The sequence below is a fragment of the Rana temporaria genome, chromosome 9 (assembly GCF_905171775.1).
Source record: "Rana temporaria chromosome 9, aRanTem1.1, whole genome shotgun sequence".
Lineage (NCBI taxonomy): Eukaryota > Metazoa > Chordata > Amphibia > Anura > Ranidae > Rana > Rana temporaria.
In genome coordinates this window covers 170,449,511-170,737,868 of record NC_053497.1, presented here as the reverse complement: position 1 = coordinate 170,737,868, position 288,358 = coordinate 170,449,511, and the positions used below count along the sequence as shown (strand labels likewise).

The following is a 288,358-nucleotide window of genomic DNA, read 5'->3' as shown; positions in this document are numbered from 1 at the left end:
CAAACTCAAATTACCTGAGGGCCACAAGACAAGTTTCCATATCCCATGGGGGGCCGCATGCAAACTTTCAAACTTCAAAAACAGTACTGGTGTCAGCGAACGTATTATTAACCCTGACCACTACACTGCACACTGACAACTACACTACACACTAACCACTCACCATCAGGGTACAGCACATCAGGGCACAGGGCACAGCACACATGAGTGCACAGCGCACATCAGGGTACAAAGCCCAGCACATCAGGGTACAAAGCCCAGCACATCAGGGTACAAAGCCCAGCACATCAGGGTACAAAGCCCAGCACATCAGGATACAGGGCATATCAGAGCACAGCATATAGGGGTACAGCACAACAGGTCACATCAGGGTGCACAGCACATCAGGGCAGGGCATATCAGGACAGGGCACATGGCACAGTGCAGGACATGGCACATCAGGGCACAGCACATCAGGACAGGGCACATAGCACATCAGGGTACAGGGCACATGAAACAGCACATCAGGGTACAAAGCCCAGAACATCAGGGTACATGGGGCACATCAGGGTACATGGGGCACAATCACAGCACATCAGGGCACATGGGGCATATCAGGGCACATGGGGCACATACGAGCACACCAGGGCACATGAGAGCACATCAGGGCACAATCAGGGAACATGGGGCACATGAGAGCACATCAGGGCACAGCACATCAGGACAGGGCACATGGCACATCAGGGTACAGGACATGGCACATCAGGGCACAGCACATCAGGACAGGGCACATGGCACATCAGGGTACAGGGCACATGAAACAGCACATCAGGGTACAAAGCCCAGCGCATCAGGGTACATGGGCCACATCAGGGCACAATCAGAGCACATGGGGCATATCAGGGCACATGGGGCACATACGAGCACACCAGGGCACAATCAGGGCACATGAGGCACATCAGGGCACAATCAGGGAACATGGGGCAGATGAGAGCACATCAGGGCACATGGGGCACAGCACATCAGGGCACATGGGGCACATGGCACATCAGGGTACAGGGCACAGGGTACCCTGATGTACAGAGCCCAGCACATCAGGGTACATGAGGCACATGAGGGTACATGGGGCACATGGCACATTGGGGCACATGAGGGTACATGGGGCACATCAGGGCACATGAGAGCACATCAGGGCACATGAGAGCACACCAGGGCACAATCAGGGCACACCAGGGCACATGAGGGCACAATCAGGGCACACAAGAGCACATCAGGGCACATGGGAGCACATCAGGGCACATGAGAGCACATCAGGGCACATGAGAGCACATGAGAGCACATCAGGGCACATGAGAGCACATCAGGGCACATGAGAGCACATTAGGGCACAATCAAGGCACATGAGAGCACATCGGGGCACATGAGAGCACACCAGGGCACAGGTCAGCATTTACTTGTTGTTTTCTTCAAAGGCAGAGTAGCGCAGGAAGCGTCTGTCATAAGTTCACTTGTCTCTCCTGTCACGCTGCTACTCCCCGGCAGCCCCCCCCCCCCTCTTTTCGTCCATTTCAGATAATGTCACAAGCAAATGGGGATGGACGAGAAGAGAGGAGGGGCCGCCGGGGAGTAGCAGTGTGACATGAGAGACAAGAGAACTTATGACAGACGCTTCCTGCGCTACTCTTCATGCACATCGATCTACACTTCCGCGACACCCGCCCTGCCTGCGGGCCATTTAAAACCGGTCCGCGGGCCGCAAATGGCCCACGGGCCGGTACTTTGAGACCCCTGCTCTAGGGTCTAGGGTCTATTTTTTTGTGATCACTTTAATTCCTATTACAAGGAATGTAAACATCCCTTGTAATAGGAATCGTTCGTGACTGGTCCTCTTTATGGAGAGATGGTCAATAAGACCCCACATCTCTCCTCCAGGCTGGAAAGCAAAAAAAATTCACAGATCTCATGATCTCATGATTACCAGCCGCTACTGCTTTGTTTACATCTGCGGCCCAGACGTGACATCAGAACGGCGCACCCGGGCCTCCGACGGTCATAGAGATGACTGGTGACCATTTGGTACCCTTGCTATGCTATGGTCATTATCCGGTGGCGGACGATTCTTTTTCCGTGTCCCCGATGGCACGGGAGACCCTGGAGAAGCACCGAATGGCGGCGGAAGGGGGGGATGTCCCCTCCCGTCACCTGTAAGAACGATCAAGCGGCGGAATTTATGGTGCACAGAATCGCTGGCTGAAAAGAATGATATTTGAATGCTGCATGCAGGCAGCATTCAGATATCCCCGCTGAAATTCTCTGTGATATCCCACTAACAGCTATCTAACAAGGAATGTTTTTCTTACTAACAGATGGTAAATAAAAGCAGTGAGCGTTGTCACCCTATAATAGGACGTTACTGACAGGATTACCAGGTAAAATTACATTTTAAGAAGTCTGAAGATTAATGCAAATATAAAGTTTTTGTACTTTAAAGCAAACTTTAGTGTGTGATCAGCCAAAACATTTTTATGTTTTTGATAGGGTGGGAAAAAATGAAAACTCTTGCTTGGTTTGTGCTTCTATCTGGGGGCACCGTTCGAGAGATTTCCTCTCATCCCATTGACAATGGTGTCAGAGAACAAAGAGAAAGTCGTGCAAATTCTTCAAAAGCAACACAGACAGCCTTTAGTAGACATGTGCAATTTGTTTCATTACAAATCAAAATTCAGACCAAATTTTCTTTATTCAGAAATTCGGACGTATCTGAATTTCCAAATCACAATAGTACCCAATTTCAACAAATCTGAAATAAATTATAACAAAACAAAATTATCCGTATTCAAATTTGAAAATGAATTCAATTTCAAAAACTATTTGGAATTCAAAAATGAATTTGAATTTGATATGGTAACATAATAAATACAGTAAAGTCTAAAAGTGAAATAAGATGATAATTCCTACTTATGCCTCGTACACACGACCGGTTTTCCCCTCGGGAAAACTGCCATGACAGCTTTTGGCTGAGAAAACCGGCCGTGTGTATGCTCCATCGCAGTTTTCCCGACTCTTTTTTCCTGCCGGGATTCCCAGCAGTTTTTAAGCCGGCAGTTAACTTATGGGGAAAATCTGCGGTGGAGCGTACACACGGCCGGGTTTCCTGACCAAAGCTCTCATTGCAGTTTTCCTGCCGGGAAACCCGGCCGTGTGTAGGGGAAAAAGCTACTGAACAGGTTCTCGTTTTTCCCCTCGGTTTTCCCAGCTGACTTTTTATCGCCAGGAAAACCGATTGTGTGTACAAGGCATTTGGCTGCTTTATAAAATAGAAAAGAACAAAATAAAATAAAACAGAATAGAATAAAACAGAACAGGATTGAAAATAATATAATAGAAAATAATAAAAAAAATAGAATAGAATAGAATAAAATAGAATGAATATAGCCATCTTCTGAATGTACATTTTGAACTGATTAAAAAAAAAAAAACATAATTTACAAAAGGAATCCAAATATACGAAACAGATTCCGAAAATGAATCATTCTAACATAATTATTAATTTAGTGACCGAATCTGAAACAAAACAAATTTTTCCAATGTGCACAACTCTGGTCATCAGTAGCGTGGGAAAGGGCCAGAAACTTGTCAGATTTTTATTTTTCCCCCACTGCAGATTCTTTCTCACTTTCTGTTTGGTGAAAGTGTTGTCACACCGGTTATAAGTGAGGGCACATCTCTCCAACGCAGCCCCGGATAGCAAAAAAAATAACAACACTGGGCCAGATTCACATAGAAATGCCCAGGCGCAGCGTATCAGAGATACGCTACGCCGCCGTATCTTACCTGGCTCTAAGTCGAATCCAGGAAGATTTAGTAAGTAAGTTACGGCGGCGTAGTGTATCTCTCGGCGCGTATTTCAAATTGGGCGGGTAGGGGGCGTGATTCATTTAAATGAAGCGCGTCCCCGCGCCGATTGAACTGCACATGCTCCATTTTAAAATTTCACGCCGTGCTTTGCGCGAAATGACGTCGCAACGACGTCATTTTTAGAACTTCGATGTGACTTACGTCCATCCCTATTCACGGACGACTTACGCAAAAAAAAAATTCAAATTTCGACGCGGGAACGACGGCCATACTTTAACATGGCAAGTCTATCTATACGCCGCAAAATAGCAGCTTTAACTATACGCAGGAAAAAGCCAAATAGAGACGACGTAAGAGAATGCGACGACCGCGCGTACGTTCGTGGATCGTCAGAAAAAGCTCATTTGCATACCTGACGCTGAAAATTACGCAAACTCCACCCAGCGGGCGCCAAAGTATTGCATCTAAGATCCGAAGGCGTACGAAGCTGTACGCCTGTCGGATCTTACACAAATGCCGTCGTATCTTGGTTTGAGGATTCAAACTAAAGATACGACGCAGGTAATTTGAAAGTACGCCGGCGTATCAGTAGATACGCCGGCGTACTTGCTCTATGAATCTGGCCCTCAGGGTCTAATCCTTCCCCACTCAATCTAGAACTGAACGAAAAGAAAGTTTGGGCTGGACATACACTTTAATTCATTACAGTTCTTCTTTGATTTGAATTGACTAACCTTTATCATTTTCTACTCTCTTTTATAGGTCCCATTTATCACCTCTCCCTGGTTTCCGGACTTTCTGCCCATTCCAGTTCATACTTGATTTCTGATGATGTCACCACATCTTAAATTTTTCATCTTACTCTCGATTTCTCTTGTTTTCTTTTCTATATCCCAATTTCTTTTTAACAAAACTCCCTTCTTTACACGCTCACATTACTCTGCTCCCAAAAATAAACCGGTCCATCTCCTTATTGTGTCATCCTGGAGATCGGGTTCTTCATTCCTTGGACAGATCTTCAATCATCACAATGACGTCTTTTACCTCTTTGAGCCTGGACACTCTATCTGGATGAAGTTTCAGAATGAAAGTTCCGAGCTGCTACATTTTCCCTTAAGAGATCTTCTACGATCGCTTTTCACCTGTGATGTGTCCCCTCTTCATCAGTATCTTCCTAATGGGGGAAATCATACTTCTGACTTGCGCTTCTTTGGAGAAACTCGAGCGCTCTGCACCCCACCATTTTGTTCCGCCTTTATTCCTTCTGAAGGTTACGATCGCCTCAAGTGCTACCATCGTTGCAAAAATTATTTGCTGGATAGAATGAAAGAAACATGCAAGACATACAGCCACGTTGTGATGAAAACAGTCCGGATTTTAGACCTTTCTGTTCTGCTTCCCCTTTTCCGAGACCCTGCTTTTAATCTTCATATTTTGCACCTTGTAAGGGATCCCCGAGCTGTTGCTTTGTCAAGGAAATCCTTTAGTCTTAATACTGATGACCATATTGTACTTAAAGCTGATGGAAATAAAAATATTACAATAAGCAGGGTAATGGAGAAGATTTGCAAATCTCAGGTTGACATCAACAATGTGGCTAAAGCAGCTGAGGTGTTGCGAGGACGATATATGGCAATTCGACTTGAGGACCTTTCTAATGAACCTCTTAAATACCTTAAAAAAATGTACAGTTTTGCTGGCCTGTCTCTCACTAAAGACCTGGAACAGTGGGTTTACAATATAACTCATAAGGAGGTAGAAGAGTCCCTGACTTTCTCACGAAACTCCTCAAAGGTGGTCCAAAAATGGAGAACTGATCTGGACTTCAACTTCGTAAAACAGATTCAAGACAACTGCAAAGAGGCAATGGATCGGTTTGGTTACAGGCCGGCAAGATCCAAAACAGAACAGCAAAATTTGACTCTGGACTTAGTAAATAAAGAATGGTCATTGGAATAAGCCAAATAATCCTGCACAAGTGAACAACAGTGTACCTCACAGCCCTATACAACCTTCTGATGCCACTAGGAAAGGTTCTCACTAGTGATTTTTTTATGAGAATGCAGCGTGATGAATTGTTTTGCAGTGGCTTTGGCACAGAAGGCAGAACTTTAGTTTGCAGATACCTATACTTGAAAAACATAAAATGTCAATGTCTAATTCAAACCTATAATACACATTGTGTGGGAGTGAAGTTAATAACAAGCATTGATTTATCGCAGTGAGAAACATGAGAGAGAAGCTCGTTCCCTCGCTTGGCACTGATTGCCTTAAGGGGCAAATCTGACACTCCACGATCTCAAATAAGCTAAAACTTTGTTAAAAAGTTTTGCCCTAAATGACAAGAATGGTCAATTTTGGGACTGTCGTGGCCCTGGGTCAGAATTTGGCCAGAATGACAGCAGGGTATCGGAAGGACCTTCCTTCCTTGCGTGTCTTGCATCGAGTGTAGTAGTGAAGTTGACTTTGAATCAGTTTTTTTTTTCCATTTAGCTAATCCTTAGACCAGACTTCCCACGGGTGATTTTCCATTTCCTGAAGGGGTCCCCAAGGTCAAAATCCGACACAGATCATGACAGCAGAAAATGCCATTCCTGGGAGTCTTCTATACATATAGGTGGTTCAAATAATTCCAGTTGTCTTAAGTACAAGACAACTGGAATTATTTTGGTTTTCTTTCTTTCTATGCACCTGACCCTTTAAAGACTGCCTTTACATACCGTGTTTCCCCGAAAATAAGACCTACCCTGAAAGTATGCCCTACTGTGATTTTCGAGGAAGGCTGCAATATAAGTCCTATACCCCAAAAATAAACCCTAGTTTGGAAGGGTTGTGTTGTGTGGTCTAGACTGTGTATGTTTCTGTGGTGAATACCTTCATTGCGGTGCTGCTCAGCTGATCCCCCCTGCTCTCCTCCTCTTCTGTCAGTGGGGGATCTCAGCCCCCCCTCCCTCTGCAGTGCTCGAAGCAGGAAAAGACAGTTCTTGCGGTACATGAAAGTGCCGAGGAGAGCCCAGCTGATCCCCGCTGCTCTCCTTCTGCCAGCTGTCAGTTGGGGATATCGGGCCCCCCTCCCTCTGAAGTGCTTGGGGCGGGAAAAGACCGATCAGGCGCGCCATGGCGCCCTATACAATGCCGAGCGGCACTGTAATGCAGTGCATTTTATGAGTTTACAGGCACTTTTATCTCCGTTCCACTGGCCACTAGGGATTTCTGACAGGCAGGGAGAAGGATGGAGAGAGAAGACAGCACATGACAAGCCCAACCCCCAAAAAAAAGCCCTACTGAGGTTATTTTCGGGAAAACACGGTATAAGATCTAATCATGCTAGTACTGTTCAGTGACATCAGAATTTATGTAATTAGTTTTTTAGCAATCTGTCTCCCAATAATTGTAATACTAATACTGGGTATTTTAACCACTTCCATACAGGGCATTTTCAACCCCTTCCTTCCCAGACCAATTTTTAGTTTTCAGCACTGTCGCATTTTGAATGACAATTGCGCTGTTGTGCGACGTGGCTCCCAAACAAATTGACGCCCTTTTTTCCCCATAAATAGAGCTTTCTTTTGGTGGTATTTGATCACCTCTGCGGTTTTTATTTTTTGCGCTATAAACAAAAGAGCGACAATTTTGAAAAAAAAACACAATGGCCCGGATTCACATACAGTGGCGCATATTAATGCCGCCGTAGCCGCCGCTCACCTACGTGAATCTGGCCCATAGTGCCCAGCTCTTGATTGCAGAAGTGTTGTCCTGCAGGGCACAGGTAGAAGACATCCGTCTTGCAGCAAGAGAGATTTGTGAGAAATCAAAAAGGCTGGAACTACAGCTCAAAAATTTGATTGATGTTCTGGAGAGGGTTTGATTTTTGTTTGATTATGTTTTTAAAAAATCTTGATTGTATATTTGTAAATGATAAAAAAAAAAATATATATTAAAAACCTTGATTGTATATTTGTAAATGATAAAAATATATATATATATATATTAAAAACCTTGATTGTATGTTTGTGAATGATAAAAAAAAACTAATATTAAAAACCTTGGGCCAGATTCTCAGAAGAGTTACGACGGTGTATCTCAGGAAACACCGTTGTATCTCTGTTTTTGGACCTTTCTTGCTCAGTTGCTTCCCCAAAATAGGCTAGCCCTGAGTGGAGGATTTGTCTGCATTTAGTATTTATTAGTACTATTTGGGTTGTATTTCTATGGGTTTACTGTTTTGTAATGCCGTGTACACATGATCGGAAATTCCGACAAGGAAAGTCAGATGTGAGATTTTGAACGGAAATTCCAACCATGTGTATGCTCCATTGGACTTTCCACCAACCAAAGATTGAGCTGGTTCTCAAATTTTCAGATTCCGAAAATTATGATCGTCTGTATGTGTAGCAGGGTTTCACTTGGCAATGTGGCCGATAGACTATAATTTGTAATTAAGAAGGAACACAGCTCCCTCCAAGGGTCAATCGTTATAATGCCACCACTTGTTTGGTATTATGACATTACAACAATGCATTATGGAACTTGAAGTGCAGGGAGATAAAGACTCCATTGCCTTGGGTGTTTTAACAGACTACGATACCCACAGTGCAACCGTGCTACCCAAAGTGCATTGCATCATGCACAGCCTTCTGGGAGAAGCTACTTAAAGGAAGGGGAGGCGTACATTCGCTCTCTTGGGACGGAAACTTCTAGCAAGCAGGAGGCCTGTGCTGAGGCCTGCTTTAAGGAAGCCTAGGCCTCAGAAGCCTGGGCCTACAGTCGCCATCGTGGATCGCCTATCCTGAGGGAGGGGACCCTTGACGTAGTGTTTGGCCTACATTCCAGGGCAACCAGTGTCGCCTGTCCACCAGCACTTTGTGACGGTTGCACGGAGGACCAGAGACTGCCAGTTGCGGAGGGCCCGAGAACTCGGACACTACAGATGGAGAATACCGGAGAGGCGAAGTCTCATTGGGTGAGAAGGGCACCTGCCCAACGATATAATAACTGTATCGCAGGAAAGTGGATCGTATAGACTCACTATTGTTTGTTGGAGGTTAACACGCCACGTGCAGGGAAACGTTGCATCAGGCAGTGACTGTGCATTAAAGGAATTGGCGCTTGTGTCGCCAACACGCCATAGTTACTTTCAGTGTTCGTTTTCCATTTCTTTGTCCCTATTGGATTACAAATTGCTGACGTGCACCAACTAATGCTAGCGAAGACTTCAGTTAACCGGAAAGAATAATTACAGGATCCAGTCTGACTAACTTAGCTACCATAGTAGGACACGTGTCAATGAACTGCCCGCTAGGGGGAGCTAAAGAGTCATAGACTCATATACATAGCATAATTATTTTATATTCATTTGTACAGTATTGTTATTCCTGAGAGCTGGGTGAGGCCTAGTGGAGAGGTATTGTATTGGAGAAACCCCACCACCGCATTCTTACACAAGTCTGTATTATCGGTCTGTGTTATTTAAACCTGTTCTTGATCTTTATCGTTGACTCTTGCAGGGCCCTGTAAGAAGTCAACTGTTTTGTTCTTCTCTCTACCATGTAAACTTTTTTTGGTTAAAATGCATTTTGTGTGGAGCCTTATCTATTACCATTTGAACAGGTGGTCAGCACAATGTAATAACATTCAATTGTATTTTTATCACTGTTTGATATCATTGTGGTTCCCTGTCGTCCCTATTTCTGCCGGGTTGACGTCTATGTTTTATGTTTGACGTTTTATGTTTTATGTTACTTTGAATGAGGCTGTTTCAGCGATTATCTGTATGGAAAATCGGTAGTGAGGGTGAACCGTGAGTGTCACAGATGCCCTACCACTCTGTGTGTGACAAAAAAAAGAAAAAAAAATACACACCCAGATTTATAGATGGTGCGCAAACTATTGTAAATGCAAATATGTAATATAGAGATCAGATGAGTCGATGCATGTTTGTGTATATAATATTTACCTCCATACAGACGAAAGGAGCACGGAGTGATTTAAGAGGGTGCAATAGTCACAGTTTCCTTATCAGCTCTTTGTGTTCCAGTTATCGCTGAAAAAGTGGTATTATGTGTATTGTTTTATTGTTTGTGTGTCATACACTGCTATGCATTTTTTTTTTTTACATGCATTTTTATGGGAGATGCAAGCAGCCCAGAAACCATGGGAGGCAAGCACACACTGCAGCCTGTTTTTTTTACTCTCATTCCCCCCCTCCCTCCCTTGTGCCTTGGACAGGCTCAAAGCTTTCCCCCCTCCCCCCTACCATGCGTCTGCTGGCTGTTAGAAGCCAAGGGAAAAAAAACATAGGAGACAGGTTTCTAAAAGACAGACTGATGTATTACAACTGTTTCTTTGTTAGATAAATGTAATGTTGAGTTTTAACTTTTTCATGTCATAAGCATCTGGTTATGTTGATATATAAGAAGGAATCTTTAGTGACTCACATTGCTTATCTTTGAAGCTTATTTTCTTACGCTGAGCTTCATTTAGATGTTAAATGGTGGCTAGCCTTTACTGATTTTTTATCATTTTATCGGGTAGATTGTGTGATCTGTGGAGACCTGCCTATATTTATCACTGGGTTCCGGCCAACCTTCCCTTTGCCTTCCCTGCCACCTTAGCTGAGACAGCCTTACCTACCTACCTACCCTGATGGTGGTATGTGACTCACGACCTGATACATATATGGCCTGTTGCCTGTTATACTGTTATAATGTGGTGCCCAAGGCCTGTTACTATGATTATTGCCCCTTCAAGACCGTGTGCCCCGGCTGCTTTCCCTGATGATCTGCCCAAGGTTTAAGCTGCTGTGTGAATGCTGAGAGCAACACCACTGCTATTGTGGAAGCATGGGCCCTGGAAGTATGGGCCCCGCCCGAAAGCTGTTCTCAGGCTGGAGGCTTCTCCCCCTGCGAACAGGCCTTGCTCCAACTTGCCCCATCCTGCCCCAACCCCATGTGCTCAGTATTGTACTGTCCCCTGTGAACGCAGATGGTGTCCTCTCCTGCCCGCTGCCCATTGCCCATACCGGATTCTGTGCTCTGCGGCCACCGGCCCTTCTTCTGATACCTGTTCTTACTCTGGATGAACATGATTGTTCGGAACTTATGAAGGTAGAATCCGCTCATGTGTGCCCCGACCCCAATGCCTTAACTCACCTTGTATGTTGATGGCTCCATGGGGTAGCTGAGGTGGTGAGTAAGGCCTTGCGTTTACTGCTACAGTTACAAAAGACATATGAAGGTTCTGCGTACCACATTAGAACGTTTTACATATCACATTTAAACGTTTTTTTTCTCACACATCATGCCGCCCTCAGGGTTAGTGGGAAAGTGTACGGTACTCCCTGGAAGGGAAGCATTTATTATCCTCTTTTTAAATCTTGTTTGAAACAGTTAGGTTGTTAGTTACACATGACAGTTGCAATTACAGTCTGATACTTTGAGAAATTATGTGACCGCTCTTGGAAAATAATGAACTAATATCCGTGTACGAGTTTTTTATCGCATTTCTGATGTAGGTACCGATATTCACTGTATACATCCTGGGTGATGGATAAGAGGTTCCTTCGAAAAACATTCTCTGGAGATGAGATATGATGGACTGTGCCACCCACATCAGAATGAAACTATATATCTTTTTTCATATACGTGTGATTGGGATCACTGGGAATTTGTGGGTTGGAATATAGTTGATATATGTGTGATATAGGCTCTGATATATATAGATGCCAGGGGGGTCCCAGACAAGTTTAAAGCAAGAGACCAAGAAACTACACATTTTGAGTCTCATAATCACTGTGATATATTCCATAGGGTAATTGGTTAATTACTGTCAGAGTGTAAAGAAGTTCTTTAATGAGAAAATTAAGTTTAATATTGCCTGTAAATGTTTATGAATATTTTAGCCTAAACAACTGAAAATGTGTTATTATATGTCATTCAAAGCACAAACATGGGATCAGAACAAAGTTTTAACAGAAAATTATTGATTAGGATTGTGTAAAGAACTGTATAAAATTCAGATAATGGTAAACAACATGGTATTTAGTATTTAATAGAAAATCCTACAGATTTGGTTGCAAGAATTAATAATAAGTTGAGGATCGAGCAATGTTTACAACAGATTCTAAACTTGGGTTTGGTTGTTAAATTGGGGTAGTAGATTGTTCTAATTTGCTTAAGGTTCCCCGGGAAAAATATTAAAATATGAAAGTTATGTCCAATCTAAAAAAATTATAAAAATAGTAAAAACAAAACAAAAAACAAACGAGTGTTAAAAGTCTTTATAATCTGATATTTCTGATAAAAGTGGAGATTTTGGTTGAAAAGGAGATTTTCTTGTGAAAATGGCCAATTCACAGTTCATTAGGCTGGAACTAGTCTGTGAATTTCACAAGTTTGTCTTCTAAACGATCTTTTGTCGCTGTTGTAGTCAAGAAATGTCATATTATAATGTAATGTACATGATTTTTGGCAGATGTACAAACCAAATATGTTAAGGGTTAAAAATGAGAAAAACAATAAAATTTGATTGTAGTCACATTGTATGGAATATGGCATATAAAGCTTGTACGATCTGTTCGAAGCAGTAAGATTCGGTTTAAATAGCCAGCAGATGTTTCTCTCTCTGGAGACCAGGGAATGAAAGGCTCTCTCTTAGCTGTTAGAGATCAGGTTACACAGCCTGACACGCTGAATGTTAGTGTTGAAACCAGAAACCAGAGAACATGTGACTTTCTAGTGATGGTTTTAAAAACATTTTTCAGCCTAAATTACTTTTTGAGAGTTCATTGAGATTTTTGAAGGCAAAAAGTATCTGTCTGAGAGAGGTAAAGAGGAACCCAAAAATCACTGTGGCTGAGCTCCAGAGTTGCAGTCGGGAGATGGGAGAAAGTTGTAGAAAGTTAACCATCACTGCAGCCCTCCACCAGTCGGGGCTTTATGGCAGAGTGGCCCGACGGAAGCCTCTCCTCAGTGCAAGACACATGAAAGCCTGCATGGAGTTTGCTAAAAAAAAAACACCTGAAGGACTCCAAGATGGTGAGAAATAAGATTCTCTGGTCTGATGAGACCAAGATAGACCTCAATTCTAACCGGTATGTGTGGAGAAAACCAGGCACTGCTCATCACCTGTCCAATACAGTCCCAACAGTGAAGCATGGTGGTGGCAGCATCATGCTGTGGGGGTGTTGACCGTGTCTGACATACTGTTTAACTTCACACTTGCTCTTCAAGTACCAGTCTCAGAACTGAAAAACCCTGAGGGACTGTTTTATAATGCACTTGGAGAAGCTTATTTGCACTCCAAACAAATCAAGATGAACCTCACCCTATAGTGAACAATGAGTTAGATTTGGTATTCAAACAACACTTGAGAAAACTGTTTGTTCTAAATTGAAGATAATAGATAATAGGACCAGCCAAGGTTCGAACCATCTATGAGCAGGCGGATTGTACACAAATTGATCCATCTGTCAACTTGTGTACAACTAGCAAGTTGGATTTTTAGTAGATTTAGTAGATTTTTTTCATGACTGCGACATTATGGCGGACACATCAGACACTTTTGACACTATTTTGGGACCATTCACATTTATACAGCGATCAGTGCTATAAAAATGCACTGATTACTGTGTAAATGCCATTGGCAGGGAAGGGGCGAGGACGGGGTTAAAGTGTATCCTAGGGAGGGTTTTTAACTTGGTGGGGGATGGGCTATGAGTGAGATGACCGATCACAGGGAGCAATAGATCACTGTCCTGTCACTAGGCAGAACAGGGAAATACCCTGTTCTGCCTAGACCGCGGGTCCCATGGGCATGGTCACGGAGCACGTGGCAGGGGTGGTTGGCAAATTCAAAGCAGCGTACAGGTACGTTGCTTTGCGCAGCCGTGCTATTCTGCCGACGTACATATACAGGAGGCGGTCGACAAGTGGTTAACAAACCATCCACGAATAAGTGTAGCAAAAACTGGTCCAGCCCCGCCCCCTGACATCATAATGACATCTTAAGCCTGCCATTACAGCATAATTTTAAATAAATGACATAACTGACAAACATCACCAAGTCACTGTTAAGCCTCATACACACGATCGGACTTCAAACAAACTTTTCCGTGGATTTTTGTCCGAAGGGAGTTGGCTGTGAACACCCATAGCATACACCCGGCAAGACCATACACATACACACGGCCAACAAACATGAACGTAGTGACGTAAATGACGTACTACGTGTTTTTTCTGCTCTTTAACGCCACCCTTTGGTCAACTTCTGCTATTGTCGGTTGATTTTAACATTGGTTCTGAGCATGCGTGTTTGTACTTCGGACTAAAGTCCAATTAATTTATGTACACACTTTTCACTGGGCACTTTGGGGGTCATTACTACATGTGGGGGCTCATAGTTTAGGATTTCCTACCACATTTCCCCAGGGTATTACCCAACCACCCCCCCCCCATGCAATTCGACAATTCCTCATCTATTAGCTCTTTTTTTTACATTCTCCTTTTATTGGCTTCAATAGAGTTTGGATTTGGCACCTGAATTTCAGTAATGTTCCCTCAACCGACCTTGGCCCAAACCTAGGTACTCTCAGCTCCTTCTTATTCAGCTCAAACAAGGTGTTATTTTGGTAATACAGTGGAACCTCGGATTACGAGCATAATCCGTTCCAGGAGAATGCTCGTAATCCAAATCACTCGCACATCAAAGCGAGTTTCCCCATTGAAGTCAATGGAAACGAAAATGATTTGTTCCGCATTGACTTCTATAGCGTGCAATACCGCATGTGGCTAGAGGTGGGGGGCGCCCGAGAGCCTCGGAAAGGCTCGGCGACAGCTCGGCTGAACTCGGAAAGGCTCGGGAACTGAGTATTTCCGCGTTTTCCTGAGTATTTCCAAACAGCTCAGATCGGCGCCACTCAGCTCCGCTCGGCTCCAGCGCCCCCGCACAGTGTTGCCAACTGGCAGCCAGTAAAAAATGGGCACTTTTCTCCTGCCAGTAAATGCCAGTAAAGCCCTGTACACACATACAAGAATCTCGTCAGGAAAAAAAAGTTGTTTTCCCTGACGAGATTCTTGGCAAGAATCTCTTGCCGTCCGAGTGTACAGACTCTCGTTTCAAAAGAACCGCGGTTCTCTTGAAAGGAAAGAACGCGGTGACGTCATCGCGTACGACGAGCTTGCGCTCGTCACATTCGATGTCGTCCCCGTCATTTTGCTGCACCTTACCTATGCCTAGGAGCATGCACGGGTTTCCACCGTGACCAGGTAAGTATACACACTCTCGGATTTCAGTGAGCCGTGTGCTGTAACCTCTAGCAACCAGTCAGTAAGAGGTAATGATATGCTGTAACCTCTGGCAACCAATCACAATCACTGCCTGATCTGATACAGTAAACTGATTTTAAGTCTAGCTGATATTTATTGTATGTCTCAGAGCAGGTGGAGGACAGAATTGCACGGGGGGGGGGGGGCCCCAGATTTTTTTGCCCAGGGTCCAATCAACACTAAAGACGGCCCTGCTGGTCATGCAGGGGGGGTAAATCCTTCCGGAGCTCAAGTAGTTACTGTAAGCTTTTAGAAAAACAAAATGACATTTCACTATTGCTCGGCTAGTATTTCAATAATCATGATCGTCATCGATCATCATCCTTATCACCAGATCTGAAAGCTCTTCTTTCTTTCTTCCTCTTTTCCCTTAGATATAGTTTGACATTTACATAAGGAAGTACATATAGTTTGTCTGCTTAAACATCTTACTGAGTACAGAAAATAGTAAAACAAACACATTCAATGCATTTCCTGGTCACGTTGAACCTGTTTAAATATCTTACTGAGTACAAAAGACAGTAAAACATTGCATTTCCCGTCACATTAAAATATAATACTCTCACAGTTAAAATAAGTTACATAAATATGTTAAAGCTGAACTCCAGGCACAAAAAAATATACATTTAAAAATATTCCTCAAAAGCCAAATGGATATAAATCCACTTTATCACTGTGCTGGACGTAGCCTGTGCGCAGAGCAGAGTGGTGGGAAGAGCCCACAAGGCTCCACCAACTACAGGCTATCTGCTTAAAACTACAGGAGGGTCTGGACTGGAGACAAGACCAGTCTCTCTGCACAAGGAGAGAACGCAACAGTGAGCGGTCTTTATTACAGGAAGCAGTGGCATAACGACCAGGGTCGCAAAGGTTGCAATTGCGACCGAGCCCTGGCATTCCGCCACTGTCAGGGGGCCCCAGCGAAATTGCTGGCCGCAAGGCTCTGAGCTGAGAGCGTCTCTCTCATACAGCCCAGAGCCTGCACTGACAGTTTCTCCTCCCTCCTCCCTCACAGAGATGGGAGAGGAGAGAGCTGATCTGCTCCTTCTCCTCCCGCCCTTCAGCAGCTGGGTTTAACACTTCCTGTGGTGTACACACAGGAGGAGAAGGAGCAGATCAGCTCTCTCCTCTCACATCTCTGCGAGGGAGGAAGGAGGAGGAACTGTCAGTGGCAGTGCAGGCTCTGGGCTGTATGAGATACATGCTCTCAGCTCAGAGTCCTGCTGAGGAGGCACTGATAGGCGGCACTGATGTGCACTGATAGACAGCATTGATGAGCACTGATAGGTGGCACTGATAGACAGCATTGATGAGCACTGATAGGTGGCACTGATAGACAGAATTGATGAGCACTGATAGGTGGCATTGATAGACAGCATTAATGAGCACTGATAGACTGCACTGATGAGCACTGATAGGCAGTATTGATGAACACTGATACGCAGCACTGATAGGCAGCACTGATGGGCACTTATAGGCGGCATTGATGAACACTGATAGGCAGCACTGATAGGTGGCATTGGTGAGCACTGATAGACAGCACTGATCGGCGGCATTGATGAACACTGATAGGCGGCACTGATAGGCAGCACTGATGGGCACTGACAGGCATCATTAATGAGTACTGATGGGTGGCACTGATAGGCTGCACTGATGGGTACCGGTGGGGCTGCACTTATTATCAGTGTAAACAATGTACTGACAGTCTTGCCAGTTAACGGCTCTCCTTTGCTCACACAGGCATTTTGCAGCAGGAAAGACCTGCCAATAACCAGCAAGACTGTTTACATATGATCAGCTGATCACATGTTAAAGGGCCACTGTGATTGTCCCTTTACCGTGATCTATGATCAGCTGTGCCCGAAAGACTCAGGATGCGCACCCCAGGGGACACGCTGAAGGTAGGGTTCTGGTAGGATGTCCATGGGTGCCCTCCCAGAACTGGAAGCCCAGGGCTCATAATGGAAGGGGTGGACTCATAATGGAAGGGGTGGGGTCACAGATCTGGAAGCACAAAGCACACCGAGATTGGAGTAGAATACACCTGGCTTTTGTATTTGGATAATATTTCCTTATTTGCTCTGGAGTTCAACTTAAAATGTATTTTTCATGAAATGTAAAGCAGATCTTTTATCTTTTTGAACAGAAGCAAATCCATTATTATAACTACAACTCATAGATTGCTTCTGCTTAATAAGTTTGATGTAAAATATGTTTTAAGTAATTTTACAGAACTTTCATATTTGCAATACGAATATTTAAAACTGTACTCTAGGCAATATAGAAGACATTTTAATTTTTTTTTTTTTTTAATTCAAGAAGTATACTGTAAGTACCTGAATTTCACTTTGTGGTCTATTTTTAAAAATGTACTGTACAGATCTGACAAGCTTTCGTACTTTTGTTTAAAATTATTATTTCCTTTGATCGTCACTGTCATCTAGTGGCCATAATGCAGTATTTTCCCAAATAAGATATTTCTGAATAAATACAGCATTAAGATCACTTGATGTCACTTATGACTATAGGAAGTAAAAAAATAAAAAAATAATGTAATTTTGTTTGTGCTTTGTGAATGTTTGTCAGATTTTTTTACAGCAAATTCTATGTACCGTATATACTCGAGTATAAGCCTCTGCTTATACTCGAGTCAACTTTTTGTGCCTGATCTCCCGGACTTTGGGGACCTGGTACCGGCCAGGCTGCACACATGTAGCCCCACTCTTCCTCTATAAGTGTACAAAGTTTTTTGTCCGGGGAAACTACGGCCAGGGAGCACCGATTTTTCAAACCCGGGCACCCCTTCTATAGACTCCCATGTTAAACGGGCATTTCTCTGGTGAGTTTGGGGACCCGGTACTGGCCGGTTGCAGGTCCTCTGGACCCCAAACTTGGTACACATGTAGTCTCCCTCTTCCTCTACAAGTGTGCAATGTTTGTTGTCTGGAGGACCTACGGCCGGGGAGCACTGATTTTTCAAACTGGGCACCCCTTCCATAGACTCCCATGTTAAACTTCAGTCTAGTCATGGACACAGTGAGGCATGGGCACAGTGAGGCATGCACATGGACACTAGGGTGACCACTCTTCCTCTATAAGTGTACAAAGTTTTTTGTCTGGGGGACCTATTGCCGGGGAGCACCGATTTTATAAAAGGCCAGACACCCCTTCCATAGACTCCCATGTTAAATTGTAATTTCTCCAGTGAATTTTGGGGACCCAGTACTGGTCGGTCTCAGGTTCCCTGGATCCCAAACTTGGCGCACATGTAGCCCCCCTCTTCCTCTATAAGTGTGCAAAGGTTTTTATCCGGGGGACCTACGGCCAGGGAGCACCAATTTTTCAAAGCCAAACACCCCTTCCATAGACTACCATGTCTAGTTATGGGCACAGTGAGGCACATGGACACAGTGAGGCACATGGACACAGTGAGGCACATGGACACAGTGAGGCACATGGACACAGTGAGGCACATGGACACTAAGGTGACCACTCTTCCTATACAAGTGTACAAAGTGTTTTGTCCGAGGGACCTATGGCCGGGGAGCACCGATTTTTCAAAGCCGGGCACCCCTTCCATAGACTCCCATGTTAAACGGTAATTTCTTCAGTGACTTTGGGGATCCGGTACTGGCTGGTCGTAGGTTCCCTGGACCCGAAATTTGGCACACATGTAGCCCCATTTCTCCTCTACAAGTGTGTAAAGTTTGTTGTCTGGGGGACCTACGGCTGGGGAGCACTGATTTTCAAGGCACCCCTACCATAGACTCCCATGTAAAACGTCAGTCTAGTCATGGACACAGTAGGGCACGGGCACAGTGAGGCATGCACATGGACACTAGGGTGACCACATTTCCAAACTACCATTCAGGGACACCCCCCTTCCCAAAAATCATCTTGTGCTGTAACGAATGACAGCACAGTGATTGGACACAAGAGGCAGGCTTTCTGATTTCTCCAATCACAAGCAGGGGGCAGGGACTGTACTCCTCCAGGCATTCCCGGCCAGGACAAGTACTGTCAGTGTGTAAAGCGGTGATGTGGCGGCCTTTTTTGGGGGTATTAGTTTGGCTTGGGGGGGGGGGGGGTGGCTGTGTCAGTTTCATTCCGGGACACTGTATTGTGTACTGGTGAAAGATGGCTGAAAATGTTCTGCCGTGTTTATGCAGAACAAGTATACGACCAACGCCCATTCGGACAAAAATCCATGAAAAAGTCAGATGGAAGTCCGATCGTGTGTACGAGGCTCTAGAGCAGTGGTTCTTAACTAGTGCCGTGACCCTTGATAACATTTTACAAATTGTGGGGACCCCTAACAGTAAAATTAGCACCCAGGGCAAGACAAGTAGTTTGTGCCCCTAACCCACGGACATTTAGCGCTCCATGAGTCCCTTCCACTTGTACAGTATTAAAACCCTTTATGGTACATTTTTGAATGTACCACTATTTCACTTTGTTCACCTTTTTTTCCCTTTTATCTCTCTCTATGCTAATTTCTTGTTTTTTTCCCCCATTCCTCTCTCTAGTCGTCCATCTTGTTCTTTCTCTTATTCTTTCACCCCCATTTTCTTTGTTCCTCCCCCTCTTTTCCGCTCCCTTCCATGTACTTTCTATTTTTATTCCTTTTCTTACTCTTTGGTAGGGGTTGGGGAGAATGGTATGAGTGGCAGTGCTGGTGGGGGGTGAGATCAGTGGCAGTGCTGGTGGCGTGGTGAGATCAGTGGCAGTGCTGGTGGGGAGTTCTGATCAGCCAACTTAGGTGCTCTTGATCAAGGTCATCTGCTGATCTGAGAACTGTAGTGGGGACTTTTAATGGGAACTATATTCACAGGTAGTGTTACTCGCTGTTTCTTCTACTTTGTGGTGTCTCACAGCAGTGACACCTATGCCAAAATCAGGAGATAGGGTCTCCTTCAGCCACTCCCACTTCACATTCCTCACCAGTCAGCTGACCTCTAGTCTCCGCCCCCCAGCCATGTCGTGAACTGAATGGGAGGCTGCAAAGAGGCTAAGTGGGCGGCCGCAGGCTCCAGGAACAGCCCAGCTAGGCAGCCACAGACTCCAGAGACAGCCCTGCTGCGCAGCCACAAAAAGGCTGGGAGAGTGGTGCAGGCTTCAGGAGAAGCCCAGTATTCGGTGACCCCAGGCAAATTGTCATTCGACCCCCGAGGGGATCCAGACCCCCAGGTTGAGAAGCACTGCTTTAGAAGCTGATTGGCTATAATGCAGAGCTGCACCAGATTTTGTACTCTCCAGTTTTAGTAAATCAATAACCTATGCATCAACCTCTTGCAATCCCTTCACAGCAGAGCTCAGAGAGGCAACAGAAAAAGCAGCACAAGGAGCCAGTTAGATGTGCTGCAGGGTGAGGAGTGAATAAAGCAAATTCACTAGTAGTAAGGACTCTTTAAAGTGGCATCTGTAGGGTGAGAGAAGTTGAGATGCCTTCTAACTGCCGTTGGCCAGTTTGTATAGTTCACTCCAATGACCATTCCTCATTTACAAAGTCCAAAGTCAAATTTTTTTGTTCTTTTTTGGATTTTGCTGGCCTGTAACCAAACCGATCCATTGCCTCCTTGCAGTTCTTTTGAATCTGTTCAACAAAATTAAAGTCCAGATCAGTTCTCCATTTTTGGGCCACCTTTGAGGAGTCTCTTGAGAAAGACATGATCCCTCCTATCTCCTCATGGGTGATATTGTAAATCCACTGTTTCAGGTCTTTGGTTAGATGAAGGCCAGCAAAATTGAAAATTCTTTTAACGATCTTAAGAGGTTCATTAGAAAGGTCTTCATGTCGAATTGCCATGTATCGTCCTCGCAACACCTCAGCCGCTTTACCCACGTTGTTGATGTCAACCTGAGACTTGCAAATCTTCTTCATTACCCTGCTTGTTGTAATATTTCCATCTCCTTCGTTCCTAAGTACAATTTCATCATCAGTGTGGAGATCAATGGATTTCCTTGACAAAGCAACAGCTCGGGGGTCCCTCACAAGGTGCAGAATACGAAGATCAAGAGCGGGGTCTCGGAAAAGAGGAAGCAGGACAGAAAGGTCTAAAATCCGGACTGCTTTCATCACCACGTGGCTGTAAGTCTTGCAAATTTCTGCCATTTGATCCAGTGAAGCATTTCCGCATTGTTCGTAGCACTTTATTCGGTTATAGCCTTCAGAAGGAGTAAAGGCTGAACAAGCTGGTGGGGTGCAGAGTACTTGACTTTGTTCAAAGAAACCAAAATCAGAAATGTGTTTTCCCCCATTAGGAAGATACTGATGAAGAGGGGACACATCACAAGTGAAAAGTGATCGTAGAAGATCTCTTACAGGAAAATGTAGCAGCTCGGAGCTTTGACTCTGAAGCTTCACCCAGATGTTACGTCCAGGCTCAAAGAGGTAAAAGACATCATTGTGGTGGTTGAAGATCTGACCAAGGAATGAAGAACCCGATCTCCAGGATGACACAATTAGGAGATGGACTGGTTTATTTTTAGGAGAAGGATATGTAAAGGAGGGAATTTTGATGAAAAAAATCAAGCTTAGAGAGAAAAAAGATAACGATATGAAGAGGAAAAAAAAATGTTTACGATGTGGTGGCTTCATCAGAAATCAAGTAAGGACTGGAATGGCCTCGGAAGACCAGGAAGCCTTAAATCCAATGAGAGATGAAAACAGGAGCTGTAAAAAATAAAAAGTAAAAAATGATAAAGATAAATAAATGGAAATTACAGAAGATGAATAACTATAAACAAATTAGAGAATATGCCCAGCCAAGACTTTTTTGTTTTATTTTTGGCGTGGCGAAGGATTAGAACCTATATCAGATTTTCGAGGTTATGTTAGATTTACTTTCACTTATTTTGACAGTGACAACAGATAGACAGAAAGTGAGAAAAAAAATCTGATGGGGGTTGTGACAGACTGAGGCCTCGTACACACGACCGAGAAACTCGTCGTAAAAGAAACATAGTTTTCCTCGACGAGTTCCTTGTCAGGCTTGTCGAGAATCCTGTCAAGCTTTCTTTGCGTACATACTGTCAAGACAAAATCTTGTCGTTCTTAAACGCGGTGACGTACAACACGTACGACGGCACTATAAAAGGGGAAGTTTGATTCCACTGGCGCCACCCTTGGGGCTGCTTTTACAAATCTCATGTTACTGCGTGTTAAGTAAAAGTTTGGTGAGAGACGATTCGCGCTTTTCAGTCTGTTAAAGCGTGACGAATGTGCTATCTTCATTATGAAGACTACTTTTACCGAAGGTGCGCTTCCGTCTCATACTTTATTCTGAGCATGCGCAGGTTTCTAAGCATACACACAAACGTGTTTCTCGTCGTAAACCAGCCCGACGAGAAACACGACGAGGAAATTGAGACTCCCGACGAGGAAAAAGAGAACTTGTTCTCTTTTTTTCTCGTCGAGATCCACAACAGTTTTCTTGACGAAAAACATACACACGACTGTTTTCCTTGGCAAAAAAGCTCTGCCACCAAGTTTCTTGATGGATTTTGTCAAGGAAAACGGTCGTGTGTACGAGGCCTGACCCAGGACAGAGGCTTTTGGAGGGGACTGAATGCTAGCCTATGCCTACCAATCATGGGCCCTGGCATTTGGGGGGATGGTGCTCTTTGTGAGCTGTATGCCTAGGGACCCTTGATGTGGTGTTACTTTTGATTCAGGTCCATGTCCCCCCAAGACACAAAGACTCTGGGAACCCTGTATATGCCATATTAGAAATAGTGACTGACTCATAATGTTGGGACACATACTGTTAGGAGATGCTGATGTCTACTCCAGCCACCTGTCTGTCTGTTGTCTTCTATAATGTAAAGGAGTCTTGTATGGCTTGTCACAGCTTCTAAAGCCCAGTACACATGATCGGATATCTGATGGAATCTAATACGATGGATTTTTTCGTCGGATATCCGATGAAGCTGACTTTCATCAGTCTTGCCTACACACCATCGGTCAAAAATCCGACAGTGTCCAACGCGGTGACGTAAAACACTATGACGTGCTGAGAAAAAATAAGTTCAATGCGTCGACTTGATTCTGAGCATGCGTGGATTTTTGACCGATGGATTCCACACAGACGATTCTTTTTATTCTATCGTTTTTTTATCCATAGGAAATTTTTAAAACATCTTCTATGTATTTTGCACAGATGGAAAACAAACCGATGGGGCCCACACACGATCGGTTTGTCCGATGAAAACGGTCCATCAGTCTGTTTTCATCAGCCAAACCAATTGTGTGTACAGGGCTTTAGAGTCTTTCACCCATTGTTGTTTGTGTTAATTGACCCTGCAATTGTATGAAGGAGTTCTGTGTTGATATGTATGATAAAGTATATTGTAGTTAGGGAATCACGTTGGCTGCTTTAAGGGATTCGTTAATTGAAAATTGCTGTTCACAGACGCTCTCCATCCAATCTGATAGAGCTTAAAGGGGTTCGTGTTTTTCACCTTAATGCATCCTATGCATTAAAGTGAAAAAACACCTGACAATCAAGGACCCCCCAGCCCCCCGTTTTACTTATCTGAGCCAGTTCACCTGCTTGGTGCGTCCCCGGCGTTTAAGTTATTTTGCAAAAAAGAATGGGCAAAAATGTCCCTCTCTAGATGTGCAAAGCTGGTAGAGACATCCCCAAAAAGAATTGCAGCTGTAATTGTAGCAGAAGGGAGTTCTACAAAGGATTGACTTCGGGGGGCGCCATACAAATGTACCCCACACTTTTCACATATTTATCTGTTAAAAATCTTGAAAAACATTTATGATTTTCCTTCCACTTCACAATTATGTGCCATATAAAATCCCAATAAAATACATTTACATTTTTGGTTGTAACGTGACAAAAGGTGGAAAATGTCAAAGGGTGTGAATACTTTTTCAAGGCACTGCATATTGTGCCAAGCTTGACCATTGTAAGTATTAAAGGGGAAATGATCTTTGCTTATTCTGAAGTGCAGCCATTTTCTAGTTAACGGGCCGGATTCAGAAAGAATGTACGTCGGCGTATCTATTGATACATACTGGTAAATATTATCGTAAATTCTAAGCTGCGCCGGCGTATCTTCTTTCTGTATTCAGAAAGCAAGATACGCCGAAATTTGGCTAAGATCCGACTGACGTAAGTCTCTTACGCCGTCGTATCTTAGTTGCATATTTACACTGGCCGCAAGTGGCGCTTCCGTAGATTTACGCGTAGAATATGTAAATTATGTAAAATTCGTTTACCCCTGCTATATGAGGTGTACGCAATGTTAAGTATGGGCGTCGGGCCAGCGTCGAATCTTCCGTCGATTACGTCGTTTGCGTAAGTCGTTTGCGAATAGGGCTGTACGTAAGTTACGTTCACGTCGAAAGCATTGACTATTTGCGGCGTAATTTGGAGCATGCGCACTGGGATACGTTCACGGACGGCGCATGTGCCAAAAACGTCATTTACGTGGGGTCAGCCTTCATCACCATACAGCACGCCCACTCCATGGATAAATTTGTATTCCGCGGGCTTACGACGGACCACATACGCTACGCCGCCTTAACTTAGCGCGTAGGTTCTTTCTGAATACAGAACCTGCCTCACTAAGTTACGGCGGCGTAGCGTATCTGAGATACGCTACGCCCGCACAAATTTTCCCCCGGGCTTTCTGAATCCGGCCCAACTTCTCTTTTATATCAATTTTATATTAACTATACAAGTTGTTTTTTCTCTGTTGTATGTAAATACAACTAAAACTATATAATCTAAGGTAAAAGCTATTACTTGTTCAAAATGTTCATAAAATTTTAGTCAAATTACAATGAATGTAATTAGACATATGGGTTACAGAAGTATTAAAAGCTCAGCTTAAAAAGTCAGTATGATAAAACGATTAACAGGCGGGTTACAACATATAAGGAAGCATTCGTTCTCGTTTGACAGATGTCGGCTTTCAGATATTGCACAAGACCGAAAAAAGACCTGCCTATGAGTTAAATGGTGTAAACAGAAGTAGCTGGAGTAAATGTGAGATCAACCCTGGGTAAATATTCACAGGATTATCAAATAACGAAGATGAGAACCCATACAGTTAAGCAAAGGGGCAGAGGGGAAGGGGGAGAAAGAGGGGCAAAGGGGGTCAGGGAACCCAAGGGTCATCCAGGAATGGTGCATCTAACTGGTATATTGCCAGTAAGCATGATAGAGTCAGTGTGGTAGCAACAGTGTGTAATCATAATATGGGGGGAGGCAGGGCCGATCTGCCCTATAGGCTCACTATGCAAGCCGCTTAGGGCCCCCCAAATTACTAGAGGCCCCCCGACAGGTGAGAAGTCATTTCCGGCCCCTCACGCCGCTTCTCAACTCGCTGGCTGCACGGAAGAAGAGGTAAGAAGTCAGCACTCCCCCGCTTCTCACTTTAATGTAAGATGTAATTTCCGACAGCAGAACACCCCCTCCCCCCCCCCGCTTCTCACCTTTAATCTTTAATTTTCGGCAGCCCCCCAACTTTAATGTGACATGTCATTTTTGCGTAGGGCCCCAGGGAGGTCAGGATCGGCACTGGGGGGGCGGTAATGGTCCATCCCATGGTTGCAATGTCTTAGCATATTTAGTGATCCTATCATGTAATATGGCACATATTGACACCATGGTACTTGGCATATCGTGGAGTAAAGACAAGTCCTGCACAACATGAACCACTGGAGGGGCTTGATGGTATAATGAAAATCTAGGAGTAAAACAGTATAAAAAACATAAAATCATCTGTATGAACATCATGCATCTATGTATGTCCAACGCGTTTCATTGGGGTATACCAACTCTTCAGGGGCGAATGCAATGGTGATGTCAACTGTATAGATGTGAACACAGGATCAGAGCTGTTGAAATTGTCTGGCATAGGAGCTGAGGAAGAGACACGTGTACAATCAGGGAGGACTGTGGATTCCCCAAAGCCAATGTCTAAATGTAGACGGCAATGGGCCAACACTTCTGTGGATTGAGATCAGTGGTATATAATGAATGTATATTATTATGAAGTGGGAAAAAGCCCATGCACCAGGTCTGATGAAAGGAAGAACTGAGCAAGCACCAAGTATGAAAGTGGGTGAGAAAAAATGAAGATATAGCCTGGGTGAAATAATGAAGGAACCATGGGGGGGATAAGTGAATAAAGTGCTAAAGGTATTGGGTGAAACCCCAAAATGTTGAGCGCCAGCCGTCACTGCTAACACTATATGGCCTCGTACACATGACCGAGGAACTCGTCATAAATGAAACATCGTTTTCCTCGACGACTTCCTTGTCAGGCTTGTCGAGAATCTTGACAAGCTTTCTTTGCATACACACTGTCAAGACAAAATCTCGTTCTCAAACGCGGTGACGTACAACACGTACGACGGCACTATAAAGGGTAAGTTCGATTCCACTGGCGCCACTCTTGGGGCTGCTTTTACTAATCTCGCGTTACTGCGTGTTAAGTAAAAGTTTGGTGAGAGACGATTCGCGCTTTTCAGTCTGTTACGAATGTGCTATCTCCATTAAGAACGCTACTTTTACCGAAGGCACGCTCCCATCTCATACTTTATTCTGAGCATGCGCGGGTTTCTAAACATACACACGAACGTGTTTCTCGTCGTAGACCAGCCCGACGAGGAAATTGAGACTCCCGACGAGGAAGAAGAGAACTTGTTCTCTTTTTTTCTCGTCGAGTTCCACGACAGTTTTCTCGACGAAAAACATACACACGACCGTTTTCCTCAGCAAAAAACTCTGCCACCAAGTTTCTTGATGGATTCCGTCGAGGAAAACAGTCGTGTGTACGAGGCCTTAGTTTTTGGTTTCCTGTAGTTTCCAACAGTTACAAAGATTTGAACAAGTTAAACTAGTAAAACCAGTAACAGTGAATAGAGAATTGTTAAGCCTTCGAAAATCCTTGGGAAATTCCCCCAGATTACAGTGAAAAAAACAAAAACAAAACATTTTTTGTGCATAGTACATGATTTAGGCCGGATTCGCACCGCAGCACAGAGCGGCTCATAGGGGTCGGGGCGTCCCCATTCACTGTTTCAGGTCCAATTTCAGTCCGATTTTTTGGCTGAATTCTGACCTAAAATGGACCAGAAGACGCACAGGACTCCGGAGCCGCTGCCAAGATGTGTGAACAGGCTCCACAAAGAGCCAGTCACAATCTCCCGACATGCGGATTGGATGCGGAGAAACCCTCATCCAATCCGCAATAGTGTGAGCCAAGCATAAAGGACATACGTCGAAATACGAACAAAACGGGTCGTTCGTGCCAAATTCGAGTTACGTTTCACAGACCATAATTCACTGCGGCATCGCTGGCTGATGATTGGCCAAGCATGCACTATGACCCGCATGCTTGGCCAATCACAGCTTGCAAAAAACGGAGAGACATAATTGGCCAAAGCAGGCTTTGGTCAATTATGGCTCAGGGGGTTTAGTACACGCCCCACACTATAAAAGGCCGCCTGCAGGTCTGTATGTAGAAATTGGGCTGCGGGAAAGATGCGATGCGGGAACCGGCGGTGATTTCCGCATCACTATAATGTGAACCCCGTCTCACAGAAATTATAGGAATAGACAATGCTAACAAATAACCTTATATATATATATATATATATATAGGGTGTATACAGAGGGGAGGGGTGTATACAGAGGGGGAAGGGGTGTATACAGAGGGGGAGGAGTGTATACAGAGGGTGAGGGGTGTATACAGAGGGTGAGAAGTGTATACAGAGGGGGGAGGGGTGTATACAGAGGGGGGAGGGGTGTATACAGAGGGGGTTGTTAATCAGTTTCAGCTGCTTTGTTGTTAATTGAAATTAACAACAGGTGCACTAGATGGGCAACAATGAGACAACCTCCAAAACAGGAATGGTTTTTCAGGTGGAGGTGTCTGACATTTTTTCCCTACTCACCTTTTCTGAATGTTTGTCACTAGTTTTGCATTTGGCTAGGGTCTGTGTCACTACTGGTAGCCCGAGGCGATATTGGACCCTATAAAGGTTGCACAGGCAGTCCAACTCCTCCAGGATGGCACATCAATACATGGCATTGTCAGAAGGTTTGCCGTGTCTCCCAGCACAGTCTCAAGAGCATGGAGGAGATTCCAGGAGACAGGCAGTTACTCTAGGAGAGCTGGACAGAGCCGTAGAAGGTCCTTAGCCCATCAGCAGGACTGGTATATGCTCCTTTGTGCAAGGAGGAACAGGGTGAGCACTGCCAGAACCCTACAAAATGACCTCCAGCAGGCCACTGGTGTGAATGTCTCTGACCAAACAATCAGAAACAGACTTTATGGGGGTGGCCTGAGGGCCCGACGTCCTCTAGTGTGCTCTGTGCTCACTGCCGGACACTGTGGAGCTCGATTGCCATTTTCCATTGAACACCAGAATTGGCAGGTCCACCACTGGTGCCCCATGCTTTTCACAGATGAGAGCAGGTTCACCCTGAGTGACAGAGACATGAAAGGGTCTAGAGAATCCGCGGAGAACTTTATGCTGCCTGTAACATCGTTCAGCATGACCGGTTTGGTGGTGGGTCAGTGATGGTGTGGGGAGGCATATCCATGGAGGGACGCACAGACCTCTACAGGCTACACAATGGCACCCTGACTGCCATTAGGTATCGGGATGAAATCCTTGGACCCATTGTCAGACCCTACGCTGGTGCAGTGGGTCCTGGGTTCCTCCTGGTGCACGACAATGCCCGACCTCATGTGGCAAGAGCATGCAGCCAGCTCCTGGAGGATGAAGAAGTTGATACCATTGAATGGCCCCCACGCTCTCCTGACCTAAATCCAAAAGAACACCTCTGGGACATTATGTTTGGGTCCATCCGGTGCCGCCAGGTTGCACCTCAGTCTGTTCAGGAGCTCAGTGATGCTCTGGTCCAGATCTGGGAGGAAATACCCCAGGACACCATCTGTCATCTCATTAGGAGCATGCCCTGATGTTGTCAGGCATGCATACAAGCACTTGGGGGGGCCATACAAACTACTGAGGACCATTTTGAGTTGCAATGAAATTTCGGGCAAAATGGACGAGCTTGCTGCATAATTTTTTCACTTTGATTTTCGGGGTGTTTTTGAATTCAGCCCTCTGTAGGTGGATAGTTTTCATTTTCATCAAATTATGTGCCATCCTTTCCTTCCTAACACATTACCCCGTCCATATCAGTATAGATCCCAACACATCACCCAGTCCATACCAGTATAGATCCCAACACATTACCCCGTCCATACCAGTATAGATCCCAACACATTACCCCGTCCATACCAGTATAGATCCCAACACATCACCCAGTCCATATCAGTATAGATCCCAACACATTACCCAGTTCATACCAGTATAGATCCCAACACATTACCCAGTCCATACCAGTATAGATCCCAACACATCACCCAGTCCATACCAGTATAGATCCCAACACATCACCCAGTCCATACCAGTATAGATCCCAACACATCACCCAGTCCATATCAGTATAGATATCCAGCATGAGATTTTTGCCCGTTGAGATCTGATATGTTTTCAAAGTGTTCCTTTAATTTTTTTTAAACAGCGTGTATATATATATATATATATATATATATATATATATATATACATACAGTACAGACCAAAAGTTTGGACACACCTTCTCATTCAAAGAGTTTTCTTTATTTTCATGACTATGAAAATTGTAGATTCACACTGAAGGCATCAAAACTATGAAGTAACACATGTGGAATTATACATAACAAAAAAGTGTGAAACAACTGAAAATAGATTTCATATTCTAGGTTCTTCAAAGTAGCCACCTTTTGCTTTGATTACTGCTTGGCACACTCTTGGCATTCTCTTGATGAGCTTCAAGAGGTACCTGGCGCAGCGCCCCATCACTCTCCTTCTTGGTCAAATAGCCCTTCCCCCGCCTGGAGGTGTGTTTGGGGTCATTGTCCGGTTGAAAAATAAATGATGGTCCAACTAAATGCAAACCGGATGGAATAGCATGCCGCTGCAAGATGCTGTGGTAGCCATGTTGGTTCAGTATGCCTTCAATTTTGAATAAATCCCCAACAGTGTCACCAGCAAAGCACCCCCACACCATCACACCTCCTCCTCCATGCTTCACGGTGGGAACTAGACATGTAGAGTCCATCCGTTCACCTTTTCTGCGTCGCACAAAGACACGGGGGTTGGAACCAAAGATCTCAAGTTTGGCCTCATCAGACCAAAGCACAGATTTCCACTGGTCTAATGTCCATTCCTTGTGTTCTTTATCCCAAACAAGTCTCTTCTGCTTGTTGCCTTTCTTTAGCAGTGGTTTCCTAGCTGATATTCTACCATGAAGGCCTGATTCACACAGTCTCCTCTTAACCTCCCTGGCGGTATGATTATTTCAGAAAAAAAGGTACCATTATTTGCAAGGAAATTTGGCATTTTATACTGTAGGCCTGTAATTCTCATGCCGAGTACAGACGGTCGTTTTTTGTGATGAAAAAAAAACGACGTTTTAAATCATGAAATAAAACAACGTTTTTGAAACTTCATTTTCAAAAACGACTTTTTTTTTCATCACAAAAAACGACCGTCTGTACGCGGCATTAGGAATAACTCATTTAAATATGACCAAACAAGAGTCTAGTAGGCATCCCGGGTATGACATTTTTTTAAAAACAAAATGATAAATTATAAATTATAACAAATAATAATATAATTATAATAAAAAATATTCAATAATGTAATTAACTCAAAATCACTGAAATTTTCTCAGTTGCAGAATTGTCGCTGTCATTACTTTTATTTTTTTATGACGAATTTCCCCACAAATCGCTATCGCACAATTCTGCAAGTGATTATAATTTATTATCGCTGTTTTCTAGCTGCTCTAAAACCATTTTTGACATAAAGGGACACTTTTGGTTTCTATGGCCAATCTACAGTTTGCAGGCAGAAAGAAAGGTTTTTATTATATAAAAGAACATGTAGGACACTGGGCAGACCACTAGGGACAAAGGGGGGGGGGGTGTATTTTTTACATACAGTACTGTAATCTATAAGATTACAGTATACTGTATGTATTGTGTTTGTTTACCTTTTTGAATTTGGCGCCGTTCTCCGCTCCCGTGCGTCGTAACGTCGCAGGGAACGGAGATCGGTGGCACAGGAAGACGCTGTGTGAATCGAGCGAGGTCCCGCTCGCTCACACAGCGCGGTGGCATCGCTGGATCCAGGACAAGGTAAGTAAACCAAGCCTGTGGATCCAGCGAGGCGAGCCCGAGTCTGAATCGGGGTTACCGATCGTAGCCAAAAAATCTAACCCCGAGTCAGACTCGGGAATACCGCCAGGGGGGTTAACAGTTCTAGAGATGTGTCTGCTGCAAAAGGTGGCTGCTTTGAAGAACCTAGAATATGAAATATATTTTCAGTTGTTTCACACTTTTTTGTTATGTATAATTCCACATGTGTTCATTCATAGTTTTGATGCCTTCAGTGTGAATCTACAATTTTCATAGTCATGAAAATAAAGAAAACTCTTTGAATGAGAAGGTGTGTCCAAACTTTTGGTCTGTACTGTGTATATAAATAACAAATATATATATAAAAAAGAAGAAATATATATATATATACACATACACATACATACATATATATATATTAGGGCTGTGGAAATTAACTATTAATTCATTGATTAATCTTTAATTTTTTTGATCGATCTCTGCCGGCTTCCGGGCCTTTAGGGAGTTCCGTCGGAGATCCAGTAACGTCATGGACACCGGCGGGGCTTGCTGTGTCCATCTGAAGGGCTCCTTTGCTGTGCCGCCTTATCTGCATGCCGGCGGGACCTTACTATCTGCCGCACGCAAGGGCTGTTACACTTCCCTCTATCACTTCCCTCTATCAACCTGGGATTCTACAACCACCCACTGGGAGTTGTGATAGTTCCCTTCATGGGACATCTACATGCCGACGGACTGATGTTAACCCCTCTTCATCTGGATTCAGCAGTGGTATCGTTGTACACATTTTTATACCAGTATCATACTTAGCTACATGTTTTTATGACTGCTTTTGGTACCGTTTGGTATTACTCGCACCATTTTTACAGTTTATGTAGCTACATCGATTTTATCTCCAGTGCAATATTTATTTTGTTACCTACTTGAAGACTATAAAAGTTTTAATGCTATTCCCATGGAGAGTTGACTTTGTGTGTTTTTTGTATCCTGCTATCCATTTTTCCAGTGGTTGGGAATCAGCCTGCAAGGAGATCAGCTAAAAGTAGTTGGATCTGTATGTGCGTTATAATTAATCGAAATTAGTCGATTAATCGAACACAAACATTTTAATCAGTAACAGCCCTAATATATATATATATATATATATATATATATATATATATATATATATATATATATATATATATATATATATATATACACACACATATATATGCGGCAAGTCATTAGCACTGTTAATCTTAACTACACTTACGAGCATTTACTAGTGATAAACTTTCTTAATTGCAATAGATTTGACCAAACATGGTCAATTTGGTCTGATAATATGTTTCTAAAGTTTGAACCATTGATGTATTATATTACCTACTACAGATCTAATTGCCTGTTTACACGCTACTAATGTATATTGTATGCATTATCTCTGTGTTGTGTACCAACCCCTGTCAAGTTGAAAAAACAATAAAAACATATTGAATTAAAAAAAAAAAAAATGATATATATATATATATATATATATATAAAATTGTTTTTTTAATGTGTGTATATATATATATATATAGATATAGATATAGATATAGATAGAGATTTTTATAGAACGCTTTTATTAACTTATTATCTGCACCATTTAATAGTAAATATCTTGTTATATAATGTTCAAATAATAAGTTAATATTAAAAAATGTATTCTGCTGTATTTATCATGTAGTATATTTTATTAATAGTAATAATAATAATAATAATAATAATAATAATAATAATAATAATAATAAAAAAAATTATATATATTGCATAAGGAAATTCTAAGATCATCAGAATCTTATTACACGTTGGGGGTGGATTTACTAAAGGAAAATAGATGTGCAGTTATACGTTTTTTATTGAACGCTTTTATTAACTTAATGGGGCAGATCCACAAAGAGAGTACGCTGGCGTATCTAGTGATACGCCGGCGTACTTTCAAATTTCCCGCGTCGTATCTTTGTTTTGAATCCTCAAAACAAGATACGACGGCATCTGGGTTAGATCCGACAGGCGTACGTCTTAGTACGCCTTCGGATCTAAGATGCAATTCTTCGGCGTCCGCTGGGTGGCGTTCCCGTCGTTTTCCGCGTCGAGTATGCAAATGAGCTATTTCCGACGATCCACGAACGTACGAGCGGCCGTCGCATTTTTTTACGTCGTCTCTAGTCGGCTTTTTTCGGCGTATAGTTAAAGCTGCTATTTGGTGGCGTACTCAATGTTAAGTATGGCCGTCGTTCGTATAATTAAAAAAAAATGTTTTCGTTTGAGTAAGTCGTCCGTGAATCGGGCTGGATGTAATTTACGTCCACGTTGCGACGTCATTTAGCGCAATGCACGGCGGGAAATTTAGGAACGGAGCATGCGCAGTTCGTTCGGCGCGGGGACGCGCTTCATTTAAATGAAACACGCCCCCTACTCGCCGATTTGAATTACGCGCCGTTACGCCGCGAGAGATACACTACGCTGCCGTAACTTACGGCACAAATTCTTTGTGGATTCGAAGCAACAAAAAGTAAGTTACAGCGGCGTAGCGTATCTCACATACGCTGCGCCCATCCAATTCTGCGTGAATCTGCCCCATTATCTGCACCATTTAATAGTAAATATCTTGTTATATAATGTTCAAATAATAAGTCAATATTAAAAAAAATATGGATTTTAATATGCTGTATTTATCATGTAGTATATTATAATAATATATAGAAATAATAATAATAATAATAATAATAATAATAATAATAATAATAATAAAAAATATATATATATTGCATAAGGAAATTCTAAGATCATCAGAATCTTATTACACATTGGGGTGGATTTACTAAAGGAAAATAGATGTGCAATATGCAAGTGCAGTTGCTCCAGAGCTTAGTAAATGCGGTGAAGCTTCACTTTGCAAAGATCATCCAATCACCAGCAAGGAAAAAAAAAAACAGCATTTTGCTTGCACATGATTGGATGATGGAAGTCAGCAGAGCTTCCCCTCATTCACTAAGCTCTGGAGCAACTGCACTTGCAAAAGTTCACAATCTATTTGCCTTTAGTAAATCCACCCCATTGGTTTTCCTAGTCTGCAAACCAAAATTGGAAATAAACTATTCAGAATTATTAATTAGGATTTTTTTTTTTTCAAATGTATTGGGTTACCTGTGAATAATGTAGCTTGGAGCTGCAGAAGAAAGGATCCCGCTGTGAAATGACAACTGGAAAAGCGATGGAGTGAAGAGGAAAGTCTCAGTGAGAATGAATAAAGGGACGGGAGAGAAGAACCCAACCTGAGAATGTGATGCGGAGTAATGTGAGGCTCCAAACAGGATGGACGGCATTTAGAATTGTCGATATAAACACCTGTCATTTTTGGCATCCGTTTTTACAAGGAAGAAGGATATTGTAATACTTAGGAATGTGCGAAGTACAAATTGTAGCCGTGTGCATTGCAGAGGGAGGGGGCATTGAAAAAAAATACTTCAAAATCTTATCTAAATCTAAAAACGTATCCGGCTTTGGTTCGAATCCTTAAAGATTTTGCGCCGTAAGTTACGGCGGCGTAGTCTATCTCTGGCGGCGTAAGGGTGCGGAATTCAAATCGGCGATTAGGGGGCGTGTTTCATTTAAATGAAGCGCATCCCCGCGCCGAATGAACTGCGCATGCGCCGTCCCAAAATTTCTCGTCGTGCATTGCGCTAAATGTTTTTTTAACCACTTAAGCCCCCGGACCTTTAGGCAGCTAAATGCCCAGGCCAGGTTTTGCGATTCGGCACCGCTTTAACAGACAATTGCGCGGTCGTGCAACGTGGCTCCCAAACAAAATTGGCGTCCTTTTTTCCCCACAAATAGAGCTTTCTTTTGGTGGTATTTGATCACCTCTGCGGTTTTTATTTTTTGCGATATAAACAAAAATAGAGCGACAATTTTGAAAAAAATTCAATATTTTTTACTTTTTGCTGTAATAAATATCCCCCAAAAACATATATAAAAAAAAAATTTCCTCAGTTTAGGCCGATACGTATTCTTCGACATATTTTTAGTAAAAAAAAAATCGCAATAAGCGTTTATCGATTGGTTTGCGCAAAATGTATAGCGTTTACAAAATAGGGGATAGTTTTATTGCATTTTTATTAATTTTTTTTTTTTACTACTAATGGCTGCGATCAGCTATTTTTTTCGTGACTGCGACATTATGGCGGACACTTCGGACAATTTTGACACATTTTTGGGACCATTGTCATTTTCACAGAAAAAAAATGCATTTAAATTGCATTGTTTATTGTGAAAATGACAGTTGCAGTTTGGGAGTTAACCACAAGGGGGCGCTGTAGGAGTTAGGGTTCACCTAGTGTGTGTTTACAACTGTAGTGGGTGTGGCTGTAGGTCTGACGTCATCGATTGTGTCTCCCTATAAAAGGGATCACTCGATCGATGCAGCCGCCACAGTGAAGCACGGGGAAGCCGTGTTTACATACGGCTCTCCCCGTTCTTCAGCTCCGGGGAGCAATCGCGACGGAGCGGCTATAAACGAATAGCCGCGCCGTCGTCCCGGATCGCTCCCCGAGGGAATCCGACCGGCGCATGTAGCGGGGGGGTCCCTATCGGACCCCCCACCCGCTAGAAGGCAAGGACGTACCTGTACGCCCATTTGCCTGTACGTGCCATTCTGTGGACGTACATATACATGCGGCGGTCGGGAAGTGGTTAACATAGACGTGAATTACGTCCATCCCGATTCACGGACGACTTACACAAACAAAAAAAAAAATTCAAATTAAACGCGGGAACGACGGCCATACTTAACATAGCAGGTTTAACTATACGTGACGAAATACCAGCTTTAACTATACGCCGGAAAAAGCCGACTAGAGACACCGTAAAAAAATGCGACGGCCGCTCGTACGTTCGTGGATCGTCGGAAATAGCTAATTTGCATACTCGACGTGGAAAACGACGTGAACGCCACCCAGCGGACGCCGAAGAATTGCATCTTAGATTCGAAGGCGTACGAAGACGTACACCTGTCCGATCTAACCCAAATGCCGTTGTATCTTGTTTTGAGGATTCAAACCAAAGAAACGACGCAGGAAATTTGAAAGTAGATACGCCGGCGTACTCGCTCTGTGGATCTGCCCCAAAAATGAGATATATTTCAGCTTACCAGTCCTTAGCACCCAAGGACAGGTAAGCGGAAATATATCACATTTTTGTGGCTACATTATTTTTGGCTACATTATTTTTTATACATTTTTTCAACATTATTTTTGGCTTCATTATTTTTTATTTATATATAATGTTTACATCATTATTGGCTACATTATTTTTTATTTATTTTTTCAACATTATTTTTGGCTTCATCATTTTTTTTCTACATTATTTTTGGCTACATTATTTTCTATGTATTTTTTCAACATTATTTTTGGCTTCATTATATATATATATTTTACATTATTTTTGGCTACATTATTTTTTTCTACATTATTTTTGGCTACATTATTTGTTATGTATTTTTTTAACATTATTTTTTGGTTCATTATATATTCTTTTTACATTATTATTGGCTACATTATTTTTTATTTATTTTTTCAACATTATTTTTAGCTTCATCATTTTGTTTTCTACATTATTTTTGGCTACATTATTTTTTATTTATTTGTTCAACATTATTTTTGGCTACAGGAGGTTCTTTCCGACAGGCTTCCGACGGTCGCATACATCGCGTCACGAGTAGCCGAACGTCGGTGCGGCTCTATATGGCGCCTGCGCACCGATGTTCGACTACTTTCGGAAAATCGTGACGCGGTGGATGCGACCGTCGGAAGACTGTCAATCAAATGGGAACGCCCAGTCCCGCAGCCCGTACCCGGAAGCGGCGGAGAAGATCGCTCTCTAAAACGGTAAGTACGGCTTCGATTTTAAAATAACTACCCGATTCCCCTTCACAAAATGAGCAGGAATCTAAGGTTAAAAATTACGTTTTCGGGTGAACCTCCACTTTAATTGTACAAGCTGAAATTAGAAGCCGATTGGCTGCCATGCACAGCTGCACCAAATGCTCCGGTATCAGTAGATCTCCCCCAATGTCTCCATAGTGACTCTGCACTGCTCTGGTGATTGATCACTCCAATATACACTCGGCTCACCCTTGAACTTTACAACTTTTTTCTACTTCTGTGGGGTTTTTTTTTTTTCCCTTTACCAAAAATAAACGTTATTTTGTAGATTGGCAATAAACTCGCTAAACTGGCCATAGAATTCTTCATGCAGCCTGCTGAACTAGTGATGATTGTGTTGAGTGATGAGCGAAGATTGTATTCTGGCAGCCAGCTGAAGAGCGACATTAAGGCTCCAATCACACTTCAGTGACTTCACATGCAACTTGCATCACACGGCAGCAACTCAATGCATTTAGACATCTAGAAGTGGTGAAGACGACTTGCTGAAGTTCAAACCGAGCATCAGAATGGGGAAGAAAGGGGATTTAAGTGACCCCATTGTTGGTGTCATTGTGGGGAATTGTCCCCCATTGTTGGTGTCATTTGGAAAACAATTCCCCCATCATTGGTATAATAGAGAGGAATTGTGTCCCAGCGTTGATGTTATTGGGCCCCAATGTTGGTGTCATTGGGAGGAATTGTGCCACATCGTTGGTGTCATTGGGCCCCATTGTTGGTGTCATTGAAAGAAACAATGCCCCATTGTTAGTGTAATTGAAAGAAACAATGCCCCATTGTTGGTGTCATTGTGAGGAATTGTCCCCCATCGTTGGTGTCATTGAAAGAAACAATGCCCCATTGTGGGTGTCATTGGGAGGAATTGTCCCCCATCGTTGGTATGATTGAGAGGAATTGTGTCCAACCTTTGGTGTCATTGGGAGGAATTGTGCCCCATCGTTGGTGTCATTGGGAGGAATTGTCCCCTATCGTTGGTATGATTGAGAGGAATTGTGTCCAACCTTTGGTGTCATTGGGAGAAATTGTGCCCCATCTTTGGTGTCATTGGGAGGAATTGTGCCCCATCGTTGGTGTCATTGGGAGGAATTGTGCCCTATCATTGGTGTCATTGGGCACATTGTTGGTATGATTGAGAGGAATTGTGCCTCATCGTTGGTGTCATTTGGAAAAATGTTCCCCCCATAATAGGTATGATTGAGAGGAATTGTGTCCCAGCGTTGGTGTCATTGGGAGGAATTGTGCCCCATCGTTGGTGTCATTGGGAGGAATTGTGCCCTATCATTGGTGTCATTGGGCACATTGTTGGTATGATTGAGAGGAATTGTGCCTCATCGTTGGTGTCATTTGGAAAAATGTTCCCCCCATAATAGGTATGATTGAGAGGAATTGTGTCCCAGCGTTGGTGTCATTGGGAGGAATTGTGTCCCAGCGTTGGTGTCATTGGGAGGAATTGTGCCCCATCGTTGGTGTCATTGGGAGGAATTGTGCCCCAGTGTGGGTGATAGTGGGAGGAATTGTGCCCCATCGTTGGTGTCATTAGGAGGAATTGTCCCCTATCGTTGGTGTCATTTGAAAAAATGTTCCCCCATAATTGGTATGATTGAGAGGAATTGTGTCCAACCTTTGGTGTCATTGGGAGGAATTGTGCCCCATCGTTGGTGTCATTGGGCCCCATTGTTGGTATGATTGAGAGGAATTGTGCCCCAGCGTTGGTGTCATTGGGAGGAATTGTGCCCCATCGTTGCTCTTCTGGAAGAACGGTCAAACATTCCCATAGACACACTCCTAAACCTTGTGGACGGCCTTCCCAGAAGAGTTGAAGCTGTTGTAGCTGCAAAGGGCGGGGCCAACTCAATATTGAACCCTACGGACTAAGACTGGGATGCCATTAAAGTGCATGTGTGTGTAAAGGCAGGCGTCCCAATACTTTTGGTAATATATTGTATATTATATACTGTACATGAAGTTACATCCAATGTAACGCTGAATATTCACATGTATTAAAAAAAAAAAAAAATGCATAAAAAAAGTACATAAATCAGTATAGACCCCCACAAATTATAGGAGAAACACTTAAAGGGTAACTCCACTTCCGTGGGGAAAAAAATTAACCAATGAAAAAATATATATATAAAGAGTCTACAATTCATGATGTAATTGAACGTTATTAAAAATGACCTTTCCTTTTCAATCTGTAGCCCTGTAATTTTCTGTGAGATGCAATATGGAGGCGCTGTGTACACATGATGTACAGAACGCCCTCTAGAAACATCATTTCCTGCTGTGTGATTGGCTCACTGATTTTCCCAGAAGTCTGCACTAAGATACAAATCAGATTTTGGGCATCCCCTGCAGCAAAAATGTCATTGTTAGTCAGATACTCCCAAAGGGAAGTCACATCTAAAGGGATGCGGACCCTGCAGCTTTCCTCATTAGAGCCCTGCAAGTGCAGCAGCTGATTAATAAAACATTTTAACCACTTAAGGACCGTCTCCTGCACATATACGTCGGCAGAATGGCGCGGCTAGGCACAAGCACGTACAGGTATGTCCTCTTTAAGTGCCCAGCCGTGGGTCGCGGGTGCGTGCCCGCGACCCGATCTTAAGCACTGTGACCGCGGGACCCGCTGGAGTCCCGCGATCAGTCCCCGGAGCTGAAGAACGGGGAGAGCTGCGTGTAAACACAGCTTCCCCGTTCTTCACTGTGGCGCCGTCATTGATCGTGTGTTCCCTTTTATAGGGAAACACAATCAATGACGTCACACCTACAGCCACACCCCCCAATGACATCACACCTACAGCCACACCCCCCCTACAGTTAGAAACACAAATGAGGTCACACATAACCCCTTCAGCGCCCCCTGTGGTTAACTCCCAAACTGCAACTGTAATTTTCACAGTAAACAATGCATTTTTATAGCATTTTTTGCTGTGAAAATGACAATGGTCCCAAAAATTTGTCAAAATTGTCCGAAGTGTCCGCCATAATGTCGCAGTCACGAAAAAAAATCGCTGATCGCCGCCATTAGTAGTAAAAAATAAATAATTAATAAAAATGCAATAAAATTATCCCCTATTTTGTAAACGCTATAAATTTTGCGCAAACCAATCGATAAACGCTTATTGCGATTTTTTTTACCAAAAATAGGTAGTCTTCCCCCTTCCTGGGCTTCCCCAGTGACGTAGCAGAGGGTGCCTCAGACGGTGCGGAATCACGTGACAGGTGGCCCCGCCTCCCCTATATAAGAAATGTCACAGCTTCAGTCGCGTCATTCGCTGGGCTGTCTCCAGCGGTGAGAGGAGGTCGGCGATGCTGCGCTCTGGATGGATGGATCTTCTCATCGCTGGACCGGAGATCGCCCACACCCGTCGCTGGATACAGACAACGTTGGAGCAGGAAGCCGGGACCGAGAGTGGATTATCACCGCTGGATTATTATTTTTATTTTTTTTATTAATAAAGGACTTTTTTCTAGGTGTGTGTGTGTTTTTTCAAACGATTTACACTTCCTTCGTGAAATGGTAGGGGTACAATGTACCCCATTACCAATTCACATAGGGGGGCCCAGGATCTGGGGGTCCCCTTTGTTAAAGGGGTCTTCCAGATTCTGATAAGCCCCCCGCCCGCAGACCCCCACAACCACCGGGCAAGGGTTGTGGGGATGAGGCCCTTGTCCCCATCAACATGGGGACATCCTCCCCATGTTGAGGGCATGTGGCCTGGTGCGGTTCAGGAGAGGGGGGGCCGCACTCTGTCCCCCCCTCTTTTCTGCAGCCGGCCAGGTTAACGTGCTCGGATAAGGGGTCTGGTGTGAATTTTTGGGGCAACTCCACGCCAATTTTTTTTTAAATTTGGGGTGGAGTTCCCCTTAAAATCCACACCAGACCTGAAGGGTCTGGAATGGATATTTGGGGGGAACTCCGCGTCATTTTTTTTTATTGACGGCGGGGTTCCCCTTAATATCCATTCCAGACCTAAAGGGCCTGGTAATGGAATTTGGGGGGACCCCCACGCTATTTTTTTTTTTTTTTAATGAATGAATTTTCTCTGAATTGCCAGAGCCGACAATTCATTATAGCCGCAAGTCCGGTTTTAAAAGACTCACATGCTAACTTTACACCCCCCCTAGGTACGAAATTTAAAGTAATATTTCACTTTTATTGTTTCACTTTTAGCATTATTAAATTCACTGCTCCTGAAAAAACAGCCGTTTTTTTAAACTTTTTTTTGCATTGATACATGTCCCCTGGGACAGGACCCGGGTCCCCAAACACTTTTTAGGACAATAAATTGCATATTAGCCTTTAAAATTAACAATTTAGATTTCAAATTTTCGAGTCCCATAGACTTTATCGGGGTTCTAAAGTTCACACGAACATTTGGTGTGTTCGCAAGTTCTGGTGCGAACCGAACAGGGGGGTGTTCGGCTCATCCCTAATCACTAGTTGGATCACAAGCAGGAGGAAGGAGGTCCTGATTCCTCTATATAGATCTTTATATCACTAGAGGGGTCACCAGCAGGAGGAAGGAGGTCCTGATTCCTCTATATAGATCTTTATATCACTAGAGGGGTCACCAGCAGGAGGAAGTCCTGATTCCTCTATATAGATCTTTAAGTGATTTCCGGCAGGAGGAAAGAGTTTCTGATTCCTCTATATAGATCTTTATATCACTAGAGGGGTCACCTGCAGGAGAAAGGAGGTCCTGATTCCTTTAATTTGATCTGTATAGATCTCTAGAGCAGTGGTTCTCAAACTTTCTAGTGCCATGACCCCTTGATAAAATTTCCCAAGTTGCAGGGACCCCTAAAGCCTCGTACACACGTATGGGTTTCCTGTCGGGAAAACTGCCATAAGAGCTTTTGGCAGGGAAAACCGTACGTGTGTATGCTCCATTGCAGTTTTCCCGACAGGAAAACTGCCGGGGAAAAAAAAGAGAACCAGCTCTTTTTTTCCCCCCGGGATTCCCAGAGGTTTCTAACACTGCGGTGGAACATACACACGGCCGGGATTCCCGACCAAAGCTCTCATGGCAGTTTTCCTGTCGGGAAACCCGGTCGTGTGTAGGGGAAAAAGTTACAGAGAACCAGGTTCTCGGTTTTCCCCTCGGGTTTCCTGGCGGTAAAAAGTCACCCGGGAAACCCATACGTGTGTTTGAGGCTTAACAGTAAAATTATTGTCATCCCTTAACTCACGGATATTTAGCACTCCCTGAGTCCCTTCCACTCGTACATTATTAAAATCCCTTATGGTACATTTTAGTATGTACCACTCTTTCTTTTTGTTCTCATTTCTTTCCTATGCTAATTTCTTGTTTTTTTCCCCATCTCTCTCTCTAACCGTCTTTCTTGTTCTTTCTCTTATTCTTTCGCTTACTTTTTTTGTCCTACCCCTCTTTTCCTCTCCCTTCCATGTATTTTCTATTTTTATTCCTTCTCTTACTCCTTGGTGGGGGTGGGGGGGGATCAGTGGCAGTCCTGGCGGGGAGTTAGGATGAGTGGCAGTCCTGGCGGGGAGTTAGGATGAGTGGCAGTCCTGGCGGGGAGTTAGGATGAGTGGCAGTCCTGGTGGGGAGTTGGGATGAGTGGCAGTCCTGGCGGGGAGTTGGGGTGAGTGGCAGTCCTGGCGGGGAGTTGGGGTGAGTGGCAGTCCTGGCGGGGAGTTGGGGTGAGTGGCAGTCCTGGCGGGGAGTTGGGATGAGTGGCAGTCCTGGCGGGGAGTTGGGGTGAGTGGCAGTCCTGGCGGGGAGTTGGGGTGAGTGGCAGTCCTGGCGGGGAGTTGGGGTGAGTGGCAGTACTGGCGGGGAGTTGGGGTGAGTGGCAGTCCTGGCGGGGAGTTGGGGTGAGTGGCAGTCCTGGCGGGGAGTTGGGGTGAGTGGCAGTCCTGGCGGGGAGTTGGGATCAGTAGCAGTGCTGGATGGGGTTCTGATCAGCCAACTTAGGTACTCTTGATCAAGGTCATCTGCTGATCTGAAAACTGTAGTGGGGACTTTTAATGGCAACTCTAATCACAGATAGTGTTATTTACTGTGTCTCGACAGGAGCTGGCTGGAGACTTTAGACCTACTCTAGGAGTGGAGAGTTCAGACCTCTTACAGGAGTGGAGACTTCAGATCTACTACAGGAGTGGAGACTTCAGACCTCTTACAGGAGTGGAGACTTCAGACATACTACAGGAGTGGAGACTTCAGATATACTACAGGAGTGGAGTAGGCATGTGCAAAAGGGAAAAATTTGTTTCGTTTCGTTTTAATTCGTTATTTAATTAATTTCGTTAAGTTAGGTTCGTTACATGTGTTAAATTTGTTTTCGGAACTCATTCGTTTTCGACCGAATTTCGAAAAATCAGGTCGAATTCGAAAAAAAATTGAATACCAAATCGAAAACCCGCGGACGAAATTCGATCGGAATTCCAAAAAAAAAAAAAAAAAAATTCAAATTCCGATCGAATTTCGTCCGCGGGTTTTCGATTCGGAATCGAAAACGTTCGTTCGGATTCGGTAAATTCATTAATATTGCAATTCGGGAATTCGTATGCATCCGAATGTCCGAATAATGAAAAATTCGTCCGAATTTCGATTCGGAACGAAACGAAATGCACATGCCTAGAGTGGAGACTTCAGATGTACTACAGGAGTGGAGACTTCAGATGTACTACAGGAGTGGAGACTTCAGATGTACTACAGGAGTGGAGACTTCAGATGTACTACAGGAGTGGAGACTTCAGATGTACTACAGGAGTGGAGACTTCAGATGTACTACAGGAGTGGAGACTTCAGATGTACTACAGGAGTGGAGACTTCAGATGTACTGTACTACAGGAGTGGAGACTTCAGATGTACTACAGGAGTGGAGACTTCAGATGTACTACAGGAGTGGAGACTTCAGATATACTACAGGAGTGGAGACTTCAGATCTACTACAGGAGTGGAGACTTCAGATCTACTACAGGAGTGGAGACTTCAGATCTACTACAGGAGTGGAGACTTCAGATCTACTACAGGAGTGGAGACTTCAGACCTACTACAGGAGTGGAGACTGAGGACCTCCTACAGGAGTGGAGACTAAGGACCTCCTACAGGAGTGGAGACTGAGGACCTCCTACAGGAGTGGAGACTGAGGACCTCCTACAGGAGTGGAGACTGAGGACCTCCTACAGGAGTGGAGACTGAGGACCTCCTACAGGAGTGGAGACTGAGGACCTCCTACAGGAGTGGAGACTGAGGACCTCCTACAGGAGTGGAGACTGAGGACCTCCTACAGGAGTGGAGACTGAGGACCTCCTACAGGAGTGGAGACTGGGGACCTCCTACAGGAGTGGAGACTGAGGACCTCCTACAGGAGTGGAGACTGAGGACCTCCTACAGGAGTGGAGACTGAGGACCTCCTACAGGAGTGGAGACTGAGGACCTCCTGCAGGAGTGGAGACTGAGGACCTCCTACAGGAGTGGAGACTGGGGACCTCCTACAGGAGTGGAGACTGAGGACCTCCTACAGAAGTGGAGACTGAGGACCTCCTACAGGAGTGGAGACTGAGGACCTCCTACAGGAGTGGAGACTGAGGAAAGGCTACAGGAGTGGAGACTTCTGACCTACTACAGGAGTGGAGACGGAGAACATGCTACAGGAGTGGAGACTTCTGACCTAATACCAGCATGGAGACTGAGGACATGCTACAGGAGCTGGCCGAAGACTTCAGACCTACTACAGGAGTGGAGACTGAGGACCTCCTACAGGAGTGGAGACTGAGGACCTCCTACAGGAGTGGAGACTGAGGACCTCCTACAGGAGTGGAGACTGAGGACCTCCTACAGGAGTGGAGACTGAGGACCTCCTACAGGAGTGGAGACTGAGGACCTCCTACAGGAGTGGAGACTGAGGACCTCCTACAGGAGTGGAGACTGGGGACCTCCTACAGGAGTGGAGACTGAGGACCTCCTACAGGAGTGGAGACTGAGGACCTCCTACAGGAGTGGAGACTGAGGACCTCCTACAGGAGTGGAGACTGAGGAAAGGCTACAGGAGTGGAGACTGAGGAAAGGCTACAGGAGTGGAGACTTCTGACCTACTACAGGAGTGGAGACGGAGAACATGCTACAGGAGTGGAGACTTCTGACCTAATACCAGCATGGAGACTGAGGACATGCTACAGGAGCTGGCCGAAGACTTCAGACTTACTACAGGAGTGGAGACTGAGGATATGCTACAGGGGTAGAGACGGAGTGGAGACTTCAGACCTACTATAAGAGTGGAGACTGAGGACATGCTACAGGAGACTCAAAACTTGTTCCATGAGACTGTTACATATAACTGTCATTAGAGTTTCTTCACAAGGCATCGCATTGCCATAACATTGGAGCTCCCTAGAAAAAAAGAAATGTTCCTGGACTGCCGCACTCTGATAGGCAATATATTAAAACAAAATTAACAAAGGATAAAATCCAAAGCTGTATAACATCCAAAAATTCACGCAACACTGCAATCAATGGTAGAAAGTGGACATAGGGGACACAAAAGCTAACATGTTTCACATCATGGATTGATGCTTAGTAGGGATGAGCCGAACATACCCGGGTTCGGTTCGCATCAGAACGTTCGAACAGACCGCGGGTTCGCGCGAACATTTAGAACCCCATTGAAGTCTATGGGACACGAACGTTCGAATTCAAAAACGATCATTTTAAAGACCAATATTCAATTTAATGTTCGTAAACGTCTTTCAGAACCCGGGTCTTGCCCCAGGGAACATGTATCAATCAAATTTTTTTTTTTAAAAACGGCCGTTTTTCCGGAGCAGCGATTTTAATGATGTTTAAAGTGAAGAAAAAAAAATGACAAATTCCTTCAAATATCACACCTGCTGTGTGTCTCTATTAGTGGCACGTGTTTAGAAATGTCCCTGCACAACATTAAATTATTATAAGAACAAAGTAATTTAATACTGCTTGCGCACGTGCTGTGTGGGAACAATATCTCGATTATTTTAGGGGTGGTGGGGGGGTGGCATTATCTTTTTGGGAAAGCAAAATTGTAGAAAAAAGGGCACCCCTCAAACATACTGTAATTGTAGCGCAACAAAGAGCCACGTGCAAAGTATTGCATCAAAAATTGTTATTAGGCGCCCCTGTTACACAGGGGCATAAAAATGTGTCCGTAGGCGCAACATAACACTGCAACCCCTCCCAATATCTGCAATTGGAGCGCAACAAGGAGCCACGTGCAAAGTATTGCATCAAAAATTGTTATTAGGCGCCCCTGTTACACAGAGGCATAAAAATGTGTCCGTAGGCGCAACATAACACTGCAACCCCTCCCAATATCTGCAATTGGAGTGCAACAATGAGCCACGTGCAAAGTATTGCATCAAAAATTGTTATTAGGCTCCCCTGTTACACAGGGGCACAAAAATTGTGCCTTAGGCCACATGCAAAGTATTGCATCAAAAATTGTTATTAGACGCCCCTGTTACACAGGGGCACACAAATTGTGCCTTAGGCCACATGCAAAGTATTGCATCAAAAATTGTTATTAGGCGCCCCTGTTAAACAGGGGCAGAAAAATTAGGCCTTAGGCACTGGTGGCGGAGCACAGAAAAACAACATTTCTTACTAGCTAACAGCATGAAAAGTGAGGGGGAGAAGGATATTCCATCAGCAGCACAACAGGACAGTCACTCAGCATCAGCAGTCTCAAAGGGATCTGATATTTCAACACAAAATTCTTATTCAGTAACATCAGCATCAGGTGCTTGGTAGCCGGTGTTGATCCAAGCCTGATTCATTTTGATGAAGGTCAGTCGATCAACAGAGTCGGTGGAGAGGCTGTGATCGGTCACAAAGCCTCCAGCAGCACTGAATGTGCGTTCTAAAAGAACACTGGATGCAGGGCAAGCCAGTAGCTCAATTGCGTACTGTGCAAGCTCTGGCCAGTGATCCATCCTCAAGACCCAGTAAGCCAGAGGATTTTTCGTGGGGAAGGTGTCCAAGTCGGATCTTGCCGCTAGGTATTCCCGGACCATGTAAACCAGACGCTGGCGATGGTTGCTGGAACCGCTCAGACCTTGGGGCTGCGGACTAAAAAATTGTCTGAACGCATCGGTCAGACGGCCACCTTCTCCACCCCTCCTTCTCTGACTCACTGAAGCCTCAGCAAGACGTTGTCCAGGGCCAGGTTTTGGTAATCCCCCCGGTTCTGGGAACGCATTGCACAGACCCTTCTGCAAGGCCTCCCGCAGTAGTTTCATCTTCTGCTCCCTCTGCGATGGCAACATAATATCCGTTACCTTACTCTTGTAACGTGGATCAAGGAGAGTTGCCAGCCAGTAATGATCCCGCTCCTTGATAGCACGTACACGAGGATCCTTACGCAGGTTTTGCAGGATCAGGGAGGCCATGCAGCGTAGGTTTGCAGAGGCATTCGGGGCACAGTCCTCTGGGTCACTGAGGACGACAGGATCCTCAGCCACCTCATCCCAGCCACATAAAAGTCCACGTGTTCCTTGGGACTGTAAATGATCCCTTGAAGACTGCTGCTGTTGATGCTGAGTGCTAGGCTCCACCTCCATGCTGCTGATACAATCCTCCTCCTCCTCCTCCTCCTCTTCCTGTGTTCCAGGTGGGCAAGCAGGAACAGTGTCTGGATAAAGGGGGCCTTGAGAGGTAAGGAAGTCCTCCTCTTCCTCCCTCTGTTCTGCCTCAAGGGCCCTGTCCATTATTCCACGTAGGGTGTGCTCCAACATGTGAATAAGCGGGACAGTCTCACTTATGCATGCACTGTCACTGCTCACCATCCTTGTGGCCTCCTCAAATGGTGACAGGACAGTGCATGCATCCCTGATCAAGGCCCACTGGCGTGGTGAAAAAAAACCAAGCTCCCCTGAGCCAGTTCTGCTGCCATATTGGCACAGGTACTCATTGATGGCCCTCTGCTGCGTGTGCAGCCGCTGCAGCATGGCCAACGTAGAGTTCCATCTGGTGGGCATGTCACAGATTAGGCGGTTCTTGGGCAGGTTGTATTCCCTCTGGAGGTCTGTCAGCCGAGCAGTGGCATTATATGACCTCCGGAAATGCACACAGACTTTCCTGGCCTGCCTCAGGACATCCTGTAAGCCAGGGTACCTGCCCAAGAACCGCTGCACCACCAAATTGAGAACATGCGCAAAACAGGGCACATGGGTGAGTTTTCCACATCGCAGGGCAGAGAGGAGGTTGGTGCCATTATCGCTGACCACCATTCCAGGCTTCAGCTGGCGCGGCGTCAACCACCTCTGAGCCTGCCCCTGCAGAGCTGAAAGAACCTCTTCCCCAGTGTGGCTCCTGTCTCCCAAGCACACCAGCTCTAGCACCGCATGGCATCTCTTGGCCTGCATTCCTGCGTAGCCCGTCGTACGCCTACGGAGCACGGCTGGTTCTGAGCCAACATCACCACAGGAAGAGGCCACAGAGGAAGAAGAAGAGGAGGGGGTGGAGGAGAGAGGTGTGTCACAAGCAGTAGTAGTGTTTTGGAGGCGTGGTGGCGGAACAACCTCCAAAACTACTGTACTGTGCGTCCTTCCCAGCTGCCAGCAGAGTCACCCAATGGGCCGTAAAAGACAAGTAACGTCCCTGTCCATGCCTCCTGGACCATGAGTCAGCGGTAAGATGCACCTTACCACTGACCGCCCTGTCCAGCGAGGCATGGACATTGCCTTCCACATGCCGGTAGAGAGCTGGAATTGCCTTCCGTGAGAAAAAGTGGCGTTTGGGTACTTGCCACTGAGGTACTGCACATTCCACAAACTCACGGAAGGGGGCAGAATCTACGAACTGAAAAGGTAGCAGTTGAAGTGCTAGCAATTTTGCTAAGCTAGCATTCAACCGCTGGGCATGTGGATGGCTGGGAGCGTACTTTTCAGCGCTGCAGCAGCTGGGGCAGGGAAATTTGTCTGGTAATATCAGTAGATTGCCAGCATGTACTACCATAACTACATTGTGACACACCTATTTCTACACCTTCGGTGCAGGCTGCAGAGAGGACTGTGGGTCTAGTGGGGTTGGAGGTCACAGAAGGGCAAGGGGAGGACCGCTTTGGTCTTTGGTGTGGGTCTTTCTGGTATGCCTGCCAACGAGCTGTATGGCAGGTCGACATATGTCTGGACAAGCATGTGGTGCCCAAGCGGGTGATGTTTTGGCCACGTGAGATACGCTTGAGACATATGTTGCAAACAGCAAAGGTACGATCTGATGGACAGGTTTCAAAAAAGGCCCACACCAAAGAACTTTTGCTGTACCGTTGAGACACAGCAGCGCCACGTAATGCAGTTGGTGTGCTGCCCTTAAGCTGACCCCTGGAGGGCATCCTGCCTCTTTGGAGATGTGCCTGTGCCTCGTCCTCCTCTTCCTCCTCCTCCTCTCTCCTATCAGGCACCCAGGTAGAGTCAATGACCTCATCATCCCCTCCCTCCTCATTATCACTGGCGACAACCTGGCAGTATGCTCCAGCTGGGGGAACATCACTCCCAGATTGTTGTCCCTCTCGGCCACCCCCTCTCCCTGTGCTCACATCAATGCCTTCCTCTATCAGTGTTCCGTCATCGGAGTCTTCAAAACGCTGCGCATCTTCAGCTAGCATGTACCCAACACTGTGTTGAAACAGTTCGGGGGACTCCTCAGGAGGACACGGTGGGACTAGGGAAGGATTGTGTGATGCCATTGTGCAGACGGTAGAGGACGCCTTGGCAGCTGCTTTGCCAGACAAACTATGATCAGTCTGTGTGAGAGAGGATGAGGACGGCTTGGTCATCCACTCAACTAATTTCTCAGCATGTTGAGGCTCAACACGGCCAGCTCTCGAAAAGAAGGATGAGCGGCCACGTGCTGAAGAGGATGCACCACATCCATCACCAGCATTACCTCTAGATGCAGATCCTGCTTGCCCTCGTGCCTCTCTGCCTCTCTTTGTCCTTCCAGCCATAGTTATGCGTTCAGGTGTTATGTAACAAAATAGTCGCAGTCACACCAACTGCGTTCAGATGGTATTAAACAGCAACCACACTGTAAGAGCGACTTGGCTCAAGTGTTATGTAACAAAATAGTCGCAGTCACACCAACTTTGTTCAGATGGTATTAAACAGCAACCACACAGTAAGAGCGACTTGGCTCAAGTGTTATGTAACAAATTAGTCGCAGTCACACCAACTGCGTTCAGATGGTATTAAATAGCAACCACACAGTAAGAGCGACTTGGCTCAAGTGTTATTTAACAAAATAGTCGCAGTCACACCAACTGCGTTCAGATGGTATTAAATAGCAACCACACAGTAAGAGCGACTTGGCTCAAGTGTTATGTAACAAAATAGTCGCAGTCACACCAACTGCGTTCAGATGGTATTAAATAGCAACCACACAGTAAGAGCGACTTGGCTCAAGTGATATGTAACAAAATAATCGCAGTCACACCAACTGCGTTCAGATGGTATTAAATAGCAACCACACAGTAAGAGCGACTTGGCTCAAGTGTTATGTAACAAAATAGTCGCAGTCACACCAACTGCGTTCAGATGGTATTAAATAGCAACCACACAGTAAGAGCGACTTGGCTCAAGTGTTATGTAACAAAATAGTCGCAGTCACACCAACTGCGTTCAGATGGTATTAAATAGCAACCACACAGTAAGAGCGACATGGCTCAAGTGTTATGTAACAAAATAGTCGCAGTCACACCAACTGCGTTCAGATGGTATTAAACAGCAACCACACAGTAAGAGCGACTGCGGTCAAATGCGATTTAACAGCACACACGCAGTGACACCAACTGCGTTTAGTTGCTATTAAACAGCACACACGCAGTAATAGCGACTGCGGTCAAATGCGATTTAACAGCACACACGCAGTGACACCGACTGCGTTTAGTTGCTATTAAACAGCACAAACGCAGTAATAGCGACTGCGGTCAAATGCGATTTAACAGCACACACGCAGTGACACCAAATGCGTTTAGTTGCTATTAAACAGCACACACGCAGTAAGAATGTCTGCGTTTCTGTGCAATTCAATAGCCCAGTTGCATTAACTGCGACTGCGCTTCTGTGCAAATAAATTGCACACGTGCAGTAACAGGTAATGGGTCTGTGTGTGCAATTAAACTAGCACACGTTCAATAACACAGAATAATATTTTCAAGCTAATCCCTAATGCAGGCAATACAACACGTTAGAGCACTGCATGTAGAACAATCTCCTGCCTGACAGATACTAATAGATCAACTAGATGAGCTATACAGTTTATAAATATATTGACAACGCCTAAGGATGTGAATATATTCTCTACAAACTGTAGTTTTAACTATACTGACTACACTTCCTACTCTATCTATCTATCTATCTATCTATCTATCTATCTATCTATCTGGTAGAAAAGACACGTCTCTATCTCTCTCTGTCTGTCTGACTGACTGACTGATCTGCTCTCTATAACAAGCTGGAACACACTACACGAGGCCGCCGTGCAGGCTGCCTTTTATAGTGTGGGGCGTGTACTAATCCCCCTGAGCCATAATTGGCCAAAGCCACCCTGGCTTTGACCAATTATGGCTCTTCATTTTTTGAGCGCTGTGATTGGCCAAGCATGCGGGACATACAGCATGCTTGGCCAATCATCAGCGCTCAACGCCGCAGTGAATTATGGGACGTTTTGCGTCATTCGAATTTGGCGCGAACGACCCGTTTAGTTCGAGTTTCGACGAACGATCGAACGACCGATGTTCGATTCGAACATACGTTCTAATCGAACGCGGAGCTCATCCCTAATGCTTAGTCATAGCTGGGTTGTGAGGATCTGAAAGGATTTAAATAGAAAACTTTGAATGCAACCAAACCAATCAGAGCTGGTCTGCACAGCATTAGACAATTAGATACCTGATTGAAACTGACACAACCCATGGTCAGAACAGCATCTGCACAATCAAAGACAATCAAAAACAAAAACACACCTGTGTATGTGACATTCTAACCTAAAACACATTTTATGATATAGACTTTATAAGTGTTATGTGAAAACATACAAAGAAATGCAATAAATGAATAAATATATATAAATATACTGCAAAGGTAAAGTGCTGTTAAATAAATATAGATGAAAACCGATATGAATGATATTGTGGTAATAAAATGTGGAGACAGTGTGTGAGTGTGGAGTTGTTCATAAATACGGTGCTGATCTGTGTTGGAAATAAAACATAACAACAATGAATTGTTGATATGCAAGTGCACAAAAACTGCAATAACTATATGAATGTAAACGTGTATATATATATATATAATTATGAAAACATGGTCCAGCATTAAGTGAAATAAAATAAATGGAATTAGATTAAATCAAATTAAATAAAATATAAAATTAAGATCGGACCCATGTAGTGCAATAAATTAAATGGAATATTTATTTATTTATGTGCAGACAAATATGTTCAATGTTTGTATAATATAGTCATGCCCATGATGTAATATGGGCAAACCCCGACAAGCATGACGAGTATGCATGAAGAGAAATTATTTATAAACAAAAACATAAAAACATAATATAATTAGTTGCTAAAATCTGTATAAATGAATATACTAAAGTTGTTATAATTACTACAACACTTGTCATATAAACGAATCCATTGCATCTAAAAGAAATATAAAGAATAATATCATTAACATAAATCTATGGACAGCAAAGGAATATATGGAATAAAATGACAAGTGTGATGAGGGTCGGGCCCTAAACACTGAACGGTAAATATTAAAGGACGTGTCTGCGTGGTGTAAATGTGTATTTCATAACCAAAAAAAGGTCTGCTTTGATTTGTTTTATCCCAAACAAAGGGAGTTTATATCAACTAAATATACGTCCTGAACAGTGGCGGCTGGTGCTCAAATTTTTTTGGGGGGGCGCAAACAAAGGAAAAAAAAGACAATTGCAGCCCCACTGTGCCCATCAAAGGCAGCCACTGTGCCCATCAAAGGCAGCCACTGTGCCATGCCATCAATTTTCGCCACTGTGCCATCAATTGTCGCCACTGTGCCCACATCAATTGTCGCCACTGTGCCCACATCAATTGTCCCCACTGTGCCCACATCAATTGTCCCCACTGTGCCCACATCAATTGTCCCCACTGTGCCCACATCAATTGTCGCCAGTGTGCCCACATCAATTGTCCCCACTGTGCCCACATCAATTGTCGCCACTGTGCCCACATCATTTGTCCCCACTGTGCCCACATCAATTGTCCCCACTGTGCCCTGTAAAATGCTGCCAGTCAGATTGCCCCCCCCCCCCCGCCCGGCACTTACCTTTCTGGGGTTCACCACCCTCCTTCCACGGTCCCTCGATGTCTTCTGCCGCCCTCGATGACGCTTCAGCCAATCAGGTTACTGATAACCAGAAGACAGCCGTCAGTCTTATCCAAGGAACGTAGCTCACTACGTTCCGAGGATGAGGCCTTGTACACACGACCGAGAAACTCGACGGGCGAAACACATCGTTTTGCTCATCGAGTTCCTTGTTAGGTTGTCGAGGATCTCGGAGAGCCAAATTTCTCCATTGCCGTCGAGGAAAAAGAAGACATGCTCTCTTTTTGGCTCGACGAGATCCTCGACAGTTTCCTCGTCGAAAAGTGTACACACGACCGGTTTCCTCGGCAAAAAAAAAAAACAGCAAGTTTCTTGCTGGTTTTTGCCGAGAAACTCATTCTTGTGTACGAGGCCTAAGACATCCGGGAGCTGAAGGGCTGTACTGGGAAAGCCTATCAGAGCCGCTATTATTCAGATAATCGGTGCCCAATGTCCGGTTATCTGACTAGGCTGGCCACAATAACATACACTCATGCAATACATGAGTGTATGTTATTTGCGCGGCGCTGCAGAATGAATTTTTAAAAGCCTTAAAGGGCCCGTTTTTTTAAAAAAAAATTTATGACTACAGGAGGGGGGGGGGGCGCCCGAGCGCCCCCTATGGACGGGCCGCCACTGGTCCTGAAACTAATCCTGGAACAAGAAAACTTGTGTGCATTCAAAGAAAAGTATAATGCAAACAATATATAATCAATATATGAATGAGGATGGTGCAAATTACTAATAAAAATGTGATACATCCCACTCAAAATTTAAGTATTCAAGAGAAATATCCACTGCTTGCTTACACAATATATTGAACTTATCACCGCCTCTCGGGGGTTTTACAATTTTTTCTAGTCCCTGAATAACCAAACTGGAGGTGTCCTTGTGATGGACCTCATTCCAATGCCGTGCCACGTTAGTCATACGATCCTTTTCGATGTCATAAAGATGATCATATAGAGACGATCCCTAAGACGTCTTGTAGTTCTACCTACATACTGAACGGAACACAACCTGCATGTAATGGCGTATACAACGTAACGTGTGTTACAATTGATAAAAGAATGCAGCTTGTGCGTCTTTTTCGTGGACATAGAGACAATGGTGTCCCCTCATTGAATAAAGGGGCAATAAGCACAATTGCGGCCCCCACATTTGAAGGTGCCCTTGAAAGATAACCAATTGCCATTGGTGTCCTTACTTGAAAAGAAACTGGGTGACAAAAGTGCACCCAGAGACGGTGCTCTTCTAGACACAGTACGTATGCCTCCTTTGAGGATTTTGGCATACGTTGGATCATGAGATAGGATGGGAAGGTGTTTGGTGACAGTGGGGTAGATTCAGGTACAATTGCGCATTTTTTGCGGAGGCGCAGGGCAACGTTTTTTTCCCTGCGCCCCCGCAAATTTGCTCCGCTGCCCTTGATTCACGGAGCAGAAGCTCCGTAAATTGCGCGGGTGCGCCGGCAAAATGCCCGGCGCAAGCGCGCGCAATTTAAATGATCCCGTAGGGGGCGGGAATAATTTAAATTAGGCGCGTTTCCCGCGCCGATCGTAGAGCGCATGCTCCGTCGGGAAACTTTCCCGACGTGCATTGCGGCAAATGACGTCGCAAGGACGTCATTTGCTTCAAAGTGAACGTGAATGGCGTCCAGCGCCATTCACGATTCACTTACGCAAACTACATAAAATTCAAATTTCGCGACGCGGGAACGACGGGTATACGTAACATGGGCTGCCCCTGCTAATAGCAGGGGCAGCCTTGCGTGAAAACCGCCGTACGTAAACGACGTAAATTGCGTACGCAGGGCTCGCGCAACGTTGTGAATCGGTGTTAGTATGCAATTTGCATACTATACACTGAGCACAATGGGAACGCCACCTAGCGGCCACCGCAAGAATGCAGCCTAATATATGCGGGCATAAGAGCCTTATGCCACGCAGATCTTAGGCTGCAGTCGGCGTAACGAGGTTCCTGAATCAGGAGCACTCGTTACGCCGGGGCAAGTAAGCAATTGCGCTGTGTAACCTATGGTTACACAGGCGCAATTGCTTCTTGAATCTACCCCAGTATGCTTAGGATGACTAGAGTCTGCTCTAAGAAGGGTGTTTCCAGCACTGGGTTTTCTGTAGAGATTAGAAGTGTAGCGCTCACCCCCGAAGGAGCCGCTGGTTATAGATTGGGATGGAGTGTTACCTCTGTGATTGTCTATGGTAGACGATGAGAGCCTTTAGCAAATGGAATGTCCACACAGCAGATGTCTTTTCTTGTGCTTTTATTTTACCCAACACTGTAAACAGTAAAACTTGAGGTAGATAGCAAAGAAGGTGAGGAGGAGAAATAGCAGATTCAGGCTTAACGATACGGAAACATTCCTGCTTCCAACGATACTTTACTTTCGTCTCCACTCCAGCCGGAGTTAGAATGTCACATACACATGTGTGTTTTTGGTTGTGCAGGTGCTGTTCTGCCCATGGGTTGTGTCAGTTTCAATCAGGTATCTAATTTTCTAATGCTGTGCAGACCAGCTCTAATTGGTTTGGTTGCATTCAAAGTTTTCTATTGAAATCCTTTCAGATCCTCACACAACCCAGCTATGACTGAGCATCTATCCATGATGTGAAACATGTTAGCTTTTTTGTCCCCTATGTCCACTTTCTACCATTGATTGCAGTGTTGCGTGAATTTTTGGATGTTATACAGCTTTGGATTTTATCCTTTGTTCATTTTGTTTCAATAAATCGCCTTTCGGAGTGCGGCAGGCCAGGAACATTTATTTTTTCAATTGATCAGCGCAGAGTCTGCACCTGTCAGTACTACAGGGCGGGAGCACAGCATAGGTCGCAGGGCTTGGAGCGGTACTCTTTTTCATTGGAGCTCCCTACTTATAATTATTGATGCCATATCTGATATTGCTTTAACCACTTAAGCCCCGGACCATTTTGTTGCTAAATGCCCAGGCCAGGTTTTGCGATTCGGCACTGCGTCGCTTTAACAGACAATTGCGCGGTCGTGCGACGTGGCTCCCAAACAAAATTGGCGTACTTTTTTCCCCACAAATAGAGCTTTCTTTTGGTGGTATTTGATCACCTCTGTGGTTTTTATTTTTTGCGCTATAAACAAAAATAGAGTGACAATTTTGAAAAAAATGCAATATTTTTTACTTTTTGCTATAATAAATATCCCCCAAAAACATATATAAAAACATTTTTTTTCCTCAGTTTAGGCCGATACGTATTTTTCTACCTATTTTTGTAAAAAAAAATCGCAATAAGCGTTTATCGATTGGTTTGCGCAAAATTTATAGCGTTTACAAAATAGGGGATAGTTTTATTGCATTTTTATAATTTTTTTTTTTTTTACTACTAATGGCGGCGATCAGCGATTTTTTCGTGACTGCGACATTATGGTGGACACTTCGGACAATTTTGACACATTTTTGGGACCATTGTCATTTTCACAGCAAAAAATGCATTTAAATTGCATTGTTTATTGTGAAAATGACAGTTGCAGTTTGGGAGTTAACCACAAGGGGGCGCTGTAGGAGTTAGGGTTCACCTAGTGTGTGTTTACAACTGTAGGGGGGTGTGGCTGTAGGTCTGACGTCATTGATCGAGTCTCCCTATAAAAGGGATCACTCGATCGATGCAGCCGCCACAGTGAAGCACAGGGAAGCCGTGTTTACATATGGCTCTCCCCGTTCTTCAGCTCCGGGGAGCGATCGCGAGGGGGCGGCTAGAAACGAATAGCCGCGCCGTCGTCCCGGATAGCTCCCCACGGGTTACCGACCGCCGCATGTAGCGCGGGGGGGGGGGGGGGTCCCGATTGGACCCCCGACCCGCAGAAAGGCGGGGACGTACAGGTACGCCCATATGCCTGTACGCAGAGGCATATCTAGTGAAAATGGCGCCTATGGCAAGCACTAAAACTGCGCCCCTGTCAAAACATTTGAAACCTTTCAGATAACCAGGGACAGAGAGGGACACAGTGCGACGAGGACAGAGAGGCACACTGGGGACCGCTGGCGCTGAAAATTTGGGGGGGGCGCAAGCAAACTGAAAAAAAAAAATCAATTGCAGCCACTGTGCCATTAATGGCCAGTCATCAGCCGTCATGGGGGCACCTGTCAATCCCCTCCCCAGGACAAGTAGCAATATTAGCAATTGCAGTGCCGGCGCCTGGCTTTAGCAGGCCGGCCGCGATGCCGGGAGCTACATTAGTGCGGGAGGCGTCCACAGGAGGACGGGTGGAGTTTTTTTCGTACGGGGGGTAGCTTTTTGCCGCCCCCTCCCTATGGCGCCCATGGCACTTGCCATGGCTGCCATACCCTAGATACGCCACTGCCTGTACGTGCCATTCTGTGGACGTATATATACATGCGGCGGTCGGCAACCGGTTAACAGAAACATGCACAGGATTTGCAGCGGTGACGAGCCGAACTGCCCTGGGTTCGGTTCGAGGAGGGTTTGATGAACTTCAAACAAGTTCGGAATGCCCAAACTGAACCCCACTGAAATCAATTTGAGCCCAACCAAAATTGTCCATTTTATGGGTGGGGGTGCCACTGCCCTGCCCTGGGGAACATGTACTAAGGCGAAAAAATGAAAAAATAACAAAAACATTCCGAAAGAGAAGCAAAAGAGCCCAGGAACTATGGTGAAGGGTCAGCCTCACAGTTCCATAAAAATAAGCCTGATCACATTTACATAAGGACTGGGAAGACTAAGGCCTCGTACACACGACCGGTTTCCTCGACAGAATCCATCAAGAAACTTGGTGGCAGAGCTTTTTTGCCGAGGAAAACGGTCGTGTGTATGTTTTTCGTCGAGGAACAAGTTCTCTTTTTCCTCGACGGGAGTCTCAATTTCCTCGTCGGGCTGGTTTTCGACGAGAAACACGTTTGTGTGTATGCTTAGAAACCCGCGCATGCTCAGAATAAAGTATGAGACGGGAGCACACCTTCGGGAAAAGTAGCGTTTGTAATGGAGATAGCGCATTCGTCACGCTGTAACAGACTGAAAAGCGCAAATCGTCTCTCATCAAACTTTTACTTAACACGCAGTAACATGATATTGGCAAAAGCAGCCCCAAGAGTTCTGCCAGTAAAATCGAACTTCCCCTACCGTTGTATGTGTTGTACGTCACCGTGTTTGAGAACGAGGAGATTTTCTGTACGCAAAGAAAGCTTGTCGAGTTTCTCCACAAGCCTGACAAGGAACTCGTCGAGGAAAACGATGTTTCATTTACTACGAGTTCCTTGGTCGTGTGTACGAGGCCTAAGAGGCGGCTGCACAAAGAAGTAGCAGCCATAAGTGTGTTTGAACCCCTTGAGTGCCGGGACATTTATAAACTTACCTTGGTAGACAAGTGGTTAATTATAAGTCTTACCTCTCTGATTGGCAGACTTCTGCTAAGAGGGTTTCCAGACCTAAGTTCCATTATGATGCTATTAAAAGTTTTTTAATGGAGATTTTACAACGGGCTTAATAAAAATCATGTGACTCTGGAGGTTTGCAACGATTATTTAGCTATTAAGAGGTTCTGCAGGTTATTTACTGCCCCCCCCTATTCTAGCTTGTTACTGTTGTGATGGAATTTTTAGTAGCCTGCATGCGTCTAAAGGTAAACTGTTCAGTCCTACAACTTCATTACTAAATTATGATTATTATTATTTTTTTTGCAATTAATTTTTTCATAATTTTTTTTTTTTTTTCTGTTTCAATAATTTTTATTCAGTTTAACAAAAGCTTCTGAATTATGAATGTTGAGTGCGACTCGTATTTCCCTCTCAGCATACTAGTGCCGAAAACACGGTCTTCTAGAGCCCAGGACAAAGGAACATGACAAAATGCGCCCCCCAAGATGTATGAGTGAGCAATATTTACCCCCCCCCCCCCCATACACCAATAAAATTAAGCACTAATCTGCATTCGTATCCTGTAAAAATTGCAATATGGCAACTAGATGGAGCTGGCTATCATAGTAAATAATAGGTAGATTCACAAAGAGTTAGGCCGGCTAATCTACAGATAAGCCGACCTAACTCTTAATCTAAGCCGGCCTATGTTTAAGTGTATTCTCTAACAGAGATACACTTAAACATATCTAAGATAGGACGGCTTACGCCATTCTATCTTAGGCTGCAATGTTTCTTTTGCCCGCTAGATGGCGCTTCCATTGCGGCCGGCGTAGATTATTTAAATGAGGGGATACGCCGATTCACGACCGAACGCAAACGTACGCCAGGCCTACGCCGTCGAATTACGTAGTTTCCGTAAGGGATAGGCCGCCTAAAGTTAGAGCTATGCTCTAGTGGCCTAGCCAATGTTAAGTATGGCCGCCGTTCCCGCCGCAAATTTAAAAATGTTAACGTCATTTGCGTAAGTCGTCCGCAAATCGGGAGTTACGTCGTTTACGTCCGCGTCTAAATCAATAGGCCCGTACGGCCGACTTAGCCGCAAGGCGCACTAGGAAATGTAGTCGCCCGGCGCATGCGCAGTGTAAAAAAACGTCCAAAAACGTGAGGTCAAGCCTCATTTCCATACAACACGCCCCCCTCCCACTCATTTGAATTAGGCGCCCTTACGCCCACTCGTTTTAGGCTACGCCGCAGAAAATTTGAAGGTAAGTGGTTTGAGAATCACTAATAGCCTAAATAATTTACGGCGGTGTAGCCTAAAAAGACTAGGCTAGGCCGTCCTAATTTTAGGCGCCCCTACGTGAATCTACCTATGTGTATTTATTTATGATTATGAGCACCATCTAGTGGCCAAAATTCATTTTTTTTCACCTGATTTTCTTCAAGTAATTGAAAATTATCTTTTATTACAGTAAAAAACAAAAAAACATGTTATACTGACTTTCTTTGTATAATGGTTTTGTACAGAGCAGCCCCAATCCTCCTTTTCTGGGGTCCCCCCCAAACGCTCATGGCTCCTCCTGCCTTTGAGTAACCCCCTGTTAGCAAGCCGCTTGCTAGGGGGCATACTCGTACGAGCTGGTCTTGATCCTGAGCCACATTCTGGGCCAGATTCACAAAGACATACGACGGTGTATCTCCTAAAACGCCGTTGTATCTCTGAGTTCTGCCGGTCGGATCTATGCGGCTGATTCATAGAATCAGTTACGCATAGATATCCCTAAGATCCGACAGGTGTAATTGTGTTACACCGTCGGATCTTAGGCTGCAATTCCAGGCTGGCCGCTAGGTGGCGTTTCGGTTTATTTACGCAACGAATATGCAAATGAGGAGATACACCGATTCAGAAACGAAGGACTGCGCGGCGCTTTTTTTTTACGTCGTTTGCGCTCGGCTTTTTCCGGGGGGATAGTTACCCCTGGGTCTATGAGGTGCAGCCAATGTTAAGTATGGCCGTCGTTCCCGCGTCGCGATTTAAAAATTTTACGTCGTTTGCGTAACTCGTCAGTGAATGGGGCTGGACGCCATTTTAGTTCACGTCGAAACCAATGACGTCCTTGCGACGTCATTTAGTGCAATGCACGCTGGGTAAATTTGCGGACGGCGCATGTGCTGTTCGATCGGCGCGGGAACGCGCCTGATTTAAATACTACACGCCCCCTAGCCGCAGAATTTGAATTCCGCCGGGGGGTTTACGATACGCCGCCGCAAGTTTTGAGGTAAGTGCTTTGTGAATTAACCACTTGCCTCAAAAACTTGCGGCGGCGGATCTTAAATCAGATAGGTTACGCGGATCTAAAGATCCGCTAATCTATGTGAATCTGGCCCACTGTGTCAATAGACCCATTTCTGGGGGTCAGATGAGAAAGGAGAGACAGGGCAATGTTGCTGCTCTCGGGGGCACAGCGCTGGATCGAGATCAGGCTCGGGTAAGTATTTAGGGGGAGCTGCACAGAAAACGTTAAGGATAAAGACCTTTACAAGCACTTTAATTTTCAGCATCAGGCTTTGTGTTAAGGGATAATCTTTAAGGTCTAGTAAAGAGTTATGTTTTAATTAAAATGAACAAATAAAAAACTGACCAATACCTGAATATGACTTTGTATCCGCTTCCTGTGATCCCCCCGCACAGCAGCACCCAGGCCAGGAGAGGTAGAAGCTGAAATAGAAGCCAATTATATGTACTGAAGCATGGATAAATAGATAGATAGATAGATAGATAGATAGATAGATAGATAGATAGATAGATAGATAGATAGATAGATAGATAGATATGCCTTTAGGCGGGCGTAGCGTATCTCCTATACGCTACGCCGCCGTAACTTTGAGAGGCTAGTTTGGTATTTTCAAAGATTTTGCCGCCGAAGTTACGGCGGCGTAGCGTATTAGGGCCGGCGTAAGCCCGCCTAATTCAAATGTTGAAGCTGTGGGCGTGTTTTATGTATATTAACTGTGACCCCACATAAATGACGTTTCGATCGAACGGCGCATGCGCCGTCCGTGGACGTATCCCAGTGCGCATGCTCCAAATGACGTCGGCAAATCGTCATGCTTTCGACGTGAGCGTAAATTACGGCCAGCCCCATTCACGGACGAGTTACGCAAACGACATAAAATTTGAAAAATTCGACGCGGTTCCGACGTCCATACTTAACATTGGCTGCGCCATGTTTTTGGTGGTTTATCTTTACGCCTGAAAACCCCTTACGTAAACGGCGTATCTGTACTGCGACGGCCGGGCGTACATTCGTGAAAAGGCGTATCTAGCTGATTTACATATTCTAGGCGTAAATCAGCGTACACGCCCCTAGCGGCCAGCGTAAATATGCTGTTAAGATACGACGGCGTAGGAGACTTACGCCGGTCGTATCCTAGCAACATTTAAGCGTATCTCAGTTTGAGCATACGCTTAAAGTTGCGACGGCGCGGATTCGGACTTACTACGGCGTATCTACTGATACGCTCTTCGTAAGTCTTTATGAATCTGGCCCATAGACTATAAGCTACAAGCAGAAAGTCATTCCAGTTATAAAGAGAAGCAACTGCTATACTGTACATTGTCCACTAGATGTCACTAGTATAGCACTGCTGGAAAGATGCAGTAATAGAATATAGATCCTGGTACCCAACCTGTGGCTCAAGGGCCACATGTGGCCCTTTGGTATATGATGTGCAGCCCTTGGACCTCAGTAGTCTGTAGTGGGGACATTGATTAGGATAATTGCATTCATCTCTACTAGCCTTATGTAACGTCTTCCCAGTTTCCTATTGTCTTCTGTAGCATGTCCATAGTCTCTGACCCTCCTTCCCGCTATTAGGTTTGCAGTCTCTGACAGTCCTCAATTATTACATACAATAAACAGTATGTGCGGCCCTTTGGTGATGTCAGGGGGGCCGCAGTTAAGACCCCCTATTCTTAAAAGTTGCCAACCACTTTTTCTTTTTTATTATAGATAGATAGATAGAGGGGGGGAGATAGATAGATAGATAGATATGGGGATAGATAGATAGATAGATAGATAGAGGGGGGGAGATAGATAGATAGATAGATATGGGGATAGATAGATAGATAGATAGATAGATAGATAGATAGATAGATAGATAGATAGATAGATAGATAGATAGATAGATAGATAGATAGATATGGGGATAGATAGATAGATAGATAGATATGGGGATAGATAGATAGATAGATAGATAGATAGATAGATAGATAGATAGATAGATAGATAGATAGATAGATAGATAGATAGATAGATAGATAGATAGATAGATAGATATGGGGGGGAGATAGATAGATAGATAGATAGATAGATAGATAGATAGATAGATAGATAGATAGATAGATAGATAGATAGATAGATAGATAGATATGGGGGGAGATAGATAGATAGATAGATATGGGGGGGAGATAGATAGATAGATAGATAGATAGATAGATAGATAGATAGATAGATAGATATGGGGGAGATAGATATGGGGATAGATAGATAGATAGATAGATATGGGGGAGATAGATAGATAGATAGATAGATAGATATGGGGGAGATAGATAGATAGATAGATAGATAGATAGATAGATAGATAGATATGGGGGAGATAGATAGATAGATAGATAGATAGATAGATAGATATGGGGGGAGATAGATATGGGGGGAGATAGATAGATAGATAGATAGATAGATATGGGGGGGAGATAGATAGATAGATAGATATGGAGATAGATAGATAGATAGATAGATAGATAGATAGATAGATAGATAGATAGATAGATAGATATGGGGGAGATAGATATGGGGGGAGATAGATAGATATATAGATAGATAGATAGATAGATAGATAGATATGGGGGGAGATAGATAGATAGATAGATAGATAGATAGATAGATAGATAGATAGATAGATGGATTTGAACAAATATTTTTTCCCCGCTGAACTGATAAAATAAATGTGATATCAAGCAATAAAAAGCCATTTCAGTTATAAAGTGTTTAAATGAAGTGAAGGAGCTGTCATGCTGTGCCGTGGCCACTAGATGTCACTAGTAATGCATTGCTGGGGAGCTGCACCATGTTCAGCACTCCATAGATAAGACAGTTAGGCCCAGATTCTCGTAGAATGGCGTAAAATGTCGGCGGGCGTAACGTATCTCATTTACGTTGAGCCGCCGCAAGTTTTACAGGCAAGCGCTTTATTCACAAAGCACTTACGTGTAAAGTTGCGGCGGCGTAGCGTAAATCACCCGGCGCAAGCCCGCCTAATTCAAATTAGGCGGGTAGGGGGCGTGTAACATTTAAATTAAGCGCGGTCCCGCGCCGAACGTACTGCGCATGCGCCGTACGAAAAATATCCCAGGGGGCATTGCTCCAAATGACGTCGCAAGGACGTCATTGGTTTCGACGTGAACGTAAATGGCGTCCAGCCCCATTCACGGACGACTTACGCAAACGACGTAAATTTATCAATTTCGACGCGGGAACGACGGCCATACTTAACATTGGTTGCCCCTCATATAGCAGGGGCAACTTTACGCCAGAAAAACCGCAAACGTCGTAACTTCACTGCGTCGGCCACACGTACGTTCGGGAATTTGCGTATCTAGGTAATTTGCATACTCGACGGGGAAAACGACGGAGGCGACACCTAGCGGACAAAAAAAAATTGCATTTAAGATCCGAAAGAGACTTTTTATTACAGATATGCCTATGAATTCTTCAATCCTGTAAGTGCAATACCTTGTGAAATATTTTTTTTTTTTTTAACATACTACACTTAGGTGCGCCACCCTCCTTCCCTCCGTTCACATGCGCTTTGCACCCTGTAATTTCTGCCATGGCTGTGAAGCACAACAATGCAGCCGTGACATGTGTACCCCCCCGAGCCACTTCCTCTGTTGGAGCTTTGGGGTGCAATAGGCTGCACACACCTATGAGATACATACAGTGCCTTGAAAAAGTATTCACACCCCCCTTGAGATTTTCCACATGTTGTCATGTTACAAACCAAAAAAAACGTAAATGTATATTATTGGGATATTTGGCATGCAGTACTGATGTCCACCAGCAGGTGTCTCCTGGCAGTTTGGAACTGCCAGGAGACACTGCCAGGTGTCTCCTGGCAGTTTGGAACTGGTGTTATGTGATCTTTGGGCCGCAGTACTGGCATCCACCAGCGGGTGGATCCTGGCAGTGTGGAGCAGATATCTCCTCCTGCAATAAAGCATCACCTGAACCTGATAGCAGTCAGGGCTGGACTGGGACAAAAATGTGGCCCTGGACTTCACCCAGACTGGCCCACTTTGACGGGTCTCTCCTATTGCGGCCAGACAACTTTCATTTTTGGTCTCATCTGACCAGAGCACCTTCTTCCACATGTTTGCTGTGTCCTCCACGAGGCAAACAGGACTTCTTATGGCTTTCTTTCACCAATGTCTTTCTTCTTGTCACTCTTCCATAAAGGGCAGATTTGTGGAGAGACCACTAATAGTTGTCCTGTGGACAGATTCTCCCACCTGAGCTGTGGATCTCTGCAGCTCCTCCAGAGTTACCATGGGCCTCTTGGCTGCTTCTGCTGAATGCTCTCCTTGCCCGGCCCGGTCAGTTTAGGTGGACGGCCATGTCTTGGTAGGTTTGCAGTTGCGCCATACTCTTTCCATTTTCGAATAATAGATTGAACAGAGCTCCGTGAGATGTTCGAAGCTTGGGATAGTTTTTTATAACCCAACCCTGCTTTATACTTTTCCACAACTTTATCCCTGATCTGTATGTTGTGTTCCTTGACCTTCATGATGCTGTTTGTTCACTAACGTTCTCTAACCAACCTCTGAGGGCTTCACAGAACAGCTGCATTTATACTGAAATAAAATTACACACAGGTGGACGCAATTTACTAATTAAGTGACCTCTGAAGGCAATTGCTTCCACTTGATTTTAGTTAGGGGTATCAGAGTGAAGGAGGCTGATTACAAATGTACCCCCCACACTTTTTACATATTTATTTTGTAACAAATGTTGAAAACCATTTATCATTTTCCCAGGGATGTATTTAGGTTTTGTGCTTCCCTAGGCCTGACTAAACTCATGCACCCCCTAATTTAAATATGACACACCCCTTCCTGTCAAGGCCACACCCCTTGTGGTTTAAGACCCACCCTGAAATTTTCAAGTGGGGACACTAGTTCTGATGGCCTGGGGGGAGGGGGGGGCAATGGATTTCCTTAATTTGCATAGATTTCCTCTCACTTCCTGTTTGGCTATGGGACAGGAAGTGAAGGGAAATCTCTGCAATGGGACAGGGATGGTAAAAAATTTGAAGCCACGCCCCCCCCCCCCAACAGTTGCAGAATGCCAACCGCCCACATACTGAAAGCAGTGCGGCAGATTTATGGGGGCTGTGCTGCCTTTGCAATGTATATTACATGCTTGGCACTCAGCAGTGTCTGTTTCTTTAAGACCCTCCATTTTCTTGAAGCCTAGAGGCGGGTCTTCTCTGTACTGTCTAGGGCTTGCTGGGACATATCCTGTTCATTCCAGCTCTAGCTACTGTAGTGACCAGATCCACAGGACATCCTAAAGCTAATACAGATTGCAAACCTGACGAACACCAAAGCCTTTTTACCACATATCATATCATCTCACATATCTCATACGAACACTATCTTACTTTCCTGTTCATTATATCTCAGTAAAGATTGCATCAGTTTAACCAACCAGCGCTTCTTTCATTGAGATTCGGTTTATACTTGATGTGAAGCTGTGTACCTGAAGCAACACGCAGCCGAGGCATTACAGGGGCACTAAACTGATTAACTAATTTGCCTAACAGTGTAGCGCAAGCCGGCGGAGACACTGTTCTTGCTACCCACCTGCAAAGTGCTGCCCTAGGCCTGGGCCTTGTTGGACTAGGCCAGGATACAATATTGGATTTTCCTTCCGCTTCACAATTATGTGACACTTTGTGTTGGTCTCTCACATAAAATCCCAATAAAATGCATTTACGTTTTTAGATAGATAGATAGATAGATAGATAGATAGATAGATAGATAGATACAGGGCCGCTGATAAGCCAGTACAACTGGCCCTGTTGTAGGGGGCCCCGGGCCAGCAGGGGCCCGGATGGCAACCCCCTTTTTTTTAGGGGTCCGGAGGCCCACAGGGTCCCAGATGACAACTCCCCTTTTTTAAATGTATTTTTTATAAAAATATATATATTTTTTTCTAATATATATATTTTTTTATTTTTTATTAAAGGGACAATTTTTTTTTCTTAGGGGTATGGGGGTCCCCAGGGGCCCGGAGATCCCCAGGGCCTGGGATGAAAACACCCCTTTTTTTTATAAAAAAATAAATAAATTGTTATATATTTTATTACATATATATATATATATATATATATATATATATATATATATATATATATATATATATATTATTAAAGGTCCCAGGGCCCCGGATGGCAATCCCCCTTTTTTTATAATTTTTTTTTTTTTATATTATTTTATTTCATTTTTTTTTCTTTTTATTTCATATATATATATATATATTAAAGGGCTCATGAGGTCTCCATGTGGCAAACCCCTTTTTTTTTTTTTTTTTTTTTTTTTATAAATGTTTTTTTTTTTTTAATTAAAGGGCCCAGAGGTCCCCAGGGCCCTGAATGGCAACCCCCCCCTTTTTTGTTTTATAAATGTTTATTTATTTATTTTATATATTTTTTTATTTTTATTTTTTCATTTTTATTAATAATTTGTAAAGGGCCCCCCTCCGCTTCTCAATTCGCGGCAGCCCCCCCCCCCCTCCCGCTTCTCAATTTCAATTTCAGACGGCAGCCCCCCCCCCCTGGTTCTCTGCTCCAGGTGCCTACCAATGCCGCCAATCTGTAACGTGCTGCAGAGACAGTTTCAAGGCGGGACCAGGGGTGGAGCTGAAGGCGGGACCAGGGGTGGAGCTGAAGGGGGCCCCGTCAGGTAGGCTGTACGGGGCCCCATGATTTCTATCAGCGGCCCTGGATAGATAGATAGATAGATAGATAGATAGATAGATAGATAGATAGATATCGAACAAAAGATTTGACTAGACAAGTTTTTCCTGCTAAAAATGAAGTTATCTCCAAGCTGCAGAATCAGATGTGACATCTACAGATGAAAGCCCTTCCACTTCTAATGTGGATAAATGAAGAGACGCAGTTGCTGTACTGTACAGTGGCCACTAGATGTCACTGGCGCTGCCTGGAATCTGCTGAATGCATTGGCTATAATATTGATGGAGAAGTCACATAACACAACTTACCATTGTGTGGTAAACATCATCATGCAAATGAGGTGTAATTGTGAGATAATAGCAATCATCTCACATAACGCCATGTCTAAACAGGGGCGCTAATGATGATGTGTGAGGGAGGCGCGCCAGGCCTACAGCCCGTGAGTCACACAGATATTATTATAACCGTCTAGATTACGCCTTGGGAAGAAATGGCATCCTGGGAGATAATCGACTCCGGTTAATATACAATCCCTGTAACACGCGGCACGGCCTCAGTTCTGGAATGGGATCAATATGGACCTCGGGAATTACTGAATATTGCAAAAAAATTAAAACCTGAAACTCTGTGCGGAGCGTAAATCACTATTTGTGAAAAGATCACAAATTTATCAAGCTGAGGGTTCAATTTTCCTCTGCGGCTTGTCTGATTTTAACCACTTCAGACCCGGACCTTTAGGCAGCTAAAGGACCTGGCCAGTTTTTGCGATTCGGCACTGCGTCGCTTTAACTGACAATTGCGCGGTCGTGCGACGTGGCTCCCAAACAAAATTGGCGTCCTTTTTTTCCCACAAATAGAGCTTTCTTTTGGTGGTATTTGATCACCTCTGCGGTTTTTATTTTTTTGCGCTATAAACAAAAATAGAGCGACAATTTTGAACAAAAAATCCTATATTTTTTACTATAATAAATATCCCCCAAAAACATATAAAAAATAGTTTTTTTCCTCAGTTTAGGCCGATACGTATTCTTCGACCTATTTTTGGTAAAAAAAATCGCAATAAGCGTTTATCGATTGGTTTGCGCAAAATTTATAGCGTTTTCAAAATAGGGGATAGTTTGATTGCATTTTTATAATTTTTTTTTTTTTTTACTACTAATGGCGGCGATCAGTGATTTTCTTCGTGACTGCGACATTATGGCGGACACATCGGACAATTTTGACACATTTTTGGGACCATTGTCATTTTCACAGCAACAAAATGCATTAAAAATGCACTGATTACTGTGAAAATGACAATTGCAGTTTGGGAGTTAACCACAAAGGGGCGCTGAAGGGGTTAAGTGTGACCTCATCTGTGTTTCTAACTGTAGGGGGGTGTGGCTGTAGGTGTGACGTCATTGATTGTGTTTCCCTATATTAGGGAACACTCGATCGATGACGGCGCCACAGTGAAGAACGGGGAAGCCGTGTTTACACACGGCTCTCCTCGTTCTTCAGCTCCGGGGACCGAGCGGCGATCGGGTTCGCTGGTCACGGAGCTTCAGACCGAGTCGCGGCTGGGCACTTAAAGAGGACGCGGACCGTTTTCATCGGACATGTCTGGCCGTGTGTACGAGGCCTCAGTCAGGGTTTAACTCTCCAGCATCAATGCACCAACAGGGCTCCTGATCGTGTGACCATTGTAACAGCCAATCACAGTGATCACGCAATTGGGACGTCTGTCCTCCCCCCGGTGTAAGGATCCAGTTAAATGGGCACCAGGACTGGGCAGGAAGGCGTTAAAGAATAGCACTACGGCACACCAATGTGTTTTTGCACTTTACTGTAACACAGGCGGCAGCAAAAGAGTGGGAACCCAACTTTAATGGGTCGGGGTGGGTTGAATTTTAGGAGACTCCATCTCTGTCTTCCGAATGCTGAAAGTGAAAAAGTCTCTTATACAAAAATCTCTCTGAAAAGATAAAGTCCGTAAAGCTGTTGCGCTGACCTCCTCTGTGACCAGAATCGCCCGATCATTTTGTTCACCGTACCGAGCGCGTATCTCGCTGAAGACTGACCATAAAATTGTCTCTTTGATGTTTCGAACGCCTTTTGGAAGAACTTTATCGGCAAAAGGTCAAACACAAAGGACGGCGCGCATTAAAGTTTAACAGAGACGAAAATGGCGATCTATAAAAAGCTGCCGGTCCCACACGTGTATAATAACAATCCTCAGCTTGTTGTGGTGGGTCCCCCGCTGGCTCGCTGAATAATTTAGAGCAGATTCTGCTGGTAGCTTTTTTTTTTTATTCAATTGTATAGTTTACGCTGTGTGAGCAATGCGCTCCTACGCCTCCTCACTCCTGAAGTGAAAGCCCCCGCTGCAAGCCAAACAGCCTCATCGCCGCGTAGTTTAAAGGGAATCTAAAGTGTATTTTTAGGGAGTACACATTTACTGGAACATTCATCTGTTTTTGCTTTCTTGCTGTTCCATATTTAATATAAATCATAAATGCTCCCTGAAGCAAAGGCGTAGATAATGGGGGGGACAGGGGGGTCCAAACCACCCCCCATTTATCCTAAGGATAAAGGATTTGACACTGACTGTAAGGTAGGATAGTCAAAGTGGTCTACACCCCCCAGAGTGGGATTGGAGATAAGACAGTTAGCTTCATATCCTCTGAACCATAGACATGGACTGAGAAAGAACAATGGGGTAGATTCAGTAACATTTGCGCTTTTTTTCCGTAGGCGCAGGGCACCGTTTTTGCCCTGCGCCCCCGCAAATTTTCTGCGCTACCCTCGATTCACCGAGCAGTAGCTCCGTAAATTGCGTGGGCGCTCCGGCAAAATGCCCGGCGTAAGCGCGCGCAATTTAAATGATCCCGTAGGGGGCGGGAATCATTTAAATTAGGTGCGTTCCCGCGCCGAGCGTAGTGCGCATGCTCCGTCGGGAAACTTTCCCGACGTGCATTGCGGTAAATGACGTCGCAAGGACGTCATTTGCTTCAAAGTGAACGTGAATGGCATCCAGCGCCATTCACGATTCACTTACGCAAACAACGTAAATTTCAAATTTCGCGACGCGGGAACGACGGGTATACTTTAGCATTGGCTGCCCCTGCTATAGAAGGGGCAGCCTTACGCAAAAAACCGACCTACGCAAACGACGTAAACTGCGTACGCAGGGCTCGCGTAACGTTGTGAATCGGCGTTAGTATGCAATTTGCATACTATACGCTGACCACAACGGGAACGCCACCTAGCGGCCTGCGTAAGAATGCAGCCTAAGATATGAGGGCATAAGAGCCTTATGCCACGCATATCTTAGGCTGCAGTCGGCGTAACGAGCTCTCTGAATCAGGAGAAGTCGTTACGCCGGGGCAAGTAAGCAATTGCGCTGCGTAACTATGGTTATGCAGGTGCAATTGCTCTTTGAATCTGGGCCACTGGTCATTATTTAGTGCTTCAATGCAGGACCCAGATCCTGCATATGTAATAAGCATATAGACCAGTGGTCTCAAAGTACCGGCCCGCGGGCCATTTGCGGCCCGCGGACCAGTTATAAATGGCCCCCAGGCAGGGTGGAAGTGAGGGGAGCAAAAAAAAAAAAAAAAAAAATAATTTTTTTTTTTTTTTTTGAGCTGGCCCCATCTGGTGGTGAGCCGTTGGTATTACAAGTTATTACCACCAGATGTGAGCTGGCGCCATCTGGTGGTGGCCGTTGGTATTACAAGTTAAGCATTACAAGTTAAACAGCAATTCTAATGTCATTTTACACTATTTTCACTGCCATCTTCTTCCCTCTAATTAGAACCCCCAAACATTATATATATTTTTTATCCTAACACACTAGAGAATAAAATAGCGATCGTTGCAATACTTTCTGTTTCGCCGTATTTGCGCAGCGGTCTTACAAGCGCACTTTTTTGGGAAAAAATTACACTTTTTTTAATTAAAAAATAAGACAACAGTAAAGTTATCCCCATTTTTTTTAATATTATGAAAGATAATGTTACGCCGAGTAAATTCATACCCAACATGTCACGCTTCAAAATTGTGTCCGCTTGTGGAATGCCGACAAACTTTTTTTACCCTTTAAAATCTTCATAGGCGACGTTTAAAAAAATCTACAGGTTGCATGTTTTAAGTTACAGAGGAGCTAGAATTATTGCTCTCACTCTACCAATCGCGGCGATACCTCACATGTGTGGTTTGAACACCGCTTACATATGCGGGCGCTGCTCACGTATGTGTTCGCTTCTGCGCGCAAGCTCGTCGGGACGGGGCGCGTTTTCTGGCTCCTAACTTTTTTAGCTGGCTCCTAGATTCCGAGCAAATTTGTCAAACCCTGACTTACACCAGTGCTGGTGGTAATAATGCGCTCGCTGACACCAGTGCTGGGGGTTAATAATGTGTTCGCTGACACCAGTACTGTTGTTTTTGAAGTTTGAAAGTTTGCATGCGGCCCCTCATGGCATATGAAAACTTGTCTTGTGGCCCTCAGGTAATTTGAGTTTGAGACCCCTGATATAGACTGAAGCAAAGGTTTGACAAAGGAGCCTGAGCGCCCCGAAACACTTAGGCACGCCCCTTGGTTGTAGGTCCTCCTCCGGTGTTTCACAATTGCTTTGGTGCTTCTAGATATGGATTCTGAGCGGTTTCCTACATTGCAGGTACCTTCACACCACAAGTCCCCACCGGCATGAGACCCCTCCTTGGGAACATTCTATTTATTAAATAGGTTCAGTTACTATATTACAAACCTACAGCGAGAATAAGAGTAAATACCGCTATTTCCGACCCCTCGTGATACGCAGGGGTACCAGACAGGGGTGCCCTCTGTCGCCATTACTATACAGCCCCATTATCTGTTTGTTGAAGTCCACCCCTTCCAACATGAAGTGCCAATTGTCTTTCATGTAATAGAGTACACTAATGTTGCCCTTAGGTGGCGCTCCCTTTTGTTTTGTACACGAGTTGCACATGGGTTCAAAAAACAGTAACACGCACTGATATCACTTACCTTAAAGCTCAACTCTGGGCTACCATATGTTATATGATAAAATAGTCACCCAGCAGGTGCTTACAATGAAAAGGCAGCTTAGGCTAACTCATTCGGGGCCTCCCGCAGTAATCCTTTTTCGCCACAAGATGTCCTCAGACATCTTGGTTGGTTGATGCCCAGCGTCATTCATCTCGAAAGACTGAGGAGATACAGTAAGTGTAGGGTGCCCTGAAGAGGTGGCACCACGGCATCCAGCTCTCTCCGTTAATGAATGCAGAGAGAGTCACTGTAATTGCTTCATTACACCAGAACCAATCTCTGCATCATCCAGGATGACTCTATGCTATTAAGGAGGTGGAGAGGACCCTGCACATCATGTGACCATCCTGAAGACATCTGGAAAAGGTAAGTTTGATAAAATAAAAAAAAAAGCAAAATAAAGCATAATATAATATAATATTTTAGAATCCTCTGCTGTTATTAAATTGACACCTGGTGATCCTCAAAATCCACAAAGGTCTCTGGTGAGGCACTTCCTGTTTTAAGTTGAAAACATACTGACCCTATCTCAAGGAGCGTAACTACAAGGGTTGCAGGGGTCTCAATTGTGACCCGGCCCCATGTTCCAGGGGGCAGCCGCTGAATGCCCACTTCTCCTTCTCTCCCTCCTGCCGGCATTCACTGGCCTGCAGAAGGAAAATAGAGGGGATCAATTCCTCTCTCTGCTGCCGGAACTTCCCCTCCTTTCCAGCTAGCTTCTTTATGCTGCCCTTGTGCTTCTGCCTGCCCCCCTGTGCTCTCAGCCGACATCCCCTGTTCTCTCTACGGACCAACCCTTGTTCCCCCTCCCCTCTCCCGCAGAATGTTTCAGAATGTAGAGCAGGAAAGGGGCCAGTAAATGCATAATTTACCAGCCTCTTCCTTGCCTGAATGAATAGAGTCAGTGATCCGTACCAATCACTGATTATGTCTATTCATACCTAAAGAATAATAAATTGTGTTTACTATGCTTCAGTTTATGAATGAACGGGAAGCTATTCCTGTTCATACATCCTGTGCAGCTAAGGCTTCCTCAATTTCCATTCTCTGTCTCAAAGACCGAACTGTTTGAGAGGTCTGTTTAGACCCCTGAGGCCAGACCAAAATCCCAGCGGACAGCGAACGAGGTGACGTGGTCGCGACGTGGCCGCGACGATGACGCGGCGACGTGCGCGACCCAGGAAGGTCAATGCTTCCACGCATGCGTCAAATCACTTTGACGCATGCGAGGGAGTTCAGCCGAGCGGACATGTCCGATGAGTTGTACTAACCATCGGACATATCCGACGGACAGGGTTCCAGCGGACATGTTTCATAGCATGCTAAGAAACATTTGTTCGCTGGAAACCTGTCCACTAGGCCGGGAATCCGGTCCGGTCGGCTGTACAGACGACCGAACATGTCCGCAGAAACTGGTCCGCGGACCAGTTTCAGCAGACATGTTCGGTCGTGTGTACGAGGCCTGATATCTCACCAATGCCCCTCAATGGGGCTCCTAAAAAAAAAAAATATTGCAAATAAAAATAAAATGGTAAAAAATGATAGAATAAAAAACTACTGACACCAGTGGCGGAACTACCAGGGTCACATAAGTCACACTTGCAATGGGGCCCTGGTGTTCTGCCACCCAGCTATGAGGGAAGGGCTTCCAGACGGGGGGGGGGGGTCAGTGGGGCCCTTCATGGTTTCTTGCACCCGGGGCCCTGAAGGTTCTAGTGATGCCTCTGCCTGTCTCCCAATTGTCCCACTGTATTGTCACCATTTTACATGGGCTTTCAATGGAGACTACAAGTGACTGTTTTAACACTCATTGCATAGGCATGGCATGGTCAGGAAAGCCGCCCTGAGAAATGCCATGCAGCTATCACTGCAGTGAACACAGACAGGAAATGGCTGCAAATAGGCGGCAGGAGATCAGCATTACTGTGATGTAACAAAGGATAAAAAAGTGAAAACCATGTTTTATTAGCAAAAAATAGCATTTGATTATGGTACACAGTGATTTAGCATACTACATGTCATTGAGGATGCACTTTAACTGCATAGAGGATAATGACAGTATGACCTACAGTTGTAGTACTTTATAGAGGGGGAGGGTGCTTAGCACGATCAGAGGAATCTGGCTAGCCACAGCTAAACTGGACCAGTATAATGATGTGTGACAGGACAGTCTTTCTTCTGCTCCTACAGGCAGGGTAGCCGTCACAGTTTCAGGCCTGCCGAGGCCTGACCAACAACATTCCCCCAGGGCCCACCCACTGGCCGTGCCACTGAATACGCCCACTGACCATCCCACTGAGTCCTTCGGTGCACCCACTTTTATTTTAACACTCCACTCTCCACAATCTCCACCTCTGCCCAGCATCATCCATCCCTCTCCACAATATATCCCCCATCCATGCCCATCATCATCCATCCCTCTCCACAATATATCCCCATCCACACCCATCATCATCCATCCCTCTCCAGGATTCTGGGCGGAGGTGGGGATATATTGTGGAGAGGAATGAGGAAGGTGCTGGGCGGAGGTGGGGATATATTGTGGAGAGGAATGAGGAAGGTGCTGGGCGGAGGTGGGGATATATTGTGGAGAGGGAGGAGGAAGGTGCTGGGCGGAGGTGGGGATATATTGTGGAGAGGGAGGAGGATGATGTTGGGCAGAGGTGGGGATATATTGTGGAGAGGAATGAGGATGATGCTGGGCGGAGGTGGGGAGATATTGTGGAGAGGAATGAGGATGGTGCTGGGCAGATGTGGGGAAATTTTGTGGAGAGGGATGAGGATGGTGCTGGGCAGAGGTGGGGATATAATGTGGAGAGGGATGGATGATGCTGGGCGGAGGTGGGGATATATTGTGGAGAGGGATGAGGATGATGCTGGGGGGAGGTGGGGATATATTGTGGAGAGGAATGAGGATGATGCTGGGCGGAGTTGGGGATATAATGTGGAGAGGGATGAGGATGATGCTGGGCGGAGGTGGGGATATATTGTGGAGAGGGATGAGAATGATGCTGGGTGGAGGCAGTGGTGTATCTAGGGTATGGCAGCCATGGCAAGTGCAATGGGCGCCATATGAAGGGGGCACTGTTGAGTGGCTGGGCAGCAAGGCACTAACCATGGTCTGAGGGTCTCTTTTCCCTCCTCCCGAGCATAGGCAGGATCCTCTTTTCAGCACCTTTGCTAATAAACAATGGCAGCACTATCCCTGCTGCGTTCAGCCACAGCCCTCCCCTGTTCTCCCAGGCTCTCCCATTCCATCTGGTCGGATCGGCAGCGCACAAAGAAGAAGGAGGAACATCAGTTTCTCCATCTCCTCTGTGAAAACTGAGGCCTTAAGTGATGAAGATTTCATCACTTCCAGTATTGGTTCTGCATTTATCTGGCCTTGGAGGGCAGAGGAAGGATCAGGGGTCTAATAAACCCCAGATTTCTCCATAAAGAGGATATGTCACTACCCAAGGTATCACAAGAGATGATAAATATCACTAGTTTTGTTAGCTGTTTTTTTTGTTAAGGTTATCTGAAAGATGGGTTTCAAATGTTTCGACAGGGGCGCAGTTTTAGTTCTTGCCATAGGCGCTATTTTCACTAGATACGCCTCTGGGAGGAGGTGGGGATATATTGTGGAGAGGGATGAGGATGATGTTGGGCGGAGGTGGGGATATAATGTGAAGAGGGATGAGGATGATGCTGGGCGGAGGTGGGGGTATAATGTGAAGAGGGATGAGGATGATGCTGGGCGGAGGTGGGGATATATTGTGGACAGCGATGAGGATGGTGCTGGGTGGTATTTTGTGGAGAGGGATGAGGATGATGCTTGGCAGAGGTGGTGATAGATTGTGGAGAGGGATGAGGACGCTGCTGGGCGGAGGTGGGGATATATTGTGGAGAGCGATGAGGATGGTGCTGGGCAGAGGTGGGGATATAATGTGGAGAGGGATGAGGATGGTGCTGGGTGGAGGTGAGGATCTAATGTGGAGAGGGATAAGGATGATGCTGGGCGGAGGTGGGGATATATTGTGGAGAGTGATGGGGATGGTGCTGGGCGGAGGTGGGAATATATTGTGGAGAGGGATGAGGATGATGCTGGGCGGAGCTGGGGATATAATGTGGAGAGCGATGAGGATGGTGCTGGGTGGAGGTGGGGATATTTTGTGGAGAGGGGTGAGGATGATGCTGGGCAGAGGTGGTGATATATTGTGGAGAGGGATGAGGATGATGCTGGGCGGAGGTGGGGATATATTGTGGAGAGGGATGGATGATGCTGGGGCGGAGGTGGGGATATAATGTGAAGAGGGATGAGGATGATGCTGGGCGGAGTTGGGGATATAATGTGGAGAGGGATGAGAATGATGCTGGGCGGAGGTGGGGATATAATGTGGAGAGGGATGAGGATGATTCTGGGCGGAGGTGGGGTATAATGTGGGGAGGGATGAGGATGATGCTGGGCGGAGGTGGGGATATATTGTGGAGAGGGATGGATGATGCTGGGCGGAGATGGGGTATAATGTGGAGAGGGATGAGGATGATGCTGGGCGGAGGTGGGATATATTGTTGAGAGGGATGAGGATGATGCTGGGCGGAGGTGGGGTATAATTTGGAGAGGGATGAGGATGATGCTGGGCGGAGATGGGGTATAATGTGGAGAGGGATGAGGATGATGCTGGGCGGAGGTGGGGATATATTGTGGCGAGGGATGGATGATGCTGGGACGGAGGTGGGGATATAATGTGGAGAGGGATGAGGATGACTCTGGGTGGGGATAAGTTACATAGAGAAGAGGCTCTCCACAATGCAATTTTACTTAATCATCTTCGGAGTCACATCCACTGATTGACATTGTCCATCCAGTTGCCATAAGTCTTTGGCCACCTTGACTCGGGCATCACCCATTAAAGTCTAAATTCGATTTAGGTGTACTAGGCTTTCACCGCCCTATGGATTTAATGAGAAAGCAATGCCTGGTCCAACATAGTAAAATGGATAGACAGGCTCAGAGAAGTTCTCAGTGAAAGTGTGAAGGAGCCTGTAAGTGTCCGCATCATAAAAGGACACCCTCCCTTCGTCATAGTCCAGATAAGTCCCGACTCTCTGTATCCGCTCAGGTTCAAACGCAATGGACACTGGTGGGGTGTACAGAGCATAGTAACCTTCTGTTGTTCCTCTAATGGCCCATATCAAAGCTTCAGGACATTCTCTTTGACCTCCGGTCCTCCTCACCGACGTGCTGGCTATCCCAAGAGACCAGAACTCTCCGCTCCTCTCCAAAATCTCCGTCTCCCAATAGTGGGTGCCTGAGCAGAAAGCGGTCTGCCCGAGGACACATGGCTCAGTGTCAAACCTCTCTGGGTTTTTGGGGACATCTTGGACCACGTCTGTGGTTGAGATCGTGCGAGTGTCTGGAGAGACCAGAAGGCCGTAATAAGCAGTAGATGGATCAAACAAAATGGATTCTGAAAGAAAATTTTAATATTTCTATCATTATCAGATATTTAGGATTTTTCAGTACATTTGACAAAATACATTACAATCTGACTGGTGTGTTCCATTCAAAATGATGACTTAATCGAACAAAGTGAAGTTCTTTTTTTTCAAGTCGGTTAAAAAAGTGGTGACCAGTCACCCTGTAAATCCCAAATCTTGGATATTTTTGGTGTTTTTAAATGTGTGATGTACAAATTTTTCTGTCGCTCTTTTCTCATCGAAACCTTAATTCCTTTCCATGGACAAAGAGTAGGTGTAACTGTCACCACCGTTTACGACCTTCTCACATCCAAGACAGCTTATCGACACTCCAACCAACAGGACCCGATCCATATCAATTCCCCAGAATCAAGACGAGACACGCAGCTCTGTACTTGTTCCAAAATGAAGACAACTTTAATGGTTCACTCTCAGCTTTTATACAGTTTTCAAGGCACATGAACAATCAAACTCTCCACCACACCCTGGGGGGCTTCAATACTCTTTCAGATGGCTAATTGCTAAACATTCTAGACATGTTGGCGCCGGCCTATAATTATCATGATCTAATCACTGCACATTCCTTCATTAACAGAACTCAAACAAAACACCATCACACAATGATCTCTTCTCAATCCACATCCCTAGACAGACGTTCTGTCTCCGCATACAGCTTGACAGAAAGGTATTCACACCTCTGAGCATCAATAGGCTTAAAGCAGTGTTATCACACAATGAAAGGACTTCCAGGAGCCTGACTCAATTAGCATGTCACTAGCCAGGGCTAATCATAGAAATGAGTCACTATTGACTGGTTGGGTCACAATTAACCAACAACTTGCAATATCTCAAGATCCTGCAATATGAACTATCAGTGATGTCCCCTGTCCTGTAATTTAGGATATAATTTCTCAGTCACCCTATGGCTCTATCGGACATAAGGTGACCCTAGACATAAGACTCCTTGGTGACGCCGGTACAGGAGTACCCCTCATCCTTACAAAGTCTCTGGGTGTCCCGGGTCATTCCGTTACAGTAGGTTTTGCTTTGAAGTCCAACTCCAACTGAAGGCCAAAACTTAAATTAAATTAGACAAATGCCCCGTACATACGCCAAGGTTTTTCGAAAGGAAAACTGCTAGGAGAGCTTTTGGCCAGGAAACCCGGCCTTTTGTATGCTCCCTCGCAGTTTTTCTGATGGAAAACTGCCAAACCCGCCGACCAAAAAAAAAAGAGAACCAGCTCTCTTTTTTTTTACCATCTGGATTCCCGACTGATTTTTTTTCAGAAAACCTGGCCCGTGTGTAGCAGAAAATGGCCATTTTTGGCCATTTTCCCGTGGGAAAAAACTCAGATGGAGAATAAACACGGTCAGGATTCCTGAGGAAAAGCTCTCATCTGAGTTTTTCCCAACGGGAAAACCGATCGTCTGTATGGGGGGAAAAGTAGAGAGCAGGTTCTCGGTTCTCTTTTCCCATCGGGAATCCCGGTCATGTGTACGAGGCATAAAGCCTCGTACACACGATCCAATTGTTGGCCAACTGAGCGTCAGATTTTTGTCTTAAGGGTGTGTGCCTGGATCTTGTCTTGCATACTAATGGTACACAATTTTCATGCAACAAACACGAACGTAGTGACATACTACAAAGGAATTTCAGCTCTTGAGCGCCACGAGCAGGTCAGCATGGGTGAAGCTTAAGAGGTATCTTGAGTGCCAAGCTAGAGACCCAGCAGAGAAGCGGGGGTGACGCTTGACGAAGATACTACAGTGAAGATGGGAGGAACTCAAGGGATTCAGTGGCAGTGAATCATCTAGTCTAGTGAGAGACCGGGAGCTCAGTGGGCTGAAGAACTACAAGGAGCAGAGCTAGTACAAGGGGTGGGCAGAAGGGTCGGATGCCCTGGGTGATAGCAGAAAGGTAAGTGCATTTTACAGGGCACAGCGGCGACAATGGGCACAGAGGCGACAAAGGGCACAGTGGCATCAATGGGTACAGTGGTGACAAAGGGCACATTGGCATCAATTAAAGGGCACAGTGACATGCACAGTGGCGACAATGGGCACAGTGGCAACAATTAAAGGGCACAGTGGCGACAATTGAGGGGCACAGTGGCTGCGTTTGATGGCATGGCACAGTGGCTGCATTTGATGGCATGGCTCAGTGACTGCGTTTGATGGCATGGCTCAGTGACTGCGTTTGATGGCATGGCACAGTGGCTGCGTTTGATGGCATGGCACAGTGGTGCGAATTGATGGCATAGTGACTGCATTTGATGGCATGGCACAGTGGTGACAATTGATGGCACAGTGGCTGCGTTTGATGGCATGGCACAGTGGTGACAATTGATGGCACAGTGGCTGCGTTTGATGGCATGGCACAGTGGTGACAATTGATGGCACAGTGGCTGCGTTTGATGGCATGGCACAGTGGTGACAATTGATGGCACAGTGGCTGCATTTGCTGGCATGGCACAGTGGTGACAATTGATGGCACAGTGGATGCATTTGATGGGCACAGTGAGGCTGCAATTTTTTTTTTTGCAATTGTTTTGTGGCTAGTGCAAGACTTAAGGGACAACCATGGGAATGAACCACGTGGCTAAAATGTTTAAGTGAAAAAATCACATGAAACAGGCGGTGGATGCAAATATCTACTCACCTTTTATAATGGAAATCTTCCTCCACTCTAAAAACAAAGCAAAAAAAAATGAGTATAATATTTCCATTCTTAGGTTTTTTGTTCATTACAGCAACAATGTTGGTCTACCACAATATCAGAGGTGTAACTAGAACCTTCAGGGCCCCAGAGCAAGAAACCATGAAGAGCCCTGCTGGCCACCAGGACCTTTTCCATCAGTCCCAGGCCATTTGCATTGGTCTCGGGTGGCCCTTCCAACTGATCCTAAGGCCCTTCACTCCTGTTCAGGAGCCCAATTTGACTCAAGTAGCAGGGGCAAAAGAAGAGCGCGTGACCACCGTGATTGACTGTCATGGCGGTCACATGATCCGAAAAAACTCCAGATCACAAGGAGCGAAAGGGAGCCTTCGGTTAGGCGCCGGTAGAAAAGGTTTGTGCACTACTTTTCTGCAACTTTGGTGCGATTTGAGTGCCACAGACTGCAATGTTAAATCACAAAAGTTGCAAGCAGGTCGCAAGGAAGCCGCAAGCAAGTCGCACAACTTGAACTATAGCGGCGTTATACCGCCACCGCACATCGAGCCCCAGTGTGAAAGGAGCCTTATAAACCAAGATAGTTACACACAAATCTGTTGCCATTCCCGGAGCTGCAGGCAGCTGTCTGGGGCAGGTTCAGCATCACTGGGGGGGGGGGGGGGGGCGGGGCAATGATGCCAGCAAGAGCAATTAGGCCACACCCAATGTTAGCTGTGGCACGCTATGCCCACCGCAATACTCCTCTCCAGGCCGCTAAAGTGTTGGGGTTTGGTTTGAAAAAAAGATGGGACCCCTAGTTCAGGCTAAAAACACTTTTCCCGTCAGTACATTATATACCCGTTGATCCTGCCAGAAATGCTGTGTCCTTGTCACTTCCTGTGAGCTGAACTGGAAGTACAAACAATCTTATCTTCCTTCTCTAAAAAAGAATAATTTCCCTTCTCCCATTTAACAGAGATGAACAAAAGTACACGTTTAACCCCTTGGTGCCGGTCACATGCAAATATGCGGCCTCTCTGTGCCTGATCATTGGCGCCAAGAGGCTGCATATTTGGTGACCGGTCATCTCTATGACCGTCGGAGGCCCGGGTGCGACGTTATGACGTCGCGCCAGGGTACCCGGAAGTCAACAAAGCCGCAATCGCGGCTGTCAGCATGAGATCGTGATTTTTTTTTCCCAATCTCATGCTTTTAAGCCTGGAGGAGAGATGTGGGGTCTGACCCCGCCTCTCTCCATAAAGAGGACCTGTCACAGTGATTCCTATTACAATGGATGTTTACATTCCTTGTAATAGGAATAAAAGCGATGAAAAAAATACAAATTAAAAAAAGGTGTAAAAATAAATTAAGTAAAATATTTTTTTTTATAAAAATTTTATTAAATTAAAAACGCCCCTGTCCCAGAAGCAAACAGACATGTAAGTCCCGCCCACATATATAAACGCCGTTCAAACCACACATAAGAGGTATCGCATGCGCGTGCAACAATTCTAGCACTAGACCTCTGTATTGTAACTCTAAACTGGTAAACTGTAAAAAAAATGTAAAGCGTCGCCTATGGAGATTTTTAAGTACCAAAGTTTGGCGCCATTCCATTAATGTGCGCAATTTTAAAGCGTGACATGTCAGCTATCTTTTTACTCGGCAAAACATCATCTTTCACATTATACAAAAAAAATGTAATTCATGAAACCATTTTTTTCCCCCCCAAAAAAAAGGCATTTGAAAAATGATTGCGCAAATACCGTGCGAGATAAAAAGTTGCAATGACCACCATTTTATTCCCTAGGGTGTATGCTTAAAAAATATATATAATGTTTGGGGGTTCTGATTAATTTTCTAGCAAGAAAATTATGATTTTTACATGAAGGAGAGAAATGCCAGAATAGGCCCGTTATTGAGGTGGTTAAGGCTTTACAACCACTTTAACCGGATCCTGACCGGCTCACGCAGATATACTGCAGCAGAATGGCTCCCCTGGGTAAAACCCCATACGGGTACGTCCTTCTATTTTTCGGCCACCAGAGGGCGCGTGCGATTTGTGTGTGTAATTCCCTGTGCTGTCAGGGAAGAGAAAACATATCGTTTGTTCCTACTAAGTAGGAAAAACGATATGTCTCCTCTTCTAGTCACTCCCATCCCCCTACAGTTAGAACACGCTGAGGGAACACACAGTTAACCCCTTGATCTCCCCCTAGTGTTAACCCCTTCCCTGCCAGTAACATTTATTTAGTAATCAGTGCATTTTTATCGCTGTATAATTGTCAATGGTCCCTAAAAAGTGTCCGATCTGTCTGTCGCAATGTCGCAGTACCGCTAAAAATCGCTGATCACCGTCATTAGTAAAAAATATGCAGCCACCGCATCTCCGGAGTGGTAAGCTGTAATACATTTTTTGCTTTTGGGTTTAGATATACTTTAAGGACATTGTGACACTTACCGACTTCTCGTTCTAAGGACTCTGTAAAAGAAGAGAAGAAAAAAAACACATCTCAGTTACGGCAGCGACACGTAATTCTGATGCCGCGTACACACCATCGTTTTCTGCGATGGAAAAATGCGACGCTTTATGTGCTTTAAAAAAACGTCATTTTTCAAACTTCAATTTGAACAACGACGTAGCATACACACCATCGCTTTTTCACAACGCTCTAGCACAGCGCAGTTCCGTCAATCACGCACGACGTCACTATAAAGGGTCGTTTCCATGCGGAAGACGGCCTCTTTTGCTGATATCGTGTTGCTGCGTGTTAGTAAAAGTTTGGTGAGATACGATTCGTGATTTTCAGTGACTGTGCTTTAAATTTCGTTTTCTTGTCTATAAGCTGAAAAACACCTTAACGAATGTGCTGATTCCATTCTGAACAGTCGTTTTACATGAATGAGCGCTGCCGTCTCCTAACTTGCTTCTGAGCATGCGCGGGCTTAAATCGACGTTTTTACGTACACACGGTCAATGTTTAGAACACAGAAAACGACGTCGGCCAAAAACGACACATAAAATTGAAGCATGCTTCAATTTTTTTCTGTCGTTTTTTAGAAGACATAAAACGACGTTTTTGCCCACACACGGTCAATTAAATTGACGTTTTTGAAAATGACGTTTTTTTCCATCGCAGAAAACGATGGTGTGTACGCGGCATGAGATCCAGGTTTCCCTGACATTGCTTGTGTTTCACACATTGTCAGATTATGAGCTTGAAAACTATTTTAAAGATTTCTTCCCAAAACGGATATTTCTCTCTTATGAAGAGTTTTCTGTAAAGACAGGACGCTGTCTGATGCTTACAGTGCTGTGAAAAAGTATTTGCCCCCTTCTGTTTTTTTATTTGCATATTTGTCACACTGAAATGATTCAGATCATCACATTTTAATTTTACACAAAGACACATTTGGGGGGGGGGGGGGGGGGACAAATAAACAGAAAAATTCAGAAAAAAACCCCATCAATTGCAGCCTCACTGTGCCCATCAAACACAGCCTTGTGCCTATCAAAGGCAGCCACTGTGCCCATCAAACACAGCCACTGTGCCATCAAATGCTGCAACTGTGCCCATCAAAGGCAGCCACTGTGCCATCAAATGCTGCAACTGTGCCCAAACGCAACCACTGTGCCCATTAAATGCAGCCTTGTGCCCATCAAACGCAGCCACTGTGCCCATCAAATGCAGCCACTGTGCCCATCAAATGCAGCCACTGTGCCCATCAAATGCTGCAAGTGTGTCCATCAAATGCAGCCACTGTGCCCATCAAACACAGCCACTGTGCCATCAAATGCAGCCACTGTGCCCATCAAACGCAGCCACTGTGCCCATCAAACGCAGCCACTGTGCCCATCAAAGGCAGCCACTGTGCCCATCAAACACAGCCACTGTGCCATCAAATGCTGCAACTGTGCCCATCAAACGCAACAACTGTGCCCATCAAATGCAGCCTTGTGCCCATCAAATGCAGTCGCTGCGCCCATCAAACACAGCCACTGTGCCATCAAATGCTGCAACTGTGTCCATCAAACGCAGCCACTGTGCCCATCAAATGTAGCCACTGTGCCCATCAAATGTAGCCACTGTGCCCATCAAATGTAGCCACTGTGCCCATCAAATGCTACCACTGTGCCCATCAAATGCAGCCACTGTGCCCATCAAATGCTGCCATCAAATGCTACCACTGTGCCCATCAAACGCAGCCACTGTGCCCATCAAACGCAGCCACTGTGCACAAACACAGCCACTGTGCCCATCAAACGCAGCCACTGTGCCCATCAAATACTACCACTGTGCCCATCAAATGCAGTCACTGTGCCCATCAAATGCTACCACTGTGCCCATCAAATGCAGCCACTGTGCCCATCAAACGCTGTCACTGTGCCATCAAACTCAGCCACTGTGCCCATAAAATGTAACCACTATGCCCATCAAATGCAGCCACTGTGCCCATCAAATTCTCCCAATGTGCCAATCAAATGCTGCCACTGTGCCAACAAATGCTCCCACTGTGCCCATCAAATACTGCCACTGTGACCCCCCACCCCCCGCTTGCCGTCTGCCCAGCACTTACCCTCAATGGGGCAGCTGGTGACAGTGGCAAGCGATGTCCTCCATGCTCCTCCATGTCTTTTTCTCTCCTATAGGTGATTGGATGCCTGATAGGCGTCCAATCACTGTGCCTGTCATTTCAGCCCAGACCCGAGCACCTGATTGGTGGAGAGGCGGTTCAGTGTTATGAAAGAAAATATTAATTAGCTGTTCTAACACACCTGGGTCAACTGCCAGCACCAAGCATGGCGCTCGCAGGTCACTTTTTTTGAAGCCTACGGCTCTAATTAGGTGCTTCAAAAACACCCCCCGCCGCTGTAATTCAGGCGCCCGGCGTTGGTAAAGGGGCCGGACGCCTGAATAGGGACGGCCATGGATAGATTCATGCAATGCATGAATCTATCCATTGGTCATAGAGAGGGTGGCTGGAGAGAGGGGGCGGCGCCCGTGCTCCCTTATGGACGCACCGCCACTGCACAAAGATAACGCGAGTAAATACAAAATGCAGTTTTAAATGATGATGAAATTTTGACATAAAACGTTGCAACGATCGCCATTTTATTCTCTAGGGTCTCTGCTAAAAGAAATATATATATAATGTTTGAGGGCTTCAAGTAATTTTCTAGAAAAAAATACAATTATCAGAAAACGGCAATGAAAAGGTTAAACAAGAGGACTTGGGAATATAAATAATAATAAAAATAAATACATAAAATTAATAATTAATAATAAAAATAATAAATGTTATTTTTGACAGTAAGGTTGGAGTTCCACTTTAACCCCTTCCTGCCTAGACAGGGCGTCCCTTTAACCACTTGCCGACCGGCTCACGCCGATATGCGTTGGCAGAATGGCACGGCTGCGCAAAGCAACGTACCTGTACGTTGCATTAGAATTTGATGCTGTGCGGGCACACGCCACGAGCTCCGTGACCGTGCCTGCGGGACCCGTGGACTCGATGTCCGCCGGGCTCCCGCGATCGTGTCACGGAGCTGTAGAATAGGGAGATGCCTATGTAAACAAGGCTTTTCCACTGTTCTGCCCAGTGACAGGACACTGATCTACTACTCCCTGTCATCGGGAACAGTGATCACTGTCGTGTCACATGTAGCCACGCCCCCTCACAGTTAGAATCACTCCCTAGGACACACTTAACCCCTGCAGGGACTTTTTTTGCCGGCTAAAAAAACGCAAATCGCAGTAAAAACGTGTGTCGAAAAAACTCAGCAAGCACCACAAAAAGCACTGCAAAAACGCTCAAAAGCAACATGCATAGGTGTGAATCAAGCCTAAACACAGCTTCCCCGTTCTTCACAGTCATTGATCGTGTGTTCCCTGATATAGGGAAACACAATCAATGATATCACACGTCCAGCCCGCCCCCCTACAGTTAGAAACACAGATGAGGTCACACATAACCCCTACAGCACCCCCTAGTGGTTAACTCCCAAACTGCAATTGTCATTTTCACAGTAAACAATGGGCTAGATTCAGGTAGGGGCGCGCATTGTTACGGCGGCGCAGCGTATCGTATTTACTCTACGCCTCCGTAAGTTAAAGAGGCAAGTGCTGTATTCACACAGCACTTGCCTTCTAAGTTACGGCGGTCTAGCGTAAATGGGGCCGGCGTAAGCGCGCGTAATTCAAATGTGGATGAGGGGGCGTGTTTTATGTTAATTCCTGGGGACCCGACGTGATTGACGTTTTTCCCGAACGGCGCATGCGCCGTCCGTGGAATTTCCCAGTGTGCATTGCTCCAAAGTACGCCGCAAGGACGTCATTGGTTTCGACGTGAACGTAAATTACGTCCAGCCCTATTCGCGAACGACTTACGCAAACAACGTAAAAAATAAAAATTTTGACGCGGGAACAACGGCCATACTTAACATTGCATGCGCCTCCTAATAGCAGGAGTAACCTTACGCCGAAAAAGACTAACGTAAACGACGTAAACAAATAGCGCCGGGCGTACGTAAATTTGTGAATCGGCGTATCTAGGTCATTTGCATATTCTACGCCGAAAACGACGGAAGTGCCACCTAGCGGCCAGCGTAAATATGCACCCTAAGATACGACGGTGTAAGAGACTTACGCCAGTCGGATCTTAGGCTAATGTCGGCGTATCTTGCTTTCTGAATACAGAAAGAAGATACGCCGGCGCAGCTTTGAATTTACGCGGCGTATCTATAGATACACCGGCGTAATTCATTGCTGAATCTGGCCCAATGTATTTTTATAGCATTTTTTGCTGTGAAAATGACAATAGTCCAAAAATGTGTCAAAATTGTCCACCGCCATAATGTCGCAGTCACGAAAAAAATAAACCTATCTCCTATTTTGTAGACGCTATAACTTTTGCGCAAGCCAATCAATAAACGCTTATTGCAATTTTTTTTAAACTGAGAAAGATCATTTTTTATATATTTTTGGGGATATTTATTATAGCAAAAAGTAAAAAAATGTTGCTTTTTTTTTCAAAATTGTCGCTCTATTTTTGTTTATAGCGCAAAAAATAAAAACCGCAGAGGTGATCAAATACCACCAAAAGCAAGCTCTATTTGTGGAGAAAAAAGGACGACAATTTTGTTTGGGAGCCACGTCGCACGACCGCGCAATTGTCTGTTAAAGCGACGCAGCGCCAAATCGGAAAAAGTGCTCTGGTCAGGAAGGGGGTAAATTCTGAAGTGGTTAATAGGGTCTGTACTCCTGGGGGGTGGGGCTTTGGGAAGGGGGGGGGGTTGATGATCATGTGACCACTGTGATTGGCAGCTCTGGGAGACGCTTGCTGTGAATAATGACTGAAGGTTGTATTGCTTACCTGCAGAATCCTTTATTTCTTGTAGCTGTCTCTCTGTAATGACAGAAATGAAGTTTGTGAATAATTCTTATCATCTGATTACTAAAGTCACATTCATTACATCCGGATTTAATTAAAGAAACATGAATCACTGACTTAAAACACTGGATTAGTATTATTATAATACGTCTTCTGACTTTGAAGATGTGCGTCTATCTTCAGTCCATCCCTCTAGTTGCAGCTCCTTTTTTTTTTTGCGACATGGCTCCCAAACAGAATTGGCGTCCTTTTTTCCCCCACAAATAGAGCTTTCTTTTGGTGGTATTTGATCACCTCTGCGGTTTTTCTTTTTTGCGCTATAAACATTACATTAATTACAGCAGGAGTAAGTGACGCGTCAACATAAGAAGAAAAGAAGAAGGCAGAAGACGGCAAAGAAGAGCGGGCTGCGCCGCCGCTAGTAAGAGAGCTAAATTTTTCATTGGGGTGCAGCCTATATGCTAAAGACGGTTTGCACTTGAATGGAAGGGGGTCTGCTGTGCTGGGGGAGAGGTTTATGGGAATGCTGGAGGAGTATTTAAACTAGGATTGAGGGGGGAGGGTGAATTAGAATTACATCGAGCAGACAGGTCAGTTAGTGGTCAGACATTAATGGAGAGTGGAATGGGGATAGATGGGGGGAGGGTTATGGCAGGTGACAAGAAAGTTCCCATGTTGCAAACAGCCATTGGAAATAATAGTGCCATTTGTACTACTATAAATTATATGAAAAACACCAGAGAAAAATGTAACAATACATTTAAGTGTTTGTTCACCAATGCCAGAAGTCTGCCAAGCAAAACAGGTGAGCTGGAAGCTCTGATGCATGAGGAGAGCTATGATGTAATCGGTATTGCTGAAACTTGGCTTCAATCCTCACATGACTGGGCTATTAATATTCCTGGCTATGCTCTCTTTCGGAAAGACAGGGTAAAAAGGAAAGGTGGAGGGGTCTGTCTCTATGTGAGAAGTGACCTCAAAGCAAGCGTGAAAGAGAACCTGGTTGATGGAGAGTGTGATGAGGCTGAAGCATTATGGGTGGAACTGCATACAGATGTGCGTAGTTCAAAATTAATCATTGGAGTTTGTTATAAACCACCCAATGTTAATGAGGAGGTGGAGACTCAGCTCCTTGCACAGATGGAAAGGGCTGCAAGGTCTGGGACGGTGATAATAATGGGGGATTTTAACTACCCAGAAATTGACTGGATTAATGGCACTTCTGGGACAGTTAAAGGACAAAAATTTAAAAACCTATTGCAGGACAATTTTATGGTGCAGTTTATTGAGGCCCCAACTAGGAATGATGCCCTGTTGGACCTGATAATCTCAAACCATGCAGAGCTTATTACTAATGTTCAGATAAAGGAACACCTGGGTAGCAGTGATCATAACATGATTTCATTTAATGTTAACTATAAGCAAGAAATACATACAGGAAATATTAAAACACTAAATTTTAAGAGAGCAAATTTTCCAAGGATGAGGGCTGCTCTCCAGGACTTGGACTGGGAGGGACTATTGGCACAGATGAACACAGAACAGAAATGGGAATTCTTCAAAAAGACTGTGTGGAACCTCACTGCAAAGTATGTTCCCATGGGCAATAAGTTTAAAAGGCTAAAAATAAAACCTATGTGGCTCACGGTCAAAGTTAAAAAAGCTATAAACAATAAGAAAGTAGCTTTTAAAAAATATAAAAATGAAGGAACACTAGTGTTGTTTAAATGTTACAAAGAATATAACAGGATATGTAAAAAGGAAATCAAGGATGCAAAAATTCAAAACGAACGACAGATTGCAAAAGATAGTAGGACAAACCCCAAAAAATTCTTTAAATATATTAATAGTAAAAAGGTGAAGTCTGAGCATGTAGGCCCCTTACAAAATAATCTAGAGTGGGTGACTGGGGACAAAGAGAAGGCAAATTTACTAAATGTTTTCTTCAGCTCTGTGTATACAATGGAGCATGGGGGAGCTCATGTCCAAAATGGGGGTGGGAGTGACACAGCCCCAAATCCACAATGGCTCAAAAGTGATATGGTCCAGAAATATTTAGACAGAATAAAGGTGGATAAAGCACCTGGACCTGATGGCATCCATCCACGGATCCTAGGTGAGTTGAGCTCTGTCATTTCAAAGCCACTGTATCTAATATTTAGGGACTCATTAAAGACAGGAATAGTACCACTGGATTGGCGCAGGGCCAATGTGGTGCCCATATTTAAAAAGGGAACAAAGTCTTTACCAAGTAACTATAGACCTGTTAGTTTAACTTCTATAGTTGGGAAGATACTGGAACGTTTAATAAAAGACCACATGGATGAGTTCTTGCAGGAAAAAAACTATTTAAGCAGCAGACAACATGGAGTCATGAAAGACAGAAGTTGTCAGACAAACCTGATTTCCTTTTATGAAGAGGTAAGTAAAACCCTGGACAGAGGCGTGGCTGTGGACGTGATATATTTGGATTTTGCAAAAGCGTTCGATACAGTTCCGCACACACGGCTCATGTGTAAGGTAAGGTCTACAGGATTGGATATATCAGTTTGTAAATGGATAGAAAACTGGCTGAAAGACAGAATTCAGAGAGTCGTGGTTAATGATTCTTACTCTGAATGGTCCAATGTTATGAGTGGTGTACCCCAAGGTTCAGTGCTGGGACCCTTACTTTTCAATATATTTATAAATGATATTGGGTCTGAGATCAAAAGTAACATTTCTGTCTTTGCAGATGACACCAAGCTATGCAGTGGAATAACGTCCTTACAGGATGTCTCCAATTTACAAGCCGACCTCAATGCTCTGTCTGATTGGGCGACTAAGTGGCAGATGAGGTTTAATGTAGATAAATGTAAAGTTATGCACTTGGGGGCTAAGAATATGCATGCATCATACATACTAGGGGGAGTACAACTGGGGGGATCTGTAGTGGTAAAGGATCTGGGGGTTTTAGTTGATCATAAGCTCAATAATGGCATGCAATGCCAAGCTGCGGTTTCCAAAGCGAGCAAAGTCCTTTCTTGTATTAAGAGAGGTATGGACTCCAGAGACAGAGATATAATTTTGCCCCCCTGTACAAATCATTAGTAAGACCTCATCTGGAATATGCAGTTCAGTTTTGGGCACCAGTTCTCAAAAAGGATATAGGAGAATTGGAGAAAGTGCAGAGAAGAGCAACCAAACTGATAAGAGGCATGGAGGAGCTCAGCTATGAGGAAAGATTAGAGGAACTAAATTTATTCACTCTTGAGAAGAGGAGAATAAGGGGGGATATGATCAACATGTACAAATATATAAGAGGTCCATACAGTGAACTTGGTGTTGAGTTATTCACTTTACGGTCATCACTGAGGACAAGGGGGCACTCTTTACGTCTAGAGGAAAAGAGATTTCACCTCCAAATACGGAAAGGTTTTTTCACAGTAAGAGCTGTGAAAATGTGGAACAGACTCCCTCCAGAGGTGGTTCTGGCCAGCTCAGTAGATTGCTTTAAGAAAGGTCTGGATTCTTTCCTAAATGTACAGAATATAACTGAGTACTAAGATTTGTAGGTATAGTTGATCCAGGGTAAATCCGATTGCCTCTCGGGGGATCAGGAAGGAATTTTTTCCCCTGCTGTAGCAAATTGGATCATGCTCCGCTGGGGTTTTTTGCCTTCCTCTGGATCAACTGTGGGTATGGAGTTGGGTGTATAGGATTTTACTGTGTTTTTTTATTTTTTTATTTTTGTGGTTGAACTGGATGGACTTGTGTCTTTTTTCAACCTGACTAACTATGTAACTATGTAAATAGAAGATAGCGGAGGCCAGCCCCGAAGAAGGCACCAGAGAGCGAGCAGGAGAAGAACCGGGGAGCACTGAGAGGACAGTGGAGAGCGGAAAAGACGGAAGAAGACCCCCGGAGAGTGGAGAAGACCCCCCCCCCCTGGAGAGCGGAGAAGACCCCCCGGAGCTGACTAATAAATTATCCCATATTCATTCACCTTGGGCGGGGGGCAGGTATCTGGGGGTCCCCTTATTAAAGCCCCCCCGATAAGCCCCCCACCCGCAGACCCCGACAACCAACGGCCAGGGTTGTCGGGAAGAGGCCCTGTCCTTATCAACATGGGGGCAGGGTACTTTGGGGTGGGGGGCTGCAGGGCGCCCCCCTGCCCCAAAGCACCCAACCCCCCCATGTTGAGGGCATGCGGCCTGGTATGGCTCAGGAGGGGGGGGCGCTTGCTCGTCACCACTCCTTTCCTGACCGGCCGGCGGCGTGCTTGGATAGGGGTCTGGTATGGATTGTGGGGGACCCCCACGCCGTTTTTTCGGCATAGGGGGTTCTCCTTGCAATCCATACCAGACCTAAGAGCCTGGTATGCCCCCGGGGGGAACCCATGCCGGTTTTTCATTTAAAATTTGGCGTGGAGTTCCCCCTCATGATTCATACCAAACGCCGCGGCTAGAATTGGCGGGAATCCAAGTCGGATCCCCGTCGCTTCTATGACGCGCTCGCTGGAATGTGCTTTCTAATATTCCAGTGAGTGCAAGATGTCGGCACCATGTCGCCGAGAATCAGCGCGATGCCGTCGTGCTGGAAACACATTCTCTGCGACAGGTCTTGTAATGGCGGCAACCAGCAACTTATAACAGGACTGCGATAGTGTGGGGGAGAATCTGACACTAACTGTCCTTGGGAGGGGGGGAACTAACTGCCACTGACATCACCAGTGACACTAATATAGTGATCAGTGCTAATAATATGCACTATGACTGTACTAATGACACTGGCAGGGAAGAGGTTAACATCGAGGGTGATCAAGGGGTGGTGTAAAGTGTGCTGCTTTTTACTAAAAATCTCTTTGTTTCTTCTCCCTACTTTGCAGGGATAAGAAACAGAGAGATCATTGCCTCTGTATAGAGCTCTGTGTTGATTGTCAACACAGAGCTCTTGGCTGTGATTGGTGACAGCTAATCAGCAGGTCCCAGACATGAATCATTGGCTGGGTCCTGCTAACTGTGTACAATCACTGTAGGTGTCAATGGGGGGGATGTGTGCATGCGCGTGCCCTAAACCCATAAGCAGGCAAGTAATGTATCAGTACGTTGTTTTGCTTGCACGGGCCACCCGTCATTGTGGTTGGGAAGTCCTAAGTGGATAAGGAAGGGGCTGACATAACGAAAAGCCCCCTTATAGGTCTCTCTAATCCCGCTGACCATAGTTCAAAGGCCAGGCAGTGCATTCAGGTTTAGACATGTGCAATTCCTTTAGTTCCAAATTAGTTTTTTAACGAATTTTGACAAATTCGGTAATTTGGTAATATCCGAATTTTCAAATTTCCCAATATTTCTGAATATTCGAAGATTTCGAAAATTCAAAAATACAAAATTTCGGAAATTGAAAAATTCGGAAATTCGAAAATCCCAAAATTTGAAATTTTGTCATTCGGAAATTCAGAAATTCTAAATTCGAAAATGCAAAAAATTCGGAAATCCAAAAATGAGAATGAAAATCCGAAAATAAGATTGAAAACCTGAAAATTCAATAACCCGAAGACTGGAAAATTGGAAATAATAACTAACTAAAATAACTTAACTATAAATGTTTTGGTATTGGAATTTCCTTTCAAATTTGGCTGTTAGTGAAAGTAACGAATACGTATTTATCCAAAGTTACGAATTACTTGTAATAACGAATGCCGTATATAAACGAATGAAACTTAGTGAATTAATAATAATAATAATAAAAAAAACGTAATATTTATTATTCTTCAGTTTCCTTCCATTTGTTTAGATGCGGCATTCTTTATTTCGGATAATTCGTAACTTCAGATAAATTCGTATTTGTTATGTTTCACTAACGGCCAAATTTGAAAGGAAATTCCAATACCTAAAATGTAATAGTAATTATGAGTTAGTTATGATTTTGAACTTTTGGTAGTTTTGTATTTTCTTTCAAATTTTAGGATTTTTCGGATTTTCCTTTATTTTCGAATTTTCGAATTTCCGAATTTTTGAATTCGGAATTTGCAAATTTTCGAATCTATGAAAACAAATGAATGTAACGAAAATTAACAATTTTTTTTTCGGCAGTGCACATCTCTATTCAGGTTTAAAACAGGCCTCCTAGTCAAATCTGCATATAAGGACCAAAAATCTGGAACATGCAGGATAGACCCCAAAGATAGTGAAAGGAGAAGCAGCCTAGTGGTCAGGGCCGCCATCAGGGGGGTATAGAAAGTTCACCTGTAAGGGGCCCGGAGGTCTCCAAGGGGCCCAAATGATAACCCCCCTTTTTTTTTCTTTTGTAAGGGGACTGGAGGTACCCAGGGCCCTGCATTGCAACTATTTTTTTATATAAAAAATGTTTTTTTTTTACATTTTTTTTATTTATTTATTTTTGCAAGGGGCCCAGAGGTCCCCAGGGCCCTGCATTGCAACTTTTTTTATATATAAAATATTTTTTTTTTATATTTTATTTATTTATTTATTTTTGTAAGGAGCCCAGAGGTCCCCAGAGCCCTGGATGGCAACCTCACTTTTTTTTTATAAAACATTTTTTTTTTATTATTATTTATTTTTGTAAGGCTTCATTTCCATGGACGTTTTTACAGCCACTTTCTTTAGCCTTTTTTACAGCTTAAAAACGCCTGTCCAGTATAGGGAGGGGCCTGATGAGAGTGCGCGTCAGAACAGGCTGCTAGCTCTGAGCAGCTCCATGGGCTCCATGGATCCCTCCGGCGCGCGCTAGGCTGTGTCTCTTCCCTACCCCCCGCTGTGCCTCTCCCCCCTGCTTCCCCCGCCCCTCCTTCCGCCGTGCTACCTTGGCTCCACGCTGTGGAGTGAGGTCGTGGGGGTTCTCCCGGAGTCTTGGAGTGTGTGGAGTCCCGACTTTGGCAGGCGCTGGAGGAGCTGAAGGGCTGAAGGGCTCCGGTTCCGTTCGGGTTCCGTGTGCTGGGCGCGCTGTGAGGAGGTGTGAGGAGTCGTGAGGAAGCGCAGCTGATTCGTCTGACTCAGCTGACTCGGCGTCTGACTCGGCGGTGTGTGAGTTACCAGTATTACCTGATTGTCAGTGTGTCAGCATGGTTCTGAGAACAGAGAGCGCACTTCAGTGAGTGAAGCTGCAGCTGCAGCTGACTACAGATAGTGGATCAATATAAAAGACTGTGATTACCATTGATCAACCTTAACGCAATGCTATCTAAATGTTATGTTATCCAATGCTACCTAAAGGTTAATCATCAGCAAACTGTATAAAGGCACCTCAGTGATTGTGGCTGCAGCTGCAGCGGATTGCTGACAGAGGAGGAATGATTGATATAAGACTGTCACTGACCCAATACTATCTGACCCAATACTAATACTATCTAAATGCTAGCCAAATGCTAACCATCAGTCAACTATAAAATTGCATACTATAAAATTGCACTCCAGCGAGTGATGCGAGTGATGCTAAGTGTTGAAGGGGTGTGCTGATAGAAGACTGTCACTAACTAACTAAATGCTTAAAAAAAAAAAAAAAATTATTACTAACTATCAGCTAATTACAAGCTAATCATATTGCAACCCATGCAACTATAAGCAACGATAAGCTACCATAAACGATTACAATTATAGGCAATTGAGTCGCGATTAGCGCGTCAGGGTACAGCGCACTACAGTGCACTATAGTGAGCGAGGTTGAAGTAGAGTGGATAGCGGATTGTCACCTTAAGTGATTATATAGGGGTGTGGGGTGTGTGGGGAATAGTCTGCCAGAATAGTGCGCCGGGAAGCGTGGCTTTCTTTTCCTGCCCCCTACCACCTTTCAGCTCAAGCTCACTTACCAGCTCATATCGCTCCCACAGTTCGCTGGTTGTCACTACACATTAAATATTAAAGGTTGGGAGACGCCTGAGCAGGAGATATGAGATAAAGGACAAGAAGGAGAAGAAGGAGAAAATAATAAGGAAAACAGAAGACACTTTTCTTTCTTTAGAGGTTCATCAACTGAATATAAGAAATGAGAGGTCGCCCAGTTAGGGGTGCTGTGGCAAACGCCCCCAAAATAAGCGCCAGTCCAGGTACTATAAAAAAATACATGACACAAGACACTTCTAAAGACTGTCCTAGTGAAACATCTGGGGCAAAAAGCAGACTATCAATGGGCCAACAAAAAAATGGACAGAGAAGGTACTCTGAAACAGTGACAATCAGAGAGTCTGAGGAGGTAGTTGCGGATCCACATGGTACCACCCATAAAGATTTACCCCCATCAAAAACAGAGCTACTAGAGATGTTTTCGCGACTAGAACTATCAATCTCACGAATGGAGCTCTCGTTAAAAAATGAGATAACGATTGTACACGATGACATGAGTCATTTACTGAGAAGAGTGGAAGAAACTGAAGAAAAACTGGATAGTCAAGCAGCTGAGGTGTCTGAGTTAAAAATGCAAATGAAGGAATTACAAATAGAACAAAGGAACTTGAGGTACCGAATGGAAGATCAAGAAAATCGGAACCGGAGGAAAAATTTGAGGATACGCGGTTTGCCCGACCTGGAAGGAGAAGACCTCCAAGTAAAACTTGATAAATTATTCGGCCACATTTTGGGTAAAATAGAAACGGAAAAAATCAAATTTGAAAGAATTCATCGGATTAGAAAACCTGCGGAATTGGCAGCGGGAATACCCAGAGATGTGATCGCAAGATTTCATAATTTCCAAGATAAAGAACAGATTTGGCAGCGTCTTAAAACCATTAGGCCGGTAACATTCAATGAGACCGAATTACAGATCTTTCCAGACCTTGCCACCGAGACCCTCTCTAGAAGGAGAGTACTAAAACCACTACTCGAACATTTAAAAATACATGGTATCCAATATTCTTGGGGTTACCCAGCGTGTCTAATTGGGAAGAAGGAGGGCAGGTCCGCGACCTTAAGGTTTCCTGAAGAGATGACTAAGTTCTGTATGAGACTGGACATCCCATTGATAGAGATACCTGGTTGGAATGAACCACAAGAGAAGATATCACCTATACCGGGCCATCAGACATGGAACCTTATTCCAGGAAATAAAAGAGGAAAATAATTAAGAAAAATACCCACACAAGATAAATAACAAAAAACGAAGACGATGAGGTGGGGGTTGGGGGGTGGGGGGGGTCGTGGGGGGGTGGGGGGGGACCGGCTGGTGTGGGCCCGGGGTGTTCCGGGGTCCTGGGGCTGCTCACCCACCCCCAGCCTTTTGGTTGGGGGGAGGGCGGTGGCAGTTCGGATGCAGTCACACTCGCAGAGCTCAACCTCTGGGGCGAGAACCGTGGGCCGGGTGGAGTAGGTTGGCCACGGATCCAGGTGCCTATATAAGGCCGTAATGCCCCTATTGGTGGGGGAAGGGAGGGAGGGGGGGTGGGCTAGGGTGAATGGAGGGGTCATAGTACAGAGTAAATGGGGGGAGGTGGGGGGGGTGTGGGAGAGGGTTCGGGGGGGGAGTATCTCCGGTTATCAGTTTTAGAAGTAAGCTGCCTGTTATGGTTTTGCCTCGATGCGTATTGGAAAGCCTGCCTATGTAAGAGGACGAGTGACATGACTCAACTTATGGCAACCGAATACAATAATAACAATGTAATGGGAGTGGTCGGGGGGCGAGTGATTACCTAGTAGATATTATGGGAACCTTAAAAATACTCTCATATAATGTAAGGGGATTAAATTCCCCGTTAAAAAGGGGTAATATTTTAAGAGAAATTAAACATCTTAAAGCAGATATAGTACTCATACAAGAGACACATATCTCGCAGGAATCAAATCTTAAAATAAGCTCACCGGATTACCCATTATGGTACTACGGAGACTCACCGACTAAGCTGGCAAAGGGGGTCGCCATAGGGTTCGCTAAGGAAGTTAGATTCGTCCTGGTAGAGAGAAAAGCAGATCCCGAGGGGCGGTATCTCCTACTTAGGGGAAAATTAAATGAAGTGGATTATTCTATTGCGAATATTTACTGTCCAAATAAGAACTCCATGAGATTTCTTAAGGGGGCCATCGAGATGTTCATGGACTTCAGGATAGGTAGAGTAGTTGTGGCGGGCGATATGAACCTCTGTCTGGATCTGGATCTCGATTGTACGTCCCGTGCACAGCGGACTGGAGACGTACAAAGAAAATTACTTAAAAAAAAATTACAACAACTCCAATTGATAGATGTTTGGAGAATACAGCATCCGAAAACACGTGATTACTCATTCTACTCCGCCGTGCACGGGACGTACTCTAGGATCGATTTTTTTTTAGTGGATCATAGCTCATTGGACGTAGTGACAAGCTCGGGAATTGGGATAACTACCCTGTCGGATCACGCGCCAGTTTCAATTAATTTAAAAATCGAGGGAGCTCCCAAAAGTAACACCAAATGGAGACTTAACGAGGATTTAATACAGGATGAAGAGGTTGTAGAAAGGATAAAACAGGAATTAGAATGGTACTTCAAGACAAACTGCTCCGAACACATGTCTGAATCACTAGTTTGGGAGGCTCACAAGGCCTACATTAGGGGCATACTGATCGCAATAGGATCAGTGAAAAAAAAAGAAACCAAGAAGAAATATGATGAGTTATATAAAACTATCTTGGATCTTGAACAGACCCATAAACTAACAGGAGAGCATGAAGCGGAGCATACCGTTATTTTAAAAAGAGAGGAATTAAGAGATCTTATCGAATATGAAAATAGAGCGGCATCCTATAGACGTAAGAAAGAGAAGTATCAATGGGGTGACTTGTCGGGTAAATACCTAGCAAAAGGGTTTCAAAACAAATTTAAGGGTAATTTTATAGAATGCATTCAAACAGGCAAAGGGAGTAAGGTATATACAACATCAGAGATCGCAAGAGTATTTCAAGAATACTATGGGAAGTTGTATTCGTTATCGCAAGGGGACACCTCGGAAAAAATTAAAAGGAGAAGTGTTAATACAAAAAAATTTTTAAGTAGCACATGTTTAAATAAAATACCAGATGACAAAATTAGTTTTTTAGAAGAACCTATAACGGAAATGGAAATTCGTAATAATTTAAAGGAGTCACCAAAGGGGAAAAGCCCAGGCCCCGATGGGCTAACAATTGCATATTACCAAAAGTTCAGTGACATTCTGATCCCCAGGATGTGCTCTTATATAAACGGTATTGGTTTAAACTGGGATATTCGTCAAGAGGCATTAGAGGCCGCAATTACAGTAATCCCTAAGATAGGTAAAGATCCCTCCTTATGTTCTAGTTTTAGACCCATCTCGCTATTAAATGCAGACGTAAAATTGTTCGCCAAAATCTTAGCAGGGAGAATGCAAACAATCATGAAAGATTTAGTACATACTGATCAAGTAGGCTTTGTCCCCGGGAGGGAAGGCAGGGACAATAGTATCAGAACACTTCTGTTGACACAGATAATAAAAGATAGTAAATCCCCAGGTCTACTCCTGTCTATAGACGCCGAAAAGGCTTTCGACAGGGTAGACTGGGGATTTCTATTGAACACATTGGAGTTTATCGGGATCGGTCCAAAAATGATGAGGTGGATAAGCGCCCTGTATAAACACCCAACAGCAAGAGTTAAGGTGAATGGGACATTATCTGGGACATTCGAAATGTTCAATGGGACTAGACAGGGATGCCCCCTGTCCCCCCTTTTATTTATTTTATCTTTGGAACCATTGCTGGCCGGGATTAGAAATAACCCCGACATCAGGGGGATACAAACAAATGATGGGGAACATAAACTCGCAGCGTTCGCCGACGATATCTTATTATTTATAACGAATCCAACTATAACACTCCCGAATCTATTAAAAACCCTCAAATTGTACGGAGATGTAGCTAATTTCAAAATCAATCCTTTAAAATCAGAAATCCTTAATATTAGCGTGAATCCACAGGACGTACGGAGATACAAGCAAGAGTTTCCATTTATTTGGAGAGATACCGAGATAAAATATTTGGGAGTTAATATTACATCATCCCCTGACTTAATCTACTTACAGAATTACATACCATTATTAAATGATATTAAAAAAGATTTAAAGAGAATTGCATTGAGACAAAGATCCCTACTAGGGAGAATAAATTGTTTTAAAATGTTTACTCTCCCTAAAATATTATATATAATTCAAATGTTACCAATCGCACTACCGGGTGCTTACTTTAAAATACTAAAACAGTTATTAAATAGGTTTATATGGCGGAACAAAAAAACGCGCATAAGTATGGAGGTGTTAATTAGAGATAAGGAACATGGTGGTTTGGGGGTACCCGATATTTACACATATTATATGGCCATTCACATGGCACGGGTGGTTGATTGGGTCAGAGATAACAAAGAGAAAAGATGGGTGAGATTAGAAAGTTGTTCAAATAAGTCACTGTTAGGAAAAGAGATTTGGATACCGCCACATTTTAGACAAATAAATCCGCACATGCACAAAATCACATTGGCATCCATGTCTATATGGGATAGGGCACATAAAAAACATAGATGGGGTTATAACTCCCCACTAATCCCTTTATTTGACACTAATTTTTTTGTACCAGGGAAAATGGACCTGTTTGGTAACTGGATTAAAAAACCAGATGCACAATTAAAAGACATATTAAAAGACGGCAAAATTCTTACCTACCAGGAACTAAGTAAAAAAAAAGAACTGTTTGAGTTGAATAGGTGGCGATACTTGCAGCTGACGCACTTTGTAGATTCCTTCCCCTCCCCCCTGAGGTCAGATAGATACTTGCTCCCTTTGGAGCGTTTGTGTTTAGCACCAAAGGGAAGGGGCGCGATATCCGCAATTTATAAAATACTGATGGGATTGAAAGACTCCGGTCTCCCTCCTTATATTAATAAATGGGAAGAGGAATTGGGAACGGGTAAAACCGAGACAGAGGTCAGGAAAATATTAAAAAAGACGCATACGACTTCACTTAATTGTGCATTGATCGAAATGAACTTTAAGTGTTTAGCACGATGGTATATAACCCCGGCCATAGCACACCGCTTTCAAGACGACACCTCCAAATATTGTTGGAGGGGCTGTCTTGAGGTGGGCACTATGTCACATATATGGTGGACCTGCCCAAAAATTAAAACATACTGGAATAATGTATTATTAATAATTGAGGAGATAACCGGAATTAAAATTCCTCCTGACCCATGGGTCTGCCTGTTTCATGGGACAGAAATGTCAACTAAACAGTACATGAGAACCTTACTTCCCCATGTACTAGATGCAGCAAAGAGTCTGATCCCTAAACAATGGAAGGACCCTATGAGCCCGACAGAGAAGAGCTGGTTTTGCAGAATTAATGATATATATTATGCTGAACAGCTCAGGTACATGGGAGAGGAGGGAGAAGGCGGATTTAAACGAAAATGGCAGGATTGGGTTAATTTTAAACTTGGACCAAGGTATATAGATAGGATGATATAGTGTAGGAAGGTGAACGGGCAAAGAGCGATTCAATAGGAGACAGAATTCCGGAGATAGGGGAGGGTGGGGATAAGGGTTGGGGGTGGCTTGAGGGAGGGGCGAGGGTTTGTTCGGCTAGGGGAAACTAATGTATCTATTTATGTATTTAAGTATTTTTTCCTTTCTCTCCTTTCGTATATGTATTGACACATATTTAAAAAAGCACTTTTGCAATAACAAAGAAAAAAAAAAGAAACAATAAAAATAAAAAAATAAAAAAAAAAAAAAAAAACGCCTGTCCATGTTTATTTATTTATTTTTGAGCAGGAGCTCAAAAACGCAGCGGTAGCGTTTCTGAGCGTTTTTGCGTGTTTTTTAACGTCTGGTGTTTTTACAGCTCTACTCTGGAGCTTCAGAACGCACTGGTCCTGTTTTTTTTTTTTTGCAGCTTAAAAACGGCTCAGCCATCTACAGCTTAAAAATGTCATGGTGGGCATGAGGCCATAGACTAACATGGAGAGCCGTTTTTAAGCTGCAAAAAACGCTCAGAAAAGTGGCTGTAAAAACGTCCATGGAAATGAAGCCTAAGGGGCCCAGAGGTCCCCAGAGCCCCGGATGGCAACCTCACTTTTTTTTTTTATAAAACATTTTTTTTTTTGTAAGGGGCCCAGAGGTCCCCGGGGCCCCCCATCCGCTTCTCAATGTGCTGACCCCCCGCTTCTCAATTGGCGGCAGCCCCCCCCCCACCCCACTTATCAATTTGCGGTGGGAGCATCCCCCCCTCCCCGGTTCTCTGCTCCATGCCTGAAGCTGTGTAAGGGGCCCCAAAATTCCTGATGGCGGCCCTGCCAGTGGTGAACTCCTCTCTCTATCACTCTGCTTTCTTCTCCTATCAGAATGCTTCTTGCTAGCACATGAACTGGTTCTTTTGGCTGCTTCTTCCTCTCCCACTCTAAGCTCTGCTCTACCAGGATTTCAAAAAGCTGATACCAGGCCAAATTCAGGTACTTACCATATTTATCGGCGTATACCGCGCACTTTTTTGCCCTGAAAATCAGGGCAAAATCGTGGGTGCGCGGTATACGCCGATACCCGCTTTCCCGCGCCGAGTTTGAATACTGCGCCGGCATATACCGAGCGCAGTACACTCGTGTATAGTCGGCCAGTCTCGGCTCCTCCCGCGCTCACGTCCTGGACGTACAGGACGTGAGCGCGACAGTAGCCGAGCCTGCCCGAGTGTACTGCGTTTGGTATATGCCGGCGCAGTATTGAAACTCGGCGCGGGAAACGAGCGAGGAGGACGCCGCAGAAGGACGCCGGACCCGACGAAGAGGACACCCGAAGCCGCAGACGGACGCCGGACCCGACGAGGCCGCCGATGGACGCCGCGCAAGACACCAAAACTGTAAGTACAAAATCCTTTTTTCCACAGGAATTTCTGGCCAACTTTAGGGGTGTGCGCTATACGCGGGAGCGCGCCATACCCCAATAAATACGGTACATATATATATATTTTTTATAATGTATTAATGATTACAGAGCTGCATTAATTTGTGTCTTCTACATCTGCCCGGAGCTCAGCTTTAAATTTAGCTTCTCTGTGACGCGACGCGATGCAGCTACCCGATAATTAATGTGCTGCCGGGTCTTGGGGGCGAGTGAAAGCTGCTGACTCACATCATTGAAAAAGTGCCGGGCGATCGGCATCACTGCACTATTGAGAGGCCCTCCGCTGCAGGGAGCGTACCGCTTACAGTCTGTTACAGCAATACAAACGAGAAATTCAATAAAAGCGCTCATTTTATATTTCACCCGCCTTTAACCCCTTCAGCCCCGGAAGATTTTACCCCCTTCTTGACCAGAGCACTTTTTACAATTCGGCACTGCGGCGCTTTAACCACTTAAGACCCGAACCTTTAGGCAGCTAAAGGACCTGGCCAGTTTTTGCGATTCGGCACTGCGTCGATTTAACTGACAATTGCGCGGTCGTGCGACGTGGCTCCCAAACAAAATTGGCGTTCTTTTTTTCCTCACAAATAGAGCTTTCTTTTGGTGGTATTTGATCACCTTTGCAGGTTTTATTTTTTGCGCTATAAACAAAAATAGAGCGTAAATTTTGAAAAAAAATCAATATTTTTTACTTTTTGCTATAATAAATATCCCCCAAAAATATATATAAAATTGTTTTTTTTTGCCTCAGTTTAAGCCGATACGTATTCTTCTACCTATTTTTGGTAAAAAAAAATCGCAATAAGCATTTATCGGTTAATTTGTGGAAAATTTATAGTAGGGTTGTCCAGATACCGATACCAGTATCGGTATCGGGACCGATACCGAGTATTTGCGGGAGTACTCGTACTCGTGCAAATACCCCCGATACCTAAATAGAATACTTCCCCCCCCCGCCGCCGCCGCATCGAAAGCCGCCGCATCGCACCGCCGCATGGGTTAAACGCTGTGCGGGAACATCACAGCTATTCAAATTAATGCTGTGATCTTCTCCATGCGGCGGCAAAGGTATGGGGGACATGGCTGGACTCGGGACATGGCTGGACTCGGGACATGGCTGGACTCGGGACATGGCTGGACTCGGGACATGGCTGGACTCGGGACATGGCTGGACTCGGGACATGGCTGGACTCGGGACATGGCTGCATATGTGAGGGACATGGCTGCATTTGGGGACACATTTTAAAAAAAGTATCGGTATTCGGTATCGGCGACTACTTGAAAAAAAGTATCGGTACTTGTACTCAGTCCTAAAAAAGTGGTATCGGGACAACCCTAATTTATAGCGTTTACAAAATAGGGGATAGTTTTATTGCATTTTTATTAATTTTTTTTTTTTTTTACTATCACGATCAGCGATTTTTTTCATGACTGCGACATTATGGCGGGCACTTCGGACAATTTTGACACATTTTTGGGACCATTGTCATTTTCACAGCAAAAAATGCATTTAAATTGCATTGTTTATTGTGAAAATGACAGTTGCAGTTTGGGAGTTAACCACAGGGGGCGCTGTAGGAGTTATGTGTGACCTAAAGTGTGTTTACAACTGTAGGGGGGTGTGGCTGTAGGTGTGACGTCATCAATTGTGTCCCCCTATAAAACGGATCACTCGATCGATGCAGCCGCCACAGTGAAGAACGGGGAAGCCGTGTTTACACATGGCTCTCCCCGTTCTTCAGCTCAGTGGGCCGGTGTTGTGCCGAGAATGACAGACAGCCTGTCAAAATGATAGATGTGTGGCCCACGTAGCCATTATTTTTTTAGCACTGCTGTAATGCCCAGGGCCGGCCCTACCATGGGACTGAGGAGGCAATTTATGAGTGGACTGGGTCGGGATGGTGCTTCAGTGTTTCACTGCTTCTGCTGCCGGCCCACCACCTGTAGCACAATTTTTTTGTACAATTCTCCTTTAAGGGGGCGTGGCAAGGGGTGTGTCCTATGCCTACATACATTTGCTGATAGGTGCCCCTCATTCCTATCTCAAAAAGTTGGGAGGTGTGGGCAGAGGGGAGCAGGGAGAGAGTCCTCAGCCTCATGTAAGCTCCATATCATAGTTAGTAGACGCTATAACGTTCACGTAAAACCGATCGTTTTATACTTATTTAGATTTTCTAACAAAGACATGTAGCAGAATACATTTTTGAAGAAATTTGATTTTATCGAAAAGTCAAAAATATTAAACTTTGTTTTCTGTTTTTCGTTTAATAAAAAATTAAAACACCAGTGGTGATCAAATACCACCAAACGATGGCCTTATTTGTGTGAAAATTATATAACATTTATTTTGTGCACGGTTGTGCAATCACCAGTTAACCACTTGCTTACTGGGCACATATACCCCCCTCCTGCCCAGGGGAAATGTCAGCTTCCGGCACTGCGTTTCTTTAACTGACAATTGCGCGGTCGTGCGACGTGGCTCCCAAACAAAATTGACGTCCTTTTTTCCCTACAAGTAGAGCTTTCTTTTGGTGGTATTTGATCACCTCTGCGGTTTTTATTTTTTGCGCTATAAACAAAATAAAAAATCACAATAAGCGACTGGTTTGCGCAAAAGTTAAAGGCCTACAAAATAGGGGACAGAATTATTATTTTTTTTTTTTTTTTTTTTTTTACTAGAAATGGCGGCGATCTGCGATTTTTATTGGGACTGCGACATTATGGCGGACACATCGGACACATTTTTGGCACCATTCACATTTATACTGCAATCAGTGCTATAAATATGCATTTATTACTTTATAAATGTGACTGGCATTGAAGGGGTTAGCACTAGGGGGGGAGGAAGGGGTTAAATGTATTCCCTATATAGTGTTCTAACTGTGGGGGAAGGGGGGTGACTGGGGGAGGTGACCGATCTATGTCCCTATGTACAAGAGACACAGATCGGTCTCCTCTCTCCCTGACAGGACGCTGTCATTGTGAGAGCCGGCAATGAGAGATGATCTCATATGTTTACATATGAGATCATCTCTCATTGGCCGCACATATCGCCTACCAAACGGCCACTCCGATTGGCCGTTCACGGCGATCTGTGATTGGCTGTGTCCAAGGGCCACGGCCAGCACAGAAGTTCCCCGATGCATGCTCGGGAGCGCGCGCGGGGAACGAGGAAAGGGGCGGCCGTAAAAAGACGGCGTCCCAGAGAAGTAGAACCACCCTGCGGCCGTATATAGTCGTACGGCCGTCGGGAAGTGGTTAAAGTAACGCAGTGCCGAATAGAAAAAAATGGCCTGGTCATGAAGGGGGTAGAACCTTCCGGAGCTGAGTGTTTAAAAGTGGTTAAAAAAAAAAATGGATAAACAGGCTACATCCCTTGATCGGGACACAATAGGTGTAACATTTTGCAGTACCCTAAAGGCCCGTACACACGATCGGATTTTCCGACAGGAATTGTGTGATGACAGGCTGTTGTCGAAAAATCTGACCGCTTGTACGCTCCATCGGACAATTGATGTCGGATTTTCTGCCAACAAATGTGGAATAGCATGCTTTCAAATTTTCCGACAACAAATGTGTGTTGTCGGATTATCCGATCGCCTGCACAGAAGTCCTTCGGACAAAACGCCAAAGTACAAACCTGCAAGCTCAGAAGCAATGCTCACCATAACACAACAATAGCAGAAGTTGCCCAAAGGGTGGCGCTAAAGAGCTGAAAAAACATGTCGTTTTGTGTTTGTTGGCTGACAATTCTTTGCCATTTGTATGCAATACAAGTTTATGGCCAACGCCCTACGGACAAAAGTCCTACGCTTTGTCCATGGAAAATCCGATCGTGTGTACGAGGCTTTACCCTTGAGTAAATGCCCCTGAGTCCCAACTCAAAGACCTTCATCCCTCAAGCTGCTGAGCTGGTACATCTCCACAAATTAGAGGACAGAGTTATCTGAGTTTGGAAAGTTCAAAAAAAGTTGCGACCTGATTCCGGGAGGTACCCTGCAGTGGCGGTTCGTCCATAGAGGGCGCTGGAGCGTCGCCCCCTCTGGCTCTCACATGCATTGCACGAATCTATGTTATTATCGCCGCTGCCGCTGTTCTATTCAGATGGTCGGCGCTCATGTCCGGCCATCTGAATAACGGCAGCTGGTTGGCTGTACAGAAGTGCCTATCAGAGCCAACGGCTTTTCCAAGTACAGCCCTCGGGTCCCGGAAGCTTATACAAGGAACGCACTAGGGATGCGCTCCTTGTATAAGACTGACAGGCGTCTCAGCCAATCAGGTTGGCCGATTCCGGCTACCGGTAACCTGATTGGCTGAGACGCCTGTCAGTCATCGAGGGCGGTAGAAGACATCGAGGGACGTGGATGGCTGACTCCAGTAAAGGTAAGTGCCAGGCGGGGGGGAAAGGGGCACTTTATAGGGCACAGCGGCGAAAATAGGCACAGTGGGGACAATGGGCACAGTGGGGACAATGGGCACAGTGGGGACAATTAAAGGGCACAGCGGCGACAATTAAAGGGCACAGCGGTGACAATTAAAGGGCACAGCGGTGACAATTAAAGGGCACAGTGGTGACAATTGATGGCACAGTGGCTGCGTTTGATGGCATGGCACAGTGGCTGCATTTAATGGCATGGCACAGTGGTGCGAATTGATGGCACAGTGGCTGCGTTTGATGGCATGGCACAGTGGTGCGAATTGATGGCACAGTGGCTGCGTTTGATGGCATGGCACAGTGGTGAAAATTGATGGCACAGTGGCTGCATTTGATGGGCACAGTGAGGCTGCAATTTTTTTTTTTCGTTTGCGCCCCCCAAAGATTTTGAGCACCAGCCGCCACTGGTACCCTGCCTACCCCATTCCCAAAATTCTACCTTAATTTCAAACCCGACCTTACCTTTCTCCTTTTGTTTCGAGTAGAAGAACCAAGCCAACAAAGCTGCGCCGGCAAGGCTGAAGAGTAAGAAAATCCAGAAGGCAATCGCCCATGGGGAGGATCGAGGAAAGACGTCATCTGTGCAACATAAGATGGGAAGACCAAGGAGGAAAATGTCAGAGAAGGAATATTGATTGGTGTAGAGCGGAAATTTTGAGTCGAATTGAAAATTTGGCACAGACTACCTGCTCACGGCTTCATTTACGGTGCACCAGTCTACCAATCCAACGTTTGTCGGTAATCTGGGAACCCCGGCTTGTGATGCAGGAGAGTTAATAGTCCCTGCAGGGTCCCTGCTGTCTCCTACATACAGGGAGCCGGATGTAACAGAATGTTGGTGCAAGGAAGTTTCTCCCAGCCACCAATCAAATGTAAACCTTCTTTAAATACAGCTAGCATGTTTCTCCGAAAATAAGCCTGGGTCTTATATTAATTTTGGCAACAAAAGACACAGTAAAGTCAGCAGCTGCAGTATTTGTAGCTGCTGGCTTTTAATATTTATTTTTTCGGCTGAGATCTGCTTTAAGGTGAAAACACGGGAAGCTTTACAACCCCTTTAAGGAAAACATGTGAAGCTTTTAAAACTATTTTAACTTAGAGTTCAGAGTCCCTTGTTGTGACATAATCACTTTGGGCTAGATTCACATAGAACCGCGTATCATTGCGGCGGCGTAACGTATCCGATTTACGTTACGCCTCCGCAACTTAGACGGGCAAGTGCTGTATTCTCAAAGCACTTGCTCCGGGAAACACGGGAAGCGTAAATCGGCCGGCGTAAGCCCGCCTAATTCAAATTTGGATCAGGGGGGGCGTGTTTTATGTAAATGTACTGTGACCCGACGTGATTGACGTTTTTCCCGAATGGCGCATGCGCCGTCCGTGGAATTTCCCAGTGTGCATTGCTCCAAAGTACGCCGCAAGGACGTCATTGGTTTAGACGTGAACGTAAATGACGTCCAGCCCCATTCACGGACGACTTACGCAAACGACGTAACTTTTTCAAATTTCAACGCAGGAACGACGGCATACTTAACATTGGTACGGCGCACTTACGCCACCATATAGCAGGGGTAACTATACCCCGGGAAAAGCCTAACGTAAACGGCGTAACTTTACTGCGTCGGCCGGGCGTACGTTCGGGAATTCGCGTATCTAGCTAATTTGCATACTCGACGCGGAATTCGACGGAAGCGCCACCTAGCGGCCAGCGTAAATATGCATTTACGATACGACCGTGTAACAGTTACGCCAGTCAGATCTACGGGAAATCTATGCGTAACTGATTCTAAGAATCAGGCGCATGGATACGACGCAACTTAGAGATACAACGGCGTATCTGGAGATACACCGTCGTATCTCGTTTAAGAATCTGGCCCTCTGTTACAATCTTCCAAAACCTGAGAGGACCCTACCATTTTATAGCCAATGGGAAGGACACCTGAAGAAGGAACCTCTCCCACTATGCAGTCCAGGTAACAGAAGACTCGGGACTATCAGAATATTCAGGTAAGTAAACGTGGCTTTTGGTTTAGGTTCTTAACTAACTTTCTTAACTAATCTTAGCACTTGGAGGGGGTAAAAGGTAGGGGAGGTAAGATAATGGCTGGAGAATAGTGATGAGCTTGGGTTCAGACTTAGGTTTGGTCCAAACCCAAGTTCAGTTGAACCTAAAAGCTATCTGTCATTGCTGGGTCAATGAGCAGTGGGTTGGAGATATTGGGCCAGATTCTCGTAGAACTGCGGCGGCGTAACGTATCTCCTTTACGTTACACCGCCGCAAGTTTTACCGGCAAGTGCTTGATTCACAAAGCACTTGCCTGTAAACTTGCGGCGGCGTAGCGTAAAGTCCACCGGCGCAAGCCCGCCTAATTCAAATGATCCAGGTAGGGGGCGTGGATCATTTAAATTAGACGCGTTCCCGCGCCGATCATACTGTGCATGCTCCGTCTCGAAATTTCCCGCCGTGCATTGCGCGAAATTACGTCGCAAGTACATCATTGGTTTCGACGTTAACGTAAATGGCGTCCAGCGCCATTCACAGACGACTTACGCAAACAACGTAAAATTTTCAAATTGCGATGCGGGAATGACGGCCATACATAACATTGGATACGCCACCTAGGGGGCATGTTTATCTTTACGCCGCGTATCTCTTACAAAAACAACGTAAATTCACTACGACGGGCAAGCGTACGTTCGTGAATCAGCGTAACTAGTCATTCGCATATTCTACGCCGACCGCATTGGAAGCGCCACCTAGCGGTCAGCATAGATATTGCACCCTAAGATACGACGGCGCTGGCCGTCGTATCTTAGGCATGTTTAAGTGTATCTCATTTTGAGAATACACTTAAACATACGACGGCTTAGATTCAGAGTTACGTCGGAGTATCTGCTGATACGCCGGCGTAATTCTATGTGAATCTGGCCCGTCCAGTCCTGATATCCAGCTCATGTACACAAAGGGGCAGGGACGATCATGACATCATAGATGTAAAATGGTCACATGGCCATGGTAGGTCAATCTGATTAACATACTATGGCCATGCGGCCATATTAGGTCAATGATGTCAGAAGTATCTATGCCTGTCATTGGCCCAGCAATAACAGCTAACTTCCAGGTTCACAACAAACACAAAACCGAGCGCAAAAGAATTTTGGTTATATTTTAAGATTGAGATCTAAGGTGCTGAATCTGGCAATGGCCCTAAGACACCAACCTGAAACTGACACATAAACGCCAGATTCTGTCTTTGTCACAGGATGTTGTAGTCCGCAGTAGACATGCCCGCCTGAGGCATCTTGAAGATGAATGTTGCTATGAACATGGAAAAATCCATTGGACGATTTCTTTATGCTGTGATTCACTGGTAATGGTTCCCCATTTCCCATCGCCCAGAACATGGTTGGCTCTGGAAACCACTCCTCCGAGGAACATGAGAGAACAACAGAACTGCCCTGCAGAGCAACTGCTATAAGAGGCGGAGTCCCCAAACCTACAAGAAACAAGATGGCGTCAGACTGACCAATGGAGAACATGAGTGACGTTATCATTCTTACAAGAAATTTAACTCTACAGATAATTTTTTTGGACCCAGAATTAGTAATAGTGCCTTGTTCTTTGAGTATTTCATGCGTAACCTAAAATTAGCCAAGTTGGAGCAGATTCCGGTATGAGACTTTCTTTTTCCATGATGTAAAAAACCTAAGATGTCATAAATATAGTAGACATGAGTCTGAATCCATTGTCTGCCACACTTCTCGCCTCAGAGACATTTTCAATATCTTTGTTGCAAGCCGGATATTTCATGCCATCTCTTTACTGCCTTAAGCAACTGTCATGGCTGTCTTTCTCTAGATACACGTGGCTACAGACATCCCTCATTTTATCATATGGCCAAAAGGGTAGCAATTATTTCTATCAATAAAGTTTCTCTCTCTCTCTCTCTCTCTCTCTCTCTCTCTCTCTCTCCTTCCTTCCTTCCTTTTTCTTTAATTTTTTCCTTCCTTCCTTCCTCATTCCTTCCTACTCTTTAATTTGTTCCATAAAATGCCTCCATTTCTTTCCTTCCTTCCTTCCTCACTTCCTTCCTCTTTAATTCTTCCCATACCATGCCATCCTTCCTTCCTCTTTTGCTGACTTACTTTTCACCTTCCTTCCTCCCTTCCTTCCTCTTTCGTTCTTACCATCCCATTTTTTATTTTTCCTTCCTTCCCCATTTCATCCTTCCTGGCTTACTTTTTCTTGCTTCCTCCCATAATTTTTCCTTCCTTCCTCTTTCGTTCTTCCCATACCATTTCTTCCTTTCTACCTTCATTCCCTTACTTGTTTCCCTGCCGTTTTCCTAAATTTTTCTTTCATTCTTTCCTTCCTTCCTAACGTCCTTCCTTCCTTTTTGTTCTTCCCATACCATTCATTCCTTCCAACCTTCATTCCCTTACTTGTTTCCCTGCCTTTTTCCTAAATTTTTCTTTCATTCTTTCCTTCCTTCCTAACGTCCTTCCTTCCTTTTTGTTCTTCCCATACCATTTCTTCCTTTCTACCTTAATTCCCTTACTCGTTTCCCTGCCTTTTTCCTAAATTTTTCTTTCATTCTTTCCTTCCTTCCTCACGTCCTTCCTTCCTTTTTGTTCTTCCCATACCATTCATTTCTTTTCTTCCTACCTTCATTCCCTTACTTGTTTCCCTGCCTTTTTCCTAAATTTTTCTTTCATTCTTTCCTTCCTTCCTCACGTCCTTCCTTCCTTTTTGTTCTTCCCATGCCATTCATTCCTTCCTTCCTACCTTTATTCCCTTACATGTTTCCCTGCCTTTTCCCTAAATTTTTCTTCCATTCTTTCCTTCCTTACGTCCTTCCTTCCTTTTTGTTCTTCCCAAACCATTCCTTCCTTCCTACCTTCATTCCCTTACTTGTTTCCCTGCCTTTTTCCTAAATTTTTCTTTCCTTCCTCACGTCCTTCCTTCCTTTTTGTTCTTCCCATTCCTTCCTTCCTTTTTGTTTTTCCCATACCATTCATTTATTTCCTTCCTACCTTAATTCCCTTACTCGTTTTCCCTGCCTTTTTCCTAAGTTTTTCTTTCATTCTTTCCTTCCTTCCTCACGTCCTTCCTTCCTACCTTAATTCCCTTACTCGTTTTCCCTGCCTTTTTCCTAAATTTTTCTTTCATTCTTTCCTTCCTTCCTCACGTCCTTCCTTCCTTTTTGTTCTTCCCATACCATTCATTTCTTTCCTTCCTACCTTCATTCCCTTACATGTTTCCCTGCCTTTTTCCTAAATTTTTCTTCCATTCTTTCCTTCCTCACGTCCTTCCTTCCTTTTTGTTCTTCCCAAACCATTCCTTCCTTCCTACCTTCATTCCCTTACTTGTTTCCCTGCCTTTTTCCTCCCTTTTTCTTCCTTCCTCACGTCCTTCCTTCCTTTTTGTTCTTCCCATTCCTTCCTTCCTTTTTGTTCTTCCCATACCATTCATTCCTTCCTTCCTACCTTCATTCCCTTACTTGTTTCCCTGCTTTTTCCCTCCCTTTTTCTTTCATTCTTTCCTTCCTTCCTCTCATCCTTCCTTCCTTTGTGTTCTTCCCATTCCTTCCTTCCATCCATCTTTTCTTCCTTCTTTCTTCTCTTCCAACCGTTTATATTTTATATAAAATATAACATAACATATTGTTTGGGGTGGGGACTCAAGGGCAATGATTTGGGTGAGGGTGCTGATCCAGGAGTTGAGTTTTAAAGGACAATTGTAACTTTACCACAAGTTGTCCTTTAAAGCCGCGTACACACGATCGGAAATTTTGACAAGAAAATCTTGGATTTTTTTTTCCGACTGAATTTTGACTCAAACTTGTGTTGCACGGTCACACAAAATTCCAACCATCAAGAACGCGGTGACGTACAACACTATGACAAGCCAAGAAAAATTAAGTTCAATGATTCAGAGCATGCGTCAAGCATACAGACGATCGGAATTTCCGACAAGAACTTTTCCCGTCGGAAAATTTGAGAACCAGCTCTCAAATTTTTGCTGTCGGAAATTCCGACAGAAAAAGTCAGATGGAGCCTACACGCGGTCGGAATTTCCGACCAAAAGCTCACATCAAACTTTTCTTGTTGGAATTTCCGATCGTGTGTATGCGGCATTAGACTTGGTCCCACCTCCCTTTGTGCTGCCCACCTGGTCTTATACTTGCCTCTGTCCCCATTCCATCAGTCTCCGCTGTGTGGCCTTGCCCAGTCTTTCTTTAGAAAACATCTTTCCTTGGTACTTTGTATCCTGCACATCCAAGCCATGGCCCTATTCATTCCTATGGGGAGCCATACTCATAGCACCTCCAGCAATCTTGCAGAGTATGGCTTTCCCCATAGGAGGGAATAAGACCACTGTGCTCATTGGGTTGGATGACCTTTCTGAAACAAGCCTTGGCAGCAGTGCTTTGTACCCTTTATTTGGCCACTAGCGGGGGGTTAAAAGCGCCCTGCTAGCGCTCGAAAAACACTGGTACAGCGCCGCTTGTTTTAGCAGCATTTTTCCAGCGTTTTTCGGGCGCTGGCAGCACGAAAGGGCTCTAAAGAACAACTTATACCAAAGAAACAGTTATCCTTTAAATTAATACGTACAGTACATATAAAAGTGTCAGTTGTAACATTCAAGTTTGCAGAATTCTATTCAGATTTGAAAGATTCAAGGCAAAACAATATTTTTAGCCAGAACTTTTTTATCTCAGAAATTAGGTGCAGGAACTCAATCATGACCCTCCAACGGCCCCCACACACACACACCCTTGAAACCGCATCAAAAGTGGTGTGGTCAAATTGCTAACAGTAGAAGGGTCTTAGAGGGGCATTAAATACCAGGAGTGCATCACAAACAGAGTGCAGAATTCTGGCGGGGGGGTTACAGAGTGCATAGTTTAGGGGTGCACTACATGCAGAGCCAGTGCAAAGAAGCAAAGGCTCAATACAGCGATGTCCACATGCTAATGGGTAAAAAAGTAACACATTTTGGTCAGACTAACCCACAACACTGAGCGTCATGATTCCCTCTTCATCGCTGTTGGCCGTGGTGTTCTCCACAAAGCAGTGATATTCGCCTGCATCGGAGAGGCAGACCTGGCGCAGACTAAGTGACAGGTCTCCTTTGTCTGGTCCGGCCAGCATAAAGGCCCGCCCGCGATAATCTGGACTCTGTTGCTGGCGGTCTTCGTTGCCATCTTTGAGCAGGAAGGCGACATTGTGGTAAAGGTCACGAAACCAACGCACCTCCAGGCCAACGGCAGGCGATGGTGGGGTTACAGTGCAGGGCAAGATAACGTCCGATCCCACCTCTGCCACCAGGAGTTTCTGCTGAGTTTGAATATGAAACTTTGCTGGAAATGGAAAAAAGGGATAGAGATATATAAAGTCAGTTGAAAGATGGAAGGACTCATCTGCATAAGGATTCAAAGCAAGAGGGTCAAGATGGTCGTAAGCTAGCATGGTTTTCAGAGCAAGGGGCCAGTAATGGCGGCCTCTGTGTTTATCTATTGACAGATTTTCCTAGCTAGTACTTTCACTAACATAGATGTACAGAATAACATTCTGAATTTTTTTTTAAAGCGGTTGTAAACCTCAGACATTAAATAGGAACAAAGCATATAGTGTGTATTTGTTTCAAGTAAGAGCACTATGCGGTTGATTTACTAAAGCTGGAGAATGCAAAATGTGGTGCAGTTGTGCATGGTAGCCAATCAGCTTCTAACATCAGCTTGTTCAATTACACTTTAAAGTGGAGTGTAACGGTCAGGGGTTAACGCCGTTACGATATTCCATTCCACCAACCCACGAGAGCTTCCGACACTCAACAATCCAGCAGACAGAACCCATTGGATTTCCCCAAGAAAACGAGACAAACAGCTCTGTTCTCTGGTTCCAAACGAATAGCTCTTTTAATGACATACTCAGGCTCTTTTTATACAGTAAAAAGCATGCTGCAGTAATCAAAGGGACAATGACACACTCCGCCCACAACATCATACAATGGGTACTAACGAGTCCCCCTTAATCCACATCTTAGACAGACATTCTGACTCCGCGATAAGCTATTCTCACGTGCTACACAATACACGTTCCTTTAGTAAACATAAGTCAGACGTCTGACCTTTAGAGTGTGCTAACTCACAACACATATTAGCATCAATAGAACTTTCACACAATACAGTGTTAATTAGCATCACACAATGAAATATCTTAGGAGCCAGACTTAATTAACACCTTAACAGTAATGTGTCCCCAAATTGAATGAATCACACTATTATTGACCTGTTGGGTTCAGAATTAACCACCTTTCAAGATATCCTGCAATACATTGTGATTTATCCTTTCTGTCCCATCTCATGTAATTCAAGATATCATTTCTCAGTCATCCTATGCCCCTAGTGGACATAGGATGACCCTAGACCCAAGAGTCCTTGGTGAAGCTGAAACAGAAGTACCCCGCATCCTTCAAGAGCCTCTGGGTCCCACGGGCCATACCGTTACATGTAGTTCCACCCAAAAATGGAACTTGCGCTTTTTGGATACCTCCCCCCTCCGGTGTCACATTTGGCACCTTTCAGGGGGGAGGAGGGAACAGATACCTGTGTAATCCAATAGGGGCCCCGGGCTCAATCACGGCAACCCCCCGTTCTCAGCAAACGCGGCAACCCCCTCTCGCAATTTTGCGGAAATCTCCTCCCGCAATTTTGCGGCAATCCCCCATTCGCAGAAATCACGGCAACCCCCTCCTGCAATTTCGCAGCAATCGCAGCAACCCCCTCCCGCAATTTTGCGGCAATCCCCGATTCGCTGCAATTTCGGCACCCCCCCCGCTCAACAACTCCGGCGGATGGATGCACCCCCCGCCCAACAACTTAACAACTTCGATGCTTTAGGGGGGCCCCTTCACTGCAGCTGTGTAAGGGGCCCCAAAATTACTGCCCCCCCGCTCACCAACAACTTCGAGACAGGTCGGCGGATCCAGCCCCCCCCTCAACAACTATGATCGGTCGGCGGTAACAACCCACCCCCCCCCGCTTCTCTACTCCAGGGGCCCCCTTCGATTATTAAGCCCAGGGGCCCCCACCACCCTAAGTCCTGCCCTGGATATATATATACACACACACATATAAATATATATACACACAGTGCCTTGAAAACGTATTCATACCCTTTGATATTTTCCATATTTTGTCACGTTACACCTAAAAATTTAAATGTATTTTATTGGGATTTTATGTTATAGACCAACACAGTGGCCCATAATTGTGAAGTGGAAGGAAAATTATAAATGGTTTTCAACATTATTTACAAATAATTATGTGAAAAGTGTGGGCCAGATTCTCAAAAGAGATACGACGGCGTATCTCCAGATACGCCGTCGTATCTCTGAGTCGCGCCGTCGTATCTATGCGCCTGATTCTTAGAATCAGTTACGCATAGATTTCCCTTAGATCCGACAGGCGTAAGTCTCTTACGCCGTCAGATCGTAACTGCATATTTACGCTGACCGCTAGGGGCGTGTACGCTGATTTACGCGTCGTAATATGTAAATCAGCTAGATACGCGAATTCACGAACGTACGCCCGGCCGACGCAGTACAGTTACGCTGTTTACGTTAGGCTTTTCCCGGCGTATAGTTACCCCTGCTATATGGTGGCGTAAGTGCGGCGTACCAATGTTAAGTATGGCCGTTATGTAGCTCCCAGGGCGAGCATGGCAAACTACGCCCCCCCCTCAAGATTATGTGTCAGCAAACCCCCCCGCCCCCAAAAAATTGAGCACTTATCTGCATGCTTACACCCTAAGCACACCTCCCCTCTCCTCCCAGTAGAAATTGTCCCCCTTGCTGAAATCCCTACTCCTAGTACACATCTTTGCTCCCCATCAGCACAACCCCCCCCCCCCAAAAAAAAAAAAAATAACAAAATCACCCCTCCTAGCACAAACCCCCCCCCCCCCAAAAATGTTCCCTCCTAGCACAAATACCACCCCCCCTACAAAAACATATATATTTCTATTTCCCCTCCCCTCGCTACTATATGACCTCTTCAATCACAAGCCCTCTAAATTCCCCCTCCAAGCAAAAATCCTCTAACCCCTCCCCCCGAAACACAAATCTCCCTAAATCACCACCACTAGCACCCCTTCCCCCCAAAATTTCCCCTCCTAGAACTGCCGCCCTCCCTCCAGATTCCCCCTACCAACATAAATCTCCTCCCCCATCTCCTCAAAGTGCCCACCTCACATGATACCACAGTCCCCAGGGAAGCCGGCCCTCCTGCTCACCCCTTGTCCTGGCCCTGACCCCAAAGCTCAAACACCACAACAGGGGAAGTGGCTAGGGGTGTACACATGTCACAGCCACTTTGTTATGTTTCGCAACCATGGCAGAAATTACACGATGCAAAGCACACGTTAACGAGTCCTTAATTTTTTTTTTTTTTTTGGGGGGGGGGGGTTTACATTTTTCTTTTTACATTTTAAATTTATTATTTAATTTTTTATTTGCCCTTTTGGGGACCTTTGGTGAAATGTCAGGGTTCTACACTGACTCCTGATGTCCTTACTGACAAAGAAAACTGAGGACAAGATGGAAGAGCAGCACTCCCGGGGAGAGGAAGAAGAGGAGAAGCTGACAGTGCTGTAGGGGAGGAACAAAAGGATCGGTATCTGCAATAAAGCAGTACAGCCAGTCCTCGTCCCAGGACCCCCCATTTGAACTAATGGGCCTGGTACAAGCGGGCAGGCTGTACTGCTTTATTGCAGATACCGATCCTTTTGTTCCTCCCCCTACAGCAGGCAGGCCCGTCGCTACAGGACAGGCAAAACAAACAATTGCTTGGGGCCCCAAGCTGGCCTGGGGCCCCCAACTTGTAGCGTGGCCGAGCTCCTCTTCCTTCCTCCTGGAGTCCTGTCAGTCTGGCCGGGTACCGCGCGCGGTACAGGAGATTTTGTTTCCTGTTCCCGGCTGGACTGACAGGAAGGACTTCAGTCCGGCCGGGAACACAGGAAACTGAATCTCCTGTACCGCGCGGTACCCGGCCTGGCCCAGGCACTATCTGATAGGGGGCTGGGGACCCATAATGATAGAACACCGGACTGACAAGAGGAAGAGGAGCTCAGCCACGCTACAGCGGCAGCCTACAGGGAAGATGTGGAGGTGAGATTAGAAACACATAGGGACAAGGGGGGGGGGGGAGTAAGAACATGGGTTTAAAAAATGAGTGTAGCGCTAACGTAGGCTTTGCATGCGGAGGGGGGGTGCTTGGGGCCCCCATTTTGCTTGGGGCCCCAAATTCCTTCAAACGGCCCTGCTTATCGGCCCAGGCACACCCAACACACCCCCTGCTTCTGCTCACCAAAGTGCTGCTCCAGTGCCATTCCAGTCTTTATACATCTCCCCCATGATGAATCCCTGATACAGCTCATTGGAAGGAGGTTTTTGGCAGAAGCGCCCTATTCTTCTTTAGTTCCCTGTCATTAGAGATTGCAGATGTGACAGAGAATGTTGTGGAAGGGGGAGATGTAGAAAGTGAGGGATGATGAGGGGGGGAGTGCATGTCTTTTGCTTGTGACTTGTCTTGAGGTGCGGCTCCCAACGAGCTCTGTGGTTCAGAGTCATGTGTTTTCTCATGATGCAATACCCAGATGGCTAATTGTACTTTTACTATGGCTGATACGCTGTAGGAAGAGGCTACAGACCACAACTTTGCTGTCAGCAGCAGATACTACAATAAGTCCACAATGTAAAAATGGCCCTGCGGATAGCAGTATTGGTGGGGCAGTGCTGCCAGGTGGGTTAGGATGGCCGTTCCCTTAAGTCCTCTGCAAGCTGGCTCTGGACAAAACTCTCCCTTGCTGATGTAATGCCTCTCCCTCAGAACTTTCCTTCTCTCCACTTAGTGGCACCCATGGTCTGCGACCTCATCCACCACTTCCTCATCATTACCTGAGCCAACTTTGCAGTAAACTTCTTGTGTGTGAAGACCCGGTAATTGGATACCCAGAAGCAGTAGTGGCTGGTGCTCCAGCTGGTGGGGGGCGTAAAAAAAAAACCAAAGCCCCTATGGCGGTGGCAATCAGACCACCCGACCCCGAAAACCCCCCCCCGTGGGTGGTACTAATGCGGTCGCTCTGATGCTCCAATGACGACGACCGTCCAGATCTCCCCATACATTTCCCCCGCCCGCGGTACTGGCCAATATGATCGCTTCTCCCCTCAGCCAATTGCGCACCTCCCGCTTACTGACTGTCACATAACTGAGCCCACCCTTTTTTTAAGCCAATTAGAGCCTCTGGCTCTAATGACATGCTTAAAAAATGATGGAGGAGGCAGCTTGCAGGCAATGATGCAACTATAAGTTGTAGTGAAAGGCTCCACACTGATGAACTGGCGACCATTCCATACTCTGTCCCGCTTCCACTGGAACTTCCCCCTGCGCTAGGTAAACTCTTCCTAACCAGCAGGTTCCTGTCCCAGCCTCACACACAATGCGCACCAACTGCAGGGAGTTAGTGCTTTTTTAAGCATTGTCCTCACCATAGATGGGTCGTGGGGTCATTCAGGGCAACAATGTCCAATTGGACAGCTGCCCACCTGATGACCCCTATGGAGGCCTACAAGGAACAGGAGTTCCTCCTGTTCGTCACCCTACTTGCTTGGTGGTGCTGTCAGCGCCACCTGTGCAGGGAGGCCAAACTACACCTGCCTACATGCTACTCATGGAAAATCACTGCCTCATACTACTCCCTGCCTGAGGTCCTCTACCTCCATGGTCATGGTGCTATCTTCCTCATCCTCAATATCTGAAAGGAGGTATGTTTGTCTATGACCAAAATCTTCCTCCTGCAGAAAGGAGGACTAGGAAAAAAAATGGCGCATATTAGAATTTACAGAACAGATTTCTCCATCCAAGATAAAGACAGGTGGACTAATCTCTCCCACTGAGGCTATCGGATTCTTATAGCCAGTGTCGGGAACTATCAGAATGTGGGCGCAATAAAACAGTGACTGCAGCCGATTGGCTGTAGTCACTGTTCAGCCAAGAAGTTGTGGTGGATGATTCTAAAATTCCTATTTTCAAATTAGGCTAATTCTTTTTATTATTAGAATCGCTGAAATGTTTCTCTTTCCTATATTCCTTATACTGTTTATTTGTTTTTATACACATTATGCATATGTATGTATGGGAATGATCAATACTGCTTATTTTCCTTGAGGATTTTATATCAGATATTGTTTTAAAGTAATGAACTCAGCATTGAAAATACAAAGGATTATTATTAAGAGCAGATGCTGTCATCCTCCATTTTCCCCTCATGTTACAAATCTGTTCAGACCTTCTTCCTACTCTGTATTCCTAAATAGCTTCACTTCAAATTGTAACAGGAAAGCCTTCCCCTCCCCCTCCTTTTCACTCGGATCTCCTGAAAGCTTGTGTGACGCTTGGAAGGAAACTTGCTGAGCTGACAATGGACTCTTTATGACACGTGGTTTCACAAGGGTGTGTGCATGCCCAAGAATGGATTTCCAAGAAGAACTTGGAACAGGAAACCATCCCTATATGAACTGACCAATGAGGGCTTCATGCTAAGGACAAGCCACACAGGGGGGTGGGTAAGGGGGCTGGGAGATGTGTAAGCTAACCAATCAAATGCATGTATTTGTGATTCTATGCATTTAATAAAAGGAAGCTGTGTGTGCCATAGCCCCCTCTGTTGAGCTGAGAAGCTGGAAAGGTGAGATGTAAATCTTTTTGTCTGGATTGCACATTTCACCATATAATTTGGACAAGTGGCAGAATGGGTTTCGCTCTGAGAAATTGTGGCAGGAAATTAATTAATCTATTACAAAGTATCTTCCTGGCACCTTCAAATTTTGGATCAAAGGTTCTCAGGTGACAGGGTGCTGACAGGGCCGCTCACAGCTCAAATTTCAGTCCGATCATCAGAAATTGGCTGAAGTTTGATCAGTGCATGGTAGGCTTAATTTAGCGCAATGTAGCAAAGTATAGAAACTCTTAGGCCTCGTACACGCGATCCAACTTTATGGCCATATTTGTCTGACGGACGTGTTGTGTCCGATAATCCGACCGTGTGTATACACCTTCAGACAATTGTTGGCCTAATTCACGACAACAAAAGTTGGCTGTTCACGCTCACCAATTGTTGGGCAATAAATCTGTTACGTCGGATTATCCGATCGTGTGTACGAAAGTCCATCCAACTCAAATCCAAAGTACAAACACGCATGCTCTGAAACAATGCTAAACATCAGACAACAATAGCAGGAGTTGCCCAAAGGGTGGTGGTAAAGAGCTGAAGAACCACGTGGTTTGGTGAATGTTGGCTGTTGTGTATGCAGAACAAGTTCACGGCCAAGGCCCTTCAGACCAAAATCCACAGAAAAGTTGCTCTTCCTAAACTATTTCAATAAACACTGATAAATGGATGCTGGGAGCCCACCCCTTAAAGTGAGGACGTTTACATATAACAAAGTCCCCAGTATTAGTCCTTCTAAGCCGTCTGGCCTATGTTCAAAGGCCATGCAATGCATTATGGTTACAAATTTAGTTTGTCAAATTTCATAAATTTGCTGGAGCTGCAAACTTCGGACAAGCGGGGTTTGCCTTGAACCCATGGTAGCAGCGAACCTGAACCTCGTCTCTACTTAGCAGCTTTCTCAAATCTGCTCTATCAAAAGTAAAGCTGAAATTTGGTTGGTTGCTTCTCTACACATCCCTATGATCCCTATGAGAAGTCTAGTGAGAGGCGGAAGAGCGGACTTACCTGTAGCTGCTGAAACCAGAGCCAGATATATGAAGAGTCTCTCCATCCTTGGTGCTAGATATTGGTGTGTACACCATACATGTCAAAGTCTGTCTGGTTTTATAGTTATTTTCTCTCAATCAGTATTGGTAAATATCATCTTGGTTGTGTCTATCCCATGCACTATCCCACTACCCTCATTTATCAGTCTCCCCAATATTCACCCCCCGACTCCCCTCTTGGTCCTTATCGCTCTCTCACTTATATTCTAACTTGCTCCCCTTCCCTCTCCTCTTTCTATTGTTTGACTAGTCTCTTTCTCTTTATCTGCCTATTATCTCACTTTGTAATTTCCTTCCTCTTTTTCCTTTTCTTTCTTTCTATCTTTTTTGCTTTCTTTCTGTCTTTTTATTTCTCTCTCTTTCTTTTTCTCTCTCTTTTTTTTCTCTTTCTTTCTTTTTCTCTTCCTTTCTTTTTCTCTTCCTTTTTCTCTTTCTCTTGTTTCTGTCTCTCTTTTCCTCCTTTCTTTCCTCCTTTCGTTCTTTCTTTCTTTCTTTCTCTCTCTCTCTCTTTTTCTCTTTCTGTCTCTTTTTTTCTCTCTCTTTCCCTCCTTATTTTCTTTGTTTCCCTTTCTCTTTTTTTTTCTCTCTCTTTTTCTATTTCTTTCTTTCTTGTCTCTTTTTCTCTCTCTTTTTCACTCCTTTCTTTTTTCTTTCTTTCGTTTTCTCTTTCTTTCTTTTTTCTTCTTTCTTTCTTTTTTTCTCTTTCTCTCCCCCCCTTTCCCTTTTTTTATCTTTGTTTCTCTCTCTCTTTCCCTCCTTTCTTTCTTTTTTTCTCTCTCTTTCTTTTTCTTTCTTCCTCTTTTTACTCTCTCTCTCCTTTACCCTCTCTTCCCCACCCTTTCCTTTTAGCGCTATGTATCTCACTCCCTCTGTCTCTCCAACCCCTCACCCTTTTGATCTCTCTGTTGCCCTAATCCCTCTCTCTCTCTCCCCTCTCCCTTTTTTTATCTTTCTGTTTCTCTCTCTCTTTCCCTCCTTTCTTTCTGCTCTCTTTTTTCTTTCTTCCTCTTTTTACTCTCTCTCTCCTTTACCCTCTCTTCCCCACCCTTTCCTTTTAGCGCTATGTATCTCACTCCCTCTGTCTCTCCAACCCCTCACCCTTTTGATCTCTCTGTCGCCCTAATCCCTCTCTCTCTCTCTCTTACCCCTTTTGTTCCCTCTCTCCCCTTACCATCTCCCTTCTCCACCCATCCTCATTCTTCTCTCTCTCTGTTTCTCGATCTTTCTCTTTCTCCGCCCCTCTCCCTCTCTGTCTCTCTTTCTCCGTCTCTGTCTCTCTTTCTCCGTCTCTCTTTCTCCGTCTCTCTCTCTCTTTCTCCGTCTCTCTCTCTCTCTTTCTCTGTCTCTCTCTCTCTCTTGCTCTCGCTCTGTCTCTCCCCTAACACACTATGCTGCTGCTTTAATGCATACAAAAACTCCCTATTTCCTTTAGACACAGAGCACATGATCATCAGACTGCATTGCAACAAACAGGAAGCGAGAGACGAGTATTTGAAACCCAGCAAGTCGGAGACCGTGCGATAGGGTCAGAGACACAATGAGACAGTCAGAGACAGAGGGAGATGCAAGAGAGTGATGATGACAATGGAGCACCCCCGTTTGTTTTTTCTCATCACATTGCTGGCTGCAGCCGTCTCAGGTACAGTCTGGGTGTCTCTTCTCTCTGTGTTCTCTCTATATGTAAACTAAGATGATACTATAACTACGTATCAATATAAGTATTAAAGCGGAGGTTCACCCTAGAAACATGTATATAACATTCTGCATACTTCCAACATTTACAGTATGCTGTTTGTTTTTGTTTTTCTGCTATACATACCGTATTATTGTTATTTTCCACCCGGCTTCCGGGTGCTCACTCCCGCGGGAGTAGGCGTTCCTATGCAGAGGCGCAGTGTCATGAGGGACTTCGCCCAGATGATTGACGTCTTGAGAAAAACTCCCCCCCCCCCGGCGGATAAGGTGCGCCACGAGTTTCCGAAAGTAGCCGAACTGCGAGTCGGCTCTATACGGCGCCTGCGCACCGACTAGGAGCCGTGTAGAGCTGACTGCGCAGGCGCCGTATAGAGCCGACTCGCAGTTCGGCTACTTTCGGAAACTCGTGAAGCGCCTTATCCGCCGGGGGGAAGTTTTTCTCAAGACGTCAATCTTCTGGGCGAAGTCCCACATGACACTGCGCCTCTGCATAGGAACGCCTACTCCCGCGGGAGTGAGCACCTCGAAGCCGGGTGAAAAATATCAATAATACGGTATGTACAGCAAAAAAATAAAAAACAAACAGCATACTGTAAATTTTGGAAGTATGCAGAATGTAATGTTATATACATGTTTTTAGGGTGAACCTCCGCTTTAAGGGGTACTCAACCCTGTCCTCAAGTACCCCCAACAGGCCATGTTTTGGGAATATCTCTTAGATAAAATAGCTGTCCAAAATACCAAGCTCTTTTTTCTAACGTTTTCTTGGAAATATATTTCTAGAAGCCGAATCCAAGTACATTTTCCTTCCCCAATATGTGGACATTCACAGACCACTTGTGTGGCATTATTTCTGGCATTCTATTGGTTAAAGGCGATGGATGGGGTGGGAGAATGACAACTCTCCCCCCCCCCCCCCGCGGATCATTGCTATAGTGATCTAGTTCTGGCTGATGACAGCAAACAACATTGCTATAGTGATCTATTTCTGGTTGATTACAGCAAACAACAGTCCTGCACTTCCAAAACTGAGACGAGAAAAATGAAAACGTAAAACTATAAAAATAATCGCATTTTAAAATAATCGAACAAACTATGCCATTACGCCCCCCTTCTATAATGGTATGATAATCAAGTGTCTAGTAATGTTTGGCCCCTATAATATACAATGGGTATAGAAAAGAATCATCCCCCAAGTCAAAAAGAGAATCACTGAGTTGGAAAAAGGACCCCCCCCCTAAAAGATGACTTGCAAACTCAGTCAGGTATAGCTAATCACCTTCTCAATGGCACATTATTGGTGTGATAATTAAGTGCCTAGTAACGTTTGGCCCCTATAATATACAGCTGGTATAGAAAAGAATCACCCCCCTCTAAAAATAAGTGCAACTTATAATATCCAAGTGAAATATATAACACCAACATGTCAAAGAAAAATCAAAAAAATCAAAAACAGAATCACAGAGTTGGAAAAAGGACCCCCCACCTAAAAAATGACTTGCAAACTCAGTCAGGTATAGCTAATCACCTTCTCAATGGCACATTATTGGTGTGATAATTAAGTGCCTAGTAATGTTTGGCCCTATAATATACAGCGGGTATAGAAAAGAACCCCCCCCCTTTAAAATAATCAAATGTTGTTGCTTTGCAGCCTTAAATGAAGACAAACACATTTTTTGTTTTATCCAGCTGTATTTACTCAGTGCAACTTATAACATCCAAGTGAAATATATAACACCAACATGTCAGAGGAAAAAAAAAACAGAATCACTGAGTTGGAAAAAGGACCACCCTCCTTCCTAAAAAATGACTTGCAAACTCAGTCGGGTATAGCTAATCACCTTCTCAATGGCACATTATTGGTTTGATAATCAAGTGTCTAGTAATGTTTGGCCCTATAATATACAGCGGGTATAGAAACGAACCCCCCCCCTTAAAATAATCACATTTTGTTGCTTTGCAGCCTTAAATGAAGACAAAAACGTTTTTTGTTTTATCCAGCTGTATTTACTCAGTGCAACTTATAACATCCAAGTTAAAGATATAACACCAACATGTCAGAGAAAAAATAAAAAACAGAATCACCGAGTTGGAAAAAGGATCCCCCTTCCTAAAAAATGACTTTCAAACTCAGTGAGGTGTCACCTTCTCAATGGCACACAGATACATTTTACTTTCAGATGTGGTCATTTTGATTAGCTCAGAATGAAAAGAGCTTTCATGGAGCATTTCAGTCCCTGGTAGAGCAGCTGAAGCAAACAATCAACTGTGGGTGGCAAGGCACTTTTGAAGATCTCCAGGATAAAGTTGTGGACAGGCACAAGTCAGGAGATGGATACAAAAAAAGATCAAAGGCTTTATCAATGCCTAAAAGCACAGTGACTTCTATTATTAAGAAGTGGAAGGTATTTGGTACAACACATCCCGCCCGGCCAGAATAACGGGCGCAGCGGGGATCAGTTATCCTGACTGGGCATCAAACGACGTCCAGCAGGATAAGCCGCTCGTTCGCTCCCACCCGATCAGTGGTGTGGTGTCAATCCAACACATAGGTGCTTTACCATGTGATCACCTGTGTCCAATCACAGCTGATCACATGGTAACCCGGAAGTGCCGTTTATCGGCCTTCCTCCATTCGCGCTGACAAGGCGGGGGTAGAGGAGAGCTGATAAGTGGGTCTCCTGACAGGGGGGGTCTGCGCTGATAATCAGCCTATTAATCAGTGTAGACCTATCAGCAATGCCCATCAGTACCCCACCCGTGATGCTTGCCAGTAATGCCAATCAGTGCCCACCTGTACCGACATGTGATGCCAATCAGTGCCCATAAAGGATGCCAATCAGTGCCCATTAGTAATGCCTATCAGTGCCTCCTCATCAGTGCCGCCCATCATTGCCCATCAGTGCCACCCATCAGTGCCCATCAGTACCCATTAGTGCCTATCATTGCTGATCAGTGCCACCCATCAAGGCCCATCATTGCCACCCATCAGTGCTACCTCTCAGTGTCGCCTATCAGTGCACACCAGTGCTGCATATTAATGCCTCCTCATCAGTGCCCATCATTGCCACCTCTCAGTGTCCATCAGTGTTGCCTATCAGTGTTGTATATTAGTGCCTTCTCATCAGTGCCCATCATTGCTACCCATCAGTGCCACCTCTCAGTGCTCATCAGTGAAGGAGAAAACTAAACGTATTTACAACATTTTATAACAGAAACAAAGAAAAACATTATTTTTTTCAAAATTTCCGTCATTTTTATAATTTGTAGCGCAACAAAAATAAAAACTGCAGAGGTGATCAAATACCCCCAAAAGAAAGCTCTATTTGTGGGATTTAAAATATATATATATATATCATATGGGTACAGCGTTGCATGTCCGCGCAATTGTCATTCAAAATGCGACAGCGCTGATAGCGGAAAATTGGTCTGGGCAGGAAGGGGGTAAAAGTGCCTGGTACTGCGGTGGTTAAAAAGGAATGAAATAACATTTTTGGTTGGTGTTCCCAGACGCAATGCGGTTCTCCTTTAATAAAAATCCCCCATGTGACCCAAAAGAGAAGTTCAGCCAAAAAAGAAAGAAAAGTTTTGTCCATACTTCTCTTTTAAGTGAATACAATGTTACAAAAAAATAACCGGAGACAAAAATGTTCTTATTTTATTTTTGTTTCTTTCTTACTAATTAATTCCTAGAAAATGAAAATAGATTTACTCTAGATCTGTTACTCTAGATCTGCTACCGAAATAAAATTCTACCAAAATGCTGAATTCCTCATTATGGAAAGTGAAAGTGAAAGTGAAAGCGTTTTAGATGTAAGAGCAATTCTAAAAGAAAAACCTTCTTGGGTTGTGAAATGCATTGGTGGCTGAACTGCTTAACCCTTCTGCGTTTTTTTTTGCACATATAGCCCCTCCCCCCCCCCAAACATTAATAGCCGGATTCAGAAAGACTTACGACGTCGTATCTTTAAGTGTATTCTCAAAATGAGATACGCTTCTCAGTTGCTAAGATACGACCGGCGTAAGTCTCCTACGCCGTCGTATCTTAGCTGCCAATTTACGCTGGCCGCTAGGGGCGTGTACGTTGATTTACGCCTAGAATATGTAAATCAGCAAGATACGCCTATTCACGAACGTACGTATGTACGTACGTACGTACGCCCGTCGCAGTAAGCTACGCCGTTTACGTAAGGCGTTTTTCAGGCGTAAAGATAAACCACCTAAAAGATGGCGCAGCCAATGTTAAGTATGGACGTCGGAACAGCCGTCGAATTTCACGTCGTTTGCGTAAGTCGTACGTGAATGGGGCTGGGCGTAGGTTACGTTCACGTCGAAAGCATTGACTATTTGCGACGTGATTTTGAGCATGCGCACTGGGATACGTCCACGGACGGCGCATGCGCCGTTCGTTAGGCGCGTCATTTACGTGGGGTCACGATTCATTACCATACAACACGCCCACAACCTACTTTGAATTACGCGGGCTTACGCCGCCCCATTTACACTACGCCGCTGTAATTTAGGACGCAAGTTCTTTGTGAATTCGGTACCTGCCTCTCTACGTTACGGCGGCGTAGTGTATCTGAGATGCGCTACGCCCGCACAAACTTAAGCCAGTCTTTCTGAATCTGGCTATGAATCTTTTCTGAAAGCAGACACCCTAAAAGATAAAATAGTGGTAGTTCCAATTTTTTATTTTACACAATATTACCGCAAAGCTAACACTAAAGTAAATTTTAGGGTAAAAAACAATCAAATTTTTTGGGGAAAATATATAAGATGAGTAAATCAATACCCAAACCTTAACCACTTAAGACCCAGACCATTATGCAGGTAAAGGACCTGGTCCCTTTTTGCGATTCGGCACTGCGTCGCTTTAACTGACAATTGCGCGGTCGTGTGACGTGGCTCCCAAACAAAATTGGCGTCCCTTTTCCCCCACAAATAGAGCTTTCTTTTGGTGGTATTTGATCACCTCTGCGGTTTTTATTTTTTGCGCTATAAACAAAAATAGAGCGACAATTTTGAAAAAAAATTCTATATTTTTTTCTTTTTGCTACCATAAATATCCCCAAAAAATATATAAAAAAAAAAAAATTTCCTCAGTTTAGGCCGATACGTATTCTTCTAGCTATTTTTGGTAAAAAAATATCGCAATAAGCGTTTATCGATTGGTTTGCGCAAATTTTATAGCGTTTACAAAATAGGGGATAGTTTTATTGCATTTTTATTAATAATTTTTTTTTTTACTACTAATGGCGGGATCAGCATTTTTTTTTGTGACTGCAACATTATGGCGGACACTTCGGACAATTTTGCCACATTTTTGGGACCATTGTAATTTTCACAGCAAAAAATGCATTAAAAATGCACTGATTAATGTGAAAATGACAATTGCAGTTTGGGAGTTAACCACTAGGGGGCGCTGAAGGGGTTAAGTGTGACCTCATCTGTGTTTCTAACTGTTGGGGGGCGGGGCTGGACGTGTGACGTCATTGATCGTGCTTCCCTATATCAGGGAACAGACGATCACTGACATTGCCACAGTGAAGAACGAGGAAGGTGTGTTTACACACGGCTCTCCTCGTTCTTCAGCTCCGCGGACCGATCGCGGGACTCCAGCGGCGATCGGGTCGCGGGCGCGCGACCCACGGCTGGGCACTTAAAGAGGACGTACAGGTACGTGCTTGTGCCCAGCCGTGCCATTCTGCCAACGTAATGTGCAGGAGGCGGTCCTTAAGTGGTTAAACAATCTTGTTTTTTTTGTACAATACTCCTTTAAGGGGGCGTGACAAGGGGTGTGTCCTATGCCTGCATACTTTTTCTGTCCCTCATTCTCATCTCAAAAGGTTGGGAGGTATGTAAAGGTTTTACATAAATAAATAAAAGCTGATCATTGTAAGCACCCGTCGGTGCTAAATGGTTTGTCTCATCCCTGTAACTGACAGAGAGCTTGCTCTTTTGAAAAACACCAGACTCACTGGCAGGATTGCCAGATAAAAATAAATGTAAGAAATAGTAAAAAATAAAACAAATGCAGCCATCACATCTAAAAATTGGTAAGCTGCAATATATTAAATGTTTGCTTTTGTTTTTGTTTTTTACTGCTTTAACCACTTCCCGACCGCCACATGTAGATATACGTCGGCAGAATGGCACTTACAGGCAGATGGGCGTACCTGTACGTCCCTGCCTAGACGTGGGTCGGGGGTCCAATCAGGACCCCCCCCCCCCCCCGCTACATGCGGCGGTCGGATTCCTGCGGGGAGCGATCCGGGACGACGGCGCGGCTATTCGTTTATAGCCGCTCCGTCGCGATCGCTCCCCGGAGCTATAGAACGGGGAGAGCCGTATGTAAACGCGGCTTCCCCGTGCTTCACTGTGGCGGCGTATCGATCGAGTGATCCTTTTATAGGGAGACTCGATCGATGACGTCAGACCTACAGCCACACCCCCCTACAGTTGTAAACACACACTAGGTGAAACATAACCCCTTCTGCGCCCCCTGTGTTTAACTCCCAAACTGCAACTGTCATTTTTTCACAATAAACAATGCAATTTAAATGCATTTTTTGCTGTGAAAATGACAATGGTCCCAAAAATGTGTCAAAATTGTCCGAAGTGTCCGCCATAATGTCGCAGTCACGAAAAAAATCGCTGATCGCCGCCAATAGTAGTAAAAAAAATAAAAAAAAATAAAACTATCCCCTATTTTGTAAACGCTATAAATTTTGCGCAAACCAATCGATAAACGCTTATTGCGATTTTTTTTACCAAAAATAGGTAGAAGAATACGTATCGGCCTAAACTGAGGAAAAAATATTTTTTTATATATGTTTTTGGGGGATATTTATTACAGCAAAAAGTAAAAAATATTGCTTTTTTTCAAAATTGTCGCTCTATTTTTGTTTATAGCGCAAAAAAATAAAAACCGCAGAGGTGATCAAATACCACCAAAAGAAAGCTCTATTTGTGGGGAAAAAAGGACGCCAATTTTGTTTGGGAGCCACGTCGCACGACCGCGCAATTGTCAGTTAAAGCGATGCAGTGCCGAACTGTAAAAACCCCTTGGGTCATTTAGCAGCATATTGGTCCGGTCCTTAAGTGGTTAAGCAGCACTACCAGTCCCAGCATGCCCAGGAGAGCGCTGTGAGCCTTGAGCTTAGTGGTGATAGGGCTGGTACACAGTTCTGATGGAGGTCAGGAAGTCCCCGGGGTGCGCTAACCGACTTCCTCTAAAAATATTTGTTTTTGGTTGTTGTTTTTTTTTTTCTTTTTTATTAACGGTTACAAATGACGTCGCTGCGGCTTGATGAGCAACAGGCACAAGTCCTGAAATGCCAAAGCAGTTTCTAATGATAACAATGATCTGTTTAGACAAGTGAGAGTTAATAGCGCTGGCAGCAAAAGCAGAAATACCGGTAAACCCTTCACCGGGGAGCTGGGAGCTGTGTGCAAGCCTGACAACAAAAGGAGAAACTCGGGGAAGGGGTTGGAAGGCGCACAAGTGTTGGTCTAATCCTTACACATGGAGTCTTGGCATTTTCTGCATGCCTCCGAGCGAGCACTCCGAGCGATCATCATTACTACGCCATTCATATGTAAACAATCGACAAGAAAAGGCTTCGTAGCTCAAATCTCCGGTTGGGCAAATGTTCAGATTTTGTTTTTCTTCTGGAGGAACTGTGAACTGTTATCTGACTGTAGATATCTGGCATTGGTGAAAAAAAAACATGTAGTGCTCAGAGGCGTTGATAGGGGGGTGCGGGGGGGTGCGGTCCGCACCGGGTGACACCGGCTAGAGGGGTGACACCATCCCGTATTTTTTTTTTTTTTTTTGCTGACATGCCCAGCCTGCCCTGTGCAATCCCAGTCTGCCCTGTACCACCCCAGCCTGATCTGTGCCACCCCAGCCTGCACTGTACCACCCCAAACAGCCCTATACGACCCCAGCCTGCCCTGTACCCCCCCAGCCTGCCCTGTACCACCCAGCCTGCCCTGTGCCACCCCAGCCTGCCCTGTACCACCCCAGCCTGCCCTGTACCACCCCAAACTTTCCCATGCCACCCCAACTTGCCCCGTGCCACCCTAACTTGTCCTGTACCACCTCAATCTGCCCTATGCCACCATAACTTGCTCTATACCACCCCAACCTGCCCAATGCCACCCTAACTTGCCATACCAGACCCATGTTGATGAAGACAGGGCCCCTTCCCGACAACCCTGGCTGTTGGTTGTCGGGGTATGCGGGCGGGAGGCGATATTTGTCTCTATCGCGGCAAGCCAGCTCGGCGCTGGCTCCCGCGATGGGGCTCGCAGGTGGTCAATCTCGCCTAGAAAGGGAGCAAGATTGACACAATATCGCGGTCACCCACTGTAAAACACGCCCACCTCTTCACAATTTGAATTAGGCGCGCTTACGCCGGCACATTTACGCAGCCGTAACTTAGGACGCAAGTGCTTTGTGAATACAGCACTTGCCTCTCTAACTTACGGCGGCGTAGCGTATATGAGATACGCTACGCCTGCCTAAAGTTAGGCACGTCTACCTGAATCTGGCTAATAAACTTGTGATATGATCACATTCCCAATTCCTAGAAGTATGGATGATGTCATAACATGGAGAGGATGTTTTTCCTGGAATCCGAAACACAAACTCAAAGATGGACGCCTCCTACACAATTTCCTGATTTCCTTTATCAAAGACTGTCCTCAGCACACTGAGGATCTCCAGAAAGGCTCCCAAGTTTTATTTATCATTCACAATCATCGTTACAATCGCAACATTTTTCGGAGCCACGCAGGACCCCTTCATCATGCATGTTGGTCATATGCCTGATGAAGGGGTCCTGTGTGCCCCGAAACATCACTGTTGTAATTATGATGTGATCGCTAACTAAAGTATCTGAGCCGTTCTGGAAATCCTCGGGGTGCTGATGAAATACTTTTCGCTTTGAATGTCTTTGCTTCCCAGCCGGTGGTCGCTGCAGCACCCGCTTACCCTTACAGCCGGTTGCCGAAACGCGTGTGTTTGGAATATTCTACTCGATTCACTAAAAACTGGGGACACACGATGAGTACCCCATCTGTATTTCACAATATCCTGGGGCTATGAATGGAACTTTCCTGAAGTTGGAGCTCCTTTTGTCTCCAGTCATCAGAACCTATTGCAGCTTTAGAATGGGACCCAACATGCACTACAGGACCCCTTATGGTGAACCCCTCAGATCAGTGTGAGGAGGAAGAGAAGTGAAGACAGGAAGGGAAAGGAGGAAAGCAGAAACAAAGGGTGGATAGAAGAAAGGAAGAAGGGGGAAGAAAAGGAAAGAAGGAAGATAGGAAGAAAGGCAGGAAGGAAGGAAAAGAGAAAGAAAGAAAAAAAGAGAGGGGAAAAAAGGGGGGAAAAGAAGGAAGGAAGAGATGAAGGAGGAAAAAATAAGGAAGGGAGAGAGGAAGAAGGAAAAAAGGAAGAAAAAAAAGGAGAGGAAGGAAGGGAGAAAAAAGGAGGAAGAAAGAAAAAAAAGGAGAGAGGAAGGAGGAAAAAAAAGGGATGAAGGGTGAGAGGAAGAAGGAAAAAGGGAGGAACAAAGAAGTAAGGGAGAAAGAAAGAAGGAAAAAAAAGAAGGAAAAAAGGAAGAAAAAAAAAAGGAGAGGAAGGGAGAAAAAAGGAGGAAGAAAGAAAAAAAGGAGAGAGGAAGGAGGAAAAAAAAAGGACGAAGGGAGAGAGGAAGAAGGAAAAAGGGAGGAACAAAGAAGTAAGGGAGAAAGAAAGAATGAAAAAAAAGGAGGAAAAAGAAGGAAGGGAGGGAGGAAAAAGAGGAAAAAAGAAGAAAGGGAAAGTGGAAGGAGAAAAAAAAAGGGAAAGAGGAAATGGGGAAAAAAAGAGAAAAAAAAGAAGGAAGAGAGAGAGGAAGGTTGAAAAAAGGAGAAAAATAAAGAAGTAAGGGAGAAGAAGAAAAAAAAGAAGGAAGGGAGAGAGAGAGGAAGAAAGAAAAAAGGAAGAAACAAAAGAGAGGAAGGAAGGGCGAAAAATGGAGGAAGAAGGAAAAAAGGGAGAGAGGAAGGAGGAAAAAAGGAAGGGAAAGACGAAAAAGGAAAAAAGAAGGAAGGAAGATAAAACGGAGAAAAAAGAAGGAAGGGAGAGAGGAAGGATGAAAAAAGACAAAGAAGGAAGGGAGAGTGAAAGAATCAAAAAAGGAGGGAAAAAAAAGAAAGGAAGAGAGGAAATTGGAAAAAGGGAGAGAGGGAGGAGGAAAAAAGAAGAAGGGGTGTGAGGAAAGATGAAAAAGGAGAAAAGAAAAAGGAAGAGAGGAAGGAATGATGAAAAAGAGAAGGAAGAGAAAGAGGAAGTATGCAAAAGGAGGAAAAAAGAAGCAAGGGAGAGTGGAAGGATGGAAAAGGAGGGGAAAAAAAGAAGGGAGAGAGAAAGAAGGAAAAAAGGAGGAAAAAAGAAGGAAGGAAGAGAGGAAATTGGAAAAAAGAAGGAAGAAGGAAGGAAGGGAGAGAGGAAAAAGGAGTAAAAAAGGGAGACAGAAAGGAGGGAGAAAGAAAGGATGAAAAAGGAGAAAGGAAGGATGAAAAAGGAGGAAAAAAAAGAAGGAAGGGAGAGGAAGTGTGCAAGAGGAAAAAGGAAGGGGGAGAGAAAGAAGGAAAAAAAGAGGAAAGAAGAAGGAAGGAAGAGAGGAAATTGGAAAAAAGAAGGAAAAATTAGGGAAGGGAGAGAAGAAAAAAGGAGTAAAAAAGGGAGAGGGGAAGGAGGAAAAAAAAGAAAGGGAGAGAGGAATGATGAAAAAGGAGGAAAAAATAAGGAAGGGAGAAAGGAAGGATGAAGGAGAAGGGAAAAAGAAGGAAGAGAGAGCGGAAGGAGGGGGAAAGGAGAGAGGAAAGAAGGGAGGAAAAAAAAGATGAGAGGAAAGAAGGAATTGTTTTTTCATATATTCATAAAATATTATATACAAGCTTTTTCTTCTGGAGGAGGCCGGTCTCTTTAGTCTCATAGAGAAACATTAGGGACACAACAATTTATACCTCAGGAACTATAGCTTGTGGTCCTCCTCAGGTTGTCCTGTCTTCCCTGCAGTGATCAGTATATACCAGAAGGTGGTGCTACAGTCAGTATAAACTCAGCACATTGCCCCATTTGGAACTGTAGACTTCCACCGTCAGACATGTATTATATTGTAGCAGCTCTGTAATATCTTTTGATGAAGGAAGTCTGTTCTATTCCCCCCAGTCTGTGATCACAATCTGAAGAATTTATAACATCACAGGATTTATGGCAGGATCAACAGCAATTATTTTTGCATTTATCGGATAGATATACCAAAACGCTTCCAATGGGAGCAAATAAGAGACGTTCATTATTGGGGTTCACATACGCTTACATACGTTTAAGCTCCCGGTCACACTGAATGCGGCTTTGAAATCGTGCTTCTTCAGCGCCATTTCCAAGCCGTCGGTCAGTGCGATTTCATGTGCAGCTTGCCGACATCTGTGCAATTTCCCGTACACACAGGAGTACTCTTATCAGTAAGCATTGCTCCCATCTCTCTTCAGACTACAGAACGCCCCCCTTCCCCCAAAGTGATCGATGTACATTGCAAGGATTGGAACACATTTCTACCTTTTGTTATTCTGAAGAAATGACTGTCTGTGCCCCTGTATGGGAGTGATTTTATCATTATCAATCAGCTGATGCACTTGCAGGGCTCTAAGGAAGAAAGTTGCAGGGTCTGCATCCCTTTAGGCATGATTTCCCATTGGGAATATCTCACCAAAAATGTATTTTTCGCTGCAGGGGATGCCCAAAATCTGACTTGTTTCTTAGTGTAGAATTCCGGCAAAATCAGTGAGCCAATCACACAAGCAGGAAATGACATTTCTGTGGAGTGTTCTGTATATCATCTGTGTACTGAGTGCCTCCGGGTGGCCTTATTGCATTTTACAGAAAATTACAGGGTCTGCCTTTGGGACGGGGACCCCATCTCCTGTAAGGGCAGGAACCCCATTTTCCCTATGGACAGGGACCCCATCTCACCAAGGGACAGGGACCCATCTAACCTGGGGACAGGGACCCCTTCTCATCTGGGGACAGGGACACCATCACCCCTGGGGACAGGGACAGGGACCCATCTCACCTGGAGACAGGGGCCCCTTCTCACCTTGGGACAGGGGCCCCTTCTCACCTGGACACAGGGATCCCTTCTCACCTGGGAACAGGGACCCCTTCTCACCTGGGGACAGGGACCCCTTCTCATCTGGGGACAGGGACCCCATCACCCCTGGGGATAGGGACCCCATCACCCCTGGGGACAGGGACCCATCTCACCTGGAGACAGGGGCCCCTTCTCACCTTGGGACAGGGGCCCCTTCTCACCTGGACACAGGGATCCCTTCTCACCTGGGAACAGGGACCCCTTCTCACCTGGGGACAGGGACCCCTTCTCATCTGGGGACAGGGACCCCATCACCCCTGGGGATAGGGACCCCATCACCCCTGGGGACAGGGACCCATCTCACCTGGAGACAGGGGCCCCTTCTCACCCAGAGACAGGGACCCCTTCTCACCTGGGGACAGGGACCCCATTACCCCTGGACACAGGGACCCCTTATCATCTGGGGACAGGGACACCATTACCCCTGGGGACAGGGACCCCATCACCCCTGGGGACAGGGACCCATCTCACCTGGAGACAGGGGCCCCTTCTCACCCGGAGACAGGGACCCCATCACCCCTGGGGACAGGGACCCCATCACCCCTGGGGACAGGGACCCATCTCACCTGGGGAAAGGGACCTCTTCTCCCCAGGGGACAGGGACCCCTTCTCACCTGGGGACAGGGACCCCTTCTCACCTGGACACAGGGACCCCTTTTCCCCTGGGGACAGGGACACCGTTACCCCTGGGGACAGGAACCCATCTCACCTGGAGACAGGGGCCCCTTCTCACCTGGGGACAGGGACCCCATCACCCCTGGACACAGGGACCCATCTCACCTGGACACAGGGACCCCTTCTCACCTGGGGACAGGGACCCCTTCTCATCTGGGGACAGGGACACCATTACCCCTGGGGACAGGGACCCCATCACCCCTGGGGACAGGGACCCATTCTCACCCGGAGACAGGGACCCCTTCTCACCTGGACACAGGCACCCCTTCTCACGTGGACACAGGGACCCCTTCTCATCTGGGGTCAGGGACACGGACACCATCACCCCATGGAACATATAATGTATATGTATGTGTGTATATATATATATATATATATATATATATATATCCCATTAGAGTGGAGTTGCCCTTTAAGTGGAATAGGCATCCAGTAATGAAACTGCAAGTCATTACCAAATCCCGGCGTTGACAAGAGAAGGTCTGCCGACTATTTTATTGAGTCCTGCTGCTAGAATTGTTATCTTTCTGGGAAGACATTTTATATGTGATTTACACATTTTTTTTCTGTTCCACGCTACAGGGAAGGAATTTGATAGAGAGATTTGAACATTTCCCTTCTAGTCTATCTTTATAATGGAAAAAAAAAAAGAACGTGCGTTCCCGCGCCTGTCATCACACTGCTATAGGAAACAACACATTTATTTATTATTACAGGTACTTCTATAGCAATGATAATTTACACTGCACTTTACATCGTACATTCATGTCAGTCCCGGCCCTCAAGGAGCTTTCAATCTAAATTCCCTTCCTCATTACATACTGACATTACACCAAGAGCCAATTAACCCAGCAGCATGTCTTTGGAGTGTGGGAGTAAACCATACAAGAACAGCGAGAACATGCAAACTCCATGCGGATCGTGCCCCTGTCTGGGGTGGTACTGAGGACACCAGGGCCGCCATCAGGAATTATGGGGCCCCTTACACAGCTTCAGGCATGGGCCCCCTGGAGCAGAACAGGGGGGAGGGGTGCTTCCGCCTGAAATTTGAAATTGAGAAGCGGGGGGGCCTGGGGACCTCTGAGCCCTTTAATAAAAAAAAAACAAAACATATATATATATATATATATATATATATATACACACACACACACACACACACACATATAAAAAGAAATAAAAAGAAAAATAAAGAAATAAAATAATATAAAAAATATATATTTTTTTTTATAAAAAAAGGGGGGTTGCCATCCAGGGGCCTGGGGACCTCTGGGCCCTTTAATTATATATATATATATATATATATATATATATATATATATATATATATATATTCCAAGTCGCCCGTGACGTCTGCAGCCGAAGCCTCGGTGAGGGAATCAGGAAGTGAAGCGCTGCGGCTTCACTGCCTGGTTTCCTACTGCGCATGCGCGAGTCACGCTGCGCCGCTCCTACTGGTCCCCGCTGTGTTCTGGGAGCCGAGTGTTTCCCAGAACACAACGGGGGGGGGGGGGGTGACGGGGAGGGGCCAGACTCCTGTGGGAGTCTATACCAGGAAGTGGTGCAAATACCTGTTTTATACAGGTATCTGCACCCCCTCCCCCCTGAAAGGTGTCAAATGTGACACCGGATGGGGGGAGGGTTCCGAAAAGCGGAGGTTCTCTTTTGGGTGAACCTCCGCATTAAGATGAAAAAACATTTACCTTTACAACCCCTTTAAGTGTTTCCTAGGGAGTGCTTCTAACTGTAGGGGGGGTGGGCTACAAGTAACACGACACTGATCACCGCTTCCACATACAGGAATCTGTGATCAGTGTCCTGTCACTAGGAAGACTGCTTGTTTACATCAGCATTTCCCCGGTTTTCCTCACCGTGAGACGATCGCGAGTATCCCTGCGGCGATCGAGTCTGTGGGACCCGCGGTCGGGTTTGCGGCGCGCGTGTCCCCAATGCCGCTTTTTAAAGGGGACGTCCTTCTACCTGCCCGTGCCATTCTGCTGACGTATATCGTCGTGCGCTGGTCGGGAAGCAGTTAAAGTAGCAAGCAGTGCTAACGTTGGGGTCGTAGCAGTGTCTACGTTCCGCATCCCCCCCCCCCCAGGGCGAAGTTGCACGTGCGACCTTTTTGCGACCCTCTCATCAGATATGACTTTTGAACAAACTTCACAATAATGATGGAAAACACGCCCTCCTCTTATTAAACTCATACAATGGGTTGCGCTCTGTCTATGTATGGGAGGCGTGTATTTATTCTGCGTATTCATTTCCTTTTCTCTGACATCAGAGGCTCCGTCCAACCAACCCAGGAATTGTTCCATCATTCCACCGACTATACAAATTGATTTTTTCATAAAAATAAATAAAGAATTGCTACAATAGCAAATAATAACTCAGAGCGATGTAAAAATAGCTCTAAATTTATCAATCAGCCATTATCACACAGCCCTCATCACCGCCTTGTCTCTCTGCCTCCGACCGTGTCATTATGGCTTCCGCGCGCTCTGTCATTATCTCCAATAATTAACTGACAGATGTGCGCGCGTCTGCAGCTGCGGATGTGAAATTCTATGACATTCTTCCATTCCTAAACAGGAGGCTGATAGTGTCCCCCCCCCCCCTGTCACCGAGGTGATAATTATTCCCTCACTGGGGATCCATATTCCTTTATTTATTTATTATTATTTTTTATTTGCTGGGGGTCCATATTCTTTTATTTATTTTATTTGCTGGGGATCCATATTTTTTTTTTTGCTGGGGATCCATATTCTTTTATTTATTTTATTTGCTGGGGATCCATATTCTTTTATTTATTTATTTTATTTGCTGGGGATCCATATTCTTTTATTTATTTATTTTATTTGCTGGGGATCCATATTCTTTTATTTATTTATTTTATTTGCTGGGGATCCATATTCTTTTATTTATTTATTTTATTTGCTGGGGATCCATATTCTTTTCTTTTTTTTTTTTTATTTGCTGGGGATCCATATTCTTGTATTTTTTTTTTTTATTTGCTGGGGATCCATATTCTTGTATTTTATTTGTATGTTTTATTTGCTGGGGATCCATATTCTTTTATTTTTTTTTTTATTTGCTGGGAATCCATATTATTTTATTTATTTATTTATTTATTTTATTTGCTGGGGATCCATATTCTTTTATTTATTTTATGTTTTTATTTGTCGGGGATCCATATTCTTTTATTTATTTATTTTATTTGCTGGGGATCCATATTCTTTTATTTATGTATTTTATTTGCTGGGGATCCATATTCTTTTATTTATTTTTTTTATTTGCTGGGGATCCATATTCTTGTATTTTATTTGTATGTTTTATTTGCTGGGGATCCATATTCTTTTATTTTTTTTTTATTTTTTTTATTTGCTGGGAATCCATATTATATTTATTTATTTATTTATTTATTTTATTTGCTGGGGATCCATATTCTTTTATTTATTTTATGTTTTTATTTGTTGGGGATCCATATTCTTTTAATTATTTATTTTATTTGCTGGGGATCCATATTCTTTTATTTATTTATTTTATTTTCTGGGGATCCATATTCTTTTATTTTTTTATTTTTTATTATTTGCTGGGGATCCATATTATTTTATTTATTTATTTATTTATTTTATTTGCTGGGGATCCATATTCTTTTATTTATTTTATGTTTTTATTTGCTGGGGATCCATATTATTTTATTTATGTATTTATTTTATTTGCTGGGGATACATATTCTTTTATTTATTTATTTTATTTGCTGGGGATACATATTCTTTTATTTTTTTATTTTTTATTATTTGCTGGGGATCCATATTCTTTTTTTTTTTTTTTTTTTTTTTTTAATTTACTGGAGATCCAAATTCTTTTATTTTATTTTCTGGGGATCCATATTCTTTTATTTATTTTTTTATTTTATTTGCTGGGATCCATATTCTTTTATTTATTTATTTATTTATTTATTTTATTTGCTGGGGATCCATATTCTTTTATTTATTTATTTTATTTGCTGGGGATCCATATTCTTTTATTTATTTATTTTATTTGCTGGGGATCCATATTCTTTTATTTATTTATTTTATTTGCTGGGGATCCATATTCTTTTATTTATTTTTTTATTTTATTTGCTGGGGATCCATATTCTTTTATTTATTTATTTATTTTATTTGCTGGGGATCCATATTCTTTTATTTTTATTTTTTATTTTATTTGCTTGGGATCCATATTCTTTTATTTATTTATTTATTTATTTATTTATTTTATTTGCTGGGGATCCATATTCTTTTACTTATTTATTTTCTTTGCTGGGGATCCATATTATTTTTTTATTTATTTCTTATTATTTATTTATTTATTTATTTGCAGTTTGTGCAATTTTTGGGCATGTAAGCACTTATTGCGTCCATACAAAAGTAATATTTCCGTTTGCTGCCACAACCGAGATGTCCATCTTTTCAGTAAACTATAATGGTGGTCTCTGCGGCAGATTCACCACGAGATCACCGTTATCGGCAGGGGGAGAGGGCCTGGGAACTCAGCACAGGGATGGTGGGAACCCCTCATAATGGGCACAACAGGCATGCAAAGCTGGGAACTCAGTTCATGGATGGTGGGAATCTCTCATATTTGGTACAGGGATGATGGGGTCCCTCATAATGGGCACAGCGGGTGTACAGACCCGGGAACTCAGCACAGGGATGGTGGGAACCCCTAATAATGGGCACAGCGGGTGTACAGACCCGGGAACTCAGCACAGGGATGGTGGGAACCCCTCATAATGGGCACAGTGGGTGTACAGACCCAGGAACTCAGCACAGGAATGGTGGGAAAATCTCATAATGGGCACAGCGGGTGTACAGACCCGGGAACTTAGCACAGGGATGGTGGAAACCCCTCATAATGGGCACAACAGGTGTACAGACCCGAGAACTCAGCAAAGGAATGGTGCAACCCATCATGGGAACAGTGTGTGTAAAGACCCGGGAACTCAGCACAGGGATGGTGAGAACCCCTGAAAATGGGCACGGCAGGGGTACAGACCCGAGAACTCAGCACAGGGATGGTGGGAACCCCTCATAATGGGCACAGCGGGTGTAAAGACCCGGGAACTCAGCACAAGGATGGTGGGAACCCCTCATAATGGAAACAGCAGCTGTACAGACCCATGAACTCAGCACAGGGATCCTGAGAACCCCTGAAAATGGGCACGGCAGGGGTATAGACCCGAGAACTTAGCATAGGGATGGTGGGAACCCCTCATAATGGGCACGGCAGGGGTACAGACCAAAGAACTCAACACAGGGATCTCACTAATGGAGCTCTGAAGAGATAGAAGAGAATATCTGGGGGGGGGGGGGCACCGAGATATCAGATTTGGGCGGCTTGACACTTTAACCAACTCGGCTGCAAATTGCTCTCGGGAATTGTTCAAAGTTGCAGACATCTGCGCCGATGGGCGACGTTGGTGGACAGGGGGCTGTGGTTAGAGAATATTCCTGCCAGTCACTATAAATATCATCAGTCTCCGCCGGGACGCTGCTATCTGCCAGGCTGTATAGATATTCCCAGCACACAATAGAGAGTCTTTGTGGAGTAAATGTCACACAACTTATCACACAGAACTGTCACACTTTGCACACCGAGCAAACAAAACACATCAAGCTAGCCAAACACTGCGGTCCCGGCGTTCCCCTCTCCCGGGCTTCCTGCAGAGTCACTCGCTGGAGATATAATGTAAAGGAGATAGCGCCAGCTCATAACAAGGACCTGACCGCGCGTGCCCGACTCCAGAGACTTATCTCTAATTCTGTGGCCCAGGGCCGATCCTAGGCAGAGTGCATTGCACCCAGGCGCCTGCAGAGGTGGGGGCGCCGAAGTGCCAGAGTTCTCCCCTCCCTCCTTCTCTTCTTGTTTGTGTCCGTCCAGAACTAGTGTTCTGAGCATAGGTGTGTGTCCGTCCAGAACTGATGTGTGAGTATAGGGCAGCCCGTCCAGCCTGACAGTGCTCGGGGGAGGGGCCGCTCCTCTTCCTGACATGAGAGTTCTAGTTTTCAGTGGCTGCTGAGTGCTGATGTGCAGGAATGAATTCCTAACACTGGGAGTCTTGGATCCCGCACTGTCTCCACCAACTCCAGTTGGAATGCCTCCCACTCCCATCTCTATCTCAGGCTGCACAGAGAGAGAATCAAGGTGAGTCACAGTGTTCAGTGTGCTGGGGGATGGCATCCCCAGCATCCCTTTACATGTGCTCTGGGCTGCCCCTGCTCTAGATGTTTTATGGCATGATAGATTACATAGGATACACAGCCCCTGCCCATTCCTGCGCCTAGTCCATCTACAGATGTGATATATAATGAGATGTAAAGGGGAGGAGTTAGTAAAATGACAACGCCCATGTGGGTGCGCCAGAAATATTTCTGCACCTAGGCGCCTATGACCCTAGGATCGGCCCTGCTGTGGCCTGATATTGCTTTTGTGTTATATTTTGCTTTATATCTCTATAAGGCTTGGGTCGGAGGTGCGGCGCCTTGGTGACAGTTTTAGTGATAGATGCCGTGTTATTTTTTTCCAATAATATTCTTTTTCTTTGCCTCTCTAGTGGGCTTTAATGCGTGGGGGGGCGGAGTAGTTTCTGTATCATGTGATCACTGTGATTGGCTCTCAAAGAGGTCACATGATCAGGATACCTGTCTCCCAATCAGAAGCCTTGGTCGTGGTTGAGTTCCTGCCCCTATTTTCTGAGAAAAAAAGCTCTGCATACGTCTATTTCCCAAAGACAACCTCTGGATATGACGCTGAGCACGTGCACTCTACCTCTTTGGTCGACATTGGAGAGGCCTGTTCTGAGTGGAACCTGTCCTGTTAAACCGCTGCATGGTCTTGGCCATTGTGCTGCAGCTCAGTTTCAGGGTCTTGGCAATCGTCTTATAGCCTAGGCCATCTTTATGTAGAGCAACAATTTTTTTTTTTCAGATCCTTAGAGAGTTCTTTGCCATGAGGTGCCATGTTGAACTTCCAGTGACCAGTATGAGAGAGTGAGAGCGATAACACCAAATTTAACACTCCTGCTCCCCATTCACACCCGAGACCTTGTAACACTAACGAGTCACATGACACCGGGAAGGGAAAATGGCTAATTGGGCTCAATTTGGGCATTTTCACTTAGGTGTGTACTCACTTTTGTTGCCAGCGGTTTAGACATTAATGGCTGTGTGTTGAATTATTTTGAGGGGACAGCAAATTTACACTGTTATACAAGCTGTACACTCACTACACAACATTGTAGCAAAGTGTCATTTCTTCAGTGTTGTCACGTGAAAAGATAGAAGACAATATTTACAAAAATGGGAGGGGTGTACTTACTTTTGTGAGATACTGTATTTTGAGGTTACGTCACTTTATTTAGACCCAGATCCAGCCCTAGGTGGCCCTTTGTGTCTGTGTCTTGGTTTGGCTTCGGAAAGCTGTACATGTTGCACGTCGCCCTGAATGTTTTGCGTTTGCAGGGTTACATAAGTGCAAGCACGCCCGCTGTGCACACGACCATGAGATCCGTGTGTATCGGAGAATAAACACCAAAAGGGAAGTGTGACTGAGAAAAAAAGAAATATGTTAAATATTGAACCGGTCAGAGATCTTGAACTGGGTGGTGAAGGAGATAAGACCGCCTGGTATCTACAGATAGCGACTCACCCCGGGTCAGGTATGCTGGAGACGCTTGTCCAACTAGTGTTTTATAACTAGATCCCTTAAAGGAGAAGTACAGCCAAAGTTCATGTGGCTGTACTTCTCCTGTGAATCACAGGAGTCAGTGGCGGCTGGTGCTCAAAATTATTGGGGGGGGGGGGGGGGGGGGGCGCAAACGGAAAAATAAAAAATTGCAGCCTCACTGTGCCCATCAAACGCAGCCACTGTGCCATCAATTGTCACCACTGTGCCATGCCATCAAACGCAGCCACTGTGCCATCAATTGTCACCACTGTGCCATGCCATCAAACGCAGTCACTGTGCCATCAATTGTCACCACTGTGCCATGCCATCAAACACAGCCACTGTGCCATCAATGGTCACCACTGTGCCATGCCATCAAACGCAGCCACTGTGCCATCAATTGTTACCACTGTGCCATGCCATCAAACGCAGCCACTGTGCCATCAATTGTTACCACTGTGCCATGCCATCAAACGCAGCCACTGTGCCATCAATTATCACCACTGTGCCATGCCATCAAACGCAGCCACTGTGCCATCAAGTATCACCACTGTGCCATGCCATCAAACGCAGCCACTGTGCCATCAATTGTCGCCACTGTGCCATGCCATCAAACGCAGCCACTGTGCCATCAATTGTTACCACTGTGCCATGCCATCAAACGCAGCCACTGTGCCATCAATTGTCACCACTGTGCCATGCCATCAAACGCAGCCACTGTGCCATCAATGGTCACCACTGTGCCATGCCATCAAACGCAGCCACTGTGCCATCAATTGTCGCCACTGTGCCATGCCATCAAACGCAGCCACTGTGCCATCAATTGTTACCACTGTGCCATGCCATCAAACGCAGCCACTGTGCCATCAATTGTCACCACTGTGCCATGCCATCAAACGCAGCCACTGTGCCATCAATGGTCACCACTGTGCCATGCCATCAAACGCAGCCACTGTGCCATCAATTGTTACCACTAGGGATGAGCTTCGCGTTCGATACGAACGTATGTTCGACTCGAACATCGAAATTCGAACAAAACGGGTCGTTCGCGTCAAATTCGAGTGACGCAAAACGTCCCATGATTCACTGCGGCGTTGAGCGCTGATGATTGGCCAAGCATGCTGTATGTCCCGCATGCTTGGCCAATCACAGCGTGCAAAAAACGAAGAGCCATAATTGGCCAAAGCCAGGGTGGCTTTGGCCAATTATGGCTCAGGGGGGTTTAGTACACGCCCCACACTATAAAAGGCAGCCTGCAAGGCGGCCTTGTGTAGTGTGTTCCGGCTTTGTGAAAGAGAGGAGCAGTCAGACAGTTAGAGAGAGAAAGATAGATAGAGACACAGTGGGGTAGATTCATTAACATTTGCGCAGTTTTTACGTAGGCGCAGGGCACCGTTTTTGCCCTGAGCCCCCGCAAATTTTCTGCGCTACCCTCGATTCACGGAGCAGTAGCTCCGTAAATTGCGTGGGCTCTCCGGCAAAATGCCCGGCGTAAGCGCGCGCAATTTAAATGATCCCGTAGGGGGCAGGAATCATTTAAATTAGGCGCGTTCCCGCGCCGAGCGTAGTGCGCATGCTCCGTCGGGAAACTTTCCCGACGTGCATTGCGGTAAATGACGTCGCAAGGACGTCATTTGCTTCAAAGTGAACGTGAATGGCGTCCAGCGCCATTCACGATTCACTTACGCAAACAAAGTAAATCTCAAATTTCGCGACGCGGGAACGACGGGTATACTTTAGCATTGGCTGCCCCTGCTATAGAAGGGGCAGCCTTACGCAAAAAAACGCCGTACGCAAACGACGTAAACTGCGTACGCAGGGCTCGCGTAACGTTGTGAATCGGCGTTAGTATGCAATTTGCATACTATACGCTGACCACAACGGGAACGCCACCTAGCGGCCTGCGTAAGAATGCAGCCAAAGATATGAGGGCATAAGAGCAGGAAGGCTAGTCAGTATAGTTAAATTTACAGTTTGTAGAGAATATATTCACATCCCTAGGAGTTGTCAATATATTTATAAACTGTATAGCTCAGCTAGATCTGCTATTAGTATCTGTCAGGCAGGAGATTGTGCTTGATGCAGTGCTCTAACGTGTTGTATTGCCTGCATTAGGGTTTAGCTTAAACATAGTACCTAAACATAGTACTCCCTGTTAGTCAACGTGTGCTAGTTAATTGCACATACACGCATTACCTGTTACTGCACGTGTGCTATTTATTTGCACAGAAACGCAGTCGCTGTTAATGCAAGTGGGCTATTGAATTGCACAGAAACGCAGTCTCTCTTACTGCACGTGTGCTGTTTAATAGCAACTAAACGCAGTTGGTGTCACTGCGCGTGTGCTGTTACATAGCACCTGAACATCCAAGAATTTATTGATGATAAAGGGAACAGGAGACTCTGGTTAGGCAAGGCATTACTAACGCATTTTTATAATAATTGCTCTGCCTGGAGTTTATCTTAAAAATAAATGCAACACACAAACCCTAAATCTTATATAATCTTAACCAATCCAGTCCCTTAATCTCTAATTCCCCTTGAGTCCCAACGTTTTTTTTTTTTTTTTCTATTGTTCTTTTTTTTTTTTTTTTTTTTTGTCGGTTCTGCACATTTTAGCATTTTTAGTCTACACTAACATACAGTATTATAGATTTTTTTATTTATTTTTTGGATGGGGGAAAGATAGAGTTTTAATTTGCTAGGAAATTTGGATATATGTTTTTAATTCCTTGGTTTTTATTGGGAATAAATAATAATAATAATAATAATAACTATAATAATAATAAACAAAATACTGTAAATTTTTCATCATTTACACAGCTTTTTCTTTTTTTTTTTTTTGAGGTTTGAGATCATTAAAAAATTGAATGACATTGGGTTCACTTACAAGTACATAAGCATGCGCCATCCAAAATGTTGGGGCCCCTTACACAGCTTTAGGCAGGGCCTATACCTATACGGTATATATATATATATATATATATATATATATATATATATAGAGAGAGAGAGAGAGAGATAGATATATATATATGTATAAAATACTTTTAAAACTTTACAGACCGAGTACTCTCCTACTCTTTCCCTGAAAACTCGTCTTTTCTAGAAAGCCTGTAGGCAAGTGCAGTCTACTACCTCCACAGCAGATGGCGCTCCTCTGCAGCAGCACAGCGGTTGGAGATAAAATCATTAAGAATGTGATTTCTCTCTGATTTCCTGGGTCACTGGGCTGCCTCCCCATGTTACTCTGGCGGCCATCTTGGGTAAGGCAGAGCATTTTTTAAGGCCCTTGCTTCCAGGTTTGGCACGCATTTGCCAGTTGGTAGAGTAAGGACAGGTACCCAGCCTGGTAGTGACAGCACTAGTGGCAGGAAAGGTTCCTGACAAGAAGGAAAAGCTTCTCTGGAAACCTACCTGCTTTGGCACAAGATGGCCAGGCAGGCCGCATTCTTCCCCTCTCTACAGGCGCTGTCAGATTGGGTGTATGCGGCTCTCTGCACGCTGTAGGAACTGTGAGTATTCCCGGTTGAGCTGCCTTCCCCTTGTGATCGGTCTCTGAATTATTTCAATACAAGTTCTTTCATTGCACCGGGACTGACTGTGTAGTTCCACTGCACCCCGCCTACAAGCCTATCCTACCTAGGGTGACCACGTGTCCCGGATTGCCTGGGACAGTCCCACATTTTGCCGGTCTGTCCCGGGCACCGTCATTCCAGGATAATACAGTGTCCCAGAATGAAACTAAAACAGCTACCCCCGGGCCAATCTGATGCCCCCAAAAAAGGCCGCCACATCACCGCTTTACTCACTGACAGTACTTGTCCTGGCCGGGAATGCCTGGAGGAGCACAGTCCCCGCCCCCTGCTTGTGATTCGAGAAATCATAAATCCCGCCTCTTGTGTCCAATCACTGTGCTGTGATTCGTTACAGCACAAGCTGATTTTTGCAAAGGGAAGGTGTCCCTGAATGGTAGTTTGGAAATGTGGTCACCCTAATCCTACCTCTACCTAGCAAATTAAAGTTATATACACACATACACTGGATGGGCCAGATCCACGAAGAAGTTACGACGGCGTATCTATTGATACGCCGCGTAACTTCTATTTTGCTCCGGCGTATCTTTGTTTTGTATCCACAAAACAAGATACGCCTGAAGCTGGGCTAGATCCGACTGACGTACGTCTTAGTACGCCGTCGGATCTAAGGTGCATATTTACGCTGGCCGCTAGGTGGCATTTCCGTCGATTTCCAAATGAGTATGCAAATGAGCTAGATACGGCGATCCACGAACGTCCGTCCGTCCGGCGCATTTTTTTACGTCGTTTCCGTGAGGCTTTTTTCGGCGTATAGTTACCCTTGCTATATGAGGCGTATCCTATGTTGAGTATGGCCGTCAATCCCACGTCGAAATTCGAAAATTTTACGTTGTTTGCGTAAGTCGTTCGCAAATAGGGATTTGTGTAGAATGACGTTCACGTCGTAAGCATTGGCTTGTTGCGGGTTAATTTCGAGCATGCGCACTGGGATACCCCCACGGACGGCGCATGCGCCGTTCAAAAAATCCGTCATTTACGTCGGGTCAAGACGTATTAACATAAAACTCGCCCCCATCTCATACATTTGAATTGCGCATCCTTACGCCGCCAAAGTTACACTACGCCGCCGTAACTTACGGCGCAAATTCTTTCAAGATACAGAAATTACGCTGTAAGTTACGGCGGCGTAGTGTATCAGAGATACGCTACGCCGGACGGAAAGAAGCGCCGCGCTTCGTGGATCTGGCCCTATATCTGTTTTTTTTTCTTCTTTTTTTTTTACTTTTCTGGCTGGGGAGGTGGAAGGGTTTAGAATTTACAACAAAGTCCTCGGATCTCTCACTTAACAAATGTAAAGTTGATTCCCTGCACTGCTGCTCTTCCCTGGCAACGTCTATCCCCAGATCTACTCCCTAGTTTCGCTCTGCCTGAGTGGCGCAAAATCGAATGTTCTCAGACTTTATTCCCTGCAGATTGAATGTAACTCAATGAAAACGATGAAGCTGAATGGGGAAAACACTGCTTTCACACTAATGCATTTTTTTCTTGTTGTGCTTTTAAAATGCTAAAAAGCGACAAAAATGCAATCCCTTTGAACCCTATGGGACTCTTCACACCATTGAGCGGCAGGTGCCGTACATTTTGAAAATGTTTTACATGCTGCATCTTTGATACAGTTTTCAAAACAGCACCAAAAACGCAGGTACCCATTGAAATGATAACACTGCATGTCAAAAATTCATCAAAACCGCACCAAAAATGCAGATTCCCATTGAAATGATAACACTGCATGTCAAAAATTCATCAGAACCGCACCAAAAATGCAGATTCCCATTGAAATTAATACAAAACATGTCAAAAGGGCATCAAAACAGCACCAAAAATGCATGTCCCCATTGAAATGAATGGAAAATGCATCAAAAGTGTATCAAAACAGCACCAAAACGCAGGCCCCATTGAAATGAATACAAAACGTGTTGAAAGTGCATCAAAACAGCACCAAAAATGCAGGTCACTATTAAAATTAATATAAAATGCATCAAAAGTGCATCAAAACAGAATTAAAAATGTAGGTCCCCATTGAAATTAATGGAAAATGCGTCAAAAGCTCATCAAAACAGCACCAAAAATGCAGGCCCTAATGTAATACAAAACGTGTCAAAAGCGTATAAAAGAACGCAGGCCCCATTGAAATGACTGGAAAACAGTGTCAAAAGCGCATCAAAACAGCACCAAAAAATGCAGGTCCCGATTGAAATGAATACAAAACGTGTCAAAAGTGTATCAAAACAGCACCAAAAAAGCAGGCCCCATTGAAATGAATGGAAAATGCATCAAAAGCTCATCAAAACAGCACCAAAAATGCAGGCCCCAATTGAAATAAATACAAAACGTGTCAAAAGCGTATAAAAAAAATCACAGGCCCCATTGAAATGACTGGAAAACGTGTCAAAAGCGCATCAAAACAGCACTAAAAATGCAGGCCCCAATTAAAATGAATACTAAACGTGTCAAAAGTGTATCAAAACAGCGGCAAAAAAGCAGGCCCCATTGAAATGAATGGAAAATGCATCAAAAGTGCATCAAAACAGTACTAAAAATGCAGGTCCCTATTAAAATGAATATAAAATGCATCGAAAGTGCATCAAAACAGCATAAAAAAAAGGCAGGTCCCCATTGAAGTGAATGGAAAACACGTCAAAAGCGCATCAAAACAGCACCAAAAATGCAGGTCCCGATTGAAATGAATACAAAACCTGTCAAAAGCTTATCATAACAGCACCAAAAAAGCAGGCCCCATTGAAATGAATGAAAAATGCATCAAAAGCTCATCAAAACAGCACCAAAAATGCAGGCCCCAATTGAAATAAATACAAAACGTGTCAAAAGCGTATAAAAAAAACGCAGGCCCCATTGAAAGGACTGGAAAACGTGTCAAAAGCGCATCAAAACAGCACTAAAAATAAAGGCCCCAATTAAAATGAATACTAAACGTGTCAAAAGTGTATCAAAACAGCGGCAAAAAAGCAGGCCCCATTGAAATGAATGGAAAATGCCTCAAAAGTGCATCAAAACAGTACCAAAAATGCAGGTCCCCATTGAAGTGAATGGAAAATGCGTCAAAAGTGCATCAAAACAGTACCAAAAATGCAGGTCCCTATTAAAATGAATATAAAATGCATCGAATGTGCATCAAAACAGCATAAAAAAGGCAGGTCCCCATTGAAGTGAATGGAAAACACATCAAAAGCGCATCAAAACAGCACCAAAAACGCAGGCCCCGTTGAAATGAATGGAAAATGCATCAAAAGCACATAAAACGGCACCAAAAATGCGGGTCCCTATTAAAATGAATATACAATGCGTCGAAAGTGCATCAAAACAGCACCAAAAATGCAGGTCCCAATTAAAATAAATACGAAACGTGCCAAAAGCGCATCAAAACCACACCAACAATGCAAGTCCCCATTAAAATGAATACTCAATGCATCTAAAGCGCATCAAAACAGCACCAAAAACACAGGCCCTCCATAGAAATAAATGGATCAAAAATGCATGTGCGTTGCATTTTTGGTAATAGGCACCCAGAAAATGCACCCGGAATGCATCACAAATGTGGCCAAAATGCATGTGTGTTTTTACTATCTTTTTTTCAATGGGGTGTTGTGAAAGCAGATTTATGGCCAATAGATGGCGCTGAGTATCATAGGAAATAGGTATGCTCCTTATCGCCATCTAGTGGCCAAAATGCGGTATTCACCCCCTAAAGCCCCTAAACTGTGTGCAGTTTCAATGAATGAACAGCTTTGGAAGTTTTTTTTCTATAAATAACCCCCATCTTACACAACTGACGGTGCCAGGTGCCGCACAGAGGTCGCTGGGGGGCCCCATTAAAATGTAGCTGGGGGGCCCCATCAAAATGTAGCTGGGGGGCCCCATCAAAATGTAGCTGGGGGGCCCCATCAAAATGTAGCTAGGGGGGCACCATGATTTGTAGTCACCCTCCTCATAGGGGCCCTTTAAGTCCATTATGTTTGGTACAAGGCTGATAAAAATCAGAAGGACTTTAGGCGTCGTTGATTGAAATGCAGACAACGGGCCGTACATCAGCGGGAATGACGAAATATTGACATCGGCAAACGGCCGCTAATGAGCCGCGGCCGGGGACAAAAGGCAGGAAACCTCAGCGCGGCCTGAGAAAAAAAAATAAAACAATTTTATTCACATAAATTGAAATGGTATTGGCAGACAAGATCCCAGCAAGCTACCTTCACATAAATTCAAAACGCAGCGGGGGAGGCGCTCTGGACGGGCAGCAATTTGCGGAGACGGCGCCGCGCGGCCCTTCGTTACCAGTTATCTTTTCCCAGCAATAAAGCGTTTCTCCACCCGTGAGACGGTTTTCCCACACAAACCGCATCAGCTGCCTTCCTCTCTCTTCTTTATCGGCTGCCTCTGGTAGACTTCTCACTGATCACCAATGTAAGGAACATTCTTCCCACTGATCACCAATGTAAGGGACATTCTTCCCACTGATCACCAATGTAAGGAACATTCTTCTCACTGATCACCAATGTAAGGGACATTCTTCTCACTGATCACCAATGTAAGGAACATTCTTCTCACTGATCACCAATGTAAGGGACATTCTTCTCACTGATCACCAATGTAAGGGACATTCTTCTCACTGATCACCAATGTAAGGAACATTCTTCTCACTGATCACCAATGTAAGGAACATTCTTCCCACTGACCACCAATGTAAGGAATATTCTTCTCACTGATCACCAATGTAAGGGACATTCTTCTCACTGATCACCAATGTAAGGAACATTCTTCTCACTGATCACCAATGTAAGGGACATTCTTCTCACTGATCACCAATGTAAGGGACATTCTTCTCACTGATCACCAATGTAAGGAACATTCTTCCCACTGATCACCAATGTAAGGGACATTCTTCCCACTGATCACCAATGTAAGGGACATTCTTCCCACTGATCACCAATGTAAGGGGCATTCTTCTCACTGATCACCAATGTAAGGGACATTCTTCCCACTGATCACCAATGTAAGGAACATTCTTCCCACTGATCACCAATGTAAGGAACATTCTTCTCACTGATCACCAATGTAAGGGACATTCTTCCCACTGATCACCAATGTAAGGGACATTCTTCCCACTGATCACCAATGTAAGGAACATTCTTCCCACTGATCACCAATGTAAGGAACATTCTTCCCACTGATCACCAATGTAAGGGACATTCTTCTCACTGATCACCAATGTAAGGGACATTCTTCTCACTGATCACCAATGTAAGGGACATTCTTCCCACTGATCACCAATGTAAGGAACATTCTTCCCACTGATCACCAATGTAAGGAACATTCTTCTCACTGATCACCAATGTAAGGGACATTCTTCTCACTGATCACCAATGTAAGGGACATTCTTTCCACTGATCACCAATGTAAGGGACATTCTTCTCACTGATCACCAATGTAAGGGACATTCTTCCTTCTGATCACCAATGTAAGGGACATTCTTCCCACTAATCACCAATGTAAGGAACATTCTTCCCACTGATCACCAATGTAAGGGACATTCTTCTCACTGATCACCAATGTAAGGGACATTCTTCTCACTGATCACCAATGTCAGGGACATTCTTCCCACTGATCACCAATGTAAGGCACATTATTCCCACTAATCACCAATGTAAGTTACATAGTTACATAGTTAGTCAGGTTGAAAAAAGACACAAGTCCATCCAGTTCAACCACAAAAAACAAAATAAAAAAACACAGTAAAATCCTATACACCCAACTCCATACCCACAGTTGATCCAGAGGAAGGCAAAAAACCCCAGCGGAGCATGATCCAATTTGCTACAGCAGGGGAAAAAATTCCTTCCTGATCCCCCGAGAGGCAATCGGATTTACCCTGGATCAACTATACCTACAAATCTTAGTACTCAGTTATATTCTGTACATTTAGGAAAGAATCCAGACCTTTCTTAAAGCAATCTACTGAGCTGGCCAGAACCACCTCTGGAGGGAGTCTGTTCCACATTTTCACAGCTCTTACTGTGAAAAAACCTTTCCGTATTTGGAGGTGAAATCTCTTTTCCTCTAGACGTAAAGAGTGCCCCCTTGTCCTCAGTGATGACCGTAAAGTGAATAACTCAACACCAAGTTCACTGTATGGACCTCTTATATATTTGTACATGTTGATCATATCCCCCCTTAACCTCCTCTTCTCAAGAGTGAATAAATTTAGTTCCTCTAATCTTTCCTCATAGCTGAGCTCCTCCATGCCTCTTATCAGTTTGGTTGCTCTTCTCTGCACTTTCTCCAGTTCTCCTATATCCTTTTTGAGAACTGGTGCCCAAAACTGAACTGCATATTCCAGATGAGGTCTTACTAATGATTTGTACAGGGGTAAGGAACATTCTTCCCACTGATCACCAATGTAAAGGACATTCTTCCCACTGATCACCAATGTAAGGGACATTCTTCTCACTGATCACCAATGTAAGGAACATTCTTCCCACTGACCACCAATGTAAGGAACATTCTTCCCCCTGATCACCAATGTAAGGAACATTCTTCTCACTGATCACCAATGTAAGGGACATTCTTCCCACTGACCACCAATGTAAGGGACATTCTTCTCACTGATCACCAATGTAAGGGACATTCTTCTCACTGATCACCAATGTAAGGGACATTCTTCTCACTGATCACCAATGTAAGGGACATTCTTCCCACTGATCACCAATGTAAGGGACATTCTTCTCACTGATCACCAATGTAAGGAACATTCTTCCCACTGACCACCAATGTAAGGGACATTCTTCCCACTGATCACCAATGTAAGGGACATTCTTCTCACTGATCACCAATGTAAGGAACATTCTTCTCACTGATCACCAATGTAAGGGACATTCTTCCCACTGATCACCAATGTAAGGGACATTCTTCCCACTGATCACCAATGTAAGGAGCATTCTTCCCACTGATCACCAATGTAAGGAACATTCTTCCCACTGATCACCAATGTGAAAAACACTCTTCTTTCTTTTTTGGCTATTATTGATTATTTTTTTAATTTCCTTATCACGGAAGATAAGTCAGTTGTATAGAGTTGTCTTCAGTGTAAATACATGAAGTACCACATCTTTTCTCCTTTTATTTATTCTCATATCTCATCCTGCTGATCACACGCATGCTCGGTGATCTGTAGAGTCATTATTAGTGGAGTTCCCTGAGACCTGAAAGTCTTTTCAATGATTCCTCGGTGGTAAAAGCTGGTGTGGGCTGTAAGTGAGACGGTGGAGCCGAGAGCGTCTCTCCATTCTCTGAGAAATGGAATGTCATTTGGTGACACGTGTCTTTGCATTACAGGTCCACTTTACACTAACAGGGGAGAGAACTTTCTAGAATTATACTGTATTTAGCTGATGCCGACTCGGAATTCTGTTCAATAATAAGCACACAATGCGTCCATGAAAAAGGGATTTTTGACAATGATGTCCAATTAATTGGCGGAGTGAACGTCTCCTCCAGCTAACCCCCTGCGGACGCAGCAGGGAGCGGAGAACAATGGCTGCGGGGGGTGGCTGGAGAGCTGAAAGGCTCAGTGTGGGAGCAAAACCCGAGAAATATCATTAATATTCAGAGATGGGATGGTGGCATTGTCACTCGGTGTTGGTATTTAGAGTTCTGAACCAAGAATTCCATTTACTTTCTTCCTTCCTTTTCCCCTTTCTCCCTTCTCTCCTTCATTACCTCTTTTCATCCGGGCTTCCTTCCTTCCCTTCATCCTTCTTTTTCCTTCTGTCCTTCTTTTATTTCCTTCCTTACATCCATCCATCATTCCTTCCTTCTCTCCCTCATTACTTCTTTCCATCCTTGCTTCCTTATTCTCTTCTATTTTTCTTTTTCCTTCTGTCCTCCCTAACCCCCCCCCTTTTCCTCCCTTCTCTGCTTCATTTATTTTTTCCATCCTTGCGTCCTTCCTTCACTTCATCCTTCCTCCCTTATGTCTTTATTTCCCTCCTTCCTCCTTTTCCTTCCTTCCCAGCTTCCTCCCTTCTTTCCGGCTTTCCTTCCTTCTCTCCTTTATTATTTCTTACCATCTTTTCTTCCTTGCATCTTTCCTTCAATTCATCTTTTCTCCCTTCCTTTTCCTTCTGTTCTTCCTTTGTTTCTTTTTTCTTTATTTCCTTCCCTCCATCCATCTAATATTCCCTCCTTCCTTCTCTCCCTCAGGGCCGGCCTTTGGGGTGTGCGAGCTGTGCGGCCGCACAGGGCGCCATGGGCAACAGGGGCGCTGTGCGGCCACCCAGAGGCGTACTAAAGGGGGGGTGAGCTTCCCCCGGGTACCACACAATAGGGGGGGGGGGGGGGCAGACCGGCACCCCCCTGCGTGATTGTATTACACCCGCGGTGGAATTTTTTCCTCTTTGTGTATGTTTAGGTGACCAGGGGGCGAGGGGTTAAGATGGGGGGGGCGCACAGGATTAGCTCGCACAGGGCGCCTGAACACCTAAGGCCAGCCCTGCTCTCCCTCATTACTTCTTTTCATCCTTGCTTGCTTCCTTCCCTTCATCCTTCCTCTCTTTAATTTTTTTTCCTTCTGTCCTTCCTGACTCCTCCCCCTTCCTTCCCTACATCCTTTTCTCCTTCCTTCCTTCCTTCCTTCTCCCCTTCCGCCCTTCTCTCCTTCATTCCATCCTTGCTTCCTTTCTTTACTTCATCCTTCTTCCCTTATTTTTCCTTCTGTCTTTCCACCTTTTCCTTCGTTCCTCGATTCCTCCGTTCCTTCTCTCCTTAATTATTTATTTCCATATTTTCTTCCTTGCTTCTTTCCTTCAATTCATCTCGTCTCCATTCGTTTTCCTTCTGTTTGTCCTTTGTTTATTTTTTCTTTATTTCCTACCATCCATCCATCATTCTTTCCTTCCGTCTGTCCCTCATCACTTCTTTAAATCCTTCCTTTTCTTCATCCTTCCTCTCTTTGTACATCCAGCGTAAAGTTAAGCCCCATAAAGGAGGTGTAACTCAGCAACAGACATGCAAAGGTCTGCACCAAGGAATACAAGCCGGCGTATTTTACGTTGGACATGAGTGTGGCTGGGCGTAGGATACGTTCATGGCGTAGGCAGTGATCCGGCGTATCTTAGGCAGTTGTTCCAACGTGGTTGTGAGCATGCGCAGGGGGATGCGTCCACGGCACGACGCATGCGCAGTTCGTCAAACATACTTGTCTGGCGCTCTGACCATCATTTGCATGGGGTCACGCCTCATTTGCATGGCTCACGCCCACTTCCACCTACGCCGACTTACGCCTTCGAAACCCAGCGCAGTTTTGGCAGCATTGGCTTTGTGAATTCCATGCTTGCCTTTCTGCGCTGCGACGGCGTAGCGTATATTATTTGCGCTATGGCGGCGTAATGTGCGCCCGCTCTCTGTGAATCCGGGCCAGAGTGTTTAGTCAGCTTTAGAATTTTGGGGGGCTTCTGCTATACTCGTCCTATATGCATATATCATATACACCCCATGTAACTATATTCATATATAGGGATCAGCTTTGAGGGCTATTACCCCACCACTATTCACAGTTGTGATGCTTCTTGCAGGTAAATTCCAGGTCCAATCACCAGACTCCAAGCAGGTTGTAGAAGTGGGATCAGATGCCATATTGCAATGCAGTCTCTCCCCTCCCCTTGGGCCCGCCGGCCTCCAGGTGCACTGGTTCCGCTCTATGTTTTATTCCACTGTGTTCCTGATGAAGAACGGAAAGAAGGAGAAAGACCAGCAGAGCACCGAGTATGTGGGCAGAGCGTCCCTCCGCAATGGGACTGGGTCCGCAGAACTGACGCTCCTCCTGCGCAACGTTACTCTGAAGGATGCCGACACCTATCACTGCTTCGTGGAGGACATCGCCAGCGAAAACTCCGATGAGGCCGTCATCGACCTCCTTGTCATAGGTATGTTTGCTGATGGGAAATTAGTTTGAAATGGTTCTCCTTCCTTCCTATCTTCTTTTCCTTCCTTGCTTTCTCTTTCCTTCTTCCCTTACTTCCCTCCTCCTCTCTCCCTTCCTTCCATTCTTGGTTCCTTCCTTCTTTCCTTCTTCCTTTTCTTCTTTGCTTTCTTCTTCCTTTCCATCTTTTATAAGTTTGTTTGCCATTGGGAAATGGATTTGAAATGGTTCTGCTTCCTTCCTTCCTTGGTTCCTTCTATCTTTAACTGTATCCCTTCTTCTCCTTTCTTCCTTCCTTCTTCCTTCCTACCTCTCTTCCTTATCTTCTTCCCTCCCTTCTTTCTTTCCATCTTTATAAGTATGTTTGCCATTGGGAAATTTTATTGAAATGGTTCTCCTTCCTTTCTTCCTTCCTTCCTTCCTTCCTATATTTCGTCTTCCTTCCTCCCTTCCTTCCTTTCTATCTGCTTTCTTTTACTTCCTTTCCTCCTCCTTTTTCCCTTCCTTCCTTTCCATCATTTACTCCATGTCCTTCTTTTGTTCTTTCTTCCCTGTCCCTTCCTTCCTTCCCTCACTTTCTCCTTCCTTCCTCTCTTTCTTCTACCCTCCTTCCTTCCTTTCTATCTTCTTTCTTTTCCTTCCTGTCTTCCTCTTTATCCCTTCCTTTCCATCATTCCTTCCTTCCTCACTTCCTCCTTCCTTCCTTCCTCGTTTCTCCCTTCTTTCCTTTTCTTCCTTACTTTTTTTCATTCCTTCCTTACCTCTTTTTTTCCCTCCTTCCTTCCTACCTCTCTTTCTTTTTTTCTTCCCTCCCTTCTTTCTTACCATCTTTATAGGTTTGTTTGCCATTGGAAAACTGATTTGAAATGGTGTTCCTTCCTTCCTTTCTTTCTTTCTCCATTTACTTCCTTTCTTCCTTCTTCTGTTCTTTCTTCCCTTCCTCGTTTTTTTTTTTCTATTTCTCTCATTTCCTTTTTCTTTTCCTCATTTCCTTTTCAAGTGGTAGGTGCGTTTACAATGAGTTGTTCCAGTCCAAAACTATATTTGAGGGCACGGCAGCCCACTTTTATTCAATAAAAGGAAAGTACATATGTACATCAGTTGCTTACACAGGTGTTTCTTCCACACAATGCGCACCACAGACGAAAATACAGAGCCACCTGGCGCACTTGTTGACAGCCATGAAATGCAGCCACTGTGCCATCAAAAGAAGCCACTGTGCCCATCAAAGGCAGCCACTGTGCCCATAAATTGCCGCCACTGTTCCATCAAACTCAGCTACTGTACCCATCAATTGCTGACATTGTGCCCATCAATTGCAGCGACTGTGCCCATCAAAGGCAGCCACTGTGCCCTTTAAATGCTGCCACTGTGCCATCAAAAGCAGCCATTGTGCCCATCAATTGCAGACACTGTGTCAATCAAAGGCTGCCACTGTGCCCATCAATTGCAGACACTGTGTCAATCAAAGGCAGCCACTGTGCCCATCAAATGCTGCCACTGTGCCATCAAAAGCAGCCACTGTTCCCATCAAAGGCAGCCACTGTGCCCATCAAAGGTTGCCACTGTGCCCATCAAACGCAGCAACTGTGCCCATCAAATGCAGCCACTGTGCTGCCATCAAACGCAGCCACTGTGCCCCTTCAAACGCAGCCACTGTGCCCCTTCAAACGCAGCCACTGTGCCCCTTAAAATGCAGCCACTGTGCCCCTTCAAACGCAGCCACTGTGCCCCATCAAACGCAGCCACTGTGCCCCATCAAACAAAGCCACTGTGCCCCAAACACAGCCACTGTGCCCCATCAAACGCAGCCACTGTGCCCCAAACGCAGCCACTGTGTCCCATCAAATGCAGCCCCTGTGCCCATCAAATGCTGCCACTGTGCCCATCAAATGCTGCCACTGTGCCCATCAAACGCAGCCACTGTGCCCATCAAACGCAGCCACTGTGCCCCTTTAAACGCAGCCACTGTGCCCCTTCAAACGCAGCCACTGTGCCCCTTCAAACGCAGCCACTGTTGTGCCCTTCAAATGCAACCATTGTGCCATCAAATGCCACTACTGTGCCCAACAGTTGCAGCCACTGAGCTTAACAAGAATGAGCTGAAGACCACTGGTGTATGTGCCCACACTAGTCTTTTCATACTGAAACTAACCAGTCCTTCCTTGCACAATATTTTTTTAGCCTGCATTTCAGCTTTAAGGTAAGGGAAATAAAAAAAGGGATTTAAATACTGAATACTATCATTATTAACCCCATCCAGGTACCAGAATATATTCATTAAATTTTTTTTTATAAGGCCTTTAAAAGAAGGTCCCCTGCAGTGAGGTTGATGAGGAACCAAATGCCCCGATGTTCCTCAACTTCTAATCCTAATGCCGTCTATCCAGAAGAAGGCTGAAGAACAGACAGTGATGTATCCGCCAGTCTTCCTTTGAAGTGAAGAAAAAAAAAAAATCCTTCTTGACCCCATCAAGGGCAATCATAATTCTTCCCTCGATAATCACTTGACTAGTAAATCTACTAATTATAGCCAGTGATGGCACGTCTCGCAAGAAGGGCATCCAAACCACATTCACTCATCCTGTTGGTCCTCACCACCTCCTTTGGCAGAAAACTCCCGAAGCCTGACCATTAATGAAGAAGAACCTCTTAGCGATAAAATGGTTTCACTTTAGTCTAAAGGTGACCTTATTGTGATGGTCCAATTGGACATCGAATGTTTACTTTTTTCTTATACCGTCCACAATAGAGGTGAAGTGGGGTGAGGTGAGGCTATATTCACACCTCGGTGCTTGGCGGTGGTGTCACTTGCTAAGGATCTATCAAAAATACAGAGGTGTGAATGTAGCCCATATCAGTGGTCTCTGTATCATATACTGTATTATGTAGAAATGATGGACACTGAGGGGTAGATTCACAGAGGAGATACGCCGTCGTATCTCTGAGTCTGGGCGGTCGTATCTATGCGCCTGATTCTTAGAATCCGTTACACATAGATTTCTATTAGATCCGACCGGCGTAAGTCTCTTACGCCGTCGGATCTTAACTGCATATTTACGCTGGCCGCTAGGGGCGTGTACGCTGATTTACGCCTAGAATATGTAAATCAGCTAGATACGCGAATTCCCGAACGTACGCCCGTCTGACGCAGTACAGATACGCCGTTTACGTTAGGCTTCTCCCGGCGTAAAGTTACCCCTGCTATATGAGGCGTAAGTGCGGCGTACCAATGTTAAGTATGGCCGTCGTTCCCGCGACGAAATTTGAAAAATTTACGTCGTTTGCGTAAGTCGTCTGTGAATGGGGCTGGACGTCATTTACGTTCACGTCGAAACCAATGACGTCCTTGCGGCGTACTTTGGAGCAATGCACACTGGGAACTTCCAAGGACGGCGCATGCGCTGTTCGTGTAAAACGTCAATCACGTTGGGTCAGGGTTAATTTACATAACACACGCACCTCTTCACAATTTGAATTAGGCGGGCTTACGCCGGCCTATTTACGCTACGCCGCCGCAACTTTCTTTTAAGAATACGGCACTTGCCTGTAAAAGTTGCGGAGGCGTAACGTAAATAGGATACGTTACGCCCGCACAAAGAAACGCCATTCTACGTGAATCTACCCCAGTGTTTCTCAACTCCAGTCCTCGGGGCGCACCAACAGGTCTTGTTTTCAGGCTTTCCATTATTGTGCACAGGTGATTTTATCAGTTTCACTGCCTTAGTAATTACCACAGCAGTTTGATCTGAGGGAAATCCTGAAAACATGACCTGTTGGTGCGCCCCGAGGACTGGAGTTGAGAAACACTGATCTACCCCATAGGGCTGGATTCAGATACAATGGTGTATCTATCCGCCCGGCGTAACGTATCTGAGATACGTTACGCCGCCGTAATTTAGGGCGCAAGTTCTGTATTCAGAAACAACTGAGTTACGGCGGTGTAACGAATCTGTGTCGGCGCAAGCCTGCCTAATTCAAATGTGGATGATGTGGGCGTGTTTTATGTATATTAGGAAACGCCTCATATAGCAGGGGTAACTATACGCCGAAAAAAGCCTAACGTAAACGACGTAAAAAAATGCGCCGGCCGGATGTACGTTTCTGAATGGGCGTATATACCTAATTAGCATATTCCTCGCGTAAATATACAGAAGCGCCACCTAGCGGCCAGCGTAAATATGCAGTTAAGATCCGACGGCGTAAAAGAGACTTACAGGTCAGGATATATATATCAGGATATATATATATATTAGGGCTGGGGAGATTAACTATTAATTCATCGATTAATCTTTAATTTTTTTGATCGATCAAAATTCTTTTGATTGGTACTCACCCCTCCGCCGGCTTCCAGGCCTTCAGGGAGTTCTCGTTGGAGATCCGGTGACGTCACGGACACCGGCGGGGCTTGCCGTGTCCATCTGAAGGGCTCCTTTGCTGTGCCTTCATATCTGCATGCCGGCGGGACCTTCCTATCTGCCACACGCAAGGGCTGTTACACTTCCCTCTATCACTTCCCTCTATCACTTCCCTTCATCAGTCCTGGGATTCTACAGCCATCCACTGGGAGTTGTGATAGTTCCCTTCCCGGGACATCTACATGCCGACGGACTGATGTTAACCCCTCCTCATCTGGATTCAGCAGTGGTATCGTTGTACACATTTTTATACCAGTATCATACTTGGCTACATGTTTTCATGACTGCTTTTGCTACCGTTTGGTATTACTCGCACCATTTTTACAGTTTATGTAGCTACATCGAGTTTATCTCCAGTGCGATATTTATTTTGTTACCTACTTGAAGACTATAAAAGTTTTAATGCTATTCCCATCGAGTGCTGCCTTTGTGTGTGTTTTGTATCCTGCTATCCATTTTTCCAGTGGTTGGTAGCTGCACTGGGAATCAGCCTGCAAGGAGATCAGCTAAAAGTAGTTGGATCTGTATGTGCGCTATAATTAATCGAAATTAGTCGATTAATCGAACACAAACATTTTAATCAGTAACGGCCCTAATATATATATATACATACATATATACACTATGGCCCGGATTTACATACATCGGCGCATATATATGCCAGCGTAGCGTCTCGAATATATACGCTACACAGACGCAACGCACAGAGGCAAGCACAGTATTCACAAAGCACTCGCCCCCAAATCTATGCTGGGTTTCCTCGCCGTAAGCCAGCATAGGTGGAAGTGGGCGTGAGCCATGCTAATGAGGCGTGACCCCATGTAAATGATGGATTGAGCGTCATAAAGATACGAATAACGTACGGCGAATGCGCCGTCCCGTGGACGCATCCCAGTGCGCATGCTCAGAATCACGTCGAAACAACTGCCTAAGATACGTTGAATACGTGAACGTAACCTACGCCTAGCCGTATTCACGTACTACGTAAACGACGTAAAATACGACAGCTGTGTTCCCTGGTCCATACCTTTGCATGACTTGCGCCTCCTATATGGGGAATAACTTTACGCCGGACGTAAGTCTTACGCAAACCGCGTATATTATGCGCCGGGCGCATCTACGTTCGTGAATCGCCGTATTTCACTCATTTGCATATGTGCATAGAAAATCAATGGGAGCGCCAGCGTAAATATGCGCCCACGAAACGCCGGCGTAGGAAAGTTACGTCGGTCAGATGAAGCCTATTTTCAGGCGTATTTTGGTTTCAGAGTCCGGCGCATAGATACGAAGGCGCATATTTACACTTATGCGGCGTATCTCGAGATACGTCGGCGTAAGTGCTTTATGAATCCGGGCCTATATCACCAAAAGTATTGGGACGCCTGCCTTTGCACCCACATGAACTTTAATGGCGTCTTAGTCCGTAGGGTTTAATATTGAGTTGGCCCGCCCTTTGCAGCTTCAACTCTTCTGGGAAGGCTGTCCACAAGGTTTAGGAGTAGGGATGAGCCGAACACCCCCTGATTCGGTTTGGAGCAGAACATGCGAACAGGCAAAAAAATTGTTCGAACATTCAAACACCATTAAAGTCTATGGGACACGAACGTGAAAAATCAAAAGTGCTCATTTTAAAGGTTAATATGCAAGTTATTGTCATAAAAAGTGTTTGGGGGGGGGGGGGGGGCCTGCCCCTGGGGACATGTATCAATGCAAAACAAAAGTTTTAAAAACTGAAGTTTTTTTCGATAGCAGTGATTTTAATAATTCTTAAATTTCGTACCTGGGGGTGTCTATAGTATGCCTGTAAAGTGGCGCATTTTTCCCCGTGTTTAGAACAGTCCCTGCACAAAATGTAATTTCTAAAGGAAAAAAGGTAATTCAAAACTACTCGCAGCTATAGTAAATTGTCGGGTCCCGGCAATGCAGATAAAAGTAATCGAAAAAAATGGCAGGAGTCCCCCCCAGTCAATTACCAGGCCCTTTGGGTCTGGTATGAATATTAAGAGAAACCCACGAACGGAAATTACGCAACGGGTGGCCCCGCCCTTGGCTATTTAAGAGCTGTCACGTTTTTTTTTTTAGCATTTTAGTCACTTTCTTGGGTGAAATGGTAGGGTACAATGTATCCCGTTACCAATTCACATGGGGGGGCCGGGATCTGGGGGGTCCCTTTTGTTAAAGAGGGCTTCCAGAATCCGATCAGCCCCCTGCCCGCAGACCCCCACAACCATCGGGCAAGGGTTGTGGGGATGAGGCCCTTGTCCCCATCAACATGGGGACATCCTCCAGTTGGAAAGGGCTGAAAAACTTGGCTTCTACTCGAGTTTTGGTATAATATGAACTTTCCATCCCTTGAATAAGTACAATTGCCCGCCTTTGAATCCTCAAGCTCTGCTCAGTCTTACTTGTAGACAAATATCCAAAATCTCCCAGCTATATTTATCAGTCATGCTGTTGTAGGTACACATCATATGAATAATTATGTCATTTAGATTTGGCGCCACTCCTTCGGTCAACAACCATGTTACATAACTAAGATATTGATAACCAACCCAAGATTGGTTCTATTCTAGTCTGCATGCTATTTGCTTTGCACTCATAAGAGAAGACAGGTTCCCGTTATAGTGTGTAAGGGGCAAAATTCCTGCCAGAATCCACCCCGGTTATTAATTGGTACAAGGCAAGGGGCTCTAGGTGTGGAACTTGTCTGGTTTTGACACAAGGTTCAGACGAACCTGCCAATCCAAGCTTCACCAGATTGCTTCAAAGTCTCTACTGGTACCAGTGGCGGTGCGTCCAAAAAGAGCGCCCCCTCTCTCCTGCACCACTCTAATCACCATAGATAGATTCATGCATTGTATGAATCTATCTATGGTTGCCACTGACACCCCCTATTCAGGTGTCTGGTTCCTTTTCGGGCACCTGAATAACACCTGTGGGGGTGTTTTTTTGGAAGCACCTGTTTAGAACCATAGGCTCTAATAGGCGCCCAATAATGTGAACAGCGGGCGCCATGCTGGGCTTTCGCTGTTCACTCAGCTGTGTGTTAGCAAAGCGAAGGAATTCGCTTTGCTAACACTGAATTTGCCTCTCAGCCAATCAGGTTGCCGTGTCTGTTACTGGTCACCTGATTGGCTGAAACGTCTGGCGCTGTGAGTGGACGCCTGAGAGAGGACGGAAGAAGACATGGAGGACATGCAGGAGATGGCCACTGACCCGCTGCGAGACAGGTAAGTGTCGGGCAGCATCTGATGGGGCACATTAGCGATATCTGATGGGGCACACTGGCAGCATCTGATGGGGCACACTGGCAGTATCTCATGGGGCACAGTAGTGGCAACAATTGATGGGCACACTGGCAGCATCTGATGGGGCACAGTAGCAGCAATTGATGGGCACACTGGCAGCAATTGATGGGCACAGTGGCTGCGTTTGATGGGCACAGTGGCTACATTTAATGTGTACAGTGGTGGCAATTTATGGGTTGAGTGGCTGTGTTTGATGGGCACAGTAACTGCGTTTGATGACACAGTAGCTGCGTTTGATGGCACGGTGGCTACGTTTAATGTGCACAGTGGTGGCAATTTATGGGTACAGTGGCTGTGTTTGATGGCACAGTGGCTGTGTTTGATGTCACAGTGGCAGCGTTTGATGGCACAGTGGCTGCATTTGATGGGCACAGTGGCTGTGTTTGATGGGCACAGTAACTGCATTTGATGGCACAGTAGCTGCGTTTGATGGATACAGTGGCTGCGTTTGATGGGCACAGTAACTGCGTTTGATGGCACAGTAGCTGCGTTTGATGGCACGGTGGCTGTGTTTGATGGGCACAGTAGCTGCGTTTGATGGCACGGTGGCTGTGTTTGATGGGCACAGTGGCTGCGTTTGATGGCACGGTGGCTGTGTTTGATGGCACAGTAGCTGCAAGTGATGTGGTTGTTTTTTTTTTTCAGTTTGTTTGCGCCCCCACAAAAATTTTGAGCACCAGCCGCCACTGACTGGTACCCTTTCCTGGATGGTCATAGTGGTAGTTGCCACCCCCCCACACACACAAGAATCATGCACCAAAAGAACTACACTATATAACCAAAGGTTTGTGGACACCCAACCATCACACCTACTTTATAAGCAGTAGAATGTTGACATTGCTCCACATTATTGAGCTCAGGTGTTTGAATTAATGGGTAGCGCCAATGCTGCACCTTACAAAGACATTTTTGATAACTGCTTCCAACCTTGCAGCAATAGTGTGGTGAAGGCCCCAATTATTGATTCCATCATTATTTCCCCCTTCGCACAAAGCCAGCTCCATAGAGACCTGGTTAGATGAGTTTGGTGTGAAGGAACTCAAGTGGCCTGGACAGAGCCCTGACCTCAGCTCTACCTTTGGGGTGAATTAGAATGCCAATTATGAGGCAGGTCTTCTCAGCCACCATCAGTACCAGACCCCACAAATGCTCTTTTAGCTAAATGGACACATAGGCCCAGATTCTCATACATTTACGTTGCTCCTGGGCAGCGTAACGTATGTGATTTACGTTACACCGCCGCAGGTTTACAGCCTGATTCTCAGAACACTTACCTGTAAACTTGCGGCAGTGTATCGTTAAATCGCTCGGCGCAAGCCCGCCCAATTCAAATGGGGCGGGCACCATTTAAATTAGGCGCGCTCCCGCGCCAAGCGTACTGCGCATGCTCCGTCGGGTAAATTACCCGACGTGCATTGCGCTAAATGACGTCGCCCCGACGTCATTTGCTTAGACGTTTACGTAAATGGCGTCCAGCGCCATTCACGGACGACTTACGCAATCTCCTATTGCCTGGAGGCCCCATAATCTCCTATTGCCCGGGGGCCCCATAATCTCCTATTGCCCGGGGGACCCATAATCTCCTATTGCCCGGGGGCCCCATAATCTCCTATTGCCCGGGGGCCCCATAATCTCCTATTGCCCTGGGGCCCCATGAGTTGTCTGTCCGCCCCTAAATACAGCGTCGCACGACCGCGCAATTGTCAGTTAAAGTAACGCAGTGCCGTACTGCAAAAAATGGCCTGGTCAGGAAAGGGGGGGGGACTTCCAGAGCTGAAGTGGTTAACATAAAAGTCTATGGGACTAAAATTGCACAGAAGTCGCACCAAAGTAGTGCACGAACCTTTTCCAAAACCCTCCAAATTGTACGAAAACAATGTAATATGAGTACCTCCCTAAACTATTCAATCAGGAAGGCCCATGCACTGCACAGCTGTTGGTCGAGGAGATTGTACAATCAGATTGTAATGTGTTATGAGGTTTAGCCAACCAAGGCAAAAGGAAAAAAAAATAAACTCAACTTCTCGGTTGTGTTTTGGTGATGCTCACTCACACCCTAGACCAGGGGCGGATCTGGGGGGGGGGCACGGTGAAATTGTACCCCCATCTGATGTAAAGGGGAACTCTACTGGGTACCAGGGGCGGATCCAGGGGGGCTACTGGGAAATTGCCCCCCCCGCAAGAAAATAGTGAGCGGGCCGACAGGCCAGACAGCGGGCCGATGGGTGAGCAGAGGGGACAGTCATGCCAGTAAGTGGGCCGATGGGTGAGTGGGAAGGCAGGACAGTGAGCGGGCGGGCCAGCGAGCAGAGAGATCACATCATCTCTCACCGCCCACCGCGCATCACCGCAGTTCCGCCCTCAATATGCAGCAGTGGGAAGCAGAGAAATTACATCATCTCTCTGCTGCCTGCCTTCACTCTGGGACACAGCAAGTGTCAATCTGCACCTTGTGACGTGGCAAGTGACAATCTGCATCTGAAGGCAGGTGACATGGCAAGTGACAGTCCGCATCTGGTGGCAAGTGACACGCTGCATCTGGTGGCAGGTGACGTGGCAAGTGACAATCTGCACCATGTGGCAAGCAAATTACATGGCAAGTGACAAACCACATCTTGTGGAAGGCAGGTAATATGACAAGTGACAATCCGCATCTGGTGGCAAGTAACATGCTGCATCTGGTGGCAGGTGATGTGGCAAGTGCCAATCCGTATATGGTGGCAGGTGACGTGACAATCCGCATCTGGTCGCAAGTGACATGCTGCATCTGAGGGCAGGTGGCATGGCAAGTGGCAATCCCTATCTGGTGGCAAGTGACACACTGCATCTGGTGGCAACTGAAGTGGCAAGTGACAATCAGCATCTGGTGGCAGGTGACATGGCGAGTGACAATCCGCATATGGTGGTAGGTGATGTGGCAAGTGACAATCCGCAACTTGTGGCAGGCAAGTGACAATCTGCACCTTGTGGCAAGCAAATTACATGGCAAGTGACAAACCACATCTTGTGGAAGGCAGGTGACATGGCAAGTGACAATCCGCATCTGGTGGCAAGTGACATGCTGCATCTGGTGGCAGGTGACGTGACAAGTGACAATCCGCATCTGGTCGCAAGTGACATGCTGCATCTGAGCGCAGGTGACATGGCAAGTGGCAATCCCTATCTGGTGGCAAGTGACACACTGCATCTGGTGGCAAGTGACGTGGCAAGTGACAATCAGCATCTGGTGGCCAGTGACATGGCAAGTCACAATCCGCATATGGTGGCAGGTGACGTGACAAGTGAGAATCCGCATCTTTTAGCAGGCTAGTGACGTGGCAAGTGACAATCTGCACCTTGTGGCAAGAAAATTACATGGCAAGTGACAAACCACATCTTGTGGAAGGCAGGTAACGTGACAAGTGACAATCCACATCTGGTGGCAAGTGACATGCTGCATCTGGTGGCAGGTGATGTGGCAAGTGCCAATCCGTATATGGTGGCAGGTGACATGGTAAGTGACAATCCTCATCTGGTCGCAAGTGACATGCTGCATCTGAGGGCAGGTGACATGACAAGTGGCAATCCGCATCTTATAGCAAATTACATGGCAAGTGACAAACCACATCTTGTGGAAGGCAGGTGATATGACAAGTGACAATCCGCATATGGTGGCAGGTGACGTGACAATCCGCATCTTTTAGCAGGCAAGTGACGTGGCAAGTGACAATCTGCATCTTATAGCAAATTACATGGCAAATGATAATCCACAACTTGTGGCAAGCAAGTAACAATCGGCATGTGGTGGCAGGTGACAATCTGGTGGCAAGTGACACGCTCGTGGCTCCCACTGAATCTGCATGATGGTGAGTTGAACTATTTTATTTTATTTTAGAATGTAATAATAGAAATAATGCGCTTCAATCATCCTGACACCATAACAATCATGGTGCCGTGATGATTGAAGCGCCAACACCAGCCATTTCACCCAATAAATTGCCAGCGGGAAACCTTATTTTTGTGGCTGTGCCCCTCTCGAGACGAGACTCTGGCTCCGCCCCCGCCCCTAGACACCGGCCACGTGTGCCTAATGGTAGATAGATGGCTGGAAATATCCGATTTTCCTCTTTTTTTCAGCGTTCTTCCCACTCCACACTCTCCTCTCCGTCTTCTTTGTACGAGTCTAATTATATTTGTCTTCTCGGCTTCTGTGAAGGTCGTTGCAAATGAGATTCAGGTTGATTTTTCATGGATTACTAAATTAGGATGTGGCGGTTCGGACATCATTGGAGTGGAATTGAATAATTAAAATAGGACGGGTGTGGGGGGGGGAGGGGAGGGGGGGGAGGGTCAGTCATGCGTTAAGATACTATGACACCTGTCATAACAGGGATCAGATGATGGCCGTGCAGATGGGCCCCACCAGAGGCAATGCCGACATTTACAGATCAATCCAAGAAAATGCTGAATATTACAAAAAAAAAATGAATAAAAAATAATAAATGATTTATGAATTAAAAAATTAAATATTTGCTAAACTAATGAGGTCATCGGATGATGTAATCGTTATATTCAAAGAACTAAAGCTTAACTCCGAGGATGAAAAGTTTGTACCCTTATGCCGCGTACGCACGATCGGAATTTCCGATGGAATTTTCCGTCGGAATTCCGATGAAGCCGATTTCCATCAGTTTTCCCTACACACTGTCAGACTAAATTCCGACCGTCCAAAACGCGGTGAACGTAAAACACTACGACGAGCCGAGAAAAATAAAGTTTAATGCTTCCGAGCATGCGTCCGCTTGATTCGGAGCATGCGTGTATGTTGTCTTTAAGAGCCCAGCCGTGGGCCGCCGGCGGCGCGCTCGCGACCCAGTCCGAAGCTCCATGACTGCGCCCGCGAACCCGATCGCTAACGGTGTCCCGCGATCAGGTCACAGGAGCTGAAGAACGGGGAGAGGTGAGTGTAAACAAACCTTCCCCGTTCTTCTCTGTGGCAGTGACACTGATCGTCTGTTCCCTGATATAGGGAACGACGATCAGTGACGTCACGCCTACAGCCCCGCCCCCCTACAGTAAGAATCACTCCCTTAGGTCACACTTAACCCCTTACCCCCCCTAGTGTTTAACCCCTTTACTGCCATTGTCATTTTCACAGTAATCAGTGCATTTTTATAGCACTTTTCGCCGTGAAAATGACAATGGTCACAAAAATGTGTCAAAAGTGTCCGAAGTGTCCGCCATAATGTCGCAGTCACGAAAAAAATCGCTGATTGCCGCCATTAGTAGTTAAAAAAAAAATATTATTAAAAATGCCATAAAACTATCCCCTATTTTGTAAACGCTATAAATTGCGATTTTTTTTTAACCAAAAATATGTAGAAGAATACGTATCGGCCTAAACTGAGGAAAAAAAAATTATATATTTTTGGGGGATATTTATTATAGCAAAAAGTAAAAAATATTGATTTTTTTTCAAAATTGTCGCTCTATTTTTTTTTATAGCGCAAAAAATAAAAACTGCAGAGGTGATCAAATACCACCAAAAGAAAGATCTATTTGTGGGGGGAAAAAAGGACGCCAATTTTGTTTGGGAGCCACGTCGCACGACTGCGCAATTTTCAGTTAAAGTGAAGCAGTTAATGTTTGGGGGGTTCTAAGTAATTTTCTAGCAAAAAAATACAGATTTTAAACACTTAACAACCGCCCTATAGACGAAATACGTCTACAAGGTGGTTGCTTAACTCTGGGAGGGCGTCAATGTACGTCCTCCCAGAATCGCGCTCCCGCGCGCCCTATGGGGCGCGCACACGGGAGTCTCCGTGACCACCGGGTCCTCCGGACCCGGCTGATCACGGATCACGGTAAATCGCCGCTGATAGCGGCGGTTTACCACGTGATCGCTCCGTCCAATGACGGAGCGATCACTAGTAAACAAACCGGCGTCATGTGATGACGCCGGTTCCTCCCTCTCCTCTCTGTACCGAACGGTACAGTGTGAGAGAGGAGAGGGGAGAGAGCGGATCACATGCAGTCACAGATCCATCCCTCCCTCCCTGTGCAATACTCTGCAATATTACCCCCATACTCTGCAATGCCCCCATACTCTGCAATACCCCCATACTCTGCAATGCCCCAAAATACTCTGCAATGCCCCAAAATACTCTGCAATGCCCCAAAATACCCCGCAATACTCCGCAATACCCCGAAATACCCCGAAATACCCCGCAATACTCCGCAATACCCCGCAATACCCCGCAATACCCCGCAATACTCCGAAATACCCCGAAATACCCCGTAATACCCCGCAAAACCCCGCAATACTCCGCAATACTCCGCAATACCCCACAATACCCCGCAATACCCCGCAATACTCCGCAATACCCTGCAATACCACACAATACTCTACAATACCCCACAATACTCCGCAATACCCCACAATACTCCGCAATACCCCACAATACCCTGCAACGTCGTCTATGGGGATTTTTAAGTAGCAAAGTTTGGCGCCATTCCACAAGCGTGTGCAATTTTGAAGGGTGACATGTTGGGTATCTATTTACTCGGTGTAACTTCATCTTTCACATTTATGCAAAAGAATGAAGAAAAAATACAAAATTTGCCAAATTTTATAACAGAAGCAAAGAAAAATTATTATTTTTTACAGAATTTTCAGTCTTTTTTCTCTTATAGCGCAAAAAATAAAAAACCCAACGGTGATTAAATACCACCAAAAGAAAGCTCTATTTGTGTGAAAAAAAGGACGAAAATTTCATTTGGTTACAGTGTTGTATGACTGAGTAATTGTCATTCAAATTGTGAGAGCACCGAAAGCTGAAAATTGGTCTGGTTATTAAGGGGGTTTACGTGCCCAGTGGTCAAGTGGTTAACTTGTAAACACCAAATGTCAGAAATAGATTTAGTCATGAAAGGGTTAAAAATGTTCACTTTAATGGTGATTATGAATTCATAAAGAAATCTAGGGATACGTCTCCGTAGCTCTTGTGTTGGATAATCTGGCGCTTTGAGGAGATCAGGTGTAATCCAGGTGAAGGGGAGGATCACGAGGGATATATTATCAGGTAATATAAACATGTCTGATCATCACATGACCTAAGTGGGTATTTGTCTAATTATATATAGTTATGGAGTTTTTCTTTTTTTGGTTCCTTAAAGCCCTTAAACCCCTCCCCCCGGCTCACTACATCCAGGTATTACCAGCCTCGTCTCAATCTCAAAGATCTAAAAAAAAGAGATTACCTGACCCTGAGTCCGGGATTCCGGAAAATTACCAGACCTTAAGCCTCGTCGCTTAGAAGAACCATAAAAGTCTTTCGTAGTTGCGTAAAAGTTTTTCACAACGGCACTTAAGAATTCCACGTATGGGCCAACCGGAGACGTGCTAACCCAAGAGCGACATAAACAGAAAAATATATTATTTTCTACAGCGTGTGTGTACATAGCATACATAAAAAAAAGAAAAGAAACGAAAAATTAGAAGGTCGAGCTAAGAGAATTTTTTTTTTTATTTTTTTTTACAATTTCTATTTGAAATTAAAATATGTGGAATATGGGGTACAGCGCTCATAAGATAGAAAATAGATTGTAATAGTGAACAATATTGAAAACCGTTATAACTAATAAATATTGAAAACTGCAAGATCACAAAAAAATTTAAATGAAACAATCTATAAATAACTTTCAAAACACCAATGGTGAACACAAAGGGGTAGATCCACAAAGAAATTACGCCGGCGTATCTAATGATACGCCGGCGCAATTTCAAAATTCCCGCGTCGTATCTTTGTTTTGAATCCTCAAAACAAGATACAACGGCATCTCAGGTCGATCCGACAGGCGTACGTCTTTGTACGCCGTCGGATCTTAGATGCAATTTTTCGGCGTCCGCTAGGTGGCGTTCCCGTCGTAATCCGCGTTGAGTATGCAAATTAGCTATTTCCGACAATCCACGAACGTACGACCGTCGCATTTTTTTACGTCGTTTCCTTTCGGCTTTTTCCGGCGTATAGTTAAAGCTGCTATATGGTGGCGTACTCAATGTTAAGTATGGCCGTCGTTCCCGCCTCGCATTTTGAATTTTTTACGTCGTTTGCGCAAGCCGTCCGTGAATGGGGCTGGACGCCATTTACGTTCACATTGAAAACAATGATGTCCTTGCGACGTCATTTGGAGCAATGCACCCTGGGATATTTTAGGGATGGCGCATGCGCAGTTCGTTTGGCGCGGGGACGCGCTTCATTTAACCACTTGATTACCGAGCCTGTTTTTCAGATTCGGTGTTTACGAGACTAAAACAGTTTTTTTTGCTATAAAATTACTTAAAACCCCCAAACATTATATATATTTTTTTCTAACACCCTAGAGAATAAAATAGTGGTCATTGCAATACTTTTTGTCACACCGTATTTGCGCAGCGGTCTTACAAGCGCACTTTTTTTTGGAAAAAAAACACTTTTTTGAATTAAAAAAATTGGGCAAAATTTATTGTTGTCTTATTTTTTAAATATTGTAAAAGATAGTGTTACGCCGAGTAAAATGATACCCAACTTGTTATGCTTAAAAATTGCGCCTGCTTGTGGCATGGCGTCAAACTTTTACCCTTAAAAATCTCGATAGGCGACGTTTAAAAAATTCTACAGGTTGCATTTTTTGAGTGACAGAGGAGGTCTAGGGCTAGAATTATTGCTCTCGCTCTAACGATCGCGGTGATACCTCACTTGTGTGGTTTGAACACAGTTTTCATATGCGGGCGCTACTCGCGTATGTGTTCGCTTCTGCGCGCGAGCTCGTCGGGACGGGGCGTTTTAAAAACATTTTTTTTTGTTTTCTTATTTATTTTTATTTAGTTTATCATTTTTTACACTGAAATAATAAAAAAAAAAAAATTGATCACTTTTATTCCTATTACAAGGAATGTAAACATCCCTTGTAATAGAAAAAAGCATGACAGGTCCTCTAAATATGAGATCTGGGGTCAAAAAGACCTCAGATCTCATAATTAGACTTAAATGCAAAAAAATAAAAAAAAAATAATTAAACTGTCATTTTTTCAAATGACAGAAAAAAAAATGTTTCTTTAAGACGCTGGGCGGGACTGACGTTTTGACGTCACTTCCGCCCAGCAGAGCTATGGGGACGATTTTTCCCTCACTCGCAACGCCAGTCAGCTGCCGAATGGACCCGATCGCCTCCGCCGCTAGCGACGGCTCCGGTAAGCGGCGGGAGGGGGGGGCCCCTCTCCCGCCACCGATAACGGCGAATCCGCCGCGGAGACCGCCGTTATCGCTTACAGGACCGTCGGCACTAAAGATGCATACCTCGGTTGTGGCAGCAGCTGCTGCCGTTACCGAGATATCCATCTTTAAAAACAGGACGTCTTTTGACTATGGGCCAGTAACCAAGTGGTTAAATGAAACACGCCCCCTACCCGCCGAATTTGAATTCCGCTCCCTTACGCCACGAGAGATACACTAGGCCAAATTCTTTCAGGATTCAAACCAATGCAAAGTAAGTTACAGCGGCGTAGCGTATCTTACATACGCTGCGCCCGGCGCAGATGTATGTGGATCTGCCCCAAAATCTCAAAATAGAAAACAATGAATGGAAAAAATAAGAATTCACACTAATAGGTGAAAAACTGTGTGGAACCAATCCACATGGAAAAATAGTCCCTAAAGAGTTATTCAAATGATCATCCATATGCTGGGTAAAGGGATAGAGTAAAACTTCATCCACCAGAGAAGACACCCGGAAGTAGCGTTGTAGTCTCCTTACCCTGTTTAGATGACCACTACAACGGTGGTCTCAGCAAACATGGGGTCTCCCTTCGGACCCTCTGTGGTATATCTGAACTTCTGTCTGCTTGTCTCTAACGATCAAAGAAAGAAAAAAAGACCATAGCATAATACCAAAGGAGCAATTTAATTAAGCCAAACAGTTGTGCACTTACAGGATCGAAGATAACAGATAGCGGTGTATAAGTATCCAAATATGATGGGAGGGGCGGCGGCGGCTTCACCTCCTTTTCCTGCTCGTATGTGCTCCGTGCTTCCTCGTTGGGAACGGAGTGATGACGTCAAGTATGCAAGCCACGCCTGCGCGTTTCGTCACCACGGACGTCGTCTGGGATAACGAAACCACTTCCCAGCCGTCAATATGCTATTGACCGGGCGGGAAGTGGTTAACAGATAGCGGTGTATAAGTATCCAAATATGATGGGAGGGGCGGCGGCGGCTTCACCTCCTTTTCCTGCTCGTATGTGCTCCGTGCTTCCTCGTTGGGAACGGAGTGATGACGTCAAGTATGCAAGCCACGCCTGCGCGTTTCGTCACCACGGACGTCATCTGGGATAACGAAACCACTTCCCAGCCGTCAATATGCTATTGACCGGGCGGGAAGTGGTTAAACCCCCCCCCAAACAATTATATATTTTATGAAAGCAGAGACCCTGTAGAATAAAATGGTGACAGTTGTAATTTTTTTTCATTTTCATACACGCTATAATCTGCATTTTTTATAATTTTTTTGCTAGAATACTACATTAAACCCCCCAAACAATTACAGAATATATTTTATGAAAGCAGAGACCCTGTAGAATAAAATTGAGGCAATTGCTTTTTATAAATTTTTCATACATTTTACAATCTTCATTTTGTTTTTTGCTCGAATATTACATTAAACCCCCAAATGATTATATATTTTATAAAAGGAGAGGCCCCGTAAAATAAAATGATGTCAGTTACAATTTACATTTTTTTATACAGTGCCTTGAAAAAGTATTCATACCCCTTGAAATTTTGCGGCCCCCCCATGGCTCCATTCCTTGACTCCACCCCCTTTTCCCTGCCCATGTAAACACCACCTTTTTAATGAAGCGCCCATCAAATGCAGCCTCACCAGCGCCCATCAAATGCAGCCTCACCAGGGCCCATCAATTGCAGCCTCACCAGCGCCCATCAAATGCAGCCTCACCAGCGCCCATCAAATGCAGCCTCACCAGCGCCCATCAAATGCAGCCTCACCAGCGCCCATCAATTGCAGCCTCACCAGGGCCCATCAATTGCAGCCTCACCAGTGCCCATCAAATGCAGCCTCACCAGCGCCCATCAAATGCAGCCTCACCAGCGCCCATCAAATTCAGCCTCACCAGCGCCCATCAAATGCAGCCTCTCCAGCACCCATCAATTGCAGCCTCACCACCGCCCATCAAATGCAGCCTCACCACTGCCCATTAAATGCAGCCTCACCAGCGCCCATCAAATGCAGCCTCACCAGCGCCCATCAAATGCAACCTCACCAGCACCCATCATATGCAACCTCACCAGAGCCCATCAAATGCAGCCTCACCAGCGACCATCAAATGCAGCCTCACCAGGGCCCATCAAATGCAGCCTCACCAGCGCCCATCAAATGCAGCCTCACCAGCGCCCATCAATTGCAGCCTTTACCAGCGCCCATCAAATGCAGCCTCACCAGGGCCCATCAAATGCAGCCTCACCAGCGCCCATCAAATGCAGCCTCACCACTGCCCATCAAATGCAGCCTCACCAGCGCCCATCAAATGCAGCCTCACCAGCGCCCATCAAATGCAGCCTCACCAGCGCCCATCAATTGCAGCCTTTACCAGCGCCCATCAAATGCAGCCTCACCAGGGCCCATCAAATGCAGCCTCACCAGCGCCCATCAAATGCAGCCTCACCAGGGCCATCAAATGCAGCCTCACCAGCGCCCATTAATGAATGTTTGCTTGCTTCCATTCATTTGGGAGTCGGGACACAGACACAGTCCTTGGCCACCGCTGTGTCCCTGACTCTATGTGCGAACGGAGCGGCGGCTGTCTGCTGATGCTGAGACTTAGTTGATTGCTGCAGGGAGAAGAGAGTAGCAACAACAGTGCCGGGCGCCCTAGGCAGCTGCTTAGTTTGCCTAGTGGGGGCACCGGCCCTGCATCTGACCCACAGGCCACAGTTGGGAGACAAGTGGTTTAACCACTTCCCGCCCGGCCTATAGCCGATTTTCGTCCGGGAAGTGGTTTTGAAATCCTGACTGGACGTTCATGCCCGTGGGGGCGCACAGCGCGGCGATCGGTGATGCGGGGTGTCAGTCTGACACCTAATTTTGCCGCCCCTCCCGGCTCCACTCTTGACTCCACCCCCTTTTCCCTGCCCATGTAAACCCTACCTTTTTAATGAAGCACCCATCAAATGCAGCCTCACCAGGGCCCAAAAGAAAGCTCTATTTGTGGGTAAAAAAGGACGCCAATTTTGTTTGGGAGCCACGTCGCACGACCGCGCAATTGCCATTCAAAGTGCGACAGTGCTGAAAGCTGAAAATTGGCTTGGGCGGGAAGGTGCGTAAGTGCCCTGTATGGAAGTGGTTAAAGGAAACCTTTCACAAACGTGGGAAATTCAAACCACATTTGAATGAAGAGAAGCAACGATCAACTTCGGTGAAAAACGTTCTCCAAAATCATTGGCAGATCCGGAGATTAGACGCCTGATGTTCTATGCAAATCTTGACTTTTCTGAAAAGGATCAAATTACACCTCGCTCCCTCCCACCTCTTGATCCAATTGTTTCATTCGTGTCATGGGCTGCCTTCCTGACCAATAGGAACGTTCGGGAGGTAGAAGGGTACAGACCTGAGGATAACCATTCCAAAGACGAGATTAGTAGATCATTGCAGCTTCTCATGGATCTTCTGATGGTCTCCCCGGAGGGAACCTGTATTGAGATTCAATAACATCTCGGCGATGGAGAATGTTTCCTGTGATGTTTGTCAGATAAGATTTTCTCGGTTTATATTTATAATTTAGATTAAGATTAGAATAAACTTCAAGAACCATTCAGGCAGAAAACCACAAACTTCCTCTAATGGTCACAGATAGGCATCTGAGCTGCTTAACTCTTTCTATGCTGAGCTATCCGGACTGAGCTGAGGAGCTCAATGTGCCCAGCGAGTTTGGGAGGAAAAGAAAGACAACAGAAGCTTGTTGGCCGGGAAACTTTAGAAAAAAAAAGAAAAGACAGTTTAACATCTGCAGACATGTAGACATAAAATATAGTCAAGATATAGTGTGTAAGATGACCATTCTTAACCAGGGTTCCTCCTGAGGTTGCTTGAGGTTCCTTGGAAAGTGATGGATAAACCTCCAGCGACATCAACCATTTAGCTGTTCTTAAGGTTGACAGGTTGACATTCTTCTCACTGACCACTAATGTAGTGAGAAGAATGCTCATTACATTGGTTGTCATCAGGAAGAATGTCCCTTACAATGGTGGTCAATGGTGGCCATATTAGGCCAAGAATGTAACCAGCATCTCCAACCATTCTTGGCCTAATTTGGCCACCATTGACCACCGGTTTAAGGGACATTCTTCCTTATTACAACCAATGTAGAGAGAAGAATGCTCATTACATTGGTTGTCATCAGGAAGAATGTCCCTTACACCGGTGGTCAATGGTGGCCATATTAGGCCAAGAATGTCACCAGCATCTCCAACCATTCTTGACCTAATTTGGCCACCATTGACCAGCGGTGTAAGGGACATTTTTCCTTATTACAACCAATGTAGAGAGAAGAATGCTCATTACATTGGTTGTCATCAGGAAGAATGTCCCTTACAATTTTGGTTAATGGTGGTCATATTAGGCCAAGAATGTCACCAGCATCTCCAACCATTCTTGGCCTAATATGGCCACCATTGACCACCGGTGTAAGGGACATTCTTCCTGATGACAGCCAATGTAGAGAGAAGAATGCTCATTACATTGGTTGTCATCAGGAAGAATGTCCCTTACAATGGTGGTCAATGGTGGTCATATTATGCCAAGAATGTCACCAGCATCTCCAACCATTCTTGGCCTAATATGGCCACCATTGACCACCGGTGTAAGGGACATTCTTCCTTATTACAACCAATGTAGAGAGAAGAATGCTCATTACATTGGTTGTCATCAGGAAGAATGTCCCTTACACCGGTGGTCAAATTAGGCCAAGAATGTCACCAGCATCTCCAACCATTCTTGGCCTAATTTGGCCTCCATTGACCACTGGTGTAAGGGACATTCTTCCTTATTACAACCAACGTAGAGAGAAGAATGCTCATTACATTGGTTGTCATCAGGAAGAATGTCCCTTACACCGGTGGTCAAATTAGGCCAAGAATGTCACCAGCATCTCCAACCATTCTTGGCCTAATTTGGCCACCATTGTAAGGGACATTCTTCCCTATTACAACCAATGTAGAGAGAAGAATTCTCATTACATTGGTTGTCATCAGGAAGAATGTCCCTTACACCGGTGGTCAATGGTGGCCATATTAGGCCAAGAATGTCACCAGCATCTCCAACCATTCTTGGCCTAATTTGGCCACCATTCACCACCATTGTAAGGGACATTCTTCCCTATTACAACCAATGTATAGAGAAGAATGCTCATTACATTGGTTGTCATCAGGAAGAATGTCCCTTACAATGGTGGCCATATTAGGCCAAGAATGTCACCGGCATCTCTAAACATTCTTGGCGTAATATGGCCACCATTGACCACCCCACAGTGTCCATCCGTGCCACCCCACAGTGCCCATCTGTGCCTTCCATAAGTATCCATCAGTGCCACCCATAAGTGCCGCCCATGAGTGCCCATCTGTGCCGCCTATGAGTGCCCATCAGTGCCGCCCATGAGTGCCGCCCATGAGTGCCCATCAGTGCCGCCCATGAGTGCCCATCAGTGCCGCCTATGTGTGCCCATCAGTGCCGCATACCAGCGCCGCCAATCAGTGCCACCTCATCGGTGCCCATCAGTGCTGCCATATCAGTGCCCGTAATTGAAAGAGAAAACTTACTTATTTACAAAAAATTTAACAGAAAAAAATAAAAACGTAATTTTTTTTCAAAATGTTCAGTCTTTTTTTAGTTGTTGCGCAAAAAAAAATCGCAGAGGTAATCAAATACCGCCAAAAGAAAGCTCTATTTGTGGGTAAAAAAGGACGCCAATTTTGTTTGGGAGCCACGTCGCACGACCGCGCAATTGCCATTCAAAGTGCGACAGTGCTGAAAGCTGAAAATTGGCTTGGGCGGGAAGGTGCGTAAGTGCCCTGTATGGAAGTGGTTAAAGGAAACCTTTCACAAACGTGGGAAATTCAAACCACATTTGAATGAAGAGAAGCAACGATCAACTTCGGTGAAAAACGTTCTCCAAAATCATTGGCAGATCCGGAGATTAGACGCCTGATGTTCTATGCAAATCTTGACTTTTCTGAAAAGGATCAAATTACACCTCGCTCCCTCCCACCTCTTGATCCAATTGTTTCATTCGTGTCATGGGCTGCCTTCCTGACCAATAGGAACGTTCGGGAGGTAGAAGGGTACAGACCTGAGGATAACCATTCCAAAGACGAGATTAGTAGATCATTGCAGCTTCTCATGGATCTTCTGATGGTCTCCCTGGAGGGAACCTGTATTGAGATTCAATAACATCTCGGCGATGGAGAATGTTTCCTGTGATGTTTGTCAGATAAGATTTTCTCGGTTTATATTTATAATTTAGATTAAGATTAGAATAAACTTCAAGAACCATTCAGGCAGAAAACCACAAACTTCCTCTAATGGTCACAGATAGGCATCTGAGCTGCTTAACTCTTTCTATGCTGAGCTATCCGGACTGAGCTGAGGAGCTCAATGTGCCCAGCGAGTTTGGGAGGAAAAGAAAGACAACAGAAGCTTGTTGGCCGGGAAACTTTAGAAAAAAAAAGAAAAGACAGTTTAACATCTGCAGACATGTAGACATAAAATATAGTCAAGATATAGTGTGTAAGATGACCATTCTTAACCAGGGTTCCTCCTGAGGTTGCTTGAGGTTCCTTGGAAAGTGGTGGATAAACCTCCAGCGACATCAACCATTTAGCTGTTCTTAAGGTTGACAGGTTGACATTCTTCTCACTGACCACTAATGTAGTGAGAAGAATGCTCATTACATTGGTTGTCATCAGGAAGAATGTCCCTTACAATGGTGGTCAATGGTGGCCATATTAGGCCAAGAATGTCACCAGCATCTCCAACCATTCTTGGCCTAATTTGGCCACCATTGACCACCGGTTTAAGGGACATTCTTCCTTATTACAACCAATGTAGAGAGAAGAATGCTCATTACATTGGTTGTCATCAGGAAGAATGTCCCTTACACCGGTGGTCAATGGTGGCCATATTAGGCCAAGAATGTCACCAGCATCTCCAACCATTCTTGACCTAATTTGGCCACCATTGACCAGCGGTGTAAGGGACATTTTTCCTTATTACAACCAATGTAGAGAGAAGAATGCTCATTACATTGGTTGTCATCAGGAAGAATGTCCCTTACAATTTTGGTTAATGGTGGTCATATTAGGCCAAGAATGTCACCAGCATCTCCAACCATTCTTGGCCTAATATGGCCACCATTGACCACCGGTGTAATTGACATTCTTCCTGATGACAGCCAATGTAGAGAGAAGAATGCTCATTACATTGGTTGTCATCAGGAAGAATGTCCCTTACAATGGTGGTCAATGGTGGTCATATTAGGCCAAGAATGTCACCAGCATCTCCAACCATTCTTGGCCTAATATGGCCACCATTGACCACCGGTGTAAGGGACATTCTTCCTTATTACAACCAATGTAGAGAGAAGAATGCTCATTACATTGGTTGTCATCAGGAAGAATGTCCCTTACACCGGTGGTCAAATTAGGCCAAGAATGTCACCAGCATCTCCAACCATTCTTGGCCTAATTTGGCCTCCATTGACCACTGGTGTAAGGGACATTCTTCCTTATTACAACCAATGTAGAGAGAAGAATGCTCATTACATTGGTTGTCATCAGGAAGAATGTCCCTTACACCGGTGGTCAAATTAGGCCAAGAATGTCACCAGCATCTCCAACCATTCTTGGCCTAATTTGGCCACCATTGTAAGGGACATTCTTCCCTATTACAACCAATGTAGAGAGAAGAATTCTCATTACATTGGTTGTCATCAGGAAGAATGTCCCTTACACCGGTGGTCAATGGTGGCCATATTAGGCCAAGAATGTCACCAGCATCTCCAACCATTCTTGGCCTAATTTGGCCACCATTCACCACCATTGTAAGGGACATTCTTCCCTATTACAACCAATGTATAGAGAAGAATGCTCATTACATTGGTTGTCATCAGGAAGAATGTCCCTTACAATGGTGGTCAATGGTGGCCATATTAGGCCAAGAATGTCACCGGCATCTCTAAACATTCTTGGCGTAATATGGCCACCATTGACCACCGGTGTAAGGGACATTCTTCCTGATGACAGCCAATGTAGAGAGAAGAATGTTCATTACATTTGTTGTCATCAGGAAGAATGTCCCTTACAATGGTGGTCATATTAGGCCAAGAATGTCACCAGCATCGCCAACCATTCTTGGCCTAATTTGGCCACCATTGACCACTGGTGTAAGGGAAATTCTTCCTTATTACAACCAATGTAGAGAGAAGAATGCTCATTACATTGGTTGTCATCAGGAAGAATGTCCCTTACAATGGTGGTCATATTAGGCCAAGAATGTCACCAGCATCCCCAACCATTCTTGGCCTAATATGGCCACCATTGACCACCGGTGTAAGGGACATTCTTCCCGATGACAGCCAATGTAGAGAGAAGAATGCTCATTACATTGGTTGTCATCAGGAAGAATGTCCCTTACAATGGTGGTCATATTAGGCCAAGAATGTCACCAGCATCTCCAACCATTCTTGGCCTAATATGGCCACCATTGACCACTGGTGTAATGGACATTCTTCCCGATGACAGCCAATGTAGAGAGAAGAATGCTCATTACATTGGTTGTCATCAGGAAGAATGTCCCTTACAATGGTGGTCACATTAGGCCAAGAATGTCACCAGCATATCCAACCATTCTTGACCTAATTTGGCCACCATTGACCACTGGTGTAAGGGACATTCTTCCCGATGACAGCCAATGTAGAGAGAAGAATGCTCATTACATTGGTTGTCATCAGGAAGAATGTCCCTTACAATGGTGGTCATATTAGGCCAAGAATGTCACCAGCATCTCCAACCATTCTTGGCCTAATATGGCCACCATTGTAAGGGACATTCTTCCCGATGACAGCCAATGTAGAGAGAAGAATGCTCATTACATTGGTTGTCATCAGGAAGAATGTCCCTTACAATGGTGGTCATATTAGGCCAAGAATGTCACCAGCATATCCAACCATTCTTGACCTAATTTGGCCACCATTGACCACTGGTGTAAGGGACATTCTTCCTTATTACAACCAATGTAGAGAGAAGAATGCTCATTACATTGGTTGTCATCAGAAAAGAATGCCCCTTACAATGGTGGTCATATTAGGCCAATAATGTCACCAGCATCTCCAACCATTCTTGGCCTAATATGGCCACCATTGACCACTGGTGTAAGGGACATTCTTCCCGATGACAGCCAATGTAGAGAAAAGAATGCTCATTACATTGGTTGTCATCAGGAAGAATGTCCCTTACAATGGTGGTCATATTAGGCCAAGAATGTCACCGGCATCTCCAACCATTCTTGGCCTAATTTGGCCACCATTGACCACCATTGTAAGGGACATTCTTCCCGATGACAGCCAATGTAGAGAGAAGAATGCTCATTACATTGGTTGTCATCAGGAAGAATGTCCCTTACAATAGTGGTCATATTAGGCCAAGAATGTCACCAGCATCTCCCAACCATTCTTGGCCTAATATGGCCACCATTGACCACCGGTGTAAGGGACATTCTTCCCGATGACAACCAATGTAATGAGCATTCTTCTCACTGACCACCAATAAAAAGGTGCATTTTATCCATTGACCACCAATGTAAGGAGCGTCCTTCAGTCAACTGAACGGGGGGGCACCTTTCTCACTAACCATAATATAAGGGTGCCCTTCTTATACTGACCACCGATGTAAACCTATTCATCTTGCTAATGTATTATCTGTAGCTATAAATTTTAGAAGGGGTTCCCCGAGACTGGAAAAAAAAATTATGGGTTCAATAAGTTGGGAAAGGCCAGAGTCATGAATATATTGTAGGCTTTCTTCTTCAAAAATTAAAGACTGAAAGAGCAGTCAGTAAACTTGCTAACAGGTTGATTCTTTCTGGCAGGATCTGGTTCCCTTCCCATCATGTCCGTCTCTCTGAAAGATGGCGTCATCATGGTGTCCTTCTATTCCTCCGATTGGTTCCCCAGACCAGAAATGCGTTGGGAGCTGGAAGGTGTTCCCGTCATCGCTGATACGTCAGAGACCATCTCCAACCAAAGCAATGGACTTTTCACACTAGAGAGCCGAGTTCTACTGAAGAAGCCGAGCCACCAGCGTCTATATGGTGCAGTGCGGCACCCCGTGACCGGGAAATCCACTGGACTGTATATGACTATTTCAGGTACGTAAAATCTCATTGCGTTTTATTCAGAAACATCAAAAATTTACTTCAGAAAGTGGTCCATCGAGTCTGCACATTTTTTTTATTATTATTTATACATAGTTTTTTTGGGGGGGGGGGGTTGTTTTTTTTTTTTTTTTTCTTAGCTTGTTTTAATTTTTATTTTATTTATACATAGTTTTTTTTTGAAGGGGGGTTATGTTTTTGATTTAGTTTTTTTGTTTGTTTTTTGTTTTTGTTTTTTTTATGCCAAAGAACTGTTTTTATATTGGTAATGTGCCTAGAACAGGGGTAGGCAACCAAGGAACAAGTGGTCCATCGAGTCTGCACGTTTTTTTTTTATTATTATTTATACATGGTTTGTTTGGGGAGTTGTTTTTTCTTTGCTTATTTAAAATATATATATATATTTTATACATACTGTAGTTTTTTTGGGGAGTTGTTTTTTATATTTATGTATACATAGTTTCTTTTTGGTTGTTTTAATTTTTTTTTTATTATTATTTATACACAGTCTTTTTTTTTGGGGGGGGTGTTGTTTTTTATTATTTATACATAGTTTTTTGTGGGGGGTTGTTTTCTTTGTTTGTTTTTTATCTATACATGTTTTTTTCTTTGCTTGTATTACTTTTTTTGTTTGTTTTTTTATTTATACATTGTTTTTTATTTGGGGGGGGGTATTTTTTGTTTGTTTTTTATTTATACATGGGGGGTTGTTTTTTTTTGTTTGTTTTTGTTTTGTTTTTGTTTTTTTGCATTATAGTAAGTAATTATTTCTTTCCCACACATTCGACCTGGGAAGAAAACAGCCTAATAACGTTCGATTCTGACCTCCCGATTGGACACGCAGTTTCACGGGATGAATAACTTCTAATTAGTGTATCTGAACTCGCGATAAATTTTCGGTGGATCTTTGTGTTTTCTAAGCTGGCATTGTGTCTGTGGATATGCAGTGTGTTTGTATCTCTATGTAGCAGTGATTGATGGTTTGTCTCTGCAGAGGAAATGTTCCCTCGGCTGTCATCTTGGGCCTTTGCCTTCCTGTTTCTCATTTCCTTATCCCTGGTCGGTGCAGCATTCATGTTATTTCTTATAACAAGAGAGAGAACCCAGAAAGGTGAGTAGAAACATTGTCAGCACTTACCCGTACCTCAATAATGTGTCACTTCCAGTATTCATCACCTCTCCCAGACTTGCTGCAGCCTTGTGACTTACTACAATGTTACAGTGGACAGTCTGAGTGATCTGAGGGGGGGGGCTGAGGAAATGCTTCCTACTGCCTGCAGCAGACTGATGGTATTGAGTCTGGGCAAAGTCATTGACTGGTAGTCATATGCAATTTGTATCATTCCGAAATCGTTTTTTTTTAACTAATTTCAACACATTTGTTAATTTGGAAATATCAGAATGAACAAAAACCTGTTTAACTAATTGATCCTACTATTCCGATATTCGAAAATTTCTAAATTTTTTAATTTCCGAAATGTCACATTTCCGAATTTCTGAATTTTCAGAATTCGAAAGCTCGGAAATTCCGAAAATTTGGAAATTCGAAAACAAGAATAAAAATCAGAATATTCAAAAAGAACGGAAACCCGGAAAAAAAAACCCAGAAAATTTGAAAACCCAAAAATTCGAAAATCTGAAATGATAACTAGCTAAAGAACTTGGAAATTGTGAAATCCGAAAATTCAGAAATTTTGAAAATGCGAAAATCTGAAAATCCAAAAATAAGAGTAAAATTCTAATACCTATAATTTAATAGTTATTTATTATTAGTTAGATAGTTATTATTTTGGATTTCCAGATTTTCGCATTTGCAAATTTTTGAATTCTGAATTTTTGAATTCCAAATTTTCGAACTTTCGAATTTTAACATTTTAGAATTTCCAAATTTTAGAATTTATGAAAAAAATAAAAAAATTACAATTTCAGCAGTACACATAGGTTGGACTGGATCTCATTTTAATAATGAAAGGTGGGGCTTTTATTTAAAAAAACAATGGTACTGTTGCTGTATATTGTGGCTTGTAAACTTACTGAAATGTCCACTATATTAAATGAATAATTCGTAACTTCGGATAAAATTCATAACTTCGGATAAAATTTGTATTCGTCACTTTCACTAAAGGCCAAATTTGAAAAGAAATTCCAATACCTATAATTTAATAGTTATTTATTATTAGTTAGTTATTATTTAGAATTTTCAGATTTTTGGATTTTCTTTCTCATTTTCGAATTCAAACATTTTTGGACTTCCAAATTGCAAATTTTTATATTCTGAATTTTCGAATTTACAAATTTTAGAATTTACAAATTTTAGAATTTACAAATTTTAGAATTTATGAAAAAAATATAAAAATTTCAATTTCGGCAGTGCACATAGGTTGGACTGGAGCTCAAGGATCTCATTTCAATAATGATAGGTGGGGCTTTTATTTAAAAAACAATGGTACTGTTGCTGTATATTGTGACTTCTAAACTTACTGAAAACTCCACTATACTAAATTAATATTATTCTCAATTTTTAATTTTCGGGTTTTCGTTCTTTTGAATTTTCAGATTTTTATTCTGATTTTTCAAATTTCCGAATTTTCTCATTTTCAGAATTTACGAGTTTTAGAATTCCAAAAAGTCAGAGATTTGAAAATTAGTAATTTTGGAAATTCTAAAATTCAGAATTTTAGAATTTTTGAATATTTGGAAGAATTAGTTAAACTGTTTTTTGTTTATTCGGATTAATTTCCGAATTAACAAATTTGTCTAGGATTGGAGCCCAAGGACCACATTTTAATAACGAAAGGTGGAGCTTTTATTAAAAAAATAAATAAAAACAATGGTACTGTTGCTGTATACTGTGACTTGTAAACTCCACTATACTAAATTAATATTATTCCCAATTTTCGGGTTTTTCGTTCTTTAGAATTTTCGGATTTTTATTCTTGTTTTTTTTTCTGGATTTTTCTAATTTCAGAAATTTCAGAATTTTCTAATTTTCAGAATTTACGAGTTTTAGAATTCCAAAAAGTCAGAAATGTGAAAATTAGTAATTTTGGAAATTCTAAAATTCATAATTTTCACATTTTCAAATTTTCTAATATTTGGAAGAATTAGTTAAACTGTTTTTTGTTGATTTTCGGATTAATTTCCGAATTAACTAATTTATCTAGGATTGGAGCCCAAGGATCGCATTTTAATAATGAAAGGTGGAGCTTTTAATAAAAAAATAAAAATAAAAAAAGTACTGTTGCTGTATATTGTGACTTGCTGGTAAGTCCACTATACTAAATGTATATTATTAAAAATTTTCAATTGGTTACCCTAATTTTCTAAATATATATATATATTTTTGTTTGTAGATGAATTCCAGAAAAGAAATGGTAAGCTTTTATGGTATAATATATTATATTATATATAGAGATATATATAGATATATATATATATATATACTGATACATTATATCTGTAAACTATATACATTGAAAGGACACCTTTCTTCTATTTCATGTCCTTTCTCATCTTATCTTTATTACTATTCTGTTACAAATGACACTTTATGCACTGACATACCTCCAGGACCCCGGTCTGTCCGGACTGTATGGTCACTTGCTGACTTGGTACCATCCACAGGCAGTATAACTCCTCAATAAAACACAGACATTCTCTTTAATGCAGTTTTACCTCAAATCATTTCATCACAGTTTTTTCAGGCTTTTGAAATGTAAAAAAAAAATGAGCCAGATCCACGTAGCGCATCGTACTTTTAGGCAGGCGTAGCGTATCCTATTAACGCTATGCCGCCGCAACTTTGAGAGGCAAGAGCTGTATTCACAAGGCACTTGCCTTTTAAAGTTACGGCGGCGTAGCGTAAATCTGCCGTTTTTTCTGAACGGCGCATGTGCCGTCCGTGGGGGTATCCCAGTGCGCATGCTCCAAATTAACCCGCAACAAGCCAATGCTTTCGACGTGAACGTCATTCTACGCAAAGCCTTATTCGCGAACGACGTAAAATTTTTAAAATTCGACTCGGGAACGACATCCATACTTAACATAGGATACGCCTCATATAACAAGGGTAACTTTACGGCAGAAAAAGCCTTACGGAAACAACGTAAAAAAAATGCGCCGGCCGGACGTACGTTTGTGGATTGGCGTATCTAGCTAATTTGCGTACTCGACGCGGAAATCGACGGAAGCGCCACCTAGCGGCCAGCGTAAATATGCACCTTAGATCCGACGGCGTACTAAGACGTACGCCAGTCGGATCTAGCCCAGCTTCAGGCGTATCTTGTTTTGTTGATACAAAACAAAGATACGCCGGAGCAAACTAGAAGTTACGCGGCGTATCAATAGATACGCCGTCGTAACTTCTTCGTGGATCTGGCCCAATGATTTTACTATCTCCTGCCTCTGTGAGAACTAAAAACTGACTGAGGGCATGGAAAAATCAGGGAGGATCTAGTTATGGCCGGCCATAGACGGATCGAAAGTAGGCCAGTTCAGCAGGAACCGGACACATATTGATTTATCTATGGGCAGGATGATTGTACTAAAGTCAATCTATCGATTGAGTTCGATACAACCAGCCTGTCAGGGATTTTTTTTTTCATTCGATCACAATGCTTTAGCATTAGTTCGATCGCTATAGCTGCCAGCAGTGATCATTGTATTCTGATCAAGGAGAAAACACCGCCTGTCAGAAAAAAATAGTGCAGTGGGATGGAATCCCCCATCGAGCTGCAACCATAAACAAACAGACAGAGGGCGCACCGGCCTAGTCTATTATCCTTGGGCAACCTTTACTGATAAAATCAGGAAATTAATTATATACACACAAACCGACGTGTGTACACGCTCGTCAGAACAATTCCAGGTACAGACCACCAAAGTTTCTGTTATCCTTTTATCAACACAGTCAGTGATGGGGGAATCTAGCAATTTTCTTTCCTTCAACCCGTGGTTGAAGGAAATAAAATTGTATTATGTATTGCTTGCTTATGACTGAACTAACTAGCACTAAACAGGAGGGGAAATCAGAGGCAAATCAAAATTCTGTGACGACCCAAAACCACCAATAGATGGCAGCATGCAATAGCAACCAGATACAGTACAATACCACAATAGAAAAAAAAAAGACACAAAGTAGGGACAGAACTAACTAGCACTAAATAAGTAGGGAAAACAGAGGGAGATACTAAATAAAATTCTGTGATGGGCCTAAACCACCACCAGATGTCGGCATATATAAGACAAAAAGCAGCCAGATACAGTATAATACCACAACAAAACTAACTAGCACTAAACAGGAGGGAAAAACAGAGGGAGATACCAAATCCAATATTGTGATGGCCCTAAATAAGCACTAGATGTCAGCATACATGATAGCAATAGCAACCTGATACAGTACAATACCACAACAGAACTAACTAGCACTAAACAGGAGGAGAACAGAGGGAGATACTTAATCAAATGCTGTGATGGCCCTAAACCACCACTAGTTGTCAACATACATAAGAACAATAGCTACCAGATACAGTATAATACAACAGAACAAAAAAATCGAGGAGGAACAGAGCGTGCAGAGGGAGATTTTGAATAAAATTCTGTGGTTGCCCTAAACCACCACTAGATGTCAGCATACATAAAAACAATAGCAACCTGATACAGTACAATACCACAACAGAAAAAATAATAATACACAAAGCAGGGAGAGAACTAACTAGCACTAAACATGATGGGAAAACAGAGGGAGATACCAAATCCAATGCTGTTATGGCCTTAAATAACCACTAGATGTCAGCATGCATAAAAAAAAACAGCAACCTGATACAGTATAATACCACAACAGAACAATGATACATAAAGGAGAAACAGAATTGACTAGCACTAAAGAAGATAGGAACACAGAGGGAGATACTAAATAAAATGCTGTTATGGCCCAAAACCACCACTAGATGTCAGCATACATAAGAACAATAGCAGCCTTATACAACACAATACCACAACAGAACTAACTAGCACTAAACAGGAGGGGGAAAGCAGAGGAATATACTTAATCCAATGCTGTAATGGCCCTGAACCACCACTAGATGTCAGCATGCATAAAAAACAATAACAACCTGATACAGCACAATACCACAACAGAACTAACTAGCACTAAACAAGAAAGGAAAGCAGAGGGAGATACTTAATCCAATGCTATAATGGCCTTGAACCACCACTAGTTGTCAGCATACATAAAAACAGTAGCAACCTGATACAGTACAATACCACAACAGAACTAACTAGCACTAAACAGGAGGGGGAAACAGAGGAGTATACTGAAGGCAGTGCTGTTATGGCCTTAAATAACCACTAGATACCACAGCAGAAAAAAAATACACAAAGCAGGGACAGAACTAACTAGCACTAAACAGGATGGGAAAACAGAGGGAGATACCAAATCCAATGCTGTTATGGCCTTAAATAACCACTAGATGTCAGCATACATAATAACAACAATAGCAACCTGATACAGTACAATATCACAACGGAAAAACAAAAATACACAAAGGAAGGGCAGAACAAACTAGCACTAAACAAGAAGGGAAAACAGAGGGAGATACTAAATCAAAAGTTGCGATGGCCCTAAACCACCACTAGATGTCAGCATACATAATAACAAAAGCAAACAGATACAGTACAATACCACAGCAGAAAGAAAATGACATAAAGGAGGGACAGAACTAACTAGCACTAAACAGGAGAGGAAAACAGAAGGAGATACTAAATCCAATTCTGTGCTTGCTCTAAAACCACCACTAAATGTCAGCATATATAAGAACAATTGTAACCTGATACAGTACAATACCACAACAGAAGAAAAATACATAAACGAGGAACAGAACTAACTAGCACTAAACAGGAGAGGAAAACAGGGAGAAACTAAATCCAATGCAGTGATTGCCCTGAAACCACCACTAGATGTCAGCATACATTATAAACAACAGAAACCTAATACAGTACAATACCACAGCAGAAGAAAATGACATAAAGGAGGGACAGAACTAACTAGCACTAAACAGGAGGGGAAAATAGAGGGCGATACCAAATCCCAATGCTGTGATGACCCAAAATCAACACTAGATGTCAGCATATAGAAGAAGAAAAAAAGAAAAATAGAAATAATACACAAAAGGCTACACGGTTGATAACAAAAATAATGTTTTATGGAAATGCAATTAAATGTTTTTTATGTATATTTTTGTATATGATTGAAAGCACAGTGTGTACCATAAGAGCAACATTTCTAAAAAATAAAAGGAATTTATTGAAGAACAAAAGGCATCCTGATATAGTACAATACCACACCAGAACTAACTAGCACTAAACATGTGAGAAAAACAGAGGGAAATACTATATCCAATGCTGTGATTTCTCTAAGCCACCACTAGATGTCAGCATACATAAGAACATTAGCAACCAGATACAGTGCAGTTGAAGAAAATACAATTGTATAATGTATTGCTTACTTAGAAACCTAATACAGAACAATACCACAGCAGAAGAAAATGACATAAAGGAGGGACAAAACCAACCAGCACTAAACAGGAGGGGGAATCAGAGGCAAATTCCCAATGCTGTGATGACCCAAAACCACCAATAGATGGCAGCAGCATGCAATAGCAACCAGATACAGTACAATACCTCAACAGACAAAAAATATATAAAGGAGGGACAGAACTAACTAGCACTAAACAAGAAAGGAAAACAGAGATACTAAATAAAATGCTGTGTTGACCCCAAACCACCACTAGATGTCAGCATTCATAAGAACAATAGAAACGCGATACAATACACAACAGGAAAAAAATACATAAAGGAGGGACAGAACTGCCTAGCACTAAACAGGACAATAAAACAGAGGGAGATGCTGTGGTTCCCCTAAACCACCACTAGATGGCGGCATACATAATAGCAATAGCAGCCTGATATAATAAAATACCACAACAGAACTAACTAGCACTAAAGAGGAGGGGGAAAGACAGAGGGAGATACTAAATCCAATGCTGTGATTGCTCTAAACCACCACTAGATGTCAGCATGCATAAGAATATTAGCAACCAGATAGAGTATAATACCACAGAGGCAAATCCCAATGCTGTGATGACCCAAAACCACCAATAGATGGCAGCAGCATGCAATAGCAACCAGATACAGTACAATACCTCAACAGACGAAAAATACATAAAGGAGGAACAGAACTAACTAGCACTAAACAGGAGGGGGAATCAGAGGCAAATCCCAATGCTGTGATCACCCAAAACCACCAATAGATGGCAGCAGCATGCAATAGCAACCAGATACATTACAATACCTCAACAGACAAAAAATACATAAAGGAGGGACAGAACTAACTAGCACTAAACAAGATAGGAAAACGGAGATACTAAATCTAATGCTGTGTTGACCCCAAACCACCACTAGATGTCAGCATTCATAAGAACAATAGAAACGCGATACAATACAATACACAACAGGAAAACAATTACATAAAGGAGGGACAGAACTGCCTAGCACTAAACAGGATGGGATAACAGAGGGGGATGCTGTGGTTCCCCTAAACCACCACTAGATGGCGGCATGCATAATAGCAATAGCAGCCTGATATAATAAAATACCACAACAGAACTAACTAGCACTAAACAGGAGGGGGAAAAACAGAGGGAGATACTAAATCCAATGCTGTTATGTCCTTAAATAACCACTAGATGGCGGCATGCATAAGAAAAACAGCAACCTGATACAGTGCAATACCACAACAGAACTAACTAGCACTAACCAGTAGGGGAAAAAGGTACTTGAGGTACTTAATCCAATGCTGTAATGGCCCTAAACCACCACTAGATGGCGGCATACATAATAGCAATAGAAACCTGATACAGTAAAATGGCACTAAACAGGAGGGGAAAAACAGAGGGAGATAGTAAATCCAGTGCTGTGATTGCTCTAACCCACCACTAGATGTCAGCATACATAAGAACAATAGTAACGTGATACAGTACAATAGAAGGAATAACATATAAGAGGGACAGAACCATCACCCACCCAAGCAATCTCAGTGGAGTTATGAGATAAGCTGCAGAATATGAGTCCCCCTTAGGAGGGGGGGAGCCTTGGGGGATGGGAGGGGGGGAGCCTTGGGGGATGGGAGGGGGGGAGCCTTGGGGGAGGGGAGGGGGGGGGTATCTCACTAGTTATGACTTCTGGGACAAGCCACGGACCAATCACGTAAGGAAGATTTTATAGAGCGATGAATTTCAGAGCGAACGCCCCCCGGGGTCACCATAGTGAAGGGAAGCGACATTTGAATTTTTTGATCTCTTTAGAAAGTGACAGACTGCGGATTGAAAACGCAAAGGTCGTATTTTAATATTGATGAGTTAGAAGACGATTTGCATAGAAAAGCGATTTTTTTTGTTCTGTCTTTTTTCTCGCTTTGGTGGGATTTTAATCGTCTTTTTATTTTATTTTCTCTCTTTGTGGTCATCTAGGTGAGCTGAGCTCAGAAGTGGGTAAGTAAAGCGGAGGGCTCATACTAAGGGTAGGGGGCGTGGATCATTTAAATTAGGCGCGTTCCGGCGCCGAACGTACTGCGCATGCGCCTTTCCTAAAATTTCCCGACGTGCATTGCGCTAAATGACGTCGCAAGGACGTCATTGGTTTCGACGTGAACGTAAATGGCATCCAGCCCCATTCACGGACGACTTACGCAAACAACGTCAATTTTCAAATTTCGACGCGGGAACGACGGCCATACTTAACATTGGGTTAGATTCAGGTACCTTTGCGCTTTTTTTTTACGGAGGCGCAGGGCAACGTTTTTGCCCTGCGCCCCCGCAAATTTTCTGCGCTACCCGCGATTCACGGAGCAGTAGCTCCGTAAATTGCGTGGGCGCTCCAGCAAAATGCCCGGCGCAAGCGCGATTTAAATGATCCCATAGGGGGCGGGAATCATTTAAATTAGGCGCGTTCCCGCGCCGATCGTAGAGCGCATGCTCCGTCGGGAAACTTTCCCGACGTGCATTGCGGCAAATGACGTCGCAAGGACGTCATTTGCTTCAAAGTGAACGTGAATGGCGTCTAGCGCCATTCACTTATGCAAACTACGTAAAGTTCAAATTTTGCGACGCGGGAACGACGGGTATACGTAACATTGGCTGCCCCTGCTAATAGCAGGGAAAGCCTTAGGCGAAAACCGCTGTACGCAAACGACGTAAACTGCGTACGCAGGGCTCGCGTAACGTTGTGAATCGGTGTTAGTATGCAATTTGCATACTATACGCTGAGCACAACGGGAACGCCACCTAGCGGCCATCGCAAGAATGCAGCCTAAGATATGCGGGCATAAGAGCCTTATGCCAGTCATTTCTTAGGCTGCAGTCAGCGTAACGAGGTTCCTGAATCAGGAGCATTCGTTACGCCGGCGCAAGTAAGCAATTGCGCTGCGTAACTATGGTTACGCAGGCGCAATTGCTCTCTGAATCCGGGCCATTGACTGCACCTCATATACCCAGGGGCAACTTTACGCGTCGCAAATCTAACGTAAACGTCGTAACTTCTCTGCGTCGACCGCGCGTACGTTCTGGAATTCGCGTATTTTGCAAATTTGCATACTCGACGGGGAAAACGGCGTCGGCCACACCTAGCGGACAAAAAAAAATTGCATTTAAGATCCGACAGCGCAAGAACCTTACGCCTGTCGAATCTAATGCTTATCTATGCGTAACTGAATCTATGAATCAGGCGCATAGATACGACGGGCAGACTCAGAGATACGCCGGCGTATCTCTTTTGAGAATCTGGCCCTATTTTTTTTACCTTCTACTGTAAACCATATCTGGAAAAAAAATAAAACATTTTTAGAACATTTTAGCCAAAATGTATTCTGCTGGGTTAAAAAATAAAATAAATTCCAATAAGTGTATATTATTGTGATGAAAAAAGGTGAAGTTGCGCTAAAAAAATTGAGGATAAATATGACTTATCAGGTCATATAATAGTGAACACTACAGAGTCCAAAAAAGAGAATTCTTCTCAGACAGAATGTGTATAAATGGTGTTAAAGTTCTGTGAATAATTAAATTCCATATAAAATCGCATCCGTGAAGGGGATCTGGATCACTGCTCCCTGAAAATGCTGACCCTTACCGGATAATCAGATCCAAATGGATCAAGCCGAGCAGGTAGCCAAACACCTGGGCTGCGCAGGAGATCAAGGTCTTGATATGGTCTTCCCAGCAGTCCGTCAGTAGAGCATCCAGAAAGCAAAATAAAACTAAAATAGTGTGATATTGTATGGTATCCACACACAAATCATCCCCTTGTGACTGGCAAACGGACAGTGTGACATGCAAACCCACCACCAAAGTACACACTGACCCTTACCAGAGCCCTAGATCTAGATAGATCAGAAACTGCAAGGGGAATGTAGGCAGCAAATGGAAAGAATCTTCTCACAAGACAGTCCTCGGACTCACCAGGCAAACAACGGTCATGGAGAAGAAAAGCTCACAATGGTGTGATAACGTTTTAGAACATTTATTAAATAAAACGTAGCACACTTACAGATATGACGATAAAAACAGCATAAAAGGATCCGGCCGGTAATAGAACGTGTAGTCCTCAAATCGCGGTGACGTCAGTACGTCTCCTCCCGACGTTTCGTCTAATCAGACTTGCTCACGGGTAGTGAGGAGGCGTCCTGCGTCACCGCTTAAGTACATGTAAAGAGGCGGAGCCGGCAGAGCCAGCATTGGACACACGTCTCAGGTGACCTTCCGTCCGCCATCTTAACTCAGGGAAAAGAAGAAGGGCAAAATATAAAAACAACCTGGAGATGCCCAGAGACTAAAGGTCACAAAGAGGAAACCTGCACACGCCAATCAAATGACCTCCCGTGCGTCCCAGAGTCTCAAAAAAGCGCAGAATCCAGGTGCAAAATAAAAAATTAATTAATATATTAATATAATACAAAATATTTTCAATGCAGCCTGAAGCAGCAAAATAAAACTCTAAACAGAATAACTGCATGATTGACTGATAGACATTGCAGTTCCAAATATTTGCTAAACCAAATGTACGCTAGCAAAACAAGGTGAAGACCAAAGCTGTGGACTGCGGTGTGTATAATTACAGCACCACAAAATCGCAAAAAACCAATGTCATTACAACATGCCACAGCAACTGACATTGTCAAATTAATATGATAAAGACAATGGGGGTTATTTACGAAGGGCAAATCCACTTTGCACTACAAGTGCACTGCAAGTGCACATGGAAGTTCAGTCGCTGTAGATCTAAGGGGGACATGCAAGAAAAATAAAAAACAGCATTTTAGCTTGCACATGATTGGATGTTAAAATCAGCAGAGCGTCCCCTCATTTTAGAGCTTCCCCTCAGATCTACAGCGATCAACAGCGACTGCACTTACAAGTGCACTTGTAGTGTACAGTGGATTTCTCTTTAGTAAATCAACCCCAATGTGTCTCCCACGTTGGTATAATATATATGCAAATTTAAATAAAAAAATATATTTAAAATAAAAATATAAATATACCCAACCATCTATATAAAAAATCACATATATATGGTGGCTCATCTAGGCACCTGAGACCTATGTCCGTAGTACAAAAAAACATCACCAAGGCAATAATCAATACCCCAATGAAATGCATAAAATAAATAGATATAAAAAATATATATAAAAAACAGAAACACGAACATCCTATGTATTGCAAACCCCAAAAAATATTTTAGACCTACAATACACAATGGGCCACTAAAGACACCACCATCAGCGTCTGACTAGGGCCCTGATGATTTTAAAAATAGGGGAGGATGGAAACCTGGAAACTGGAACAGAGGCAAGTGGCAATACAGGCCTTAACTAGAACTAGGAGTTATCGATGAAGCAGTTCACATCCACTTCTATGTTTAAACCGTGCGGTTCGTAACATTTTAATGTGTGCACCCACAACATTTCGGTTCTTGAGATACTCCTCACTAGGTCACTGCCTCTCCAGTGCGCCTGAAATTTATCTATCCCCATACAAATAATGCCCTTAGGGTCTTTATTGTGGGCCACCAAAAAATGTTTGGACACTGAGTGGTTAAGGAAGCCACTCATAATATTGGTTATATGTTCATTTAAGCGTATTTGGAGTGAACGCTTTGTCCTGCCCACGTATTGAAGGCCACAGGGGCATTGCAATAAATAAATAACCCCTGTACTAGAGCAAGTAATAAATGACTCGATGGGAAAAGTTTTAGACAAATGTCTGGAACAAAAACTCGTGGTCTTTTTTGAAATTACGGTATTAACAGCACAGACCTGGCACTTCCCACATTTGAAGAAACCCACGAGGCCTGACAAAAACATTGATTGGATCTTGGGAGGATCCAAGACATTAGGTGACAATTTATCTTTAAGGGATGTGGAGCCCCTGAATACCACTCTCGGCTTGTATATTATTGACTAGGCCGAGTTTTCCCAAGTCTGGTGTGGTTTTTACATGAATTCGCACCTGAACTGGACCCAAAAATCGCACAGGACCCTTTTATAAAAAATAAAAAAAAAAGATTGCGGGCGCCCCCAGACTTTGTGAACCGGCTCCGTTGAAAGCCGGTACAGTTCACGTGTTATGCGAATCGGGTGCGGTTAAAAGTGCATCCGATTGGCATATATGTGAACCGAGCCTTAGCGTCTATGAATGATGTATACACTGGAATTTGTATTTCTTTTTATAATACTAATACGGCGATTAGCAATTTATAATAGGACTGTGGTAGTGAGATGGACAATCTGACACTAACTGACGCTGGGGGGGGGGACTGACTAACTGCCACTGACATCACCACTGACACTAATACAGTGATCAGTGATAATATTATGCACTGTTACTGCACTGACATTACCAGTGACACCAATACAGCGATCAGTGATAATATTATGCACTGTCACTGTACTAATGACACTGGCTGGGAAGGGGTTAACATCTCGGGGTAATCATGAGGTTACCTGTGTGCCTAACAGTGGTGGCCGCGCCATTATTGGGCCCCCCCTGTCCATGCGCCCGGCCCCTAATCTACATGCAGGGCACCGAAAGAAATGGATTTCAATGTTTTCTTTTTTTTTTTTTTAAGCACATGATTACAGCCTGAGGCTCTAATTGGTTTTAAAAAAAGGGTGGGCTCGGGGCGCAGAGCATTGCGCCCTGAGCCCACCCAGTTGTGTGACAATAGTGAATTAATATTCGCTTATGTCTTCTTGCTTCTCCTCCCGGCTAATCAGGAAGCGGGTCCTGAGACCCGGATGAACAGGGAGTCTTAGGACTCCTGGCCAATCGGGTCTCAGGACCCACTTTCTGTTTGGCCAGGGGGGGGGGGAGAAGCAACGGCCCCCGGCTCTTCCCTTGGCAAGCTGAAGTGAGGAGTAGCAGGTGGAGGGGAAGAGCAACAGCCTCTTTAAGCTTCCAGGAGCTCGGGATCCAGCACCACCTCGTCATCGGCCTCCTAAGGTAAGGCCACTGATCGCCACCTTCCGGTCAGTCTCCTGAGTGAGGGGGGGCAGGTTTGTTTGCCCCCTCCAAAAAAAAAAAATATTGAGCACCAGCCGCCACTGGTGCCTAACCAGCGTTAATGTGTGTATTATGTGCTGCTTTTCACTAAAAATCTCTTTGTTCCTTCTCCCTACTTCTCCCCCAAGGGAGAAGAAGCATAGAGATCGTTCCCTCCGTACAGAGCCCTGTGTTGTTTATCAACACAGGGCTCTGGTTTGTGATTGGCCGGGACCGGCTGACAAACTCCCGTTGTGTCTAATCACGGCGTGTGTTGGTTCATGCGCATGCCCTGTACCCGAAAGAGGCCAGTGACGTAGAGGTACGTCACTGTGACCGTCTGCAGTACATTGCGGGCGGTCCTGAAGTGGTTAAAACATTTTCTAGGCCTGAAGATTACATAAAACCCCCAAACATTATACAGTATATTATATATATTAATTATTATACATATAAATATTATGAAGTGCAGGTAAGCAGGGGGGCGGTGCTAGGGAACTGACTCCTCCTGGATTGGTCAAATGTTTCAGCAGGGAACAGAGACCCATCTCAAGGAAATAAAACGTAACTGTATCTGACAACTTTTATTTACCTGAAATGTTTTAAGTTGATGACAGGTTCTCTTTAATGACTGATTGACATCTCCTGTGTTGTCTGATTTTAGATTGGAGGAAAGCCGTGATGAGTCCAGGTAAGTGTCCTCCAGATTCCAGACCTCCGTCTGGAATATTAAAAAGATTTATAAAAAAATAATAAAAAAAGAGTGTAAAGCATGGAGTGCAGAGATCAGGATTAAGTAACAAGCAGAGTGCATTGATCAGGATTAATTAACACACAGGGTGCTGGGGTCAGGAGTAAATAAGGTACACATTTCTGGAGTCAGAAGTAAGTAATGTTCAGGAGTAATTAACACTGGGGCCAGAAGTAAGTAACACACAGGATGTTGGGGTCAGGAGTAAGTAACACATGTGGCCCGGAGTAAATAACACACTGTGTTGGGGTCAGGAGTAAGTAACACACACGATGTTGGGGTCAGGAGTAAGTAACCCACAGAGTGCTGGGGTCAGGAGTAAGTAATGCACAGAGTGATGGGCTCAGGAGTATATAATGCACAGAGTGCACAGGATTAAGTAACAAGCAGAGGGCATTGATCAGGATTAATTAACACACAGGGTGCTGGGGTCAGGAGTAAATAAGGTACAAATTTCTGGAGTCAGAAGTAAGTAATGTACAGGGTCATAGGGTCAGGAGTAAGTAACACAGGGTGCTGGGATCAAGAGTAAGTAACCCACAGGGTGCTGGGATCAGGATTAAGTAACCCACAGGATTCTAGGGTCAAGAGTAAGTAACAGGTTTCTGGGGTCAGGATTAGGTAACACACAAGATGTTGGGGTCAGAAGTAAGTAACACACAGGGTGCTGGGGCCAGGAGTAAGTAACGCACAGAGTGCTGGAGTCAGGAGTAAGTAGCCCACAAGATATTGGGGTCAGAACTTAGTAACACCCAAGGTGTTGTGTTCAGGAGTAATTAACACTGGGGCCAGAAGTAAGTAACACACAGGATGTTGGGGTCAGGAGTAAGTAACACATGTGGCCCGGAGTAAGTAACACACACGATGTTGGGGTCAGGAGTAAGTAACCCACAGAGTGCTGGGGTCAGGAGTAAGTAATGCACAGAGTGATGGGCTCAGGAGTATATAATGCACAGAGTGATGGGCTCAGGAGTATATAATGCACAGAGTGCTGGGGTCAGGAGTAAGTAGCCCATAAGATATTGGGGTCAGAAGTAAGTAACACACAAGGTGTTGTGTTCAGGAGTAATTAACACACAGGGTGCTGGGGCCAGAAGTAACACACATGATGTTGGGGTCAGGAGTAAGTAACACATGGGGTGCTGGGGTCCGGAGTAAATGACACACTGTGTTGGGGTCAGGAGAAGGTAACACACACGATGTTGGGGTCAGGAGTAAGTAAAACACAGAGTGCTGGGGTCAGAAGTATATAATGCACAGAGTGATGGGCTCAGGAGTATATAATGCACAGAGTGATGGGCTCAGGAGTATATAATGCACAGAGTGCTGGGGTCAGGAGTAAGTAGCCCATAAGATATTGGGGTCAGAAGTAAGTAACACACAAGGTGTTGTGTTCAGGAGTAATTAACACACAGGGTGCTGGGGCCAGAAGCAAGTAACACACATGATGTTGGGGTCAAGAGTAAGTAACACATGGGGTGCTGGGGTCCGGAGTAAATAACACACTATTTTGGGGTCAGGAGTAACACACACAATGTTGGGGTCAGGAGTAAGTAACACACACAATGTTGGGGTCAGGAGTAAGTAACCCACATAGTGCTGGGGTCAGGAGTAAATAATGCACAGAGTGATGGGCTCAGGAGTATATAATGCACAGAGTGATGGGGTCAGGAGTAAGTAGCCCATAAGATATTGGGGTCAGAAGTAACACACAAGGTGTTGTGTTCAGGAGTAATTAACACACAGGGTGCTGGGGCTAGAAGTAAGTAACACACATGATGTTGGTGTCAGGAGTAACACACATGATGTTGGGGTCAGGAGTAAGTAACACACAGAGTGCTGGGGTCAGGAGTAAGTAATGCACAGAGTGATGGGCTCAGGAGTAAGTAGCCCACAGGGTGCCAGGGTCAGGAGTAAGTAACACAAGGTGTTGGGGTCAGGAGTAAGTAACACAAGGTGTTGGGGTCAGGAGTAAGTAACACACAGAGTGCTGGGGTCAGGAGTAAGTAACACACAGAGTGCTGGGGTCAGGAGTAAGTAACACACAGAGTGCTGGGGTCTGGAGTAAGTAACCCACGGTGTGCTGGGGTCAGGAGTAAGTAACTCAAAGAGTGTTATTTACTGAACTGTCAGTTATCAATTAGCCATCTCCTTGCTGGCTATGTTGTTGGACGGACACTAGGAATGGGGCATACAATGTACAGTCTTGTAGTCAGGCTTACAAAGGAGGAAGGAACATGGGAACAAGTACTACATGTAGTTTGGTCCCTGGGGGGGACAGAACAATGAACAGTGAGAATTCCTCCTTGAGGAAAATATTTAGGAAAAAAACTTTATAAAATTGTGAGACTCAATAATACCTTTGCTGTTCCCTTGCAGATTTCATCACCTTCTCCCCCGAGACCGCCCATCCAGAGCTGTCCGTCACCGAGGACTTCCAAACCCTCATGAACCAGCCTCCTCCCGACATGCCCACACCAAGCGATGCCCGTTTCGAGACTGAACGTTGCTGCCTTGGCCTCCCGGCCTTTACCCAGGGCTGCCACTACTGGGAGGTGGAGGTGGGAGACGGACTGGAGTGGGCGGTTGGCGTTGCTTCTCCAAAACTGCAAAGAAGGAGCGATGCCTACATGTTTCGCCCCCAGGCGCTGATTTGGTGCATCTCCCGATTTACGGAGGCCCTTAAAGCCCTGGACGCACAGGAGAGCTCCTTGCCTATAGTGGGAGGCACCTTGCAGAAAGTTGGGGTCTACCTTAATCTGTCAGGTCCAAGGACGCTCACCTTCTATGACCCCAGAACCTGGGATATGCTCTATTCCTTCACTGATGTGGGTCGGGAAAGGGAAAGTGTCCTGCCATTCTTCTGGCTCGGCAGAAATGGCGGCGCAATGCGATTAAAAAGGTAAAAATGGCGGATACTGAGTAATGTACAAGGTGAAGTAATTCACATCAACCAACGAGATGATCAACGACCAATGATCAACGACCAATGGTCAACAATCATGAACCAGCCATTGTTAGGACTATGCAAGAATGTACCCATTCAGTGTTACCAGGGCTGCTTTAGTAGCCCCATGGGCCCCTGGGCAAAATTATGCACTGGGGCCCCTACCAGCCTGTCCCAATTTAGGCGCCCACTCTCAAGATTTAAAGTATAAATAGTTGATAGAATTAAACATATAGGGCCAGATTCAGATACATTTACGTTGCTCCACGGCAGCGTAACGTATCCCATTTACGTTACACTGCCGCAGGTTTACAGCGTAAGTGCCTGATTCACAAAGCTCTTACCTGTAAACTTGCGGCGGTGTAACGTAAATCCGCTCGGCGCAAGCCCGCCTTATTCAAATAGGGTGGGCACCATTTAAATTAGGCGTGTTCCCGCGCCAAACGTACTGCGCATGCTCCGTCGGGAAAATTACCTGACGTGCATTGCGCTAAATGACGTCGCACGGACGTCATTTGTTTAGACGTTAACGTAAATGGCGTCCAGCGCCATTCACGGACGACTTACGCAAACGACGTGATTTTTTTAAATTTCGACGCGGGAACGACGGCCATACTTAACATTGCTTAGAACACCTAGGGCTCAGCCCTAATTTTACGACGCGTATCTCGACGGAAACTACGTAAAGCTAGAGCGACGGGTAACGCAGACGTTCGTGAATCGCCGTAAATAGTAATTTGCATATTCTACGCCGACCGCAATGGAATCGCCACCTAGCGGCCGGCCTAGAATTGCATCCTAAGATCCGACCCCTTTAAAGTTAATGTGTGAAGGCAGGCGTCCCAATACTTTTGGCAATATAGTGTACATAAATCATATGCGTATGGCCCATCAAAAGATCTTTTCGATCTTCCAGTCGTAATAATAATACGATCTTATTATACAAAGTCGTTCTAAGTGTGGCCACCATTCACCACTTAAGACCCGGACCTTTAGGCAGGTAAAGGACCTGGCCAGTTTTTGCGATTCGGCACTGCGTCGTTTTAACTGACAATTGCGCGGTCGTGCGAAGTGGCTCCCAAACAAAATTTGGCGTCCTTTTTTCCCCACAAATAGAGCTTTCTTTTGGTGGTATTTGATCACCTCTGCGGTTTTTATTTTTTGCGATATAAACAAAAATAAAGCGACCATTTTGAAAATAATGCAATATTTTTTCCTTTTTGCTATAATAAATATCCCCCAAAAATATATATATTAAAAAAAAACGTTTTTTTTCCTCAGTTTAGACCGATACGTATTCTTCTACATATTTTTGGTAAAAAAAAAAAATCGCAATAAGCGTTTATCGATTGGTTTGCGCAAAATTTATAGGCCCAGATTCACGTAGATCGGCGCATCTCTGCGGCGGCGTAACGTATCCGATTTACGTTACGCCGCCGCAACATAGACGGGCAAGTGCTGTATTCTCAAAGCACTTGCTCCGTAAGTTGCGGCGGCGTAGCGTAAATCGGCCGGCGTAAGCCCGCCTAATTCAAATTTGGATCAGGGGGGGGCGTGTTTTATGTAAATGTACTGTGACCCGACGTGATTGACGTCCGTGGAAATCTCCCAGTGTGCATTGCTCCTAATACGCCACAAGGACGTATTGGTTTTGACGTGGACGTAAATTACGTCCAGCCCCATTCACGGACGAGTTACGCAAACGACGCAAAATTTTCAAATTTCGACACGGGAACGACGGCCATACTTAACATTGTTACGCCGCACTTATGCCACCATATAGCAGGGGCAACTATACACCGGGAAAAGCCTAACGTAAACGTCGTAACTTTACTGCGTCGGACGCGCGTACGTTCGGGAATTCGCGTATCTAGCTGATTTGCATACTCGACGCGGAATTCGACGGAAGCGCCACCTAGCGGTAAAAAAAATGCAGTTTAGATCCGACGGCGTAAGAGACTTACGCCTGTCGGATCTAATGGATATCTATGCGTAACTGATTCTATGAATCAGGCGCATAGATACGACGGCGCGACTCAGAGATACGACGGCGTATCTAGAGATAGGCCGTCGTATCTCTTTTGAGAATCTGGGCCATAGTGTTTACAAAATAGGGGATAGTTTTATTGCATTTTTATTAATATATTTTTTTTTTTACTACTAATGGCGGCGATCAGCGATTTTTTTCGTGACCGCGACATTATGGCGGACACTTTGGACACATTTTTGGGACCATTGTCATTTTCACAGCAAAAAATGCTATAAAAATGCACTGATTACTCTGAAAATTACAATTGCAGTTTGGGAGTTAACCACTAGGGGGCGCTGAAGGGGTTAATTGTGACCTCATCTGTGTTTCTAACTGTAGAGGGGCGGGGCTGGACGTGTGACGTCATTGATCGTGTTTCCCTATATTAGGGAACACACGGTCGATGACGGCGCCACAGTGAAGAACGGGGAAGGTGTGTTTACTTCTGGCTCGGCAGAAATGGCGGCGCAATGCGATTAAAAGGTAAAAATGGCGGATACTGAGTAATGTACAAGGTGAAGTAATTCACATCAACCAATGAGATGATCAACGACCAATGGTCAACAATCATGAACCAGCCAATGTTAGGACTATGCAAGAATGTACCCATTCAGTGTTCATTTTACTTACAGGAAGTCGGCACCCGCGCTGCGCTAATCACAGCCAGGCAGACATTTCCCGATCTCTGCAGCCGAGCATCGGACAATGTCTCCCTGGCTGTGATTAGCGCACCGCGGGTGCCGACTTCCTGGCGGGCTCTGCACGTGTTCACGCCGGAGCTCATCCTTAGTGTTTACACACAGCTCTCCTCATTCTTCAGCTCCGGGGACCGATCGCGGGACTCCAGCGGCGATCGGGGCCGCGGAGCTTCGGACCGGGTCGCGTGCACACGCAGGCGGTGCGCGCGCGACCCCACGGCTGGGCTTGAAGAGCCACGTACAGGTACGTGGATGTGCCCAGCCGTGCCATTCTGCCGACATATAACGGCGTGAAGGGGTCCTTAAGTGGTTAAACAGAGGAAGGTGATCGCCCACAAGCAGTAGTTGGATTTTCCCCCGGAGCGGTGTCGATTTTTGGCGAGCCGGCTGTGATGAAATGCCCACGGTTGTAGGTCACACTTCTATCTTTCAGGCAATTGGAATGTATTAATTACAGACGAAGATGACTCAGGAAGAAACAATGAGACGTCACGTGTCGCCTTCTACAATGTTGTCACCCCGAGGAGCCGTTCCTGGAGTCACGCCGAGAACAAAGAGCTGGAGAGATGTTATCTGTCAATGTGAAATGTTTGACAATAAAGCTTTATTTTTCCGTCACAACATATCGCTTGTTTTTATCACAGTGTATGTCATAGATACAGCAACACGCTCTCTAGAGATCAGATGAGAGATGTCCGGGATAAGAAACACATACAAAGTATCACATGTACAGGGCCTTGCAAAAGTATTCACCCCCTTGGCTTTTTACCTATTTTGTTACATTACAGCCAATTCAATGTTTTTTTTGTTTTTTTTATCTGAATGATATGTGATGGATCAGAACACAATAGCCATAGGCCCGGATTCACAAAGCACTTACGCCGACGTATCTCGAGATACGCTGCGTAAGTGCAAATATGTGCTGTCGTATCTCTGCGCCGTGCCCACAAAACTAGATACGCCTGAAAACAGGCTTCATCCGACCGACGTAACTTTCCTACGCCGGCGTATCGTGGGCGCAGAGTTACGCTAGCCGCAAGTGGCGCTCCCATTGATTTTCTATTCACATATGCAAATGAGAGAGATACGCCGATTCACGAAAATACGTCCGTCCGATGCAGTGCGCGTAAAGTCATACGTCCGGCGCAAAGTTATGCCCCATAAAGGAGGTGTAACTCAGCAGCAACCATGCAAAGGGAACACAAGCCGACGTATTTTACGTTGTTTACGTAGTACGTGAAAAGGGCTGGGCGTAGGTTACGTTCACGCCGTAGGCAGTGATCTGTCGTATCTTAGGGAGTAGTTCCGACGTGATTCTGAGCATGCGCACTGGGATAGGTCCACGGGACGGCGCATGCGCCTTTCGTTTTAAGTACTTGTATGGCACTCGGCCCATCATTTGCATGGGGTCACGCCTCATTAGCATGGCTCACGCCCACTTCCACCTACGCCGGCTTACGCCGAGGGAACCCAGCGCAGTTTGGGAGGCAAGTGCTTTGAGAATTCGGTGCTTGCCTCTCTGCGCTGCGTCGGCGTAGCGTATATTAGAAACGCTACGCCGGCATAAATATGCGCCAATGTATGTGAATCCGGGCCTAAGTTGGTAAAGTAAAATTAGAAAAATATATACATAAAATTATTATTTTAGAAATAAAAAACGGATAATTGGCGTGTGCGTATGTATTCACCCCCTTTGTTATGAAGCCCATAAAAAGCTCTGGTGCCACCAATTACCTTCAGAAGTCACATAATTAGTGAAATGATGTCCACCTGTGTGCAATCTAATGCCGCGTACACACAACCGTTTATCGGGTTGTAAAAAACGATTTTTTTTAACCCGATTGTTAAAACGGCCCCTCCCTCTACACGATCGTGAAAAAAAATGCTCTAGCAAAGCGCGGTGACGTACAAACACGTACGACGGCACTATAAAGGGGAAGTTCCATGCGGATGGCGCCACCCTTGGGGCTGCTTTTGCTGATTTTGAGTTAGTAAAAGAAGTTCCACGCTTTTCTGTCTGTTACAGCGTGATGAATGTGCTTACTCCATTACGAACGCTAGTTTTACCAGAACGAGCGCTCCCGTCTCATAACTTGCTCCTGAACATGCGCGTTTTTTTTTCACGTCGTTCACCACCATTTTTTGACAACGTTAAAAACAAAGTGAAAAATTACAGCAAGTTCAACATTTTTAATGCCCATTTTTTACATCGTGAAAAATGCTCTGGAACCCACACACGGTCATTTTTAATGGCATAATAAAAAACGTAATTTTTTACAACCCGAAAATCGTGTGTACGCGGCATAAGTGTCACATGACCTGTCATTACATATATACACACCTTTTTGAAAGGCCCCAGAGGCTGCAACACCTAAGCAAGAGGCATCACTAGAGAGGCGTAACTAGAAACTTCAGGGCCCCGGTGCAAGAAATCACGAAGGCCCCACAAAAAATATTTGAGGGGGTGGCAGTGGTGATGTTGAAGGGGTGGCAGTGGTGGTAATTGAGGGGGGGTGGCAGCGGTGGTACTTGAGGGGGTGGCAACAGTGATGTTGAGGGGGGTGGCAGCGGTGGTACTTGGGGGGGTGGCAGAGGTGGTACTTGGGGGGGTGGCAGCGGTGGTACTTGGGGGGGGGTCTCCCACATGCCTTTTCACAAATTTAAAACGTGTCATTTTATTTATGTCTGAAAGTAATGGCTTTCTTCTGGCCACTCCGCCATAAAGTGAGGGATTCGCCCAGAACTACACGGAAGGAGCTTGTGAATGATCTCAAGGCAGTTGGGACCACAGTCACCAAACACACGGAGGCAAAACTTGACATGGGGCCCCACTCACACCCATGATGGGAAAAATTATTCAAGGACAAGAGCCTCTTCCCCACAACCCTGGCTGTGGGGGTCTGTGGGCAGGGGGCACATTGGAATCTGGAAGCCCCCCTTTAACAAGGCGGCCCCCAGATCCTGCTCTTTAATAACTAAGGGGTGGGACCCATGTCACCTGGTGAACCCGCCCCTTGTGACGATATTGACTGAGGTCATGCTGTGTCATTGACGTCACAAGGGGTGGTGTCACCGTTATTCACTGGTTGTTAGGGACGCTGGCGGCCCGCTCCTGAGTCAGGGCTCTTAACTCTGCCTGAGCACAGCAGCGTTAAGGTCCCCTGTCCCTCAAAACTGGGGTAATGCATTGGGGAAGTTAGGCAGCTGTGAGGCCCCTGTGAGTGTGAGGCCTTAGGCGATCGCCTAATTAAGGAGCCGCCTCTGAAACCATTGGTAACACAATACGCCGCCATGGATTGAAATTCTGCAGCACCCGCAAGGTCCCCCTCCTCCAGAAGGTACATGTACAGGACCGTCTGAAGTATGCTAATGAACATCTAAATGATTCAGAGAAGGATTGGGGGAAAGTGCTGTGTTCAGATGAGACCAAAATTGAGATCTTTGGCACTCAACTTGCTGTGTTTGGAGAAAGAAAAATGCACAGAGGGGGAAACATGATGCTTTGGGGCTGTTTTTCTGCCAAGGGCACAGCCCAACTTTGCCACATTGAGGGGCCAATGGACGGGGCCATGTATTGTAAAATCTTGGATGAGAACCTTCTTCCCTCAGCCAGAACACTGAAGATGGGTCGTGGATGGGTCCTCCAGCATGATAATGACATACCGTCAAGGCAACAATGGAGTGGCTCAGGAAGAAGCACATGAAGGTCATGGAGTGGCCTAGCCAGTCTCCAGACCTTAATCCTATAGAAAATATGTAGAGGGAGCTGAAACTTTGTGTTCCCAAGAGACAGCCAAGAAAACTTAAGGATTTAGAGAAGATCTGTAAAGAAGAGTAGAGCAAAATCCCTCCTGAGATGTGCAAACCTGATCACCATCTACAAGAAACGTCTCACCTCTGTGCTTGCCAAAAAGGGTTTCTCCACCAAGCTTGCCAACAAGGGTTTCTCCACCAAGTACTAAGTCATGTTTTGCTTGGGGATCAAAAACTTATTTTACTCACTGAACTGCAACTCCATTTATAACATTTGTATCGTGTTTTCTCTGGATTTTTGGTTGATATTCCGTCTCTATCATTTAACCACTTAAGGACCGCCTCCTGCAGATATACGTCGGCAGAATGGCACGGCTGGGCACCTGTACGTCCTCTTTAAGTGCACAGCCGAAGCACCGCGGGCGTGGGACCCACGGACCCGATCGCCGCTGGAGTCCCGCGATCGGTCCCCGGAGCTGAAAAACGGGGAGAGCTGTGTGTAAACCTCGGTGTTGGATTCGTAGAACCTCGGTGCTGGATTCGTAGGGTCTCGGTGCTGGATTCGTAGGGTCTCGGTGCTGGATTCGTAGGGTCTCGGTGCTGGATTCGTAGGGTCTCGGTGCTGGATTCGTAGGGTCTCGGTGCTGGATTCGTAGGGTCTCGGTGCTGGATTCGTAGGGTCTCGGTGTTGGATTCGTAGGGTCTCGGTGTTGGATTCGTAGGGTCTCGGTGTTGGATTCGTAGGGTCTCGGTGTTGGATTCGTAGGGTCTCGGTGTTGGATTCGTAGGGTCTCGGTGTTGGATTCGTAGGGTCTCGGTGTTGGATTCGTAGGGTCTCGGTGTTGGATTCGTAGGGTCTCGGTGCTGGATTCGTAGGGTCTCGGTGTTGGATTCGTAGGGTCTCGTTGTTGGATTCGTAGGACCTCGGTGTTGGATTCGTAGGACCTCGGTGTTGGAATACGTAGGACCTCGGTGTTGGATTGGTAGGACCTCGGTGTTGGATTTGTAGGATCTTGGTGTTGGATTGGTAGGACCACTGTGTTGGAATACGTAGGACCTCTGTGTTGGATTTGTAGGACCTCGGTGTTGGATTCGTAGGGTCTTGGTGTTGGATTTGTAGGACTTCGGTGTTGGATTTGTAGGATCTCGGTGTTGGATTGGTAGGACCTCGTGTTGGATTGGTAGGACCTCGGTGTTGGAATACGTAGGACCTCGGTGTTGGATTTGTAGGACCTCGGTGTTGGATTTGTAGGATCTCGGTGTTGGAATACGTAGGACCGCGTTGTTGAATTTGTAGGACCTCTGTGTTGGAATACGTAGGATCTCGGTGTTGGATTTGTAGGACCTCGGTGTTGGATTTGTAGGATCTCGGTGTTGGATTGGTAGGACCACTGTGTTGGAATACGTAGGACCTCTGTGTTGGATTTGTAGGACCTCGGTGTTGGATTCGTAGGGTCTCGGTGTTGGATTTGTAGGACTTCGGTGTTGGATTTGTAGGACCTCGGTGTTGGATTGGTAGGACCTCGGTGTTGGATTGGTAGGACCTTGGTGTTGGATTTGTAGGATCTCGGTGTTGGAATACGTAGGACCGCGTTGTTGAATTTGTAGGACCTCTGTGTTGGAATACGTAGGACCTCGGTGTTGGAATACGTAGGACCTCGGTGTTGGAATACGTAGGACCTCGGTGTTGGAATACGTAGGACCTCGGTGTTGGAATACGTAGGACCTCGGTGTTGGAATACGTAGGACCTCGGTGTTGGAATACGTAGGACCTCGGTGTTGGAATACGTAGGACCTCGGTGTTGGAATACGTAGGACCTCGTTGTTGAATTTGTAGGACCTCTGTGTTGGAATACGTAGGATCTCGGTGTTGGATTTATAGGACCTCGGTGTTGGTGAAAGTTTCCGGTGACGCGCTTTATTCCTCGGACTAAATTTAGAATCTAATCAAATTGCTTTTATGAATTTGGCCTCCGGCGCTTGCAGGATCGGCAATTACAGAGCGAGTGATGAGGAGGAATCCAGAGGAGGGGGATGGGAGAGCGGGGGGAGTCAGGTCCAGGGGATGGCGAGCACAGATATTCCTAGAGGATACAGGGGGGGGGGTAGAACCGTCCGAGTGCCAGGGATATTTTTTTTTTGTAGAGTGATGTGTCAGTGTAACTTCCAGGTATTATTTCCTCTCATAGATCACTGTGCTAGTAGGGATGATTGGACGGTTCATACTAGGAGGGGGGTTTGTACTAGGAGGGGTGATGGGGGTGGATTTGTGCTAGTATGGATGATTGGGGTGGATTTGCACTAGGAGGGGGAATGGGGGGGATTTGCGTTAGTGGGGATGAGATTGGGGGGGTCATACTAGGAGAGGGGTGGATTTGTGCTAGTATGGATGATTGGGGTAGATTTGCACTAGGAGGGAGGGTGGGGGTATTTGTGCTAGTAGGAATGATTGGGGGGGGGCTGTACTAGGAGAGGGGATGGGAAGGAGTGGTGCTGGGAGGGGGGAGAAGATGCGTAACCATAGGAGAAATTTGAGGGGTAGAGGATTTGTGCTAGAAGGAGTGATTTTTTTTTTGGGGGGGGGGGTCATTTGTGCTGGGATGGGAAATTTCAGCAGGGGGGTGAATTTGTACTGAGGAGGGGGTGATGCTTGGGGGTAGTCATGCAGATTAGAGCTTTTTTTGGGGGGGGGGGGGGTTGCTGACACATAATGCTCATACATCTACATTGGGGGGGGGGCACAGTCTGGCATGTTTGCCCTGGGCTCTGGGTGACCTTGTCCCGGCACTGACAGTAGGGATAATTTTTGCTGCATGTGTACACCCCCCATCAGGCTAACCTTGCAGTTTAAGGGGGTAAAAATGCGGCTTAACCATGTGTTTTTCCTGCCCCCCCCCTCCAAAACTGCAAAAGTGAGCCTTTACCTGTGTTTAGTTTTTGCTTTTATCCCGGAGATGATCTGAGATTTCAGTAATGTGGCTGACACGCCCTCTATATATAGGATTTATATTCCCAGGCATTGTGGGACGCTTTCCAAAGCCGGGAATCAATCGCAGTCATGCACCTGGAAGATTCACCTGCAGCAAAGGTTTGGTGAATGTCGGCTTAACCTGCACCAACCGCGCCAATCCCAAATATCCCCGAATATCCTTTCTGAACCCCCCCCCCGGTGCTGCACACCTGACCTCTGCGTTCCTCTATTAGCAAAGGGCGATGATCACAATATCATTCCACGTTTGATGTTGATCTCTTTTTTTCTTTATTATTATTATTTATTTTGGAGGTCACCCCCCCTCCTGACACCCCTCCCAGGGAGGCACCACATCGCTCTCTCTCTGCCTACGTGCGTCACCGGGACAATTGCTATAGGTGACAAGTCCCTTATCAATGCACCTGCACGGAGGGAGGGGGGAGGAGACGGAACCTGCACTAGGTGAGACTTCCAGACAGACAGGTCGGGCCAGATTCTGGGAGCTGCTCTGGGCCAGGTGAGACTGCCTGACAAAAGCCTGACGGTGCGAGAGCTCGGTCACAATCAGGAGGAGGGTGAGGAGAGAAGAGAGAGAGAGGGTCTGGATGAGGAGGTGAGTGTGATGGGTCCTCATAAAATCCTGGAATATACAGAAGAGGAAATAGGGCTTTGGACGGAATAAGAGTATAGGAGGTAGATAAGAGCGTGTGTGGAGCCGCCGGTACCAGCAACTACATGCCAAGGACGCATTCAAAGGTTGCCAGGCAGATAAACAGCAGAGCCGGTTCAGCAGGTAAGAGACGGGCACCAAATCTGGGATCCATCACCTTAAAGTGTATTATAGAAGGGCAACATTTTTTAGTTTGAAGAAGTTGAGTCCGACTTAAGGTAGAACACCCAGAAAGATTAGCACCTCATGCCAAAATCATAGTATATAGAATTGAGGGGATTTTACCGGTGCTGTACAAATAATGATGAAAAACAAATGTATAAGAATAAAATTTAAGCAAACTTTAATAAAGTTTAAAGAACATTGAATAGCAAAAGTAGCAAAAAAGCAGCTGGATGGTCGTTAAAAAAAAAAACAGGTATCCGGCTAGATCAATTTAGTTTGGAAGTTCATGTATAATCCCGACATGTTTCGCATATTAGCTTAGTCAGGGGACATACGATACGACATCACGATACCAGCCAGAAAGAAACCAATGTTGACCACTACCCAGAGGATGGGGTGGACAAATACCCAGCAAGAGACGGAGGGCGACCTTTTCATTATACCACTATGTACAGGTGTACTTCTCAGTGATACTATTTCACCTTCACTTCAGGTGCCCTCCTCCACCCCATGCCTTGTTTATATCGTTTTTAAGTCACCGAGTGCCCTCTGTGGCCACCTTGAACCCTCTTCTTGCTGAATATTTGTCCGCCCCATCCTCTGGGTAGTGGTCTACATTGGGAGGTTTCTTTCTGGCTGGTATCGTGAAAATTCTGTGTTCTACTCGTATGTCCCCTGACAAAGCTAATATGCGAAACATGTCGGGATTTTACGTGAACTTCCAAACTAAATCGATCTAGCCGGTTACATGTTTGCTATGACCATCCAAGCTGCTGATTAGCGATTTTGCTATTCAATGTTCTTTTAACTTTGAGCTTTAATAAAGTTTGTTTACATTTTATTCTTATACACTTTTTAGTTTTTGGGAAGTATTAGATCCTCTGTCCAGTTTTTATTGCTGTAGCTGACCCTGTCGATTTGTCATCGAGACAAAAAAAGTTAGGAGGAATTAAAAAATTTTGAGATGAAATCAAAACATCTCCCAATGGGGACAACTGTTTCCTGTGACAACTGTCTAAAGCTGACCATAAAGTTTGAACGTTCCTACGGAAAATTCTGAAAAATTGTCCAGCTTGCCATAAAATGTTGTTCGAATGCAAATTCTGAAAACTGTTCTTCAGAGAACATTCCATCTTGTTATCACTAATGCCGCGTATACACGATCATTTTTCGGCATGAAAAAAAACGTTGTTTTAAAAAAAATGTCATTTAAAATGATCGTGTGTGGGCTTCACATCATTTTACGGCTTCTGAAAAACTACATTTTTTTTTTCGAGCATGCTGCAATTTTTAACAACGTTTTAAACGTTGTCGTTTTTCGGGTTGTAAAAAATGATTGTGTGTGGGCTAAAACGACGTTAAAAACCTGCGCATGCTCAGAAGCAAGTTATGAGACAGGAGCGCTCGTTCTGGTAAAACTACCGTTCATAATGGAGTAAGCACATTCATCACACTGTAACAGACAGAAAAGCGCGAACCGTCTTTTACTAACACGGAATCAGCTAAAGCAGCCCCAAGGGTGGCGTCATCCGCATGGAACTTCCCCTTTATAGCGCCGTCGTACGCGTTGTACGTCACTGCGCTTTGCTAGAGCATTTTTAAAAAACGATGGTGTGTGGGCAACGTCGTTTAAATGATGAAGTTGGAAAAACGTCGTTTTTTCTACATGCCGAAAAATGATCGTGTGTACGCGGCATAAGTCAAATATCGTTTGAACTTTTGTATTCAAATTCTAACAAAAAAAAAATGTTCGTCAGAGCATTCCGTCTTGCTGTCATTGAGTCACTTTTCATTTGAAAGTTCCTCGAAAAATTCAGGGCAATTGTCCATCAGAGCACTCCATCTTGCCAAATTGTGTTTGAATGTTCTTTTGCAAATTGCTCTTCAGGACATTCCATTTTGCATTCACTGAGTACAGCTTTTTTTGAACTTGAGTATGCACATTAAAAAAAAAAATTGTTCGCCAGAGCATTCTGTCTTGCTGTCATTGCGTCAAATTTAATTTGAAAGTTCAGGGTAATTGTCCAAATTTTGTTTAAATGTTCATATGTAAACTCTGAAAATTGTTCTTCAGAGTATTCCATCTTGCATTCACCGAGTACAGCTTTTCTTAAATTTTCGTATGCAAATTCTAAACGAAAATGTGTTCGTCGGAGCATTCTGTCCTGACATCAAATTTCGTTTGAAAGTTCCTACAAAAAAATTTGGGTAATTGTCCATCAGAGCACTCCACCTTGCCATTCTTAAATTTTCGTATGCAAATTAAAAACTAAAAATGTGTTTGTCAGGGCCTTCCGTTTTGTGTAAAATTTCATTTGAAAGTTCCTCGACAAAATTTAGGGTAATTGTCCATCTTGCCAAATTTTGATTAAATGTTCTTATGCAAATTGAAAAAATAGTTCTTCAGGACATTCCGTCTTGCATTCACTTTTACAGTACAGCTTTTTTTTGAACTTGCGCATGCAAATAAAAAAAAAAAATTGTTTGTCAGAGCATTCTGTCTTGCTCTCATTGCGTCAAAGTTCATTTCAAAGTTCCTTGAAAAATTCAGGGTAATTGTCCAAATTTTGTTTAAATGTTCATATGCAAATTCTAAACATTGCTCTTCAGGACATTCCGTCTTGCATTCACTGACTATAGCTTTTCTTAAATTTTCATTTGCAAATATATATATTTGTTCGTCAGGGCATTCCATCTTGCTGTCATTGAGTGACATTTCATTTGAAAGTTCCTACAAAAAATTCTGGGTATTTGTCCATCAGAGCACTCCACCTTGCCTTCGCTAAGTCAAATTTTGTTTGAATGTTCTTGTGTAAATTCTGAAAATTGTTCTTCAGAGTAATCCAACTTGCATTCACCGAGTACAGCTTTTCTTAAATTTTCGTATGCAAATTAAAAAAAAAAGTGTTCGTCAGGGCCTTCCGTTTTGCTGTCATTGCATCAAATTTCATTTGAAAGTTCCTCGAAAAATTCAGGGTAATTGTCCATCAGAGCAATCTTGCCATTGCTGAGTCAAATTTTGTTTGAATGTTCTTATGCAAATTCTAAAAATTGCTTTTCAGGACATTCTTGCATTCACCGAGTACACATTTTTTAACTTGCGTATGAAAAAAAAATAAAAAAATATGTGTTCGTCAGAGCATTCTGTCTTGATGTCACTGAGTCAAATTTCGTTTGAAAGTTTCTTTGAAATATTCAGGGTGTTTGTCTATCAGAGCACTCCATCTTGCCATCGCTAAGTCACATTTTGTTTGAATGTTCTTATGTAAAATCTGAAAATTGTTCTTCAGGGTATTCTATCTTGCATTCACGAGCACAGTTTTTCTTAAATTTTTGTATGCATATTTATAAAAAAATGTGTTCGTCAGGGCCTTCCGTTTTGCTGTCATTGCGTCAAATTTCATTTGAAAGTTCCTCGAAAAATTCAGGGTAATTGTATCATCAGAGCACTCCATCTTAACAAAAATTGTTTAAATGTTCTTATGCAAATTCAAAAAATTTCTCTTCAGTGAGTGAGTGAGAAATTTGTAAAGCGCATCACATGCGAACTGAATCGCCTCTGGCCGCTGTATCCATTTCATGGGTAAGGAAAACCCCTTGACCTCAGAAGAGATGGGTTTTAATCTTTCTCCTGAAGGCCAAGTGGTCCGACTCCAGTCGGATGGTGGTTGGTAGTGCATTCCACAGGCGAGGTCCCTGGACTGCAAATCGTCGATCTCCTTTGGACTTGTATCTGGCTTTGGGTATCTGGAGTAGGTTTTGATTGGTGGATCACAGAATGCGATTGGGGTTATGGGCTTTTATTTTTTCGCATAGATATTGGGGGGCGTTGTCTTGAATACACTTATGTATTAGGCAGAGTGCCTTGAAAGTGATTCTGTCTTTTACTGGCAACCAATGAAGGGATCTCAGTGAAGGTGAGGTTGATTCCCATGTTTTTTTTCCGGTCACTAGTCGAGCGGCCGTATTTTGAACGACTTGCTGACGAGTGATTTGGTATTTGGGGAGTCCTAGATAGAGGGCATTTGCGTAGTCGAGTCTGGAATTGATGATTGTTCCCACCACGACTGCAATGTCCTCTTTCGGGGCATTCCGTCTTGCATTCACTTTAACAGTACAGCTTTTTTTGAACTAGCGTATGCAAATTAAAAATAAAATAAAAAATTGTTTGTCAGAGCATTCTGTCTTGCTTTCATTGCGTCAAATTTCATTTGAAAGTTCCTCGAAAAATGTAGGGTAATTGTCCAAATTTTGTTTAAATGTTCATATGCAAATTCTAAAAACATTGCTTTTCAGGACATTCCATCTTGCATTCACAGAGTATAGCGTTTCTTAAATTTTAGTTGCAAATTAAAAAAAAAAAAAAATTTGCTCATCAGGGCATTCCATCTTGCTGTCATCGAGTCACATTTCATTTGAAAGTTCCTAGAAAAATTCAGAGTAATTGTCCATCAAAGCACTCCATCTTGCCATTGCTGAGTCAAATTTTGTTTAAATGTTCTTATGCAAATTCTAAAAATTGCTCTTCAGGACATTCCATCTTGCATTCACCGAGTACAGCTTGCGTAAGCAAAGAAAAAAAAAAAGAAAAAATTTGATCGTCAGAGCATTCTGTCTTGCCGTCATTGGCCCAGATTCAAGAAGCAATTGCGCCTGTGTAACCATAGGTTACACGGCGCAATTGCTTACTTGCTCCGGCGTAGCGAATGCTCCTGATTCAGGAACATCGCTACGCCGACTGCAGCCTAAAATCTGCGTGGCATAAGGCTCTTATGCCACGCAGATTTTAGGCTGCATTCTAGCGATGACCGCTAGGGGGCGATCCCATTGTGATCTGTGTATAGTATGCAAATTGCATACTAACACCGATTCACAACGTTGCGCAAGCCCTGCGTACGCAAATTACGTAGTTTGCGTACGTCGGGTTTTGCATAACGTTACACATCCTAATAGCAGCCGCAGCCAATGCTATAGGATACCCACGTTCCTGTGTTGCGACGTTCGAATTTTACGTTGTTTGCGTAAGTGAATCGTGAATGGCGCTGGACGCCATTCACGTTCACTTTGGAGCAAATGACGTCCTTGCGACGTCATTTGCCGCAATGCACGTCGCAAAAGTTTCCCGACGGAGCATGCGCTGTACGCTCGGTGCGGGAGCGCGCCTAATTTAAATGATTCCCGCCCCTGGCGGGATCATGTACATTGCGCGCGCTTACGCCAGGCAATTTTGCCGGCGCGCCCTCGCAATTTACGGAGCTACTGCTCCGTGAATCGAGGGCAGCGCAAAATATTTGCGTGGGCGCAGGGCAAAATCATTGCCCTGTGCCTGCGCAAATAAAGCGCAAATCTACTTGAATCTGGGCCATTGAGTCAAATTTTGTTTGAAAGTTCCCATGAAAAATTCGGAGTAATTGTCCATCAGAGCACTCCATTTTGCCATCGCTAAGTCAAATTTTGTTTGAATGTTCTGAAAATTGTTCTTCAGAGTATTCCATCTTGCATTCACCGAGTACAGCTTTTCGTATGCAAATTCTAAACGAAAATGTGTTCGTCGCGGCCTTCCGTCTTCCAGCCATTTAGTCAAATCTTGTTTGAAAGTTCCTATAAAACGTCTCGGCCTCACGAGTCAAATAATGTTCAATTGTTCTTATGCAAACTTTAAAAAAATGTTTCTTAGGAGCAATCTTTCTTTCCACCATTGAGGCAAATTTTGTTGGAACGTTGTAATGCAAATTATGAAAATTGTTTTTCAGAGCGTTCCAGCTTGCCATCATTGAGTCGAAATTTGTTCTAAAATTCCTATGGAAAAATTAGTCCTCAGATCCTTCAGCCTTACCGTAACGGAGTCAAATTTTGCTCCAATGCTCCTACAGAGATTCTGGGGGGAAAAAAACAATCTTAGGAGTGTTACATTTTGCCATTATTGCGTTTAAATTAATTTGAATGTTTCTACAAAAATTATTGAAAAAACGTTTATCAGAACATTCCATATTGCCATGATTGAGTTGACTTATGTTGAATCATTCATATGTAAATTTTGAAAACAAAATTTCCTAAGAGTGATCCTTGAGTCAAATGTTGTTGGAACGTCATTATGCAAATTCTGAAATTTGTTTTTCAGAGCGGAACGCCATCTTGCCATCATTAAGTCGAAAATTTGTTCCAAATTTCCTAAGAAAAACTTGTTCCTCAGAGCATTTCATCTTACCATAATCGAGTTGAAATTTGTTTCTATAGAAATCCTAAAAAAAAAAAAATCATTCTTTAGGGCATTTCATTTTGCCATCACTGAGTCGAACTTGTACTCGTTTCTGCAAAATTTCAGAAAAATCATTCTTGGGCGCATTCTATTTTGCCATAATTGAGTTCAAATTCATTTGAACGTTTCTACAAAATTTCAGAAAAACTGACTGTCAGAGCATTCCTTCTTACCATCAATTCAACCAACTTTATTTAAAAGCCCTTAACCACTTCGTCCCTTCAGCCATTTGGCTTGCCTTCCTTTTTTTCCCCAAAAATAAGGATTTCTTGTGGTGGTATTTGCTCACCTTTACGGTTTTTATTTTTTGCGCTATAAACAAAAATAGAGCGACAATTTTGAAAAAAAAAATCTATATTTTCTAATCCCCAATTTTTTTCCAAAAAAAGGAAATTTGTTCTCAGTTTAGGCCAATACGTATTCTTCTACATTCTTTTGGTAAAAAAATCGGCATAATCGTATATTGATTGGTTTGCGCAAAAAATATAGCATTTACAAAATAGGATATAGTTTTATGGAATTTTTATTACTATAATTTTTTTTACTTGTTATGGAGGTGATCTGTGCTTTTTATCGTGACTGCGACATTATGGCAGACACATAGGGCACTTTTGGCGCTATTTTGGGACCATTAACATTTATACAGAGATCAGTGCTATAAAAATGCATTGATTACTGTGTAAATGTGGCTGGAAGTGAAGGGGTTAACCAGTTCGGGGCGCTGAAAGGGTTAAGTGTGTCCTAGGGAGTGATTCTAACTGTTAGGGGGGCGTGGCTTACTGTAACACATCACTGATCGCTGCTCCCGATGAGAGGGAGCAGACGATCAGTGCTGTGTCACTAGGCAAAATAGGGAGATGTCTTGTTTACAAAGACATCCCCCGTTCTGCTGTTCCGTGACCCGATCGCGGGACACCCGCAGATATCGAGCACGCGGGTCCCATGGGCACGGTCACGGAGATTGCGGCGGGCGCGCACTCCCGATAGGGGGGCAGGTTCAAAGCAACGTATATATACGTTGCTTTGCCAGCCGGTGCCATCTGCCAAGTAAATCTACGTGAGGTGGTCGGCAAGCGGTTAAGATTTGCTACTTGAATGGAATCCCAAATGTATCAAGCAGGGTTGTTTTTTTTCAAGCCCAGGACATGTTTGTTACACTATGTATGAGTTTTCGGAGAATGAAAACCACATTAATGTTTGTCCATTTGAGAAAATCTTTCCATCCTAAACCTCTGATTTTTCTTAACACTACAAAGATAGACGTTAATTTGAACACAATAAAATCGAACGTTCAGAAAATTGGACAGAATTTTACTGGTGTATAGCCAACTTCAGACAACCTTTTTTTTTTTACCCCAGAGAGACACTTGAAATCATTTTGAGGTCTCAAGAACCCCCTGCTCAAAAAATGATTACCTCTACAAGTCACAGTAGCGTGATCAGTAAGTACTAGAAGGTTATTAAAAGAAGAATAAAGAAAATGGCCTAAGCAGAGTATTGTACACCGAGAGTGGATTATTTTACAACCCTGTGGCAATAACAATTAAATGTATTGAACAATAATGTCCGGAAGAGAAAAACAAACTATGAGCGTTGTAGTGTCCAATTACAGTAGTTGTTGACGTAAAAACCTCCTCTTACTTTGGTAGTCAATAGAATGCCTCCCCGTGTTGGTGGTCAATGGAGAAAATCCCTTATATTGGTGATAGGTGTAGTGGCCCCTTACATTGGATGTCCATGGGAAACTGTCTCTTTACATTGGTGGTCAATGGAAAATGTCTCCTAATGCTGGTGTTTAATGGTGGTCAGTGTAGAAGTGACGCCTTGCATTGGAGGCAAGTGGTAAATTGTCACCTCTAAATTGGTGGTCAATGAAAAATGCCTCTCACATTGATAGTAAATAGAAAAACTCTTTACATTAGTAAACAGTCTCGAAGCGACCACTTATATTGAAAGTCAAAGTGAATTTGTCCCCTTACATTGATGGTCAATGGCAAATGCCCCCTCACATTGGCAGTCAATGGATAAAAAGGCCCTTTTTTGATGTAGAAGAGACCCTTTACTTTGGATGTCAGTGGGAAATTGTCCCCTTGCATTGATGGTCAATGGAGAAAAACTCTTACATTGTTGATCAGTGTGGAAGTGACCCATTACATTGGATGTCAGTAGGAAAATGTCCCCTTACATTGGTGGTCAATGGAAAAAGTCCCTTCATGTTGGTGGTCAATGGAGAACACCTCCTTTATTGGTGATCAGAAGGTGTAGAAGTGGCCATTGAATGTCAGTGGGAAATTGTCACCTTCACATTGGTAGTCAATGGAAAAATGCCCTCTGACATTGGTGTTCAGTGGATAAAAGGGTCCTTTTTTTTTGGTGATCAGTGTAGACGTGACCCCTTACATTGCAAATCAGTGGGAAATTGTCCCCTTACATTAATGATCAATGATGAAAACCCCTTACATTGGTTATCAGTGTGGAAGTGACCCCTTACATTGGAAGTCATTAGGAAATTGGCCCTTTACATTGATGATCAATGAAAAATGCTCCCTCACATTTTTGGTTAATGGGTCAATAGACAAAACTGCCTTTTTTTGGTGATTGTTGTAGAAATTACCCCTTATATTGGATGTCAGTTTGAAATTGTCCCCTTACATTGATGGTCAATGGCAAATGCCCCCTCACATTGGCAGTCAATGGATAAAAAGGCCCTTTTTTGATGTAGAAGGGACCCTTTACTTTGGATGTCAGTGGGAAATTGCCCCCTTGCATTGATGGTCAATGGAGAAAACCCCTTACATTGGTGATCAGTGTGGAAGTGACCCATTACATTGGATATTAGTAGGAAAATGTCCCCTTACATTGGTGGTCAATGGAAAAAGTCCCTTCATGTTGGTGGTCAATGGAGAAAACCTCTTATATTGGTGATCAGTGTAGAAGTGGCCATTGAATGTCAGTGGGAAATTGTCACATTTACATTAGTAGTCAAAGGAAAAATGCCCTCTCACATTGGTGTTCAGTGGACAAAAAGGTCCTTTTGTTTAGTGATCAGTGTAGACGTGACCCCTTACATTGGAAATCAGTGGGAAATTGTCCCGTTACATTGATGGTCAATGAAGAAAACCCCTTACATTGGTGATCAGTGTGGAATGGACCTCTTACATTGGAAATCGTGGGAAATTGTCCCGTTACATTGATGGTCAATGAAGAAAACCCCTTACATTGGTGATCAGTGTGGAAGTGACCCCTTACATTGGAAGTCATGGGAAATTGTCCCGTTACATTGATGGTCAATGAAGAAAACCCCTTACATTGGTAATCAGTGTAGAAGTGACCCCTTACATTGGAAGTCATTAGGAAATTGCCCCTTTACATTGATGATCAATGAAAAATGCTCCCTCACATTTTTGGTTAATGGGTCAATGGACAAAACTGTCTTTTTTTTGGTGATCGTTGTAGAATTGATGTTACATTGATGGTCAATGAAGAAAACCCCTTACATTGGTAATCAGTGTAGAAGTGACCCCTTATATTGGATGTCAGTTTGAAATTGTCCCCTTACATTGATGGTCAATGGAAAATGCCCTTCATGTAGGTGTTCAATCAATAAAATCCTCTTTTTTGGTGATCAGTGTATAAATTACCCCTTTCATAGGACTTCAGTAGGGAATTGTCACCCTTACATTGGTGTTCAACTCAAAAATGCCCTCTTGTGTTGGTAGTCAACAGATAAAGACCCCTTAACGACAGAGTTTGGTGTAGATGTGACCACTTACACTGGATGACAGTGGGAAGTTGTCACCCTTGGTGATCAATGGAAAAGCAAAACCTATTTTTCTAATGCCGCGTACACATGATCGGAAATTCCGACAAGAAAAGTTCGATGTGAGCTTTTGGTCAGAAATTCCGACCTTGTGTAGGCTCCATCGGACATTTCCGCCGGAAGTTCCGACAGCAAAAATTTGAGAGCTGGTTCTCAATTTCTCTGATGGGAAAAGTTCTTTGTTTGTCTGTATGCAATTTTGACGAGCAAAAAAAACATGAATCAATTCGACGCATGCTTGGAATCATTGAACTTAATTTCTCTCGGCTCGTTGTAGTGTTGTACGTCACCGTGTTCTTGACGATCGGAATTTTGTGTGACCGTGTGTATGCAACACAAGTTTGAGCGAAAATTCTGTCGGAAAAAAGTCCACGGTTTACTTGTCGGAATTTCCGATCGTGTGTACGCGGCATTAGTTTTATAAAGAGTGTGGAGAAGTTAGACCCTATGACCAGTTTTTCTTGTTGTCCGTGCCCCTGTTGTGTCCACCCTTCTCTTTTTATCTCAAAGAGAATTGTCACAGAGACAGAAAGTTAAGAGAAATCCAAAACTTATGAGCTGTTATCTTAGCAAGAGACAAGGCAAAATTCTCCAGTGACAGTTGACCCAGAACTGGGAATTCCATTCTTCCGAAAAAGGAAAATGACTTCATGTTTCTGGTGGATCATAGCCCTAATAATAGCATGCAATGCCAAGCTGAAATTTCCAAAGCTGGCACCATACTTCCTTGTATTAATAGAGGTATGGACTCCAGAGAGAGAAGTCATCTGCCTTTGTATGAATCATTAGTAAGACCTCATCTGGAATATGCAGTTCAGTTTTGGGCTCCAGTTCTCAAGAAAGGATATCTGGGGCTGGAGAAAGTGCAGAGAAGGGCAACCAAACCGATAAGAGGCATGGAGGAGCTCAGCTATGAGGAAAGATTAGAGGAACTGAATTTATTCACTCTTGAGAAGAGAAGATTAACCACTTCCATACCGGGCACTTATACACCTTGCCGCCCAGACCAATTTTTAGCTTTCAGCGCTGTTGCACTTTGAATGACAATTGCACGGTCATGCTACACTGTACCCAAACTAAATTTTCATCATTTTGTACCCACAAATAGAGCTTTCTTTTGGTGGTATTTGATCACCTCTGGGATATTTATTTTCTGCAAAAAATAAATAAAAAAATGACCGAAAATTTTGAAAAAAAAACTTTTTTTGTTTCTGTTATAAAACATTGTAAATAAGTACGTTTTCTCCTTCACTGATGGGCACTAATATACGGCACTGATGGGCGGCACGGATAGGCGGCATGGATGGGCTTGGATAGGCGGCACGCATGGGCACGGATGGACACGGATAGGCGGCACGGATGGACACGGATAGGCGGCACGGATGGGCATAGATGGGCACTATTGTATGTGTTGTACTAATGGATGCCAATCAGTGCCAAACAATGCCTGCCAATCAGTGATGCCCATTGTGGGCACTGATTGTCATCCATTGCGGCACTGATTGGCATCCATTTTTTGTGTCCTACTCATCCCTGGTGGTCTAGGGTGGCATCCTTTGTTTTTTTTAATTATTATTTCTGGTGGTCTATATGGCCATCCCTGGTGGTTCAGTGGGAATCCCTGGTGGTCCAGTGGGCATCCTCGGGGGGGGGGGGGGCTGTGCTGATGATCGATCTCGATCAGCACAAACCCCCCCCCCCTGTTACAGGAGCAGCCGATCGGCTCTCCTCTACTCGCGTCTGACAGACGCGAGTGAGGAAAAGCCGATTACCAGCTTTTCCTATTTACATCGTGATCAGCCGTGATTGGACACAGCTGATCACATGGTAAAGAGTCTCCGTGAGAGACTCTTTACCTTGATCGGTGTTGCGGGGTGTCAGACTGACACCCTGCAACAACGATCGCCGCGATGCGCGCCCCCGGGGGCGCGCAGCGGCTCAGAATCCTGAGGACCTCATATGACGTCCAGTCAGGATTCTACAACCACTTTGCCGACGTCAATCTGTCATTGGCGGGCGGCAAGTGGCTAAGGTGGAAAATGATCAACATGTACAAATACATAAGGAGGGGATATGATCTCCATTAATAAATACACAAGGGTAATGTGATCACAATATACAAAGGGGGATATAATCACCATGTATAAATACATAAATGGTCCCATATAGTGAACTTGGAGTAGAGTTATTAAGTTAAAGTAATTTCGAAAAAATCAAAGGGGCACTCATTGTGCCTGGAGGAAAAGAGATTTAACCTTCACATACAGAAAGACTTCTTTACAGTAAGAGCTGTGAAAGCACAGAATAGACTCCCTCAAAAACCAGTTCTAGCCAGCTCAGTCAAGAAAAAGCTGGTTGTGTTTCTAAAGTTATAGGATACAACTGGCTAGTAACATTTACAAGTAACACCACCACATTTGTTGTTGGAGTAAATTGGATCGCGCTTTATTGTTTTTTTGTATGCCTTCCTCTGGATCAACAATAGTTATAGGGTTTGGTATATGGAGGTTTCTGCTGGTTGAACTCAATGGACTTGTGTCTTTTGTCACCCTGTGTAACTATGTTTCCAGGATACAAAGTGACAGTTAAACCCCCTGCAGGATATGGACAGCGAAAAAAAAAAAAAAAGTGAAGGTGTTTGAAGCCCTTCCCTACTCTACTACCTACAATACAAATACAAAAAGGTTTTTACCTTTTTTACCTTCCACTTTATCTTCATTTCTTGTTCTATGATAAGATTAAAGGATTTTTTTTATAACACTTTTTAGCACATTTGCCATCCTCTGTTGTGTATATATATATATATATTTTTTTTTAATCTACAATAAAAATCATTAAAACATATTTTGTTTTTACATACACTTAAAAAAGGGCACCCAAGTCATATTTGATTTTCTTTACTAAAGTGCAAGTATAAAAATTCTAGAGTTGTCACCAGAGTAAGAGAAGGGAGGTCCTCTAACGGGGACAAAGATTCCAGAGACATACCATGCCTTTTAAAAGTATTCATACCCCTTAAAATGTTCCACATTTTGTCATGTTACAACCAAAAATGTAAATGTATTTTATTGGGATTTTATGTGAGAGACCAACACAAAGTGGCACATAATTGTGAAGTGGAAGGAAAATGATAAATGGTTTTCACATTTTTTTTTTCACAAATATGTGAAAAGTGTGGGGTGTACATTTGTATGGCGCCCCCCGGAGTCAATACTTTGTAGAACCTCCTTTCTCTGCAATTACAGCTGCAAGTCTTTTTGGGGATGTCTCTACCAGCTTTGCACATCTAGAGAGGGACATTTCTGCCCAATCTTCTTTGTAAAATATCTCAAGCTCTGTCAGATTGGATGGAGAGTGTCTGTGATCAGCAATTTTCAGGTCTTGCCACAGATTCTCAATGTGATTTAGGTCTGGACTGTGACTGGGCCATTCTAACACATGAATAGGCTTTGATCTAAATCATTCCATTGTAGCTATGGCTGTATGTTTCGGGTCGTTGTCCTGCTGGAAAGGTGAACTTCCGCCCCAGTCTCATGTCTTTTGTAGACTCTAACAGGTTTTCTTCTAAGATTGTCCTGTATTTGGCTCCATCCATCTTCCCATCAACTCTGATCAGCTTCCCTGTCCCTGCTGAAGAAAAGCATCCCCACACCATGATGCTGCCACCACCATGTTTCACAGTGGGGATGGTGTGTTCAGGGTGATGTGCAGTGTTAGTTTTCCTCCACACATAGCGTTTTGCTTTTAGGCCAAAAAGTTCAATTTTGATCTAATCGGACCAGAGCACCTTCTTCCACATGTTTGCTGTGTCCCCCACATGGCTTTTTGCACACTGCAAACGGGACTTCTTATGGCTTTCTTTCTTCGTCTTACCACACTTCCATAAAGGGCAGATTTGTGGAGAGCACGACTAATAGTTGTCCTGTGGACAGATTCTCCCACCTGAGCTGTGGATCTCTGCAGCTCCTCCAGAGTTACCATGGGCTTCTTGGCTGCTTCTCTGATGAATGCTCTCCTTGCCCGGCCTGGTCAGTTTAGGTGGACGGCCATGTCTTGGTAGGTTTGCAGTTGTGCCATACTCTTTCTATTATCAGATGATGGATTGAACAGAGCTCCGTGAGATGTTCAAAGCTTGGGATATTTTTTTATAACCTAACCCTGCTTTAAACTTCTCCACAACTTTATTCCTGACCTGTCTGGTGTGTCCCTTGGCCTTCATTAAGCTGTTTGTTCACTAAGGTTCTCTAACAAACCTCTGAGGGCTTCACAGAACAGCTGTATTCATACTGAGATTAAATTGCACACAGGTGGAGTCTATTTACTAATTAGGTGACTTCTGAAGGCACTTGGTCCCACTAGATTTTAGTTAGGGGTATCAGAGTAAAGGGGGCTGAATACAAATGCCCCCCCACACTTTTCACATATTTATTTGTAAAACCATTTATCATTTTCCATCCACTTCACAATTATGTGACACTTTGTGTTGGTCATCACATAAAATCCCGATAAAATACATTTACGTTTTTGGTTGTAACATGACAAAATTTGGAAAATTTCAAGGGGTATGAATACTTTTTCAAGGCACAAAGGGGCAGTTCCACATAGATCTGCACCCGCGCAGCGTATCAGAGATACGCTATGCCGCCGTACCTTAACTGGCGTTCTTTCAAATCCTCAAAGATTTTGCGCCGTAAGTTACGGCGGCGTAGTGTATTTCTGGCGGCGGAATTCAAATCGGCGATTAGGGGGCGTTTCATTTAAATGAAGCGCGTCCCCACGCCGAATGAACTGAGCATGCTCCGTTTCGAAATTTCCCGCCGTGCATTGCGCGAAATGACGTTGCAAGGACGTCATTTTTTTAAACTTAGACGTGACTTACGTCCATCCCGATTCACGGACGACTTACGCAAAAAAAAGAAAAAATTCAAATTTCGACGCGGGAACGACGGCCATACTTAACATGGCAAGCCTAACTATACGCCGGAAAAAAGCAGCTTTAACTATACGCCGGAAAAAGCCGACTAGAGACAACGTAAGAGAATGCGACGGCCGCGCGTACCTTTGCGGATTGACAGAAAAAGCTAATTAGCATACCCGACGCGGAAAACGACGCAAACTCCACCCAGCGGGCGCCAAAGTATTGCACCTACGATCCGAAGGCGTACGAAGCTGTACGCCTGTCGGATCGAACCCAGGTGCCGTTGTATCTTGGTTTGAGGATTCAAACGAAAGATACGACACGGGTAATTTGAAAGTAACCCGGCGTATCAGTAGATACGCCGGCGTACTCGCTATGTGGATCTGGCCCTGTATGTCTAAGTTGGGCAACACCTTTATTTATTTATTTTAAATTTTAGATCTTTTTTGGGGGGATGTTTTAGAACAGATAGCACATTAATCCATGTTGTTATAGAGCAACATTTCCCACCCTGTTTTAACAAAGAGGACCCCTTGAAATAACTTTCTGGTTTTGGGGGATCCCTGGCATGGTCCATTTGTGTAAACAATATGGTATATACTGTATGGCATATTTGACAGCTCAGGGCAGATCTATGTGACAAAAGAATTTTCAGTACAAAAAATTAAATGAAACAAATAATAATTCAACCAGAAAAACAATGCAGACGGTGGAAGTCGCAGCGTTCCCTCACATTGGTGGTCAGTAGAGAAACGCTGCCCGTCATTGACTGTGTCATTTGAGATGTGCAAAAAATGATGATGGGGAAGTGTACTAATGGTGAGGCATTTAACTGTATATGAACGTTATTGTCTTTTATTAATTTTTTATTAGAAAACTACGTTATTTTTCTTTACATGTGCAATTTTATCGTATTTCACTTTCTTGTACCGTGATACCCAGGGCCGGATTTTCTCTCCCTGCCGCCCCAAGGCCAGGTTCCACAATGCACCCCCTCCCCGCCAATCGAACCCCCCCCCCCAAATCAACGGAGAATGTGCGGCACGGTTAGATCAAATATGTTTTGTTTGTTTTTTTACTTTTTTATCACTTTTTTTTTTTTTTTTATTTGTAGCTTGTCGCTTACTTTCTTAAATTTTGGTATCATTTTCTTATTATTTTTCTTATTCTTTTATTTTATTAATTTAATTATTATTTCTTATTATTTATTTATTTTTTATCAATTTTTTTTCACTTAACTTTTTTGCTATCACACAGGAGAAAACAATCTCCTGTGTGACAGCAATTGGAGGTGACATGTTCTCTTTATTGACCCTGTCACCTCCAAAACAGGAGTCCTAGCACTGTGCTAGAACTCCTGTCACAGCTGAGATGGGAAGAGCACAGCTCACCCCCCTCTCACTGTGTACATCGGCAGCAGGGACAGGAGACAGACTCGGTGGCCGGGGGGAGGACGGAGTCCCGAAGACAGAGCCAGCAGAGAGAGGTATGTGGGGTGGGGGGGAAAGGGGAGGACGGATAGAAGCACATATTTTACAAGTGATTTCGGCGACATCGCCGCAAACACTTGTTAACGAGCGAGTGGATTCCCCCAGAAATTACCGCCCTTAACTGTATATTCCGGGCGTCGGGGGACTCCATGCCACTGCCGCTCCAAGGCCTGGCCTCAGTGGCCTTGTGGGAAATCCGGGCCTGGTGATACTGTGATTGCCCGAAACCTCCTTGTTTTTCGGAGCTTTGATTTGGGGATCAATCCTCCGATCTCTCTACATGCTCCTTCCCTGCTTGTTCCCCCTTCCCAGATCCTGCAGCAGCATAGGATTTCCTTACACCCCCCCCCCCCCCAGTATTTGCAGTCTTGTCCTTAGACACATTCACACCTGCTGGCAGAGAGTCTGATTCAGCTGGGATAGCAGTCATTGTATTACCGTGTTTCCCCGAAAATAAGCCCCAGGTCTTATATTAATTTTGGTCACAAAAAACACACTAGGGCTTATTTTCAGGGTAGGGCTTATTTATATAGGGGTGGTTGTTGCTTTTGAAAAAAAAATCCTGTTTCTTTAAAGCATGATAGACAACAGTGTTTGTGCGGTGTCATCTATCCCTCTCAATTTTCCTCTTAAAATCTAAAAATTCGGTGTCCTCTGTCTCCCCCCCCCCCCCCCCCCCCCACCACAACATTGTCAGGTCAGGAGTCCATTTTAGACTGTATAAAAGTACCTTTTAAACAACTTTTATGGTACCGTATACTGCTCTTCTGAGATGAGGAAAGAGAATGTGACGTCAGCGTGCTCTGTGCACTATGGTAGAGGGAGAGGGCGCAGACGTCAGCGCGCTCCGTGCACTATGGTAAAGAGGGGGAGGGCGCAGACGTCAGCGGGAGGACAGTTTCCCACCATCCCTGTGCTGAGTTCCCGGGTCTGTACACCTGCGCTGTGCCCATAATGAGGGGTTCCCACCATCCCTGTTTCCTGGTCTGTAAACCTGTTGTGCCCATTTTGAGGGGTTCCCACCATCCCTGTGCTGAGTTCCCGGGTCTGTACACCTGCTGTGCCCAAAATGAGGGGTTCCCACCATCCCTCTTCTCTGGTCTGTAAACCTGTTGTGCCCATTATGAGGGGTTCCCACCATCCCTGTGCTGAGTTCCCGGTCTGTACACCTGCTGTGCCCAAAATGAGGGGTTCCCACCATCCCTGTTCCCTGGTCTGTAAACCTGTAGTGCCCATTATGAGGGGTTCCCACCATCCCTGTGCTGAGTTCCTGGGTCTGTACACCTGTTGTGCCCATAATGAGGGGTTCCCACCATCCTTGTGCCGAGTTCCTGGGTCTGTACACCTGTTGTGCCCATTATGAGGGGTTCCCTCCACCCCTGTGCTGAGTTCCTGGGTCTGTACACCTGTTGTGCCCATTATGAGGGGTTCCCACCATCATTGTGCTGAGTTCCTGGGTCTGTACACCTGTTGTGCCCATTATTAGGGGTTCCCACCATCCCTGTGCTGAGTTCCTGGGTCTGTACACCTGTTGTGCCCATAATGAGGGGTTCCCACCATCCCTGTGCTGAGTTCCTGGGTCTGTACACCTGTTGTGCCCATAATGAGGGGTTCCCACCATCCTTGTGCTGAGTTCCTGGGTCTGTACACCTGTTGTGCCCATAATGAGGGGTTCCCACCATCCCTGTGCTGAGTTCCTGGGTCTGTACACCTAAGTGCCCATAATGAGGGGTTCCCACCATCCCTGTGCTGAGTTCCTGGGTCTGTACACCTGTTGTGCCCATAATGAGGGGTTCCCACCATCCCTGTGCTGAGTTCCCGGGTCTGTACACCTGTTGTGCCCATTATGAGGGGTTCCCACCATCCCTGTGCTGAGTTCCTGGGTCTGTACACCTGTTGTGCCCATTATGAGGGGTTCCCACCATCCCTGTGCTGAGTTCCTGGGTCTGTACACCTGTTGTGCCCATAATGAGGGGTTCCCACCATCCCTGTGCTGAGTTCCCGGGTCTGTACACCTGTTGTGCCCATAATGAGGGGTTCCCACCATCCTTGTGCTGAGTTCATGGGTCTGTACACCTGTTGTTGCCATTATGAGGGGTTCCCACCATCCCTGTGCTGTTATGAGGGGTTTCCACCATTACTCGTTGCAGCAAGCAATACATATATTAATCTAGGGGGCAGTCTCAGACCACTAAGCTGACTTTTGGGTGGACTGTCCATTACCAAGTGTAAACATCATATGAATGGAGTGATCGGGTCGGAGACATTCAGTATTTTCTTGCTGGACTTCCAGTTAGTGTCAGAGATTTTCCTCTGCAGATGTTGTGGGTGATAATCCGGTTCTGGTTGTCTGGGAAGGTCTGTGGCTCTGTAGGTTATAGGTTATAATGTAGAGAATGTAGAGAGACATGTCAGACCGGTCTGTGCTACATCGTAAATCATGGAACTTTCCTGGCGGCTTTCTTTGTATGTTATTTACATCCCAGTAGTAGTAGTAGAAGAGGTAACACTAATAATACATGCCGTAGAATGGGTGTACCACCCTGCGCGCATTTTTCTGCCCCTTTGCTTCACTGCGCCCAGGATAACTAACCCTCCTGTCCACCCCTTGTCCCAGACCTGAGTAGTAGCAGTAGTAAGAGTACTAGTAGTAGTTGTAGTAGTAAGAGAAGTAGTAGTAGTAGTAAGAGAAGTAGTGGTCAATGGCGGCCCGTCCATAGGGGGCGCCCGGGCGCCGCCCCCCCCCTCCTGTAGTCATAAAAAAAAACCCGGGCCCTTTAAGGCTTTTAAAAATTCGTTCTGCAGCGCCGCGCAAATAACATACACTCATGCATTGCATGAGTGTATGTTATTGTGGCCAGCCTAGTCAGATAACCGGACATTGGGCGCCGATTATCTGAATAAGGACAGCTGGTTGGCTGTGCGGAAGTGCCTATCAGAGCCAGCGGCTTTCCCAGTACAGCCCTTCAGCTCCCGGATGTCTTATCCTCGGAACGTAGTGGGCTACGTCCCTTGGATAAGACTGGCGGCCGTCTCAGCCAATCAGGCTCACTGATTCTGGTTATCAGTAACCTGATTGGCTGAAGCGTCATCGAGGGCGGCAGAAGACATCGAGGGACCGTGGAAGGAGGATGGCGAACCCCAGAAAGGTAAGTGGGGGGGGGGGCAATCTGACTGGCAGCATTTTACAGGGCACAATGGGGACAATTGATGTGGGGACAATTGGTGTGGGCACAGTGGCGACAATTGATGTGGGCACAGTGGCGACAATTGATGTGGGCACAGTGGCGACAATTGATGTGGGCACAGTGGCGACAATTGATGTGGACACAGTGGCGACTATTGATGTGGGCACAGTGGTAACAATTGATGGCATGGCACAGTGGCTGCGTTTGATGGCACAGTGGCTGCGTTTGGCATGGCACAGTGGTGACAATTGATGGCACAGTGGCTGTGTTTGGCATGGCACAGTGGCGACAATTAATGGCATGGCACAGTGGCGACAATTGATGGCATGGCACAGTGGCGACAATTGATGGCATGGCACAGTGGCTGCATTTGATGAGCACAGTGGCTGCCTTTGATGGGCAGTGGCTGCCTTTGATGGGCACAGTGAGGCTGCAATTGTCTTTTTTTTTTTTTTTTTCATTTGTTTGCGCCCCTCCAAAAATTTTGAGCACCAGCCGCCACTGGTAGTGGTAGTAATAAAATAAAGTAGTAGTAGTAAGAATAGTAGTAGTAAGAGAAGCAGTGGTAGTAGTAGCAAGAGAAGTAGTGGTAGTAAGAGTAGTAGTAAGGCTGCATTCACACCTGAGCGTTTTGTAGCTTGAAGCCTGAAGCTATAAAACGCTAGAGGGGAAAAAATACATTGTTCTCAATGGAGATGGTTCACATCTCCACTCCAAAACGCCTGAAGCCAAACAAGTTCTGGACCCTATTTTGTCACGCGAATCGGGCTGATTTGGGCGTTTTTTAACGTTTGTATTCCCAAAGAAACTAATGGAAACGCTCGATTTAAGCGTCTAGCGCGACTACGGGCGTTTTGTCGCTTTAATCTGTTCTGTGAAATAGAATATTCACCCAGGAAGAAGATAAAAAAAATCTACAAACATAGCAACAAATGATGGAAAAGAGTACCGCTCCAAACCCTGCGACCTATGCTGTGCTCCCGCCCTGTAGTACTGACAGGCGCAGACTCTGCGCTGATCCGTGGAAAAAAAAGAAATGTTTCTTGACTGCCGCACTCTGATAGGCGATTTATTGAAACAAAATGAACAAAGGATAAAATCCAAAGCTGTGTAACATCCAAAAATTCATGCAACACTGCAATCAATGGTAGAAAGTGGACATAGGGGACAAAAAAGCTAACATGTTTCACACCATGGATAGATGCTTAGTCATAGCTGGGTTGTGCGAGGATCTGAAAGGATTAAGGCCGGGTTCACACCTATGCGAATTGAGTGCGGCTTAAACCGGATCCAATTCGCAGAACATTTTTAAATACATTGTTTTCAACGAGGCTGGTTCACATATGTGCGATGCATTCGCACTGCGCATTGCCGAAAAAACGTGTGCCTTTTCTAGGCATTGCGGTGCGGCTCAGGTGTGAACTCAGGCCCGTTATCTTCTATGGGCACGCATCTGATTCGCAGATGTGTTCATTTCTCTTCAGGATTTGTCTCATTCACCCCAATACACTTCCCCCCCTCCCCTCTCCCAGATCTCCAAATTCGCACCCAAAACGGAGCTGAACACTCCTCTTATCTCTCTGCAGAGATAAGAGAGCTGAAATTTGCAGCACAAGTGTGAATCCTGCCTTAAATAGAAAACTTTGAATGCAACCAAACCAATTAGAGCTGGTCTGCACAGCATTAGACAATTAGATACCTGATTGAAACTGACACAACTCATGGTCAGAACAGCATCTGCACAATCAAAAACAATCAAAAACAATCAAAGACAAAAACACACATGTGTACTGTATGTGACATTCTAACCTAAAACACATTTTATGATATAGACTTTATAAGTGTATGTGAAAACATACAAAGAAATGCAATAAATATATATAAATATACTGCAAAAATAAAGTGCTATTGCTTGTAAAAAAAATAAATAAAGTGCTATTAAATAAATATAGATGAAAAAAAAAAAAAAAAAACAATGAGTAAAGAAATAAAATGAAATAAGAAATGAAAAGAATGATAAAGATAAATATAACAAAAGAAAGGGAGAGGGTAAATAAAAAAAATAAATAAAAATAAATATAGATGAAAACCGATATGAATGATATCGTGGTAATAAAATGTGTGTGAATGTGGAGTTGTTCATAAATACGGTGCTGATCTGTGTTGGAAATAAAACATAACAACAATGAATTGTTGATATGCAAGTGCGCAAAAACTGCAATAAAGATATGAATATAAACGTGTATTTATAAAATTATGAAAACATGGTCCAACATTGAGCCCTGGTTCACACTGGGTACGATTTGGAACGATTTGAGATGCGATTTGACATGTCAAATCGCATCTCAAATCGGCGGCAATTGTCGGCAATGGCACTGTCCTAATCAGTGCGACGCCGCATCTGCGATTTCAAAAAGTAGTTCCTGTACTACTTTTTGCGATTTCGGGCCGCGATTTACATTAAATTGCGTCCGAAATCGCGGCAAAATCGCGGCCGCGAAATCACGGTAAAATCGCGCATTTTACCACGATTTTGAATTCGCAGCAGTGTGAACCTAGGCTAAATCAAATTAAATAAAATATAAAATTAAGATCGGACCCGTGTAGTGCAATAAATTGAATATTTATTTATTTATGTGCAGACAAATATGTTCAATGTTTGTATAATATAGTCATGCCCATGATGTAAGATGGGCAAACCCCGACAAGCATGATGAGTATGCATGAAGAGAAATTATTTATAAACAAAAACATAAAAACATAATAAGTTGCTAAAATTTGTATAAATGAATATACTAAAGTTGTTATAATTACTACAACACTTGTCATATAAACGAATCCATTGCATCTAAAAGAAATATAAAGAAAAATATCATTAACATAAATCTATGGACAGCAAAGGAATACATGGAATAAAATGACAAGTGTGATGAGGGTCGGGCCCTAAACACTGAACGTTAAATATTAACCACTTACCCCCCGGACCATATTGCTGACAAAAGACCAGAGCACTTTTTGCGATTCGGCACTGCGCCGCTTTAACTGATAATTGCGCGGTCGTGCGACGTGGCTCCCAAACAAAATTGGCGTCCTTTTTTCCCCACAAATAGAGCTTTCTTTTGGTGGTATTTGATCACCCCTGCGTTTTTTATTTTTTGCGCTATAAACAAAAATAAAGCGACAATTTTGAAAAAAATTAATATTTTTGACTTTTTGCTATAATAAATATCCCCCAAAAATATATAAAAAAACATTTTTTTTCCTCAGTTTAGGCCGATACGTATTCTTCTACATATTTTTCGTAAAAAAAAAAAAAGTCGCAATAAGCGTTTATTGATTGGTTTGCGCAAAAGTTATAGCGTTTACAAAATAGGGGGTATTTTTACGGCATTTTTATTAATATATTTTTTTTACTAGTAATGGCGGCGACCAGCGATTTTTTTTTCTGTACTGCGACATTATGGCGGACACTTTGGACACTTTTGACACATTTTTGGGACCATTGGCATTTTTATAGCGATCAGTGCTATAAAAATGCATTGGATTACTATAAAAATGCCACTGGCAGTGAAGGGGTTAACACTAGGGGGCGGGGAAGGGGTCAAGTATGTTCCCTGTGTGTTCTAACTGTAGGGGGGGTGTGGCCTCACTAGGGGAAACACTGATCCTCTGTTCATACATTGTATGAACAGAAGATCAGCATTTCCCTCCCTGACAGGACCGGGAGCTGTGTGTTTACATACACAGCTCCCGGTCCTCGCTCTGTAACGAGCGATCGCGTGTGCCCGGCGGCGATCGCGCCCGCCGGGCACCCGCATGGGAGTCACGGACGAGCAGGGGGCGCGCGCACGCGCCCCTAGTGGCCGCTCAAAGAGCCGCCGTATAGCTACGGGCTCTCGCCCAGGAGAGCTGACCTGCCGCCGTAGAATGACGGTGCGCGGTCGGCAAGTAGTTAAAAGGACGTGTCTGCGTGGTGTAAATGTGTATTTCATAACCAAATAAAGGTCTGCTTTGATTTGTTTCATCCCAAACAAAGGGAGTTTATATCAACCAAATATATACGTCCTGAAACTAATCCCGGAAAAAGAAAACTTGTGTGCATTCAAAGAAAAGTATAATGCAAACAATATATAATCAATATATGAATGAGGATGGTGGAAATCACTAATAAAAATGTGATACATCCCACTCAAAATTTAATCCTGAGGGGCGTCTAGTATTCAAGAGAAATATCCACTGCTTGCTACAATATATTGAACTTATCACCGCCTCTCGGGGGTTTTACAATTTTTTCTAGTCCCTGAATAACCAAACTGGAGGTGTCCTTGTGATGGACCTCATTCCAATACCGTGCCACGTTAGTCATATGATCCTTTTCGATGTCATAAAGATGATCATATAGAGCAGTGGTCATCAACCCTGTCCTCAGGGCCCACTAACAGGCCAGGTTTTATGTATTACCTTGGGGAGATGCAGTCTAGAATACTGCAATCACTGAGGAGCAAATGATATCAGCTGTGATGTATTTCAGTTATCTTGCAAACCTGGCCTGTTAGTAGGCCCTGAGGACAGGGTTGATGACCACTGAAAGACGATCCCTAATTGAGTTGAACGGACACCTGGATGTTCGGGTTCGACCGAACTTCGGAAAAAAGTCCGGGTTCGGGACCCGAACTTGACCCCGAACCCCATTGAAGTCAATGGGGACCCAAACTTTTCAGTACTAAAATGTCTCTAAAAAACGAATAGAAAGGGCTAGAGGGCTGCAAATGGCAGCAAAATGTTGGTTAGGCTCAATTCACACCTATGCATGGCATGGCACAGTGGCTGCATTTGATGGGGCACAGTGGCTGCCTTTGATGGGCACAGTGGCTGCCTTTGATGGGCACAGTGGCTGCCTTTGATGGGCACAGTGGCTGCCTTTGATGGGCACAGTGAGGCTGCAATTCTTTTTTTTTTTTTCCATTTGTTTGCGCCCCCCCCAAAAATTTTGAGCACCAGCCGCCACTGGTAGAGGTAGTAATAAAATAAAGTAGTAGTAGTAGTAGTAGTAGTAGTAAGAATAGCAGTAGTAGTAGTGCTTTTGAGCGTTTTTGCAATGCTTTTTGCGGCGCTTGCTGCATTTTTTGACGTGCGTTTTTACCGCGATTTGCGTTTCTTTTTTTAGCCAGTAATTTTTTTTTTTTTTACATTTCCTTTAACAACCAGCTATAAACAGGTTAAAAAAAAAAACGCAAATCGCAGCAAAATCGCGGTACTTGCTTTTGGATGCAGGTCCATTGAATTCTATTGCATGCAAAATGCTGCTTTTTGTAGGAAAAAAAGTCCCCGACCCTTTTTCAAAAACGCAGAGGCACAAAAAAGCATTGATGTGAACATGTTCCATAGGAAACCATGTTAAAAAAATGTCCCTGCATTTCTGCAAAATGCATCAAAAAAAGCATTAGTGTGAATGGAGCCTAAGAGCATGGCAAGTACTCTGCAAACTGTGGATAGGGAAATAACTTAAAAATAACAAAATACATAAAAATAAAAAACAAATAATCTTGACCTAGGAGGACGAGGTTCCATATGGAGTAGGAGGTTGAGGTGGCGGTGTGGGTGGAAGCGGCGGTGGAGGAAAAGCAGCTAAAGTGTTTATCTCACACGTACAGATAAGGAGGAAACACTGGAGGAAACACTGCAAAATATATGTTTTTGCCCTAAATTTATGTTTTTTGAATAGCACAATAGAAGAAAAGTATCTAAAGGGTGTATCTCACAGAAAAATATGCAGTGCTGGTGTAATTTGATTTCTAAGGCTGCATTCACACTGTAACGCCGCGTATTTTGCCGCGATTCGTTTAACTTTTTTTTTTTTTTTTAACAAATCATTTCCATTGCCGTCTATGGCCGAACGCCAATGCCGCCTGAAAAAAAGGGTCCGGGACTTGTTTTCAAGCGGCAGCCGTACGGCGTTTCGGCGTGAACCATCTCATAGACAGCAATGGAAATTCGCCCCTCCAGCGTGTCGGGCGTTTTGTCGCCTAGGTGTGAATGGAGCCTAAAGCAGAACAGTCTGACTCCTATCTAATTCTCTCCCTCAGATAATCAGCAGCAGCAGCAGCCTTTCCCCATCTAAAGCAGAGTGACGTGCTGTGCTGTGTGCCTCTAGCTTATATAGAGGCTGGGTCACATGATGGGTCACATGCTGCACTGGCCAATCACAGCCATGCCATTAGTAGGCATGGCTGTGATGGCTTCTAGGTCACACAAGTTAAACGAATGTTGATTGGCTGCCCTGCAGCGCGCCATTACATTGCCGAACCCGAACTTACAGTAAATTTTTCGGGTTCGGGTACCAAAAGTTCGGGTTCGCTCAACCCTAGTCTTGTAGTTCTACCTACACACTGAACTGAACACAACCTGCATGTAATGGCGTATACAACGTAACGTGTGTTACAATTGATAAAAGAATGCAGCTTGTGTGTCTTTTTCGTGGACATAGAGACAATGGTGGACCCTCTTTGAATAAAGGGGCAATAAGCACAATTGCGGCCCCCACATTTGAAGGTGCCCTTGAAAGAGAACCAATTGCCATTGGTGTCCTTACTTGGAAAGAAACTGGGTGACAAAAGTGCACCCAGAGACGGTGCTCTTCTAGACACAGTGGCCCAGATTCTCGTACGAGTTACGCCGGCGTATCTCCAGATACGCCGGCGTAACTCTGAGTTTGAGGCGTCGTATCTATGCGCCTGATTCTTAGAATCAGTTACGCATAGATTTGTATTAGATCCGACCGGCGTAAGTCTCTTACGCCGTCGTATCCAAGTCGCATATTTACGCTGGCCGCTAGGGGCGTGTACGCTGATTTACGCCTAGAGATATGTAAATCAGCTAGATACGCCAATTCACGAACGTACGCCCGGCCGACGCAGTACAGATACCCCGTTTACGTTAGGCTTTTGCCGGCGTAAAGTTACCCCTGCTATATGAGGCGTACCAATGTTAAGTATGGACGTCGGAACAGCGTCAAATTTTTCACGGTTTACGTCGTTTGCGTAAGTCGTTCGCGAATAGGGCTGTGCGTCATTTACGTTCACGTCAAAAGCATTGGCTTCTTGCGGGTTAATTTGGAGCATGCGCACTGGGATACTTTCACGGACGGCGCATGCGCCGTTCGTAAAAAGCGTCATTTACGTGGGGTCACATTAAATTTACATAACACACGCATACGTACTGTGGGCTAGATTCACATAGATTTGCCTATCTTTAGGCGGGCGTAGCGTATCGCATATACGCTACGCCGCCGTAACTTTGACAGGCAAGTGGCGTATTCTCAAACGAAAGTTGCGGCGGCGTAGCGTAAATAGGCCGGCGTAAGCCCGCCTAATTCAAATGTGGTAGATGTGGGCGTGTGTTATGTTAATTTTATGTGACCCCACGTAAATTACGCTTTTTACGAACGGCGCATGCGCCATCCGTGAAAGTATCCCAGTGCGCATGCTCCAAATTAACCCGCAAGAAGCCAATGCTTTCGACGTGAACGTAAATGACGCCCAACCCTATTCGCGAACGACTTACGCAAACAACGTAATCGATGGAAAATTTGATGCTGACCCGACGTCCATACTTAACATTGGCTGCGCCTCATATAGCAGGGGTAACTTTACGCTGGAAAAAGCCTAACGTAAACGGCGTATCTGTACTGCGACGGCCGGGCGTACATTCGTGAATTGGCGAATCTAGCTGATTTACATATTTCTAGGCGTAAATCAGCGTACACGCCCCTAGCGGCCAGCGTAAATATGCAGTTAAGATACGGCGTAGGAGACTTACGCTGGTCGTATCTTAGCAAAATTCGGGCGTATCTGATTCTTTGAATCAGGCGCCAAGATACGACGCCTCAGACTCAGAGATGCGACGGCGTATCTGGAGATATACGCCGTCGTATCTCCTACGTGGATCTGGCCCAGTATGCTTAGGATGAGACTAGAGTCGGCTCTAAGAAGGGTGTTGCCAGCACTGGGTTTTCTGTAGCGATTAGAAGTAATGATGTTCCCCTGAGAGTCTCACATCTAAAAATTCTAGAGTTTTGACAGTTCAATATATTGTGTAAGCAAGAGGTTCGGTGGATATTTCTCTTGTATATTAGACGCCCCTCAGGATTACATTTTGAGTGGGATGTATCACATTTTTATTAGTGATTTCCACCATCCTCATTCATATATTGATTATATGGTGTTTGCATTATACTTTTCTTTGAATGCACACAAGTTTTCTTGTTCCGGGATTAGTTTCAGGACGTATATTTGGTTGATATAAACTCCCTTTGTTTGGGATGAAATAAATCAAAGCAGACCTTTTTTTGGTTATGAAATACACATTTACACCACGCAGACACGTCCTTTAATATTTAACATTCAGGGCCAGATCCACGAAGAAGTTACGTCGGCGTATCTATTGATACGCCGCGTAACTTCTAGTTTGCTCCGGCGTATCTTTCTTTTGTATCCACAAAACAAGATACGCCTGAAGCTGGGCTAGATCCGACTGGCGTACGTCTTAGTACGCCGTCGGATCTAAGGTGCATATTTACGCTGGCCGCTAGGTGGCGATTCCGTCGATTTCCACGTCGAGTATGCAAATTAGCTAGTTACGGCGATCCACGAACGTCCGTCCGTCCGACCGGCGCATTTTTTTTTACGTCGTTTGCGTTCCGCTTTTTCCGGCGTATAGTTACCCCAGCTATATGGTAGCGTACTCAATGTTAAGTATGGCCGTCGTTCCCGTCTCGCATTTTGAATTTTTTACGTCGTTTGCGTAAGTCGTTCGCGAATAGGGATTTGCGCAGAATGACGTCACCGTCGTAAGCATTGGCTTGTTCCGGTTTAATTTCGAGCATGCACACTGGGATACCCCCACGGACAGCGCATGCGGCGTTAAAAAAAAACGTTGTTTACGTCGGGTCACAACGTATTTACATAAAACACGCCCCCATGACATCGTTTTGAATTGCGCGCCCTTATGCCGCCAAAGATACACTACGCCGCCGTAACTTACGGCGCAAATTCTTTGAGGATTCGAAAAAAAAAAAGTAAGTTACGGCGGCGTAGTGTATCTTAGGTACGCTACGCCCGGCGGTAATATGCGCCGCTGTACGTGAATCTGCCCCAATGTTTTTGTTTATAAATAATTTCTCTTCATGCATACTCGTCATGCTTGTCGGGGTTTGCCCATATTACATCATGGGCATGACTATATTATACAAACATTGAACATTCCATTTAATTTATTGCACTACACGAGTCCGATCTTAATTTTATATTTTATTTAATTTGATTTAATCTAATTCCATTTAATTTATTTCACTTAATGTTGGACCATGTTTTCATAATTATATATACACACGTTTACATTCATATATTTATTGCAGTTTTTGCGCAACTTTCATATCAACAATTCATTGTTGTTATGTTTTATTTCCAACACAAATCAGCAACGTATTTATGGACAACTCCACATTACACATCGTCTCCACATTTTATTACCACAATATCATTCATATCGGTTTTCATTTATATTTATTTAATAGCACTTTATTTTTGCAGTATATTTATATATATTTATTCATTTATTGCATTTCTTTGTATGTTTTCACATACACTTATAAAGTCTATATCATAAAATGTGTTTTAGGTTAGAATGTCACATACACAGGTGTGGTTTTGTTTTTGATTGTTTTTGATTGTGCAGATGCTGTTCTGACCATGGGTCGTGTCAGTTTCAATCAGGTATCTAATTGTCTAATGCTGTGCAGACCAGCTCTGATTGGTTTGGTTGCATTCAAAGTTTTCTATTTAACCTCTTTCCCACCGGGCTTGTTTTTCACAGTCGGTGTTTACAAGACTAAAACAGTTTTTTTTGCTAGAAAATTACCTAAAACCCCCAAACATTATATATATTTTTTTCTAACACCCTAGAGAATAAAATGGCGGTCATTGCAATACTTTTTGTCACACCGTATTTGCGCAGCGGTCTTACAAGCGCACTTTTTTTGTAAAAAAATCACTTTTTTGAATTAAAAAATAAGACAACAATACATTTTGCCCGATTTTTTTAGATATTGTGAAAGATAATGTTACGCCGAGTAAAATGATACCCAACATGTCACACTTAAAAATTGCGCCTGCTCGTGGCATGACGTCAAACTTTTACCCTTAAAAATCTCGATAGGCGACGTTTAAAAAATTCTACAGGTTGCATTTTTTGAGTTACAGAGTAGGTCTAGGGCTAGAATTATTGCTCTCGCTCTAACGATCGCGGCGATACCCCACATGTGTGGTTTGAACACCGTTTTCATATGCGGGCGCTACTCGCGTATGCGTTCGCTTCTGTGCGCGAGCTCGTCGGGACGGGGCGCTTTAAAAAAAACTTTTTTTTTATTTTTTTTTATTTAGTTAATAATTTTTTACACTGAAATAAAAAAAAAAAAAATTGATCACTTTTATTCCTATTACAAGGAATGTAAACATCCCTTGTAATAGAAACAAGCATGACAGGTCCTCTTAAATATGAGATCTGGGGTCAAAAAGACCTCAGATCTCATATTTAGACTTAAATGCAAAAAAAAGAAAAAAAAATTGAAACTGTCATTTTTTCAAATGACAAAAAAATAAATGTCTCTTTAAGACGCTGGGCGGGACTGACGTTTTGACGTCACTTCCGCCCAGCAGAGCTATGAGGACGGGTGGGGGCCATCTTGCCCTCACTCGCAATCCCCACACAGCAGGCAGCAGCACCCGATCGCCTCCGCCGCTACCGACGGCTACGGTAAGCGGCGGAGGGCGCGGGAGAGCGGCGGGAGGGGGCCCCTCTCCTGCCACCGATAACGGCGATCTCACGGCGAATCCGCCGTGGAGACCGCCGTTATCGTGTACACCACCGCCCACTGAAGAGATGAATATCTCGGTTGTGGCAGCAGCTGCTGCCGTTACCGAGATATCCATCTTTAAAAAGAGGACGTCTTTTTGACATGGGGCGGTGGTCAAGAGGTTAAGGCTCGATTCACACCTATGCATGTTGCTTTTGAGCGTTTGTGCAGTGCTTTTTGCGGTGCTTGCTGCGTTTTTACAGCGATTTGCATTTTAATTTTTTTTTTTTACATCAATTTTAATTTTTTTACATTTCATTTAACAACTAGCTATAAACAGGTAACGAAAAAAACGCAAATCGCGGTAAAAACGTGGTACTTGCGTTTTGGATGCGCGTCCTTTGAATTCTATTGCATGCAAAATGCTGCTTTTTGCAGAAAAAAAGTCCCCGACCCTTTCCAAAAACGCAGAGGCACAAAAAAGCATTGATGTGAACATGTTCCATAGGAACCCATGTTAAAAAAATTCCCTGCATTTCTGCAAAATGCATCAAAAAAAGCATTAGTGTGAATGGAGCCTAAATCCTTTCAAAGCCTCACACAACCCAGCTATGACTAAGCATCTATCCATGATGTGAAACATGTTAGCTTTTTTGTCCCCTATGTCCACTTTCTACCATTGATTGCAGTGTTGCATGAATGTTTGGATGTTATGCAGCTTTGGATTTTATCCTTTGTTCATTTTGTTTCAATAAATCGCCTTTCAGAGTGCGGCAGTCCAGGAACATTTCTTTTTTCCATAGCAACAAATGATGAAAGAGATGATCATTTTTCCTATTGGCTAACATAAAAAACGACGAAGTTCAAAAACGTCGGACAAAGCTGTATGCAAACGCGCGAATACGTGTGAATACGTGCAACAAAACGCCAAAAAAAACGACCGAAAACGATACGCTCAGATGTGAATAGGGCCTAAGAGTAGTAGTAGTAAGGGCCCTTTCACACTGGTGCGTTTTTCCCGCGTTTTCGCGGTAAAAATAGCGCTATTAAAACGCTCCCCATGCCCCTCTCCATTGAAATGAATTAAAAACGCGGTAAAATCACGGTAATATCGCAGTGTTTTACCGCAATTTTAAAGCCCCTTGCACATTGAGGCGTTTTTCATGCGGTACAGCGCTAAAAATAGCGCTGCTATACCGCATGAAAAAACCTGCCCTGTAGTGTTCAATGTGAAAGCCCGAAGGCTTTCACATTGAAGCGGTGCGCTAGCAGGAGCGCTCCAAAAGTCCTGCTAGCCGCATCTTTACCGCGGTATAGGAGCGGTGTGTTCACCGCTCCTATACTGCGCCTTCCCATTAAAATCAATGGGAAAGCGCGGTAATACCGCCCGCTACGCGGGCGGTATTAACCCTTTTCCGGCCGCTAGCGGGGGTTAAAACCTCACCGCTAGCGCCCGAATATCGCGGTAAATACGACGGTATAGCCCCGCTACAAATAGCGCGGCTATACCGTCACCGCAGCTCCACGCCTCAATGTGAAAGAGGTCTAACGCTCCATTTTTACCGCGTTTTTACAGCGGTTTTTAATTCATTTCAATAGAGGGGGCATGGGGAGCGTTTTATGGGCGTTTTAATAGCGCTATTTTTACAGAGAAAACGCGGGGAAAAACGCACCAGTGTGAAAGGGCCCTAATAGAAGTAGTAAGAGAAGTAGTAGTAGTAAGAGAAATAGTAGTAAGAGAAGTAGTAAGAGAAATAGTAATAAGAGAAGTAGTAGTAAGAGAAGTAGTAGTAAGAGAAGTAGTAGTAAGAGAAGTAGTAGTAAGAGAAGTAGTAAGAGAAGTAGTAGTAGTAATAAGAGAAGTAGTAGTAGTAAGAGAAGTAGTAGTAGTAAGAGAAGTAGTAAGAGAAGTAGTAGTAGTAATAAGAGAAGTAGTAGTAGTAAGAGTAGTAGTAAGAGAAGTAGTAGTAAGAGAAGTAGTAGTAGTAAGAGAAGTAGTAGTAGTAAGAGAAGTAGTAAGAGAAGTAGTAGTAGTAATAAGAGAAGTAGTAGTAGTAAGAGTAGTAGTAAGAGAAGTAGTAGTAAGAGAAGTAGTAGTAAGAGAAGTTGTAGTAGTAAGAGAAGTAGTAGTAGTAAGAGAAGTTGTAGTAGTAAGAGAAGTAGTAGTAGTAGTAAGAGAAGTAGTAGTAGTAAGAGAAGTAGTAGTAGTAAGAGAAGTAGTAATACTAGTACTAGGAGTAGTCCGCTTTGCATATTTAGCCTATGTACCATATCATTTACATTTGTATTGTTACTGCTGTTTATATAGTCCCAGCAATTTAGGCAGCACTTTACATAACGTACATTCACAGTCTCTGCCCCCAGGAGCTTACACTCTAAGATGCGTATCTCGCATGCTATGGGTAATTTAGACAGACGCCTAGTAGGGTGCATTCACATGTGTCTCCCGCAGTTCAATAACATGCCAGAACCCCAACTCGCTGTGAGTAGGTGGCCCCATTAAAAGCAATGGGAGACTGGCAGCTCCTGCAGCGAATCAAATCCACTCGCATGTAATCGCTCAGGCGTCGGTCAGTCCTGGACACAGAATACATTCATGACCGATCACCTACCTGTGATCACTGCGTGAGCGATTACATACGTGTGGGTGCGATTAGCTGCGGGAGCCAGCAGTCTCTCATTACCTTCAATGGGTCCTCCCGCATGGGGCGGGGGTCTATCTGACTTGCTGAAGCTTCTAACCCCCCCCCCCCGGACCCCTACACAAGTAATATATCCACCCTTCCATATACATCTACATAATTAGGCAGATTCAGAAAGACTTAGGCTGGCTTATCAGTAGATACGCCAGCCTAAGTCTGAATCTGCGCCGACGCAAATTTAAGCGTATTCTGGTAACCAGATACACTTAAATTAGGCTAAGATACGAGCGGCGTGAGTGTCTTACACCGTCGTATCTTAAAGTGTAATTTTTAGGCTGGCCGCTAGGTGGCGCTTCCATTGCGGTCGGCGTAGAATATGTAAATCACTAGATACGCCTATTCACGAACATACGCCCGGCCGACGCAGTAAAGATACGCCGTTTCCGTAAGAGATAGGCCACCTATCCACCTATATAAGATAAACATGCCCCCTAGGTGGCGTAACCAATGTTAAGTATAGCCGTCGTTTCCCGCGTCGAAATTTGAAAATTTTACGTCGTTTTCGCGCAAGTCGTCCGTGAATAGGGCTGGACGTAATTTACGTCCATGTCGAAACCAATACGTCCTTGCGGCGTACTTTGCCGCAATGAACACAGGGATATGTACACGGACGGCGCATGCGCCGTTCGTAAATAACGTCAATCACGTCAGGTCACCCCTCCATTAACATAAAACACGCCCCCTCAGCCAAATTTGAATTAGGCGCGCTTACACCCGCCGCATTTACGCTACGCCGCCGTAACTTAGCAGGCAAGTACTCTGGGCCAGGTTCACAAAAGAGATACGACGGTGTATCTCCTGATACGCCGTCGTACCTCTGTTTTAGGGCCGTTCTAACTATGCGACCGATTCATAGAATCAGGTTCCGCATAACTAGCCCTAAGATCCAACAGGTGTAATTGAATTACACTGTCGGATCCTAGGATGCAATACTTCGGCCGCCGCCGGGGGGAGTTTGCGTCGTAAACCAGCGTCGGGTATGCAAATTAGCAGTTACGGCGATCCACAAAGCTTTTTCCCGTCGTTACGTCGGCGCAAGTTTTAGATTCCCGTCGCAAAGATAAGGCTGCTACTAACATGGTGTAAAAGTACTCCACCATGTTAAAGTATGCCCGTCTTTCCCGCGTCGCTTTTGAATTTTTTTGTAAGTAGGTTACGCACGTCGCGATTCTCAACACGTCGGCGCGTCGAAATTTCGCGCAAAGCACGTCGGGAAACTTGCGAACGGAGCGGGAGCGCGCCTAATTTAAATGGCACCCGCCCCATTTGAATTGGGCCGCCTTGCGCCGGACGTCTTTACGATACACCGCCGCAAGTTTCCAGGTAAGTGCTTTGTGGATCGGGCACTTAGACTGAAAACTTGCGGCGGTGTAATGTAAACGGGTTACGTTACGCTGCGCCGCGGGTACGAGAATCTGGCCCTTAGTAAAAGTACTCCACCATGTTAAAGTATGCCTGTCTTTCCCGCGTCGCTTTTGAATTTTTTTGTTTTCCCGGCGTAAGTAAGTTACGCACGTCGCGATTCTCAACACGTGGGCGCGTCGTACGTTACGCTGCGCCACGGGTACGAGAATCTGGCCCTTAGTAAATACAGTACTTGCCTTGCTAACTTACGGCGGCGTAGTGTAAATACGATACGCTACGCCGCCGCAAGGATGCGCCCGCATACCTGAATCCAGCTAAATATCTTTATCCTTATTTTTCCAGATGTCCCGAGGACTTATGGGAAAACCTATAAGAGCGACTAACCCCTGGGAGGACTAACTCTCTGGTGTGTAGGTAAGGAATCCATGAAAACATGGCCTGTTAGGGGTATAAGGGTGAAAAACAATCATAGGTATGTATCATAAAGCAGATCTTTCTATAACAAGAGAAGAAAAGAAGAACCGCCGTCAGCTCCATCAATCAATAACTAGCAGGGGCGGTGCACTACACAGGGGGGGAATTCAATGAGCGTAAAACAACGACCCCCCCCCCCCCGGCTCTCTGCCCTACCGATCGGCAAAGAGGGCCTTGTAAACACGGCAATTATTTTTTAATAAGAACAGAGGTCTCAGCTGCATGCATACATAAGACCTTTGCTTTTATTATAAATAGACCTCTGAGACCCGACTGTTTTTATTATAAATTACAAACAGTTGGCTGTCTGCGCAGGAATGTATCATAAAGCAGGTATGGGCAGGCAATATGAGACAGCAAAAAAAATAAAACGAGTATAAGCCAGCAGCCCAATTAATCAATAACTAGCGAGGACAGCGCGCCACGTAACACATAATTCATTCAATACGGCTAGGTTTACATTGCCGCATGTCAGGAACGGGGCGTGAAGTCGCAACACGCTTTCTTGACACGCGGAAAAAACGCGCTGCCATTTAGCAGAAGCGCGGCCGCGCAGCGTTCACACCTGAGCTTTTCTTAAACGTGCGGCAAGACACACAGAAATGCACATTTTCAAAAAGGCGTGGTAAGCCATTACCGTATTTATCGGCGTATATCGCGTACACTTTTTTGCCCTGAAAATCAGGGCAAAATCGTGGGTGCGCGATATAGGCTGATACCCGCTTTCCCGCGCCGAGTTTTGAATACTGCGCCGACATATACCGAGCGCAGTACACTCGGGTATAGTCGGCCAGTCTCGGCTTCTTCCGCGGTCACGTCCTGGACGTACAGGACGTGAGCGCGACAGTTGCCGAGCCTGCCCGAGTGTACTGCGCTCGGTATATGCTGGCGCAGTATTCAAAACTCGGCGCGGGAAACGAGCGGGGAGGACGCGAGGACGCCGCAGAAGGACGCCGGACCCGCCGAAGAGGACACCCGACCCGCCGAAGAGGACACCGGACCCGCCGCAGAAGGACGCCGGACCCAACGAAGAGGACACCGGACCCACCGCAGAAGGACGCCGGACCCGACGAGGCCGCCGTGCAAGACACCAAAACTGTAGGTACAAAAATAACTTTTTTTCCACAGGATTGGAGGTCACTTTAGGGGTGCGCGGTATACGCCTGGAGCGCGTTATACCGCGATAAATAAGGTAATTGTTAATGGCTTTCCCCCAAACGTGGTCAGCAGGCGCGTGTGCGACAAATGCGCCCTGAAGAAAGCGTCCGAAAAGGTTCTGGAGCTACTTTGGGGGCGTTTATCGCGCATAGGGCAGCCATATTAAGTAAATGGGTTTCCCTATGCTTGACACGCGCAAAACACATGCAAAAAAAGGCAAGCTGGAACGTAAGTTCCCACTGCGCTCAGTTGTGAATGGGGCCCACTTGTTAATGGCGTCCCCCCCCCGGGCGCGTTTTTACACCCTCCAGACCATATGGTTTCAAGACAGGGGCTTCTTTTTCTAATTTCTCGTGCTTAGGCTCCATTCACACCTGAGCTTTTCAATGGGGCAAGCAGGCGCACATTTTCCCACCTGGCCTATCCCCAGATGACGTCCTATTGGTGATGAAACACGTAGGTTGGAGCCTCTGACGGTGACGTCATTACGTTTTTCTTTCCAAGACGGTGGACGGGCGTATGATATAGGAAGTAGAGTGAAGCTAATGGAGACACTGCGGCTTTTGCAATCTATGTTTTATCGTTTCGTTGACTGATGACTTATTTTCTGTAAGTGAAAACGTATTCCTTTATTAAAGCGACTTTTATTGATATACTACACCATGGAAGTTTTTCCTTTTATGTTTTTGAGCACTATGAATTACTAGCCTGAAGTTCCGGACATTACCAATGTCCCAGGGAGACCATTATTTTCTTACTATGGACTTTTTTTTGTGATGGGACTTTGCCTTAGTTTTCTTTTTTTTACTTGGTATATTTTTTTATATATTTGTTTAAAAATTTACAAACAATTTTGAAAAATGAATTTAGCGCTGCACTCACTTCTGCATATATATCTTGGTTTAAGTTTCTGTACTAGACTTTTTTGATGCTGGTAGCTTTTTTTGTCATTTCAAGTGCGATTATATTATTATACATCTGTTTCTAGCTCAGCGTTAGCCTTTGGGCTTCTTTCTTCTTCTGCACATTTTTCCGCATTGGAATGCATCAAAACAGGCGGTTAAAAATGTGCAAAACAGCAAAAAATTTCATGAGCTACTTTTCTGCATATATGTAGGGCAGCCCACTGAAATGAATGAGCTGCCTTATGTACATAGTCTGAGAGCATTCACAAAATGCGCACAGATGCGACAAAGGGGGGTCTAAACCCAGTGCAGCGGGACAAAAGCCATAGCTGGAGGATATTAATAAAATTGTACTAAACAAGGCTAATATGCGTAAGCACTGGGAATGGTGATGTAACCTATATCCGCTATGACTAAGGCCCACACAGGGTTGAAACTCGTAAGCGTTGGGACTGGTGATGTAACCTATATCCGCTATGACTTAGGCCCATACAGGGTTGAAACTCGTAAGCATTGGGACTGGTGATGTAACCTATATCCACTATGACTAAGGCCCACACAGGGCTGAAACTCATAAGCATTGGGGCTGTTAATGTAACCTTTATTTACTATGACTAAGATCCACACAGGGCTGAAACCCATAAGCGTTGGGACTGGTGATGTAACCTATATCCACTATGACTAAGGCACACACAGGGCTGAAATGCGTAAACGCTGGGACTGGTGATTTAACCTATATCCGTTATGACTAAGGCCCATGCAGGGCTGAACCTCGTAAGCACTGGGACTAGTGATGTAACCTATATCTGCTATGACCAAGGCCCACACAGGGCTGAAACCCATAAGCGTTGGGACTGGTGATGTAACCTATATCCACTATGACTAAGGCACACACAGGGCTGAAATGCGTAAACGCTGGGACTGGTGATTTAACCTATATCCGTTATGACTAAGGCCCATGCAGGGCTGAACCTCGTAAGCTCTGGGACTAGTGATGTAACCTATATCTGCTATGACCAAGGCCCACACAGGGCTGAAACCCATAAGCGTTGGGACTGGTGATGTAACCTATATCAGCTATGACTAAGGCCCACATAATGCTAAAATGCGTAAGCCCTGGGACCAGAGATGTAACGTATATCAGCTATGACTAAGGCCCATGCAGGGCTGAAACCCATAAGCATTGAGACTGGTGATGCAACCTATATCCACTATGACCAAGGCCCACACAGGGCTGAAACGAGTAAACACTGGGACTGGTGATGTAACCTATTTCCGCTATGACTAAGGCCCACACAGGCCTAAAACCCATAAGCATTGGGACTGGTGATGTAACCTATATTCGTTATGTTATGACTAAGGCCCACGCAGGGCTGAAACTTGTAAGCACTGGGACTGGTGATGTAACCTATATCTGCTATGACTAAGGCCCACACAGGGCTGAAACTCGTAAGCATTGGGACTGGTGATGTAACCTATATTCGTTATGACTAAGGCCCATGCAGGGCTGAAACTTGTAAGCACTGGGACTGGTGATGTAACCTATATTTGCTATGACTAAGGCCCACACAGGGCTGAAACTCGTAAGCATTGGGACTGGTGATGTAACCTATATTCGTTATCAGTGCCGATTCTGACCTCCCTGGGGCCCTAAGCAAAATTCTGCTAAGAGGCCCTCTACCTGATCCGTGAATAATGGGTGTGGTTTAAGCATAATATCGGGCGTGGCTTAAATGGGCATGACTCAAAGGGGTGTGGTTAGAGTCTGAGATGAACGAGGGATGGAGGGAGAAATAAAGGAAGAAAGAGAGAGAGAGGAAGTAAAAAAAGAGGGATGGAGGGACAGCAGGCCCAGATCCTACACCACAATAAAATATGTGTATTCCAGAAAGTTTAACAATCAGCAGATAAAGATACTCCAAAATTCTAGTGTTGGTGCCTCAATCATCCCGGCACCATGGTTGTTATGGTGTCAGGATGATTGAAGCGCATTATTTCTATTATTACATTGTAATATAGAATGAAATTATTCAACTCACCATAATGCAGAATCAGTGGGAGCTATGATGTCACTGTCCCCAGCCAGCGGAGTGCCTCCTTACATCTCAGGTGTCCCCAGCGGAGTGCTTCCTTACATCTCAGGTGTCCCCAGCGGAGTGCTTCCTTACATCTCAGGTGTGCCCAGCGGAGTGCCTCCTTACATCTCAGGTATGCCCAGCGGAGTGCCTCCTTACATCTCAGGTGTGCCCAGCGGAGTGCCTCCTTACATCTCAGGTGTCCCCAGCGGAGTGCCTCCTTACATCTCAGGTGTCCCCAGCGGAGTACTTCCCTACATCTCAGGTGTCCCCAGCAGAGTGCCTCCTTATATCTCAGGTGTCCCCAGCGGAGTGCTTCCTTACATCTCAGGTGTGCCCAGCGGAGTGCCTCCTTACATCTCAGGTGTGCCCAGCGGAGTGCTTCCTTACATCTTAGGTGTCCCCAGCAGAGTGCTTCCTTACATCCCAGGTGTCCCCAGCAGAGTGCCTCCTTACATCCCAGGTGTCCCCAGCAGAGTGCCTCCTTACATCTCAGGTGTCCCCAGCGGAGTGCCTCCTTACATCTTAGGTGTCCCCAGCAGAGTGCTTCCTTACATCTCAGGTGTCCCCAGCAGAGTGCTTCCTTACATCTCAGGTGTGCCCAGCGGAGTGCCTCCTTACATCTCAGGTGTCCCCAGTGGAGTGTCTCCATACATCTCGGATGTGCCCAGCGGAGTGCCTCCTTACATCTCAGGTGTGCCCAGCGGAGTGCCTCCTTACATCTCAGGTGTCCCCAGCGGAGTACCTCCTTACATCTCAGGTGTCCCCAGCGAAGTGCCTCCTTACATCTCAGGTGTCCCCAGCGGAGTGCCTCCTTACTGTGACTAAGGCCCACGCAGGGCTGAAACTTGTAAGCACTGGGACTGGTGATGTAACCCATATTCGTTATGACTAAGGTCCACGCAGGGCTGAAACTTGTAAGCACTGGGACTGGTGATGTAACCCATATTCGTTATGACTAAGGCCCACGCAGGGCTGAAACTTGTAAGCACTGGGACTGGTGATGTAACCCATATTCGTTATGACTAAGACACACGCAGGGCTGAAACTTGTAAGCACTGGGACTGGTGATGTAACCTATATTTTCTATGACTAAGGCCCACACAGGCCTGAAACCCATAAGCGTTGGGACTGGTGATGTAACATATATCCGTTGTGACTAAGGCCCATGCAGGGCTGAAACTCATAAGCACTGGGACTGGTGAGGTAACCTATCTCTGCTATGATTAAGGCCCACACAGGGCTGAAACTAGTAAGCATTGAGACTGGTGATGCAACCTATATCCACTATGACCAAGGCCCACACAGGGCTGAAATGAGTAAACACTGGGACGGGTGATGTAACCTATTTCCGCTATGACTAAGGCTCACACAGGCCTGAAACCCATAAGCGTTGGGACTGGTGATGTAACCCATATTCGTTATGACTAAGGCCCACGCAGGGCTGAAACTTGTAAGCACTGGGACTGGTGATGTAACCTATATTTGCTATGATTAAGGCCCACACAGGGCTGAAACTCATAAGCATTGGGACTGACGATGTAACCTATATTCGTTATGACTAAGACACACGCAGGGCTGAAACTTGTAAGCACTGGGACTGGTGATGTAACCTATATTTTCTATGACTAAGGCCCACACAGGCCTGAAACCCATAAGCGTTGGGACTGGTGATGTAACATATATCCGTTGTGACTAAGGCCCATGCAGGGCTGAAACTCATAAGCACTGGGACTGGTGAGGTAACCTATCTCTGCTATGATTAAGGCCCACACAGGGCTGAAACTAGTAAGCATTGAGACTGGTGATGCAACCTATATCCACTATGACCAAGGCCCACACAGGGCTGAAATGAGTAAACACTGGGACGGGTGATGTAACCTATTTCCGCTATGACTAAGGCTCACACAGGCCTGAAACCCATAAGCGTTGGGACTGGTGATGTAACCCATATTCGTTATGACTAAGGCCCACGCAGGGCTGAAACTTGTAAGCACTGGGACTGGTGATGTAACCTATATTTGCTATGATTAAGGCCCACACAGGGCTGAAACTCATAAGCATTGGGACTGACGATGTAACCTATATTCGTTATGACTAAGGCCCACGCAGGGCTGAAACTCGTAAACACCGGGACTGACGATGTAACCTATATTTGCTATGATTAAGGCCCACACAGGGCTGAAACTCATAAGCATTGGGACTGGTGATGTAACCCATATTCGTTATGACTAAGGCCCACGCAGGGCTGAAACTAGTAAGCACCGGGACTGAAGATGTAACCTATATTCATTAGAGACCTCTGAGAACTGACATTTTTTAATTATATACTGGAAACATATAATAAGCAAATAGCAAACCTGTTAATCATTTTTTAATAAAAACAGAAGTCTCGGCCGCCTCCACAAATGAGACCACGTGACAAGGAAGCGCGGGGTCCTCGGTTTTTATCATAAATGAGGGTTAATGGGCCCTCTTGACTATTGCGCCCAAAGTCAGACAACATCATTAACTGGAACATTAGATGTCGGCGGGAAGGTGGGCGGCGGGCGCACAATTGCATGGCGTCACCCGGCCTCCCATAAAGCGGCGATACTTAATATTCAGCGGCTGAAACTCAGCAATCAGCCGGGAGGCGTCCCGCCGCGCCGAGACCCTCATAGGGAGCATACCGAAGAGAAGCGGAATGAGCGGCCGATGCCGGGGGTGAGATTAGCGCTATCCCGGAGACTCGGCGAAGGATAATGGACTCATTTAGCTGCTCCATAGAACACTAATAATTAAAACTCACAGAGAGAGAGAGAGCTCAGCGCTGTGCTAAAATTGGAGAGAAAGGAGGATAATAATACGTTCGCTTCCCGCCTCTAACAATCGGGAATCAGAGCGCATATTGTAATCCGTTATACACCACCGAAAAAATCATTTATCACATTTCATGAATTATTTTACCCCTTAAAAAAAGAAATGGAGGCGAAGGAGAGGAAAGATTTGGGGAAAATTATTTTGGCCATCAGTAAAATTTTGACAAATTGGAAATTCTTAGTTTTTCTTATTGAGCTGCTTAGGTGATATTTACTTGGAAAAAAATCTTCTGGCATCCTTCTCTGTCTCCTGTAATATGTCTGCAGTCTCTGACCATCTCCCATCGCCTATCTGCGATCTATGACCATCTCCTGTAGTATGTTTGCAGTCTCTGACCATCTCCTGTACTATGTCTGCAGTCTCTGACCATCTCCTGTAGTATGTCTGCAGTCTCTGACCATCTCCTGTAGTATGTATGCAGTCTCTGACTATCTCCTTACTATGTATGGAGTCTCTGACTATCTCCTTACTATGTCTGCAGTCTCTGACCATCTCCTGTAGTATGTCTGTAGTCTCTGACCATCTCCTGTATTATGTCTGCAGTCTCTGACATCTCCTGTATTATGTCTGCAGTCTCTAACCATCTCATGTAGTATGTCTGCAGTCTCTGACCATCTCCTGTATTACGTCTGCAGTCTCTGACCATCTCCTGTAGTATGTCTGCAGTCTCTGACCATCTCCTGTAGTATGTCTGCAGTCTCTGACCATCTCCTATCGCCTATTTGCGATCTCTGACCATCTCCTGTATTACGTCTGCAGTCTCTGACCATCTCCTGTATTACGTCTGCAGTCTCTGACCATCTCCTGTAGTATGTCTGCAGTCTCTGACCATCTCCTGTAGTATGTCTGCAGTCTCTGACCATCTCCCATCGCCTATCTGCGATCTATGACCATCTCCTGTAGTATGTTTGCAGTCTCTGACCATCTCCTGTACTATGTCTGCAGTCTCTGACCATCTCCTGTAGTATGTTTGCAGTCTCTGATCATCTCCTGTAGTATGTCTGCAGTCTCTGACCATCTCCTGTAGTATGTATGCAGTCTCTGACTATCTCCTTACTATGTATGGAGTCTCTGACTATCTCCTTACTATGTCTGCAGTCTCTGACCATCTCCTGTAGTATGTCTGTAGTCTCTGACCATCTCCTGTATTATGTCTGCAGTCTCTGACATCTCCTGTATTATGTCTGCAGTCTCTGACCATCTCATGTAGTATGTCTGCAGTCTCTGACCATCTCCTGTATTACGTCTGCAGTCTCTGACCATCTCCTGTAGTATGTCTGCAGTCTCTGACCATCTCCTGTAGTATGTCTGCAGTCTCTGACCATCTCCTATCGCCTATTTGCGATCTCTGACCATCTCCTGTAATACGTCTGCAGTCTCTGACCATCTCCTGTAGTATTTCTGCAGTCTCTGACCATCTCCTGTAGTATGTCTGCAGTCTCTGACCATCTCCTGTAGTATGTCTGCAGTCTCTGACCATCTCCTGTAGTATGTCTGCAGTCTCTGACCATCTCCTGTAGTATTTCTGCAGTCTCTGACCATCTCCTGTATTACGTCTGCAGTCTCTGACCATCTCCTGTAGTATGTCTGCAGTCTCTGACCATCTTCTGTATCATGTCTGCAGTCTCTGACCATCTCCTGTAGTATGTGTGCAGTCTCTGACCATCTCCTGTAGTATGTCTGCAGTCTCTGACCATCTCCTGTAGCACAGAGACGTTTCTTGTCGTTGGTCATCAGGTTTGGACACATCTCAGGAGACATTTTCCTTATTCCCGGAGTTGTCACTCTCTACCGACATTCTCTTTTTCTATCCCGATGCTCCAACAAAGCAGCTAAATATTCCAACCGCACACAATCTCAGACAGTAACGTTGTAACATTCTGACATTTCTTACATCAGGAAATGGCATTTAAAATAGTAACTTATCCCGGAGATCCTCCCCCCTCCCCCGGCTCCCTCTGACCCTTGAGGGACATCTCCGGCTATTCAAGTCAATTCAGAGGAACAGTCTAAAGTTTTCGTAAAGGTCAAGCGGTTTATATTTTGACAGAAAGGCGCTCTCGGTTGTTAACGGCGTTCTAATGATGCGGCTATAAGAAGTCCATAAATCTCATGAAGATTCTTCTATGTAGCCTGGCGGTTTTTTCGGAATGCACACCTGACATTGGCATTCCAATAATAACTGTAAAGTGCGCTTCCAACTTAGGGGGTCTCTAAAAATAGCTTTGCGTGTGTCTGGTCATTCATGGAAACGGGTATAGGCAGGTGCAGGTCGCTACTTTGTCACTAGGTGGCTCTGAAGCAGAATAGTGTCTATTACAGTGGTTAGTGACACCAGGTGTTAGGCCCCTTTTAGATGGAGCCCTCTCACAGCGATATCAGGAGCAGAGGCGGCTGGTGCTCCAAATTTTTTGGGGGGGCGCAAAAACAAACTGAAAAAAAAAAAACATCAATTGCAGCCACTGTGCCCATCATTTGCCGCCACTGTGCCCATCAAATGCATCCTCCGTGCCCATTAAACGCAGCCACTGTGCCATCAAACGCAGGCCCTGTGCTATAAAACACAGCCATTGTGCCCATCAATTGCTGCCATGTGCCCATCAAGAGTAGCCACTGTGCCCATCAAACGCAGCCACTGTGACATCAAACGCAAACCACTGTGCCCATCAAGCGCAGCCACTGTACCCATAAATTGCTGCTACTGTGCCCATCAAACGCAGCTACTGTACCCATCAATTGCTGCTACTGTGCCCCATCAAATGTTGCCAATGTGCCCATCAATTGCCACTACTCAAATGCTGCCAGTGTGTCCATCAATTGCCGCTACTGTGCCCCATCAATTTTTGCCAGTGTGCCCATCAATTGCCACTACTGTGCCCCATCAAATGTTGCAGTGTGCCCATCAATTGCCGCTACTGTGCCCCATCAAATGTTGCAGTGTGCCCATCAATTGCCACTACTGTGCCCCATCAAATGTTGCAGTGTGCCCATCAATTGCCGCCACTGTGCCCCATCAAATGTTGCAGTGTGCCCATCAATTGCCGCCACTGTGCCCCATCAAATGTTGCAGTGTGCCCATCAATTGCCACTACTGTGCCCCATCAAATGTTGCAGTGTGCCCATCAATTGGCACTAGTGTGCCCATCAATTGCCGCTACTGTGCCCCATCAAATTTTGCCAGTGTGCCCATCAATTGCCGCTACTGTGCCTCATCAAATGCTGCCAGTGTGCCCATCAATTGCCGCTACTGTGCCCCATCAAATGCTACCAGTGTGCCCATCAATTGCCGCTACTGTGCCCCATCAAATGCTGCCAGTGTGCCCATCAATTGCTGCTACTGTGCCCCATCAAATGCTGCCAGTGTGCCCATCAATTGCTGCTACTGTGCCCCATCAAATGCTGCCAGTGTGCCCATCAATTGCCCCTACTATGCCCCATCAAATGCTGCCTGGCACTTACCTGTCTCGGATCAGGTCACCAGCGGTCTCCTGTACGTCCTCCATGTCTTCTTCCGTCCTCTCGCAGGCGTCCAATCACAGCGCCTGACGTTTCAGTCAATCAGGTGACAGGTAACAGACTCGGCAACCTGATTGGCTGAGAGGCGGTTCAGTGTTAGCAAAGCAAATTCCTTTGATTTTCTACAGCATGGCCCCCGCTGTTCACCTTTTTTGGGGCGCCTATGGCTCTAATCAGGTGCTTCCAAAAAACACCTCCACCGCTGTAATTCAGGTGCCCAGCGCCCGAAAAAGGGTCCGGGCACCTGAATAGGGGGTGGCAGCGGCGATCATAGATTCATGCAATGCATGAATCTATCTATGGTGATTAGAGCGGTGCCAGGAGAAAGGGGCGGTGCCCATGCGCCCCTTATGGACGCACCGCCACTGATCAGGAGTAAGTCAGCACCTATAAATAAGTCAGGTAGGGAGGAGCACAGGCACACTTGGGACATAGGAGCTGAACACCCCACACCTGTAAGAATGTAGTCAGCACATATAGGCCTTGGACAGAGCAGGGGGCCAGGTGGAGTGGACCTGTTCATAGGAGGCGCTGGCTGTAGTCATTCTGTCCCATTTGAGTGAGATCTGATGACCCCGGCAGAAGGGAGACTGTAAGGCTATTAAAGTGCTGCACATGCTTTCACCTGTGACTACTGCAGATCATCCACTAAATGTGATTGACTGTGTAATTTCAGGTGACTCCGGAATGTATGTCTTGAGGTGTGACTGTAATGCCATTTCCTGAATACCACCCTGCAAGTGCACTTGGCAGTGCAGTCGCTGTAGATCTGAGGGGGACATGCAAGGAAAATAAAAAAACAGCATTTTTGCCTGCATGATTGGATGATAAAATCAGCAGAGCTTCTCCTAATTTCAGATCTACAGCGATATACAGCAACTGCACTTACAAGTGGATTTCCCTTTAGTAAATCAACCCCATTGTCTCCAATTTTCAAGCCCTGATGAAGGGGGGCAAAACACGTTGGCTCTGTGACTTTGTGAAATCTTTTCATTTGATCTTATATTGAAATTTATAGCTGGAGGACTAAGTCCTGGTGTGGCTCTCTAGTCCAAAGAAACTGTGGAAATCATTTGGCATGGAGAAGATGCCAGCCCAGAATCCAGATACTAAATGCCCCTGAAACGCGTTGTCTCTGTGACAAAGTCTTTTCATTTGATCTTATATTGAAATACGTTTATAGTTGGAGGACTAACCCCCGGTGTGGCTCTCGAGTTAATAAACAATTGCCATAACTTTAGTTTTTATTCAGTCTAATACATATTGTCTCCAATTGTCTAGCGCTGATGAAGAGGGGCGAAACACGTTGGCTCTGTGACTTTGTGAAACCTTTTCATTTGACTTATATTGAAATACATTTATAGCTGGAGGACTAAGTTTGTGTGTGGCTCTCGACTCTTAGGTCTATTTAGTTAAAGCCAATAAAATGGTGGAAATCCTTTGGCATGGAGAAGCTGTCACCCTTCCATCTTTGCCAAGCAGTAAAAACCACAGGGGGTTGCTAACCTTTTCCTGTGTTTCTACAAAAGTAGTTTGAAGAATCCTTCTCAGAAAGTTTGAAGACTTCGCTAGAGAAAGGTGGCCAATGGCCAAGGCCAAGCCATCGGAGAGCCAGTGACATTACCAAAACTCTTTTTATCTGAACCTTTTTGAGAGGGGCACTTTCTATGTATGTGGTTTGTTTCAGCAGTCACTGTTCAGGTGTTGTGATGGCCATCGGTGTCTGAATATAATAGCTATCAGTGAAGAGTTCTCCATCCAAGTAGATCAGGGGTCTCGAAAGATTCTAAACAAAGGGCTACTTTACTGTCCTTCAGACTTTAGGGCAGCACTAGGGCCAGTGGGAGTATAAAATGTCCTGGCGTCCCCTGGGAGTAAACAATGCCCCATCATTGGTGTCAATGGAAGGCATTTTGCCCCATCATTGGTAGCAATGGAAGGAATTATGCCCCATTCTTGTTATCATTGGAAGGAATTGTGTCCCATCATTGGTATCAATGGAAGGAATTGTGTCCCATCATTGGTGTCAATGGAAGGAATTTTGCCCCATCATTGGTATCAATGGAAGGAATTATGTCCCACCATTGGTGTCAATGGAAGGAATTTTGCCCCATTATTGTTACCAGTGGAAGGAAGTATGCCCATCATTGGTGTCAATGGAAGGAATTTTGCCCCATCATTGGTATCAATGGAAGGAATTATGTCCCATCATTGGTGTCAATGGAAGGAATTATGTCCCACCATTGGTGTCAATGGAAGGAATTTTGCCCCATTATTGTTACCAGTGGAAGGAAGTATGCCCATCATTGGTGTCAATGGAAGGAATTATGTCCCATCATTGGTGTCAATGGAAGGAATTTTTGCACCATCATTGGTATTAATGGAAGGAATTATGTTCCATTATTGTTACCAGTGGAAGGAAGTATGCCCATCATTGGTGTCAATGGAAGGAATTTTTGCACCATCATTGGTATTAATGGAAGGAATTATGTCCCACCATTGGTGTCAATGGAAGGCATTTTGCCCCATTCTTGTTATTATTGGAAGGAATTATGCCAATCATTGGTATCAATGGATGGAATTATGCCCATCATTGGTGTCAATGGAAGGAATTTTGCCCCATTCTTGTTATCAGTGGAAGGAATTGTGTCCCATCATTGGTGTCAATGGAAGGAATTTTGCCCCATCATTTGTATCAATGGAAGGAATTATGTCCCATTATTGTTACCAGTGGAAGGAAGTATGCCCATCATTGGTGTCAATGGAAGGAATTTTGCCCCATTATTGTTACCAGTGGAAGGAAGTATGCCCATCATTGGTGTCAATGGAAGGAATTGTGTCCCATCATTGGTGTCAATGGAAGGAATTGTGTCCCATCATTGGTGTCAATGGAAGGAATTTTAGCCCATCATTGGTGTCAATGGAAGGAATTGTTCCCCCAACGGGTGGATAAAGGCAAGCAAAGGACAGCATCTGGTGTCAAACTTTGGAGACTGCTGAAGGAATACAGAAATCCAGTGAGCTCCTAACTTCCTGTAGTGAGCCGACAACACTGCCTCAGCTGCACTGAAATCCCAAGCAGTGTTTTCAGCCCTGCCTGGGGTTTTCTCTGCTGGACTACAGAATTTGGCCTTTCCCCACCTCTCCACATGCAAAGACTTATGTCTTTCCCAGCAAAACAATGTCTTGACAAGGAAGATTCCACCCATACGTGGTATGTAGGGAAAGGCTCTCGGGAAATGTAGTTCTGGGGAGCTGCCTATGCCCTATGTCAATAAGAACTAACACAGGGCATTCTGCTGATCCCAATAGCTGCTACTGCAAGAATTTTACAAGCCTGGTGGTGGTTTCATAGGGATTATAAAAGCTGATTACCGCTACAGGAAAAAGTTAAAAGTAAAAACAAATTCTAGGACATGTTCTAGGGGTTGGGGGGAGGTCTGAGGATAAATGTGGGTCGTGCCAATACAAGTTCTTTAAAGGAGTTGTAAAGGTTCGTTTTTTATATTCTAAATCGGTTCCTTTAAGCTTGTGCATTGTTGGTTCACTTACCTTTTCCTTCAATTTCCCTTCTAAATGTTTTTTTTTCTTTGTCTGAATTACTCACTTCCTGTTCCTCCTCTGTAAGCTTGCCCCCATCATCCGAGCTGTTCTGGCTGGGGGTTAGTCAGCGTGCTCGCCCCCTCCCTTGGGGGGTTCACAGTGTCTCCCCGCAGGGATGTATTCCCAAGGGACGGGGCGAGCAGGCTGACTAACCCTCAGCCAGAACATCTCCCCGCAGGGATGTAGTCCCAAGGGAGGGGGCAAGCACGCTAACCCCCAGCCAGAACATCTCTCCGCAGGGATGTAGTCCCAAGGGAGGGGGCGAGCACACGGACTAACCCTCAACCAGAACGTCTCTCCGCAGGGATATAGTCCCAAGGGAGGGGGAGAGCACACTGACTAACCCCCAGCCAGAACGTCTCCCCGCAGGGATGTAGTCCCAAGGGAGGGGGCGAGCACGCTGACTAACCCCCAGCCAGACGCTGCGTTCACAGCGTCTCCCCGCAGGGATGTATTCCCAAGGGAGGGGGTGAGCAGGCTGACTAACCCTCAGCCAGAACGTCTCTCCGCAGGGATATAGTCCCAAGGGAGGGGGCGAGCACACTGACTAACCCCCAGCCAGATGCTGCGTTCACAGCGTCTCCCCGCAGGGATGTATTCCCAAGGGAGGAGGCGAGCAGGCTGACTAACCCTCAGCCAGAACGTCTCCCCGCAGAGATGTAGTCCCAAGGGAAGGGGCTAGCACACGGACTAACCCCCAGCCAGAATGTCTCCCCGCAGGGATGTAGTCCCAAGGGAGGGGGACAGCACGCTGACTAACCCCCAGCCAGACGCTGCGTTCACAGCGTCTCCCCGCAGGGATGTATTCCCAAGGGAGGGGGCGAGCAGGCTGACTAACCCTTAGCCAGAACGTCTCCCTGCAGGGATGTAGTCCCAAGGGAGGGGGCGAGCACGCTAACCCCCAGCCATAACATCTCTCCGCAGGGATGTAGTCCCAAGGGAGGGGGCGAGCACGCTGACTAACCCCCAGCCAGATGCTGCGTTCACAGCGTCTCCCCGCAGGGATGTAGTCCCAAGGGAGGGGGCAAGCACACTGACTAACCCCCAGCCAGACGCTGCGTTCACAGCGTCTCCCCGCAGGAGTGTATTGCCAAGGTAGGGGGCGAGCAGGCTGACTAACCCTCAGCCAGAACATCTCTCCGCAGGGATGTAATCCCAAGGGAGGGGGCGAGCAGGCTGACTAACCCTCAGCCAGAAGGTCTCCCCGCAGGGATGTAGTCCCAATGGAGGGGGCGAGCACGCTGACAAACCCCCAGCCAGAACAGCTCTGATGATGGGGGCAAGCTTACTGAGGAGGAACAGGAAGTGAGAAATTCAGACAAAGAAAAAAACATTTAGAAGGGAAATTGAAGGAAAAGGTAAGTGAACCAACAATGCACGAGCTTAAATGAACCAATTTAGAAAATAAAAAGGAACCTTTACAACCCCTTTAAGTATCCAGGCTGTAGATCGCACATGACTGGCCAGAGAAGCCGATTGTTAAAAAAACATTGACAAAATGTGGTAACTTGTTTTCTAAAATGTTCTCACTTATTTCTACAGATCTCCAATGCTGAATTGTTCATTATGGCAGAAGAAGAAGCAGCCCCGGATACCAACTCTGAGGGTGACGGACTCTCCGAATGTGTAATCTGCTTCACACCATATGACACTCTCTTCCATCTTCCCAAAATCCTCTCCTGTGGTCACGTGTTCTGCCTAGAATGCCTCTCCCGGATCACGGTTGGATCGACGGAGCCGCAAACTCTCCCCTGCCCCATATGTCGGTCGGCCACGCCGGTTTCCTCAAAGAAAGGCCCACCTGCGCTGTCCACAGACAGAAACCTGTTGACCAGGCTCAACAAATCGTTCTCCTGCCCAACGCCTTCCCTGAGGTTCAACCGGAAGCGCGGCGTTTTGTATGTTCCACAGACTAACAGCCTAAACATCAGCTCGGTGAGCCTCAGCGTGGACTTAGGACGACCTCCACCGGACCCTCACTCCCCTCGAAGGTTGTGCCTGCTCTTCAGGTCAGGTGGCTGCGTCTTCTACGGCTCTATCGTTCTGATCATCATTCTGACCATAGCGCTCATCCTGGCCGGAGTCTATATCTTCTACTTACTCCCTTGGCGTTTCAATAGCACTGCGGGCCCTGGAATGGGGGGCAATACTACCGTCACACCAAATAATACCACCTCAGGAACTGGTGATCGTTGAGTCCTGTCGTATTAGCCGACGGTAACATTTTTAAAGCTTGGACTTCTGAGGATAAGAAAAGATGAACACAAATAATAACTTCTGCCCATGGCAGGAAATCTCTTCTCCGTTAGCTGGCTGTTGATGGCCACCACCATAGAATCTTGGGACAAAGGTCTTCTTCTACACCTCTCAGTGCTACGGAGATGCTGCAGTTGACTGTGCCTTCTAAAACATGTCATCAGGAAATGCCAATGTGCCAACGCCAGATCCTAGAAATGAGTTCTTGCGAAAGGTTGATTCATCAAAGCACTGCCAGAAGGAAGCACTGTGCCATTGAATGAGCCATTAAGTCTGACTTGCTGAGAGCTCTTCATGGGCTCTCGCTAATGACTTGCTGCTATTGTAATGAAGAATTAAAATTGTAAATTATTTCGAACAAGCTTTTATTCAGCACCACGGGTCTATACAAGCTGTAGATGGCAGTTTCCACTATTTGGAGTACAAAGAACTTGTGTCGTTAATGGTCTTAAAAAAATCAGGTGGCTTTTTCTACACTGTAAACCAATGTAAAAATATGCATGTTGCCGCTCAGGCTCTGGAGGGTCCTAGTCCAATGCCAACCACCTGTTCTGACAAGAAAGGTCCCCCGTCGAATAATGCCCACCCTGTACTGCGCAGGCTCAGTAAGGAAAACATCGGAGCTGCTGAAAGTCTCCGAACTTGAACAGCTTACACGGGGGCCTGCGCAATGAAGATGACATTGTGCCACACGCTGCCGCACGCGCCCGATGCTCGTGCAACTCTGCAAGGGGCGGGTGTATTATTCATTGAACTCTGCAAGGGGCGGGTGTATTATTAATTGAACTCTGCAAGGGGCGGGTGTATTATTCATTGAACTCTGCAAGGGGCGGGTGTATTATTCATTGAACTCTGCAAGGGGCGGGTGTATTATTCATTGAACTCTGCGGATGCATACAGAAGAGCCCGTATTGTATCATGATGGGCAGAGCTCATACGATGGGGGTGGATTTCTCAAAGAGGCGAATGTATTATTGAGAAGCCTGTGCCCTTTATTGGGAAATTCACCCCCAATTTATCAGCTCAGCCCATCATTATTAACCACTTCCCGCCTGGTCAATGGACAATTGACGTCCGGGAAGTGGTTGTGAAATCCTGACTGGACGTCTACTGACGTCCTGCAGGATTTCATGCCGGCGCGCGCCCGTGGGGGCGCGCAGCGCGGCGATCGGTGATGCAGGGTGTCAGTCTGACACCCTGCATCTCCGATCTCGGTAAAGAGCCTCCAGAGACTTGCACAAGCATCGGGAGCGTGTGGCACAATGTCGGCTATTGTGCACAGGCGCCGTCTACAGCTGATCTTAAACTCAGATGTTGGCGGCTTTCGGCGGCTCCGTACTGCGCCTGCGGTCATTATTCGACAGGGGGCATTTCTCGACAGGACACCGGCACTACGATATGCATCAGGAAATTACTCCTTTATTAGTGACATGCAGGGAGATACAGCCAGTGAAAGTCGACGTGTTTCAGCCAGTACAGCTGCACTGCGTTGACTTTCACTGGCTGTATCTCCCTGCATTTCAGTAATAAAGAAATCATTTGTTAATCCATACCGTAATGCCGGCTTTCCTAGTGAACTATGCGAATGTGATGCTTCAGAAACCTACAGCCAGAGCATCGGTTTCAGTTGCACAGCTTCTGTTTGGTTCCAAAGCTTATGTCAGGAGCTGGTCGGGGCTGAAGGCTGTACCAAGTGGTACTGGTGTCAACAGGCCCTGTCCATTCAAAGACAAGGATCTGGAATGCAGGATACCTGTATTCCAGAACCACATGCACAGGGATGTCGCTGCAGCATTCAGCCCTAACTAGCTGCAGCCTGCCCTAGGTTTTTTTAGGCTGCCTACAGTGGGGCTGGGCTCTGCACCTGTTCCTCCCGAGGAGGGATGCACTGCAGATAGAAGGCCCTGTGTACAAGGGGGAAAAAAAAGAATGGGATTCCTACTTGACATGCCTTTTCATGCAAAAAAATGCAAGAGTTTTGCTGCATGAAAATGGACAAATGAGATAGTTACCGTATATCAAATATGAGCAACTGCTTTGGAAGGAATACCAGTCCGTGATGACTGCCCAAGGCATGCTGGAATTTGTAGCTGCACTAAGCCAAGGGGAACATAGGTAACCTCTACCTAGGGCAGTTTGGGCATAATGAAACCTACAACATAAGGTAGATCTATCCACACTGCTTAACAGGGATGGAGGGAGTGGGGAGGTTTATTGCACATTCGGGAGAAGGAACATGGCCACACTTGGTTGTTTGGCACTCCAAGTTGCCAACATGTTGCAAGTAACTTCTATTTATCCAAGCAGGTTATTTCTCATACTGTCTCAGAAGCACTCAAATCCTGTATTATTTGCAAAATGGGAATAGAAAATATAATACATGGCCAAATACTTAAGGACGCCTGACCCTGACCTCTACAGGAGCTTGTTGGATATCCAATTTGAAGTCCACAGGCACTAATTTGGGTCCCCCCTCCCCCACACCTGTGGGGCTATAACAGCCTGAACTCTTCTGGGAAGGTTTTCCACAAGCATTTTAGAGTTTTTTTTCAGGGAATTTGAGCTCATTCAGTCAAAAATTATTTCTGAGGTCAGGTACTGCTATTGGATGAGAAGAAATAGTGAGTTTAGTACGGTTGAGGTCAAGGCTGTGTGAGGCCACTCAAGTTCCTCCACACCAAACTGGTCAAACCATGTCTTTATGGAGCTGGCTTTGTACATAGGGGCACAGCCATGCTGGAACAGGAAAGGGCCTTCTCTAAACAGTTGCCACGATAGTGGAAGCACAAAATTGTCACTGGAAACACCCGAACTCAATAATATGTGGATGGGGAGTGTCTACATACCTTTGCTCGTAGAACGTACTTGCTGTTGCATTTTTAATGACCAATTTTAACAGTATCATCTCAAAAAGAAAATATAACCTTACTGGATTATAATAATTGGATGTAATGTTAAAAATGAGAATTAAACAAATAAATAAATAAACAAACAAACGTCTAACTCAAGACAAAATGAATATTGCTCTGAATGGATTAAGAAACGATTTTGCCTGCATATGGATCCTGTGATGGATGAGCTACATAGGGAACCTTTTATAGTTCACGCTTTTATTGAACTACATAACCCAGAATGGAGTCAGGCCAATCTATTCAATATTCATGCTGATAGGTCAGATACAGCCGAGATTTACTGCCTCACTAGGATGTGTTTGTTTCCCTATCCCTCTCTTTCTCTCTCCCTCCCTCACTTATTTTTTTCCTTCTCTCTCACTCTTCTTCCTTTGTTTCTCCTTCTCCTCTCTTTATCACTCTGTATCCTCCTTCTTTTTCTCTCACTTCCTCTCTCTCTCACAAGTTCTCCCCCCCCCCTCTTTATCTCTCCCCGTTTCTCTCCCTCCCTCTCTCTCTTCCTCCTTCTCTCTCCCTCCCATCTCTCTCTTCCTTCTTCTTGTTTTCTCTCTCCCACTCTCTCTCTACCTCCATCTCTCTCTCTCCGCTTCTATCTCTCTTCCTCCTTTTCTCACTACCTCCATCTCTCGCTCTCTCTCATCCTTCTCTCTCCCCTCTCTCTCATCCTTCTCTCTCCCCCTCTCTCTCATCCTTCTCTCTCATTCTTCTCTCTCCCCCTCTCTCTCATCCTTCTCTCTCCCCATCTCTCTCATCCTTCTCTCTCCCATCCTTCTCTCTCCCCCTCTCTCTCATCCTTCTCTCTCCCCCTCTCTTTCATCCTTCTCTCTCATCCTTCTCTCTCCCTTCTCTCTCATCCTTCTCTCTCCCCTCTCTCTCATCCTTCTCTCTCCCCCTCCCCTCTCTTATCCTTCTCTCTCCCCTCTCTCTCATCCTTCTCTCCCCCCTCTTTCTCATCCTTCTCTCATCCTTCTCTCTCCCCTCTCTCTCATCCTTCTCTCTCCCCCTCCCCTCTCTTATCCTTCTCTCTCCCCTCTCTCTCATCCTTCTCTCCCCCCTCTTTCTCATCCTTCTCTCCCCCCCTCTTTCTCATCCTTCTCTCTCATCCTTCTCTCTCCCCCTCTATCTCATCCTTCTCTCTCCCCCTCTCTCTCATCCTTCTTTCTCATCCTTCTCTCTCCCATCCTTCTCTCTCCCCCCTCTCTCATCCTTCTCTCTCCCCTTTCTCTCATCCTTCTCTCTCCCCCTCTCTCTCATCCTTCTCTCTCCCCCCTCTCTCATCCTTCTCTCTCCCCCTCTCTCTCATCCTTCTCTCTCCCCCTCTCTCTCTCCCCTCTCTCTCATCCTTCTCTCTCCCCTCTCTCTCATCCTTCTCTCTCCCCTCTCTCTCATCCTTCTCTCTCCCCCTCTTTCTCATCCTTCTCTCTCCCCTCTCTCTCATCCTTCTCTCTCCCCTCTCTCTCATCCTTCTCTCTCCCCCTCTCTCATCCTTCTCTCTCCCCCTCTCTCTCATCCTTCTCTCTCCCCTCTCTCTCATCCTTCTCTCTCCCCTCCCTCTCATCCTTCTCCCCTCTCTCTCGTCCATCTCTCTCTCTCTCTCCTCCCCTCTATTTCTCGCATCCTTCTCTCTCCCCTTTCTCTCTCATCCTTCTCTCTCCTTTCTCTCTCATCCTTCTCTCTCCCTTCTCTCTCCCCCTCTCTCTCATCCTTCTCTCTCCCCCTCTCTTTCATCCTTCTCTCTCTCCCCTCTCTCTCATCCTTCTCTCTCCCCCTCCCCTCTCTCTTATCCTTCTCTCTCCCCTCTCTCTCATCCTTCTCTCCCCCCTCTTTCTCATCCTTCTCTCCCCCCCTCTTTCTCATCCTTCTCTCTCATCCTTCTCTCTCCCCCTCTATCTCATCCTTCTTTCTCCCCCTCTCATCCTTCTCTCCCCCCCCTCTTTCTCATCCTTCTCCCCCCCCCTCTTTCTCATCCTTCTCTCTCATCCTTCTCTCTCCCCCTCTTTCTCATCCTTCTCTCTCTCATCCTTCTCTCTCATCCTCTCTCCCCTCCCTCTCATCCTTCTCTCTCCCCTCCCTCTCATCCTTCTCTCTCCCCTCTCTCTCATCCTTCTCTCTCCCCCTCTCTCTCCCCTCTCTCTCATCCTTCTCTCTCCCCTCCCTCATCTCTCTCTCTCTCCTCCCCTCTATTTCTCGCATCCTTCTCTCTCCCCTTTCTCTCTCTCCCCCTCTCTCATCCTTCTCTCTCTCTCATCCTCTCCCCCCCCTTTCTTTCTCCTGTCCTTCTCTCTCCCTCCTTTTCTTTCTCTCTCTCTCTCTCCCTTCTGCTCTTTCTCTCTCTCCTCCTCTCTTCTTCGCTCCCTCCCACTCTCTCTCTCTCTCTACCCCACCATACACACACACTGTGTCTTCTCTCTCTCTCCTCTACTCTCTCTCCCTTACTCTCTCCTCCACTCTCTGTCCTCCTATAACATACTAGAAGAGTCATAGGCCTGGAATTTATAGCCATGTAGGAATGGCCCGGTGGGGTGGGTTGTTTTGTTATAATGGTGAGAATACCAGAAATAGACATTGGGTGTAACCTGGGTCAGTTGAAAGTCAGGATCAGCAGCAACCTGCTTCAGATGAAGGATCCGCAGCGCTCTGTACATTTCTGGCTGTCATTCCAAGTGGAACGTTCGGGGTTTCTGTGCCTGCGTCATTGGATGGCAGGAAATCTCTACCTATTGTCCTGATGACAACTATAAGATTGTGTATTTCCCATCACTTCCTATCTCAGAGACAATGGTCACCAGGATAAAAATTCCACTCTGTGTGCACCAAATGCCTTTTCAAACTCAGATATTACCCTGTAAATGTAACAGTGACATTATCACTGTGCTGTACATAGCCTGTACAGAGAGCAGAGCTGTGGGAGGGGCCTAGCAGGCTCCACCCACTACAGGCTGCCTGCCGAAAACTACAGGAGGGGGCGGAGACAAGAACAGTCATCCTGCACAAGGAGAGAGAGAGCAGAGCTGTGGGAGGGGCCTAGCAGTCTCCACCCACTACAGGCTGCCTGTAGAAAACTACAGGGGGGGGGGGGGGGGGCGGAGACCAGACCAGTCTCCCTGCACAAGGAGAGAGCAGCAGTGATCGGTCTTTATTACAGGAAGTCTCACACTGGATTTCTGAACAGATCTGGAGGAAATACACAAAGAACGTGAGATTAAAGGAAGAATACACACGACAAATGTATTTCCACAATACTTGCTTATCCCGGAGTTCAGCTTTAATGCTTTTATTACAGGCAAAAAGATGATCCCCGCAAAACTGTAGAGTTACAACGATCTGCAAAATCAGTCACATTCTACAGTTTTAAGGGGATCATTTATTTGCTTTTAAGGGGTTTATTTAAAAAAAAAAAAAAATGTGTAAAATATCTGCATTTTCTATGCTAGTCATCGCTATCTAGTGGCCGTAATGTGGTATTTTCCTTGTCACGGTATTTCAGTATTCATATTGCATTAGGGCCACTAGATGGAGCCAACAATAATAGGAAATACACCTATTAGACACATTGGGGTAGATTCAGGTAGCTGCGCTTGATGTTACGGCGGCGCAGCGTATCGTATTTACGCTACGCCGCCGCAACTTACAGGAGCATGTGCAGTATTCACAAAGCACTTGCTCCGTAAGTTGCGGCGGCGTAGCGTAAATGGGGCCGGCGTAAGCGCGCGGAATTCAAATGTGGAAGGGGGGGCGTGATTTATGTAAATCGATGATGACCTGACGCGTTTGACGTTTTGTTCGAACGGCGCATGCGCCGTCCGTGTACATATCCCAGTGTGCATTGCTCCCGAGTACGCCGCAACGACGTATTGGTTTCGACGTGAACGTAAATTACGTCCAGCCCTATTCGCGAACGACTTACGCAAACGACGTAAAAAATTCAAATTTCGAAGCGGGAACGACGTCCATACTTAACATTGGCTGCGCCACCTAATAGCAGGAGCAACCTTACGCCGAACAAGCCTAACGTAAACGACGTAAATAATTTGCGCCGGCCGTACGTACGTTGGTGAATCGGCGTATCTAGGTAATTTGCATATTCTACACCGAAGCGCCCCTAGCGGCCAACGTACTATTGCACACAATTCTACGCCGCCGCATTCAAGTTACGTCGGCGGAGGAAGCCTATTTTTTTAAGCGTATCTGCCTTTGAGAATCGGCGTAACGATACGCCGGCGCAGATTTGAAATTACGGCGGCGTATCTGGAGATACGCCGCCGTAATAGCTACCTGAATCCACCCCATTGGAGTTGATTTACTAATCCTGGAGAGTGCAAAATCTGGTGCAGCTGTGCATGGTAGCCAATCAGCTTCTAACTTTTTCGATTAAGCTTTGACGGAAAAAAAAAAAATCTGGAAGCTGATTGGTTACTTTGCACAGCTGCACCAGATTTTGCATTAATAGTCGCTATAGTGACGGCTTTCATTGCCCTAAACTCTTCACAACTTCATTCCGCACATTATCGCCCCGAAAACGACAGATCGGTGTAAAGGTGTGAGAACGCACATCAGAACCGACGTCAAACTCTTTTTTAGCTACTTTAATACATGCAAGAAATGATCGGCTCTTAGAGAACACAGGTGTGTGAGAAACACGTCGGGTGACTTTGTCAGGCCGGAATACGTCATCTGATACGCTTTGAAGGTTTGAACCGCCGTTCATCTGAGTCATCCGGTACATGGGATCTTTAACCCCCGAATGGCCTGGCAAGGTGGAGACTGGAAAGAGATGATTGGTAGGAAGAATCCCGGGAAGACGAGATTGTATGTGAAATATTTCCGGTACTCTCAGGCCTAGATTCACGTAGGGCGGCGTAAGTGTGGGCGGGCGTAGCGTATCGTATTTACGCTACGCCGCCGCAACTTAGAGAGGCAAGTGCTGTATTCACAAAGCACTTGCGTCCTAAGTTACGCCGGCGTAGCGTAAATGTGCCGGCGTAAGCGCGCCTAATTCAAATTGTGAAGAGGTGGGCGTGTTTTATGTAAATAAAGCATGACCCCGCGTAAATGACGTTTTGAACGTACGTCCGTGGACGTATCCCAGTGCGCATGCGTCAGATAGAATGCCTAAGATACGTCGAACACTGCCTACGACGTGAACGTAACCTACGCACAGCCCTATTCGCATACGACTTACGCAAAAAGATACGCTTGTTCCGACGTCCATACTTTGCATGGGCTGCGCCACCTAGAGACCTGCTTTATCTTTACGCCGGCGTATGCCTTACGTAAGCGGCGTAACTAATTGCGACGGGCGTACGTTCGTGAATCGGCGTATCCAGCTCATTTGCATATTCGACGCGGAAAACAACGGAAGCGCCACCTAGCGGCCAGCGTAAATATGCACCCTAAGATACGACGGCGTAGGAGACTCACGCCGCTCGTATCTTAGCCAAATTTAAGCGCATCTGGTTTCCAGAATACGCTTAAAGATAAGACGGCGCAGATTCGGACTTATGACGGCGTATCTACTGATACGCCGACGTAAGTCTTTGAGAATCTGGCCCTAAGGGTCCATACACACATGACCAGTGATAGGGGCGGGGGTGCATCGCACACGGGCTAGTGTATTGTCATATCGTTCATTCTGAATGGCGCTCAACGCACTTAACCCGTTCCCACCCGGCCTATAGCAGAATGATGGCCGGGCGGTGGTTCCGCTATCCTGACTGGATGTCATATAAAGTCTTTCAGGTAAACACGCCGACGAGCGCACGCGGGCAACAACGATCTCGGTAAAGAGCCTCTGGTCACTATGTAAACAGGAAGAGTCGTGTATCGGCTTTTCCTCTAGACCAGTGGTTCTCAACCCTTCTAGTGCTGTGACCTCTTGATAAAGTTTCCCAAGTTGTGGGGACCCCTAACAGTAAAGCAGCAGGGGTTGTCGGCACCCAAAGCAAGACAAGTAATTTGCGCCCCTAACTCATAGACATTTAGCGCTCCGAGTCCCTTCCACTCGTACAGTATTAAAACCCCTTATGGTACATTTTAGGATACCACTCTTTCTCTTCTCCTTTCTTTTCCTTTTTATCTCTCTTTATGCTCATCGTTTTCCCCCCATCCCTCTCTCTAGCCATCTTTCTTATTATTACTCTTCCTTTTTTTTTCGTTTGCGTAAGTCGTCCGCGAATGGGGCTGGACGCCATTTACGTTCACGTCGAAACCAATGACATCCTTGCGACGTCATTTGGAGCAATGCACCCTGGGATGTTCTTCGGACGGCGCATGCGCAGTACGTTCGGCGCGGGAACGCGCTTAATTTAAATGCTCTACGCCCCCTACCCGGCTAATTTGAATTAGGCGGGCTTGCGCCGGGTGATTTACGCTACGCCGCCGCAATTTTACAGGCACGTTCTTTGAGAATAAAGCACTTGCCTGTAAAACTTGCGGCGGCGTAACGTAAATCAGATACGTTACGCCCGCCCAGTTTTACGCCATTGTACAAGAATCTGGGCCAGGGTCTCCGCCAGCCCCTCCCACTTCACATTCCTCACCAGTCAGCTGACCTCTAATCTCTGCCCCCCAGCCTAGCCGTGAACTGAATGGGCGGCTGCGAAGAGGCTGAGTGGGCGGCCGTGGGCTCCAGGGACAGCCCTGCTGGGCGGCCGCAAAAAGACTGGGAGAGCAATGTGGGCATCAGGAACAGCCCAGGATTCGGTGACCCCTGGCAAATCGGCATTCGACCCCCGAGGGGGTCCCGACCCCCAGGTTGAGAACCACCACTGTTCTATAGCATCTGACAGACGTGACTGGAGGAGAGCCGATCGGCTGCTCTCCTGACAGAGGGGTCTGAGCTCATTGATTATCAGTGCAGCCCCCCTGAGGATGCCCACATAGGACCACCAGAGATGCCACCAGGACCACCAATGATGCCCACCACTGATGACCACCAGGTATGCCACCCATGGCCACCAGAGATGCCAATCAGTGCCCACAAATGATGCCAATCAGTGCCCAAAAATGATGCTAATCAGTGCCCATCAGTAATGCCTGCCAGTGTCTCCATATCAGTGATGCCCATCAGTGCCGTATATCAGTGCCCATCAGTACCACCTATCAGTGCCGTATATCAGTGCCCATCAGTACCACCTATCAGTGCTGTATATCAGTGCCGCCTATCCGTGCCCATCCATGCCGCCTATCAGTGCCCATCTGCGCCGCATATTAGTGCCCATCAATGCCACCACATCAGTGCCACCTTATCAGTGCCCGTCAGTGCAGTACCATCAGTGCCCATCAGTGAAGGAGAAAACTTACTTATTTCCAATGTTTTATAACAGAAACAAAAACAAACTTTTTCTAAATTTTCAGTCATTTTCTTTGCAGAAAATAAAAACCGCAGAGGTGATCAAATACCACCAAAATAAATCTCTATTTGTGGGAACAAAATGATAAAAATGTAGTTTGGGTACAGTGTAGCATGACCGCGCAATTGTCATTCAAAGTGCAACAGCGCTGAAAGCTGAAAATTGGTGTGGGCAGGAAGGTGTATAAGTGCCTGGTATGGAAGGGGTTAAGCTTTGACAAAAAAATAAAAAAAATCTGGAAGCTGATTGGTTGCTGCATCAGATTTTGCACTTTCCAGTTTTAATAAAGCAACCAACTATAAGCAGTACAATACACAAGCAGGAAACCCGCCATGACAAATGCCAGGCAGCCATTGCTAGAGTCTACAGAGCAGAGAATAGGGGCAGGTACTCACCCCCTTGTCTCCGCCCCTTACCCACCCCCGAGCACCGTCCTTTGGTTCCAACCCCTACCTAGAGAATACAGAAAAGTATTACATTTTGGTGCAAAGTAGATTGTATAGAATTTTCTAATGAAAGGCAGTAAAATAGGTCCCCTGCAGCCAGCAACAATAGATCCCCCCACAGCAATAATAGATCCCACACAGCAACAACGGATCCCCCACAGCAACAACAGATCCCCACAGCAACAACAGATCCCCACAGCAACGATAGCACCTCCAAAACAACAATAGATCCCCCACTGCAACAATAGATACCCTAAGGCAACAATAGATCCCCCACAGCAACAACAGAACTCCAACAGCAACAGATCCCCCACCGCAAGAACAGATCACCCACAGCAAGAACAGATCACCCACAGCAAGAACAGATCACCCACAGCAACAATAGCCCCTCCAAAACAACAATAGATCCCCCACTGCAACAATAGATACCCTAAGGCAGGGATATGCAATTAGCGGACCTCCAGATGTTGCAAAACTACAAGTCCCATCATGCCTCTGCCTCTGGGTGTCATGCTTGTGGCTGTCAGAGTCTTGCTATGCCTCATGGGACTTGTAGTTCTGCAACAGCTGGAGGTCCGCTAATTGCATATCCCTGCCCTAAGGCAACAATGGATCCCTCACAGCAACCATAGATCCCTCGCTGCAACAAAAGATCCCCCACAGCAACAACCAAACTCCTACAGCAACAATTGATCCCCCACAGCAACAATAGATTTCCCACAGATCATCCCACAGCAACAACAGATCCCCACAACAACAACAACAGATCCACCACTGCAACAATAGATCCCCCACAGCAAAAATAGACCCTCAAGCAACAATAGACCTCCCACAGCAACAATAGGCCCCTCACAAAAATTACCCCCAGCAAAAATAGATCCCCCAGTATCCAGCATCAATGTTGCTGGATCAATGTGAGACAATTCCAGTCGGGGGGGGGGGTGTTAGAGTGGAGTGCTCTCCAGCAACAATAGATCCCTCCCTCAACAGTAGATCTCTGCCATAAACAATTGACTCCCCCCCCAGAAATAATAGATTCCCCCCACCAGCAACAATAGATCACCCTGGGAACAGTAGAATCCCCAGCAGCCAACATCAATAGATCCCTCAACACCCTTGGCATACACATTCAGTGCTGAAGGTTGGCGTTCCTCTCACGTTCCCGCAAAAAAAAAGGCAGTGCCCCATTACTGTCCTCAAGTTCCCCCCCAGCACCCCATTAATGTTCACAGCAACCTCATAAATATTCTCAGTGACCCCATTACTGTGCTCAGTCCCCCCCCATTACTGTCCTCAGGTTCCCCCCCATTACTGTCCTCAGGTTCTCCCCAGCACCCCAATACTGTAATCAGCTCCCCCCTCACAGTTCCCCCTACTGTCCTTAGGTTCCCCCCCAGCACCCCATTACTGTCATCAGCCCCCTCACAGGGCCCCATTACTGTCCTCAGGTTCCCCCTCCCCAGTACTTTATTACTATCCTCAGCCACCCCCCCCAGCACCCCATGTCCTCAATGACCCCATTAATGTCCTTAGCAACCTCATAAATGTTCTCAGTGACCCCATTACTGTCCTCCTCAGTTCCCCCATTACTATTACTGTGCTCAGCCCCCCCCCCATTACTGTCCTTAGCCCCCCCACAGTTCCCCCTTACTGTCCTCAGTTTCCCCCCAGCACCCCATTACTGTCCTCAGCCCCCCCTTCGCAGTGCCCCATTACCCAAGTTCCCCCACAGTGGCCCATTAATGTCCTCAATGACCCCATTATTGTCCTCAGCAACCTCATATATGTTCTCAGTGACCCCATTACTGTCCTTAGTCCCCCCCCCAAAGTTCCCCCTTACTGTCCTCAGGTTTCCTCACAGTCCCCATTACTGTCCTCAGGTTCCCTCCCAGTGCCACATTACTTGGGTGGGAGCTGCAACTACCGCCTTCCATCCAAACAACCAATCACCAGCTGTTAACACGGGCAGCCCCGCCCTCTCTCCTGAGCTGTCCTGCCTCCCGCAGACTGCTCCAGCCAGAGAGGATGACGGCAGTGCCGCGACTCCTCTGGTGTGTCACCCGGGTATGGTGGTATGGTTAGCACCCCCCCCCCCCCACTGCATCCCCGTAGCGACGCCACTGGTCTGCAGTGGGAGATCTAAGGCATTGCAAACTCCAACTTCTAGTCTCAGGGGATCTGGAGGGAAATTTAGTGATGTCACTGCTGTGGTGCTCACCGGTCTCCTTGCTGGTGGCTTTCTGTCATGAGGAAGCAAAGCCCTGCCTCTACCAAGGTGGCCGCCTCCATACAGAGACACAGTGTAAAACAAGACATAGTAAGTCAGTAATGGGGAAAAGATCAGTTGCAGGGAGGCCACAGGCACGGCTGGTAACTAGTCCTTTGCCCTCCGCCTTCCTTTTCTTCAGGAACGGCTTCTAGACTATAGCTTGCATAGCATAAGTTCGATCTGCAGATGAATGAGACAGTCATGGGCGTCTGCAGGAGGGGGCAAGGGGGGTCACTGGACCCCCCCCCCCCGAATCAGCAAGGTGTCCACACACTAGGGAGGAAGAAAGTAAAGTCAAAGATGAACTTTCACTTCACTGGAGCTCAGCTCAGCCTTACTTATTGTCAGGCCTACACCTGGATCTCCTTCCTCCTGTCACAGGCTGCCCCTATCTCTGTTATCTTCCGTTATCATGGAACTGCTTGTGGAATGTCTCCCATTGCAGGACTGCAGACCTGATAGCATAGACTGTGTATCTCCTTACACTGTCATCCCCATTGGACATCAGGCTGAACCTTCTGTTATCATGTGAAGAGATTTAACACTTTACTTCCCTGCATGCTTTTGCTTGACTACTCTTAAGGCTCCTTCACATGTGTTGCTCCCAGTGGCGGCTGGTGCTCAAAATTTTTGGGGGGGCGCAAACAAACTGAAAAAAATAAAACATCAATTGCCGCCACTGTGCCCATTAAACAAAGCCACTGTGCCCATTAAACAAAGCCAATGTGCCCATCAAATGCCAGCAATTTGTCCCCCCAAATGCAGCCAGTTTGTGCCCACAATTGCCGCCAGTTTGTGCCCCAAATTGCCGCCAGTTTGTGCCCTAAATTGCTGCCAGTTTGTGCCCTAAATTGCCGCCAGTTTGTCCCCACAAATGCAGCCAGTTTGTGCCCACAATTCCCGCCAGTTTGTGCCCCAAATTGCCGCCAGTTTGTGCCCCAAATTGCCGCCAGTTTGTGCCCCCAATTGCCGCCAGTTTGTGCCCCCAATTGCCGCCAGTTTGTGCCCCCAATTGCTGCCAGTTTGCCCCCTCAAATGCAGCCAGTTTGTGACCCCAAATGCAGCCAGTTTGTGACCCCAAATGCAGCCAATTTGCCCCCTCAAATGCAGCCAGTTTGTGCCCATAATTGTAGCCAGTTTGTGCCCCTAAATGCAGCCAGTTTGTGACCCCAAATGCAGCCAGTTTGTGACCCCCAAATGCAGCCAATTTGCCCCCTCAAATGCAGCCAGTTTGTGCCCACAATTGCCGACAGTTTGTCCCCCCAATTGCAGCCAGTTTGTACCCCCAATTGCAGCCAGTTTGTACCCCCAATTGCAGCCAGTTTGTACCCCCAATTGCAGCCAGTTTCCCCCCAGCCTGGCACTTACCTTCCTCGGGTCAGCGCTGTCCTCTCCACGCTCCCTCGATGTCTTCTCCCGCCCTCGATGTCGCTTCAGCCAATCAGGTGACTGGTAACCAGACCCGGTGCACCTTATTGGCTAAGAGGCGGGTCAGTGTTAGGGAAGCGATTCCCTAATATATATGTTATGTCTAAATAAATAATAAAAATCACAATTAGTGTATATTGATTGTTTTACGTCAAAGTTGTAGCCTCTACAAACTATAGTATATACACGCCGATATATTTTTATATATACACTAGAAAAGGCAGTGTTCATTGACTTATAGCAGTATGGTGGACAATCTGACACTAACTGACACTTTGTGGGAACTGGCTAACTGCCAGCGGCATCTCCAGTGACACCAAGAGCAATTTTAAAAGAAAAATGTTCTTGTTTGTTATTTTTATTAAAAAAATAAAATAAAAGATCTCTATACTTGGAATTGCACAGAGCGGCTCCAAACCTCCTCTTCTCTGGTCCTCTGCTGGTGTTATTTGCCCCTCCTCTCTGTCTAGTGCCCCCCCATGGGGGTCCGCTCCCCATGGGGGCACTCCTGTGTGTGTGTGTTCGCTCCTGAGCCCCACTGCTACATCTATTAACACAGACAGAGGGACTTGGCCCCGCCCCCGGCTTCCTCATCACTGGCTTTGATTGACAGCCCTGGGAGCCAAAACCGGCACATTACCGCTTTCAGAGGAGAGCTCTGTGTTGTTTACATACACAAAGCTCTCTACGGTCACTCGCTCCGACGATCTGGCGGGTGCCATCCACAAATCATTGACTGGGGACCTCTGGGGCTAGATTCAGGTAGGGGGGACGTAAGTTTATGCGGGCGTAACGTATCCTATTTACGCTACGCCTCCGCAACTTAGACGGGTAAGTGCAGTATTCACAAAGCACTTGCTCCGTAAGTTGCGGTGGCGTAGCGTAAATCTGCCGGCGTAAGCGCGCCGAATTCAAATTGTCAAGAGGTGGGCGTGTTTTATGTAAATAAAACATGACCCCACGTAAATGACGTTTCTCACGAACTTACGCAAACGACGTAAACTTTTCAAAATTCGACGCGGGAACGACGTCCATACTTTACATTGGCTATGCCGCACGTACGTTTCTGAATCAGCGTATCCAGCTCATTTGCATATTCTACGCTGAAATCGATGGCAGCGCCACCTAGCGGCCAGCGTAAATATGCACCCTAAGATACGACGGCGTAAGACACTTACGCCAGTCGGATCTTAGCCTAATTTTGGCGTATCTTGCTTTTTTAATACAGAAAGAAGATACGCCGGCGCAGATTTGAATTTATGCGGCGTATCAATAGATAGGCCGGCGTAAATTCTTTATGAATCTAGCCCCTGCTCGGCATGTGCTTAAGTCAGCGACAGCAGAGCCGCACGCGTGGCCCCTACCCATAAATGCAGAATCACGTGTGTGTATATCCATGATTCTACGCAACCGGCCCGCACTGTAGCAATACAGCGGCAAGTGGTTATTTTGCAGCTCTCTATCTCCCAACTGAACAATGTAAACAAACAGATCCCCGTTCTGACAGGGGAGAAGAGACGGATCTGTTGTTCCTAGTGATCAGGAACAGCGATCTCTCTTTACTCCCAGTCAGTCCCCTCCCCCCACCGTTAGAAACACCTCCCCAGGGAACACTTAACCCCTTGATCGCCCCCTAGTGTTAACCCCATTCTCTGCCACTGACATTTATACAGTAATCAGTGGCTATTTTTAGCTCTGATCACTGTAATGCCGCGTACAGGCGATCGGACATTCCGGCAACAAAAACCGTGGATTTTGTTTCTGACGGATGTTCGCTCAAACTTGTCTTGCATACACAAGGCCGCACAAATGTTGTCGGAAATTCCGATCGCCAAGAACGCGGTCACATACAACACGTACGACGGCACTATTAAAGGGAAGTTCAACACCAGTGGTGTTAGTAAAAGTTTGGTGAGAGACGATTCGCGCTTTTTAGCTTCGTGCTTTTCAGTCCGTTACAGCGCGACGAATGAGCCATCTCCATTACGAACGCTAGTTTTACCAGACCGCACGCTTCCGTCTCGTACTTGATTCAGAGCATGCGTGGAGTTTTTGCGAGTTGGAATTGGCTACGCACGATCGGAATTTACGAGAATGGATTTTTTTTTTTTTTTTTGAAATTTAAGAACCAGCTCTCAAATGTTTGTTGTCGTAAATTTTAACAGAAAATGTCCGATGGGGCCTACACGCGATCGGAATTTCCGACAAGAAGCTCCCATTGAACATTTTGTTGTCGGAAATTTCAATCGTGTGTATGCGGCATAATAATGTCGCTGGTCCCAAAAAAAGTGTCAAAAGTGTCTGATTTGTCCTCCGCAATGTCGCAGGACATTGCGCACGACGGCGTATCTCCAGATGACGATTTGCGGCGGAATTTCGAGCATGCGCACTGGGATTTCGAGCATGCGCTGTTCGTAAAAAAAAAAACGTAAAATACGCGGGGTCACATGAAATTTAAATAAAACACGCCCACATCATCCAGATTTGAATTAGGCGGGCTTACGCCGGACCACATACGTTACGCCGCAGTAACTTAGGGCACAAGTTCTTTCTGAATACGGCCTAATTTACGGCGGCGTAACGATACGCAATTCTATCCGAATCCGGGCCCATAACTTTTGCGCAATATATATATATTGCTTTTTTTGCCCCACTGTATATATATATATATATATATATATATATGTGTGTATATATATATTGGGGTAGATTCAGTAAGCAATTGCGTCTGCGTAACCATAGTTATGCAGCGCAATTGCTTAGTTGCGCCGGCGTATCGACTGCTCCTGATTCAGGAAGCTCGATACGCCGACTGCAGCCTAAGATATGACTAGCATAAGGCTCTTATGCCGTCGTATCGTAGGCTGCATTCTTACGATGGCCGCTAGGTGGCGTTCCCGTAGTGCTCAGCGTATAGTATGCAAATTGCATACTCACGCCGATTCACAACCCTACGCGCGCCCTGCGTACGCATTTTACGTCGTTTGCGTTCGTCGGGTTCCGCGTAAGGCTGCTCCTGCTATTAGCAGGGGCAGCCAATGCTAAGTATACCCGTCGTTCCCGCGTCGCGATTTTAAAAAATTACGTCGTTTGCGTAAGTGAATCGTGAATGGCGCTGGACGCCATTTACGTTCACGTTAAAGCAAATGACGTCCCTGCGACGTCATTTCCCGCAATGCACGTCGGGAAAGCTTCCCGACGGAGCATGCGCACTACGTTCGGCGCGGGAACGCGCCTAATTTAAATGATCCACGCCCCCTACGGGATCATTTAAATTACGCACGCTTACGCCGGCCAGTTTTGAGGAGCGCCCGCGCAAATTACGCAGCTACTGCTTCATGAATGAAGCGTAGCGCAGGTAATTTACGGAGGCGCAGTGTTAAAACGGTACGCTGCGCCTCCGTAAGAGGGCGCAATTCGTACCTGAATCCACCCCATTGCGATTTTTTTTTTCTTAACAAAAATATGTAGAAGATATGCCGCGTACAGACGATCGGACATTCCGGCAACAAAACCGTGGATTTTGTTGGCCTAAATTGGTTTGTGTGTTGTTTTTTTTTCTGCGATTTATTTTTTATATTAAAAAATAAATAAATGCATAAATAAATAAATATATATATATATATATATATATATATATATATATATATATATATATATTATGAACATTTTTTTTAATTTAATTGTTGCTCTTTTTTTGTTTATAGCGCAAAAAATAAAAACTGCAGATGTGATCAAATACCACCAAAAGAGAGCAAAATTTGTGGGGAAAAAAAAGGAAAATCAATTTAGTTTGGGTACAGCGTTGCACGACCACACAATTAAAAAATGGCCTGGTCATTAAGGGGGTAAATCCTTCCTGGGCTGAAGTGGTTAAGGGTAGATCTAGAAGTGCGTCTATCCCCCAAGCCCCGCCTCTCCTGTAGTCTGTATTTCAGTTGAAGGATTCGCAGCGTCACTCTCCATCCATGTGCTGGTTGTCGGATTTCTGTTGAGCTGATAATTGTTTTGTTAGTGATGATGATCGGCGGACATTCCTCCGGCACTGAGAAGTGTCCCGACCTGTTCCGCGTCCTCCGGCCAGCGCGAGGATTGAGCGTTCCTCATCTGCAGTCCACATTTGTAACCATTACACACAATTACATCTCTGAAAAATGTTATTAGTCAAAACATGATTGGGTTCAATAACTTCCATTAGCACGTGTGTAATCCCGCGTGCGGCGTATGGCGGAGACCTAAGCCGAGGCGACGCGAGTCACAAGCCGGAGCCGCCGGCTGGCAGATATTGTTATGATAATGAGTCGGTTAATGTGCAGCGCCGGTGAGATATGCTGAGCTATGCTAATCTCTATGAATGGACGCTGTAATTACAGTGACCAGTCGCTGGTGAGCGGCGATGACATCACCCCCATTCTATGTAGAGGAAGAAATCGCTGATCACAGCTGGACGCCGCGGAAAATCCTAAAATACGCGGCGGAAATATTTCACCCTCGCTAAATTCCATCCTGATTTATAAAAATGACATTTAATGCTACTTTGCATGGATTAGAATATACAGTTGTGCTCAAAAGTTTGCATACCCTGGCAGAATATTGAAAACATGACGGATCGCTTTTATTTAAGGATAGAAATTACATGAAGCCATTTATTATCACATCGTTTTTTTGGGATCCCTTTTAACCACTTGCTGACCGCTGCACGCCGATATACATCAGCAGAATGGCAGCGGCAGGCAAATGGACGTTCCTGTACATCCCCTTTAAGAAACCGCGTGGCGGCACTCGATGTTCGCCGGCGGCCCGCCATCATTTCACAGAGCTGCAGAACAGGGGGGATGCCTGTGCAGGGGCGCACTGACAACTCATGGGGCCCCCGGGCAATAGGAGATTATGGGGACACACACACATTATACACACACACATTATACACACACACAGTATATACACACACACACAGTATACACATTATACACACACACACACACAATATACACATTATACACACACACACAATATACACACACACACACAGTATATACACACACACACACACAGTATATACACACACAATATACACATTATACACACACACAATATACACACACATTATACACACACACAGTATATACACACACACACACACACACACAGTTTACACACACAGTATATACACACACAGTATACAGACAAACATACACATTATACACACACACAGTATACAGACACACATTATACACACACACAGTATACAGACACACATACACATTATACACACACACAGTATACAGACACACATACACATTATACACACACACAGTATACAGACACACATACACATTATACACACACACAGTATACAGACACACATTATACACACACAGCATACAGACACACACACACACAGTATACAGACACACATTATATACACACACACAGTATACAGACACACATACACATTATACACACACACAGTATACAGACACACATTATACACACACAGTATACAGACACACATACACATTATACAGACACACATTATACACACACAGTATACAGACACACACACACACACACACAGTATACAGACACACACACACACACACACAGTATACAGACACACATTATATATACACACACACACACAGTATACAGACACACATACACACACACAGTATACAGACACACATTATACACAGAGTATACAGACACACATACACATTATACACACACACACACATTATACACACACACAGTATACAGACACACATTATACACACACACACAGTATACACACACACACACACAGTATACAGACACATATTATATACACACACAGTATATATATACACACACACACAGTATACACACACATTATACACAGTATACACACACACACACACACACAGTATATATATATATACACATACACACAGTATACACACACACAGTATACACAGACATTATACACAGTATACACACACACACACACACACAGTATACACACACACTATACACGTACAGTATACACACACACACAGTATACACACATTATACGCACACACACAGTGCACACACACAGTACACACACACAGACACTAGGGTGACCACATTTCCAAAATGCCATTCAGGGACACACCCCCTCTCTCACCTTCCCCAAAAAAAGATGAGGAGGCGGGCGGAAATGTAGTCTTGGGTTGAAGGGGAATTTGGCGGCGGGTTATTTGTCAGGTGAATGTGCCACTTGCCACCAGATGCAGTGCCGCTTGCCACCCATAGCCTGCCGCCAGATGCAGTGCCGCTTGCCACCCATAGCCTGCCACCAGATGCAGTGCCGCTTGCCACCCATAGCCTGCCACCAGATGCAGTGCTGCTGTCACTCCCTCTGCATGAGCCACGTGCATTGAAGGAAAGGAGTGGCGTCGCTATCTGAAGATCACACCAGTCCCTGCTGCTTGCCACTGGGTGCCAGGGAAGGAGGAGGTGCCGAGGTGGGTGGGTACAGTAGTGCTGCACTATGCACAGGCCTCACTCCCGGTCTCACTGTCTGAGAGTAAATTGTCACTGGGTGCAAGATGCCAGGCAGCGCCGGCCCTAGCAACCAGTTCAGGAAATGTAGTTATTAGTTAGTAGGGGGTGGCTGTGCAGTGATCACCGTCGTGTCAGTGGTAGCCCAGCCCCCGCACAGTTAGAATCACTCCCTAGGACACACTTAACCCCTTCCTCGCCCCCTAGTGTTTAACCTCTTTCCTGCCAGTGTCATTTACACAGTATCTGTGTATTTTTATAGCACTGATCGCTGTATCAATGACCATGGTCCCAAAATAGTGTCAAAAGTGTCCGCCATAATGTTGCAGTCACGATAAAAATCGCAGATTGCCACCATTACTAGTAAAAAAAAAAAAATTATAATAAAAATGCCATAAATATATCCCCTATTTTGTAGACACTCTGGGCCAGATCCACAGCCAGCCGCCGTAACTTAAATATTCTGATTTAAGTTACACTGCCGGAAAATTTCTACCTAAGTGCCCGATCCACAAAGCACTTACCTAGAAATTTTCGGCTGTGTAACTTAAATCCGGCCGGCGCAAGGCGTTCCTATTCAAATGGGGAGAGTCCCATTTAAATTAGGCGCGCTCCCGCGCCTGCCGTACTGCGCATGCTCACAACGTCATTTTCCCGACGTGCTTTGCGCGGTTTTACGTTGCGCCGGGTTTTGAGAATCGCGACGGGCGTAAAAAAAAAAAATACGAGTTGCGGCGGGGAAAAAAAAAGACGGCGACGCGGGATAGAAGGGTCTACTTTTACAAGGCCTAAACAGTTTAGGCCTTGTAAAAGCAGCCCTAATTTTACGATTGCAAACTAATACTTACGGAGTAAAAACGAAGCGCAAAAGCTTCGTGGATCTCCGTAAGTGCTAATTTGCATACCCGAAGCGGCATTTCGACGAGAAATGCCCCCAGCGGCGGCTGCGGTACTGCATCCTAAGATCCGGCAGTGTAAGTCCCTTACACATGTCGGATCTTCTGCCTATCTATGAGAAACTGATTCTGTGGATCAGTTCCAAAGATAGAAACAGGGATACGACGGCGTATCAGTAGATACGCCGGCGTATCCCTTTTGTGGATCTGGCCCTATAACTTTTGCGCAAACCAAACAATATACGCTTACTACTTATTTGCCAAAAATATGTAGAAGAATACGTATCGGCCTAAAAATTTTTTTTTTTTACATAGTTACATATATTGGGAATATTTATTAAAGCAAAGGCTCTTGTTTATAGCGCAAAAAAAAACAAAAAAAACGCAGAGATGATCAAATACCACCAAAAAAAAGCTCCATTTGTAGGGGGGGGAAAGGACGTCTATGTTGTTTGGGAGCCACGATGCACGACCGCGCAATTGTCAGTTAAAGCGACGCAGTGCCGAATCGCAAAAAAATGGCCCGGTCATTGGGCAGCCAAATCCTCCGGGGCTGAAGTGGTTAAATTATAATAACAAAAATGACCCAAATGGCTCTGATCAAAAGTTTACATACCCTGGAATATTTGCCTTGGTACAGACACTTTCTTGGTCTACCTGACATTGGCTTGGTATCAAAATGTTCCACTTCCTATTAAATGACTGATCAGTACTGACTG

At 45.0% G+C, this 288,358-nt stretch overlaps 5 protein-coding genes across 9 annotated transcripts; 3 read left to right on the top strand and 2 right to left on the bottom strand.

The window, feature by feature from the left end:
• The first annotated feature begins 4,616 nt into the window (after positions 1-4,616).
• LOC120914498 (carbohydrate sulfotransferase 6-like) lies at positions 4,617-6,060 on the top strand. Its single transcript, XM_040325173.1, has one exon. It carries the CDS (start codon positions 4,666-4,668, stop codon positions 5,794-5,796), a length of 1,131 nt encoding a protein of 376 aa, XP_040181107.1. The 5' UTR covers positions 4,617-4,665; the 3' UTR covers positions 5,797-6,060.
• Positions 6,061-20,368: 14,308 nt separating this feature from the next.
• On the bottom strand, positions 20,369-21,918 carry LOC120914497 (carbohydrate sulfotransferase 6-like). The gene has a single exon (XM_040325172.1). The coding sequence runs from the start codon at positions 21,757-21,759 to the stop codon at positions 20,638-20,640; it is 1,122 nt and encodes a 373-aa protein (XP_040181106.1). The 5' UTR covers positions 21,760-21,918; the 3' UTR covers positions 20,369-20,637.
• Positions 21,919-77,448: 55,530 nt separating this feature from the next.
• Positions 77,449-123,127, bottom strand: LOC120914337 (butyrophilin subfamily 1 member A1-like). Its single transcript, XM_040325002.1, has 8 exons — positions 122,744-123,127; positions 114,955-115,305; positions 111,163-111,438; positions 108,404-108,520; positions 88,626-88,658; positions 83,713-83,733; positions 81,258-81,284; positions 77,449-78,588 (listed from the first exon to the last, which is right to left on the bottom strand). The coding sequence occupies exons 1-8, from the start codon at positions 122,787-122,789 to the stop codon at positions 78,071-78,073; spliced, it is 1,389 nt and encodes a 462-aa protein (XP_040180936.1). The 5' UTR covers positions 122,790-123,127; the 3' UTR covers positions 77,449-78,070.
• A 956-nt stretch (positions 123,128-124,083) lies between these two features.
• Positions 124,084-207,432, top strand: LOC120914336 (butyrophilin subfamily 1 member A1-like). 3 transcript variants are annotated; one of them, XM_040324999.1, is made up of 9 exons: positions 124,084-124,423; positions 158,266-158,616; positions 185,509-185,787; positions 186,788-186,904; positions 189,147-189,167; positions 195,321-195,341; positions 201,049-201,075; positions 203,515-204,037; positions 207,243-207,432. In XM_040324999.1, exons 1-9 carry the CDS (start codon positions 124,360-124,362, stop codon positions 207,274-207,276), a joined length of 1,437 nt encoding a protein of 478 aa, XP_040180933.1. In that variant the 5' UTR covers positions 124,084-124,359; the 3' UTR covers positions 207,277-207,432. The 3 variants fall into 3 exon arrangements, with proteins under 3 accessions (XP_040180933.1, XP_040180934.1, XP_040180935.1); XM_040325000.1 differs by lacking the exon at positions 207,243-207,432 and adding an exon at positions 206,595-206,809; XM_040325001.1 differs by lacking the exon at positions 207,243-207,432 and adding an exon at positions 206,641-206,809 and having other exon boundaries at positions 203,515-204,083.
• Positions 207,433-213,947: 6,515 nt separating this feature from the next.
• On the top strand, positions 213,948-266,163 carry RNF225 (ring finger protein 225). 3 transcript variants are annotated; one of them, XM_040324998.1, is made up of 3 exons: positions 213,948-214,326; positions 249,305-249,368; positions 265,098-266,163. In XM_040324998.1, exon 3 carries the CDS (start codon positions 265,122-265,124, stop codon positions 265,749-265,751), a length of 630 nt encoding a protein of 209 aa, XP_040180932.1. In that variant the 5' UTR covers positions 213,948-214,326; positions 249,305-249,368; positions 265,098-265,121; the 3' UTR covers positions 265,752-266,163. The 3 variants fall into 3 exon arrangements, with proteins under 3 accessions (XP_040180932.1, XP_040180931.1, XP_040180930.1); XM_040324996.1 differs by having other exon boundaries at positions 213,949-214,326; positions 249,305-249,376; XM_040324997.1 differs by lacking the exon at positions 249,305-249,368.
• Positions 266,164-288,358: the final 22,195 nt, after the last annotated feature.

Coding starts and splice junctions, on each gene's coding strand:
- LOC120914336 (XM_040324999.1), top strand. CDS start 124,360: ATGATGACAATGGAGCACCCCCGTTTGTTTTTTCTCATCACATTGCTG. Junction 189,168..195,320: donor TGAATTCCAGAAAAGAAATG/GTAAGCTTTTAT, acceptor GTGGTCATCTAG/GTGAGCTGAGCTCAGAAGTG. Junction 204,038..207,242: donor GGCGCAATGCGATTAAAAAG/GTAAAAATGGCG, acceptor TCTATCTTTCAG/GCAATTGGAATGTATTAATT.
- RNF225 (XM_040324997.1), top strand. CDS start 265,122: ATGGCAGAAGAAGAAGCAGCCCCGGATACCAACTCTGAGGGTGACGGA.
- LOC120914337 (XM_040325002.1), bottom strand. CDS start 122,789: ATGGAGAGACTCTTCATATATCTGGCTCTGGTTTCAGCAGCTACAG. Junction 83,734..88,625: donor AGAAATAAAGGATTCTGCAG/GTAAGCAATACA, acceptor CTTCTTTTACAG/AGTCCTTAGAACGAGAAGTC. Junction 78,589..81,257: donor GAAGATTTCCATTATAAAAG/GTGAGTAGATAT, acceptor ATTTTCTTTCAG/AATCCATTTTGTTTGATCCA.
- LOC120914497 (XM_040325172.1), bottom strand. CDS start 21,759: ATGAAGCCACCACATCGTAAACATTTTTTTTTCCTCTTCATATCGTTA.
- LOC120914498 (XM_040325173.1), top strand. CDS start 4,666: ATGATGTCACCACATCTTAAATTTTTCATCTTACTCTCGATTTCTCTT.